The sequence below is a fragment of the Myxocyprinus asiaticus genome, chromosome 30 (assembly GCF_019703515.2).
Source record: "Myxocyprinus asiaticus isolate MX2 ecotype Aquarium Trade chromosome 30, UBuf_Myxa_2, whole genome shotgun sequence".
Taxonomy (NCBI): domain Eukaryota; kingdom Metazoa; phylum Chordata; class Actinopteri; order Cypriniformes; family Catostomidae; genus Myxocyprinus; species Myxocyprinus asiaticus.
In genome coordinates, this window is record NC_059373.1 from 25,352,337 (window position 1) to 25,640,694 (window position 288,358).

Sequence of the window (288,358 nt, forward strand, 5' to 3'; positions counted from 1 at the left end):
GGTGCAGGGCGAGGGTGCCTCCGTCCTCCGGGCCGAAGTTGCCACCCTTCTGGCGAAGGGAGCAATAGAGCCCGTCCCTGTAGCCAAGTTGCACAAGGGCTTCTACAGCCCTTATTTTATCCTACCCAAGAGAGGGGGAGGGTCGCGCCCACTCTTGGACCTGCGTGCCCTGAACAAGGCCTTACACAGGCTTCCGTTCAGGATGTTAACGCAGAAGCACATCCTGGCATCAGTACGACATCAGGATTGGTTTGCAGCCATCGACCTGAAGGACGCGTACTTTCACGTATCGATCCTTCCTCGACACAGACCCTTTCTTCAGTTTGCCTTCGAGGGATGAGCATACCAGTACAAGGTCCTCCCCTTCAGTCTGTCCCTGTCTCCTTGCGTCTGAGGGAGGACGAGCAGCAAGTCCTGTTCGTTGCACCATACTGGCCCAACCGGACTTGGTTCTCGGATCTGATGCTCCTGACAGTAGCACCACCCTGGCACATTCCCTGAGGCAGGACCTTCTCACTCAGGGGCAGGGCACGCTCCAGCACCCGTTGCCGGACCTCTGGAATCTCCATGTCTGGCTCTTATACCCGTATGTAGGGTTGGAATCTCCACCTGCCTAGCAGGTCTTCCACCAGCGATGGTAGACATGATCACTCAGGCCAGGGCCCCCTCTACGAGGTGGCTGTATGCCTTGAAGTGGCATCTTTTCACTAACTGGTGTTCTTCCCTTGGGGAAGACCCACAGAGATGCGTCGTCGGGTCTGTGCTGTCTTTCCTTCAGGAAGGGCTGGAGAGACGACTATCTCCCTCTACCCTGAAAGTGTATGTAGCTGCTATAGCAGCTTATCGCGACACACTGGATGGGAGACCCTCACGACAGTGCGACCTGATCAACAGGTTCCTCAAAGGTGTGAGGTGGTTGAATCCTCCTAGACCACGCCTGATCCCCTCTTGGGATCTCTCTGTGGTCCTACATGCCCTACAGAGAGCCCCCTTTGAGCCCCTAGAGCAGGCTGAACTCAGCACTCTGTCCCTGAAGACAGCCCTCCTGGTGGCGCTCACTTCCATCAAGAGGGTGGGGGATCTGCAGGTGCTCTCTGTTACCAGCGAATGCCTGGATTTCGGGCCAACACACTCTCACGTGATCTTGAGACCCCGGCCCGGTTACATGCCCAAAGTTCCCACCACTCCTTTTCAGGACCAGGTGGTGAACCTGCAAGCACTCCCTTCAGAGGAGGAAGACCCTGCCTTGTCGTTGCTGTGTCCAGTTCGTGTTCTGCGCATCTATCTGGACCGAACGCAGAGCTTTAGATGCTCGGAGCAGCTCTTTGTCTGTTTTGGAGGACAGCAGAAGGGGAAAGCTGTCTCCAAGCAGAGATAAGCCCATTGGATTGTGGATGCCATTTTCCTCACATACCAGTCTCAGGACTTGCCATGCCCCTTGGGAGTCCAGGCGCACACCACTAGAGGTGTTGCGTCCTCCTGGGCACTGGCAAGGGGGGCCTCTCTTGCAGACATATGCAGAGCTGTGGGTTGGGCTACACCCAATACCTTTGCGAGGTTTTATAACCTACGCATAGACCCGGTTTCGACCCGAGTGTTACATGGTAACAGCAGGTAGACCGGGCGGCTGGTTGGGCGTACCGCTTGCATTGCGCCTTTCCCCTTTTTCAAAGGTGATAATGTGAACTTTTTGTCCACAACAGTTCCCCGTTCCAGCGAACTCCGGACGCCTTTTTAATTCTTTAGCACTGTTCAGGTGAAAAACTCGGCGGAGGAGTGACGCCACCAGGCCCAGTACTCATGGTATTCCCCTTTTCAGGTGAGCCCATGTGCTCGGGCTCAGTGCTCCACGTGTGGTGATTCTCCCTTGGTAATCCCGTATGATGAGTTTCCACTGTTCGGTTCCCCTTAGGTCAAAAATCAAAAAATCAAATCACTTTTATTGTTACACAACCATATACACAAGTGCAATAGTGTGTGAAATTCTTAGGTGCAGTTCCGAGCAACATAGTAGTCGTGACAGTGATGGGACATATACCAATTTACAATAAACATCAGATTTACACAACACAATTTAAAATCTAATATGCACATATTTACACAACACAATATACAAATAATAACATACAATGTACAGTATACAATACACACAATATAGAATACACATTATACAATAAAAAAGTATATATAGTATATATAAAATATACAGTAGGTTGTATTGTACTGTATTGACATTCAGGCTGTTGGTTGATAGTAAGTTGCCAGTGTGTTGTTAAGAGAGAATATAATATAATAATAATATAATTTATGACAGTCCGGTGTGAGATATAAGAGTAAGAGTAATAAAGTTCAAAAGTCTGATTGCTTGGGGGAAGAAGCTATCATGAAGTCGGCTGGTGCGGGTCCTGATGCTGCGATACTGCCTGCCTGATGGTAGCAGTGAGAACAGCCCATGGCCCGGGTGGCTGGAGTCTCTGACGATCCTCCGAGCTTTTTTCACACACCGCCTGGTATATATGTCCTGGAGGGAGGGAAGCTCACCTCTGATGATGTGTATGGCAGTTCGCACCACCCTTTGCAGTGCTTTGCGGTTGTGGGCGGTGCTATTGCCGTACCAGGCAGAGATGCAGCCAGTCAGGATGCTCTCTACAGTGCAGGAGTAGAACTGTGTGAGGATGTGGCAGTTCATTCCAAACTTCCTCAGCCATCTCAGGAAGAAGAGGCGCTGATGAGCCTTCTTCACAACGGTTTCAGTGTGGATGGACCGTGTGAGTTCCTCAGTGATGTGGACACCCAGGAACTTGAAGCTGCTGACTCTCTCCACTGGTGCTCCATTGATGGTGATGGGACTGTGTTCTCTGTCCACCACAAGCTCCTTTGTCTTACTGACGTTGAGGGAGAGGTTGTGCTCCTGACACCAGTGTGTCAGAGTGTGTACCTCCTCTCTGTAGGCTGTTTCATCATTGTCAGTGATCAGACCTACCACCGTCATATCATCAGCAAACTTAATGATGGCATTGAGCTGTGTGTTGCCACACAGTCACGTGTGTACAGGGAATACAGGAGTGGGCTGAGAACACAGCCCTGCGGGGCTCCAGTGTTGAGGGTCAGTGATGAGGAGATGTTGCTGCCCATTCTAACCACCTGGCATCTGCTTGACAGGAAGTCCAGGATCCAGCTGCACAGTGAGCTGTTTAAGCCCAGAGCCCGGAGTTTCTCATCAAGCTTGGAGGGCACTATGGTGTTGAATGCTGAGCTGTAGTCTACAAACAACATTCTCACATAAGTGTTCTTTTTTTCCAGGTGGGAGAGAGCAGTGTGTATTGTAGATGCAATGGCATCATCAGTGGAGCGGTTGTTGCGGTAAGCAAACTGCAATGGGTCTAGTGATGAAGGCAGCACAGAGCAGATGTAATCTCTGATTTGTCTCTTAAAGCATTTGCTGATGATGGGGGTCAGAGCAACAGGACGCCAGTCATTTAAGCAAGTGATTTTGGATTGCTTTGGAACAGGCACAATGGTGGACGTTTTAAAGCATGTGGGGACTACAGACAAAGAGAGGGAAAGGTTGAAAATGTCCGTAAAAACACCAGCCAGTTGGTTCGGGTTACATCCGCTACAGAGACGGAGAGTGAACTAACCTCTGTAGCTTCGGCCGCGAGAGCTCTCTCCGCGAGGGCGGTGTTATTTCCCTCGAAACGAGCATAAAAAGTATTTAGCTCATCTGGGAGAGAGGTAGTGGTGTTCACGGCAGAGTTTTTATTCCCTTTAAAGTCCATGATGATATTAATTCCCTGCCACATGCTTCTAGAGTTGGTGGTGTTGAACTGTCCTTCAATCTTGTTCCTGTACTGGCGTTTTGCTGTTCTGATTTTTTCGGAGGGCATAACTGGCTTGTTTATGCTCCTCCGCATTCCCGGAATTAAAAGCGGAGGTCTGTGCATCAAGTGCCGCGTGAACATCGCTATTAATCCAAGGTTTCTGGTTCAGGCAGATCTGAATTGTTCTGGTCGGAACGACGTCCTCCATACACTTTCTGATGAAACACATTACGCTATCAGCGTAAAATTGGTTTCCTGCTTGCTTATAATCCCATACAGTTCCTTGAGTGCCCGGTCTGTGTCGGCTTGTGGCGGGATGTACTCAGCAGTGATAATGACCGCTGTGAATTCCCTCGGTAGCCAGAATGGTCGACACAGAAGCATGATAAATTCCAGATCAGGAGAGCAGAAAGACTTGATAGAATGTACGTTCCTCTGATCACACCAGGATTTGTTGATCATAAAACATACACCACCACCTCTGATTTTACCTGAGAGATCTTTCGCTCTGTCCGCTCGGTGCACGGAGAACCCCGCGGGTTCAATGGCTGAATCTGGAATCTCCGCAGACATCCAAGTTTCCGTAAGGCAGATAATGCAGCAGTCCCTCGTCTCTCGTTGGAAAGAGATCTGTGCTCTCAGCTCGCAGAGCTTGTTGTTCAGAGATTGAACATTTGCCAGTAGAATACTTGGTAGCGGGGGTAGATTTTCACGACGCCTTACTCTGATGAGAACGCCGGCTCTATTTCCCCTTTTCCTTTTGCGTTTCCGCGGCCGGGCTGCCCAGACAAAGGGCTCCGCTGGTGTGTTTGTAAATAGCAGGTCGGCACTGAGGAATTTGAAGTCTGGTTTATAGTGTGTAATTGCAGAACCAATGTCCAAAAGTGTTTGTCTGTCGTAGACAATAAGGCAGACAACATCCAAGACAAAAAACATAAGAATTGTAAACAAAACAAACAAAACACTACAATGTTGCGTTGGAGCTCGCAACGCAGCAGCCATACTCAGCACCATCTTGAGTCAGGTTTTTCCAAACACAGGTGAACCCTGTGTTTCCCCTCGTCAGAGCTTTATCTGCCTCGGCCACTGTGCTGCGTACCCTCTCTGTAGATAGGATCCTCCTGTGGTATCATTCCATATCTGAACTTCCCCATTGGTAAGTCCATGTGAGGTATTCTCCACATGCTAACTCCCTTCAGCAGGATGTGGTCTCCGTAGTGCTCTCCTTCCTGGAGAGGGAAGAGCACTTCCCAGCACTGTTCTAGAAAAGTGCTCGGTGGGACAATGCTTAACAGCAATCAGTTAAGACACCGCCTGTAACTTCCTTGGGTAAGTGCCTCCGCCCCCCTTAACAGGACAAGGGAGACACCTTACCTAACTCGCTGGAAGGTCACAATGTGGTTGAGCGCTTGCTGCAAGGCACACAGCAGCTTGCCCGTGTCCACTCTTCCGTACCTTGTGACACGGTTCAATGCCTGCGGCGTTTCCTATAGGAACCCCTAGTGTCACTACATTGACACAACGTCGAGTGAGTGACAGACAGGGAATGTCTTGGTTACTGATGTAACCTCTGTTCCCTGATGGAGGGAATGAGACGTTGTGTCCCTCCTGCTGCGATGCTGAACCAGCCGCTGACATGGCTGGGACTCTCTATCAGCTCCTCAGAATAAATCTGAATGAGTGATGCACGCCATCTCCTTTTATACCCGTATGTCCGGGGCGGAGAGTAGCATGCAAATTCCACTTGCCAATTTTCATTGGTCTTTTCTATTTTAAGCAAAGGAGTTTGCGGCTCTCAAGATCGAACCCCTAGTGTCACTACATCGACACAACGTCTCGTTCCCTCCATCAGGGAACAGAGGTTACATCAGTAAGAAGTTATTACTCCACCCCCTGCGTAACATCATTAACAACAGCTCTATATTGTTGAACCAATTTGGTTTCGAACGATGGTTCTGTGACATAGTTACTACGGTTTCAGGAAACAGTCATGACTAGCTACTTAACGAAGCATCATGCTATGGTGGTTACGCAGAGAGTTATATCGTTGTTCAGGAAACACACCCCAGAGTGACAAACATTCTAAACATACTGTAATGTGTATATGTATTTTTGTTCATGTATTTTGTCATGTCTTTTATTTTGAAATGTCATGTCATAGTTCTGTTTCCTGTTTGTCGTGTGACACTCATGTTCCACCATGTTTATTAGTCAGCTCTGGTCTTTTATTGGTTTACTTGTTAAGTTGTTAACCCAGGTTTGTGTTTTTAAGCCCTCATATTTGCATTGTCAAGTTGTCTTTGTAGTTAGTGCCTGTTCATGGTTTTTGCTTATTGTCAAGTTATAGTCATGTCACGTTATCGTTTAGTCATGGTCTAGTCAAGTCTTGTTTAGTTCTTCTATTTGTTTCAGTTTTCACATTGAAATAAAACTGCAGTTGGGTTCTCTTTACATCATCATCGTCTTCTGCCTATACAGCTTTAACGTTACACACACGATACATGGTAACTTCTGCAGCTACGGATTTCAGGGCACACTTAAAAGTGAAACAGATTGGTCAGTGACAAACTTCCGAAGAGAGCGTAAAGGGTCAGTTGTGACAAATTGACTTCAAATGAGCTTTCAGTTTGTTCTATAATCTGTATAGACAGCTTATAATGAAAATTAACAACAATTTGCAACTTTTCCTGGCTGATAATTTTTGCTTACAAGCTCACCGTTAACTGTGAGAGCCATAAACCATGATCACAGTTAAAATATGATTAATTTTGCAGCCCTAGGTCAAACTACTAAAGACATGAGCAAGAAAATAAAGCAATTATGAAAGTAAAGGTGCTTTTTTAACCAATCAGACACACTCTATGTACAGGTACAGCAGGATAAATTACTTTTCAGTGCATTTTGGATAGACGTGTTGTTCTCAAAGACTTTAGACTTGATCCATGCCGAAGCGCATGGAAGAAGGAGTGCTTAGATGAGATCTCTCGAGTCATGAGAAAAGTTGAAGAAATAAATAATTCCAAATGTCTGCTGGTGTGCTCGTGTGCACAACTGGGATAGGCGGCAGTGTTCATTGATTTATGGCAGACATGCGTTAGCAAATGTATTTACTTGTACATATTTACATGGCTCACTAATAGCTGAAAATAAATGTATGAATCAGCTAATTTTACAAGCATGTCACCTCAACTCGGCTTAACAACATTAAATAATTCTTGAATAAATTTGTTATCTATTTTATTCTTCCCTCAGTGAGAAGAGAACTTTGATTTGACACCAGTACTGCTCTTTTTTCCAATAAAATGACCTGTCTGGCCTTTGACATGAGCACTGCCTTGTTGGTAATAAGTGCAGCTATGTTCTCAAAGATGTTAAATTCCTTTAAAATTTCTGACAAATAACATGCTTCTCATGGCATGGTCCATAGTAGAGATGTGTTTTCTGCATTTTTAACCAAATTGCATAATTTAAATCCAAAAGTTAAGTATTTTAAGTAAATTTAACTTAAAGTAAAACAGTATATTGTTCATATCTACATATCTTGAGACATTATCTTATTATTGATATCAAAGTTGGATGAAAATAGCAATACTCTGAAAGTTAAAAATACAAGCATGTTCTCATTGTCTTCTAGCTTGGATAGCAAAGTGTTAGTTTTAAAATAAAGCAATTATGAAAGTAAAGGTGCTTTTTTAAACAATCAGACACACTCTCTGTGGCTTTGTGCTTTTAAGTTTGTTGATTAAAATAGATAACGAAAAGAGTTTTGTTGTGTAATATCTTACACAATCAGAATCAGACCTGATGTGACCTGGTTATTTCATCCTCAACACAGAATTCTCAGATACGACTCTCTTCATGTGGACTATGTGGTTTGTTCTCTGACGAATTGGCCATCATTTCTTCCATGGTGTAAAAGACAAGTACAGGGCCATACCACATTAAAGGTTTGAGACTGAAACCCAAACTCTGTAGTCTGAATTAAGGTGCCAAATATCATTCAGTGTGCCTTTGATCAGCCACTTTGATTGTTTTCCACTCCTTTACCTCACAAATTTCTGTTGTTTGAGTGCCATCAGTGTCTCCTTTAAAATTACAGAGAACACTGCTGCCTATCCCAGTTATGCACACGAGCACACCAGCAGACATTTGGAATTATTTATTTCTTCAGCTTTTCTCATGACTCAAGAGATCTCTTCTAAGCACTCCTTCTTCCATGCGCTTCGGCATGGATCAAGTCTAAAGAATTTGAGAACAACACGTCTATCCAAAATGCACTGAAAAGTAATTTATCCTCCTGTACCTTTGTCACACTCTTGACTTGTTGCCTGACTTGAGCACAAATTTATATTAAAATGTATTTAAATGTATTTATATTTGGAAGCTCTTTTGGTCACAGTCATGATGTTTTACACACTGTCCTAAAAATGTGATAGGCTTTTTAGAAATCATGTTCTGTCAGTCACCCCTGTAATGCTCAAAAGGATAGTTCACCTAAAAAAAATGTATTATGTCATCATTTGCTAGGGATTTCCCGATGCAATAATTCCATTTCGGTACTCACTGGTACTATTCTGTTTTTTATTCCAAATCAACAGTTTATTTCAATTTTATCATCAAAATGGTGTCTAAATAAATGAATTTATTACAACTTTAATCAAATGAAAATAGCATGATTTTTTTTGTGTAATATTGTATTATTTTTTATCAAATTAAGTGCAATACAGAACCTCACAGAACAATCCAAAATTGTTTTTCAAATAAAATGCTGCATAACAGAGTATCACAGATGTGAGATGTTGCTTAAATATCATATAAGTACCATTTTTAAATTTTTTATTAGTAGTAGTAGTAGTAGCAGTAGGGTTACATTGAATATTACATAACTTGGCTCAACACCAGCTCCACACATTCACAAGTGCTCACATTTGAAGCATGCAGCTCATGCAAACTAAATACTTATCTATTTTGGGTGGGGCTATCTGTTTGTGTGACCAATGGAAGACAGAGGGAGTGTTCAGGAAACCTGTTTGCATACAGTTATTATTTTTTGTAATTCTGTTTGGTGGCACAGAAATTACACACTTCACCTATAAATTTAGGGAAGCATTTCAAATAGTTTTTGAATATTGCCTTCAAAAGAATTCCCCACCAGCATGCCACTCCCACCATGCTATCCTGTGCACAAATGAGCATCTTTGGCAAAGCACGCCTCTGTCTGTTTGTGTGTGTGTGTTATGTCTGGGTCTGTGCATGTGCTTTTGTGTGTGTGTGGTCCAGCCAGACCAAAACATGTGGACACAGTTAGAGTTAAATTACTTTCAAGTGTTGAATGATCAAAAAATATCTCAGAACTCCCTTTACCACCCTCTTCAGACACAAAATGGATTCTAATTGCGTTCTCCAGATTCTTGGGGAGTGGGGCAAGTGTTTCCGTATTTCACGGATCTGAATGGTGTGACAAATGCAATCTTCGCTGGAATTCCTGGCAGCGAGATCAGAGAATGTGATTTATTGGGATGTACATTCTGCATCATCAGAAGATAAGAGCAGTAGCGGACACAGCCCTCCTTTGATGGAGCATGTGGGGAGTGGGGTTCTGGTGCACTCCTTAGCCTTGATTCAGCAAAGTTGATCCCTGTTGGGCCTAGACAGGCTGCAGCACGTGCCCCGTGTCACAGAGGCTAATATATTACCCTTAAGCACTAAGTCCTCTGTTTAGCATTAGCATTGTGTTACTGTTTCCCTCTCCTGTGTTCTGCTGTGGTAAACCAGTGAAAATGTTGTATCCATTGTTGCTTGAAGTGTGTCCTGTCCCATTGCTACTTAGTAACTAATTGCTCTTGTTCAAAGGCTTTATTTCTTTCTTGATTTAACATTCAATCCTCCCTGCCTCCTTGCCATTCTTTGCTTCCATTGTATTCTTAGAGCCTACTCAATTTCAGCAACAAACCTTGGACAGTATCAAAGAACACACAAGTCTTCCTTTTCTACTTATTATTTTTTCTTCATTGGATATATCCGATGTGTTATGTATATTGTTAGACAAATCTGGGTTTATAAACCGGCTGAAAAAACAATGCTTTAACCAGCTTAAGCTGCTTTATGGGTCTTCTGTAGTCTCCCAGTCTGGTCAGTTTCTGGATTTGGGGGATTGGGGTACTTGTTAGGTGGTCAGGCTGGGAGAAATAAAATTATTTATTTCTGTAAATAAATACTTGCTTTTGTCAATATACATTTCTAAACGAGAAAATTCAAATAGTTTCACAATATCTCTTCGCCAGGTTTTTGATTTGAGATGGAACACTGGAGATTACCTCAAATCTTCAGTGTGTATGTTCCTAGTTTTATGAAACAGCAACATCAGAAGGAAACCATAGTTTTGTAAGGGCCTCTCATGCACCTGCTTTGGAACCAGGACCGTAACCACAATATACTTTGTAATCAGATATGGCCAGATTGTCTCCCCCAATAACTGATATCCTTGTTGCTGTTCTGCTGCAGTCCATTATGCACTGCTGTCTAATAGTCATTAATTTGTTACAGGAATAACATAATGGTTTAAAAATGTTTCATTTTTACCATGCTCAGTAGTCTAACACTGCTCTTCAGTGTCATATGAGATAGCCAATCAGTTCGATGAAGGCAGGATTCAAGTTTAAGATGCTTAGCCGGAACCTCGTGGATTATCCCAGCGCCGCGCTTCAGCAAGCAGTTCAGGTTAAGAGTGTTTGTGTCATGTGAGATGTAAGTATCTAGCTAAACATGCAATATTTGACCACTGTTTTATGATTTAAATATTGTACCGACTGATATTAATTTCCAAGGGTGCAAACTATTCACCATTTGGCGAAATTCGCCATTTTGAATTTAAAATATGTCACGTACAGTACATGATTTGTATGTCATTCATAACTGTGAATGTGAAAACATTAACGGAGTAGTTTTCAGCATGTCAGGCTTAAGACAAAGCAAAAATGTGTGTATATTGTAAAGGAATTGAATGAATGTGGTAATCTGGCAGGCTTTTGAAGTAGCTTTTTAGAAAATTCTGATGACATTGTCTAAGAACAATATCTATAAAAAAACAAACAAAAAAAAAAAAACACACAAAGTAGAGCATTATCACCCAGTTCAGAACTAGAACATGGTAAGATCTGACTTGTGACTTCTATTGTGTTTTTAGGTTTTGGCAAGGACAGTGTCATATATTCTTAATGCAAATATTATTAGGTAATAATTAAAAATAAATTTAAGATTTTCTAAATAATTTCTTTATATCTTTAAATAATTCTGAATTTTTTACAGTATCTCCTAAGAGTCTACTTTTAAAAGAGACCATTTTATTTTGAGTATGTCTTGTCAGGTTTGTGCTCAAAAAATGAGCCACCATTTAAATAGTAGTTCACCTAAAAATTTAAAATGTACCTTTTCTCACTCATTTACTCACCCTTATGCTGGTTTTTTTCTTGGAACATAAAAATAGATATTTTAAGAAGCTCTATTCCATACAATAACAGTTTATATTGAGCAGCTGTCAAGCTTCAAAAAGGACAAATACTACAAAGCACTATTAAAGGTTCAGTATAAAGACATTTTTTTTAACAGTAGTCCATATGACAAGTGATTATTCCAAGCTTTCTGGGGCCACACAACAGCTATGTGTTGTATGGACTACTTTTACGGTATTTTTAGAAAAAAATAAAAAAATCTCTTTTTTTTTCAATATGAACTGTTTTTGTATGGAAAAGAGCAGCATTAGGATTCTTGAAGACAATATTGTGTTAAGATTCTACTGGGAGGAAAAAACAATGAGGGACAACTTGTGGGCAATAAATAATTTTGTTTATTTTCTTTTTGCTAGCCAGCTGACACAGTCATGTCATTTTACAGATACATCAATGATGAAAAGAAATTCAAATTATATTAATCTTTTCTATAAGACAGCACAAAAAAGAAAGAAAATACTGAAACTGGAAAATTGCTAGCAATGCAGACACAGTGTTTGTCTTGTACTGTGTGAACTTTAAAAATACATGTACCTTTTAAATTCAAAAATTATAAAATTTTGGGCCTTTATCACATTTCATGCCTTTATTCATTATTAAGACTTTAGGAAATTATCGCATTCAGCACCTTTACTATATTAAAGCATCTAAGAGGACCATTACATTTGTGAACCCCCCCCCCCTCATTGGGGGGGCAATGTCCAAGACATGGTTACGGCATTGTTTGGAACATGACTGCGACCCGGGTGCTCCTGTTTAGAGCACACTAATGAAAGAACCTTTAAGGCCAGCCATTGTGGCTCTGAATCTGAGTTTGAACCCTTGCCATTCTCACCACAAATGCCTGGGCCAAGTAATTCTGATTCATTTTTGGCAGTCGTGATCACGAAATTTTCCCTTCTTCTCCCTTTGCCTCTTTCTCTTGATTTCAGTGTTCTTCTCCTTGTTTTGCTAATGTGACCCCAGAGACTTCCTGTGTTTGCTGTGGTCTGAGAGATAGTGTAGAATCAAGATTGAGATAGTTGGATCTTATTCTGGAACAGTTTTTTGGAGGATTTCAGCAATATCCAGTTGGTTCTCTGTAGGATCAGCAGTGCTGGGTAGTAACTGATTACATGTAATCTAGATTACATAATCAGATTACACAAATCTAGTACTTGTAATTGGACTTCATTACATTTCATAATATGTGTAATCACATTAAAGTAACTTTATTATGGATTACATGATTACATTCTTGATTACATTACCAATTAACCAAAGGCAATAACTAGTGCGTAATTCAGGCTACTGATTATGCTCATAAATGTTAAAAGAGCGGTCTGAGCCAGAGCTTGAAATACACTATATTGCCAAAAGTATTCGCTCACCCATCCAAATAATTGAATTCAGGTGTTCCAATCACTTCCATGGCCACAGGTGTATAAAATGAAGCACCTAGGCATGCAGACTGCTTCTACAAACATTTGTGAAAGAATGGGCCGCTCTCAGGAGCTCAGTGAATTCCAGCATGGTACTGTGATAGGATGCCACCTGTGCAACAAGTCCAGTCGTGAAATTTCCTCACTACTAAATATTCCACAGTCAACTGTCAATGGTATTATAACAAAGTGGAAGCGATTGTGAATGACAGCAACTCAGCCACGAAGTGGTAGGCCAAGTAAAATGACAGAGCGGGGTCAGCGGATGCTGAGGCGCATAGTGCGCAGAGGTCGCCAACTTTCTGCAGAGTCATTCACTACAGACCTCCAAAGTTCATGTGGCCTTCAGATTAGCTCAAGAAGAGTGCGTAGAGAGCTTCATGGAATGGGTTTCCATGGCCGAGCAGCTGCATCCAAGCCATACATCACCAAGTGCAATGCAAAGCGTCGGATGTAGTGGTGCAAAGCACGCTGCCACTGGACTCTAGAGCAGTGGAGACGCGTTCTCTGGAGTGACGAATCACGCTTCTCCATCTGGCAATCTGATGGACGAGTCTGGGTTTGGCGGTTGCCAGGAGAACGGTACTTGTCTGACTGCATTGTGCCAACTGTGAAGTTTGTTGGAGGGGGGATTATGGTGTGGGGTTGTTTTTCAGGAGCTGGGTTTGGCCCCTTAGTTCCAGTGAAAGGAACTCTGAATGCTTCAGCATACCAAGAGATTTTGGACAATTCCATGCTCCCAACTTTATGGGAACAGTTTGGGGATGGCCCCTTCCTGTTCCAACATGACTGCACACCAGTGCACAAAGCAAGGTCCATAAAGACATGGATGAGCGAGTTTGGTGTGGAAGAACTTGACTGGCCTGCACAGCGTCCTGACCTCAACCCGATAGAGCACCTTTGGGATGAATTAGAGCAAAGACTGTGAGCCAGGCCTTCTCGTCCAACATCAGTGTCTGACCTCACAAATGCGCTTCTGGAAGAATGGTCAAAAATTCCCATAAACACACTCCTAAACCTTGTGGAAAGCCTTCCCAGAAGAGTTGAAGCTGTTATAGCTGCAAAGGGTGGGCCAACGTCATATTAAACCCTATGGATTAAGAATGGGATGTCACTTAAGTTCATATGCGTCTAAAGGCAGATGAGCGAATACTTTTGGCAATATAGTGTATGTACATAGTGTAGGTCTAGCTAGGTAGCACTACATTGAAGTGTGTATCGATCCTCACATAACCACGTACAGGAATAACTTGACTTTCAAAGATAGACCAGGGAAAATAACAAAGCAATGCAGTCTTTGCTTTACAAAATGTATATCCATTGAAGAAGACTCCACATCCAATCTTAAGTGCTTGGAGGTTCCGTATTTTTCTTTATTTGTATCCATATATGTCCTCTATGTGGCTACACACACACACATACATCATTAATCCAAATTACCAAGAACAAAGCTATATCAATGAGTCCACAACTACAGCTCCTTGGCAGAATTCATATAAAGTCATATAAGTGGCAGGAAATCGTTGATTTATGGCAGACATGTATTAGCAAATGTATTTACTTGTACATACACTATATTGCCAAAAGTATTCGCTCATCTGCCTTTAGACGCATATGAACTTAAGTGACATCCCATTCTTAATCCATAGGGTTTAATATGACGTTGGCCCACCCTTTGCAGCTATAACAGCTTCAACTCTTCTGGGAAGGCTTTCCACAAGGTTTAGGAGTGTGTTTATGGGAATTTTTGACCATTCTTCCAGAAGCGCATTTGTGAGGTCAGACACTGATGTTGGACGAGAAGGCCTGGCTCACAGTCTTTGCTCTAATTCATCCCAAAGGTGCTCTATCGGGTTGAGGTCAGGACGCTGTGCAGGCCAGTCAAGTTCTTCCACACCAAACTCGCTCATCCATGTCTTTATGGACCTTGCTTTGTGCACTGGTGTGCAGTCATGTTGGAACAGGAAGGGGCCATCCCCAAACTGTTCCCATAAAGTTGGGAGCATGGAATTGTCCAAAATCTCTTGGTATGCTGAAGCATTCAGAGTTCCTTTCACTGGAACTAAGGGGCCAAACCCAGCTCCTGAAAAACAACCCCACACCATAATCCCCCCTCCAACAAACTTCACAGTTGGCACAATGCAGTCAGACAAGTACCGTTCTCCTGGCAACCGCCAAACCCAGACTCGTCCATCAGATTGCCAGATGGAGAAGCGTGATTCGTCACTCCAGAGAACGCGTCTCCACTGCTCTAGAGTCCAGTGGCGGCGTACTTTACACCACTACATCCGACGCTTTGCATTGCATTTGGTGATGTATGGCTTGGATGCAGCTGCTCGGCCATGGAAACCCATTCCATGAAGCTCTCTACGCACTCTTCTTGAGCTAATCTGAAGGCCACATGAACTTTGGAGGTCTGTAGCGATTGACTCTGCAGAAAGTTGGCGACCTCTGCACACTATGCGTCTCTGCATCCACTGACCCCGCTCTGTCATTTTACATGGCCTACCACTTCGTGGCTGAGTTGCTGTCATTCCCAATCGCTTCCACTTTGTTATAATACCACTGACAGTTGACTGTGGAATATTTAGTAGCGAGGAAATTTCACGACTGGACTTGTTGCACAGGTGGCATCCTATCACAGTACCACGCTGGAATTCACTGAGCTCCTGAGAGCGGCCCATTCTTTCACAAATGTTTGTAGAAGCAGTCTGCATGCCTAGGTGCTTCATTTTATACACCTGTGGCCATGGAAGTGATTGGAACACCTGAATTCAATTATTTGGATGGGTGAGCGAATACTTTTGGCAATATAGTGTACGTACAGAACATGGCTCACTAATAGCTGAAAATAAATGTATGAATCAGCTAATTTAGCAAGCATATCACCTCAACTCGTCTTAACAACATTAAATAATTCTTACATAAGTGTGTTATCTAATTTGATTCTTCCCTTTTTTTCAGTGCTATTGACTCCTTTGAGAACTTAGCTGAACTTATTACCAATGAGGCAGGACTGGTGTCAAATCAAAGTTCTCATCTCACTGAGATGTTTAAAATTACTGACAAATTGCATGCTTCTCATGGCATGGTCCACAGTAGAGATGTGTTTTCTGCGTTTTAAACCAAATTGCATCATTCAAATCCAAAAGTCAAGTCTTTTTAGTAAATTTAACTTAAACTGTATATCGTTCATATCTACATATCTTGAGACATTCTGTTATTATTGATATCAAAGATGGATGAAAATAACAGTACTCGGAAAATTAAAAATACAAGCATGTTCTCATTGTCTTCTAGCTTGGGTAACAAAGTGTTAGTTTTTTATGACCTTTTAAGCATGTTTGTTTTACTCAGCAACTGACAAATAGCTGTCTAAATTTAAGTTTGATTTTATCTTTTCTAATGTTAAATGAAATGTGTTGATTTTTTTAAAAATGATGATTAGATTTTCATCAAAACATGCAATGAGTAACCAAAATAATCCAGAAGTAGTCCAATTAGATTACCTAAAAAGTGTAATCTAAAAGACTATCACTGACTACAATTTAAACTGTGTAATTTGTAATCAGTACTGGATTCCATTTCAAAAGTAATCTACACAGCTCTAAGGATCAGCTACTGGCATTTGCACGTGTAGTACAATGTAATTCTTAACAGTATTTTTGTCTTGTTTTCCAGTAAAAATATCTAAAAGTCTAAAAGATTATATGAGAAGCAACTCATAACACTGTGTCCAAACCAGTCATGACCATGACAAGCGACGAGTGACAGGAAATTTTGTCAATTGCTTGACTTCTATTTCTACAGCATTGTGCCGGTTCGCCCCACCCTCTTATTGTAACTCTCATTGGTCCAAAATTCAGCTTCTCATAACAGTACATTAAACATCAAATATGGTCTGATTGGCTGTGATCATGCCATGTTGCGTAGCATTATCATGTTCAATGTGGACAGAAAAATTGACTGTCCCTAGAGGCTTATTAAATTGCGTCTGGTGAGGACACGGCGTAAGATATTTAGATCTATTTTCAGAGAATATATGTTTAATAGAAGTGCATTTTGTCTTACTACACTGGGAGAATTAAGGAGGTATTTACACTTGTTCACTTTATGCATTTTTAGTGATGGGATAGCTATCATGAAAAGATCAAGTGTAAATGCCCTTCAAGATGCATTCAAGATGGATAGCAATCCGATAACTCAAACTCCAACTGGAGATGGTTTAGGACACATACAAGACGCAAATCGGCCAAGTGTGAATGTGTTTGGTTGTTCAAGCCACATACTGTATATAAACTTTACTCCTCCCAAATGGCACTACATCAGAAAATTACAATGCGCACAGACAAAGACACACAGGTGACAAAGTCACATGTAATCAAATAATAAGTCACATCTAAAAAATAAAAAAAACTGCTTCCCGGCATTAGCATATTCACAAAAATGAATTCCGTAATTAAGCACATTTTATTTGCATATAGTGTGTGAATTGAAGTTTGGATTTATACCTGTTTTGAGGAGACACATTTATGTGACCAAGTGTAAATGGAATGTGCATATGCAATAAGATAGCAATCCGATACGTTTTTCAAAGATTTTTAGATATTTTTTTACTGGAAACAAGTTAAAAGAGACTTATTAAAAATCATTAAGAGCTTATTTATTTGCAGTGAACTGTTAGTCTGAGTCGAACTTAGACCAGTGTGAATTCCTAGGCTGCTTTATAGTTTGTACTGCTGGTTTGTTTACCAGCAGTGCTTAGTGCCTGGTGAAGCTGGTTGACCTGCATGGGTTTTCTGGTGAAGCTGATTGACCGAAGAAATCTTGATGGTTAAGTTGATTAAGAAGCCTGGTGGGGACACAAGCACACCAGTTTCCCGTACTGGGGATAAGCACAAAACACAACATTTGCTGCTTCTAGCAATGCTGGTCTTTTCAGCAGGAATGAGAGGTAGTGCTTCTTTCAATGGGCGTATTTACTGTATATTTTCATTAGGATGAAATAACCACAGAACAGGACATAGAAAGGGATCCATCTGTGTAAACAGCATCTTGTTGATGGGAGTTATTAATTAACCAAGTCATTTGTCAAGGATTTATGTACACCCTTCCCCTATCTGACTCCAGCTGACTGGAGGTATTCAGTGTGGTAAAAACCACATGGATGTATGCCCTGTCTGTAGAGGGCCTTCGACCAAGCTGACCATAAATCTCTCTGACGCCCACTTACAGCGCAGACTCCTCGCCACAACCACCAGTCGCCCCCACCCCTGTCTGAGAAGAGAACGAGAGGGCCACTGTGGTTACAATTTATTAATTCATCAATATACTGTCAAACAAGAACTTGCGCCTTTGTATCCATTCCCTCTAAAGTTTGGGAAAGAAGGGTCCATCTTTTTTTTCTGCTTTCAAGAATGTCAGCAATGCTTCCCAAGAATCCCATTTTGTTGACTTTGGTGCAGGATGAAAGGCCCAGCTTCTCTGTTCTCCCTGTAGATCTTAAATGCGATTAGATGGCCTCAACATGATCAGATGCACAAGGGCAAGGACAGATTATGTGCTTCTATGCATCTGTTATTTTGAGGACATGGTTAGAAAAGAAGAAGTGAGAAAATGTGGAATAAGGTATGAGCTTTGCGCCCAAGAGTAGCAAGAGTTCTCCCCTGGAAAAGATATAATTTTGTCATCAAATCTTTTTGTTCACGTTTATGAGGTCCATACTATCCCAGACAGAGACAAAGCAAACTTGCAATAGGATATGACAGGTGATGTGTGTGTACCACAATTCTTCACTTACAATGTAAACTATTCGTGACAAATAGGCCTTTTGCTCACCTCGAAATGTTTTAATTAATTTGACTTCATTTTCAAGGGAAGTTTAATTTTCTAGGGATGTTTCAAACAAATTTTCCACGAGAAGTATTCATCCAATGCAAACAGAAAAACTAACTGACTGTCTTTTGCCAACATCAACATTTTAAATCTAGAAATCATTATATGCAAAACGAGTAGGAGAAATACAAAGGCACTATTGTTTTGTTGTTCCATTTCTGTTTTTTCCTTTCCAGTAATGAACAAAGAAAAACGAAATAGCAGAGTCAAACACTTGTGGAGATGCTACCTTTTCTCCAGCCAAGCGGGGCCCACCCAGAACACTTTTACATGGAGTCTTCTGCCATCATTAATAGAGATGGATAAATACAATTTTTAAGTATTTAGTTCAACCCACCTGCTCTTACTAAGAAACTAAAGCTTGGGAGAATTTCCTTCTCTGGATAAATGGTCCACTGAAGACTTGATGTATTATTTGTGTTTAAAAAAGAAAAAGCATACATTTTTACCATTTGATTGTACTGTAAAAAATAGTGGCGGGCTGTTGGAATAGCATCCTACTTATGTTGTTCAAACCATTTATAACACTGTGTAACAAATTTTTTATTTATTTTTTTATTTATTTTTTTGGTTCCTGGGTAGTAAGTGTAATTTCCTACTTGCTTATGCCTCAAAAGTATAGAAAATGGCTATTATTCCACACAAAATTTGCTTTTGTGACCAGGACAGTGATATTTTGAAATTTACCTATTTTCCAGAACATTCCAGATAGATTCAGTGTTGAGTAAATTGGAGTAACTTCTAGAACTTTCTAGAACTTTCCAGTAATATAAATAGTAGTATAAATACAGGGGCCTTAAGCCCACCAGTTCAGTTTAGTTCCAGCTGCCTAAGTGGATACATATCAAGACCTTGCTGGATGCCTTGAAGTATGAGTACGGCTGGGAGGTCATAGGAGACTTCAAAATGGTGGCATTCCTGATGGGTCTCCAAGGTGGTTTTACCAATTTTCCTTGCTATCTTTGCCTTACTGGGACAGTAGGGACACCAAGGCGCACTACCACAGGCGGGACTGGCCACAGTGGACCGAGTTCTCTGTGTGGAGGAACAACGTCAAGTGGGAGCCACTGTTGGACCCCCGGAAGGTGCTGATGCCACCACTGCACATCAAATTGGGCCTTATGAAACAATTTGTCAGAGCTCTAGATAAGGAGTCAGCAGCCTTCAAGTACCTTCAAGACTTCTTCCCTAAGCTGTCTGAGGCAAAGGTCAAAGCCGGTGTCTTCGTCGGACCACAGATAAAGAAGATCCTGGAGTGCAAAGAATTCCCCAAGAAGCTCACTAGTAAGGAGAAAGCAGCTTGGAACAGCTTTGTCACAGTGGTTCGGGACTTCCTGGGCAATCACAAGGCCGAAAACTATGTGGAGCTGGTTGAGACTTTGGTGAAGAACTACGGCGCAGTGGGCTGTAGGATGTCCCTCAGAGTCCATATCCTTGATGCTCATCTTGATAAATTCAAGGAGAACAAGGGAGCATACTTGGAGTAGCAAGGCGAGCGCTTCCACCAGGATATACTGGACTTTGAACGCTGCTACCAATGACAGTATAATGAGAACATGATGGGAGACTACATTTGGGGATGATTCGTGAAAGTGAGTTACAGTATAATCGTAAATCTCGAAAAACTACTCACTTCTAAATCTTTTGTAGTCATTTTTGTATTACTTTAGTATAAATACATGTTCATTTGGATTCATATGTTGTTTATTTCTGACTTTATGTGAACAAAAAGACACAAATTCACCCGTTTTCTCATTGGAAATGGGTAAATTTCAAAATATCACTGTCCTGGTCACAAAAGCAAAGTTTGTGGGGAATAATATCCATTTTCTATACTTTTGAGGCATAAGCAATTAGGAAATAACACTTACTACCCAAGAACAAAAATTGTGTTACATAGTGTAATCTGAGGTCTGATCTGGTTGGCTTTCAGCTGTTGTTTTAACAGTGTATCACTGCTAGTATCAGTGTTTAACTATTAAGCATGAATATTTTGGTAATTTAGTAATACTATTACATTATAAGTGATTCTAAAAGAGAATTTTAAATTATCTTTGGTGGACCTTGTGGTGCTGGCTAGATTCACTAGTTATGTAAAGATTTTCGGATTAAACCAACTTTTACTCTCCCTGTTTGTATAATGCCATCTAAAATTTGGCTCACTCACGTTTTAATTCTCTAATCAAATTCTACAGATTCTTGTCCCATCTGTGTTTAAGCTACTTATTCTCTCTGATCAGGATTGTGAATGAGGTTAATTAAATTTCTTGCTGTGAATGCCAGGCTTTCCTCTATATTTTAATTGGTGAGAAAGAACAAAGTAGTCTCCACTAGGTGGGGGTCAGGTTTATCCATTGGAAGATCGGATGAAGGGATTCATTAGAGGCCTCCAGAGATGGGTCAAACTAAGGTAGGTACAAACTGAAGGGGCGTATCAATATGGCCATTGTTGCAGAGGGCGTAACAGCTCTGAGTGGATTCGGTGACCCTAGTGCAGGATTTAACACCCCCTCCAGAGTGTTCACACAGTCTTAGCAACTCTAACGGGAGATGTAGGCCATGAAAATTACTCTTATCAGCTGAGCATCAGAGACAAATAATACGATTTCCCTCTGCAGTGGTTTCATTACAGTTTGGTTGTCTGTGCACGAACCTGCCTTTTCCTCAAATGTTCTTATTTATTTATGCATATGGTTGATTCTGTGGGCTAACATTGAAAAGCCCATTTACGTAATCATAAATTTTGTGTGTGGTTTAGATTTTGAAATATAATATTCATAATGTAATTGACAAAAGATAATCCTGAAGTAAATGTCTACTTGTATTGGCTCTGGGAGGAACAATATTTAGTAGTGTAAGTAGTGTAAATCTAAAATGTAGCATTAATCACCATAGATAAACAATATCCTTCTTTGAAGATAATTTAAACAAGTTTCAAACGTACTGTACCTCTCGTCTTCCATTGGTCAGTCTTGCAGATGGTTCCGTGCCAAACTCAAGAATTTGGTTTAGTAAATGTTTCTATGTCAGGTTACTTGATTTAGCATTTTATAAATAGTTAAACAGTAAAGCAAGTGACACAGAAAGGTCTTCTAATGCTAAACTGTATCATTTATGGGAAAATGTGTTAAAAGAAAGTTTAAACAAAAGTGGTCCAAAATGATCAAAATGTGCAGCTGACAGGTACTTCTAGTACAGCAAGATTTGTTGGACCAACAATGCACTTTGATTTCCAGTGTACAAATGATGTTGGCCATTGGATAATATGTTAAACAATAATATATTGTTGAGACAGCTGCGAAGTGCTAAAATACTAGCAACATTTTACAACTGTTCACTTCAAATTGTTACTGTCTTTTAGAAAACAATAATGCTAATTCAGTAACAAGCAACCCCTTAACTCTAAGCATTTGTGTTGATATTTGTTTGATAATTCTAATACAAATACAAAGAATACAAAGGATAAACTTGATAAATTAGAGTAATTCAAAACTAGGTTTATTGTTTCACAATAACAGTCACAAATTTGACAAATTTGCATTTACAGTACACCTATAATTACATCTGAATTTGTTTAATGGTTCTAAAATAGTGATCTACATAAATGTGTGTGGGTTCACTATTTAGTGAAGGAGATTTTATTTGATATTAGAGGTCGACCAATAGATCGGTTTTGCCAATATATCGGCACTGATCGTTGCTTTTAGGAACTATCAGCTATTGACAAAAATCAGCTGTGATAGTTGCCAATATTTATTTTTAATTTTTATTGTATATCATTATTGTTCCACCATTTTCAGTGCTGGAGGGTTCTACAGTTAAAACACCTTGGTACTACAGTATAACAGTGTCCTCTAGAGGTGAAAAAAAATCTCTGACTCCACTTAGAGTTTGTTACCACGTGACTATGCTATGCACAAAGCCTGATACATAAAGGTGCAATATGTAACAATTTTCATGTAATATTCACCTTTTTTTGCCAATGTGTGAACAGCTTGTAACGCAACTTAAATGAGCCCTTCCTGGACTTCCTAGGTTGCCTATTAAAGCCTGTAGACTGATTTTCATGCAAAGGGAGCGGGTCGCTTTTGCCGGGAAAATCCAAAGTATGTGACGTTTATTGGTGCTCCCAAGAGCCTTGCCTCAGACTAGCTTCTCTTCCGCTATTCAACAGCGACAACAAACTGCACCACTAAGTAACGTTATCTTAGAGATGTAATCCAGCAAACGTCCGGCTCCCAGCACAACACCGATTCCTACACAAACTCAGAGGAAGCCAAAAAAAAAAAAAAACATTTATCTACTGGATCCCATCTGGCTAAGTGGGAACGTGATCGTGAACATCGGCAGGGCATTTGATTCCTGGAGGGAACTTCGTTCGGTTTTGGGGATCAAAAATGGTGAAGACCAATGGTGCCTTGGGCGAAACCCGCTTCAACACGCCCCCAAAGTTGTTGACTGGGGGTGGGGTCTGTGTGGGTGCCTCGTGCTGCCCCTGCAAGATGCCGCCCTGGGAAACTTCACATGTCGCCCATGCCTAAATCCGCTACTGATAATATACAGTCTCAAAGTTTGTAGTAAAACAATCATAACTGTGTAATTTTAATTATGCTACCTCATCTGTCAGCATGATGCCGGTGAATCACGTTGGCTCTTTGTATGTTACATCATTGTTTTGGATGCTCACTCAATCACATCCCTATGGATTGTGTGCATGAGCGCGAGCACGAGCAACAGGTAGCTGGCTGCAGTTCACTTATTGGCCACAGGTGTCATTAATAACAAGGGTTTCTGAATCTTACATACTGCACCTTTAAGAAGCAGATAAAAAAATACAGAAAAGCAAAGGTATGTATATACTGTAGTACATGTTCTCACTGCATATAATCAGAATAAATCAATCATTTAAGACAACCAAAATTTTATAGTTGGTGGCTTTACAATGAATTTGTTTATAAATCCTGCCGCCATAAAAATGTCTTCCAAGGATACACCACTTGCCAATGCCCATGAGGATGCCATGCTCCTCATAGACTGGGCTTGAGTACCCAGAGGCGAAAGCAAACCACGCGCCTAGTAAGCACTTGAAATTGCATCTACAGTCCAATTTTAACGATTCAAAGGAAGTCACAAGAGCAGGATCTAGGTGCTGCTAAAGAAGTTTAATAAAGAAATAAAGTAAAAGTACAAAAATAACATGGAAAACTCGGGAACAAGGCTGAACTAAGAATTAGGAAATAAAACAAACGAAACATCCAGATGGGAACCGGAACATATGAACAGGAGAGAAAATCACAACAACTCACAAAAATTGAGTAGATATAGGGGTATTATATACACAGGGGTAAATCAGAAAATGAAACACAGGTGAGAACAATAGGGAACAGCTGGCAGTGATGAGGGCAGGGAATTATGGGAAGTGTAGTCCGGGGGAAACAGATGACGGGGCAAAACACAAGGCAAAGCAACAGTGAATCATGACACCAATAAGACAGTCTTTGCTTGGAACCCGAAACACCCTGTTGCGGCCATCAAAGCACACAAACAACTGCTCTGACTTACGCCATTGGCTAGTACAGTCAACATAAGTAGCCTCTTGGAGGAGAAAAGGACTGCAAATTAATAATCTGCGAGCGAAAGGACGTAGAGATGACTTTAGGCAAATAGCCCAAACGAGGTCTCCTTAGATAACCCTGGCGCAAAATCCATGCACAAAGGATTGATCGACAGGGCATGCAAATCACCAACCCTCTTAATTATGCCAAAACTAATAACAGGGCAGTTTAAGTGTCAGAAATGTATCAGATACCGATGTTAAAGCCTTGAACAGAGCAGCCATGAGCGACTCTAACACCATAGATAAATGCCATAAAGGGACAAGGACGGGACGAAAGGGTCTAAGTCTGCATGCTCCGCGCATAAAACGAGAGACAAGAGAATGTCTTCCAATAGAAACTCCATTCACCAGTGCATGTTCAGCCTTTATAGCGGCCACATAAATTTTAAGTGTTGCTAGTGGTAACCCCGGCCCCAAAACGCTCTTGCAAAAAAATCCAGCGCTGAACCAACTGGGCAGTGGACTGGATCCTCACTCAGCGCTGCACACCAAGAAGTGAAAATACACCATTTAAATGTATATAACCTTCTCGATGACGGAGCTCTAGCATTTAAGATGGCATCAACCACAGCGGGGATAAACCATCATTCAAAATAGGGCCCCATTGAGGGGCCAAACCCACCTTGTGGTGACACACCTGTCCCAATGGAACGCCCATCCCCAGAAAGTGGTTCCGTTTCCATGGAAACAGAGCTTGGTAGCACCCATGTGTCACTCTAATGGGACAAAATGCATGCCTAAGTGTTTGAAGTCCCTTTATGGAGTTCATCCAACACTGAAAAGGTTTCGTATGCAACATGCCCAGGGTAATGACAGCGGATGCCATGATCATAAGCCCCAACAGCCTGTGAAATGTTTTCGCAAGGAGAACGTGTCCCACTTTGAACATTACTAGACACTGACAGAATGACAGAATGCGAGCTGGAGACAGGCGTGCCTGCATTGCTCATGAGTCTAGCTCCACCCCTAGAAACAGCATCTGTTGCCTCGGCAACAAAATGCTCTTGTATAGGCTCGCAGCCCTAGACTGCTCAAGTGATTGAGAACAACATGTCAGTGTTGGGCAGCAAGAATCTCTGAGTGATAGCACCAAACAATCATTGAGATAATTCAAAATGCTGATGCCCTAAGGCCCCAAGGGTGCCAGCGCTGCATCCATGCATTTCGTGAACGTACAAGGTGCTAACACAAGTCCGAAAGGCAGGACACAAAATTGGTATGCTTTGCCCCCAAAAGCGAACCTGAGAAAACAGCTGTGCTTCGGCATAATTTGAATGTTGAAATAAGTATCCTTCAAATCAATTGTCATAAATCAGTCCCCCAGCTGCACTGGTGACATTATTTGCTTGAGCATCAGCATTCTGAACCTGCATTACATTAGAGTGAAATTCAAATGCCTCAGATCCAGAATGGGATGTAAGTTTCTGTCTTTTTTTGGGAAAAGGAAATAACGGCTGTAAAAACCACATTATTGCTGTGCAGGGGGAATCTCTTCTATTGCCCCTTTTTGCAAGAGGGAGTGAATTTCCCAAATTAAAAATGGAGCTTCCTGAACAGAAACCTCTGTTGAAAGAACTCTGCTGAACTGCTTCCCAGGGGCTCAAATGGCTGCTGAGATAAAGCCTCCAGCACCATAGAGAGGTCCCACTCAGGAACAGTTCTCCTAGTAACTGGGAGAGAACGGCGGGCGCCCTTCATAAATCTACGAATGAGGGGGTGCTGCCCTGCCGTTGAGCCGTCAAACCCAACATGACAAGCAGAAATAGCTGCCAGGTAGATCTTAATAGTGGAAAAAGTCCTGCCCTTATTCATAAGGTCTTGTAAAAAACACAAAATATCAGAGACTGAATACTGATATGATGTGGAACCGCGCCCATCACACCACCCTTCAAACACTTGCCACTTACAGTCATATAAGGACCTTGTGGAGGAGGCCCTAGCATTCTGTATATTGGCAACCACACGTGGAAGGAGCCCCATCGAGCTTAAGTTTGTCCTCTCACAGGCCAAGCCCAAAGAGCCACCCTGTCTGGGTGGGGGGTGATATATCTCCCCGTTCGCTTGAGACAACAGGTCTGTGCATAGAGGGAGGTGCCATGGCTGGGCATGCAGAAGAGGAATTATCTCTGCCAGCCACGGTGCTTTGGGCCATCTGGGTGCTATCAAAATGAGGGACAGGCCCTGCTCTCTCACCCTGGCCAGGGTGGGTATTAGCAGGCACAGGGGAGGGAATGCGTAGAGCAGCACTTTGGGCCACGGGTGGGCTAGTTCGTCCACATGAGGGGCGCGTCCTCGTCCTTTAGTGAGAAGAACATAGGACAATGGGAGTTTTTGCAAGAGGCGAAGAGATCTACGGTCGCCTGTCCGAATCTCTCAAACAACATGCCCACTATCTGAGGGTGGAGGCGCCAGTCTCCGAAGAGCGGAGTTCCCCCTCAACAGAAGGTCCGCGCCCCTGTTCAAAATGCCTGGAACATTGGTTGCGCGTAATGACAGGAAGTGCCGCCTGTTCCACACTAAAAGCCTGTGAGCTAGAGCATGAAGCTTGGGCGAGCGCATTCTACCCTGGCGATTGATATGTGCCACTGCTGTGGTATTGTCGCAGCGAACGAGCACATGATGCCCCTGCAAGCGGGGCAGAAAATGATTCAGAGCTTTCCATACAGTCATGAGCTCCAAATAATTTATGTGTGCTGAACGAAGTTCACTCAGCCACAAACCATTCACCGTCCTGCCCTCCTGAGTGGCTCCCCACTCTGTTAAAGACGCATCTGTCATTACCACTTTTCGCAACATAACAGCCCCAATAGGGGTCCCATGTGCATAAAAATCTGCACTCCTCCAGTATGGCATTGCTGCTGTGCACAAGCGCGTCACTGTAACAGAGCGACAGAGATTGTGTAATGGGCTGAAGTGGAGGGATAAAACCCACTTTATGAATGCCCTCATTCACAGAAGGACAAAGGCAAAACCTGAATAGATGATGCCATAAAACCCTGTAATCTGAGACATGTGTGAAATTGCACTTTCGCCCCCTCCTTTAATTGTGATAGACAATTCATTAGAGAGAACGCACTCTTGTGAGAGGCGCGCATACATGGAGATTGAATTCAGCTCCAGACCCAGGAATATAACTTTCTGAGCGGGTGTAAAATTGCTCTTGTTCACATTCACTCTGAAACCGAGCGATGTGATGTGTGCGAGCACATGGCGAGTGTCTTGCGGCACTTTCTCCTTGGAATTGGCTATGATTAACCAATCGTCTATGTATGTTAGGATCTTCAGACCCGTTATTCTCAGCGCCGCAAAGCCCGCCTCCGCACATAGACAGAACACCCGCGGACTCAACGAGAGGCCAAAAGGAAGGACTCTGAATTCGTAACATATGCCCTGATAGGCGAAACGAAGAAAATTCCAGTGCGGGTGGTAAATGTTGATGTGGAAAAAAACATCTTTCAGATCAACTGATGTGAACCAGTCGTTCTGATGAATTAGGCGAGCGAGTGTGCCGTGTGTTAACATTCTGAAATTGTGTTTCCTCAAATGTTTGTTTAACACTCTGAGATCCAGAATAGGATGGAGAGAGCCGTCTTTCTTTGGAACTAGGAAATAACGGAATTAAAACCCCTGATTTCACTGATCTAGGGGTACTACGTGAATCGCCCCCTTCCCGAGGAGGGAGGAGATTTCCTCTTTCAAAATGTGAGCAGTGCTCTCCTCTGTGTGAGAGGAGATAACGCCACCAAAAGGCAGGGGTTTCCTGGCAAACTGGAGTCTGTACCCTTTCATTATGGGTCGAATCACCCACTCGGGAGCCGACACAGCCTACCAAGCTGTTATGTTACTCACAAGTGACCCCACATGAACCGGGGAAGTGCTCATAGCTGCATTTATGCCCGATTTGCTCATTTGTGATGCAATGGCACCATCTAGTGGACAACTTAGGGGTGACATGGGGTTGCAGAGAGATATTCTCTCTCTGTAACGAATTCATTTGATTCGTTTGATTTTTTCAAAGCCTTTATTGAATGGGTGAGAGAAATGTAATAGGGGTGGTGTAGTGACACTGCTTGTGTACTTTTTCTTACTGTAAACACCTCCAGCACGGGGAGCCTCCCCGACATGAGCTGGATGGGGGAACACACATTGTTCTGCACTGAACACACAGGGTGGGGGGGGCTGACCCTACCGAGAGAAAACCTCCTTTTTTTGAAAGGGTGAACTAGAAGGACAGGATAGGAATCTGGGGGGCTGGCGACCCAAGAACGTGGACTCAAAGCCCCCTGAGGCCGTATATCAGGCCGGCCGTTTACGTTTAGAGTCGGAGGGGGTAGAGTTGGGAGGTTTCTTGGCCGCAGCCACGGTGAAAGACGTTCTCCCCCAGGGCTTAGTGGAGGGTGGGTTACTCTGCTGAGGAGGTGGTTTATTGTGTGGCTTTGCCTTAACAGGGTGCTGGAAAGGAGGCCCCATGGCAGGAGGGTTGGGTGGCCGCGCGGGGGATGCCTGGCATGGTGCCGCTTTCCTAGGAAGGCATAATTTAAGCACTTCATCCTCCTTTTTCTTGTTGTAGCAATGCTGTCGCATCAAGGCAACAGCAGGGCCAAAGAGAGCCTGGCCAGGCTCTACTGGGGCACCCGTGATGCGCCACTTCTCAATGTCAGGGAGGCCGGGCAGATTAAGCCAGAGCGCACGTTCTCCAGCCACTGAGAGAACCATGGAATGCCTGCAAGCTTGGACGGCCTGACGGGCATTACGGAGGACAAGGACATTAACTGTGACAATCTCCTTCCACAGAGAGGGCGTGGGAGTCCCTTTCTCTAGTTGCTGCCCCATGTCGACCAGGAGTTCAGTCTGGTATGCAGAGAGGAGGGAGGAGACGTTGAGGGCCCTGATAGCTGAGGCTTTGTAAGAGGCCTGGTGGATGGAGGCAGAAAAGTGGTCCATTTTGTTGGGGAGAACAGGCTTGGGGTGTAAGTAGACCACCTTGAGAGGGATTAAGGTGTCTGGCGATAGAGGGCTCGATGGCGGGGGGGTCACCCATGCCAAGGGCCATCTTATCCTTCACTTCAAGGTCTCCCCAACAATGCCTCATATGCTTAGCACATGCAGGGAGGACAGGGAGAAGTTGTTTTCTCTGACCGGGAGGGGGTTCCAGGAGTTTCCCGTCATACACGTCCCTCTCTTGGTCAGTGGCACTTTGTAGGGCTGGCCATTCGATATTGAGGCAAGCGGCCGCTCACTCACAAACCTCGAAGAGGACGGACTGGGGTAAGGCCGCGGGGCGTTAGCCTGGGGAGTCATGGTAGACGGGATGGCCTCCTCGTCCTCCGAACCCTCGAGAAGGCCTGCATCGTCCTCATCACCAGAACCAGTCAGCTCATTGGCAAATGAGGGATCCCCTGAGAAAATGTCCTCAGGGAACGGCGGGTTGCTTTGATCTCGGGAGGCACCCAGGAGTGTGTCATCATCACCGTTTCCCCCGTCAGAGTCGGAAAGTTTGGGGTCGGCGCACTGGGTAGCGGCAACCTTGAGCCTCTGGCTCCAGAGTTTTTTGGGCAGCACTATGCAGTGGCTTCAGTTTTCCGGGAATTCTAGAGCCTCCTCCGTGTGTTTGAGAGCCATGCAAACAACACAGAAAGGGTGAGTGTCTCTGGCAGCGATGAGGGCGCCGCACGCTACCGGGCAGGCACACGATAGGTTGTCCCCGGTGGTAGCCGTAGGTTTGGAAAGCGCCACATTAAAGAAAAACTCAGTAAAATCCGTGGTGAGCAGCCGTGGAGCAGGGGAAGTGGTGAGAGAGAAAGGCGGGCAGCCTGACTGGTAGTTTAAGCGAGCGTGGGAGGCTTGTAGCAAAAAAAAAACAGCTAACCTGGCTGAAGCAAGACAGTCACGTCTGACAGAGGCTGATCTGAATGATGTGTCCTCCTGTAGACAAAATTGTGAAAGTCCAATTCCAACCGAGCTGAGAGAAACAGAGTTTGCGAGAAGTGAATGTCAACTGAGGAACAGCAGCACGTGCAGGTCCTTATATGCTCTTAGGTAAGGGGGCAGGTCCTTACCGGGCATAGGTAATGCGCTTCTGTCTGTCTAGCCAGACTTGGTGCAATTGGATGCTTCTGCAGAGTTCAGGTACGGATGCCCTTCCCATAGGTGGATCTCGAACACGAGATGATGAAAGAGAACAGTCTACAGGTCTGAAAATGCCCTTGTGATGAGGAGAAGGGCGTGGCCGGGCCGTGACAATGCACGCCTGGCGCTGAATTGTTGTAATCAGCTGTGATGGGGATAAAGATGAGCCAGGAGCACCAGTTCGAGAGAAAGAGAGACACACACGGCCGCTGTGTGTGTGTGTGTGTGCATATGCGTGCGTGTCTGTGTGTTTTATGTTGTTTTCAGTTCATTTATGTCATTAAAGTTCTGTTGACTGTTCTGCCGGTTCCCGCCTCCTCCTTGACCATCCTGAACCCATTACAGCCCTAAGTTCGAAAAACTTTTGAAGCTATAACTGACCACTTTGGCTGGAAGAAGATTTTTTATCACTGTGCAAGACAGTGATAAGAGAATACTTGGTCCTGTACTACAATATAAGACCTAACAAGAGTTGCATTAGAGGCAGAGCTTAGACTGGTAGACCAATGCTCTGTAGTGGTGTCTCTGAGATTTATGTCCTAATGTAGTGTGTGAATTCACTGATACCATCCAGTTCAAAGTACTGTACTTCTATCAAGCCTCATCTGTTCCAAAACACAGTATATTGTATCTGACCCTCTCCTTTGACTTTAAAAATGCATGATAAATTACACTAATAAGTGTAACCTTTCAAGCTCCCTTGAATTTTATCTTGGATAATTGGATTTATCTTCTTATTGAACAGTAAATTCTCCACAGTAATATATACATATTGTGGAAAAAGTCTTAACTTTAAAGTTTTTATTTGGCAACAAATATTAACAGCATGGATGTCTGCTAATGTTTGCCATCTTTCTGAATAATAAGCCCTCCTTATTTTCCATGTGCTTACATTCCTTACATTTCAGTAGGGCTGAAAAGATTAGTCAACATTATCGACAACGTTGACAATAAAAAATTATCGACATAAATTTTCATTGTTGAATAGTCGTTTGATCTCATTTAACGTAACATGCGATCACATTAAACTCTAATGATGACACATGAGAGCAGCACTGCAGCTCACGCCTGACATAGGAGAGGAAGAATTACACAGCTCACAGTCCAGGTGCACTCTAAGCTTTCCAAACAGCTTCAGGTGATGTAGATCGCAAAGTATGAGGAAATTATTTAAAAATACCAAATAAGTAAATACAGAAGCACTCTCGTTGTGGAATAAGCAGAGCCGGAGCTCTTTAAAGGAAACACCCTGGCGTTACATCTTTAATGCGGTTATATTTAATGCATTATAGCTTTATTAAAGTTCAAATAATGTGGAAGCAGATCATGTAAATAACTACAAACTCTGAAACTGGCATTTCTCTGTGCAGTCAGTGCCTCTTCTATGAGTTGTGTGAATGTCCCGATCAAAGGAGGAGAGATTGAAACTGCACACGGCTGATGCACATTCTGTCATGGGGACGCTCATCCCTCGAGAGGGTAGTCTTCGCCCCATTATACACTGCAACAAAATATGTTTTTGATTTGTTTTTGTTTTGGCTTGTTTTCCAATATAAATATCAAAAACTCCTTTATAACAATGTACATTTACTTTAGGAACTATACTGCAGAAGAAAAAAATGTTATCTGAGAATGTTGAGTATAATATTAAAAATACAAATATTTAAAAAATATCTAAAAATCCTTTAATAAAAAAAGATGCATTCACCTGAGAAGCAGCATATAGGATATTTAGACTTGCTTTTAGAGAACAGATCTTGAATATACGTATATTTTGTCTTTACTGCACTCGCAGAAGTATAACCAAGTGAAAAAATACACTTTTAAACAAAATACACTTATATTTAAGATACATTCTCTTAAAGCAAATCTAAATATCTTATATGTTGCTTCTCAAGTGAATGTGTCTTTTTTATTAAGGATTTTTAGACAATTTTAAATAGAAAACAAGACAAAAACACTTGCTAACAGGATTTTTTGCAGTGAATTTCTTTACTGAATTAAACTTAATAAAAAGTATTTTTTTCCCTTTAATTCAGTGAATGTCAATTAGAGGTATTTTTAAAAGATGATATTGTCCTCTTTATTTTTAGTAAGCACGTTTAATACAACCTTTTATGTTGGGGCACAAGCTGAATAATCAGTTAAGAGCTAATGATTAATCTTTGTTTTAATCGCAGAATAGAGGAATAATCATTCTAATAATCATTAGATGAATCGATTATCAAAATAAGAATTAGTTGCAGCCCTATGTGTGAGGAATTAAACATTCTTCCTGTCTCACTCACTTTATGTTTCACTCCATGCAAATAAACACAGGTTGAGTTATTTGCCCAATTTATTTAGTCAGAGGTAAAACCAGCTTTCAGCTATAACAAAATGGGCAACAACTTTAAGTTTTGTTTTGTACATGTAAAGAATTCTAAAATTCAAGTATAATGGTACATTTACATTTATGCATTTGGCAGACGCTTTTATCCAAAGCGACTTACAGTGCAATTATTACAGGGACAATCCCTCTGGAGCAACCTGGAGTTAAGTGCCTTGCTCAAGGACACAATGGTGGTGGCTGTGGGGATTGAACCAGTGATCTGATTACCAGTTATGTGCTTTAGCCCACTACACCACCACCACTCCATTGGTAATAGGCAACCAAAACGTAAACAGACATGCGCACAAGATGTGCACATGAATATGCTGCCAGCACACCAATAAAGACATTGACATGCATAAACTAATCGGGTAGAGGGGAAAAATCTAGGTTAGCTGATCAGTTTTCACTTAATGTTTAAGACATTTCCTGGATAAAACAACACCACTGAAGGTTGGTGACCTTACAAGTTTTTGGCTTATTAAGCATAATCGGTGTAAGACTGTGCATGTAAACACACTCACTTATTAAATAAAGATGGTTGATTAGTTAACAGCATGCTGAGTGGTTTGAAACTGTCACAGAAAAGCTCCTGGAATGGACAGCTGCACTTTCTCTGCCCTTATTTAAGAGGATAAAAAATTGCCTTCAAAGAAGATAAGGGTTGGCTGACCTTCTGCTTACATGCATGCCTACCTCAGTAATTACACCTAATCGACCTGTCAACCAAGACAAGGACTGTTAATATAAAGTTTAGTTTTTTTTTTTTTTTTTTTTTTTTACAAACTAGTTCTTGGCAACTCAGTGTGCATATGTTCAATTCAGTTCAGTTAAATTTATTCGTATAGCACTTTCACAATACATATTGCTCCAAAGCCACCTTACAGAGAAATGAGTTGAGCCAAAGACAACAATGGCAAGGAAATCTCCCTAAGATGGTTAGGTAGGATGATGAAGAAACCTTGGGAGAAACCAAATCTCAAAAGGGAGAGCTCACCCCCGTCCAGCTTGTAAATATTTAAACAAATGTGCATTGGCCAGATCTTCAGTAGTTGTAGAATATTTATAATAATAGTCACTAATAAAAGTTAGTTTAGAGTCCATACTGAGATGACTGGGTGGATGCTGGCAGTGGAGGGGGGAAGTATTCTTTACTGTTTTTACATTAGATGTGCTTCAAACCATTTCAAATCAAAGGCAATGGGTCTCATTTACTAATAATTACGTTCAAGTTGCTTATTTATGTGCATGCAGAATTTCAGCCGGATTCAGGTGTGTATGCAAGTGTGTATGCACATAAATTTGTTCTTACCTTTGTTCTAATGTTGATGAATCTGGAGTATTCTAAATTAAGGAGCACGTCGGGGGCCTGGGTAGCTCAGTGAGTATTGACACTGACTACCACCCCTGGAGTCACGAGTTCGAATCCAGGGAGTGCTGAGTGACTCCAGCCAGGTCTGCTAAGCAACCAAATTGGCCCGGTTGCTAGGGAGGGTTGAGTCACATGGGGTAACCTCCTCGTGGTCGCTATAATGTGTGGTTTTTGCTTGTGGTGGGGCGCATGGTGAGTTGTGCTTGGATGCCACAGTGAATAGCGTGGGCCTCCACACGCGCTATGTCTCCGCGGTAAAGCACTCAACAAGCCATGTGATGCCAAGCAATGTTTTAATAAGATGTGCGGATTGATGGTCTCAGATGCGGAGGCAACTGAGATTCGTCCTCCATTACCCACCACCATGAGGACTTAGAGCGCATTGGGAATTGGGCATTCCAAATTGGGGAGAAAATAAGAAAAAAATAATAATAATTAAGGAGCATGTCCCTGCAGTTTGTTATTTGCATAAAACATGCCTAAACAATCTCCATATAAGGGCTCTCAGCACAACCTTTCCAGTACAGTGATTCATCACTCTGCATACATATCTTTAAAGATGCATGCATTGGCACGATCTTTGAGTAAAGCCAAGTGTCGTTCTCAAAACCAGTTGAAATACATTCCATGTTTTTAATCTTTCGGTAGTCTGTGATTTTTGCATATGTGTTGTTTCATATTGGTTCTAAATTTAATCATGAATTAAAAAAATGTTTTTTAAGTGTGAACTTGTTGATGAATTGGCATAATTAAAACTTAGACTGTAGGAAGTTAAAGGAATAGTGCACCCAAAAATGAAAATTCTCTCATAATTTACTCACCCTCATGCCATCCCAGATATGTATGACTGTCTTTCTTCAGCAGAACACAAATGAAGATTTTTAGAAGAATATTTCAGCTCTGTAGGTCCATACAATGCAAGAGAATGGATGCCAGCTTTTTGAAGCTCCAAAAAGTACATATAGCCATCATAAAAATAAATCAAACAATTCCAGCGGTCAAATTAATGTCTTCTAAAGTGAAATGCTAGGTGTGTATAAGAAATAAATCCATATTTAAAGCTTTTTTTTACAAAAATGTTTTGCTTCCGGCCAGCTTGAGGTTTGTACATCAACAAGAGTGGAGTTCAAACTGCATCCTCTGCATAGATATTTATCCGTAGATACCTTTCTGAGGCATCTCCTTCATTCACTTGCATTCAGACCTATTCAAACAGTTCTCCTTGTTGACCATTCCAAGATGGCGCCGCATTTGATGTTTCCAAACCTGAATGATGCATCTATGTATGATTATCATATAAAGTCGGTGTGTGAATGTGTAGTGTTGTCCTAGCGACTGTGGTTTGAATCTGTGTTTTGTCCCACTCTTTTTCCCATCCTATTTCCTGTTTCCACTCTTAATATTTCCTTTAATACTACTTAAAATAATACATAAAAATTTATATAAATGTTGATTTTATCAAAGTGATTTGCTCACAGTGAATGTCAATAAGTGCAGAGAAGGGTTTTATCTGGAGGCAGTGACTGTTGATCACACTCGTTCCCTTCCTCTTACTCCCGCAGCTTGGCATCGCTTGTGTGTAGATTGCATCACTGTATAGTAATATTGTAGTAACCATGTTTTTTGGCAGAAACCACAGTTTTAATGCAGTTAACCATTAAACGTGAGCACGTATTAGTACAGTAACATGGTGGTAATATAGTAACCATGGTTAATTTTGTTGTTACTGTAAATTTACAAAAAAATACCATGGTGAAACCATGGTTACTGTAGTAAAACCAAGGTTATTTTTTCTAAGGTAAGGTTAGGGTTAGGTTTAGGGATAGGGGTTAATGTAGTTTCTGTGGGACTCTAAATAAACACAATAAACACACTGCAGTGATGTCCATACTGTATGTTAGGATTTAAATATGGGTGCAAATAGTATCTGACACTATTTGCACCAGGGTGCAATTAGTATCTACCATTATTTGTACTAGGGTTGGGGTGCAAAAAATATCTCACTATTTGCACTGGGTTGTAAATAGCATATACCATTATTTGCACCAGGATGCAAATAGCATCTGCCTTATGTACTTTTTGGAGCTTCAAACATTTGGCACCCATTCACTTGCATTGTATGGACCTACAGAGCTGAAATATTCTGCTGAAGAAAGACAGTCATACACATCTGTGATAGCATGAGGGTGAGTAAATTATGAGAGAATTTTCATTTTTGGGTGAACTTATCATTTAACTGTATGTCTGACTGAACAGACAAGTTTTCAGAACTGAGAATGTCTGATTCCCAAACATTGGTAAGAAAGCTATTCCGAAGCTTAAGAGCCATATAAAAAAAGGCTCTACCACCTCCTGATTTTGTTATCGTATTGTCAGTAGAGCTGAGGTTTGTGACCTTCCTGAGCGTGAAAGACAAGGGTGATATAATATCTCTTAAAAACTTTATACAGAGCTTTATACGTGTGGATCAGTATTTTATAGCCCATTTCAAGGACTGTTCATTGGTTTAAGGAAGTGATGTCTTTGTCCCGTGAACATATCCTTGAAGTTGTCAAACTCATTCAAAACAACAGCGGGAGGCACTTTATTTACAGTATAGTGACTTTAACACGATTAAAATTACTAACATTAATACAATTGTCATAAAATCCCATTATTAAAATGTGGACCATATTGTTCAGTGGCTGGATGCTCTCTGGATGCCCAGAACTAACAGAAATTAAAGTTTAGATTTCAGCAACCACAAATGGATATATATATATATATATATATATATATATATATATATACACACATACACACACATACATACACAGGGTTGGGGAGTAACGAAATACATGTAACAGGATTACGTATTTAAAATACAAAATATAAGTAACTGTATTCCACTACAGTTACAATTTAAATCATTGGTATTCAGAATACAGTTACATTCAAGAAGTATTTTGATTACTGAAGAGATTACTTTGCATTTTATTGTCATTTGTTTCATTTAATATTTAGTCCTTTCAGATGGAAAACATTTCTACATATAAATGATGTGATCCAAAGTGCATTTGAACAGCGGTGAAACACTTTCTTATGATGTGTTACATTCATACGAGCAGACAGAGAATTTTGGAACAGAAGAAATAGAAATAAACCTTGTGTAAATTGTCAGCTTTATGCTAAGCTAAAATGCTATTTCCAGCCATTTTACATGCACACGTTACCAGGCATGATCATATCTTTTCATCAAGAAAATTCACGTTGGATCATAATTTCTTTTTTCTAGTAAGACCTTTGATATTACGGCAAAAATCTTATTCTTGATCATTTTTGTATTGTTTTCCTGTAAAATATCTAAATTTGATTTATCTTGTTTTAGAAACAACACTGCACAAGATATTTAGGTTTTTCAGAGAATGTATTTTTAACATGTATTTTGTCTTACTGTACTGGCAGAGTTTTTATAGTCAAAACAAGTGAAAAAAAAATCTACCAGTACTGAAGAAGTAATCTAAAGTATTTAGAATACTTTACTGACCTTGAGTAATCTAATGGAATGTTACAAATTACATTTTACAGCATGTATTCTGTAATAACTAACCCTCCCAACCCTGTATATATAATTAAAAAGAAAAACCCTTACCGTGTCTGCAAATCACTCGCTTAGTGTTAACAGCTTCATTGATTATAATAGGAGCGATATTCCCAACCTTTCATCCGAGTGAATAATTGTGAGCATCTAAACTACAATACGCTTTTCTTGTGTAGGCACGCTCAGTATTGACAACACATCTGGATAAGTCACTTAAGGTAAACATCTGGTGTTCTTTGAGAAAATGTGTTGACTCAGTAATATTTAAAGGATCCAGTAATGACACCTCAATGTTTATTTTCAGTTTTTGCACATATCTTGTTTGTTCTGTTTTAGCTAGACTCTAAAAGTATGTGCTAGTCATTTCATTTTGACAGTTCTTGGTTATAAAAATGCTGCTAGCAGAAATGCATTAGGGCAAGACATGTGCATGTGATATAAATTATATGAAACCTAACTGGTGGGTAACAAAGTGATGATACAATAGGCCTACCTGACATGCTCATATTTTCTAGATTTGTCAAAGCTCAGTCACATCTACTGTACATTTGCAAAACAATATTCCAGGGATGTAAAACTTTTGCCTGATGGACTTCCGGTGGCAAAGGATTTCTCTATGCAAATTTCCTGTGGGGTTCAAGTAGGGTAAACTTTGACATGCAAATTCAAAGCAATGACCAGTAGGAAGTTGCTTGGTTTAGCAGTGACATCTGTGTGGGCAGTGCATTTACTTTGAATATTTACAGTGGACAACTAGGAAGAGATTAAGAAGAGAGAAAATGACACAGGATATGATTGGAAAAGACCTCCCATTTATGATTTTGCATTAAATGTGTGCCAAATATTTTCACCATGGAAGGAATGTTGTTCTAACCAGTTCCATGTGAATGGTCTGGAGGGGAATGCAGATCAATGGTTAGGCCACAGCTTAGAGTACAAAATGACTGTTAAATAAATATGTAGAATGAGGGAAAACACTTTTCAATTTTGTGATGGTTATGTTTAAAGGTTTGAAGAATTAAAGAATATTGAATAGAAATATCAGAGGTCCAGTGAAACAAAATGGCCAGTTAAAGGCAGAGTTCACCCAAAAATGAAGATTCTTTTCATTTACTCTCCCTCATGCCATACCAGATGACTTTCTTCAGCAGAACACAAATGAAGATTTTTCAAAGAACATCTCAACTTTTTATAGGTCCATACAATGCAAGTGTAATGATGAGTCAACGGAGTTGAGATCCATGTGCAGGTGTGGGTTAGTGGTGAATGTGCTAGGTGAGGCCGGGTAAACCGCTGGATTAGATGAAGAGGCTGTAGGGTTTGGTTTTGGTAAACGGAGGCTTTGCAAAGTCGTAACAAGCTCCTCTGTTAACGATGTCAGCTGGTCAAGCTGTTGGTGGTGTACAGCCAATACATCCGCTTGCGCTGAGACCTCGGTGGTGAGTTACAGAAAAGCCACTGGATCGGTTTGTGGCGAAGTCTTCTGTAATGATGAGTCAACAGAGTTGAGATCCATGTGCAGCTTTTAATAACAATAAACGTAGTAATACAGACAGGCAGGGGTGAAACAGCAGCAACAGTAATATCCAAGGCAATCCAGAGAGTAGTCCTTAAACAGACAAGAGGTCAGTGCAGGCAGCAGACAGTCACAGGTTATATCCACATAAACAAAGCAGTAACAGTAGGCAGGCAGCAGCGGTCAAAACAAGGTAAACAGTCCAGGATCATACACAGACACGGCAGTAACACAGGTAATGCTCAGAAATGTCAGCCAGGGCAAAACAAGACTTTACAATGACAGAGAGTGAGTGTGAGACTTAAATAGCTGAATAGATTGGAAACAGGTGAACAGGTAATCATTGCCAGGTACAGGGATTATGGGAAATGGAGTCCAGAGAGTTAAAGTCAATACCCAGGTGATGGAGCCCTCTGGTGGTGAGTGGGAGGAGCAACAAAGGCGGGATTCATGACAGCAAGTGAATGGTGATCAGACCTTTGTAGCTCCAAAAATTACATAAAGGAAACATAAAAGTAATCCATATGACAGTGTTTAAATCCATATCTTCAGAAGCAATATAATAGGTGTGGGTGAGAAACAGAACAATATTTAAGTCCTTTTTTACTCTAAATCTCCAATTTAACTTTCGAAAGTGAAACTAAATAGGCACCATATGTGACTTTCAGATGTAAAAGTGAAAGTGGAGATTTGGGGTGAATTATCACTTTAACATATCCTAGTTTTGTTGCCATATCTGAGGTCAGATGTTATCCATATATTTGTATTTATTTAATAGATGTACTAATAAATTCACAGAAGTGTCATTCAAGTTAATTTGGATATTCTGTGTATAGACAAACATGTCTTTCCAACATTTCATTTATGAAAGTCATTGTTTCAAGTCAAGGATGTTGCTTCCTCTACAAGTTATTTACACAAACTCTGCCAAATGAAAAGAGTACAGATATATGCACATGCAAGTGTTTGTTTGTACTGGAATTTGGTTGTGTTAAAGCCCTGTTCCTGGTTATTATGGCACTTGACATCAAACAGACAACACAGTCCGTAGTATCTGTACTGCATGCTTTGCACATAAGGTATGATAACAGCTAAAGTCTGTCAACTGGGCAAGGAATTAATGGTGTTTTTACATTAGGGTTCAGAATTTGAGCTGCAAACCCCTAAAGAGTGAACAGAAAGGAGATGAAGAATTTGCCATTTCAGAAAGCTGCAATGCCAAAAGTGCTTTGGCTTTGCTTTGTAGCTATCCTGATTTTGATATTATTGCTCAACTGGTAGAGCCTGGTGCTAGCTATGGTCAGGGGTTCGATTCAAACATACTGATACATGAAAACATTTAATATAGTGTAAGTGCTTTAGATAAAAGTGTCTGCCAAATGAATAAAGTAGTGCTGCCAGTCGATAATTTTTTTTATTCACAGTTAATTGCATTGTTTTTCAAAGTTAATCACGATTAATCGCAGATTTTGAAAGTGCTGAAATTTGATTATATACTTATTTTCCTGTCAAAATGCATTTATTCCCTTTAAGGAAAGAAAACAAAACAATATGTCACAATAATGCTTTATTAAACATTTTCCAAACAAAGCCTTACACAGTATAAAGATAGAAATGCGTGGTTGACAAATTGAAAGAACATAGGTTGCGCATTCATTGCGCATTAAATCTCTTAAACTCTCCACCTCTAAAATATTGATTGGCCAGCAGACTGTAGCTATCCACTTTGCTACAGCAATTCACGATTCGCGTTAGTGTGTCAATGCCATCATCAAGCATCAGCGCCATCATCAAGCGCAGCTTTGAACTCCACATGAAAAGCTTTGCAACAGACAACATCTCATTCTGCATTGTGGTGATAGTTAAGACTTGACATGCTTCTGCGGTAATTAAATTGCACCTTCCAGAGGCTGAAAAGTACTTGATTTCTGTCACAAGTAGTGGTCGACCGATATATCGCCACAGCCGAAAAATCGGCTGATAATCTGAATTTTTAATTATCGCATTGCCGATACATTTTCCCTTTTGGCCGATTTATTTCTTGAGGGTGCTGAGAATCACCTGCTTGCATGTGAAGTGACTGATACATGTAAAGGACCAGTGACAGTTCATTTTGTTGTTATGTGCCATCGTGTTACTACAATAATAGACCGGTGTGCTACACAGTGTCATTTAAACGGTCCACATATCAGAGCCATGGCAGATGCGTTTGAGCTCATAATGTTAAAGTGCTCACGTGTTTCATTCTCCCTCTCTCCTCAACAGTTCCCTGTTACTTTTAACTGTCTTGTCTAATGATAAAAAGGCAAATATCAATAAAAATAATATCATATACTATCTGCAAACATGCAAATTTCTCATTTAAATAGATGTAATAAACTAACCTCACACAATTTCAGCAGCTCATAAATCTTCCTCTGAAGCATGTATTCTAACAGTCTCTCCTCAACAGTTCCCTGTTACCTTTCTAATAATAAAAGGCAAATATAAATAAAAAATTATTACATACTGTCTGCAAATATGCAGATATCTCATTTAAAAAGATGTTATTCACGAACCTCATGAAAATCCAGCGTTTTCTTCCCGTCAAGCGCTCATCTATTATCTTCCTCTGAAGTGCGTATTCCATCAGCCAGAATCAAAACTTCAGGATCAGGATCAAAAGTTCCTCTGATTTACAAATCATGACAGTCAGTCTGTGACAATCCAAGCAGGCGATCCAGGCCATTTAAACTGTCAGGAGATTGCTGCTCGCACTGGATCCGCACTTGAGTGCAACTTCAAAGTAAAAGTGCTTAATGTGTGCTATAAGTAAACGTCTTATTCACTATGCACTGTATGTACAATTGGTTTGATTCTGTATTGAGAAAATGCAATTGCTAATGTGGACATGCCATCCATGGTTGCTGGACTACTGTGTGTACTGTTATTTCCTTCTTCCTAATATATTAACAATTTTTTATGTGCAAATAAATTACTAAAATTTGATGACTAAACAGAAATCAGAAGAATCTGCTATCTACCATTTAAAATACTATTTTACAAAGTTAAAGTTTAGTGTGAGATTGAGTAAATATAGTGCTAACTGGACGCTAGTGAGGTCCCAAATGTTACAAAGCTCCTGACAGCCAAAACAAGAAACAAAATTAAATATCTGGGGAATAAGGAGAGGGTGGAGCCAACAGGGGATCTGGCGAAGAATCCGGCAGACAGCCAAGGGATCAAGGCCGGAGACCAGTGTGGAGTCAGGGGATGGCCCAGAGACCAGAGCAGAGCCGGGGGAGTGCCAGGAGACCAGGCGGAGCTGGGGGACAGCCAGTAGACCAGGGCAGAGACAGTGAACGGCTTGGAACCGTTTCAGAGGACGGAGCCGCCGGGGGACTAAGACAGGGTCAAGGTGGCCAGGGAATCAGGCAGGGTCAAGGTGGCCGGGGACTCAGGCAGGGTCAAGGTGGCCGACTCTGATGTGGCAGCCATGATTGTGTGGATAGAATCCGCTACTCCAACAGTAAAGGCAGAACCACTTAGTAACAGGGCATAGTCTATGTATTGCACCAGAGATGTTAATTTATGCCCATATGAAAAATGTCCTCAAGGGCAACCTCTCCAAAATCCACCCGATTAAAAAAAACAAAGGAAAAAAGTAAATAACAATGAACAAGGAAAAAATAAACACTATGTTGGAGTGCAGCAGAAATCATCCCTGGGTTACAGAGAGGTTAATCCAAAAGTTGTCATCCATAATATTCCGACAGATATTCTATGTCACAGGCGAGATCCAACAAAGACGGCAAAAAAATTTAATGAAAACAAAACAACAACAAACAAAACAAACAGGCACCAGTGTGAAGCGGCAGCACAAGCGTGCACAACGTTCTCACACAGAAACAGTGAAAACCTCTCAAAGCTAGGACTCTGTCTTTTGACTATATTACATCATTTACATCTAAAAACAACTTACCATGTGTTGGTGCCACTCAGTGTACATTACCCCTTGAAACTGGAGCTCACACGTGCCCATACATTCAACAACACTTCCAGCTTCAGCCATTTGGGGCAGTGGTACAAATTTCGGTAAGCGCAGACCGATTTTGAAGCATTCTGACTTAGAATTAGCCCTTATCATTAAAGTAAATGTCAAATTAATATAAATCTCAGCCTCACTTTAGAATATCAACCTCTGTCAAGAGAGCAGACTGAAAGGTATTCAATGGATCAGTACATTCAGAAGCAGACTACAGTTTGATTATTTTCCAGGATGTCAAAATCATGGGACATCAAGGACATCCAGAACAGAAATTTAGAAAAATCCCAGATTGGCAGCTAGTTACAATTACCTCCAAATTGCAGACGTTCACCCAGAATTCATGTATGGTTGTTGAAACGTCTTGGACTATACTTGTCAATCTCTGATTACTTGGTCAGAACACTTCTGGATCACTGGCAGAATGTCAGATGTACTTCTAACTGCCTTGTCAATTGTGAGAAATGCCAGCTGGAGATAAGATCTTAGGTAACAGCCATGGACATCCTGAAACCATCAGTCAGAATTGAAACCATTCCTGCCCTTTGTCACAAAGGTAGACATCATCATCAAGGAAGGTTTTTACCACTGTTGAAACTGTTTTTAGATTTTAATCTAAAACCCCCCAAGGGTCTTCTACAAATGTACCTGTTGTGGTTTGCTTTGGCTAGTTGTTGTGTTGTCTCAAAAAAGCTTCAAAACTCATCTCTCAGAAACTTCTGTGTCATAATACAATACATTAAAAAAATTTGTAAGCAGAATTTCAGATGAAATGCAAAATGGAGCATGCAGTGGTTTGGAATGAGCTATCAGTTATTAAACACTGAATGAAATAGGCCTATTACTAACAGTCATAATAGAGCCATGCTTCTGCATTGATTTATTGTTTCAGTGATATAGAGGTTAGAGGCAAATAAGAAATAAGATGGGTGGTATTAGCATAATTGCTCAATTACAAGCAAGTATCTTGCTAATTGATACAACAACAATGGCCAGACAGAGGGTCAACTTGATCACACGGGATAGCGACACGTTACTACTAAATGTTCAGAACCCTGACATCAACCCCATTCTACCGAGTAACAAACAAGCGTCTTCTCCCATCAGATTTTTTTATTTATTTATTTTTTTCATTCTTATGTGTTCTTTTCCTGTGGCATTACTGACAGAACATTGTGTGAGCAGCCTTCAAGAACACCGATTCTGGTCCCATGGAAACCAGGAAGCTATTGCATTCACATAATAAATGATGAGCCTAATTCAGAGATTGCATTTCCCTTCTAAAATTATTTTTTTTACTCCGCTGATGGTTAGGTTTAGGGTTGAGGTTTGGGTTTTGGGTAGGGTTAATCATATGTTGACTGTATCATATTATTTACAACTAAAAATACAACTTGCTTTTGGCACTACTCTGTGGACATTTCATCTATACGTTCAACAATACATGATACTGGTGGAGCCAAAAACATAGTGTAGGCCTAATATCTAATGGATTCTTTATATGGATTCTTTATTTCCTTCAAATACTCAAGTGCTCTCAAAGACTAGCAGACTGGTGATGTTTTCTTTTGCATAGCTCTTTCCAAGGAGAGAATGAATCTCTGTTTTAAATGTGTTTCTTCAACAATGTCAGCCTCATTCTCCCCACATAAATTGCAGTCTGTTGCCATAGCCTTTACACATATGTTGACAGGGCAGAATTTATTTAGCATTTTGACAGCCTGTTTCAAGTAGTAAATGCATTGAAATGTATGTTTTCTAATTGCTTCCCTTTATGTATGGAAAATAAGTTGATTTAAAGAATGTTCCAAATGAAGTTTCAGGCTGATACTTCATGACTTTTCCTAATCTTACGACAACAGATTATTATAAACAATTTTAACTTTATAATACAAACAATTTTTTTACAATACTCATGTTTGGTGTTTTATATCAGAGTCCTATGATATAAAACACATACTGTAAATACACAAGTTTTCACTTGCTAAGATTCTCTGATAGGTGTACAGGGGTCAAATGACTCCAAACAGATGTGCATGTCTACATTGTGATAAAACAGATGGTTTAAATGACATAGGAAGAGTCATGGAGTAAGCTAAAACAGACAGTTTTCTGGAAGTTCTCTATCCTAGACTAGGCTTTTTTTCCATGGATGAAAGTAAAAATGGCCAGTTTTGGTAAAAGAACGTTAGTGGAAGTAATTGTTTAGGGAGGGATTCCTGTCATTGAGGCCAAAGCACATTCACATGGTTTCTCAGGAAACCAGGTGAGACAGGGCACCCGCAGTTGGATGTGTGTTGATGGGTTGTAACAGGATGACACGGTCATACAGGGTCATGTACGATCCAAATCAGGACAGAAATTCACAGAGGTCAGTGTTCGTTCAAGTGAGTCAGTCAGTTATTGGTCAAATGGGTGAATTGTGAGTGTATGCTGAGGATGCATGGCATGCTTTTATTTTGCTGGTCAAACAAAGTGTCTCAGTGGACTCTATTGATGACGCAAAAAAATGGGCTATAAGCTCTTGCTTTTTCTTTACAATGAACATCCGTTGTTAGTTTGGTTGCAAAGACCTGCTCTGTAGATAATTTTATCATGTTTTCAAATTTTTTATAGATTTCTTTTCTAATCAAGGTTTGTCTTCGTTGGTGTGCATTTTTGTTGACTGTTTTTCAAAAATGTTGCACCCTTGTGTGCAGGGTTTAAACCACAGTGCTAGGGTTCGTCTTTTCCACAATTGGAAGCTTGATCATGAGCAGTAACATAAAAGCTTTGGCCCTTAAAACCCATCCACGTTAGGAATTTGGAGTTGTGCCTGGGATTTTTAACCGGGAAGTTTACATTATTTATTCTAACATGATTGTTTGGGTTTATGGATTTTGTTGCCCTTGCTGTGGAGTAGTAAAACTATGACTTTTTTTGTCCAGTTTTCAAACCCTTTCAATCCCAATCATCTCTCTTCTCAATGGTTCTCATCCTGTGTTGCACGTGAATAAACATTTGAGCAGTGAGAGAAGCTGAAACATTCAATGCTCAGAGATAATAATCAGTGAAAGTGGAGCTCTTATCGGCAAAGTCCAGACATTTACAATTGTGTGCATGCCTGCATGAGAGTGCATGCATATCTGGCTCTGTCTTTCAGATATTTTCTGCATTGTGGGCAATTATTATTATTAAAAAAAAAATAATAAATCGTTCTCCATTAATTCACCCATTCACTCTGTTCACTCACACATAAATCAAATAACTCTTAATTGTATCTGCTAACTGATTTGTTCTTAAGGCTAAGAACCTTACTCAGATTTTGCTTATGAACATAGACTATTTTTTTTGCCCCCCTCTGCAAAGAATAACTTGGGAATATCCTCCACATTTGGTGTCGCCATTTTACTGGATAAAAAGAAGTACACGTATTCTTTCATGTCTCAGAATTTTTATTAGGGCAGCATTTATAATTGTTCTGAATTTTAACAAAAGTGATGACTGTAGTTTACTGCAGATGCTTTTTTTTTTTTTTTTTTTTTTGAGGGGTTAGCTGATTTTAGAAACTATAATGTTCACTGAATCACAATGTGATAAGCAGCAGATACAGTGGTCAAAAAAAAAGGTATTTTTGGACACTTAAGCTACACTTAAAAATGTCTGAATGTTTTTGCATTATATAAAAGAGTATCAACCCAAGTGGCAATAATAGATATTTTAAACGAAATTTCACAAAATAGTTTTTTTAGGTTTTAAATTACTAAATTTAAACAATAGAGATATTGTTCAAAATTAAGGCCAAAAACATTTGGACACTTTTTCATTGTCAAATGTTAGTGGAACATGTCCATACAGTAGTTAATGTGATGAACTGCACCTGTGTTTACTCTGCTAGACCACCTGTGTGAACTTGAGTTAAAATTACTTGATACATCCACTGAAAATCACATTGACACCAGTTGATTATAAGTAATTGCAAAAATGGTAAAGAAAAGTGAACATGTTTTCTCTTATGCAATTACATTGAAACATTTGTAAGTGTGACTTGAGTATCCAAAAGTATCCTTGTACTTTGCGTGTGATATTTCAGTGCAAAAACTTTGTGTTATTTACTAACTGTTGATCGTTGCAGTAGAAATTCATTAAGTAATAATCAAATGATGGAGAAGAGTGTTAACCTGGCATATATCCAGATGCGCTTTGTACTCTCGCACTTTCGACTTGTTAAAGAGATGATTCAGGTGTACAAGACACAGTGGTAATACTTTACAATAAGGTTCCTTTTGTTAACATTAGATAATACATTTGGTATCATGAACAAACAATTAACAATATATTTTCTACAGATATTTTCTTTACTAATCTTAGTTAATGTTAGTTAATAAAAATACAATTGTTCAATGTTAGTTCATGTTAGTTCTTAGTGCATTAACTAATGTTAACTAATACAACTTTTAATTTAAAAAATGTATCAGTATATGTTTTAATTAAAATTAAGTAAGATTAATAAATGCTTAGTAAGTATTGTACATTGTTAGTTTATGTTAACTAATGTTGTTAACGAATGTTAACAAATGGAACCTTATTGTAAAGTGTTACCGACACAGTGATGGAGGGATGCTGTAAAGTCCCAGCTAGGGATGTCAAGTATTGGTACTTCGGTACAAAGTCGTTATGTTATGGATTCAATCCACACAATTTTAGTTTTTGGAACCATGTTCGATAGCATTTAATGTGAACACACAGGATTTACAGGAAATGCACGGTGAGATCAACACACAGATGGGATGACACAGGTAAGTAAACAGGTAAGTTACTGTAAGTAGACTTCTCAGGGTGATGAAGGATCAGAAAGGTGAGTATCAAGATAATATTGTCCACAGAACTTCAGAGGAAGAGTCAGGTTAGAGAAACTTGGTTAAAATAAACAAACAAGGTAAATCTTCAGGCTTAGATAAACTTCGATAAATAAACACTGCATGAGAGCAGCATGGTCAAACTTGACAGTGAACTGAAGTGAAAGTGACTTATTTAAGCAGTCCTTGATGAGTGAGCTGATTGTGCACAGGTGTGGCTAATTAGAAGATGGGAGAAGATGGTGTGGAACACTGAGGGAGGTGGAGAGCCCGAGGGAAGCGTAACAATTCCCCCCTCCCCCCACGGGCCACTCCCGAGGATGATGATCCGCATGGAAGGTGGATAGCAGCAAGGGGTCCAGGATGTCATCTCGAGCCACCCAATACCTTTCTTCTGGGCCGTACCCCTCCCAGTCAACCAGGTACTCAAGATGACCCCTCCGGTGCCAGGAGTCCAGGATTCCCCGCACGGAATACACCGGATAATCCTCCAGGAGTGGCAGAAGGGCCTCTTCACCTCCATCGGGCTCTGTGTGAGAGGGAGACAGTGGAGGATGATAGGGTTTTAGTAAGGATAAGTGAAATGTAGGTGCAGTTCTGTAATGCTGTGGTAGCTGGAGACGGTATGTAAAAGGATTAATATGTTCTACAATGGGGAAAGGACCAGTAAAGCGAGGAATTAGCTTTCGACATGGTAGACGGAGTCTAATGTCTCTGGTAGAATGCCAGACTTTCTGCCCGGACTGGTATGGTGGTAGATCCAAGCAACGGACATTGGCCTGACTCTTCTGCCATCTGAAGGTGGATATGAGCCACATTCCAGACCCTCTCATTCAAATTAAACCAGTGATCTACTGCCGGGCTTCAGATGGTTCTCCTGACCAGGGGAACAGTGGAGGTTGGAAGCGGAGTACGCACTGGAATGGAGTGAGGCTGGTGGTCTGCTGGTGGAGAGAGTTCTGTGCGTACTCGTCCCAGGGAAGATAGCGACTCCAGTGATCCTGATGATGATGACAGTAGGTCCGGAGGAAGCGGCCGATCTCCTGGATCTTCTGTTCCATCTGCCCGTTCATCTGTGGGTGATAACCAGAAGAGAGACTAACTGACACACCCAGGAGTGAGAAGAAAGCTCTCCATACCTTCAAGATGAACTGGGTCCTTGGTCTGATACTTGGTCTGATGTCCTCAGGGAGTCCGAAGTTCCTGAACACTTGATGGAAAAGAGTCTCCGCTGTTTTGAAGGCAGTTGGTAAGCCCTTCAGCGGTACCAATCAGCAGGCCTTGGAAAAATGGTCTACTACCACCAGGACACAGGTGAACCCCTCAGAAGAAGGCAGGTTGGTGATGAAGTCCACTCCTAGGTGGGACCAGGGCCTTGGAGGAATGGGCAGTGGAAGGAGCTTTCCACCTGGGAGATGTCAGGGAGTTTTGGAGACAGCACATTCAGGGCAGGCTTGTACAAACTGTCAAACATCTCTGGATATCTGAGGCCACCAGTAATGGTTGCGGAGGAGTGAGAGGGTCTGTGCCATGCTGGGATGGCCAGAGCCTGGAGAGGAGTGGGCGGCCTCGAGGAGGGAATGACAGAGCAAGGCTGGTACATACGTGCGGTTGGGTGGACATTCGGCCGGAGGAGGGTCTGCTATGGAAGCTTGGATGATTTAATCATCCAGGGCCCACCAGATAGGACTCACAAAGATGGTAGGAGGCAGGATGGGATCTGGAATGGTGGTATCCAGTTCTGGAGAGTGTAATTGTGATAATGCATCGGCCTTGACATTTCTGGATCCCGGATGATAGGTTACCGAGAAGATAAATTGGGTGAAGAATAGTGCCCATCTTGCCTGCTGAGGATTCAGCCTCTTTGCCTCCCAGAGATATTCGAGGTTACGGTGGTCGGTTACCACCTGGAAAGGGTACTTGGAACCCTCCAGCCAATGGCGCCACTCATCCAAAGCCAACTTGATGGCAAGAAGCTCTCGGTTGCTGATGTCATAGTTCCTTTCCGAAGACGATAGCTTGTGGGAGAAAAAGGCACAAGGATGAAGCTTGGGAGGTTGGCCTTGGCGTTGAGACAACACCGCTCTGACGCCGGTGGTGGAAGTGTTGATTTCTACAATGAAACAGAACTCAGGGTTTGGATGACGAAGTATCAGAGTGCAGGTGAAGGCCAGTTTGAGGGATTGGAAGGCATGGGCGGCTTCGTGTGACCAGGGTAGTTTCTTTGGCTTCTTGCGCAGAAGGGCCGTTAATGGAGCGGCAATGGAGCTTAAGTTCCTTATGAATCGACAGAACAAGTTTGCAAAGCCAAGAAAGCGCTGGAGTAGGTGTTGGTCAGGACTGTACTGCTTCAACTTTCCCCTGGTCCATTTGCATGCCTTCAGGTCCAATACAGTAGCCTAAGAACTGAACTGACGGGAGATGGAAGGTACACTTTTCAGATTTTGTAGTGGCAGATTCCCCACAACAGCCATCGAAGCACAGTCGAGTCAAAGATTTCTCAGAGGCACAAAGTTCTGATTCCAAAAATAAGACTTTTATTACAGAGTAACAAAGCCGAGGTGTTCCATGGAGCATCTAAAATTACACTTCAGAATCATGCATTTTTTATATAGTTTCTGTTCCCCCTTATCTCTTTGAGTGATGGCCTCTTCATCCAATGAAATCATCTTATGCCTCCCTAGTTTCATCTTTGCCGTCTCCCTTCTAGCTGGTCATCCTGACCCAAATTGCTTCAATAGTGGCAAAATCATGACTATTTCATTTCAGATGCATAAAACACACTGTAATCACTTCATACGGTCATATTTTATATTAACTAACAATCATTACTTTCTGCATTAATTTGATTAGTATATTAAATGATTTCCCTTATTACAGTCATTGGTTACACACATTCCTGTAAGATGGGAAATGTGTACACACTCACATACCTTCGTTTTATCTCGATTCTAGCACTAATTAATGCACATGTATCCTCTGCCTCTTTCAGGCAGGTACCAGACAGTGCCTGGCTCTGTTCTAATTAAAACAGTAGATCATCCCTTTAGTATCAATACACAAATTTTTTCTGGGTCGTTCACAGAAAGGCTGTAATTCTCCCTAGAGAAGTTAAGCTGCATTTTTCCATTGATTTGCACTTTGATTATTAAACGGAGTAAATGATAATTAAATCAATAAATGAATGATTAAATATCTAACATATTGAACATTCATAATGCAGTTATTCATTGTACATTGATTACACCTTGTCATTTTTAGATCATTTCATATGGCATACATATTAATTCAATTATCAAAAATGGATTAACTGAATTATTAAATAAAATATTCCATAATTTCAAGTATAGGAGATGTTTCTGAGGTGCTGGAGGACTAACTGTACATGTCGTTGGTGCTCACCTGGGGATTTGGTGTAGATGAGGATATCGTTGATGGAAATGATGAGAAATTGATGGAGGTAGTCACGGAAGATCTCGTTCATAAACCCCTGGAAGACAGATGGGGCATTAGCCAATCCATACAGCAATACCCGATATTCGTAATGTCCTGTAGGGGTCACGAACGCTGTCTTCCATTCGTCCCCTTTACAGATACGGATGAGATTGTATGCACTGTGATGGTCCAGTTTGGTGTAAATATTGGCTCCTCGCAGCATCTCCAGGGCGGCAGGGACTGGGGAAGAGGGTATTGGAACTTCACCATCACTTGGTTGAGGGCGCGGTAGTCTATACATGGTCTCAAGCCTCAATCGTTTTTAGCAACGAAGAAGAAACTGGATGCACAGGGTGAGGTTGAAGGGCAAATATATTCTTGCTTAAGGGTTTCCTCGATGTACTCCTCCATCACACGCTGTTATGGCAGTGAGAAAGGATAAACTCGAAATGGAGCCCCAGGGAGCAGATCTATCGCGCAATCCCATGGGCAATGAGGTGGGAGTTGGGCTGCTTTGTTCGAACTTAAGGCATCCTTGAATTCAGTGTACTCAGGAGGAATGAAGAAAGACTGATTAATGTTGGGACTCTCAATTGCTGCCATGTTGATCTGTACCGGGAAAGAGTTTGTAGCAGGTGGAGGTATATGTCAATGAGGCAGAGTCAGACATCCTTGGAAACACCGCAAACCCCAGGACAAGATTTCTCCGGAGGCCTAAGACAAGATGGGGGAGTGTTGAAGCAGCCACGGCCTGCCCAGAACGATGTTGGACGTGGAGCCTTCCAGTACCAGAAAGGATAAATGTTCTGAATGGCACGCGCCCACCTTCAGCATTACAGGACCTTTACGATGAGTGATGAAGCCTTTTCCTAGGGGTTGCCCCACTACTGAGTGGATGGGGAGCGCCGAGGAATAGGTGAAGGTGGTGAGGCTGATTTGTTGGCAGAGCATCGGGGAGATGAAGTTACCAGCGGAACCTGAGTCGACGAGGGCCTCTAAGGTGAAAGATAGAGAATTGGTAGAAATGGTGACCGCCGTACTCAATGGGGAAAGAATCACCAGCTTAAACTGGACTGAACTCAGCATTACTCATGGAGGACGAACGAGGCAGTTATTCAGCAGGTGGCTGGAAGCTCCACAGTAAAGGCAGAGGTGATGTTGGATACGGCGATGGCGCTCTGCGGAGCTGAGATGTGATGAATAAACTTGCATGGGTTCGTCACTGGGGTCCATGGTGTAAGGAGTAGCTAGACTTCACCCTGGTTGTGACGTTGGTGATGGAGTACTCAGACAAGACTGTAGACGATGAGCCACCCGGATGGAGAGCTGGAAACGCTCAAGCCCCATCGCATCATCGTAGGAAGCGAGTTGTCTTTGGAGTGTAGCTGTGAGCCCCTGGCGATAGGGAGTGCCGCTTCGTTCCACCCGCTGGCCTAGGCGAGGGTGAGGAAGGTTATAGCATAATCTGTGATGGAACGACGACCTTGACGTAGATGATGCAATTGTTCTCCTCAATGTGCGCTCCCAGCTGGATGTAAGAATACCTCCCTGAAGTGAGAAATGAAGGCATCAAGGGAATGAGTGACTGGGCCATTGTAATGCTCGACCAGACAGGGTAGAGTTGATGAAAGTGATCTTAGAGTGGTCAGTGGTGAAACGGTGTGGCTGCATCTCCATGGAAAGTGAACACTGGAGCATGAATCCATTACAATCCTCAGCAGACCCAGAATATGGTGCTGGATAGGCTACAGGCCCTGAATGGTGGCTGGTAGGCGAAGGTGGCACTGGTGTGTTCAATGAGGTGTCCACTGGAGGGGCTGATGGCATGGGAGGGCTGGGCTGTGGTTGACTGATTGCGGGAGTAGCGCTCTTTGAAGCAAGGGAACGCCGAAGTTGCTGTACAAGCACCTCGAGGATCTCATCGGTGCTGGGTGAGTCTGGTCTTGCTGGTTCCATAGTTGGTCAAGTCTTCTGTTACGGATTCAATCCACACAAGTTTAGTTTTTGGAACCAGGTGCGAGAGCGTTTTATGTGAACACACAGGGTTTACAGGAAATGCACGGTGAGATCAACACAGATGGGATGACACAGGTAAGTAAACAGATAAGTTACGGTAAGTAGACTTCTCAGGGTGAAGAAGGATCAGAAAGGTGAGTATCAAGGTAATATTGTCTACAGGACTTCGTAGGAAGAGTCAGGTTAGAGAAACTTGGTTAAAAATATACAAACAACAAGGTAAATCTTCAGGCTTAGATAAACTTCGATAAATAAACACTGCATGAGAGCAGCGCGGTCAAACTATTGTCCTTAGTGAGACTTGACAGTGAACTGAAGTGAAAGTGACTTATTTAAGCATTCCTTGATGAGTGAGCTGATTGTATGCAGGTGTGGCAAATTAGAAAAGTCGAAAGAAGAGGAGCGGAACACTGAGGGAGGTGGAGAGCCCAAGGGAGGCATGACACTATACTAAAATAATTAAAGATGTCACTATACCAGTGTTTATGCTGCACAAAGCCCAATTCAATACCTGACTGACGCAAGACTGCTTTCAAATTCTCACACACTAATTTGACATATTTGTGGGAAAAATAAATGCACAATTAATCTAATTAAAATCATGACAGGTCATAGTGTGACAAAAGGATGCAATTTAATGTAATAAATAATACTGTCTGCATGTGGTGAGCGCTGTGAATGTGTGAAGCCACTGATATGCTAAAATCACTGCATTAAAAGCACAATGCGCACTGTGCGTTTTGTAACAGATGACAGAACAGAGTGCTTATTCACTGTGAAGCATGTTGAGCCTGCAGTCTATGTTTACATTATTAAACTGTTTACTGTATCTAAAAGTTGATTGGCTCTTTTACCTGGAAGGCAGGACTTCCTTTCTACATCCGTTGACCATTGGGCGCTCAGAGCTCCTTAGTTGGGCATTCCAATTTCTCCTATTCATTTTAATAGAAGTGGCCCTTCTCTGCTAAATAGTCTCTGATAAAAATTCAGAACATGGAATTCAGAAAAAAAATTTATGGAAAACACAAGATTTGGGGGGGGGAAATAAGACATTTCATTATACCCTACTTAAAAAATTTAAGCAAAGTTTACATAACTGCAGTTGTTTACAAAACATGCAGTTGTTTTAATTTATTATTTACATTTATATTTTAAGTTTTTAAATAGGCTTAAAAAAAGAGTGTTAAATAACATATTATACATTTTTGCTGTGGTATCGAAATTGGTATCGAGAATCCTGAAATTTTGGTATCATGACAACCCTAGTCCGGCAGTGTGGGCTAGATCATTGACTGATTTTAGTGAATCGGGTTCTAAACCAGTACAGACTACATGTGCACATTTAAAAAAAAAAAAATGTAATTTAAAAACGCTTTTCCCAGGCGAAATTTTACCCAGGACTCCAAATGCATGTGCATTTGAACGTTTTCAGTTTACTATTTTTCTTTTAAATATAACAAACTTGCTGAAAAGTAGGCTTTCAGTACAATCAGCAGTGATGTAAACTCTCCGCTCTCACCTCTGTCCCCTCCCTTCTTAGGAATTCCCTAATGGTTCCTGTCATTTGGCCATAGTGCTTGTTTCCTCTTTCTCATCCATCCAGAACTGAAGTTTCCATACCCAGTCTTCTAATCTCTATCGTGCACTTCTAACCCAGAGAGAAAAGACAGTGTCCCCACTGTCTTCGATCTCTCAACCTCTTTAGTGCTCCTTTTATCGATGTAAAATAATTATCTCAAGGAAACATTACTGAGATACAAGATGGGTAAGGCAGAGCATCTCTCTTCTCTTCTTCTGTGCCAACCCGGGCCCTGGCAGCCTTACTAACTGTACATAGAGGAGATTCTCACTTATATCAATATATCTATATCAATATCAGTGGCTGGCCAGTGTTTATGCACCCTCCATCCACCTCTACCCGCACCACCAGGTACCAGATGCCAGGCATTCCACTTAAAGGTTACAGGAGACAAAGGTTGGGCTGGATCACATGAATAAAATGCTACACTGAAACAAGGCCAAATGCCTGGAGAGGAAGAGAGATTCAGGGTTCAATTACTGTCATATGGTGCACACAGTATCACCTCTCCTTAAAATAGCATGCATCAGTGAATCATTCTCAATAAGACCAGAAACATGCATTATGAAATTAAATAGTCTATTTTGAGTTCTTGATGACTTTAATTGAGCTTTGACTTGGTCCTTATGTGTACCATCTTCTATCTCTTAGCGATATATTACTTCATCCACACACTGTATGGGCTTAGATCATCAATGAGTCCTATCTTATCTTTGCATTTATAGGCTAACACTCATGACAACCTTATTTTTTGTAATTCTGAATTACAATGAAAATTCAGTGGTGTTTAAATTCCACTAATATTCAGTTTAAAATTAAAATTTGGAAGGACCTTTTTGGTCTACTTTTGTCAATCACAACAGAAGGATGTATAACTGCTTTCATTATTCTTCTGGCATCTTTTAATCATTCCAACTCTTCCTATTTCTAATATCACTATTATTTATTAACTAACTTTCATAAATTATGTAGTCCAGGGGGAAATGTAGAGCTTGAGTTAAGTCTCCTGCTCATACCCCACCGTTCTGGACAGCAAGCCAAATCAAAGTCCTATTCAAGGCAAGTCAGTCCACAGCCATCTTGTGAATGCATGCACATTCTAGAGTTAACTGACAGTCAAAGTCTCTATCAAAAAGGTGATTGGCTCTTTTACCTGTAAGGTGGAACTTCCTTTTCTACGTCCACCATATTTGGCATTACAGTTTCTCCCATTAATTTTAATACAAGTGGTTTGTCTCAGCTAAACTATCTCTGGCCATATCTTTTAACTTTTACAGAGTTTTACGGATTAGATTAACAGTAAACATGTCATCAAACCTATTTAGTGTCCAGTAGTTGACTAGTGCCTCTAGTGGTGTGCTGGTCCTACACTTTTCCTCTTGTACTCTGACTCTTCCACTTGACTCTAATTGCTAATAGCTCTGCAGAGAGGTAATGGGCTGTGAAAGTGCTTAGGTTCCACCCAAAACATATTAACATACAAGGACACAGTGGAGCCTTCACTAAAAAACACACAAGCCCACACATGAGCTCTGACTCAACAAACTGGAGCTTTGGGTGGGGTGTCAACCTTTGCAGGTGTCACAGTTTACTTTTAGCCTCTGGCGGGCGTGTAAAGTAAAACAGCTTTTCTGATGCAATGGCGTGGCATTCAGATTTGCAATGGATGTTTATTTTCATTCACTTTGCTGACGGAGCGTAACAGGGAGAGAGGAGTAAAGTGTTATTACCAAAAGAGTTTTCCATGGGTTTGTTTCACCTTGTAAAGGCAGGGTGGAGGTGGTGAGGTCAGCTGCCACTTTTAGAGGTGAGTTGGTTTGTGAATGAGCTCCAGTGGCAGGCTGCCCCTTCCCCTACTCCTCAAGTCACCTCAGTGAGATTTGTAAAGAAACACCATGGCACCTGGGTGTATATGGCACTGTAGAACTCACAGCAGCACAAACAAGCTACTAATGATGACATCACAACACGACACCTGGAAACCTCATCCATTCCTCCATAAAGTCTATAAAGGATCTCATGCATGCAAGTAAGAATTTCCGTCTCCACATTTGTTGACGCTGGTGATGTGTTGTGATTAATGAGCCCACGTTACATTGGTGATTCCACGATTGCGGTGCCATTTGCTCCCTCTGACTTTACATTTGCCAATGTGCTTCTAGAGTAAAATTTAAACCCCATTTTAGAATTAAGGTAAATGACCTTCATAACAACATTCAAGTTTTTTTTTTAAACTATCTATAATTTGTTTTTCATGTCCCTCCACTCTGGGAATACACTTTAATTGAAAAAAATAAACATTAAAGTACTTTATACTTGCATTTAAAATAAATACATTATTTTGTAGCTCCATCATTTATATTATGCTTATTTGCTTATTAACACATTTGGTCATGAGTTATTCATTATTATTTGGAAAACAATTACATTTTAGTTGTGTCCCATAATTTTGACTCAACCCTGTTACCTGATCAAATGCACCCCTATTAAAGATTTAGAATATTCCACAGATCACATGTGAAGTGAAATTGTCTTAATTTCCTGAATGCCATGGGAAGACAAAAGGTAAGTTATCTTGTTCTTTATTCTGTGTTTTCAGTGATATTGTGAACTTTACAGAGGAAGTACCAGTCAAATGTCAGCACTGTTACCTAAAATATAGATGAAAGTAATGTATTAATTACAAATAAATACATTTTTGTGAATCTGTAGAATGGCCTCAATGTCCATATGGGATTAGCATAGACATTAGCTAGCATTCCAAATTAAATTGACTTTCCTCTGTGGAACACAATAGGAGTTTTTTAGCCAAATGTCCATGCTGCTCTTTTCCATGACAATGGAAGTGAATGGCTTGTAATGCAACTTAAAAAATGAGCCCTTCCCAGACTTCCTAGGTTGCCTATTAATACCTGTAGACTGATTTTCATGTGAAGGGAGAGGGTCGCTTTTGCCGGGAAAATCCAAAGGATGTGACGTTTATGCGTGCTTCCAAGAGCCTTGCCTCAGTAATAGCTTCTCTTCCGCTATTCAACAGTGACAACAAACTGCAACACTAGGTAACATTATTTTAAAGATGGAATCCAGCAAATGTCCGGCTCCCAGCACAACACCGACTCCTACACAAACTCAGAGGAAGCCAAAAAGACAAAAACAAAAAACATTTATCTACTGAATCCAGTCTGGCTAAGTGGAAACGTGATCATGGTCGAGCAAAAACTAGAGTGAATATCGGCAGGGCGTTTGATTCCTGGAGAAACCTTTGTTAGGTTTTGGGGCTCAAAACCGACCCTGAATTGGCGTTCTTCTTATTGGATAGGTAAGCTTACATAACTGCAAAGCATGTGAAATATAGTGATATAATAGGATTGATCTGTGTAATTTTAGCTAACATGAACTTGCCTGCACAGTAACTGTCGTAAACAATGTTAATCTGTAATTATTCAGCAAGGTAAACTACAATAACACATGAAATGAATGCTAGACAAGGCTCAAGATAAAGCAAAAAGACCCATTCATTAGTGTAACGTAACTTGGTTATACAGAAAATATATACATTCTATTATTATAAAACAATAGTGCATTGATATATCAAAATGACAGTTGTGATGGAATCACATCAATACTGAATTGTGTCAACATATTTATAATGTACAATCTATTTTATAAACAGCTACTGTCATCATCCACCAAATTTAGCTAACAGCTGTTGATAAAGCTGGCTAGCTAGCTAACACCGGCATAGGCTATCGTATAAATGCAGTCCATGTATCATGCGAAGAAAAGTGATTACTTCAAACTACAGTCTCACATATTCAGACCTATATCCACACTTTGTTTTAGCCCTGTTCCAGCACTGGAGATTCAAATATAATATACAGTCTCAAAGTTTAAAGTAAAACAATCATAACTGTGTAATTTTAATTACGCTACCTCATCTGTCAGCATTGTGCAGGTGAATCACATTGTCTCTCTGTACGTTACGTCATTGTTTTGGCCAATGCTCGCATCCCTATGGAGTGTGTACATGAGCGCAAGCACGAGCAACAGTTAGCTGGCTGCAGTTAACTTAATGGCCACAGGTGTCATTAATAACGAGGGTTTCTGAATTTACATACTGCACCTTTAATCTACTTTGGGATTGGAATGACATAAAGGTGATTTCTAAGGGCAGAATTTAAATTTTTGGAAGAACTGTCCCATTAAACAGTAAGACAGAGTGGTGTCTTGGATCCCAAGTTCCACTCTTCTCACAGCCATCGCAAGATCAGACCATGTCTAGACATTACTATTGATATTACAGTGTTGGTAATCAAGACTAGAAGTGTTTCAGTGAAACATACTTGACTATTTACAGCAGTTAATGGCATGATCAGCAGCCAAGATTACTTCTCTCTGCCAGTCTTGAAGGAGCACAACTGTGACCCTCTGTTTTCTCTTTGCAAGGCACTTTTCATTCTCATTTCAATATCTGATCATCTTTGCGAGACTCCCATTGAGAAAATTGCTTAAGTAGATCAAACGAACCAGCAAAGCACACGAAAATCCATTGCTATTAAAGTTTGTGGCTAATGATGGTCTTCAAAGCCCCATCCCACTGAGGAGAGTGGTCATTACAAAAATAAGCTTGTACTTGATGGAAACAGTTCACCTGGTCATGAAAACTAAGAGAGCTTAGTCTCGCCCCACTCCTTTTAATCACACAGATACAGAGGTTGCCAACAACATCATTCAAGAACAAGAATGAGATCATACAAGAGCACAAACCATACTCTTGAAAGACAGATGTAGAACATAGGGTTGTCATTATAGCAAAATTTCAGTAGTTGATACCAACACCATTGAAATTACACAATTATTCCATACCAATTTCAATACCACAGCAAAAAAAAAACTTTTTCACAGCAAAAAGACTTTTTGAACACACTTGCTTATTTTAAATTGTTTTGTTTTTTTAAATAAGTATTGAAGTATACAGTCAGTAATAATGAACTGAATGATGAAGAAATAAATTAGTGAAATTAAAAGTAATAATTGGTTTTCCATATTTCTTATCAATATAGAGTGCAACAATCCTTACCCTTTTGCACCAGTGAAATAAAGACCAAGATGTTTTTTAAAGATCTGCTTATTTCATAATACAAATCCACCAGCATATACGTGTCATGTACCAGCTTAGACACAATGACGATAGAGAGATGGATCATATAATACAGGTAAGTTTATTAATGACTCAGCTGGAACACAGTATTTAAACAGGTAAGATGATCAATGAGAGGTTCTTGAAATGCAGGATGGTCTGATAGTAACTGTGGGTTTGTCTTACAGGTTTCCAGAGCACACACACAAACACAAGGGAGAAGATGAGGAGACAAAGGAAGACTGGATGATGACATGGATGGCTGGAAGACGACAGGGATGACTGGATGATGACTTGGAAAGACTGGATCGAGGTAACAGTGCTGGTAGGATACAATAGAAGCATGTAGCTGGTAGGTATCAAGGTAAGTAGTCTGTAGCATCAGATGAGGCCAGACAGTGACTGAGGTAGTGTGTGCTCTTCTTATAGTGCTGGTGACGAGGGCTGATGAGTGTCAGATGTGCATGATTTGTATTCCAAGGCTGAGTGAGTGAGGGAGAGCCTGGCATGATCGTGACAATATGACATTAAAAACACAACATTTAAAGGGAAAAACACCTTTAATGTGAAGAAAAACCAATACTGAAAGACAAGTGTTAATCTTCCACCAAGATGCTTTAAATGAATGAAATCTCTTTTGAAACATATACAGACTCAAAAGAATATCCAAACATACCTATTAAGACATACAAGACACTTTTAAATTATTTATAAGGTGCGTTTTGTCTCTTTCTATATCTCCTGTCAAATCAGAAATGCTAAAAATGCTAATGTTAGCACTTAATAAGTTAAATTCAAATAAAATTCAAATACTGCACATAACGTTGTCAAAATCAGAAACAAACTCTCCACAAACTGTAGTTCTAGGCAGAAATGTAGTGAACAATCTGCACTTGAAATGAATGAAGTTCACACATAAATTATTGAATGTTTACATGCACAAATGTCCACAGAAAAATGAACAAAACAAATCACTATTAGTAACAATGATGTTTATGATGATGATGACGATGATGATGATGATGATGATGATGATGATGATAATGATCCCATCATTTTGATTTTGAGTACTGATGAATCTCACTAAGTAAGCAAGAAAAATATTGAGAAATATATATATAACAAAAACAAGTATTGATCCAGCAACATAAAGACAACCTTTCCTATTTCTAAGGTCCGGATGATGAGTGAATTGAGTGGTAGGGTGAGTATGAAATAAAAGGGATGAAGAATAACCTAAAATGGGTTGAGATCAAATTATTGTTGATCATTATTAAGTTTTTTATGTCCATTTAAAAAATGTCGGAATTATACTGCGTCATTCAATTATGTTTGTGGCAAAACTGCAGACAGCTAAAAGTGTAAAATATTTTAATATTGACTATATTAAATATGAATGTTTAATTCAAGGTTGAAGTACTTCACATTCTTTCTTATAAAGGCTGTTTGAATTAGTTTATTTCCTAATGTTAAATAATGCATTAACTATCAAACATGTACTAACATGTAATTAAGGTGGTTGTTTTTAAAGCATGAATTGATATGACTTATGTTGTAGTTAATGTTAGCTCTTTGTTAGTTCCTGATTAGTCCATTCCTTAACTCATTATTAATTTATGTGGAAGTAACTGTTAATTCAGGTATTAATTCATGATCATTCATGTTATTATAAAGTGTTACCAAAAAATGAATGCCAAGAAAGCTGAAAAAGCAGGTGGGCACTGTTGTGCTCTACTGCTGTTTGATTAACATCACCACGAGGTGCATGCACTCTTCAGAGAGCATGTGCGCACCTGGGAACTGATTTGATTTTAAATCTATACTTTTATATTTAAAGGCTTGTATCAATACATCATATTTTATTTTAATATTGCTTTATTTTAGTATCAATATGGTACCGAATTTCCCATCAGATTCAGTTGCCTGCCAGATTTCACCAGGCTAATTTTCCTGAGAGTTTGGTCCATCTTTCAAACCCCATTATGTGCATGCAGTGCATGTAAACAGGACATTAATTAGCCACGTGCCTCTTTATTGTCTGTCCCATTACTTAGGAGATGCACAAACTCAGATTAGCATCTGAAAACGCACCTAATATCCAACCATGTCAGAGGCTGCGTGGATGGAAGGTATCCAGTGGCTAGTCTTAGCTGTAGCTCCCTCTGAGCACAATGCCCTGCTTGTTGCTCAGTCTCCACTGGCATGATCAAAAAGCCTTATCAGGCCCTTCCCGAGGCTCCAAATCCCCCAATTTCTCAATTTGAGCTCAATCTAATCTTGGGGTTTATGATTGGATATTAGGATAAAGTTGGTATTGCAAATTATATACAGTGCGGGAGGAGGTCCGTATATGTTGCGTATGGTGCACAGTGGCTAATTGGAAATTAATGAGCTCATTGTTATCAAAGCCTGTGTCAAAAGATCAAAGGTGTGTCTTATTTGATGATGGTTTATTGACATCCCCATAACAGCTTAAAGGGATAGTTCACCCAAAAATGAAAATTCTGCCATCCTTTACTGACCCTCTTGTTCTTCCGAACCTGTGTTACTTTTTTTTTTCTGTGGAACTCAAAATGAGATATTGGGTAGTATGTTTATCTCAGTCACCATTCACATTCATTGTATGGAAAAAAAATATGAAAGTGAACAATGAGATTAATTTACTGCTTGATAACTCTTTTTGTGTTCCATGGAATAAGTCATACAGGTTTGAAACAACATGAGGGTGAATTTTTATTTTTAGTTGAAATACTGTATACAGACAGAAGTAATTCTATAACATTACTTGTTCTTACACAACCTTTATATAATTACGTATGATCTTTAAATCAATGTAATTTCTGTCCAAGATGAATCTGAATTGGTTAATAGTAGCTATTAACTGTGCTATGTATCTCTCATCATACCCTCAAATTACTGCTTTACACGTTCAGAATTAAGCATGTGTACAAATTGTGGTACCGATTTAGCTGGGAAAGGTTCATTTTCCACTAGAAGACATTTGCAATCTATATCAGTCAGCCAAGACATTTTATCTCATCTCATAAACTGATTGCTTTAATTGACTGAGAGTCTGGCAAGATTACACATAAACAGAGTTACACTGTACTTAGATATGTGCTTACAATCTTGTTTTGGACAGAAAATTTGAGCTGTTTTGTGAAAGAATGCTTTAGCCGAGGTGAAATCGATGCACTGCAAGCTTTGCCAGCACTGTCTGGATTTTCCAAAGTTGTTTTCTGGGAAAGATCTGTCTGTTTGTATGAGTGCAAGCGTTTGTTTACAGATGTTTGTGTTGGAGGTGGGAAAACAAGGGCTTAAATAGTTACCGGGAAAGGAGGAGGGGTGTCCGGGGTGCAATCGAACGTTTCAAATCCATCCTTTTTACTCCACCTACCCCACCCCATCCTCTGTACTGCTTTCTTATTCTGCCTGGCCACAGACACTTGCCTTTTGTATGGAGGGAACCAGAGAAACAATCCACTCTCTCTGTTTGGAAAAAAAAAAGTACTTAGAGAGGAAGATCAAGAAAAGAGCCAGGGAGACCAGAGCTTCCAGGTGCTTTGCCCCTAGTTAAAAGCCCTGTAAGAAGTACCTCTCCCTGCCTGGAGTCAGTGAAGTCGAGTACCCTGCCTCTCACACTTACTCTCTCCCTCTCCCTCTCTCTCTCTCTCCCTCCTACTTTCCACCCTGTGAGAGTGCACAGAGATTCAGAAGGTGCGTCTGAAATCTACTTGTATCCAGCTTGGAGACTACACCACGAAGACTTTTTTTCCATTTCACTGCGAAAGCATATGGACTTAATTTTCGCAAGAGACAGAAATAAGAACAAATACCAGACTGGCACCTGCAATTGACAACAAGAACTTTCCATTTTTTTTTTGCTCTTTCATCTGTGCATATGCAAACAATATTTGACTGTGACCAAGTGCCAAGAAATTCCCAAGACTTCTCTGTTTGAATGGTTCCCGGTACATCTTTCTTACTTCTCAAGAGATGACTGTCTGAAGAAGAGGCGCAGAAAAGAAACCACCTGCAGATATTACCTGCCGAAGAAATTGAGGGTTCCCTAAGAATCTTCCTTAAGCTGAAGGGAGAGGTAAGTTCATATCTGAAACTTTCATTTTCCACCCCTCAGGGACCAGGCATGTCATCTCTGAAAAAGTTTTTCATATCCCATTGCTGTAAGCCATGGAAATGGAGCCAAACACAGTAGAGAGAGGAAAAACAGAAGGGTTTATATCTCAATCATGAGACCAACATAATTCTCACTGCTTTGCTGCATACAAGGCACTGAGTAAAACTCTGCAGAGATTAACAAAGTGTTTTTAGTGTTTTCCGTCCATGAATCCCCGTGAAACATTTTGCATGTATTTCTAAACAGAGCCATGTGTCTACCAGTGATGTTTGTATTTATGCTGATACTGGTTGTGTGTCTTTATGTGTTAGAGTTGTGGCAGAAAAGGTTGTGTGCTTCTGGTAGCGTAGTAGGGTCAAGCACAGCTGTTTTGGAGTTATGGAATGAGAGAGGGAGAGTTATATAACTGAATAGCAGCCCCACTCTCACTGACACCTGGGACTGTTTGGTCTGCACTCTGTTGCGCACCAATGCCACTCACTTAAATGTGGCCATGCCCACAGTGGTCCAAAGTCCAGCCTACTTCTCATCTTCTAAAAGTGATGTGTTTTAACCATCTGTCAGACATAGTAGACTTCAGAGATTGCAATGGCACATTAAATCAGTTGTTTTTAATTCAATATGGAAATAAAACTGACCATTTTTACCTGTTCTCTAATGCATGTTCCTGGTCCTACTGTGCACGCATTATCTGAACAAGTTATTCTAAATAAAAAGAAAGTCCTTGTAATATTATCAAAATATAGTAACTTGCTCCACTTCTAAAATGACTTTCATTTAAGGGTGAAGTCATTCTTAATTTTTCAACCCCTTCCCTTCAACCACCAGATTTCGATATGTTAACGGCCAATTTTCATGATCCAATCAATTCCTGATTAATAAAATCTGGTCCCGTTTTTTTTCTCTTTGAATATAGTTTTTCACACAGATTAAGGACATAAAATGGGTTTAAAAACAGTATTTTGTGTAGACTTTAATAAAGAAGTCTAGCATTGCTTTTTAATCCATTGATTTGACTGGGCTATATGTATCATTCACACTTTTTTACTATTACACTGCAAAAAAATAATTTCCTTACTCAGTATTGTCTTGTTTTCCAGTAGAAATACATAAACATCCTTAAAACAGCATTCATTTACTTGAGAAGCAAAATCACATAAGATTTTAGTCTTGTTTTCAGAAATTTTTATTTTTCTACCCCATTAGCAAACAGTTTTTTTTCTTATTTATATTTACATTTTACATTGTCATTTATTTTCTTATTTTAGTTATTTAGTTTAAGCATACTTTTCTTATGATACTAAGAATATATATATATATATTTCTCTGAAATAAGATTTTTTTTTTTACTGGAAAACAAGACAAAACATACTGATTAAGGCGGTGTAGCTAATTAATTGGTCAGCTCCACGTCCCTCCCCCTTAAAAAAAAATCTTTTTGGCATGCTGCTTTATCACACTATGTAAAATAATGTCTCTTTTTGCAGTGCATAAGCTTTTCTACACATAATCAACTGCCACACTTGGTATGAGCTCCAATATGCAGTCTTAATTTCAGACAGAGAGTGAGAGAGGACTGGGAGAGAGAAGGGAATGTGCTTTCATAATACATTCTTCACCAAGAGCACTGGGGAATAGTATTCAATAATACTTTTTTTTTTTTTTTTTTTTTTTTTTTTGAGTAGCAAGGGCCCAGCTTCTACAGAACTGAAACAGACCTAGTCTGGAAAAGATGGCATGCTGTCCTCTAAAAACATTTGGCGCCTCAACATGATGGCTTTCAAGAGGAGAGGCGGTTTAGGTCTGACTGTGAACCTGCGCGTGAACGCAGCTTGCGGCTATCACATTTACACAAGCCCCAGAGATGTGGTATAACTAAACTCCTGAGTGCAACAGAGAGTTTAGAGGTGGGGGAGGGGAGTTTTTTGTTGCCAGACCAAAGTGACTGAACTTCATAAGGTCTGGTACATAATAAAAATTATTCTGGCCAACAACCACCCACTTAGAAAGGAAGAGGCAATCTGACTGAAGGGTAATGCAAACAAGCACATTTTTCTTTGTTTTTTACATGCCATTTTGGGACAGGCTTATCTGAAATAGATTATACCTAAATAATAGACCAATTGATTCATTTATTTTAATAATGGTGTGTTATTCTCTGCAAACAGTTGTACAGAAAACACATGAAAAAAAATAGCAGAACACTCCACAGACAGGGGTCTTCTCATCTACACACACCCTTGATTCCTTAAATTGGATATAATCCAAAGCGTCTAGATGGAATGTATGTATGTTTCTGTATGTGGTTAGCTCTGAGGCTGGAAAAGTCAGATTTAATTTACGATGTGATATTGTGATGGATGGTGTCTCATATGGCCTTGTTATCAGGAGATGAAGCAGATAGTATCCCACCTTTAAAACTGCAATTACAGTGATAGCTGTTTCAGGCAAAGCCCATGAAGCCAGATACTTTTGCAGTGTGAAACCATAATGGCAAGGTCATACTGTAACCATGGATGCCCACCTTTGGGATGGCCCAATAACTTTGCTGACTGCTTTTTATGATGCCAGTTTGCTCTGCCAGGCTCGGCCTGATGAAATGAATTTCTTTATTACATTACATGACTCCAACCAACCTAACTGGGGCTTTTATATATGGACCATTCATAATCAGTTCTCATTTATTAGTTGTGCTTGTAAGCTTTGCCTCTTGTCCAACTATCTGCCTTGTTAATTCTGGACAATTTTCATTTACTGAATCTGGTTTATAAACTATTAAAGACCAAAAAAAAAAAAAAAAAAATGTAATCCAGGGGAGGCATTGAAAATGTGCTTGATTTAGATTTCTACAGCTGAAATTAAGTTGGATTTTTTATTTTTTTTTTATCATGCAACAGAGGAGAATGATACTAATTCCATTACACATGCTCAATTAGTGGAATAGACTAGAAAGAGGAGCTAGCCCATTGCAGACTGAAAAGCATTTGGTTGATGTTGGAAACACAAATAGGTTGAACTTTTAGTTTTATTTTATGATATCTTGATATTTGTGGCCAGAAACCCTCACTAAAGGCAAATTAGTAAATGTATCTGTTTTTAAATAAAGACAGAATTATTAAGTGTCAAAATAATGACATATTTAAATTGCCATGTACTGTCACATAGCAATATGTCTTCCCTACTAAAATAATAAAATAATAATAATAATAATAATAATAATAATAATAATAATAATGAAAGGCATAGATCCGCCCAGTCTGGTTTGCTAGTCTTAGCTAGTCTCCCACCCAGTTAAAACTTATGTTTTGACGGAATGTTGACTGGTTTTAGAGGGGTTTGGGGTGATTTTCAGCTGGCTAAGAGACCAGCTTAAACCAGCTTAGACAATCTTACACCAGCTAAGACCAGCAGCATTTTAGGCTGGTTTAAGCTGGGGGTTTTTTTATTTTATTTTTATTTTTTTTTAGAAGAGTTTACTTGGTGTAAACATATCCATTTTTACAGTCATTTTTTATTAATAGAATTACATGTTGCTTGTCCAAGGTGTGCAACTGGGTACCAACCAAGATATGCATTCCCTCTTTTTTTTTTTTTTTTTTGGACAGAGGACCAATGTCTCCACACAGGTATTTTAATGTAGTGTCACTAGAGGGCAGAGTTGCTGACCCTGTTACAAGACAATGTGACAAAAGCACACAGGTCCTCTGACTGACCCTGCCAATGCAGAGAGATAAATATTTTTGACAAGACAAAGACCTCTTTTCTTTCGATGTAAACCATTATAAGTGGCAATTAAAGGATCACAATTGCTGGCAATTCTCATTTGTTTATAGTGGAGTTCTTTCATTTCATACACTTTAATTGGCATACAACACGTGATAATCTGTTATTCTGAAACCATCTTTGTTGGTAGAAAGGTCCTTTTTATCTACTGTGTGGTGATCTTCATACCTCCTATATTTGGAGTTCACTTTAAACAGGAAATGAAGGAGAATACCACTCATTCTCCTAGAAAAGCAAATGGCTGACTGTGTTACCTTCCAGGAACTCACGCCCTGTCTCTCACCATTGCCATTTTTTTCGAGATGTTGCTCGCTTACCAAGAGAGAGGAAAAACAGTCCAGGCCCACAGTGCTACAAGGCAAGAAGTGCATTCCTTTGAGGAACTGTGCTTTTCTTCAAGTGTGATAGGTTGCTGCTTCACTTACTGGTTATTCCACCAAGTCTCCAGTTAAGGTATAACAGACGACAAAACAATTAATGAGGAATTACCTTTTGGCAAAAGCCTCCTCTGCAATCAGCAACGTACTTGGCACGCACTGCCGATTAGAATATCTCAGATGTTAGGCCATAATGCCAGGGGAAAATGCCACCAATGGACCAGTCAAACATCCTGTTGCATGATGCTTCATTCCAGTGGGTTGTGCATGAATTGGTCTGGACAGGAAGGGAGGTACAAGCACATAAAGGAAAGGGAAGGTTATCTGTTTTGACCAGTAGGTTTATTCCAAGGGTTTTTTGAATACTTGCTCTGTTGGAACTGTAGTCAGAGGACATGCTCAGTATGATCACAAAGTAAATCAACGTGTTGCTTCCAAAGGTTCATGTATCTTTAAACCAACCTGACAAGTGGCATTCTCCATCAGACAATTTTGCATAATTTCAAGGACATTTCCCTATAGTGCTACCTCCAAGGGCAACCTAGAGCAAACTCCATGACATGGGTTCTGGTCCCATGGAAACCAGGAAATATGGTATTTGTTCACATAAACAATGGTGAGTGTGATTTATTTTGGAGGTTGCATTTAAATGTTTTTAAGTTGCAGTTTTAGGTTACATTTAAAAAGCATTTTTACTCCCCTGACTGTTTGGTTTAGTGTTGGGGTTTAGGTTAGGGTCTAGAGGGGTTTGGTTTGGGTTAGGTAGAGTTAAAGGGTTAGTTCACCAAAAAAATTTAATTCTCTCATAGATGGTTTATTGTTAAAAAGTACTTAAATATTTATGTTTTTCACACCAAAAGCAATCATATCACTTTAGAAGTTATTCATTTAACTGCTGGAGTCGTATAGGTGACGTTTATGCTGACTGTCTGTGATTTTTGAAGCTTCAAAGGTCTGATCACCATCCACTTTGATTTTAAGGACCTACTGAGCTGAGATATTTTTCTATTTTTCTTCAAATATGTTGTGCTGAAGAAAGAAAGTCATACACATCTGGGATATCATGAGGGTGAGTAAATGATGAGAGAATTTTCATTTTTGGGTGAACTATCCCTTTAATTAAATATGCATTCCTATATTAAATCATTTTTAACTAAAAATACAACTCATTTTTGACTTCACTCTGTGGACATTTCACCTGTAAATTGGAGCTCCTCATGCCCATTCGTTCAAGAACACTTCCAGCTTTGGCCATTGGGGGGAAGTGATTTGAATTTCACCAAGCATAGACCGATTTCAGCTAAAGAACTTTCAACCTAATGTTGCCAAATTCACAGTATGATCAGTCTGAAATTCTTGGCTAACTATTCATTTTATTCACTTTGACTGGCAGCATCTAACCATGTGATACTCTACTAATTTGTACCCATATTTGTAGGAAAAAAGGTTCTTCTCATTAGTGGTGTTTGGCAGTCTTCATAATGCCTATATTTGGTGTTCACATTAAACATGAAATTAATGAGAATATATCTCATTCTCTAGGAAAAGCAAGTGCCTGACTGTGTTACCAATGGGTTTATTTAAAGGGCTTTTTTGAAAAATTGCTCTGTTGAAACTGTGGTAAGAGGAAATGCTATACTATCAAACCAATCTAAACAACCAAGGTGACAAAGTGACCACTAGGGTATTCTTTTGCAAAGGATCTCATCAGACTGTTTGAATGAAAAGATACTTCCCTAAACAGATGTGTCTATTGTGTTATTCTCAAATAAGCAAATGCTTGCAGAAATTAACAGCTTTACTTTAAGTCTGATGAATGCAGCACTGATCTGGGCCTTGTCTCAAGACTGATTTCCAATATCATAAATCTCTTCCTACTATGTGAACATGTGTTGTCTGTACGTTTGGTCTACTTTTTCTACACCGAGCAGCCATAAGCTTAGAGAAAACAGAAAGAAACAATAACCAGCATCTCTCTCCTCAACCTGTGTTCCTTTTTTTTTATTTTATCCCCTTTTCTCCCAATTTGGAATGCCCAATTCCCACTACTAAGTAGGTTCTCATGGTGGTGCGGTTACTCACTTCAATCAGTTGCCTCCGCTTCTGAGACCGTCAATCCGCGCATCTTATCACATGGCTCGCTGTGCATGACACTGTGGAGACTCACAGCACGTGGAGGCTCATGCTACTCTCCGCAATCCACGCATGACTTACCACGCGCCCCACTGAGAGTGAGAACCCCTAATTGTGACCATGAGGAGGTTACCCCATGTGACTCTACCCTCCCTAGCAACCGGGCCAATCTGGTTGCTTAGGAGACCTGGCTGGAGTCACTCAGCACACCCTGGATTCGAACTCGCAACTCCGGGGGTGGTAGTCAGTGTCAATACTTACTGAGCTACCCAGGCCCCCTCAACCTTTGTTCCTTAAGCCATACTTTGGCTTCCCATTAATCTTGCAGTTTTACTAACTTTCCCCACGGGGATCAATAAAGTTCCTATCTATCTTTCTATCTATCTGTCTTGTCTTCTCAGTCTTTCATTTTTTTTACATTCCCCTCTTCCAATGACGTAGATTTGGTTTGAACATTCAGGGGAACCAAATGTGTTGAGGGAGGGGGCGCTGTTGGTTTGGGAAGTGTTGTAATGTTCAAATTAAATATTAAATAAAAAAAATTAAATAAATAAAAATGTATATTCAATGTAGGGGTGCCACGGTGTGAGTTTTTGAAGGTTAGATTACCGTCTGAGAAAAAAAATCACGGTTAACCGGTTATACAATTATTTGCACATTTTCTTATTATGCAATAGTACTGACGCAAAAAATGCATATCATATAACTTTTGAAGCATTCTGTTTACACTTAAAGGTGCTATATGTAATATTTTTACTGTTCTAAATCATAAAATGACCATAATATGTCATTAGAGAATTAGGAAACATGCTAAGTTGAAATACTGGCTTCTCTGATAACAATGCTACAGCCAGTATATTCTACTTTGAAGTTTCCATTCCGGGACGGAATTTCTGTTTATGTTTTGGCCTGTGTGATCCCGCTGCCACTGCCGGCTCACCAATAGTATTTCGACACCGCCGGGTTGAACAAGTTTTCAGGCAAACAACACTTCGTGCTGCAGCCATGGAACTGGATCAGAGATAACAGATTCCACCTGACCTAAAAAGCCTTGCCATCCATCTAAAAACCACCATGACCAGAGGCATAGTAAAACAAGGATAAATATTGGAGATGCCTTTGGAAGATGGAGACAGCTTAAAGCCCAGAAATCCTTTAAAACGGATGCTGAGTTGGCTAATTTGCACATCAACATTCTGGCAACACGCATGAGCTTCGAGTCTGGGGCGGGGCAGATATTTTGAATTTGGACTGCAGTACCCATTTCAAATGCTTTTTGTCAATCTTACATATAGCCCTTTTAAGCACTTTTGTTCAAATTAATGCACAGATAAATAAAAAAGTATATTCAATATAGTTGTGCCGCGGTGTGAGTTTTTGAAGGTTAGATTACCGTCTGAGAAAAACAATCGCGGTTAACTGGTTTTACAATTATTTGCACATTTTCTTATTATGCAACAGCACTGATCCAAAAAATGTAACATATCATATAACAATTGTCTAAATGTCTAAGTGGACGTATTTCTGGGGGATATGTGGATGTTAAGGGAAGCCCTATAATAAGAAAACTGATAAATACACACAAAAAAATAGGAGGTAATAAGAGACGCTCCAATCTAAGGCACGACACCACTTATGCGCATCCCAAGCTCAGTGATGTGCTTAAGTGTAAACAGAGTACTTCAAAAGTGTGTAAATGTAAGATTATTGTGGGTGCGCGACATGTAGTTCATGGCATTAACCCTCTGGGGTCGATGGACGCGCCGGCGCGTCCTGCTGGATTTTTTCCTCATAAAAGCGGGAACAAATTAAAATACTCTGTCATTTTTGGGCATACAGATAAGTGTAAGACATCATTAGAGACTATAAAGGGTCTACTTTTATTTGTGTACACTCACAATAACAACAAAACCTTGTGCTTTTGTAAAATAAAGAAAATATACAGGGTGCGCTTTCAGCCGTCTCTGTCTCCACGAGCATCTTTCTGAAACACATCACAAAATTGAACTGAAACTCAAAGAATACTTATCAGACAAACATGAAACATATGTCTAAAGAAAGCTTAAAATGTCTACTTTTAAATAAAACAATTAAAATGTAAAACAAATATTCTACTGCAATGTAATCTGTATGAAACTAAAGCGATGAACAGTTTCTCCTGGCTCAGCTAATTATCCCTAATGTGATCACACCCACCAGCAGAGCGCGCTATTCATACGGTAATGTGCTGAGGCGATCAATGCAAATGGTAAACGCCCCCAACAGTGCCTTAAAAAGCATCAAGTTCATTCACTTTCCTGCACGTTTGGAAGATGGCACGCTACACAGGTGAGGAAGCTCTTGGATAGTGACGAAGAGTTCACATTTTCCTCAGAAGAAGAGCGGGACTCTGACGGTGAACATTTGTATTTTGAAGAGCGACTTGATCCAGCCGAGGATACAATTTCAGATGAGTAAGTAATTTAGTTTTACTTACATATTAGTTGACATACTATTTTATATAAACATGTACATATTTTACTAGTTGGACTATTTCCAGACTTGCCAGCCAGGATTCAGAGTATTGAAATTTGAAATATGTCCTAATAGGCAAGTTTTAGTTACATTTAAATGTTGTTTCGGCTAAAGCAGGTATTTAAATTGTATGCTGTATGATATATATATGATATGTAATATGATATAAAAATAATATGTTTAGATTATATTTTAACTAGTGTTTATGCTGCCTCATTATCATCAACGAAGCTTGTGCTCGCAAATGAATATATTTTAAAATGCAATTTATTCCTGTGATCAAAGCTGAATTTTCAGCATCATTACTGCAGTCTTCCTTCATTCCTTCACATGATCCTTCAGAAATCATTCTAATATGCTGATTTGCTGCTCAAGAAACATTTATTATCAATGTTGAAAACAGTTGTGTACAATTTCTTTTAGGATTCTTTGATGAATAGAAAGTTCAAATTAACAGCATTTATCTGAAATAGAAAGCTTTTGTAACATTATACAATACCGTTCAAAAGTTTGGGGTCAGTAAGAATTTTGTTTTGTTTTTTGTTTTTTGGAAAGAAATTAATACTTTTATTCAGCAAGGATGCATTATATTGATCAAAAGTGACAGTAAAGACATTTATAATGTTACAAAACTTTCTATTTCAGATAAATGCTGTTCTTGGGTAATTGGGTCACACCCAATGTGACTCTACCCACCCTAGCAACCTGGCAAATTGGTTGCTTAGGAAGCATGACTGGAGTCACTCAGCATGCCTACTGGATAGTTATTTTTAATAAAAACTGATAATTGCAAGGATTCATACCTGTGAATGAAAATCCACCTCAGCATAATCTATAAAAGCATTTTTAAAAATCCTCATCCACTAATAATAAACGACTGTGAGTTAATGCAACCTGGCCAGCGCTGAGAAAAGTAACAGGTACCACAGGACACCATGTCTAGTTGGGCAATACCAACTCGTACAACGGAGGGGGGACTTCAGTTTTTTGTCTCAATATGACAGACTCACAGCCACACAATTGCAAGGAATCTTATACAAAACTATTTTCAGCGTTGATAAAAATATATAAACAAGGACAGATGCATAACTAGGAGGGTGGGGGCAATCACCCCCTTCACAGCATTGGGGAGGACGTGTGCCCCCCCCCCCCCCCCCCCCCCCGTCTCCCCCAATTCTACACCAGTGCCCTCTTCACTGCATTCCCTCATTTGCTCTACCCTGGCTTTCGAAAATCCACTGGATGTCGACGAGATTTCCGTTCCATTGGCAGCAAAGAGAAATGGGGAAGCTTGGCAAGCGGCTGTTATTATTTTTCCTTTTGCGCAGTATCAGCTCTTTCAGCAGCCTCTCTGTCATTTCTAGACCCAAGTGAACGTCTCCACAATCAGATTCTAAAGCACTCTTATCAGCGTCATGCTTCCAAAGAGAGGCCGGGCAGACTGATGGAGGGAGTGCAAACATTTGCTTTCCAGCCTTAGGTGATATGGGATGTAGAGAGAACTTTGGTCCGTATGAGTTTGCTTGACCCCGGATATATGTAAATGAATCATGCTGTTGAAAAGACCATGATTTCTGTTCAACAGTGTACAGTACTGTATGTTGTGTTTTGGATGCTGGTGCCAAAAATGGAATGTTCAAGACAGCCTCATTAACTTTCATTGCATCTTTTTGTATCATACAATGAAAGTGACTGTAACTGTTGCTTTCAATCCCTCACATTCTGCCTTAAATCTCCTTTTGTGTTCCAAATGAGGAAAGTCTTACTGAACGGTTTTGGAACAACAGGGTGAGACTAGCCCAGACCAGCAAAGCACTAATCTCAAATGGGGTAAATAGTCTGAAGGAGTAAGAGCTAAGGCATTATTTGGCATCTGCATAGCACATTTCTCTCTGTTGTTGTCTCTTTCTTTCTCTCTCTCTGTCCTTCACCCTTCCCACATCCTCTTCTGTAAGAACCATTACTCTATACTTCAGTATATTTGATCTGGCTGATGTATGTGATGAAACAGTGATGCATGATTTGGCATAGTGAAAACAAGAATACCTTGGGTCAAAATCTGTGACTCAAAATATTATTTGTGCAACAGTGGGTTTGAAGAAAAAACACTGTAAAAGAAGGAAGGATTCTAGAAGTTTCACAGAGAACTTAGCACAATAAGTGAATTTAACACTCTTCAATATGTTGGGGAACAAAAGGTAAACTTCTATGGTTTTATTTGAGAGCCATAGTAGAGTATGTTTGCTTTATATTTCACAGAATAAAATCTTTATTTGCGTGAAAGTTGTTCTTAAATCTTACACTTCTTTTCCAAAGAAAATGTTAAAAACATATAAGCCAATGACAGAATATCAAAATAAGAGCTGAAGTCCAGATGGATGCACTTATGGCCTTTTTTGGTTTAGTTCTGTCTGCACAATGAAACCAATTTGATGCTATTTGATTTGACCGGCTTTCTCATTAGTCCCTTGTTCAGCATCTGGGAGCCAAAGTGATGATGGATTCCAAGACTGCAGCAAAAAACCTGAGTAGCACCAGTTCCTCCCTGGGTCAAATCCTTAAAATAAAACTCCAATTATAACTTTGTCTTTGTCCTCCAAGGCCAAGATGTTCAGCCCTCTTTTCTCACATTATGGGAAGGGTTGATCGATGGTGTACAACATCAGGGATGGGAATAGGGCTTTTGAGGTTATTTACTCCAGCTTAAGTCTTGGATAATATTTCTTTATATTTGTTCCCAGTTTTTCCTTCAACTTCTGAGGGGAAATGGGAGCACTACTGACATTAGCTCAGTTGTACTCTCTTGCACTCTTCAGTAAGCTTGTTCCAGAGAAACATTACACATAATCATCTCCTCTCCACTTCAATAGTTTCCTCTTGAATTTAAAAAGTTTTGTGGTCCTGTCATGGTAATTGTGCTCCTGTTGTCTATTCCGATGCAGAAACTGTCATAGAAGAAAAGAAAAGAACTTAAAAAGTTTATTTTTGCTTCTTTCAGAATCTTAGTTTCTATATTCATAATTCGTACTAATAGGCTGTGCTAACAGAGCAAGGAATTCCCCCCTTTAGGTAACATGAATACTCAAAAAACTTTGCTCACTGTGCAACAATCAAGACAAAGACAGTCAGGCCTTTGACAATTATTTGAAAAAGCGCTGTCAGTCGATTAAATTTGTGTTGAAAAAAGTACATGATATGCAGATTAATTAATTTAATAAACCACAATTAATCACATAAATTGATATTTGCTGAAAAAGGCCCCTAAATATTCAGTCATTTTCAATAAATTAAAGATTCAATAAATTAAATATATAATAATCAAGACAATATTAATAAAGATAATAAAGATAATAATTCATATAATTCAAAGATATTACATTATTGTAGCAAACAAGTAAAGCATTGATTAGACAATACTACAATACTACTACTACATACTACTATGCATAATATAGTGCTCTGTCCAGCTTTCTTTGAGCAGCTGTTAGTTTGTTGCCTGTACAGCTGTGCATCATCTGTACAGCTGCAATTGTGCTGACTGCCCCTGCTGACTGTAATTTGCAAAAACATGAAGATGGTACATCAAGCTTGAAATTCCTTATTACGAAATGTGTATACATTTTAGGGGCATGATTAATTGTGTTAATTTTTTAACACATTATTTTTTATATATTAATCACACTGAATTAACACCTCGACTGCCTTAATTTGAAATTAATTTTAACATAAATGAAAATAAAGTAGGGCTGCAATTAATCTTAAAGAAATAGTTCACACAAAAATGAAAATTTGCTGATAATTTACTCACCCTCAGGCCATCTAAAATGTATATGACCTTCTTTCTTCATCAGAACAGGATTTAAGATTTTTAGGAAAGTATCCAAGGTTTTTAGCTTCATCCAATGCAAGTGAATGGACACCAATTTTTGACGGTCCAAAAAGCACACTTAGTCAGCATCAAAGTAATCCACACGACTACCGCCGATCAAGTAATGTCTTCTGAAGTGAATCGATACGTTTGTGTGAAAAAGTAATTGCTAATTAAAACTTTATTAACTTAAAAAAAATTGCTTCCTGTTAACACTGAATGCCTCACGTCGCTGTCGTGTGACGTCACCACGTTGGCGCGTTCACATGAGAATTCAGAAGTTCCGCTTTGTATACCACAGAGGAACGTACTTCACACGTGAGTTAGGTCAATTCAAACACCTACAGAGCACTGGCGGAAGCGCCGATTTAAAGTTAAATATGTTTTAATTAGAGATTTGATTTTCACACAAATGTATGGATTAACTTTAGAAGACATTACTTAATGGACTGGAGTCATGTGGATTACTTTGATGCTGCCAAAATATGCTTTTTGGATTGTCAAAAATTGGTGTCCATTCACTTGCATTGGATGAAGCTAAAAACCTGGGATACTTTCCTAAAAATCTTAAATCCTGTTCTGATGAAGTAAGGTCATATACATCTTGGATGGCCTGAGGGTGAGTAAATTATCATCAAATTTTCATTTTTGGGTGAACTATTCCTTTAAGTAATCACAATAAATCGTGACATGAGCATTTGCCATTTCGTTTTTTAAATTTTTTTTTATCCCCTTTTCTCCCCAATTTGGAATGCCCAATTCCCACTGCTTACTAGGACCTCGTAGTGTCGCGGTTACTCACCTTAATCCGGGTGGTGAAGGACAAGTCTCAGTTGCCTCTGCTTCTGAAACAGTCAATCCACACATCTTATCATGTGGCTCACTGTGCATGACACTGCGGAGACTCACAGCATGTGGAGGCTCATGCTATTCTCCACAATCCACGCACAATTTACCACATGCTCCATTGAGAGCAAGAACCACTTAGGACTATACCCTCCCTAGCAACCGGGCCAATTTGGTGGCTTAGGAGACCTGGCTGGAGTCACTCAGCACACCCTGGATTTGAACTCACGACTCCAGGGGTTGTAGTCAGCGTCAATACTTGCTGTGCTACCCAGGCCCCCAAGCATGTGCCATTTCTAAGTTTTGCAGCTATTTGCAATCTTATTTATTTTTTACTCCGAATTTTCTGATGTTTAATTTGGCATTCTGATGGTACACATCTTTTGGACACTGACAAGATCTCACTAATCAAAATGCAGTGCACAAAAAAGTACCAGTGAGAAATCAGAACATAAATCGGGAAGATGAATAAAGAACAAAGAAAAACAAAAAGGCAAAAGCATCATCTATCAATTTCCCCTCCTGAAATGTGTTTTTGAGCACTGAAATTTATTTTTTTTAATGTAAAATTTGTGAATTAAGAATAAAATTTGTCAAAATCACAATTAAAATATCAAATCTATCAAAAAATCATGATTTGATTTTTTTTTCTCCCATATTTCACAAGCCTAAAATAAAGTATCGGATGGATACGGTGCAGAACTGAAAGAGAAATGGTGACCTTGTGGTGTTGGGGCATAGTGACTGCTGGAGAAATGCAGATTTTCCAGGAGAATCTGGAAAGGTCAGGAATTGTCTGGTTAGCGTCACCCCGTTAGACCAGAACTACACCATAGGTACCAAAAAGCATGTTTCCCCATTGACAGCCATTCAAAAATAACCATGTATTATTTGATTAAGTATCTAATGAAAAAAAGTATTTCATTATATCATTTAGAGAGCTCTTTATAACGTGAAATTGACTGTAAGGGGGTTTGGTGGAAAGGAGGAGGCGAGAACCGGCTTGACAACTTAAATAACAATTTATTAAACAAAAAACACAACCAAAAACACACAACTAAAAACACACAGTACAGCTGCCTGCAAGAGAGAGAGAAAAATAAACTCACCGGTTCTCTGATGCGCCGTCGCGTGGTCCTCGATCACTACTCCACCCTCTCAGGCAGACTGCAGCCGCTCCTCCCCGGGCAGACCGGAGTCAGACCTCTGACCCCCAGCGGACAGAACGCCCCTCCGCGTTCCCGGCGTCCCGTGGGGACACTCCTCCGCCCCTGGCAGCGGCCCTACCACTCCAGGCGGTCGGGGAGTCGCTTCCCTCCTCCCCCCGCAGACAGCGGTCTTCTCTCGACCCCTCCGCGTTCCTGGGGGACGGCAGGGCACTCCTCCACCCCCGGCAGTGGCTCCCTCGCTCCAGGCGATCGGGGAGTCCCGTCCCCACTCGCCTCGCAGACGGCGGCCGTTCCCCGCGTCCGGGTGGTCGGGCTACTCCGTCCCCCGTCGGACAGCAGCGGCGCTCCCCTGGGTGGACGGCAGTGTCGAGGACCCTGCGACGGGAATCCCTCCTCCTTCCCTGGTTTCGGCACCAGTGTAAGGGGGTTTGGTGGAAAGGAGGAGGCGAGAACCGGCTTGACAACTTAAATAACAATTTATTAAACAAAAAACACAACCAAAAACACACAACTAAAAACACACAGTACAGCTGCCTGCAATTCTCTCTCTCTCGAACTGTCGTCCCCGGCCGCCTTTATCCCTCGTGCGCCCCATCAGGCTGATTGGGGACCGGGTGTGTCTCATTCCAGCCTGGCCCCGCCCTCTTCGGCTCTACACTGACTTATATTGACTTTGCCCTATTTGCTGCCATTGATGAGTGATCATTCACTTAAGACATGGTGCCGCAACTGGGCACCATTGACGTCAACTATTGTAGAACTTTTTAGTAATCCGGGCTGGACTTATTAATTACAGACTTGTACGTTTAAGTCATCACTCAGTTGCTGTTAAGTCTCATTCCATTTTATCCTATCACATTCTGTTCTAGAAATTCCACTATCATAAGCATCCAAAATTCTGACAATTATAATTTAAATTCCCTCTTCCCTCCGCCTCACGCTTTAACATTACATAACTGATGCAGGCACCTTGACCTTTTCTATATGCTAGCACTTGAAGTGGAAAAACATGCTTGACTATAAATAAGCTAGTCACTATGGCCTTGTTCAGACTGCCACAAAACATTTTTTACATATCCAGATTGTATCCAGATGAGTTTTTGATAGTCTGGACAGCAAAAAAACCACATGAAATCTGATTTTTCCGAATCTGATTCAAACCACATCAGGAGGTGGTTTCAAATGCGATTGAAATCAGATTTTTTCAGATGCGTCTCAGTCCGGACACTCTGCCTGCTCAAATCGGATTTCAAATGGTCTTTTGCATCACTCTTAACGCGACACACAATGATGACGTAAAAAATCGGTGACTGCAGCAAGGAACATCACAATATTTACCAGTTTCCAGAGTTCTGCACCGCGTCTGGACAGGGCGCTTATTTGGAGAGCGAGATGATGCACCTCCATTTTTCCCGCATCTGTTTCGAAAGCATCGTCACGTGGGTACGCCTTTACCAAAGCAACCCATGCAGATAGGTTGGTTATGTCTGAACGCGCAAATCTGATTTGATCACTTGCAATTAATTGTCCGGACAGTCTGCCTGAAAAGATCTGATTTGAGAAAAAGTCAGATTTGCCTGCAGTCTGAACATAGCCTTAGTTTCTTCAACGTCTCCACTCAAAACTTTCCCAAGACCTCAACTCATCGAATGGCATTTCTGAGCTGTTATTTCTTCAATTAGTTGTAAGATCTTTGACATCTAAAAACACCAACTTACATTAGCATGAATTTCCGTGCTGGTCCAAGCTGGTTTATGCTGGTTAATGCTGGTTTGGAATAGTCATGTTCATGGTATAGCTGATATTCCTTCAATTATTTGTAAAATCTTTGACAGCTAAAAAGACCAGCTTACACCAGCATGAATTTCTGTGCTGGTCCAAGCTGGTTTATGCTGGTTAAATGCTGGCTTGGTATAGTCATGTTCATTAGCAAAAAATGCTGGTCAACAAGCATCATCTTTCTGATGAATCCAATTGGCCAAGGGATGTTGGCTGGTTAAGCTAGTTAAGAAGCCTAGCAAGGACATCAGCACTCCAGCAGCCCAAACATAACATATACTGGTGATCAGAAATGCTGGTCTTTTCACCAGGGTAATCAAAATACTTTCACCAATTTCTATTATTGATTTAATTATGATGTACGTTTTATGTTTATACATTAGGCGATCTAATGTGACTTACAACTGATTACACACTTGTTCTTTCTTTTTCTTTCTTCAGTATTTTCAATAAAAGCACTATTTTTTCAGCCATTTCACTAATTCTTTGTGAAAACTGATGTGCCAAAAGGTGACAGCGTCTTATCTGATTCAAGTGCGCTTTTCTGTCCTATGGTCTGTATTCTAAAGACAGACTTTTTTTTATTTTCTACAGAAAATAAATGAAAGAACTTTCCCATGTGTTATGAAATGCTGTGATATTCATCTTTAAGTGGCTTGCTGCCTCTGCCCTAATTTTGCTGGAGCCATTGAGTGCTTAGATCATGCTTTCGAATGGTATTCAAGAAAAACATACAGTCTGGCTGATTTCACCTCTAGCTGGAGATTTTCCCTGATTAAGAAGGCCATCCCACCTGCAACCTTTGTTTCCTGCAATTTGTTTGTCTCATCTCAAAATGTCCCATGCCTTGCTCCTTGCAATCAAGATTGGTGTGCTATTTGTCTAAATCTCCAAGGCTCACTCTCATTCCTTCGTGTAAAGGGTACACTGTATCTCACATTACCCTGGCCCAAACTGCTGAAAAAAGAAGAGGAAAAGGTTTGAGTTTGACTCTCTGGGACACCCCATCCTTATTCACATGCAATGTTCACATTTTTTCACAAAGCTCTTGTTTGATCAAAGTCCGATTCACACTAAAAAATAGATTTTTGCTTTATTAAGAGGGCCATCCCTCACATTTCATTTCAAGTGTTTGTGGAAAGTGGGAGGCAGTCTGTGCCAAATGATTACAACAAGAGGATTCCTTCCGAACTTCCCTGTCTGAACCATATGTCTGGAAAACCTGCTAACTAAGATGATGCCAAGGGTTTCCCCCATTTTCATGTGTTTAAATAAGCTTTTCTTCTCATCTCCTGAGTTAAAGGTTATGTATGTAATTTTTTCAACGTTAAAAGACTTTCTTGTAACCCAGCTTAATATTCAGAGACAGCTACAAGCCATTTGCTTCTTGACCGGCTCGACATAACAACATTGTCTCAATCAATGGTATGAATTTGGGGCAGGACTATCTTCATTGGCCAGTGGCATATTGGGGGAGTGTTCAGGAAATCTGTTTGAAAACAGTCACTATTTTAGCAATTCCATTTGGTGACGCTAGTGGCACAGGAACAAAGTCTTTCTAGCAAGTCAGTCTACTGTCGGCCATCTTTGGAACACTTTCGAGAGGCTATTTCCATTCATGACAGTGCAGCTCCTATCTACTTGAATGGGGAAAGACTGAAATCTCAAAAATGGTTTGTCAAGATTACGATCAAAGAACATATTTCAAATCAGCAATAAAATTTGACAATACTGGAATCATAAATTGTGTTTCTTTACCTCATATTACGCTAAAAAACAAAATTTTCCCGGCATGTATAGCTATTGCGCACGCGTGTTATTGAGTTGATTGACAGGCTATGTCTGTATCTGAAATGTGATTGGCTCTTTTAACTGTAAGGAGGGACTTCCTTTCTACACCCGTTGAGCTCCTTGGTTGGGCGTTCCAATTTCTCCCATTCATTTTAATAGAAGTTGCCTCTTAAATAGTCTCTGCACAGGAATTACACACTTCATCTTTAAAAGAAAATTTGTTGTATTCCATTAATCTTCCTTGCATCATTTCAGCTGGCAAACAAATACAACTAAATTATGCAATCAAGTGAGTCTAAGTTTAAATAAATGAGGCCATTTTGGTTCTGAATCTTCATACTCAATTTTAAAAGTACAAGACTCAGCAGTCATGCTCATATAATTTTATTTCTATCTGACTGCACAGGCCAGTCATTTTGTTTTGTGCATTGTATGCCTCTTAACATAGCAATTAGGTTCCTGACATGACAAATCCTGACATGTAGATATCATCATCATCATCATCATCATCATCATCATCATAACCTTGTTCATTTGATGAGTAATAAAACCAGGGGAGTCTTGAGTTCAAAGCAGCCTGTAATACAAGCCAATGAAAGACAAAGACTGAGTTGTTCCTGTTATCCTACACTGAAATATAGATCTTCCAAACTAGGTGCTTATAGTACTATCCTCTCAATTGAATCTGAATTCTTTTTGAAGATGACCCAATTCTAAAGACAATGCATGATTTCCTTTGGTCCAAACATAGTTATGCCTGTCAGAGATTTATTTTCCTGGCATAGCTAAAAAGAATTGAATCATTAACCTTGTTAGGAGGCAGAGTGGAATCCAGCTCTCTGTGAACATGATCCCTGCCTGCACAGACTGTATTGCAAAGAGTCCCTAAGTGGGTCTCTATGCTGATCAACCTGTCAAATAATACAAGGCATGACCTCTAAATGAGTAAGCCACCTGTATTTACCCAAAGTGTTCATCTAGACACCTTAACATCTTAACAGCATTAACCCTCAATCTTTTTGTGCCACCAATACTTCCACAACTCACTAAGGGGATATTAAAGAGCCTTGGCCGATTCTTCGGTGGGACAGCATTGCCCCTAGGTTTGCCTCGAGCACCCTCTGAAACTTGCCCTGAATGACAGCGATATATCGAATATCGAAATCTTTTCTTTTTTTATCACCTGAAATAGCCTTTTGTTTACATTACAACCTGCCCATAACCATTATTCCCTACTTGCTACTGCTAATCACTGGCAGGTGGTATTTGGGGAAGGGGGAATGAACAGGAGAAATAACACCAAACAAACTCCTTGGCAGAACAAAAACATCAGTGCATTTCGTCATAATTTTTATGCAAACTAAAAGCATGTTTGTCTAGTAAATATAAATTAGCCTTTATTCCAACATGTCTCTAAATGTTGCCCTCACTGACTGATGTCTTATTTTAGGTTTCTATCAATATGCACCAGTACATATCAGTGTGTTTACATAAATGAATGAAAATCAAGCAAGTTCTCCTGGGGACAGTTGTTGCCATACTATATGGGCTAAATTTTCTTGACCGCACTAAGCGCAGCGATATGTGCTAAGACCGTGCGCCACATCTTACCCAATGTTTTTTAAGAGTGCTATTTCTAGCACTATCTGTGAGTGTGTTCACGCAAACTGTGGGTGTATTGTGTGCTAATGAAGTGCCGCAAAGTGCAATTTGCTATTTTCTGGAGAAATAGGTCATTGCACTAAGACATTTTAGAAGAACGTCTGTTTTCAGCAAAAAGTCTAAACTCAGTTCCTGCATTTGCAGTTTGGTAATAAAATAAAGTGCATGTCCAAACTCTAAAAATATAGTGTAACATCAAATTATGCCCCTGACAATCACTGTTGTAGCTGTTTCATGAAACAAAAATGAGAGATTTGTGTTAAACTTTCCAGAGGTCATGGTTTATTTTTCATTCATTATTATTATTATTATTGTTATTATTAACATTATTATTATTTACAATTGTATTTATGATGTAATTTGTAATAGTACTTTTCCACCTGCTGTTGTAAAGTGTTTTTTAAGTCACTGCAAAAGAGACCGGTGAAGTAAGTAATAAGAGAGAGTAAAATGTTTGGATTTGGGGAGGTCGTAATAGACGATTTTTTGACCATTTTTTTTTTAATTATTATTATTAAGTGTAATTTGAAATTTGAAATATTTTCTAGAAAGTAAAATTTTTAAGTATAATTGACCAGTAGAAGTGAAAAAAAAAAAAAAAAGATCCCTTGATCTAGAGGTCTGCATTCCCGCGGAACTCACGCAGAATCACTGCGGGCAGAGAGCGGGTTAACATGATGCGTTCAGTGCGGGATAGGAACTTGCAGGAGCGGGTAGGAACGGGATGGAAAAAACAGTCCCGTGCAGACCTCTACCTTGATCCACAGCCTAACCTGGAAGGCCGATACAATCACTGTTATCACTAGCCAGGATCCATGATTTGTGTGTCACTTGATTAATATGATTAATGATTCTTACATTCTCTAGAATTTAACAGAGAGTACATCCAAACCCTGTTGAGAACCACATTTCCCATGCGTATAAAAGGAGCATGTCACTGTCATTGAAATATGCCTGACATTCAACAAGGATGCAGTTAATGCTCAAAAGAACGTTAAGTCCATATTTTTATTCTTCAAATCATTGCATACAGTCTATTTACACTACCAACTGCTTATGAATGTGCTGTCTTTGTTTATTTCGCTGGTGCTTGACATGGAATGGACTTTATAATAGGATGGAGACAGTGCAATAACTGAAGAATGATATTGCACTTGATCCAGCCCATTAGCACTTTGTCCGCTCAATTTTGACAAACCCACTTGCGCCTATTAGTGCATGCTTGCACAACAATACCAAAACTTCATGGCTATGCCCACTGACTTCGTGCATATGGCTTAAAGCATAGCGCTGCGCTTAGTGCTAGCGCTCGTAAAATAGGGCCTGATGTGTTTAGCTGTGAAAGAAAGCCTGCAGAATTTGAGTTCTCCTGTTGACTTCAGTGCACTTTGGATCCTGGACACATGTCTGAGTACAAGTAGGAACTGCTAATCCGTTTACATTCAGCCGAGTCTCAGTAAGAGGATATTGAATCTGGAGGGCATTCTGTGGCAGATCTTATGCAACCAAAGACACTTCCTGCATTGCGTCATGTTATGCAGGTTTATTCGAAAGTAGCGGCTTTGAGCATGACTAAAAGTGCCACTACAAGATTGGGCAATAAACTTGGCAACCTAAGGGTGTGTGGGTTTAACTGTAATTGAATTAGGAATGTTTCTGTTTGGAAATGCCTGCATTGGTCACACCATGCCACAGTGTCATCACATAAATCTCTCTATTAGGTATTTATGGAATCCAGATGAGTCTGCAGGGCAATGTGATGTTTTCATTCAGCCTTATAATGGTATTGCAGTGATGTCCACAGTTGATATATGGTATACATTTACATTACATTTAGCAGATGCTATCCAAAGCGATTTTACAAATAGGGAAAAACTATTTATCATACAGGAGCCAACAATATATGATTGCTATATTATAAAAACACTGTGTCAACACACTACGTCAAGTTGAAGTGATAAAATCAATTTAGCCTTTCATCTGCTCATCAACATATGTTTATTGTGCAGCTGTTTTTCATTATCATCCATGGGTAAGAGTATTGCAGACATGGAAATCATCTGACAGGGCTAAATACTCTGTTAAACTCACTTCCCTGTTTCCTTTCCAAAGATTAAATCAGATTATTCACTGAAAAAGAATTTAAAAAAAGGAGTTATGTGCCTCACTGCTGAGTTCCAACTGACTACATTGTTTTGATTCCCATCAGACATAACATCACCTCTGCTGTCCTTTAGTTGAAATACTGCTCCAAGAAAGTGGTCATCAACTGGACCGTAAATGTATTTCTGCCATATTAATGTCTTGTGTTCTCTTAAGGCCCTACTGATGAATAATTTAGTAAAACGTTCTTCTGATAGGGGTTTCTCATGGTTTCAGTAACCCAAACAAAGCCATGTGTTTCTGAAAAACACTGGAATTCAAATCACACACAACACACCTACAAATTACACACATAAATACTGTCATTGAATCAAAATGAGTCACATGCAAATTCAACTCTAGTCACAAACACTGGAATTTAAGAATAAGAGGTTTGATTTGCCATGACTCAAAATAAAAACTGAGCAGATCTCTGATCGTGTAATTTGTAATGAGTACCAATCAACCCAACACTGCCTGTTAATACTATATGTGCTGCATTTTCAAGACATTTTTTAGTGACGATAAGTCCCTCAATTTATAGTCTTTTATTTTCATCTTTGTGTTAGATTTGGGTGCTTTAGTGAAATAAGCAGCTAGATTAGGCCTTTAGAGTAAATACATTGTGAATTATTCATCTTGAGGGGATATGGGGGATGAGAATGATTTAGGCATTTAGCATGGAAATAGATCTAGAGCCATGGTGCCCACAGACACTAGTACAATTTTCTCTCACTCTCTCGCTCACTTTTCTCTTTCTCACTTTCCCATCAGAGACTGACACAAATCATTAAAATAGGATTTTAAACAGTAGTTAAGTCATTCCAACAGAAACCACAGTCTTCTTATTAGGCTGCCTTCGATTCAGCAAATGGCACCCAGCACAAAAAAAGACTGATAGAAAAAGATTTTAGAAAAGCAAAGAAATAGTAAGAGTTAGACTATGTTTGTTTTCTTGTCTGTCCTTTGTGTCTATTTCCTGATGGTTTTTGTGGAGACCTTGGCTGTCGTTGTCTAGATTTAGAGATTTAGTCTGTGTAGGACTAATTGCTGGTTATTCAAAAAAGTGGTGACACCAGCACAGCAGCATTCAAAACATAACATATACTGGTGACCAGCAGTGGAAGTGTTTTCAGAAGAATCTACATGTAAAAGTACTAACATAAATAATTACTTGAGTAAGAATGTATCAAATTAAAAGAGTACTCAAGTAGTGAGTAAATCGTTATTTTCACAAATAACATAATGGACATTAACTCCCTTATATTCCATTACATAATACACATTTAACATGTATTACAGATTTGTATTATTATTATTATTATTAATGTAAATTCTGTCATCATTCACCATCATGTTGTTCCAAACCGTATGACTTTCTTTCTTCCATGCAACACAATAAGGAGATATTAGACAGAATGTTTGCCTGAGTCACTATTTACTTTCAGTGAAAGTTCTATATATATATATATATATATTGAAAGTGAATGGTGACCGAGACTGTCAGTCTGTAATGTAACATTCTGCCTAACATCTTTTGTGTTCCACAGAATACAGAAAGTCACATGGGTTTGGAACAACACGAGGGTTGGGAAATTATGACAGAATATTAAATTATGGAGCTATCACTTTAAAGGGATAGTTCACCCAAAAATTAAAATTCTCTTATCTTTTACTCGCCCTCATGTCATCCCAGATATGTATGAATTGCTTTCTTCTGGAGAACACAAATTAAGATTTTTAGAAGAATATTTCAGCTCTGCAGGTCAGTACAATTCAAATGAATGGGTGCCAAAATTGTTATGCTCCAAAAAGCACATAAAGGCAGCATTAAAGTAATCCATAAGACTCCAGTAGTTAAATCCATATCTTCAGAAGTGATATGATAGGTGTGGGTGAGAAACAGATCAATATTTGTCAATTTTTGCTGTGAATCTCCAAAAACACAAGAAGAAGAATGTGAAAGTGATCTGTTCCTCATCCACAGCTATCACATCGCTTCTGAAGATATTGATTTAACCACTGGAGTCTTACGGATTACTTTTATACTGACTTATGTGATTTTTTGAGCTTTAAAATGTTGGCACCCATTCACTTGCATTGTATGGACCAAAAGAGCTGAGAAATTTGAGAGCTGCTGAACATTTGTGTTCAGCAGATGAAAGAAATTCATACACATCTGTGATGGCATGAGGGTGAGTAAATGAATTTTTGGGTGAACTATTCCTTTAAGGGCTCTTTTCAGATCTGGATGAATTTGTCAATAAGAAGAGAGGTTTGAAAACGTTTCTAGTAATTATTATGGTGAAAAATGTATATATAAACCAAAGCAAGATCATGCTTTATTAATGCCTACTTTCGCTATTTCATGGCTTTTAAAGTCCTGTGTGGATTCTTTTTTCAGTTTAGTTACAGTTTTCAGTGTCGAAAGAATTTAGATCATTAGTTCTGTACAGCAGTACCGCCACTCTCTAAACGCAGAGTATGCAGCCTGCGCAGGGCACTAACCCCGGTCGTGGAACACTCGCTGTGTCCGAAATCGCCCCTATCAACTATATAGTGCACTATTTTGGGTGTCCGTTTTGTTGGAGTGTCTGAATTCTGAGTGAGCCACTTATTCCCTACTTTTGTTCACTCATTCTTACCCACAATGCACTCTAATTTCATCAAATGTACACTCGACGACAGTTAATTGCCCATAATCCACTGCGAGGAAGACGTACGAGCTGGGAGTTTACTGTTTCCTTCACTCCTGCAATGTTTTATTTCATGCTGAATGTATTAAATTACTTTTTGACAAATCATAACTTGATTAAAATAACATAATAAAATATAAAGAGGCAAAACATACAGATACATTTTAAAATGTACTCTTTATTTTTTATTTATACAGAATTTTGCCATTAAGCTTTTATTTACTAAATAATTCACTGAAGTGATATTATTTTAACTGAGCAGACTGCACAAAGTGGAAATGATAATTCTGTGGATGATTTAAATATTCTGTTATAACATGTAGGTTATGATAATTTGGTCAGATGAGGGCGTTCTGCACCCAGAAATGCTACTCAGCTTGTATTGGAGTTTAAAGATACTAAATTTAACAAATAAATAGAATAATGTACATTAGATCAAATGTATTTACTCTTTATATTAACATATTATTCGCCAGACGATCGCCTCGCGCCCGCACATCTCTCACGCACGCCTCGCAACCCTCGCTGTGCACGCGCAGAAATGCTGTCTGTTCGCGCTCCAGTTATCAATCACGCGAACGGCAGAGTAAAAGGCGTTTACACTTAACGTGGATGTTTACATGGATTTATACAGTTAATCAGACCCAAGTAGCTGCCATAGTTGCCAGTGCGAGGGCACGGGGTAAATACGCAAATACTGCTCATGACATGCTGGACAAAGCACACTGATATATTGCTGCACTGATTTGTACACTTAAAAATTTGTGTCATAAGATCCCAGTTACAGAATCACCCTGAAAATGACCATCACATTACACAGAAAAGCCCGCATTAGCATTAGAGCCACATTTTACCTCAGCGTGCTGCCTTAAATTGGAGCTGCAATTTTAATCTTGAAATATCCGCTTGTTTTGGTGTTAAATGAAGGCATTGCATGACGAAACTATTCTTATTTCACTGTGCGGAGCGAAGAAAGTGTTTCACTTTGTTTGAAGAGCATGATGCTGCAGCAGTGATAGACTCGGCTTGAGTGACAGTGTGTGACAGCACACACAGCTGTGAACTTCTGCTGTTGTAAAAGTCCCATTCAATAATCTCTCAATAATTTACACACAATGCTGGACCGTCACTGAACTAAATTCACACAGGACGTAAAGAACTGTGATATGACAACAGAAGGCATGAATAAAGAATGATCTTGCTGCAGTGTATAATTAAACATTATATATAACTTGGGACTGTGTGACATTGTTCACGTTTTTCACCGTAATAATTACTAGAAAAAGGTTTCCAAACTTCTCTACTAATTGACAGATTCGTCCAAATCTGAGAAGCATCCTTAAAGTGATAGTTCAGCCTTTAATTAATACTATATCATCATTACTAAACCCAGTAATGTAAGGACAGGAATGCCGCCCATTGTAATGAACAGAGGTGGGCAGAGTAGCCAAAAACTTTACTCAAGTAAAAGTACAATTACTTAAAAAAAAAAAAAAATTACTCAATTAGAAGTAAAAGTAACAATGTTAAAAATTACTAGAGTAAGAAAGTATCCAATAAAAACAATACTCAGGTAATGAGTAACTAGTTATTTTCACATAAAACATAATGGATGTTTACTCTCCTATATTCCAGTACATGATACTCATTTAACATGCATTACAGAATGATAAATAATAATAATAATAATAATAATAATACTATTAATATTATTGTTAATAATGGAAATTGTCATCATTCACCACCATGTTGTTCCAAACCCATATGACTTCTTTCTTCCATGCATCAAATTCAAATGCTCTCATTTTCTCACCCCCATGCCATCCCATATGTGTATGACTTTCTTTCTTCTGCAGAACACAAATTAAGATTTTTAGAAGAATATCTCAGCTCTGTTGGTCCATACAATGCAAGTGAATGGTGACCAGAACTTTGAAGCGCCAAATAGCACATAGAGGCAGCATTATAGTAATTCATATGACTCCAGTGATTTTCAGAAGCAATAAGATAGGTGTGGGTGAGAAACAGTTAAATATCTATAACTTTATATAAAGTCCTTTTTTTTGCTATTAATTCGCCTCCCTGCCCAGTAGGCAGAAACCAAAAACACAAGAAGAATGTGAAAGTGGAGATTTATTAGTAAAAATTGATTGATTAAATATTGATCTGTTTCTCACCCACATTTATCATATCTCTTCTGAAGACATAGATTGAACCAGTTTCATTTGAATTCCTTTAATGCTGCCTTTATGTGTTTTCTGAGCTTCAAAGTTTTGGTACCCATTTACTTGCATTCTAATATAAACTAACAGAGCTTCTAAAAATCTTTGTTTGTGTTCAGCAGCAGAAGAAATAAACACATTTGGGATGGCATGAGGGTGAGGAAATTATGTGAGAATTTTCAATTTTGGAAAGAATTATTCCTATAAGGAGATCTTGAATGCTAACCTTATTCATAATTTACTTTCACTGCATGTTTTTTTCCCCATCCATATTTTGAAAGGGAATGGTGACTGAGACTGTCAGTCCCTAACATTCTGTCTAACATCTTTTGGGTTCTACAGAATATTGAAAGTTTAACAGGGTTGGAAGAACATGAGGGCGGGGAAATGATGATATAATATTAATTAAAGGCTGAACTATAACTTTAAGGTTGCTTCTCAGATTTGGACGAATCTGTCAATTAGAAGAGAAGTTTAGAAACCTTTTTCTAGTAATTATTAAGGTGAAAAACATGAACAATGTCACAGTCCCAAGTTATATATAATGTTAAATTATGCACTGAAGCAAGATCATGCTTTATTCATGCCTTCTGTTGTCATTTCACAGCTCTTTATGTCCTGCGTGAATTTAGTTCAGTTACGGTCCAGCATTGTCAGTGTCGAAAGAATTTAGATAATTAGTTCTGTACACTAAATGTAAATTGCACTTTATCTCTGTGTTTTGAAGCTTGTTTTCCATAAAACAAAGCCACCCACATCAGTCAAACGCTGTGCACGAGCCAACCTTGCACGTGCAGAAATGCTCACAATCGCAATAGGCAGGGCAAAACATTTTCACTTAACGCGGATGTTTACAAGAGTTATACAGTAGGCACTGATATGTTGCAGCGCTGATATAAACTTAGAAACTGAGGTCATAAGAGCTCACAGTTACAGATTCACGGAGAAAATGAATGAGTATCACCATGACACAGACAAGCCCACATTGTCACAATCTCTAAAACTAATCTCACCATGTTTTCTTTAGTTGGAGCTGCAGTTTTAATCTTGAAATATGTCCTTGTCTTGGTGTAAAATGAAGGCATTGTGTGGAGTGAAGAAAATGTTTTTTTTTTTTGCACGCTTGCTGTAGTGATGAACGCGACTCGAGTGACAGCATGCAGCTGTGAAGTCAGAGTCCTGTTCAAAAATCAAAAAAAGTAAATTACGCATTAATTAACACTTATTAAATTAAAACCAGTAATGTAACGACTGGAATGCTACCCATTGTAATGAAGTAGAAGAAAAAATCAGAAATTTACTTGAGTAAGAGTGAAAAGTACCCACCATAAAACATACACATAAAAGTAAATTTTTTCATAAAATTTAACAGAGTAAATGTAGCACGTTACTACCTACCTCTGGTAACTAAGTAAAAGTACATGTTTTTCATTAGAGTAAAAAGTACCCAATTTTAAACCTACTCTAAAAGTATTTTTTTTTTTTTTTTTTTCAAAAAGTAATGGAGTAAATGTAGTGCGTTACCACTCACTTCTGCTGTGGATGCATGCCCAGTCTTCAAAGATCTACAAAGCCAGACTAGAGAACCAAAGAACCCTTGTCTTGTTCAGAAAAAGGGGCATGAGTCCAACAGGGATTAAAACAGCATCTCTCTGCCACCACACAGAAGCCACAAAATGGTGGTAGCATAGAGCGAATTGGAATGCCTTGTCCATGACTCGACTATTGGCTTAGTTTGAAAGCCCGAACATGGCAGTCACTAAAAATTGTTTATCACCATCATGCTCTCCATGATTGGAGCCATTTCAGTTCATAAGACCTTTCATGAGTTTCAGAGGAGGGAATGGTGTTATTTAACGTGATATTTTTATCTTCAGGCCACAGATTGTTAAAACAGGAAGAGGAATATTAGACGTCTGTGTATAGTCATGACATGAGCTTAGATTTATAACTCATTAGTCCACTGAAAACCTTATTTACCCTTGTGCTATTTCAAAATAAAGGACTTTATAGTTTAAAATATTATTTTCTGTCATGTAGTAAATGGGCGATTTGCTGTAAAACTGGTAATTTGTCAGTTGCTGTTTCATTTCATTTATTCTTCTCCCTTCTGCATGTAAAAACGGACTGTGCCATATTCAGTCTCAAGGAGTGGTTTTCTCATAGATTTTTCCCCTCTGTGGCTGAACTAGGGGAAGTGCTTTGTCAAAATGCTGCAGTCCATTGATTTTAGCTCCCTTTCCCTAAACCTAAGTAAACACATTCTTTTCCAAACCATACTAAAGAGCAAAGCACTTGGTCAGCAGCACATGAATGATTAGAAAGAATGATGTTTGGGTAATTTGCATGTACTTTGTGCCACGAAGAGCTCATTTACAGGCTGTGCTGTTGACTTAATCCAATTAATTATCCTTAGACCCAATGGATCAACACGTACTCCTCAACACTTCATTTCATGTATTTAAATCCTTTTATTGTTGGATTAATATATATGACTGTTTATGCTAATGTTCTTTCGTAAAGTTTTTGCCTACACTGCCCTCCACTCCACTACATACAGATAAGCATCTTAAATTTTTCAGTTCCTCTTCTTTTGTGTTTTTTGTTTCTTTATTCCCTGTAGCCAACTGTTGTAAACCTATTCCACTGTCCTATTAAAGGACTGTTCTGGGTTTAATACAAGTTAAGCTCACTCAACAGCATTTGACATAATGTTGCTTGCCACAAAAAAAAATAAAAAAAATTCAACATTCAAAAATTTTCAAAGCAAAAATTGTGGTTACAGTAAGGCACTTACAATGCAAGTGAATGGAGCTAATCCATAAACATTAAAATACAGAAGTATAGCCACAAGACGTAAACATTAAATGTGTTGATATGATTTTAGCATGATGTTACAGCATATATCAGATTACAGGGTTTACCCAGCTGTAACGTCGAGCTGGACAGGCAGGAGACGATGACAATGAAGTGTGAACCCAAGTGCAGTATTTATTGACATTGTTAAATCAAACTTGTGAAAAAATCCAATGTGGAATCAAAACAAGGCAGAATATAAGCATGAACATAAACTTGACTAAACAAAGACTTGACTATGAACTAGACTAGAAAACAAAGACCATAAACACAACATTACCACAAAACAATACCTGACAAATAACAAAGGCAAACAAGAGGGTTTAAATACACAGACTGTGGTAACAAGATAACAAGACAACCAATGAAGACAGAACCAATAAACAAGATAACAAGACAATAAACACATGAAGTCATGAACCAATAGGTGTGTTCGACTTGAACTGCATCTCGATTTGCCAATGGGCGAGATTTTCCAGTTGATGTCGGGGGAGTTGAAAAGAGAGCAGGACATTTTGCACTTCTACTGAACCTACACCAGTCACGGATCACGCAATGTTTGCTTTCTTTATTGCAGATGAAGTGGAATTCAGATAGACAGAATTTTACATAAAATAACCAGAAACACTGTTCATTTGAAAAGTTTATGTGCTGCTTAATACAGTGTCTGCTGTGTGTACAAGAAGAAAGTCCAATAAAAGCCTGTATTATTTTAATATCAATAAAGGAGTCAGTATTTAGAATCATTTAGATTTTTTTTTATAAATAAACATGATATGACTATGACAAACATAATATTGCATGAAATAAACATGATGTACTCTTATAAAGAGTTGTAAGAGTTTTCGCCAAACTGGAGGTGTCAGAAAAAACACCATGGTAATGGCATACTACCATACTACTCTTAATACTTACATAGCAGAAGTAGTAAAAGTAGTATGTGAAGTATTCAATTGCGAAAGCAGCCCATGAAACACGTGTAACCGTTGTCAGAGTCTGGCCAATCGTAAATAAGCTGTGTTGTCATTAGAGCTTGTGCAGCTCCTCTTGAGCAACTGCAGCGACTGCACCAGCCAGATGCTCTCGAATGGCTCTCGCAGTACTTTGATGGCATACGTCACGGTGACGTGGCGATGGCACCAGTTCAAGTCAGACATAATTTCTAACCGACATGCACTGCTTCAAGTCCAGCACCAATCGGTCTGCGCAGCGCTGTATGAAGTCAAACACACCTAATGTCATGGTCAGCTATAACTCTGATGCTGTGTTCCATTCAAGTTGGATGTGGAATATTCCTACTTGATACCTCCGATCTTCGACCATAAAAGGCATTCCATTACCAGATGCTCGGAAGATGATTTTAAAAGAAACAAAACTGCAGCGCTCCCGTTAGCTTAGCAGGGGTTTGACTGTCACCAGAGATGTCTCCTAGCAACCCAATTGATAAACAATGCTTCAACGCTAGCATTTGTGCTACATGTGTAAGATTATCAAAAGGGAGTATATTTTACCATGTTTTATACACCTGTCTCTGCAAACTTTAGTATCATGTAATGTAGTAACTTTGACTCACTATAAATATTATTTAATAAAAGTGAATGTTTATCACTTACTTTGTATGTCTCCCTGGGTGCCGACATGTGTGACGTCACGCAGTTGCATCTCTGCGAAAATCAGTGTTGAAAATTTCCGCACAAGTTTCCAAGTTGCAATTCCGACTTCAAGTGGTGTTCCATTGCACTTTTCCTAGTAGGAGGTTGGAAAATCCAACTTTCCGACTTGAATGGAATGCAACATGAGTAGGCCTACTCCTTTCCCACTTCCTGCTCATGGTGAATGCAACAGTAGGACACATGGTCTGGTAAGTTTTATCATTTTTTTATTTTAAACAAACAGTGTTTAAGTCTCTGTGGTCACAGCATCAGCATCATTTTTGTGGTAATCATTATGATTGTCGATTAAGCTTAACTTCTACTGAACCCAGAACATTCCTTTAAATGTCAGCCAGGCAAGAGAGCTAGCTATTTTTCCTATGTAATATATTGGATGTAACTTTAAAGGGTATTATCTTTAAGATAAGGGTCAGTGATGCAATAAAATATCTTATACTGAACTGTACATCCCTGATATGCTCTTGATCTCTTGCAGACCTCCCCCCACAAATTAACACATCCTTGTTTCATGTATACAAGTATGAATGAGAGCAGGCTGAGAATCTCACTGCTTTGCGATTGTGTGTGTAATCGTTTCACCTCCATGTTTCAATCCACATCAAGAGCTTTTATACAGCCAGTGTGCTTCATTGATAAACAGTGGATTTGTCATTTAATTTTACAATCATCCAAATGCCGTTCTTTTAAAAGTGATCATTCAGAATAGATTGTAAATGTACATTATGACTTGTATAATGACACTACTGTTTTAGCAGCAACTGTTTATTGCTCACTAGTCAAAGGCAAAAAGTAAAGCCCTTGATATGATGTTGACAACAGACTTTCCCAGCAGTATTCTGCTCTATAGGCTCCTGCTGGTAGGGTGACCATGAGGATAACCCCAATGCTGGTCCATGGACAGAAGAAATAGATTGAATAAAGAGGCGGAATGTGTGAAAGGAATTTTAATGGAGTTCCCCTTTTGTTGTATCTCTAAAACTAATGGCCACTCCTTACAAAGGAACCTTTTGAGTAATGCGTACAATCAAAAACGGCAAAAAAGAAGGTAAGCGAGTGAGAGAAGGTCTGTACCAAAACTCATACCAAGATGCAGGCACGTAGTTTGGCAGAAAACAAAGATTTCCATTAAATAGCAGGTTTCAGGAACAAGATAATTGTTCTAGCAGAACCGACCTCCTCTCACCTATTCCTCATCCCTCAATTCTTCTCAACTCTTTCACTCTCTTTCCCAGCCCATATGTGGTCTGTCTCTTAGCTTCCAAACCGGAGAGCTCCATGGGTCATTTTCACACCTTAATGAATGAACACAATGGACTTTGAGGGAAAAAATGCAGCACAAAGCAACTTTTACCATATTTAACAAGCCCTGAAATGAGTAATATTTACAGGAGTGTCCTAATTAATGTTAATAAGCATAGCCTTTGTGTTTGTTATAAGATCTCGGTACAGATATTGCCTCAAAGAAACATATTGCTAGACGTCCCATGTTCTCCTCTTAAACTGAACATGCTATCACTTAATTCCAATTGCAGAGGCATTTCTTTGGCTTAAACTGAAATGAGTCATGTCAACCAGGATGAAAACAGACCATGCCACGGAAATCATTACACTAGTGATACACATTCCTCCCAGGCCCGAGTAAAATAATGCTGATCATAATCGCATTAATAGTGACTGGCCTGCACATTCTAGGGAAGTCTGCCTCCACCCGACCCACCAAAACAGCCATCATTCATTCCTCCCCTGAGAGGCTCACTTTGGCCGAAGCTTTTATTTGGGTGGAAATGTGTCTGTGGCATTTTATCTTGTAGCTTATCAATTGTTGCTTTGTATCAATATGAGTAATTTTTGTTGGACCTTCTCAGACACAGAGAGAGAGAATAGATGAGAGTGAAGGGAAAAATATGTAAGGAAGTGAAAGGAGTTTGTTCAAGGGAATTTGAGAGGAGTTGAGCTGTGTAAGACAGAGCCATTTTGACATAAGGAGGGAAGGCTTGATTTGTTTTTAATTGACTGTGTGTTGTCGTGTTGAGTTATGGTGGTATGTTTTTATGGCCTCATAATGTTAAAGTTCCTGTTTGAGATGAAGTGAAGCTGTTCTGTGAGAGAGGAGGAACCTAGACCACTTTACTGGGTATAAAACTGTGACTGACACAGCAAGTGCTCAGGGTAGGTGTCATCAAGCAAAATCTAGGGAATTTGTAACAGATGTCTTGAATGCAATTTTAAAAAAAATATGTTTTAGTTCTGAATGTATCATATCTTTGTGAGTTTATTTTTCATGAGTAGTTTCAAAAATATTATGATGTGGTTTTATAATTATCACTAAACTTTCAAAGTTTAAAGCTGACGGATTTTTGATGTTAAAATTTGTCTTAATGTGCACAGAAAACTGTAAGCTGTAAGCTATTCGTAAGTTGATTCCCATGAAAAGTGTAAACATTGCTCTGTTTTTTGTGCATCCTGACCTGCATGACATAGCAACAATGGCTCAACCAGTGGCATTAATTTAGGGTGGGGTTTTTCATCCAATGGCAGATGGGTGAATATTTGGGAAACCTTTAAAAATTAGCTGTTTAAAAATGTATTTGTGTATGTGTGTGTGGTCTTCTTCATACTCACTCTCTGCTATCATCCTGTTTTGTAACAGTGTTCTGAATGAGAACAGAACCTCCTCAGTGCTGGCTGACCTGCTGACTTCTGCAAGTACTTTGTAATTAGTTCCATTTCCCAGGTTAGCTTATGTCAACTAGCTTGTCCAGTGGGTGGTGCGACATGGTGATGGTCTGGTGCTCATCTAGACTGATATATATATATATATATATATACACAGTGGAGGCCAGGCCCAATAAGCTCCTCTCCAGCTCTCAAAATGTTACACGTCATATCCCTATGACCACAACAAGCTTGTAAAACTCACAGGGTTCTCAGAAATGTTTCCAGAGAATATTGTATAGGCCACATACTGTATGTAATATAAAGTTTTCTGCCATTATGATATGTAAACTATAATTCAGCAATGAGAAACTCAGTAATTATAAAGATGAAAGTGATAGTTTACTCAAATTAAAATTGTGTCATTTACTCGCCCTCATGTTTTTCCCAACTCATATGAATTTCTTTCCTCCATGGAACAGAAAGATGTGAGCTGGAATGACAGCCTTAGTCACCAATTACCAGAGGTGGGTAGAGTAACCAAAAACTGTACTCAAGTAAAAGTACTATTACTTTATTAAAAACAAATTACTCAAGTAGAAGTAAAAGTACTAACATAAATAGTTACTTGAATAAGAGTAAGAAAGTATCCAATTAAAAGAGTACTCAAGTAGTGAGTAACTCATTACTTTCACAAATTACATAATGGACATTAACTCCCCTATATTCCATTACATAATACACATTTAACATGTATTACAGAATTATTATTATTATTAGTAGTAGTAGTAGTAGTAGTAGTATTAATGGAAATTCTATCATCATTCACCATCATGTTGTTCCAAACCCGTATGACTTACTATTTACTTTCAGTGAATGTGGGTTTATATATATATATATATATATATATATATATATATATATATATTGAAAGTGAATGGTGACCGAGACTGTCAGTCTGTAACATTCTGACTAACATCTTTTGTGTTCCATATAATACAGAAAGTCTCATGGGTTTGGAACAAATGAGGGTTGGGAAATGATGACAGAATATTCAATTATGGCTGAGCTATCACATTAAAGAGATAGTTCACCCAAAAATTAAGATTCTCTCATTATTTACTTACCCTCATGCCATCCCAGATATGTATGACTTCCTTTCTTCTGCAGAACACAAATTAAGATTTTTAGAAGAATATTTCAGCTCTGTAGGTCAGTACAATGCAGGTAAATGGGTGCCAAAATTGTAATGCTCCAAAATGCACATAAAGGCAGCATTAAAGTAATCCATAAGACTCCAGTAGTTAAATCCATATCTTCAGAAGTGATATGATAGGTGTGGGTGAGAAACCAATCAATATTTGTCATTTTTTGTTAGACATTATTCTCCCTGCCCAGCAGGGGGTGATATGCAGAGAAGAATGTGAATCTCCAAAAACACAAGAAGAAGAATGTGAAAGTGATCTGTTCCTCATCCACAGCTATCACATCACTTCTGAAGATATTGATTTAACCACTGGAGTCTTACGGATTACTTTTATACTGACTTATGTGATTTTTTGAGCTTTAAAATGTTGGCACCCATTCACTTGCATTGAATGGACCAAAAGAGCTGAGAAATTCTTCTAAAAATATTCATTTGTGTTCAGCAGATGAAAGAAACTCATACATATCTGTGATGGTATGAGGGTGTGTAAATGATGAGAACATTTTCATCTTTGGGTGAACTATTCCTTTAAGAGCTCTTGGGATCTGGATGAATCTATCAATAAGAAAAGAGGTTTGGAATCGTTTCTAGTAATTATTACGGTGAAAACATGAAAATGTCCCACAAGGACATTATACTGTATATAATGCTGAAATATTAACCAAAGCAAGATCATGCTTTATTAATGCCTAGTTTCGCTATTTCATAGCTTTTAAAGTCCTGTGTGGATTCTTTTTTTTCAGTTTAGTTACAGTTTTCAGTGTCGAAAGAATTTCGATCATTAGTTCTGTACAGCAGTACCGCCACTCTCTAAACGCAGAGTACGCAGCCTGCGTAGGGCACCAACCCCGGTCGCGGAACACTCATTGTATCTGAAACCGCCCCTATCAACTATATAGTGCATTATTTTGGGTATCCGCCATTTTGTAGGAGTGTCTGAATTCTGAGTGAGCCACTCATTCCCTACTTTTGTTCATTCATTCTTACCCACAATGCACTCTAATTTCATCAAATGTACACTCGACGACAGTTAATTGCCCATAATCCACTGCAGGGAAGACAGATGAGCTGGGAGTTTACTGTTTCCTTCACTCCTGCAATGTTTTATTTCATGCTGAATGTATTAAATTACTTTTTGACAAATCATTACTTGATTAAAATAACATAATAACATAGAGAGAGGCAAAACATACAGATACATTTTAAAATGTACTATTTATATTTATACAGAATTTTGCCATTAAGCTTTTATTTACTAAATAATTCACTGAGGTGATATTATTTTAACTCAGGAGACTGCACACAGTGGAAATGATAATTCTGTGGATGATTTACACTACCAGTCAAAAGTTTTGAAACACTTACTCATTCTTTATTATAATATTTTTTCACATTTTAGAATAATAGTAAAGTCATCAAAACTATGGAATAACATAAATGGAACTATGGGAATTATGTTGTGACTAAACAAAATCCAAAATAAATTAAAAATGTGTTATATTTTAGCATCTTCAAAGTAGTCACCATTTGCCTAGAATTTGCAGACATGTACTCTTGACATTTTCTCAACCAACTTCTTGAGGTATCACCATGGGATGCTTTTTAAACTGTATTGAAGGAGTTCCCACCTATATGCTGGGCACTTATTGGCTGCTTTTCTTTATTATTTGGTCCAAGTCATCAATTTCAAAAACTTTTTTTTTTTATTAAATTTTAGATTTATAATGAAATAAATTAATATGGTGGTACAATTATATTTTTGTCTACAAAACTAATTTCAAACATTTAAGCATACGCCTTCAGATCAAAAGATTTTTAAGACCATGGGAAATGTTTCGGTCAAGTGTTTCAAAACTTTTGACCGGTAGTGTAAATATTCTGTTATAACATGTAGGTTATGATAATTTGGTCGGATGAGGGTGCTATGCACCCAGAAAAGCTATCCAGCTTGTATTGGAGTTTAAAGATACAATAATGTACATTAGAAAAAATGTGTTTACTCTTTGTATTAACATATACTATATTATTCACCATACAGTCGCCTCGCGCCCGCATATCTCTCACTCATACACCTCACGCCCCTCGCTGTGCACACGCAGAAATGCTGTCTGTTAGCACTCCAGTTATCAATCACGCGAACGGCAGAGCAAAAGGCATTTACACTTAACTTGGATGTTTACATGGATTTATACAGTTAAACAGCCTGAAGTAGCTGCCATTGCGAGGGCGTAAATACTGCTCATGACATGCTGGACAAAGCGCACTGATATATTGCTGCACTGATTTAAAAATGTACACTTAAAAATGTATGTCATAAGAGCCCAGTTACAGAATCACCCTGAAAATGACCATCACATTACACAGAAAAGCCTGCGTTAGCATTAGAGCCACAACTTACCTTAGCGTGCTGCCTTAAGTTGGAGCTGCAATTTTAATCTTGAAATATCCACTTGTCTTGGTGTTAAATATAGGCATTGCATGACAAAACTATTCTTATTTCACTGTGCGGAGCGAAGAAAGTGTTTCACTTTGTTTGAAGAGCATGATGCTGCAGCAGTGATAGACTCATCTTGAGTGACAGTGTGTGACAGCACACAGCTGTGAACTTCCGCTGTCATAAAAGTCCCATTCAGTAATCTCTTAATAAATTACACATTAACTAAAATAAAACCCAGTAATGTAACAACAGGAATTCCGCCCATTGTAACGAAGTAAAAGTACATTTTTTCATTAGAAATTTACTTGAGTGAGAGTAAAAATGACCCACTTTTAAACCTACCAAGTAAATGTAGTGCATTAATGCCCACCTCTGCCAATTACTTTAACTGTACTGTATGGAAAAAAAAGTGTAGTGAAAGTGAATGGTGACTGAGACTAACACACTGCCTAACATCTTCTTTTGTTTTCCACAGAAAAAAGAAAGGGTTTATATGGTTTTAAACAACATGGGGGTTAAAAATGATCAAAGACCATTCATTTTTGGGTGAACTATCCCTTTAATGCTGAAACTCTCTGAGCCAAGATGGTCAGTCTAACTAACACTGGTGCACCTGCTCTGCCATCCCATAGAATTATTTTCAGAAGCGGAAAGGAATGTGCTATGGAAGAGGAAAAAATAAGTTTTATAAGATGATATTAATGCCTTTTATCAATTCAAAAAGAACACTTTTAGAAATGGAAATGGTCTAAGAATTTGGTCCTCTGAACTTTTTTCCCTAAGTTATTCAGCTTTGAGATCAAACAAAATGACTTTCATGTCCCTACCCAAAGTCAGTAGAACAGCCTTGTGTTTCTCACACAGAGTCTGCACAGTGTCAGCTGTGGTGGTTTCCAGCTCAGGCTGTCTTTTTTCTTACTTCTGTTTCTCTGTTTAAAAACAGACATGCTTTTAATCTGCTACTAAACTGATAGCAAATGAACAATTTAAAGTCAACATAAAATCATAATGGACCCTATTTACTTTTTTATGCACTTTCCTGGTATTTATGTGTGCAATTCATCAGTGCACGTCAATCCAATTTTAAAATAAATGCATGTTCGTAATCTTTCCCTCCTCTCCTCAAACTAGCTGGGTCTACTCAGGGATGTAACGCTCACTTTTCATGATCCAATCAATTCCCATTGGATAAAAATCAAGTTCCAATCTACATTTAATTTTCCTTGAATATGTTTCACGTTCAGACTGATCACACTCTGAATTCAGCTACAGTTCAGTCAAAAGTGCTGCTTGCTTCCCAAAGTTCCAATCACTATATTAAGTACATTAGTTATGATTTTGGAACTAAAATAGGCTGCAAACTGGATTTCACTCTGACTTTAAACACAAGCATATTAAAGCGTTGAGGAGTTTAAACAGTTTACATGCTGTCCTGTCCTCTTTAATCTAGTTTCCCTAGTTCCCACCTCTTTAGTCATAACTGGCTACTGCTGCTCTGTCAGGACACAGGAGTAACTCGTCACAGACAGGTAAACCATATAAACAGACAAATTTTTCCCATCACACCCCTTGTTTCTCTGTCATATGTGGCGTCTCTAGTCTGCATTGCCCAGTTTCCTGTATAAAGCACCCTCCTTTTCAAGTCCTTGCCTTTGCAGAAAAGACACAGGCCATCAGCAGAAGTGTAAAATGGCACATAGTGCTATTTATAGCCATTATGGCCAGCACTGTTCTTTAGTTTGTTGACATAAATGAATCATATAACGGCAAGAGTGTCAGAGTGTCATGACCTATTACTTAAAGCACAAGGGTGGCTGATTTGGTCACAGATCACTGGTTCTATGTCTTCACATCATTGCCTGCAGCATTATAGCAGTTTGCACAAACAACGTGTGGACAAACAGCAGAAGGACACTTTTCACTCCAGACAGCAGTGTTTGGGTCTCATTCACAACTGCATGTTTTCACTAATAACAGGGGTGCAGTCCTGTTAAAAGTTTGGATTCAGTACAACAGATATACATTTTGAGGGCAAGACCTGAATTTAATGTCTTTTATGAGGAAGCATGTACTATGACTTCTGTTGTCATGTTTGTTTTTCCATTCAAAATGTAAAAAAGTAGTGTTTGTGCATAATGTTTGTTGTCACATTGAAGGAGAAAATGAGTTCCAGAGAGCTGGCTACACATCCCCGGCGCATTGCTAGATTTCCAAACGTCTGTTCAAATCAACATGGATGCATTTTACAGCCTTAATTGAGCCAGCGGTACTTGTAACACAGTATGATACAGTCTGCTTCATTATGAACTTACTGCTCCAGTCTGCAAACACCTCCTTGTTTTCCCTGTAATTTTGGATATTTAGTGCATGAATAATCAGACTGCCATTGTGCCTAGCCTGGCCACACAAGACACACAAGCCTGTTTTAAGGGTTTGGCATGGTTGCAGGAAGACAATTGAACAGGTGGAAATCATGTTCTTGAAGATGTAATTTTCTTGGTTTTCTTGGCAATGTTGTTAAATCCTTTTTTTATTTTTATTATTGGTTGTGTTTTTCACTGCAGACAGCAATGGTGCTTAGGAAAGGCCCAGATCTTTAAACACGCCATTAGCCATAAATTTGCTTTTATTCCGGTGTGTTTATGACTGGAGCAAATGTGAAAATCATTCCACATCTGGCTTCTTCAAATTAATTGCATTTTTGTGTTTTTTCATCAATTAGAACCAAGCAAGTATTTCTCACCTTCTCTGGGAGACTTCGCCCTCTATTTGCTCTCATAACAATTGTCCTGTATTACATTGTAACTCACTTATGGAAGTGTTGACATTCAAGAGGTCAGTGTCAGCAGACTTGTGACTCAAATCATCATATCTGCTCAAAGCATGCCGGGGCATTCCTGCAGAATTTCATCCATGGCAAATGACACACATTCCTTACTATGAGATGCTGATTAAACAATCCACTGCCAGTCTCAAAATGTCAGTGGTAGGGATATGAAAAACTACATATTTTCAAACTCGCTTAGTGGGTTGCATGAACGACTACACGACTACACGCCCTTTTGCAGAAGCCCTGAACAATTAGGCTGGTTTCAGGTTCTGACACCGATCTGACAAATTTTTTAGGAGGTGTTAACATAAGATGCATTCAATAACAGCTAGACGGAGCACAACCAAATGGAACAGAATACAGAGGTCTTGAGACTGTTTAAAAAATTACAAATTGTAACTACAAATTACAAACTTTTTTAAATGGCATCTTAAATACGCAACGCTCATGGTGGTTACATTCAAAAATAGTGCATGAGCAGTGGTGGAAAGAGTACTGATTTTTTTTTACTTAAGTAAAATTACTGCTACTGAAGAAATAATTCACTTGAGTACAAGTAGAGGTACTGAGAAATATTATGACTCAAGTAAGAGTAAATAAGTAGCTTACCGAAGAACTACTCAAGTAATTATGTTACAAGTTACTGAAAATTATATTATATATAGTATATACGCTTCTATTTTTAGAACACAAATACATTTTTGTTCTTGAAAGAAACTTGTGCTTCCTTTCACCAAGGATGCATTAAATTGATCAAAAATATTGGAAATTATTATTATGGTTTGAAATAATTGTTTTAAGTTTATATTTATTCCATTTCTTCTTTACCCGTGATGGCAAACATATACTGTGTCACCTATTCCTTACAAAAGCATTCTAAAGTGCTAACTTGGTACTCAAGAATTTTTTTTTAATTATTAGAACAAATGAAAATGGTTGTCACAATACAGTGTTTTTTTCCCGCATTTGCTGAGGTATTGAGTTCTCACAAGTTGCTTTACACTTGCAAGTCAAATTTTGGTTTTAAAAACAGGCAAAAAGAAACAAATTTCTCCTGAAATTCTATTTTCTCCTAAAGTCTATTGTTTTAGAGAGATCAAGGATATTCCATGCATTACTGTTTTGAAAAAAGAATCTCTAACCAGGATAGAGAGGGAAGTGGACGGCCAGATGCACAACAAAAAGACAAGTAAATTACAGTCTCTAGTCTGAGAAACAGACTCTTCACAGGTCCTAAACTAGCAGCTTCTAAATGCCAAAGACCTGCATTGCTGCAAGAGGATTCTTGGACAAACAGAACATTTTACAAATACAACATTTATTTAAATAGAAATAGCCATTTGTAACATTCTGAATGTCTCTAAATCGTCTCTAAACTACATAATGTGCATTGTGACTGAAACGCATTCCTATTTCAGGTCTATTCTCATTCATGTATGTCCAAGTATTTTGGCTATTAAGTTAACATACTGTACAAAACTAATATAATGCAATATCATAGAGGAGGAAAAGTATCCTCTGTGATATTGCAGCAATTATCCAGATATTGAATGAGATTATTAAGCAAACTGTTATCAACTACATGCCAACTGAATAAAATAAGGCAAAAATAAACATTTCACACAGTGTTTAGTGAGAGATATGATCGATTCAAACACTAAAAGTGGTTGTTCTATACCTGTATGTATTATTGTATTACAGTTGTAATAATAATGTCTTAACCTTATGGATATTTCACATATTGAGATATTATTATTAAGTAAATTGTAACATTTGGTTACATTATGTTTTGTGATTTCTCATACCTTCTTTATATAACATCCATCCCTTACACACTTTTGGCCTCTACCGGGTGAGGCTTTTCAGACAGATAAACAGCAGAACAGGGCAGAGAAGTACAGTACAGCACCATGAGCGAGTGTTACCCGCTAGGACAGTTTATTTTGAACAAGAGGGGCGAATGGTTACGGAATTTAACGCAGGAGTACAATACCGAACTGATGCAGATTGATAGAAGCAAACCCGTCAGTGCACGCGATGGTGCGAGGAACCGGACAGCGGGGAAAAACAATTATGTTCAGTGAAAAGTCAAAAGAAGATCGCAATGTATGTAACAGTAACTATGTCATATATTATTAATAAAACACGGGAACTCATTGCGTGGGCATTTTCTGCCCCATATTTTAAATTTCTGGGATATTTTTGTCAATTTCTATTGGCATTGTATCTTTCTATGGTATTAAAAAGTTTGTTTTATACATATAGTAGCAAGTAAACAAGATATCCCCACATATATGTCAAACTACATTGTGTTAATGTTTGACACAGTTAAAACTTTGCCTACCTTAAAAACAAGTGAAGTTTGATCAGTGGTTAAACGTGTTCATACGGTTCCCTCGTACCTGAATGAATGGCTCCTTTCTAGAATAAAATGAAATATGCAGAAAATCACAGTATTACAGTTGTTGTATAGTGACAGGGCAGAAAGTCTTGGAGAAGCTAGAGAGGAGAGGACACTGGCAGAAGTTTATGCAAGCTGCTATGCTCATGATGCTGTGCCCTGCTGGCTTCCTTCGTGCCGTGCACAGTGTGTTTAAGTTATAAACAGATTTATCGCTTAGAACTTTCTTCTTCCCAAATATTCTGAAATATTATGTATTTTTCTGTACTTTGTAATTGTGGTGAAAAATAATTGTAGCGAAGATGAATACTTCATTTTTAATCAACTCAACTAAAAGTACTATTATTTATTTATACTTAAAAAAAGTTGAACATTTTGAAAAATGTACTCAAGTACTGTAACGAGAGTAGCTGTTATTCGTTATTTTCCACCTCTGTGCATGACATTAATGGACAAAGACATCTGTCTGAATGTGTATGGCTGAAGCATCAGTGCTTTAAAGGGCATGAATTTAAAGACCCATCTTTTCCAGGAGGAAATAATCTAGACACACTAGTTAACCTCACTAATCGACAAATCAGATATAGGGATTAGATCTGTAAGGAATGTAACAATTCTGGTTCCGATTCCTCTTAACCATTCCGGTTTCTTAACGATTCTATTAATGATTCGTTTAGTAATTGTGAGGAGGAATTATCTGAAAATGTAAGAGTAAGCGTAGTTCTAACAGGATGATCTCGGAATTCATTCTATCAGGCATCAAACCAATCACAATACAGCCTCTGCTTTATAGCCTGCTCAGCTGCCTCTCATTGTTTGCATACTTCTGTTGTTTTCACCCCCCTCCACCCCATCACCACCAGTTAAGGTCCCGTCTAGGGCAGGAGTAAGCTCCGCTCCCCTGCTGTCATCGCCAGGATCTGATGGTTAAAGCAGGCATCAGAGTGCTGAACCGTAGGACGGGGCTTACGCCAAATTATATAAGTATCTTTTCGTTCGTATTTATTCCAACAATCTTGAGTCTTTCTGACAGAAATAAAAAATGCAGTTTAGCTCATAAGAGTCATTGATTCGGGAACCGCACTACACTGGTCACACTGTATGTTTTTGATTTACTAAAAAGAAGGATTAGGGTTATAAAAATAATTTGTTTGGGAATCAGATCACTCAGGTCAGGCTGTGTTTCGCACTGTAGATCCATAATAACCGGCTCATAAGACTAATTCATTTGGGAATCAAATTACACTGGTTAAGCATGTGTTTCGCACATAGATTCAGTATCTTTGTAGAATGCATGAGGATTTTAGTATGTAGTACTAAAGAAGTGCCATAACTCTGAATGCATGGTTGAAGTATTAAGTTAACCACTCCTCAAGAGGACACGCTTCCTCTGTCCAACCCCAGGCCTGGCTTAGATTTATGCCACTGCATCCTGTTTCTTCTCCATCTTTCTCATCTTCATGGTTTGGGCACATCTGAGCTCTGTGAAGTATAGTGAATGGAAAAAACCCTCATGCATCTCCAGCTCCCTCTCCAACTGTAGTGCAGAAACTCAAGGTTTTATTTTGTATGCACTTACCGATTGACTGTCAGTAATGGGGCCCCCACTTACAGTTCAGTGGTAATGTACAACTCCTTGCTTTGCCATGTTTGTTTTTCCTACTGAAATCTGTGCAGTCTGATTATTCATACAGGGGTTGTTCAGGGTTGTTGGCTAATCTACGTCTCACTCATTACCCTGTTGCTCAGTGTGTGAGAGAAATGCACAAAGCAGTGTACTGCCAATAGTGCTGCTGTTATCTGAAGTTTGAGAGATGGTCTATAAAAGGTAAATATTACGCTTGGAGTTGAAATACTCCTTGGTTTGTTCTAAGTTTAATTAATATACAGGCTGTCTATTGCTATTCTGTATTAAACACCAGCCATGTCTGTGGTGATAGATCTGAAAGACTCTTCATTGGATTACATTGCTAGCCAATTAGTAATATCTTATCTAGCTTGTTTTCCATTTGTTGTAAACTGCTGAAACCTGAGACACTGAGTTCTGGTTATTCCATGAGAGTAAGTGTAAACATTACTTGGTGTTGACAGTGCTCCTCGTGGAATAAAAAATAGATTTACGTGACACAAAGGCTGTGTCTCGTTTGGAAGGCTGCATCCTCCGGAGGTTGCATTTGTTGGCCGCATACGTCATCGAGGCTGTCTCGTTTCAGAAAAGCAAGTAGGACACTTCCAATGCAGCCTTCGTATGTGACCTTCTTTCACGAGAATTCGGAGGATGCATGAGGTGTATCCTTCGTGGGAACTCACAACCCACAATTCTTTGCTTCAACAGAAATGTCTAAAAAAAATAACGTCAATTTGCCCGTAAATATGATGTTCACATGCAAGTAATGTTAATTCCCAAGTTGAAGTACCTGCAGCCTTCAAAGGACACATCCTACCTAGCATGCAGCCTTCGAAACGAGACACAGCTAAAGTGTGTGTGCATGCATGTGTGTTTGCATTTGACCATGTCATACAGGTACATCAGAATGGTGTTATTTAAAAGAATAATAAAATTATTATTATTATTATTATATTAAAATTATGTTATTTACTCCCCCTTATGTCATTCCAATTCTGTATGACTTTCTTATGCAGAACACAAAAAAAATAACTAATGAATATCCTGGTCTGTCTTCTCAATACAACGGTAGTTGATAGTGACCAGTGTTAGGGAGTAGTTTACGAAAAGTAACGACGCTATTAACTTCAACTTTTAGTTGCATGACAGTAAATCAGCTTTTTTAACAATAGTGTAGCTATTCCAGTATCAAGCTACATTTTCCAACAAGAAGCAGTGTAGCATCACAAACGTTACATTTGTCACATTCTATCACAAATGCAGCAATGGAGCCGAGGGAGTGATCAACTCCACTCACCTAAACCGTCCTCTCTTTTTCATGTAGCACTGGGAAAACCAAATAATTGAATTAAATCGATTCTTTCGGATCGGTTCTTTCGTATTATGTAAATGAACAACTGTAGATCACATAAATGATTAACTGAGTCACTTAAACCCTGCACAGCCTTATTTTAAGTGTAATATTTACTGTATTGCTGCTTTTTATCACTATATTTTACCACAGTTACATCAAATAGGGTGTTTTCTGGTTTATCAGTGTATGTTACTGTGGAGAGCAGGGCAGGCCGAACGGCGACTGTGCAGAGCGAGGCCGGGTTGGACACCTGCAGCGGATTATTTCGCTCAGCTGTGGGTGATTGCAGCCTTAACGAGCGGGAGGTAAAGCCGCGACGAGAGCGGCAGTCGGGGGGAGACTCCGGGAGAGAGAGAGAAATGAAGCTGTGTGTTCATGTGGGGCTGAAAAGCACCCTGTTAATGTGTGTTTGTGGAGCTGAAAAGCACCCTGTTAGTGTGTCCGTGCTGCTGAAAAGCAGTGGTATTGAATGTCTTTGTTACACTGAAAAGTGCTGACAATAAAGTGTCTTATGTTGGACGTTTGACCGGCTCCCGCCTCCTACAGTGAGTCGACGTCCTTACAATTACTATAAGAAAATATGTATGTTCAATTTAATGTTGTCACCCTATTTGTTTAACACTTATGAAGTTTACCATGGTTTTAAAATAGTAATATTGTAGTAACCATGACTGTAGAAACCAAGGTTAATTTTGTGGTTACTATGGTTTTACTAAAAATACCATGGTTAAACTATGATTACTAGTAAAACCATGGTTAATTTTCATATGTGAAGATCACTATAATTAAATAGATTCAATGTTGATAGTTTCTTTTTGTTAGTAGCTTGTAGTGTAGCTAACTACTTTTTTAAAAGAGTTGCTTGACTGTAATTTAATTACATTAAGTTATGAATAGCTTGTATCTTGTGAAGCTACAGTTTCAAAGCAGTTTCCTCACTGATATAATGACTTACAAGCACACAAAATTATCATAAAATTAGTCCAGGTGGCTTGTACATCATATTCAAAGTCTTCTGAAGGCATGTGATGAGAAACAACCTGAAATGTTACAGTTAAAATCTTGACATCTATTGCGCATTCACGAGCACTGAGAGAAGTTCGTTCAGAGTGGTTCGCGTGTTCAAGTTCTCACGTGAACCTGAATAAATTTTTTCTGTCAGGGTTCAGGACTGACCTGTCATTTTTTCCTCTCTGTAGTGTTTTTCCCACTAGGTGTATGTCTGTGTTTTTGACAGTCGCCACATGTTTACGTGTTGTTGACAGTTATCACATGTCGACATGCGTTTTGCCTCTCAGAGGGAATCAGCGTGTTGGCTCGTTCTGTGTGATTGTGCTCACATCTGCCTCGTTTGTTTCAGTGTATATAGTCTCTCCGTTTATTTCAGTTCTTCATTGTTTTATCTCCGGATGTCATCGTCATCCTTCCAGTCTCCGAGCGTTATTGCTTTTCTATATCTGGTGTTAGTTTTCTATGAGCATGTTCCACTCATTTGTTAATTCTATGCTATGAGCTATTGTTCATTCCCTTTGTTATCTGCATTTCAGTCTCGCCTGCAAGCAATCAGCCACTCTTCTGCTCTCTCTCTTCCATCGGTCTGTCTGTGTCAGTGGGCACCGATCTCAGTCTCCTCTGTGGATCTCGCTGGATTGGAATTTTCCATTTAAAGTTCTAACTGTTTTTTCCTTTTTGTTGCCAGCCCAGTGTATGCCTCCTCTGTCTGTCCTCAGACCCTGTGGGATTGTCGGCTCCGAGACTCATTATCACCCTTTGTGATAAGTAATCTCCAAACCTCCATTCTTTTCTCCCTGGTGGGTCCCAACTCAACTCCGCAAGACCACCAGTGGTTCTATCTCTTTATCTCCTAAATGTTGATTTTTATCTGCATATGGGTTCCAATGTCTCCAACGTTCCTGATGGAATAAACCAGCCAGATAGACCCAGCAGCGGAAAATCCCCTCGAGACTGCTCTCGCCCAACAGGCGCATTTACTGGAGCATCATTTGGAACTACTGGCTGAATCTCATCAAGCTTGGAAGGTCGTGGTGGCTCAACTCACCAATCTCTCCACCTAGGTGAAGAAGCTCTGCCTTTCTTCTTGCGCTGTGTCGCCCTCTTCAGTTCCTCTATCGCCCAGCTTAGATCCCGCTTCACTGGCCGTGAAAGAGCCCCAAGGCAGCCAGTGTGGCCTATGGTATTACCCAACAGGCTGGGCGAGCACAAGACTAGGGAACGGCAGCTTGGGAGGAACTCAAGAAAGTTATTGATCATGTGGCACATGGCAGGGAGGTAGCTCTGCTTCTAACTGAGCTTCGGCAGTGTAGCCGTTCAGTGTTCGACCATTCCATAGAGTTTCTGACACTTGTTGCTTCCAGTGGATGGAATGAAAGGGCCCAGTGGGTCTTCCTTAGTAAATGGTTGGATGCTGTCAAGGATGAGACATACTCTTTGGACATGTTGGGGCCCTTGACGATCTCATCAGTTTGGCCATCCCTGTCAACCATTGCTGGCGGCACCTTCCCAGATCCCTTCGTTTCCACTTCCTGCTGCCGCTGAGCCAGAGCCCATATAACTGGGCAGCACATCGTTGCATTAGAAGGAAAGGAACCAGCAACGTCGACTGGGTTTGTGTGCATACTGCGAAGGGGAGAGACACATTGCAACTTACTGTCCAGTAAAAGCCAGCCGCTCACCAGGAACCAGGGGTCTTCTGGTGAGCGGTACTCACGCTAACCTGTCCTAAATCCTTCACAATGTCCTACCAGCTGTCATCATCTGTGACAGTAAACATCATCAGGTTTTGGCCTTCGTCGACTCCAGGGCTGAGTGTAATCTCCTCAACACGGATGTGCCTGGTACCGGTAGATCCGCCCATCAACATCTAATCATGTAATCATGAGGACGAGACTGTTTTTTATCTGCTACGGACTCCCTCCAACCCTGTTATGTTGCGTCATCCATGGTTTGTAAGACACAATCCGAGCATAGACAGGGCTGGCAATTCTGTATCTGAGTGGAGTCCCTATTGTTCTTCCCAGTGTTTGGAATCAGCACTGTCCCCTGTCTCTCCCTCTGTCTGTGTGTTTCAGGATAAGAAGGTAGGTTTGTCTGGGGTCCCAGCAGTGTATCATGACCTGAGGGTGGTGTTCAGCAAGTGTTAGGCTGCATCTCTACCCCCGCAATGCCTGTATGACTGCGCCATTGGTCTTCTGCCTGGCACTTCTCTGCCATGCAGGTGAATCTTCTCTCTCTATCTGCGCCAGAGCTGGAGGCAATGGAGAAGTACATCAATGAGTTTCCTGCACCCCTGTATCGATTATCGGGGGATGAATAATATCACCGTTAAGAACAGGTATCCATAACCTTTGATGTCTTCAGCCTTTGAGGTGCTTCAGCAGGCGACCTTCTTCATGAAGTCGATCCTCCACAATGTGTACCATCTTGTGAGGATTAGGAAGGAGGATGACTGGAAGCCAGTGTTCAATAATCTGACAGGGCATTTTGAATATTTAGTTATGCCCTTTGGACGTACAAACCCCCGTCTGTCTTCCAGGCACTCTTTAATGACATGCTTTGGGACATGATTAATGAATTTGTCTCCATGTAACTGGATGACATTTTGATTTTCTCCCAATCACTGAGATCACATTTTTTCCCTATTCTGATGGTTGATGTGAACACTGACCTGTATCTGCATGATTTTATGCACTGCTGCCACACGATTGGCTGATTAGATAATTGCATGGATAATTGTTGGTGCCAGATGGGCTGGTTTGAGTATTTCTGTAACTGCTGATCTCCTGGGATTTTCACGCACAACAGTCTCTAGAATTTACTCCGAATGGTGCCAAAAACAAAAAACATCCAGTGAGCGGCAGTTTTGCAGATGGAAACACCTTGCTGATGAGAGAGGTCAACAGAGAATGGCCAGACTAGTTTGAACTGACAAAGTCTACAGTAACTCAGATAACCACTCTGTACAATTGTGGTGAGATTATTCTGAGATGCGGGTTGGCGCAGTTTTGGCGGCACGAGGGGGACCTACACAATATTAGGCAGGTGGTTTTAATGTTGTGGCTGATCGGTGTAGATAAACAATTAAAAATAGCATCCTGTGTTGAACGGCCCCTAAAGTAGAATCTGAACCTCATAAGTTTGTGATTTGGAAAGGTTTACATATGCAGCAATTCCGCATGCCACACAAATAGTGCTCATGTGACGTCCACGAGAGATTCAACATACAATTGATTTTAACAGAGTATGATGTTAGCATGTTGCTAAGCTAACTCTCTGATACTCTAATAAGCAGAAATATACATAACACACAAATATTGGGTAAAATAATCCATTTTTAATTAAACAGAATTTTTTTTATACCTTTCAGCATTAAAATATAAGTTTATTTATAATCAACATTTCTCAAGCTCATCTGTCATCTACAGCTCATTTATTTTTTAATTGAGCTTGATGCATTGGATTCTGCAATTGAATTTAATTGGACACTATGCTGCCTTATATTTGACCAAAATTAGGTATCTGAGAAGACAGCATAATTAAGTTTCCAACTTTTTGGGACAGCATTCATGTCAGGAGCGCACCTATGATGGCTTGCAGTCATCTCTTTATTTCTTCCCCTCTCTTTCTTTTCTCATTGTGAAAATGATGTTGGTAAGATTTCAATACTTTCACTGTTTACTCCGAGCTTCTACAGGCCTTTATGAGTTGGGGTGAGGCTGGGGCTAGGCGTGTTGCCTTACACAACGTGCGCCTTGGACAATGCTGAGCAGTGTGTACAAGGCGGGTGGGAAACACTTAGGGCTTAAGAGGGGAAGATCTTCACCAGCAACCCTAATCTTCCAAGGACCGCTGAACTGGGATCGGGGATCTCTTAACGGACTGGTTGAGGGGGAATCCCTAGACCTTACCAAAGTGATGTATCTGTGTTGCATTAGGTCAAAATAGCATAGGCCTATGGGACTGGTCAATTGAGGAAATTGCACAATTGCAGATTTGGGCCGTGAAAAAGCCTGGCATAGATACACCGAGTTCTTGTAAGCTAAATGGAAGTCAGAGCAACAATTAAAGAGCTGGAACAGTAATGTCTGGTGTGGGATACCAGCCCCTTGGGATTTGTATTTGTTCCCCTTTCAAGGTCCAACTGGCAGTCCGACATTTGTGCTGTTAACAAACCCATGGTTTTTCAATTGCATCTATTTAATCTCAACTGGAGGTCCTGTGAAAGGGTGAGGTTTAAGAGCAGAATGGGGAATGAAAACCTCACCTTCAGAAAATGGATGAGAGAGGGCAGATTCCAGAAACTGGGGAAATGAGATGTTGATCCTACACTGTGGCTCAGAGTTTCCTCTTACTGCCTGACAAAAGTGCCAATGATCAGCTTCCCAAAGTGGAATCTTGTCCACTCACACACATATGTGTGAAACCATGCTTAAATCAGGTCTCAGGAGATATGGATAGCTAACTTTTCTCCAGTATACACTACAAGGTACAACATGGACCTCCTAAGTTCTTTTGATCACTCTTTTGGACAATAGTGTATGTGTGCATGGCGGTGAGAGCAAACTATAATGTATACCAAATGCTCATGCACAGAGTCTCACTCCTAAACCACAACACCCATTCACACACATGCTTTGAGGAATGGAACTCACAGTCTGGTGCAATAATCCCTCATACATTAGTTTCTGTCAAATGGGTGGGGTGGATGGTGTCCGTCAAGTTTGCATACTTATAAAACCTCTGTGTAGGCTTAATATGAGCCTGTAGAGAGCCCTGCTTCTCTGCATATGAGATATTTGGGGTCAAAATAAAGTCTGTGATTGTTTTCTGTAAACTCTGGACAGTTCGACTGAATTGTAATATTTTAGATATTATTATCATCTATCTGTCTATTATCTGTGTGACTGTTTGTCTGTCTATCTGTCTGTCTGGTCTTGGGTAGTAACATTTTACCATATCAGTTGAAATTTAATGAAATATTTACACAAAACAAACATTTACTCTAAATTCATAAAAACATTATTTGAAAAGAGAAAATGTGCATTATCTATTCAGTAAGACGATGGAATATTTTGGAACTGACTTACAAGAGAGCCAATACTTCTGTTAACTGGCCGATGCAGATCATCGCAAAATAATCCAAATATCACTATTGCATATGCATGGCAGTGATTTAAACATGAAAATGCTTCTACTTTTTTCATACATCATATTTTTTAATGTTCTCTATGGATTTTATTTTATTTTTATTTTTTTCTAATATAATTTTGTACATAAACATTTGAGTAGACCAGAAGACCAAAAAACAAAAAAAACTTGGACTCCTCTTGGACTCCAGAAACCATCAGTTATGTTTCCCATATTTTGCTGTCTGGAAATGATGGCAGAGGATTCAGAACAGTGTATACCCACCTGAAACAGTGGCTCTGGCTAGCGACCTATGATGCTAATATAGCTGCCCTTTCATCCCTGTGTTTCATAGGAATAGACTTGCCTCACCGTCTGATATCCTGCTGTCTGCCACAGAACACCAAGGCTTTTCATCCCTTTGAGGGGGTTTGACAAAGATTTCCTGGCCCTTATTAAGTTATAATCCCCAAACCCTCTCACCCTTACTCTCATCATAGAGTCTCGATCTTCTGCCATCCAGACTGTCAGAATATGGTACAGGCAGATTTCCATGTGTCTTGAATACCCATCAGAAACAAAGTTACACAGTGATTATAAGTAGTAATTTTGCAAATAGTTTACATTCTATCAGAGAATGCTGTGAATCCATTTATTTAAATAGGGATGGTGCATCACAAGGACGTAGAGAGAAACACAAAGGTTTACAAAAGTGATGCTCAGTCATGATTTCAAACTGACATGGCTCTTTCAACACCCTCTCAAACAGTATGCATTCCTAAGTGTCAAACGCTCTATCAGAGATTTCTATAGTGTGAAGGTGCCCTTATGACACTCCCTGCTGAAAAAAAAAACCTGCATTGCTAGTCACCAGCATGTGTTGTGTTTAAATGCTGGTCCACAAACTGGGATACTGGTCTGTTGGTATTTCAACAAAGCTTTATGACTAACTTAACTAGCAAGACTACTTCTGTTAACCAGCATTACCAAAAAAAAAAATCATCAGTTTTGCTGGTGAACAACATGGCTATGCTGGTCCACCAGCTAGACCAGCACCAAACCAGCATGAGATTTGCACATTGGTGATTGATTATGGTGCACAACTTATGGGGCTTGAATCAGCAACCCACTGATTGCAAGCCCTGAGCTTTAGCTTCTGAGTCACACTACCATTGGCTGGCATGGTAGACATCTGAAATGAGTCAGGGTAGAGGTACAGAGACTAACAATCCCTTGCTATTAGTGGTGCACCGATCAGGAAATTTGAGGCCGACATGATCTCCGATTTTTTAACATTAAGATCAGCCGATACAGATACTGATTTTTTTCTTAAAGTGCCCTTTGCCACACTTTTGCAAGTTATATGCTGCAGTTATATGTTTTTGACCCACACAGTAAAATTACAGTAACACTTTACAAAAAGGTTCCATTTGTTAACATTAGTTCATGTTAACTACAGTTATCTTGTTAAATAATGAACTTAATGTTAGTTACAACATACACTAATACATTTTTAAAATCAAAAGTTGTGTTAGTTAATGCACATTAATGCATTATGAACTAACATGAATTAACTATGAACAATTATATTTTTATTAACTGACATTGATTCATAAATGCTGTAAAAATGTATTGTTCATTGTTCACGATACATAAAGCATTAACTAATGTTAAAGAAATGAAACCTTTTTTATTAAGTGTTACCAAAATTACATTAATTGTGAATTGCTGACATTTATTTGTATTCAGGGTTGGGGAGTAACGGAATACATGTAACGGGATTACGTATTTAAAATACAAAATATAAGTAACTGTATTCCACTTCAGTTACAGTTTAAATCATTGGTATTTAGAATACAGTTACATTAAAAAAAAGTATTTTGATTACTGGAGATTACTTTGCATTTTATTGTCATTTGTTTCATTTAATATTTAATCCTTTTAGATGGAAAACATTTATACATATAAATGATGCGATCCAAAGTGCATTTGAACAGCGGTGAAACACTTTCTTATGATGTGTTACATTCATACGAGCAGACAGAGACATTTGAAGTAAGTTTGGAGCAGAAGAAATAGAAATAAACCTTGTGTAAATTGTCAGCTTTACGTTAAGCTAAAATGCTATTTCTAGCCATTTTACATGTACACGTTACCAGGCACGATCATATTTTTTGATCAAGAAAATTCACGTTGGATCATAATTTCTTTTTTTCTAGTAAGACATTTGATATGAGGGCAAAAATCTTATTCTTGATAATAATTTGTATTGTTTTCCTGTAAAAAAAATATCTAAAAATCTTTAAAACAAGATCAATTAGATTTATCTTGTTTTAGAAACAACACTGCATGAGATATTTAGGTTTTTCAGAGAATGTATTTTTAACAAGTGTATTTTGTCTTACTGTACTTGCTCATAAGTTTGTGATTTGGAAAGGTTTACATATGCAGCAATTCCGCAAGCCACACAAATAGCACTCGTGACATCCACGTGAGATTCGACATACAATTGATTTTAACAGAGTATGATGTTAGCATGTTGTTCAGCTAACTCTGATACTCTAATAAGCAGAAATATAGTCAAAACAATATTTTTTGAGAGTTGTTATAGTCAAAACAATTAGCCTTACTTGTTTAGCCTTATTGAAGTTTAAACAGTTATATCAGTGGTATTGTGACCAACATTAATCTGATATAAATTGGGATCCTCACAGAATAGCCCTGAGATGAGTGACTGATGAGACGTTGAGAGCACCTGCAGAGCGCTCATGTTAAAGAGAGTAAAGCTGAAAGTGCTCGTGATGGCTCAAACAGTCTCTATCGCTCCATACAATGTCTGATTCTCACAACTCATGTTACATCACGTGAACTCAGATTTGTATTTGCATGTTTATTTGTTGTTTAATTCGTTTTTATACCTGTTAGCAGCCTCTTTATCCTTTTTCTGCTCACTGTGCAATGAGCCAGAATAACTACCGTAATGACTCTAGAAAATGTGCAACTTAATATTCACACATTTTTAAAAACAAAACAGCATATTCATGTGAGTTACATGTCTGAAAGTTTAAATTCATGAATGCTTAGAATGGCCAACAACTCACTCTCCAAAGGCCACTCTGTCATACTTCAAGCGCTGAGTAAGTGCTCATTCATTAGAGAAGCAGTGTGTATATGTGATTCCCTGTGTGCTGCAAAAAAAGATCAGCCCTGATTCTAGGCACGATCAGCTGTTCACAGATTTAAGACGAATGGTGGGTGATCGATCGGTGCACCCCTACTTGCTATGCACTTTTTTATGCTGCCATGGACAGCAAAAGGCTGTGTTGGCCAGCACAAACAATTCAGAGCAATATGAGCCCTGCTAGTTTAGCAAGCATTTTAATGGCGTGTCAGCAATGGATCAGCATTTCACAATAGAAATGGACTTGCAGATTTCTCTCTCTCCTTCTGGAAGCCATTCTCACTTGTGACTGAAACTTTGGATAAAGTGTGATTTCCTAGGAGTAAGCCAATTATTTGGTACTCTTAAATTCTGACCCTGCACAGCTTAAGTCTTAAATCCATGTAGGCTTTGGACTGAGTTTCTCCAATTGTCATTTCAAATTTTTTGCTGATGGCACTGAGGAAAGCATTTCCTTTGTGATTGGATTGGAGCTGGATGAAAAATATTTGGATGATCTGAGGGAAGGGCAAGTTTTAAATATAGTGCTCATTTATCATCCTGAATGTGCATTGGAGAGGCAGTAGACTGTGCTTCATTCTGTAAGAAATTCTGTGTAATTTTAGCTTAACAGAATCCTGGGGCCCCACATCCACATCAGAAATATGTACATGTTTTGTTCCTTGTGGAAACACCCAAGGAGTTCACCTACACATGTAGGTCTCGCTCCACTGACGAGTGCCACCCACATGGAAGAGTAGAGTGAGCCATTTGTCATTATGGCCAAATACATAGAATGGGCTGTGGAGCCAAACACAGCCAGCTGATGACTGTTCTTTAAATGGTCCATCCTGTCAGCTCCTACACACTCTACTTTCTCCATATATCCTTCCAACCATCCTTTTGTTCCCCTCCACTGCATCTGTTCTTTCTTTACCACCCAGAGAAATGAGTGGGAGCAGCTAGCACATGTCAGTGTTTAATGGGAAAGACGTGAAGAGAAAAAAAAAAAAGAGAAACTCCAGCATCATCAGGCCTTGGCAACCCACAATGAAAGCATTCACATAAAAAATGTGCTGTGCCATGAAAGAGAACGTAAGAGGAGAAAGAGAGAAAAAGGAAACTGTAGGATGAATGAAAAGATACTTGAGGCACAATTTGGGGTTCCTCACATGGCCACACTGGTGGAACACTTTGGAGAACATCTAGCTACCCTTTGAAGTTGCCTCAAGTATCCCATTATGTACTCAAGGAACTCCATGTGCCTCAAAACCTTTCCTTTATGTTGGGGTCATTGGATGAATTGTTGACAGTCTTTACCCTGCAAAAAGAATAGTTTAAACCAGTCTGGTGGAACATAGGGTCAGGCCAAGAGACCTGCTGGCAGACCAGCTAAACATCAGCTTGGTCCAACTGGGAGACCAGCTGAAGACCAGCTTGGCGAGGCTAGTAAACAAGCAGAACCAACTTTAAACCAGCGAAGAGTTCTTACAGGAACTAATAGGTTCCATTTTGCAAGTTGCTCAGAGAGCTACTCTGTTGAAAGGGTACCTGGAAGTTCTCCAAAGGGTTCCGCCAATGTGGCAATCTGAGGAACCCCAGATGGTATGGTGTCTTATGTATCTTTTCATTTTTACATTGTAACAGAAAAGACAAGAATGTTGAGAGAGAAAGGAGAGAGAAAAGTGGTAAGGGGAAAATCAGAGATTGTTGATTGAGAAGGTAAGGAAGGACTGGGATCAGGTTGTGTTTGAGTCTGAGGCAAGGAGAACTACAGTGAACAGCCTGGTGGACGGAGTCAGACAGCTCAGCAGGAGTACAGCCGGAGCAGAGGTCATGCCAGTGAACCCAGCAATCATCCAAACAATTCATTAAACACAACCACAGTGCTTCCACTGTTATTAATACTTCCACACAAACCAGCTTTTTTGGAAGTTGTATGTAATGTTGGATTGAAAATAAATCTGTAATTTACAGAAACCATGTTAGAAAAGGGTGAATTGGTCCAACAGGTCCAATTTAACTGAATACACCCTACTGTAGATTATATTATACAAGTAGTATAGTATACAATGTTTTACTACATCCAGCTATACTGAAATAAACTCTTATGTAAATTAGAATTAAGTTGCATTTTTGTTGTGTGTTCATCTTCTAAAGAAGAGAATATTCTGAGAAATAGATTTGGACAGAAGGACAAATGTTTTGACTCCCTCCATCCCCCATTTCCATCCATTTCAGGCAAACCTAATTTACTGTACACTACCCAAAGCTAAAATGTAGTAACTATGCAAATACTGAAACAGAAAACTGGTTTAAATCATTTAATGTCCACCTAAATATGGAATATAAAAAGATCTCTTAATCTGCACATAGTCTGTCAAACCCATCTGTCACAAGACAACTCATGCTCCATGAGACCAGATTCTGTTCCAACTCAAAAAACTGCATTTTGCCTTTGTAGGACAGTATACACTAAAGTATGTAATACATAAACATTTTGCTAGTCTGTTTGTGGAGCTTTATGTCACAAAGGCAAGACAAAGACACCCAAGAGCAGATGAACAGTTCAAGAGATTTAACAATAAATTATAACTTCAGCAGATCAAGGTGAAGTGGAGATCCCGGCACCGACTGCAGAAGGTGGTGATGAATGTTTGTCGATGAATGCGTGCCGACCACGCACCGAGCACGGCAGTTTGCACCAGCTAAACCCTAAACTAAATATTACACGAAATATTTCAGCATTGCACCATTAAACGTAATTTATACGTAGGGTTACGTCCTTCCAAAGTATTTACAGAAGGCTCCGACCAGGAGTAACAGTTGGAATAAAAGACATATTTTATTACATCAATGAGCTAATGTTTTGCTCGACAGGCATAAATACTTTCAACACACATTATGTAGATATTTACACTCGTTTACATTTGAGGGAAACCCCCCCAAGCAGCTCTTCAGCATGAAACCATTCAAACGGTGCATCGCCCGGTGTCAAGTTTCACATTCAAAATATATATATAGGATATTAAAATTAATAAATGTCTATTTTTCCCCAGCCTGTTGTGTTAGTATTTATTTAATCACCCATTATTTATTTTAGATCCAGTTCCTATATTGCCATTTACACAGGGCAAATATACTATTTATCAAATCTACTTTACACATATTTTAATGGGGATATAATTACAGCTGACAGTTACATGAGCAAACAAGGTTTGAACGTCAACCATAAGATCAAACTAAAATTCACAACTTAACACTTGTACAAATTTGAAGGCTGCTTATTGAATCAATACAGGTAAATGTCATTGTGACTACACATCACTTGGAATGCTTACAACCTACTAACCATGTCTTGCCTTAAGAACAGGAGGGCAAATTAAGCACTAACTTAATTACAAACTAACTAGTAAGCCCTTAGGAACTTTACATCCTAACTTACATGAGACCTTATGCATAGCTGGTGCAACCCTACCCTGATCCGTAAGGAATACTTAGTGAAGAGTGGGTTCATTGGCAAGTATATACGTTGTGGTAGTCAAGAGCAGATTCATGAGGACTCCTCCATTGAAGAAATGTGGACAAAGAGAACAGGCATACAACAAACTGGAAGGCAACCACACTCCCAACACACAGGCAGATACACAAGACAAGCCCAACTCATCAGAGAGAGTGACGTGAATTACTTAAACACCAAACAAAAATCTAGCAAAGAACATGACACAATGAAGGGCTTGAATTGGCAGTGACTTAGTGGAGACACAGGTGCTGCTAGCACGCTACTTAATGGCATGATCAGCATTCCCATGGGAACAATCAGTGTTCCCATGGAAACACTGATTACACATGCCGACAGTGCCAGAGACCCATGAGGGAGAGAAATAACAAAACAAACAGAACAGACCAACAAATTCACCAGAACCGTGATACTCTGTGTCTCTATGCTCTTATAAAAACTGTCCTAATCCCAGGCATCAGCTCCTGGTTTCCTTTAAACCTCTTTTTTCTTAAATTAATGTCAAATAGGAAAACAATTAAGAATTTGAATAAGCTAAGCTGTTTTTTTAAAAGCTAACTCCTGGATTGTATTTGGACCTTTCTTAATCAGATTTTTCTCCACTATTAACAAAACATAGTGCCTCTCAGTTGGAGACTGGGCTGCATTCTTATTACTGTTTCTCTAACCACAGTCATTTTTCTGTCTTTGTCCAATGTCCAATGAGCTAAACTCAAATAGTTTAATTTGTTTTCCATTGTGAGGGCCTAAACTATTGAATAGTTTGTTGATTAGGTCATGAAAATTAAGTGTGTAAAAGATCAATATGCATCTTGTACTTAACAGGTCACTGTACATCAGAGAGATAGGAGGTATTATGTTCCATAATCACCTAAACCAAAGCAACACACCGACCCTCTACTGCAAGGCCTCAACCTAACTGGATGCCCAGAGCCAGTAAGGCCTGGGGCTGTTTTTACAAGCCAGCATATTTGGTAGAGACCTGGGATAGAAATTCAGACCAAATCAAATTGACAACACAAAATGAAAAATAATTAACACATCAGGCTGAAATTTTAACAAAACAGAAAAAAGTATAATGCAAACTCGCAATTAGATCATAGGCAGAATATTGTCATCTTTTACCAGTCCTGAACTATGGTCTTTTTGGCCATGTACACCTCTAGTGAACATATCCTTAACATAAAGCCAGGCACACACAGACAGACCTGCCAAGAAAATGAAAACAGCCCTTCCTGTTACTGTACACAAAACAAAGTAGAAACAGAATGACAGATCGAAGTCTCATGACTTAAGCACACACAAATTATGGACACATTTTGTAACCGATCACCCAGAATTTTCCATACTTTGCAGTGTTGTGAAGTAGAAAACTATGCTACTCCCCAATTAGCCAATACTACTAACTTTGTTGGCTCGGCTGTTTAAAAAAAAAAAAAAAAATGCCTTTTTCTCTAATAAGCTTGTTTCCCAACAAGTAGCAGGGTAGCATGACAACACTACACACTTTTTTGTCGTTTTTATATCACATTATTTGGTGTTTAGTTAAAGGAGCACACCAAATTTTTTTCTTTATTTTAAAGTTTTACTTCTACAGAACTTAATTGTATTTTTTAAATATTTGTATAAAATCAAAACCACTTACATGAGATGAAGACTCTAGTCATATTAGTAACCTCATAAAAGCTGTTTTATTCTTCATGAAATGGGTCCCTTAATGGGGGCTGCCATGTTAGAATCACATGACCAGCTAAATACTGCTTCATTTAATCCCACCAGTTACAATTGTGACCGAAATTTAGTTTGAAATATCAAGGGTCTAAAAAGAGTTGTTGATGTATTTTACAAAGAGTTGTCAATTGTAAATGACAGTGCAGACTGTACTGATTTCATGTGAAAATTTTTACAGGAGTGGTGCAAACAGTCTCATGACCAGAGCCATTTAATTCCACTGTGCTCTGTGCAGTTATTCTTGGTTTGTCATTCCCTTTCCTCCCACAATTGCTTGATAGTAAAAAATGCATTTTGTTACTTAATTGCTTGCCATTTTCTATTGGGTCCTATTGAGCAACTGAGCAAAATGACTGTATTAGACCAGAGATTATTTAGTAGAGATGGGCCACTTATATTAAAATGAATGGGAGAAATTGAAACGCTCAACTAAGAAGCTCTGAGCGCCCAATGGTCAACAGCTATAGAAAGGATGTCCTGCCTTACATTTAAAAGAGCCTGTTAGATACAGACGTCACCTGTCAATCAACTCTAGAATGCACATGCACGTTAGCTATTCAAGACGGGAAAATTGCATCTTTTAGTGAAATATGAGGTAAAGTATCACAATTTATGATACCAGGATTGTCAGATGTTATTGCTGATTTGAAATATGTTCTTTGATCGTAATCTTGACCAACCATTTTTGAGATTTTGGTCTTTCTCTATTAAAGTAGATAGAAGCTGCATTGGCATGACTGGAAATAGCCTCCCAAGAGCATTCCAAAGATGGCCAACAGTGAACTGACTTGCTAGAAAGTTTTTGATTAGAATGACTCTGTATATTCCCACTGGTTACAATTGACAAAGAATAAATCTCATACTTTCACTAACTTAAAAAAAAAAAAAAAAAAAAAAAATGTGGAAAAGGCATATAGTTTCTTTCATTGGGCTATCTAAGGAGTAAAATACATGTGCCCACTCAGTGGCATCTGAATCTGAAAACTATTGATTTTGAATAATGCTGCATCCAAGCCATGAGGTGTCAATGCATGTCTTGATTAAACAAACAAAAAAAGTGTTTGCCGCTTTTCCACCATTGGGCCAAACAGTTCTCATCGCAAAACCATACCATTCCCTGCAGATCTGGGCCAGTTGGCATGGTTACACTTTCTTTTTTCACTGTGGTGCTGTGAGATCAGGAGAATGCATGTAACAGATCCGCCTGTTGGGGATGGCGTGAAAGGTAAACATTGGAGCGAGTGCAGCGTGCTATGGAAGATGATTGCATATTCCAGTTTTTAGGACTGCTTTATTCCCTGGTTTTACTCTGCTAACAAAAAGCAAAGACACGGACCATGTTGCAAAAAGGAAAGTAAAGAGAGTATAGAAAAATAAATGTAGGCTACAATAATAGTTAAACTATCATAATAAAATCATGAAGATACACTAAACGAGTCACCACGTACTAAACCCATTCTATCAGCACGGTGGAGAACGGTTGAGTATGGTTAGCTAACCGTGCCGAGAATTCCTGGCCGAGAATGTTTTATAATCGTGCTGTGCCGAACCATGCTCAAGTGGAAATGCTACTGTAACCTAGGGTTGCACGGTAGACCGGTGCAACGGTAGTATCATGATAATAAAGCTTCAAAATACTGGCCGTACCACAGTCATTTTTAAACGGTATTACCGTCAATATGGTAGTACCATAAGTTATGTTGTATGTGCGGTAGTAAATATTATTTTCGCTTAAACATTCATTTGAATCAGACCTATGTCTGTGTAACACTGTTCAGTGGAAAGGAGAACAGGGAAGCAAGGTTTCCAGGTTCAGGTAAGCATTTAATTTGGCCACCTTGATGCTTACAGTTTCACAAACTCAACAGTCTCACAGGCACAGAGTTATTTAAACACATCAGCTTCACAGGCAAATAGTTACTTAAACACTTTAACTTCACAAACACAATAAACACAACAGCTTCTGTAGCACCGTGGCCTTCCTTGTGCCAGTCTCTCTCTCGGTTGCTGGTGGCGTGGCTGTTTATATGCCGCTCTCCCCCTGCTCACTGGAATTAGAGACAGGTGTTAAACATAATCTAGCTCAGGTGCATGCGCCCTTACCGCTTTCTCTCTCTCCGGACGTACGCTTGAACGCCCCCGCTGCCACAGTCTGCAATAACATTAAAAATATACGAGTGGGGGAGGTCACGTGACGCCATGCAAGAAGCAGACGTGTGAGTGACGAGCTCTGCGCACTTTGCAAAATTTTTTATTATTTTCATGTTATAATCTGGTGAAATTTGATACACCCAGTTACACATTTGCTCTTTGAGGCAAAACATGGCAAAGAAGTCAAAATCCTCTTGCTCTTGAGACATTAAAAGACACTTACGTGTTCAGGATGAAAGCCCCGACAGGTCTACAGACCGAGGACTCTATTTGGATGGCGTGGCGGGAGAGGTGATCCAGCGTCAGTTGTCCAACATGTCGGTGAAATTGACGAAGATTCTTGCTGACTTCGAGGATCTCACTGTAATACGTCGATTGATTATGGCGATGGAAATAAAATACTCTGAGTTAGTTACAAGAGTGACTGATGTTGAGACATGAATTGATTGTCTGGAATCTTTGGAGAGGGAATTAACCGCTAATCCGCCCACGACCAAAGATGATTTGGAACATCTCCTTGAAAAGCTTGAAGATCTTGAGAATAGAAGCCGCAGGAATAACGTTCGAATTGTTGGAATTCCTGAGCATGAGGATGGCAGAGATATGGTGAAATTCCTAGACGAGCTTTTCCCGAGTCTACTCGACATAACAGGCCACAAGCTGTAAATCAAGCGAGCTCACAGAGTCCCAGCTCACAGATTTGCTGAGGGAGATAGGTCCCGATCGATTCTGGCCAGATTTCTGAGATCATCCAATAAAGATCTTGTGTTGCGCCAGGCGAGGAGCAAAGGGAAGCTTTCTTGGAAGAACCATAATATTTTCTTGTTCCCGGACTTTGCGAGTTTGACAAGAGAGAAACGCGATCGGTTCAAGGAATGTAAGAAACTCTTACATCATCGAAAGATCAATTTTGCTCTGATGTTTCCGGCCAAACTGAGAATAGAAACGAAGGACGGTCGCAAAGTAGTCACATGACCCAATCAGGAAATGTCTTTTATTGAATCAATGGGTCTCATGTGAGTGGGTCGACTCGCTGTACTTACTCTGGCTTTTGAGGAAGCTGGGCGTCATTTTGGTTTCTTTTTTCTTTTTGCATTGGCTCCGCCGAGCGGCTGGAGTTTGTTTTGTGAATAACACTTTTCCTTAAAGAAACTTTTGCATTGAAGAAAGATTATTTTGCATTGAAGTTCCCGGCCAGTTTGAGAGTGGACACTATGGATGACCGCAAAATATCTACATGCTTACACAAAGGATGTCTTTTATAAAGTTGACGGATTGTGTAAGTCATGGTATATACTTTTATGCGGCCTCCAAGTGAATTGACTCGACCATCCGGGGAACCGGGATGCCGGTTTTGTTTCTTTTTGTATTGGTTCTGCCTAGCGGATGGAGCTTGTTCTATTGAATAACACTCCTTTTAACAGCTGTGGATTAATCTGTTCATTCTTCGTGCTTATTCCTCCTGCTGGCTGGAGTTTGTTTTGTTGAGTATTTTTATGGGACATTGGAATGATTACGTCATCCGCTGAACTCATAACAGCCAGCTCACTGAACATTCGTTTGTCTGTCCGAGGAATCTGAACGGTTTTATATCAGCTGGAATTTGTTTTGTGAAAGATCACACCTTTGAGACAGTTCTGTGAATGAATCTATACGTTCTTTGTGTTCATTCTTCCTATTGGCTGGGGTTTATTTTACAAAGTGTTTTCTGTTATGTAATTTTGTGAGGCAAAATTGAGCAATCCGATGGCAAAGTTGTCGTGGGGGCTCATGGGCATTCATGGACCTTTTGAGGTTAGAGGGATTGTTGCCGGTTGGCGCTTTCGTGCGTGAGGTTTTCTTTTTTCTGTTTGTTTTGTTCGGGGGGAAGTTCGGGGTTTGATTGTTTCACTAATGGGGAATGTGGTCTGTATAATTTTGTTTTTGACACACAATTAATTTTTTCTACTATATCAAAATGTCAAATGTTAATATGAGTGTACTATCTCTCTCCACATAGAATGTAAATGGGTTGGGGCACCCCATAAAAAGAAGGAAGGTTATTACTTTTCTTAAACATAAGAAATATGATATAGTGTTTCTTCAAGAAACACATCTTTCCCTGCAGGAAGCTGAAAAATTTGGGAAGATATGGGATGGATATGTTTTTTTAAGTGCTGGCTCAAGTAAGAGCAAGGGAGTAATTATATTGATTAATAAACATCTATACTGAACAAAAATATAAACACAACATGCAACAATTTCAAAGATTTTACTGAGTTACAGTTCATTTAAGGAAATCAGTCAATTGAAATAAATTCATTAGGACCTAATCTAATCTAATCAATGCATATGGAAAATTTCTGGGATCTTTTATTTCAGCTCATGAAACATGGGACCAACACTTTACATGTTGCGTTTATATTTTTGTTCAGTGTACAATTCAAATGTTTCAAACAGACTAAAGATAAATTAGGGAGAGTCATTATTGTTTTAGCTGAAATTCAAGAGCAAAGGTTGATTTTGGCTAATATTTACGCACCTAACGCTGATGATCAGGGCTTTTTTATAGATCTTGAAGGGATGTTGCAAGCCGCTGGCACCCCTCATGATATAATATTGGGAGGAGACTTTAATCTTTTGATGGACACAGTCCTTGATCACAGTGAAGCAAAAGTGTGTAAACCCCCTAAAGCAACATTGACGCTTCACAGGATGTGTAAAAATCTTGGTCTTACGGATATTTGGAGACTTTTGAACCCATCTGGTAGGGACTATAAATTTTTTTCATCAGTCCATAAGATTTATTCTAGAATAGATTTTTTTAAATATATCTAAATCCCTCATTTCATCTGTTGTTGATTGCTCAATTGGAAATATCTTAGTCTCAGATCATGCCCTGGTGAGTTTAGAGGTGTTGCCATATACAGAGAAAAAGAAATCATATAGTTGGTGCCTTAATGTGTCCCTTTTGCAAAATCCTGATTACCAACAAATGTTAAAGACTGAAATCAATGTTTATATGAAGACCAACTGGTCCTCAGTATCCTCTGTGGGCATGGCTTGGGAGGTACTTAAGGCGGTTCTTAGGGGTCGGCTCACACATTCACCAAAATATGAGGCAGAGCTGAAGCGCCGTTTGTCATCTGATGGCCTCAGAGAATTGACCCGATTGAAATACAAATATAATGCTATTTTGTCACAGAAAGTGGAGTTTTGGCTATTCAGGGCAAGACAGTCATACTTTGAGTCGGGGGACAAAGCAGGAAAACTTTGGGCTAGATATATAAAGCAGAGAGAGTCTTTTTCTACCATTCCCTCAGTGAAATCTGCTGGTGGTGAAATATTTACCTCGGCCATTGATATTAATAATGCTTTTAAAGAATTCTACTCTGATCTCTATAGTTCCACGTCTTCGTCTACTGATGAAGATATTAGAAACTTCGTGGAACTATTAGATCTCCCTAAGCTGACGACTGAGCAAAAAAATTCTCTTGATTCTGAGATAAACTTGGAGGAGCTTGGCGAGGTTATTAAGGCTTTACCTACAGGCAAGGCTCCGGGGCCTGACGGCTTTGCCGCTGAGTTTTTCAAATCTTATGCTACAGAACTGGCTCCACTTTTGCTAGAAGTTTATACTGAATCATTAAAGAATGGAAAGCTCCCGCCAACCATGACACAAGCCCGGATCAGTCTGATTCTTAAAAAGAACAAAGATCCAAGCGAGTGTAAAGGTTACCGTCCAATTTCCCTGATCCAGTTAAATGTAAAAATGTTGTCAAAAATTCTGGCTAATCGATTAAGTAAAGTTATGACATCTCTTATACATATAGATCAGGTGGGGTTTATTCGAGGCTGTAGCTCTTCTGATAACATTAGGCATCTCATCAATATCATGTGGTCAGTAGCGAATGAACAATCTCCGGTCGCTGCCATCTCACTTGACGCCGAAAAGGCGTTTGATATGGTAGAATAGGATTATCTTTTTAAGATTTTGGAAATGTATGGGTTCAGGAGTACTTTTATTGGTTGGATTAAGCTACTTTATAGACACCCTATAGCGGCGGTACAAACAAATGGACTAATTTCAGATTATTTTACTCTGGATAGGGGCACCCGGCAGGGTTGCCCTCTTTCCCCATTATTGTTCTGTCTTGCCCTGGAACCATTAGCAGCCGTGATAAGAAAGGAGGAGGATTTTCCAGGGGTGATTGCGGGAGGTATGGCGCATAAGCTTTTGCTTTATGCAGATGATATTTTATTATTCGTCTCTGACCCTACTAGATCTATGCTTTGCCTCCACAGAATTATTAATTCCTTTTCCAAGTTCTCAGGATACAAAGTCAGTTGGTCTAAATCCGAAGCTTTGGCTTTGACAGCGTACTGCCCAATAACGGCTTTTCAGCCGGGCGACTTCCAGTGGCCCAAACAGAGAATTAAGTATTTGGGAATTTTATTCCCAGCAAATTTGTCAGATTTAGTTAGAGCTAATTTTGACCACTTAATAAAAAGTTTTTCGAATGATGTGGACAGGTGGACTTCATTACATTTATCGATGATTGGGAAGGTTAATGTTATTAAAATGAATTGTATTCCAAAATTCAACTACCTACTACAATTTCTCCCTGTAGATGTCCCCCTCTCTTATTTTAAGCAATTTGATAGTATAGCGAAGTCCTTCATTTGGAATGGAAAGCGTCCCAGGTTACATTGCAACAAGTTACATAGGCCGATTGACAAAGGTGGGCTAGGCCTACCCAAGATTTTGTTTTATTATTATACGTTCAGTCTCAGACATTTAGCTCATTGGTCACTTCCACCTGAGAGAGCTCCTCCCTGGTTTGGAATTGAACAGAAAGTTATTGCCCCTATTTTACTATTACAAAGCCTTTCTGTTAAACTAATTGGAGAAGTTAAGTCGCACCCCATTATCTCACGTCTGCACGCGCTATGGACAAAACATTTATTTAAATGTTGTCTCAAGCATATGGCTAAACCCAAAGTTGCATATTGGTGAGTCCCCTTTCTATTGGTCGGAGTGGATTGAGAGTGGTGTTGGTACACTCGGTGACCTATATGAGAGTAGTGTGTTGAGATCCTTTGAAAATTTGGTCCAACATTTCAGGATTCCCAGATCTCAGTTCTACAGGTACTTACAGCTGTGCCACCTGTTTGTACTATTTTTATGAGTAGCATACACCCCACTAAAAGGGTAGATACTCTAGAAGTGGTGATTACTGCTTTTGGAAAAAGTCATGAGCCATCAGTGTATTACTCCCTGTTAATTCAGAGTCTGGGGGATGGAGCTTCAACTTCTCTCAAGAGATTATGGGAGAGAGATTTAAATTTGGTATTGGAGGAGGGAGTGTGGGCTAAGATTCTAAAAAAGGTCAAGTCTACATCTAGAGATTCGAGGGTGCGTCTGATGCAATTTAAGATTTTGAATAGATTATATTGGACCCCCTCTAGATTGTATAGACTTGGTCTTAAAGACACACCCATGTTTTTTGGGGATGTCTTAAAATACAGGAATTTTGGTTAAAGATTCAGGGATTTATGTGTGATGTGTTGGACACAAGGTTTTCATTTTGCCCCAGACTCTGCAATTTGGGTGATGGGGAAGTCATACATTTTGGGGATAGCCACTTGAGAGGTTGGATCATGGCCGGAGTTATGGTGGCCAAGCGAATAATACTCAGGGGGTGGAAGACGGCTGGGGCACCCTTGTTTCGGGAGTGGTGCGGGGAGATGAGCGAGGTTGCAGCATTTGAGGAGGCAATATTCAGAAGGTTAGGAAAGTGGGATTTGTTTAATAGGAAGTGGGGTGGATATTTGGATTTTTTAGAGGGTTCTCGGGGAGGGGCAGTGGAGAGGGATTTTTGATTTTTGATTTTTAATTTTTAGTTTGATGTGTATATGCACTCTTTCTTTTTGAAAGTATTTTTTTTTTTAGTTTGTTTCTAATTTTTTGCTATAATTGTAAGAGACCACTGTAATGCGTGTTTGTGTCAGGTGCGGGGGATGTTCGGGGGGAAGGGTTTAATTTATATATCTGATTCCGTATTTTATGTTGTGTCTATTGGTTTTTTATGAATGGAATCAATACAAATTTTAATAACAAAAAAATATACGAGTGGTGTCCCCTTCACACAGTGCCCTTTAAGAGTGCAAAATGCTGTTTAGAATTTGCCCCTTATATGGTATTGTTTATTTTTCAATGAGGGGTTTTCCCATCCTTCAAACCCAATGTGTTAATTTGGCGGTCGTGTCTCCTGATGGATAGTATGGATTTAAGTAAAACTTTGGAGAGTGAGATGCTTTTTACACAACACAATTCACATAGCAAGATTTTGAATTATTTTGGGTTTTGCCTGATGAGACCATGAAAACCCATCTGCCGTGAATGCCAACAGAGATTTCAAGCCAAAGGAGGAAACACCAGCAACCTTATTAAACACTTTGTGCAGAATGCACACGGGTTAGTGGCACTTAATTTAACCTAAATAATTTACAGATTTGCGATTCCTCTGAAAAATCGAACGTTGCACTCGTAAAAAAAAAATTGGATTATGATTATGATTTGATCACATCCCTGAGGTTTGTGATCAGACTGGTGTGTAATCTGCATTTGCGCTGCTGTTTACCTGGAGACCGAAGCTGAAGCGGTTGTAATAATGAAACACCTGCTCAAAACAGTCTTTTCAACATTACAATATATTTATTTTTATGTTACCAACAATCAAATAATCACAGAAATAATGGAATAAAAGTTTTGATGTGGCAAAGATATATTTTTTTTTTTTTTTACGTCAAACTAAGAATGTATTAGGTAACAAGTTAGTCCATTTAAGCCTTCTCCCTGTGCATCCATCAGTTATTTTTACCACTTCCGGAGCAACAAGTGGAATGGCTAGTTTGTAAGAACCACCTTTGCTATGACAAACTGTATTAAGAATTAACACACTATTGTGTGGTATTGTGATACTACTTGTATCGTTAGATATGATTATGGTGTTGTGACAACCCTACTGTAACCGTTCCGTACCATGCTCAGAACTATTCTCCAGGGATGATTCTAAAATACACAAAAGTATGTAGTAATAATATGACATTAAAATAAATAATCTGTGTTTATGTGGATATAATGTTAACTACTGGTTTGGAAATGTAATTCATTGTTTAAAGTTTTAAATCTTATTCAAAAAGATATTTAGATATTCAAAAAGAAATAAAGGGCAAAATTGAGAGTGTATACTAAAGCATATATTTGCTCCTTCACTATTACAGTTTACTGAACTGTAACTAGTACGGTCTCAGACAAGGCACCCCAGACACCCTAGTGGCCAGTTTCTGATTAAACCTAAAGTCTTTTCTTCATAATAACCCAAGCTGTAACAGCACCTGTGCTAATGGCCCTGCTCATGAAACCTAAATGGTCCCTTCATATGCATGCTACATGTGTGTGTCTGTTAAGACATGTGCGTGTGCAAGAAAACACATTGCTGTACTCCCAGGACTACTGAAGGCACATGCATCATTCGCATAGCCAAGAAAGTGAGACGGCTAAGATGAATGGTGTCTGTTATATACTGTGTCTAAAAGAACATTTCCTCAGGGGGCAGATAGAGAGAGCTTCATCTAAACTATCTGAGAAAAAAATGTTCCCACAGCAATGTTTTCTTCCGTATTCCGGGATAGTGCTGCACCATTACTAAATCAACAATGAACACCTCGAGTTATTATTTTGTAATGTGACTTGATAAAAAAAGACTTGGTACTACCAAAATAATACAAAGACAAAGTGTGACTGAGGCTAATATTCTGCCTTACATCTTCTTTTGTATTCCATTGGAAGAAAGGAAGTCATAGGAGTTTGGAACAACATGCAGGTAAGTAAATGATGACAGTTTTTCCATAACTCACTTACTGACTGGATGTTTAAATGACAACATGTGGGAAAAATATACAATTAGCAGAAAACTGACTTTTGTTGGAAACATATGTCCCACAGTATCCACACACATTCCCAACTCAGCTGCCCCTGAACTGCCTCAGAGGAAGCCCCATTTGAAGAAAGTGGAACAGTAGAAGAGAGGCACTTGAATTTGCCATTTATCTGTCACTTAACTTGACATGAGCTTTAGTTTTAGGACCACTGCATAACTTCTATGTGGCCCTGGTGTAGGCTGGAGGCCCCAATGATAAAGGGGAACGAAGAAAAAAGTGAAGGCGAGAAACAAAATGGCAATGTCAGTGTAAACAGCTTAAGTCACGCCTCAGCAGGACTCTGACAGCATTAAATGGGTGATTTATTGTACAATTTTGTTAAATGTTGTCACAGTGGGGGTGCAGCTGCAGATTACTGGTCTGCTTTTGAGACCGCTTTATAGGTTAACATGTCTGAGAAAACTCAGAGAGAACCAGTTTAGCCAAAACTCCTTTTTAATATCCATGCTGGCCATGGAAGGTCATGAAGGCCATTAATACTCATTGTGATCAAAGAAAGTAAATGTTGAATGATTAATGTTGTGCTGATTAAACAGTGGCGATAACCACAAATTAATGTCAATTGTTTCTAGAGGTAAAATAAAAACTACTTAAAACTGGTTAGTTGTTACATGTCACTGCATCACTTAAATCACGAATCACTGCATGATTTAAAGGTGTAGTTCACACAAAAATGCAGCTTGATTTTTTTCAAATTGTCAAATCAATGCTTTATTTGTTTATTAAATACATTTTTCATTTGCATATATTATAAATATAATTTTAATTGTATAGTTAAATTATCTTCATATGGGGGTGAGTGGGGTTCGGTGGGGCTTGATTATTGGATAGTCACATGATTTTCATTTAGATTTCGTAGAAGTGTATGGCCGCAAGTGAAGAAGTGTATGGTAACAATTTTGTTTTGATACAACATACCTCTCATGTCCAGTGTAAACACATTGCAGTTGTAGGTTGATTACGATTGGCAAGTAGCATTGCAACTTGATGCATTAATATACAATTCAACTTGGTGTGCGTTAATCAGTTATTTTACAATGTCTACGAAACTTGACTCATCCAATTAAAATGTATAATGGATTACCGTTTTCAGTCAAGGTTTTTACCTTGTTTTTATCTCTGTTTAACTCCATTTGTTATGAATAATCAAATTTTTTGGTTTGTATCCATCAACTCCCAAATAAAATAAAATAAAAAATCTAATGAGTTTAGTGTGTTCCAAATGAGAACCACATTTATAAATGTTCACTCAGTGCTAAACAGTTACAACAACGTAGCCTACTAGTCAGTAAAACATAGTACAAAGGAAAAAGGGAGTGATATGGGATTGGCAGACGGAAAGGCCGTTACAGGTTAAGCACCATTCAGACCCTCCTGAGATTTAACTCATGCTGAAAAGTTGATTTATGAAATAAAACTCTCAGACCCAATTTCCTCCTTTCTCACTGACTCAGTCAGCATGGTGTCTATCAAACAGATATGCGCCTGTACTGTGCAAACACATGCACACTTGCATACCACACACAGACACACTTTCATTTAACTTCTCATGCCTCTGAGTTCATAAAACTATTTAGTTGTGTTTGTCGATGTGTCGAATGATTGCGAATGTATGTTTATGGCGATTACATTGATTTAAAGCTCTTCTTGTGTCGTCTATGGTGAACTTTCACTGTCTCCACCTGAGAAGACTTGCACTGGGCCCTGTGGCTGTTAACATAAGCCATCTGTTTAAAGGTGATGAAAAGTGGGAATAGTTTTCTTTTGAACTATTTACTTGCTTCTCTCTCAGTTTTGGTGTCCTGGTTACCACCTGAGCTGCCATGTTGTTTTTAGAGATTAACTGTGAGTCGCTCTTGGCCCCTGCGGTGGCCAATCTTTTTAACCCAAATTCCTGCTAACATGCAGTATGAGTAAGTGTTCTAGCAAAAGGTAATGTGTTTTGGTTTTTTCATATTTTCCTGTTTTCATAAAAGGGCTTGTGTAAGAACATTCCACTCTCTGATTGAGTTTCACTGGTCTGGTTAGAGGTGAATTGTATAGATTTACTTTTACAGTTTGTTTTTGGTCTTGGTGAATTAATATTTTGTTACTTTCTGATTTAAGGTCCGTCTTACTATCGGAAAGCCATAAAGTGTGTAATGTCTCATGGACTGGGGCGAATACTTCCCTTTCTGTCGTAAAAACAATTTTCTCTTCTGCTTTGAATTTTAGTAGCTGTTACCATAAATTCTTCTGTGCAAGTGAATTCAGATCCCCTTTTATAAATCTGTTTTAGATTAACCATCATCGCTAAACTGGTCTTTTTGTATTGATCTTTTTGGTCAACAATTGTTGTGAATGGCTTTAGTTACTTAGAAGCTCTTTAGTTTTTGTTTTTTTTTAGTCACACATCATTGAGTGCATATCTGTGTTTTAGACCCCAGCTGTATGCTGTAAACACAGAGTTTGTGAGTGTGTGCACATGTACGGCTGAGCGCTTGGCCAGACAGATTGTGTGAGACTATTTTTTTTACTGTGTCTGCAGAGCTTTTCAAGAAAAACATTAGGTAAACAGACTGTGCTGGCCTATGTAATAGGGGTAATGTCTGATTTTGATAGTTTTGAGTGTTAAGACGCCTGCTCAGAGCAGGGCACATGGTTAAGGACATCTAAATAACCCTGCCCACAATAACACAACCCCCAAGAATGGCTCACCCCACCTCCTCATCCAACAACAGCCAACTATTCAGCGACCAACCAAGCTGGTCATTCCACCAGTGCTCTCACTCTCTGTCTGTTTTTGCCTATGTCGTTCTGTCTGTTTCTCCTTCTCTCTCTTGGTCTCTCTGCTTTCACTCTGACTTTGACTTGTGTTCGTGTTTTTCCTGGAGGGGGAAATGGCTACATGTGAGAACTAGGAGGAAGCAAGTATTTCTTAGCGAGTGCAAACACAGATGCTCACACAGACATGACTAATTACACAGGCTTGCTCATGGTTTTTGGGACTGCACATCCTTACACGGCAGTAAAATAAGATGGCAACCACAAAGATATGTACTCACTACACTAGGATAGGAGAGCTCCAAAACCAGAGCAAAGCCCAAAATTGTCCACACAGCCCTGAGCCTAAATTCCAGTAATAATAACAATAAAAACAAAAATGATGAAAGAGGAAAAAGGAGGAGCCCGGCCACCTGAAAGCAGAGGAACGACCACCTACCACGAAGGGAGGAGGGGCTCCTTACCGACCGCCTGCAGTGGTCGGGCCGCTGCCAGGGCCAGAGACCCCTACTGGCCTCTAAAACTCGGCGGGGTCAAGGAGAAGACCGCCATCCACGAGCCGGGAGAGGCTCACTGCCGACCGCCTGGAGTAGGAGAACCGCTGCCAGGGGTGGAGGAGACCCCTACCATCCACCAAAATGCAGAGGGGTGTACGTCATTCCGGGGCTCCCCGGCCTGAAGGAAATAGTTAAATTTCATTGCTAAGAACAGGGCTGCAGTTGGAAAAGCTTGGGCCTGGTACAAAATGTATTCAGTGGGCCCCACTCCAGTCAGTTATTCCATCAACGTGCGCTACTCTGGCAGCTTTTGCTTTTGCGCACTGTCTCCGTGTTTATATCAGCATCTCCCACTGAAGATGCGCTCTACAATAAGGAACAGCCTTTCTGTGGGCCCCCCCCCCCCACTCCAGTCCGGTCGGGCCCCCCTCAAGCCCGGGCCAAGGACAAAAGGTCCAGTTATCGGCGGCCCTGGCTAAGAACATAGGAAACAAAACCTCCTTTCTCTTATGTGTTCTGCAGAGGAAAGAAAGCTATAACTGTTTGGAATGATGTGAGGGTGAGTAAAGGATGATAGAATTTTAATTTTTTGGGTGAACTATCCCTTTAATTGTCCTGACCTTTCCTGTGGTCCTTATAGGAGCCTCTAGCTGTTTAAACTGGGAAATTGGTTTATACTATTAACCTTTGGTTAGGGTTTAAATAGGCCCTTGCTGAGCTGCAGCACTGTGGAGAAAGTTGAGCAGACCTGTGGGTCTCATGCTTGTAGATACAGTCAGGCTGACTAGTGGGTTTTTGTGTTTAAACCTGTGGTTGCGAGAGGGAGAGTTCAGCTGTCACAGCACATTGAAATAGGAAGTGAGGTAGGTTATGAATGTGTCTTGGCTTGGCCAGGTCCACTGAGAACGGCAAACCAAAACCTGTGAACTGTGAAGGCCACGGATAGGATGTCCATGTGCTTTTAGACAGAATTTTTGAAAGGCTTCCCTCAGCAGAGTTTATTCTCCGTCTCTCAAGCTACACAGACTGAACGCTCTTATGAGAACACTGTGTGCTTAGATGAAGGACAGGGAGACATTTCAATCAATAAACCACTTGTCATGTTCAGTCAGAGCAAATCATAGCTCATCCACAAGGAAAATTGTCTAGAATAGTGATTGTGACCTAAAAATGGGTTGCAGATTTGTTCTGATACCTCAGATCTTGCAGCTTGTTGAGGAGAGACTCCTATTACTAATTCTAAGCAATCGGACTTGACAGGCCGATGATAAAATGGGCAAAAAAAAGACTTGCAATTAAAAGGGGACTTGAGCCATATTTAGGAGGCCAAAACATCATAGAAAGGTGGGGTGGGCTCTTTTGAATAAGGCCAGGAAGCAATCACCCAGCAACCACTAAGAATGTCCTTCTTAGAATGACTAAGAAAGCACCCAGAACATCCTAGCATAGTGGCAGTGTGTTTTGCATGGGCAAGCACTGCTTTAATTGTCTTAAAATATTACAAAGAGCAGGAAAAAACACTGCTAAATGCAAGTAATGCGATTCTAACTGTAACTAACCATAACTTACTTAGCATGTAATTGTGCATACCTAAAATAGCTAAATAAATATGCTATCAACTTTTAAAAGGGAGAAGAAAACCTTTCCTCTCACTAGGCAAAAGTTAGCTAAATTGGTAGAACTAGGTAAGACAAAAGAAAATATTACCCAGACAACATTAAAAAAGGGTTTACTTGAAACAAGGTAAGCATGTTTTAGGTACCATTTTGGGTCACCTCTTGTTGACAAATGTAAAATCTGGGTCCTGAAGCAAAAACATATGAGAACCACTGATAAAGATGTTATCGAACAGGTGAAAAAAGAGACATCCATGACAACTGGCAATGCCTGACTGAGTGCATAAACCAGAAATGGAAATGTGGATAAGAACAGCCTGTTAGAACCCAACGTGATGCCATCACCACCCCTCTCCCCTGAGTCAGTGGTCTCTCCCATGCACCTGATCATATCTATGTAAATATTTGGTGCGAGTAACATGAGGATGAAATTATCATTCCTTCCTGCAGTAAATTAAAACAAACAGCTGCAGATGTCTTGGGGAATGACTGGTTAAACAAACGGCCAGACATAAGAGCACAGAGCCCTGCCTAGGCTTTGGCATTCATACCTCTCCGCCCGGGCCTGAACCTGGATGGGTTCAATAACTCTACCCAGTGACCTGTCCGACAGCCAACCGTGTAGGAAGACCCTCCTGGCTCTTATTGCAAGCATCTCTGCATGCCCCGGAATGAATCCATGTACCTCTGACAAGGCAGCTTTTCTACACCAAAAAACTATGCGTGAACCCAAGGATTCTGTGATTTTCCATGAAGTACTGAAACAAGGCCTAAAATAACATTTCGCCTCTGAAGTTTAACTTAAGTTTTTGCTTTTGCTTTCTCCTTTTTGGACTGGTCTTGAGTGTTATTTTCTCAGTGTTTTGTATCTTTAATGTGTTCGGTCCTGTGCCAGTCATCACTGATTAGGCTAGCACAAGGAGAGCTGTTGATGTATGCCACTCTCACTCAATGTTACACCCACTGGCAGTAATGCTGACTGGCATTGGATTTTGAAGACCAATCAAGCACATTGGCAAAGCCAACATAAACAAGTAAAGGGAATTTTAGAAACTTCAAATGCTTCATCACGGTTGACAAAAAATAGATGGGAGTTAAGAACAGTGAAGAACTCGATTTATAAGTAGAGGTGGGTGAGAATGGTATGTTGTGAGTTGCTTATTCCTGATTGCTTTGGCATAGCTCCTTTAAACCTTTCTTTCAACCTTTGGTACACTTTCACTCGGGTGACCTTTATGCTTTAAAAGGGTCATGACATGCCTTTTTTTGTTATTTTAATATGTTCATATGTTAATAGGTTCACTTATAATATTAGTAAAAAAAAAAACAGTCATATATTTGTTAAACATAATAATTTTCTACCCTCATTCTGACCCTCTGTCAGTAATGCTCTGTTTTGGTGCTGCTGCTCCTTTAAGACTTGACAGTAAATGCCCACTGTTGTGAGTGGCTCTCTGCTCTTGACTGACCAGCTCTGTGTTTTCCATCTCACTGCTACTGGGCGGGGCTACAGAAGTGATAAGGTAAAGTAGGCATCGATGTGTTGTTGTGGAGGCAGTCAGATGCAAATGTCTACCACAGTGTGACATTGAAATGACAGAGTTATTTGGCAGCTTGGTTTCAACAAAAAAAATTTTTCAGTGAGGAGGAAGTTTTGAGTTCTGAATCCTATACTATATTTTTATAGTACAATGTCCTCTTTCTCCATGTGTTAAAAACTCAAGGAAAATTTGATTCCTTCTGTCATGACCCCTTTAAAGGAGTCCCATAATTAGGAATCAAATTAAAATCATTGATCTTTTTTCTTTTTCTTTTTTAAACCCTAACCCTAACTGCAAAAAAGACTCAAGTTTCCGCAACTTTCTTATGCAGAATGATCATTAATACATGATTGCTCACATTTACATGTCAAACTATTGGGTGATACATAATAACAAGAAGGCCAAATAGATACTTTTATGCCGAAACACCAGAAGAACTAACGATAATATGTCAGAAAGTCTGTCAAAACATGCTGTTCCTGGTTGTGTGTAGCACCTGCTGCTCTGCAGATCCTTCCCTAGGATCCCAAGGATGGAGCAGTTAAAATGTATTACTTATATTATTGGTGGACCTTGGGGGGTTCAAATTATAAATATAAAGATGTTATGATGACCCCTTCAAGTATTATCTTCAGATGTTATGCAAAATTAGGTAGATATGAGGTAAAATACTGAAGTAAAAGGACATTTTGAACCAAAAAGGAAAAACAGTGAATCAATGATCTTTATCTCTCTCTCTCTTTGCAGTTTTGAAGCTCGTAACCCCAACGATCAATGACAATGCTGGCTCTGCCCTTTGTCCTGCTAACACTGGTGAACCATGTCCTGGGTGGAGGTTACGCCCCAATGCCTCAGATGAAATACGCGCAGCCCGTGATGAAGGGGCCTGTTGGGCCACCCTTCAGAGAAGGCAAAGGCCAGTATCTTGGTAAGTGTTGGTAAGGATTAACAAAATCCTGAGCACTAGACTTTGTAAAACTACATGACTTAGTTGATGGTGTAATGACAACTCTTCATTTTGGGTGTCAAAAATTCTGTCAGTAATTTTACACACCATAAATTTTAAGTTAATGTAATTTTTTCTGATTAAACCTTTTTCTATCCTAGCTTAATATCCAGATACAGCTATGAGTAAGCCATTTGTAGGCTGTTTACTCCAAAAGTTTAAATACTGTGGCTCCATCAAAACATAGCTCTGTTTGTTTGAGCATTCCAATTAGCCCTATAGCAACATTGGTTCAACCAATGGCATGAGTTTGGGGTGGGAGTGTATTTTTGTTTGACCAATAACAGACAGGGGAAGTGCTCTCCAAGTGGCACAGAAATTACACAGTTCATCTTTAAAATGCAGTACCTTTCTATTCTGTCATAGTTAAGGTGACATTTAAAGTTCTTGTTTCACAGTCCATAGAATGCCACATAGACACTTCCCCTTGGAAGATGCCCGACTATGCACAGATTTCAATTCCTGTCTCCAGCTCAAGCAATTGAGATTCTCCAGGCACAGAAACACTCAGGGAGTCCAGCCAGAAGTTTTCAGACTGAGATCATTTAGAATGAACAATGAGAGAGAACAAGAATGGTTTGCCGTTCAGTGTCTCCTCTCCCCTCTATGATATATGAGAGGGCATTGTGACCAGTATTGGGTAACGTTACTTTTAAAAGTAACTCGTTAGAATATTGCGTTACTCCTTAAAAAAGTAACTGAATTAATTAAAAATGTACTTTTATATAAAGTAAAGCATTACGTTACTTTTGCATTATTTTTGCGTTACTTTTTTCTCACAGCCACTCTTCTTTTGCTGTGCTATGCATTCCATACAAATAAGCCATGCATTGCATACAAGAGACATTACAGGTCATACTAGCTACGGTACAACACTAAACAAACAGATATTTAGAAAGTCTACAATCAGTAGGTCTTCATGTCATATTTATAGTAAAGTCTCAATAACAGGAATATGCATGATTTGTTTTTCCATCAACATGGCAGCCAACATGAATAATGAAGAATAACCACTGTCTTACCAAATGCAACAAAGTTCAACATCTGAATCTGCATCATATGTCATCATATGTGGAGCCCATCAACAATGTCAAAGTCAACTCGAGATGTTTTTCAGAAGTCAGGATAGAATTCAGTGGGGGATGCCAACTGTAGAGGTGGGGGCGTGGTTGAGCGTTTGTCCGGAGAGAGGGAGAGCAGTAAGGGTTAACACCTGAGCGCGCTCTTGATGACTCTTGCAGCCATATCAACCTGTAGCTCAAGAACGGTTGCCCACTGAAGCTAAGCTGGGTTGAGCCTGGTCAGTACCTGGATGGGAGACCTCCTGGGGAAAACTAAGGCCGCTGCTGGAAGTGGTATTAGGGAGGCCAGCAGTGGGTGCTTACCCTGCAGTCTGTGTGGGTCCTAATGCCTCAGTATAGTGACAGGGACACTATACTGTAAAAAGGCACCATCCTTTGGATGAGACGTTAAACCGTGGTCCTGACTCTCTGTGGTCATTAAAAATCCTAGAGCGCTTCTTGTAAAGATTAGGGGTGTACCCTGGTGTCCTGGCTAAATTGCCCCCCATTGGCCCATCTCAATCATGGACTTGTAATAATCCCCATCCACTAATTGGCTCTATAACTCTACTCTCTCCTCTCCACCAATAGCTGGTGTGAGGTGAGTGTACTGGTGCACTATGGCTGCTGATGCATCATCCAGGTGGATGCTGCACACTGGTGGTGGTTGAGGAGAACCCTCTGTTCACTGTGTAAAGTGCTTTAAGTGTAGTGTCAGAAAAGCACTATATAAATGTAACATTCATTCATTCATTCATTCATGATTAACAGCTGTGTCTCATTGCAGAAATGCTGGGGAGAGTTATGTATAAAGAGGGAGAGAACACCAGAGGAGAGGAGTCTGACCTGAGTGTGTGTATCATGCTGAAAAGCCAAACTTGTGTGTTTAGACTGGAAAGTCACATTAATAAAAGATTTACGTTGATTGTTCACCCGGTCCCTGTTTTCTCCTTTCCACCCAACAACGAACCTTGTTACACCAACCTAACATGTTCAAGGAATAAGTCTGATGAATAAATGAATATTTTTCACTTAAGTCATCTCAGTGAAAGCTTGTTTTGAGTTGATCCATGATGCGTACTTTACATTTACATTATGTTTAATAAATCACATTACTTGTTTATTATAAAACAAAAATGTAGAATATTTTAAGAATTTAAGACATTTTCTCTGCATACACAATCGATGTAGAACGTTGCTCGGAGCCACTGATCCAGCATCAGCTTTTCTCATCCCATTCTCCCAGTTACGGAGAGCTGTTACATGGAGCAGTTTGGTTACATAAGTCCGTGAATTGAGTGAGTATTTCACCCTCATGCCATGGCCAGTGGAAGGCTAGTCTTGTATTCTCTCTGCCTAAACGCGTTTACTGATTTTTTTAATGCAGCGTGTATTTACACATGAATAAGTCGCATTTCACTCAACCGAATGTTGAATGTCAAAGGTTTTAACAGAGCAATTTGGATGCAAACTGATCCTAGAGAAGTAGTTAAGGGCAGCTTTAAAACAAAGCAATTCGGATGCACAAACAGTCAGCGATCATTCCACGTTGTATGTAACTGTATAATAATGCCGTGGCCACAGGAAGACTTCTCCTGGTTTATGCCTGTGCTATATTATACTATGAAAATGTGTGTTTACACAATTTTAAATGCAGCCTGCATGAATCAGTTACGAGAATCAAAGTTTCACTTACCCGAATGTAACATTTTTAACAAAGTATTGCCTTATGAGGACACATTTTGCTGTGATTGTCATGACAACGGCAAAGTTTATGACGGCTGCTCATGTAAGCTCCAGTGCACAAAAAAATCAACCCCTGCAAATAATGAGTACAACAGGATTCCACTGAAGCGTTCATATTTACATTCCTTTACTAGCATTATTTTGCAGGATTTAAACATTAATCTTGGGGTGGGCTAAAAGAAGACTTGTTGTGCTCTGCCCATTGCTGATAAGCATGGCAATGCCCATCATGCATCATGCATCTCCTCCCGAAGTTTGCACACTTTCCTGATTTATCGCAGTACGGGGAAAGGAAAGGTGTACAAAAGCAACACGTTACTTATTTAAAAAGTAACAGACATTATGGTCTAAAATAAAAAATATTGCATTACTTTACTCGTTACTCAAAAAAAGAAATCTGATTACGTAAAGCGTATTACTTATAACGCATTACCCCCAATGCTGATTGTGATTGTGTCATTGAGGGAGAAAGAGGAGAGAGAGAAGGACAGGGTGAGGTGAAGTCTCATCCCATTGGAGCAGTATATCACAGATTCATATACGCCAAAGCTGAGGCTGCCAGGGAGGGAATCAAAGGGGAAAGGTGGGTGTGAAATGGTGTCAGAAACAAAAAGGAGGGGTCACGAGAGCCTGGGGCTAATAACAAAGCCATTGTATGTGTCAGGTGGAAAGCACTCTTTCAGTCTTAGTCATCTACTGATGTTAGGAGGTCTCTATTCCACTTGTACAGAGAGAGAAGGACTGGAAAGAATAAAGTGAAAGATAATTGAATAAAGTTCTGAACTCTTAAGTGCTATTGTAGATTTTTCTGGGATGTAATTGGTTTGCCTACTGACTGAAGGTCTTTACTCTTTAGAGATAGTTCTGGCCCACTTAATTCACTCACCCATCAGATTTATCATGTGACTAATTCAAAGGACTTTATTAATATAGACAGATGACTTTATTTATCAAACAAACTTTGGAATGGTGCAATATATCAAATCTTTAGGTCATATCTGTGACTATATCTGATGTTGATAAAATTAGATTTGAAATCAACAAAAACAAAGTAACAAACAAACAAGAAATATATGTAGGGTTTAAAAGTCCACATAAATAAATCTGGGATTCATGGAAATAAAAAGAAAGCTTTAGAAATGTTTTAACCCAGAAACATGATGTAAAATTAATAATAAATATTTAACCATCAAAGTTATTTCTTGGTCACTAATCAAAATTTGTGACATTGACCATGTACCCCTTTGTACAAAAGGTCAGATTTTCTTGCTTCCACTGAAGCACACAAGATGAGACACTGTCATACTAAAAATTTTCACTCAAACTGTTATGCTGAAAATGTAATTTGTAAAGAGAAAAGTGCAAAATAGAAGCACTTTTACATGTAGACTTTTGAACCCCATTGTATAAACTATCTCTCTGTTGATGGCCATCCAAATCTTGGCATGTCTGTGGTCTGCTGATAAAGATTGCCCTTGATTGGCCTGTTTGGACGGATTGCTTCTCTCAGCATCTGGTAGCTGTTTACATCAGTTATCTGGTTTGCATGTGTGTGTAAATGTTCCTCAGTGCAAAGAACTTTTTTTTTCTTCTGCTGCTGTGTCATGCATCCAGTTACCTATTTTTATTTATTTATTTATTTATTTATTTATTTTTTGACTCATTTAATGATGAGTCATGATAACATACTCCATGCTATTCATATAACATAAAAATGATTTTTTATTTTTTATTTAAATGTGAAATATAAAAATGTAAATACATAGAAAAGATTGTTTTCTTGTTTTGAGAGCAATTTGAGATTGTCACTGGCAAAGTAATTATGGTATTACTTTCTATTTGATTATTATAGTATATGATTTATAATACTCTCCTATACTTTTTTAATCTCCTAGGTGATGCTGCATACAATTCTGTTAAATCACTTTAATACTTTTGAACTCGATGGTTAAAATTGTTATTGAAAGCTGGTTTATAACAAGCCTACAGACAGAAAATCTCTGCGGAAATGCTGTGTACTCACTACCATCTAGTGGACACTGCAAAAGATGGAATCATGGTCTGGTTGATATTGTGACTTCCAGGTGGCTGTCATGTTACAAATAGTTTACCCAATTGAAACTATTTACAACATATTTCACACTTATAAACTTAGGTCAATTGGCGTAGTAGCAAATAAAAACTGCAGGGAGAACGTTTTATTAAAAAAAAAAAAAAAAAAAAGAAAGAAAGAAAAAAGAACAAGAAGATTGACTCTTTTCATCTTAAAAACAGGCAGATTGGTATTGTATTTACATGGTACTTCAAAAAATATGGCATAACACATAAAAAAAAAAAAAAGAAAAAATTAATGAGAGGAAAAATATCATTAACATACCAACCCCTGTGTTTTTATTGTTCAGGTTTATTGTTCTAGTTTTTCACCCATTCAATATGAATTAAAAAAGAGGTAGTTATAAAAGACTTTGCAAAACTATTACATGTATTTTTTTACATTTACGTTTGAAATATTGATCACAACCATTTTACAAAACTTTTTGAGATTGTAGGCCTATGCTATAGATTATTGTACCACTTGAGGGCACGTAGAGTACATTTTCCTAATGCTCTTATGGTTGTGAATGCGAAATATAGTGGCCCCAAGAAGTATTTGAACACTTAAAGGTATACTCAGTATTTTTCCTCATTTAAAAAGTTTTACTTCTAAAGAAATAAATAGTCATTTTGAAACATATGTATAAAATCATGACTACTCATGTGAGATGAATAGTTCAGTCATATCAGTAACCTTATAAAAGCTGTTTTATTCTACATGGGTGCAGGGGCGCCTCATGGGGGCAGCCATGTTAGCATCACATGACCATCTGAATACTGCTTGCTTAATCTCAGTAACTACCCTGTTATTGGACAATTTCATTCATGGATTAAATTAATCCTGGTTTACTGTGCATAGGCAATTTCTTCAATGACATTGGTAACAGAAAACAACTGTTTGAATGATGCAGCATCCAGCCCACTGGGTGTCAGTGTAAGCCAATGGAAGTCACTTTGACATATAAAAAACATTTTTTACTGAGTGCACCTTTAAGTCACTCTTGAAAATGTATTAATGTCTTTTTTATATCAGATCAATTGCCATCTGTAAACAAATTATCCTAGAGCTGTTGGCATAACTAACTTTATGACACATTTTCCCCATGACTTTTCAAGCTGATTTTTTGTGGATGTATGAAGTGGGCGCCAGTTATGTCAAGTACACACACTAGAAGAGTATGGGAATAATTTTGTGACAATTGTTTCGAATGTAACTTTTCTAGAAATGAATAAAAATACAAACTGAGAATGAAAAATCTGAAATGGAATTTTGTTTTAATTCAAAGGCAATATTTTCACTTAGTCTTCAAATAAACGGCATACTTTGTTAACGAAATTCTCTGTTTGTGTTCGCTGATCAGGACTTATGAATGTGCTTCTCCTGTTTTCAGTCACAATTCCAAAGTTTTCATTTACGCTCCCTGAACTTTCATTCGCAGTTCTGACACAATACTTTCGTGTGGATGGGGATAACAAAAAGGCGTTTTATTGGCTTGTGAGATTTTGAGTGACAATTCTTTGACCTGGGAATAGAGTTCCCTATCTGTCACTCACTCGACGTTGTGTCGATGTAGTGACACTAGGGGTCACTCTTGGGAGCCCGAGACACCTCTGGTCTTTGATAAAAGGCCAATGAAAATTGGCGAGTGGTATTTGCATGCCACTCACCCGGACATACGGGTATAAAAGGAGCTGGTATGCAACCACTCATTCAGATTTTCTCTTCGGAGCCGAACGGTCATGCTCATTGAGCTGAATACTACTGTTCATTCACCTCTGCTGGATCTGACGGCGCATTTCAGCAGCTTCTCCCCCCTCTGCACTGGTGCACTGCAGAGAATGCCCCTGGGTGCTTCGGCAGAAATAAAAGAGTATATTTCTCTAAAAGAGTATATTTCTCTAAAAGAGCGACACACACGGAACGTCTTTTTAAAGACGCATATTTTTAAAGATGCTTTTCCGATTGTGTGTTATTTCTGGTTGCGCTCATTATCTCTCGCCTTCTGACGGTCACGATCACTGTCTTTTGTGTCTGGGCACTGCTCACGCGGAGACAGCGTTCGTGCATGGTCATGTTCTCATTGCGAGAATATGTCAATGGCAACATTGCGGTCGTGGCTCGCCTTCGTAAGAAAGCAAGCCACCTCAGAGGCTCCCGCCTCGGTCCTTTTACCCACGGGTATGAGGCCAGCGCGTCTAGCACTGGGGGCGATTTGGGGACCCCATTGGGACCACCTCCGCCGGGTATACCCCGTGGACCTCCCATTCCCCAGCACGCTCGTCTACCCCGATCGGGCTTCCGGAGGAGTCCGCCGGCTCGTCTCACGGCGAGTTCGACCTCTTATTCAGAGTTCGCGAAAGTGATGAGCTCTCGAGCGCAGCATTGGAGAGCGGGCTCGTCCAGTCGGAAGCCTCAGCTGGGCTCCTCCCTTCGGGGTCGATTGCCCAGTAACAGGCTGATGCGGAGATGACGACATGCTTTCCCGGGTCGGCTAGAGTGGAACTCACTGCTCTTCCCTGAACCCTCGCAGCTCGGTGATTGGTTCCTGGGCTCGCGCCACCGCTCAAAGCCACACCCCACCCCATTCCTTTCTTCCCGGAAGTGCATGAAGAGCTGACAAGGTCGCAGGAGGCACTTTTTACTGCTCGGTCCCGATCTTTTCAGCTTCCCCGCCCTAACTACCCTTGATGGTGGGGCGGCCAAGGGCTATTCGGCAATCCACCGGTGGATAAAAGCGCTCGCGGTGCACCTATGCCCGCAGAGCACCGCCACCTGGCGCAGGTGCCCAAAGACCCCGTCCAAGGCCTGTAGGTTTACGTCGTCTCTGACGGCCAAGGCCTACAGTGCTGCTGGACAAGCCGCCTCCACCCTGCACGCCATGGCTCTCCTGCAAGTCTGCCAAGGCTCTAAAGGAACTGCACGAGGGTAGTTCCGCCCCGGGATTGATGCAGGAACTGTGCTCGGCGACCAACCTTGCTCTCCGAGTGACGAAGGTCATGGCACGGTCTCTCGGGCAGACGATGGCCACACTAGTGGTCCAGGAGCGCCAACTTTGGCTCAACCTGGTCGAGATGGGTGAGGCCAACAAGACACGATTCCTTGCTGCCCCCATTTCCTAGGCGGGCCTATTCGGCGACACCGTCGAGGACTTTGCCCAGCACTTTTCGATGGTAGAGCAGTAGATGGATGCTAGCCGGCATATCCTGCCCCGGCGCGGCTCAAGATCCCACACCCCGTCTACTCATCGCCAAGGGCGTCCCCCTGCAGTGACTGCACCGGCTCCACCGCAGCCCGCCCCTTCGGCCCGGCCCTGGCATGGAGCCCACCGCAGGAAGCAGACGCCACCCGTCTCGCAGCTGCACAGAACCCGTGAAAGGCTTCAAAGCGCCCTTGAGACGGGCAACCCAGGGACAACGAAACCCGCTGCTCTGGAGCTGGTAAGCAGATCTCCATCTTTTTGTTACCTTTTGCATTTAATTGCGCTGCATGCCCAAGTGGCTGCAGAACTCAAGAGCTCAGCAAGAGCGGTTTCCTTGTTCCCTGGGTCACGTATCCAGTGTGCACGGCCGTCATCACGACCACCGTCCACCACTCTATTTGGCAGGTTTGGCGCTCCAGCGGCGGTCTCCCGCCCCTGAGCACCCAGCTGTGGCACAAATCTGCCCCCGATGTGACAGTCTCCACGGGTCACAAGGACAGGCCTCTTCCTCCCCCGTCCCAGGCTGTTCCGGGGGTGGTCACAAGGAGCCAGGTAAGTGCTTCGATGTCCTTAGACTCAGCACGGCCAAGACGTGGTGTGGCACCTCGGACCGTCCGACTCGGCTGCACGATTCACTTCGCCGGGCGTCCGCCCAGGTTCAGCGGTGTCCACCTCACCTTGGTGAAAGACGAAAACGCTGCTACCTTGCGCGGAGATCGCTACCCTCCTACGGAAGGACACGATAGAACCTGTCCCTCCAGCTGAGATGAAGAAGGGGTTTTTCAGCCCCTACTTCATCGTACCGAAAAAAGGCGGTGGGTTGCGGCCAATCTTGGACCTGTGAGTTCTGAACTAGGCTTTACACAGACTCTCGTTCAAGATGCTGACGTGAAAACGCATTCTGGCGAGCGTCCGGCATCAAGATTGGTTCATGGTGGTAGACCTGAAGGATGCGTACTTCCACATCTCGATCCTTCCTCGACACAGACCCTTCCTGCAGTTTGCGTCTGAGAGTCAGGCGTATCAGTACAAAGTCCTCCCTTTCGGCCTGTCCCTGTCTCCTCGCGTCTTTACGAAGGTCACAGAGGCTTCCCTTGCCCCGTTAAGGGAGGTGGGCATTCGCGTTCTCAACTATCTCAACGACTGGCTAATCCTAGCTCATTCTCGAGACATGTTGTGCGCACACAGGGACCTGGTGCTCTCACACCTCAGCCGACTAGGGCTTCGGGTCAACTAGGAAAAGAGCAAGCTCCTCCTGGTTCAGAGCATCTCTTTTCTCGGTTTGGAGTTGGATGCACCTTACGAACGAGCGTGCCCAATCGGTGCTGGCCTGTTTGAAGGCGTTCAAACAGAAAACAGCAGTTCCACTGAAAATTTTTCAGAGGCTCCTGGGGCATATGGCATCCTCGGCGGTGGCCACCCCGCTCGGGTTGATGCATATGAGGCCGCTTCAGCACTGGCTCCAGACTCGAGTCCCGAGATGGGCATGGCACCACGGGACACGTCGCGTGGTCATCACACCGGTCTGTCACCATATTTTCAGCCCTTGGACCGACCTCTCGTTTCTACGGGCAGGTGTTCCTCTAGAACTGGTCTCCAGGCGCGTCGTGGTCATGACAGACGCCTCCAAAATGGGCTGGGGCGCTGTTTGCAACGGGCACGCAGCTGCCGGCCTCTGGATGGGTCCATGACTGCATTGGCACATCAACTGCCTCGAGTTGTTGGCAATTCTGCTCGCCCTGAGGCTCGGACCTCACGCTCCTCGTGACAGCTCCCCCCTGGCGAATTCCCCTGAGGAAGGACACTTGAAGGTATAGAAAAATCATATTAGTGTATTTATTGGTTTAAAAAAAAAAAAAGAGTAAATATCTGTTAATCTATCAGCTGTTTTAAGGGAAAGAATATGGAACTTAATCCTAGACCAGACACAGGTGAGTTTTCTAGATGATAAATTATGATTGTCAACTGATGTCTGAAAATGTACATGAATGATAATTCTCTTGCTTGATTTTGCATTTTTTTAGCTATATGATTTCAGTTATAAAACAGTGGTCTATTACTGATGATTGAGGTTAAGACATTTCAAATGATATATAGTTAGTAATAACTATAATATAGTAATTAAATTGTACTAGGCAGTGAAATGTACAGTACAGGAGCACTGAATAAATTAAAAGAAACAAGCCTCTAATGCGTTGGTGTCCTCATGAACATTATATTTTAAATGGTGTAATGCTTTAAAAAGCAATATGTGTATTATTTTCTGTACATTGTGTTTTGTTGTCTGTATATTGGGTACAATGTGTGTATTATGTAATATGGATATTGTGTATTATGTGTACATGTTGTTCAGTGAGTGTTGTGTATTCTGTAAATTTTTTATATTACCTTGTAAATATGAGATCCACCTGGATGATGCAACAGTAGCCATAGTGTGCCAGAACACACACCACACACCAGCTATTGATGGAGAGGAGAGTAGAGTGATGTAGCCAATTCAGGGATGGAGATTATTAGGAGGCCATGATAGAAAAGGGCCACTGGGGGGAATTTGGCCAGGACACCTGGGTTATACCCTTACTCTTTACGAGAAGTGCCCTGGGATTTTTAATTACCACAGAGAGTCAGGACCTCGGTTTAACATCTCATCCAAAAGACGGTGCTTTTTTACATTATAGTGTCCCCGTCAATATACTGGGGCGTTAGGACCCACACAGACTGCAGGGTAAGCACTCCTGCTGGCCTCCCTAATACCTCTTCCAGCAGCAAACTTAGTTTTCCCCAGGAGGTCTCCCATCCAGGTACTGGCCATGCTCAAACTTGTTTAGCTTTAGTGGGCAACCAGGTGAGAGCTGCAGGGTAATATGGCTGCTGACAGAATTTAATCAAGTTAAAATCATTCAAACTTTACAATCAATCATTCAGCTGGTTTTGTAGAAGCCACATCTGAAGCAGTGTTTTTTTTTAGATTTTATCCCCTTTTTCTTCCAATTTGGAATGCCCAATTCCCACTACTTACTTAGGTCCTCGTGGTGGCATGGTTAATCACCTCAACCGGGTGGCGAAGGGCAAGTCTCAGTTGCCTCCGCTTCTGAGACCATCAATCTGTGCATCAATCTGTCACGTGGCTCACTGTGCACGACACCACAGAGACTCTTAACATGTGGAGACTCATGCTACTCTCCGCGATCCACACAAAACTTACCACGCGCTCCATTGAGAGCGAGAACCAGTAATCGCGACCACAAAGAGGTTACCCCATGTGACTCTACCCTCCCTAGCAACTGGGCCAATTTGGTTGCTTAGTAGACCTGGCTGGAGTCACTCAGCACACACTGGATTTGAACTCGTGATTCCAGGGGTGGTAGTTAGCATCATTACTCGCTGAGCTACCCAGGCCCTTGAAGCAGTGTTAAAAAAAAAAACTATCAACAAAAACATACTTTGGATTGAATACCCATGCAATGCAATACCATTGAAGGTCTACAACCTGTGAAAACAAGATCCATGCTTGATTAAGATTTTCATAATATGTTTAAATCTTTCAGAATTTAAGTGCAGCGCATGCGCTAACAAAGGGGTAGTCATGCTGCTCCTGAAAGCTTATAGCGACAAAATTGTTGTGGAAAAGAATACAGATAACACAAAAAACAAGCGCCTAAATATATCACTAAACATTAATTATGAAGCCGCTAACAGGTTCTTGCACTTTTACACGCAAAACCTGAACCAAAGCCCCTTCCAGGTTAACTCTACTTCCAGGTCAAAAAATGATCACTCAAAATCTCACAATCCAATGAAAACTCCTCTTTGTTAGCCCTGTCCACACGAAAGTATTGTGTCAGAACTGCAAATGAAAACGTCTTGGTTACTGTCGTAACCTCCGTTCCCTGATGGAGGGAACGAGATGTTGTGTCGATGTAATGACACTAGGGGTCACTGTTGGGAGCCCCAAACACCTCTGATCTTTGAGAAAAGGCCAATGGGAATTGGCGAGTGGAATTTGCATGCCACTCCCCTGGACATACAGGTATAAAAGGAGCTGGCTCGCAACCACTCATTCAGGTTTTGCGCTGAGGAGCTGAGACAGGGTCCCGACCATTTCAGTGGGTAGTTCAGCGTTGTGGCAAGAGGGACACAACATCTCGTTCCCTCCATCAGGGAACGGAGGTTACGACAGTAACCAAGACATTCCCTATCTGTCACTCACTCGACGTTGTGTCGATGGATGCACCCCAGTGGGGGGGAACAAGACATATCTACAATAGGAACAGGCTGCGCCAGTCACGACCTTTTCTCTTTCTTTTTTTCTTTTTCTCCCACAAAGTGAAAAAATTTCGGCTGGGGCCATACGTACTCCCACAGGGGAAGACACCGCGGAGACCACATCCTGCCAAGGGGGAGGTTAACATGTGGCGAATACATCACATGGGCTTACCAGCCGCATGTGGAAGAAGCCCCATGGTAGGTCCTACCCGGACGGGAGGAACTCTACAGCACGGTGACCGGTGGCAGGGGGGAACCCTGCTGAAGGGAGACACAGATTTTCACTCAGGAAAACCGTACCGTGGAAAATACATCACAAGGGGTTACCAGAGGTAACCAGCACATGTGGAGCACCTACCCCAGTACAGGGTATACTAGCACACATACTGGGCCCGGCTTTGAATTCCTCCACCGAATTTGCCTGCCGTATGGCTAAGGAGAATGGACATCCAGGGTTCACCGTCTCATGGACTTGCATGGGGGAAAAAAACACACGTCTTCCCCTCAGGGAGGGGAAAGGTTCTATGCGCAAGCGGTACACACGGCCAGCTGCCTGCATACTTAGTGATTAACATTTTTATTCATTTTCAAAACAAAGAAAAACAAAACATATATATAATGATTTAACATTAACTCCCACTACTTCCCCTCCTCAATCAAGAACCCCACCCGACCCCAAACGAACATCCCAGTGGTCTTACATAAGTACACACATTTACAGAGAATAAAATAATAAATAAATATATATATATATATATATATATATATATATATATATAACACATATATATACACATACATATACATATACACATATATACATACATATACATACATACACATATACATACATACACACATACATACACACACACACACACACACACACACACATACATATATATATATATATATACATACACACATACACATACACCTATAATAAACATACAACTCTAAACTATACCTCTCTCTCCACAGACCCACTGCGAGAACCCCCCAAAAATCTCAAATATCTACCCCATTTCCCAATAAAAGAATCCCATATCCCCAGCCTTCTACATGTTACCTCCTCGAAGGCTGCCATCCTTCCCATCTCCTCGCACCACTCCCAAATTGAGGGTAATCCCACCGACTTCCAACCCCTTAAAACAATCTGCCTGCCTATCATCGCATTGGTGAGGACCCAATTTTTTATGTATTTATCACCTACGTCGATGACCGCCCCATCACCCTAAGGCACACCCTTGCATCTCTCGATGCAGTCTTTATGTTTTTTTAAATCCTAGCCCATTCTCTCTCCTCCAATTCCAGGTTTAAATCTTTCTCCCATAATCTCATGAGAGTGGTTGAGACTTCGTCCCCCAGACTCTGAATTAATAAGGAGTAATACACTCATGGCCCTTTCCAAAAGCAGAAATCACCTCTCCTAGAGTATCTGCTGCTTTAGGGGGTGTATGCTACTCCCAAAAATAGTACAGAGCAAATGGCGTAACTGAAGATACCTAAAAAGCTGAGATCTGGGGATCCCAAAATATTGAACCAGACTTTCAAAGGATCTCAACACACCGCTCTCGTAAAGATCACTGAGTGTATTAACCCCCCTCACAATCCACTCAGGCCAACAAAAAGGGGACTTATTAATGCATAGTTTGGGGTTTAGCCATAGGCTTGAGGCAACATTTAGATAAATATCTGAATTAAACACTCTGGACACTTTTCTCCATACTGAGTGTAAATGTGAAATAATGGGGTGTGATTTAACTTCTCTATTCAGTTTGATGGAAAGGCTGTGCAATGGCAAAATAGGGGCAAGAAGTTCTTGTTCAATGCAGAACCAGGGAGGGGCTCTTTCAGGTGGAAGCGACCAATGAGCCAAATGTCTGAGACCGAATGCATAATAATAAAACAAAATCTTGGGTAGGCCTAGCCCACCTTTGTCAATCGGCCTATGGAATTTATTGAAATGTAGTCTGGGGCGGTTACCACTCCAAATGAAAGACTTCGCTATGCTATCAAATTGCTTGAAATAAGAGAGGGGGACATCTACCGGGAGAGACTGTAGCAAGTAGTTACATTTTGGAATACAGTTCATTTTAATAACATTAACCTTCCCAATCATCGATAAATGTAATGAAGCCCATCTGACTACATCGCTCAAAAACCATTTTATTAAAGGGTCAAAATTAACTCTGACTAAATCAGACCAATTTGTCGGGAATAAAATGCCCAAACACTTAATGCCCTGTTTGGGCCATTGGAAGGCGCCTGGCTGGAAGGCCGTTACTGGACAGTACGCTGTCAAAGCCAAAGCTTCGGATTTAGACCAGTTGACTTTGTATCCTGAGAACTTGGAAAAGGAATTAATAATTCTGTGGAGGCAAATCATAGATCTAGTGGGGTCAGAGACGAATAATAAAATATCATCTGCATAAAGCAGAAGCTTATGCACCACACCTCCCACAATCACCCCTGGAAAATCATCATCTTTTCTTATCGCGGCTGCTAACGGTTCCAGGGTAAGACAGAACAATAATGGGGAAAGAGGGTAACCCTGACGGTGCCCCTATCCAGAGTAAAATAATCTGAAAATAATCCATTTGTTTGTACCGCAGCTACAGGGTGTCTATAAAGTAACTTGATCCAATCAGTAAACGTACTCCCAAATCCATACATTTCCAAAATCTTAAAATGTTAATCCCATTCTACCATATCAAACGCCTTTTCGACGTCAAGTGAGATGGCAGCGACCGGAGACTGATCATTTGCTACTGACCACATGATATTGATGAAACGCTTGATGTTAACAGAAGAGCTGCGGCCCCGAATAAACCCCACCTGATCTATATGTATAAGAGATGTCATAATCTTACTTAATTGGTTAGCCAAAATTTTTGCCAGAATTTTAACATCTAGTTGGATCGGGGAGATTGGACGGTAACCTTTACACTCGCTTGGATCTTTGTCCTTTTTAAGAATCAGACTGATCCGGGCTTGTGTCATGGTTGGAGGAAGCTTTCCATTCTTTAATGATTCTAAATAAACTTCTAACAAAAGTGGAGCCAGTTCTGTAGCATAAGATCTAAAAAATTCAGCGGCAATACCATCTGGCCCTGGAGCCTTGCCTGTAGGTAAGGACTTAATTTCCTCATCAAGTTCCTCCAAGGTTATCTCAGAATCAAGAGAGTTATTTTGCTCATTTGTCAGTTTAGGGAGTTCTAATGGTTCCACAAAGTTTCTAATATCTTCATCAGTAGACGAAGACGTGGAACTATAAAGATCAAGATAGAACTCTTTAAAAGCATTATTAATATCAATGGCTGTGGTAAATATTTCACCACCAGCAGATTTCACTGAGGGAATGGTAGAAAAAGACTCTCTCTGCTTTATATATCTAGCCAAAAGCTTCCCTGCTTTGTCCCCTGACTCAAAGTATGACTGTCTTGCCCTGAACAACCAAAACTCCACTTTCTGCGACAAAATAGTATTATACCTGTATTTCAATCGAGTCAATTCTCTGAGACCATCAGATGACATACGGCGCTTCAGCTCTGCCTCGGCACTTTTAATATTTCCTTCCAACTCCACAAGTTCTCGTGCTTTGGATTTTTTGATAAATGAGGCATACTGTATGATCCGACCCCTAAGAACCACCTTAAGTGCCTCCCAAGCCATGCCCACAGAGGATACTGAGGACCAGTTGGTCTCCATATAAACATTGATTTCAGTCTTTAACATTTGTTGGATATCAGGATTTTGCAAAAGGGATACATTAAAGCGCCAACTATATGATTTCCTTTTCTCTGTATGTGGCAATATCTCTAAGTTCACCAGGGCATGATCTGAGACTAAGATGTTTCCAATTAAGCAATCAACGACAGATGAAATGAGGGACTTAGATATAAAAAAATAACTATTCTAGAGTAAATCTTATGAACTGATGAAAAAAAATTATAATCCCTACCAGATGGGTTCAAAAGTCGCCAGATATCTACAAGACCAAGATTTTTACAGATCTTGTGAAGCGTCAATGTTGCTCTAGGGGGTTTACACACATTTGCTTCACTATGATCAAGGACTGAGTCCATCAAAAGATTAAAGTTTCCTCCCAATATTATATCATGAGGGGTGCCAGCAGCTTGCAACATCCCTTCAAGATCTATAAAAAAGCCCTGATCATCAACGTTAGGTGCGTAAATATTAGCCAAAATCAACCTTTGCCCCTGAATTTCTCCTAAAACAACGACTCTTCCTAATTTATCTTTAATCTGTTTGAGACATTTGAATTGTAGATGTTTATTAATCAATATAATAACTCCCTTGCTCTTACTTGAGCCAGCACTAAAGAAAACATGTCCACCCCATATCTTCCCAAATTTTTCAGCTTCCTGCGGGGAAAGATGTGTTTCTTGAAGAAACACTATTTCATATTTCTTGCGCTTAAGAACAGAAATAACCTTCCTTCTTTTTATGGGGTGCTCCAACCCATTCACATTCCATGTGGAGAGAGATAACCCATTCACATTAACATTTGACATATTGATATAATAAAAAATTAAAAAATGAGTGTGTCAAAAACAAGATTACACAGACCACATTCCCCATTAGTGAAACAATCAAACCCCGAACATCCCCTTGAACAAAACAAACAGAAAAAAATAAAACGTGCGCATTAATCCCACGCACGACAGCGCCAACCGGCGTCAATCCCTCTAAACTCAAAGAGTCCATGTACGCATGCGAGAACCCCCACGACAACTTTGCCATCGGATTATTCAAGTCCGGTGTTTCTGCTCAAATTTTGTGAGGCACAATTACATAACAGAAAATACTTTGTAAAACAGACCCCAGCCAACAGGCAGAATAACAGAAAAACTCTCGAAGGTGTGTTCCTCCACAAAATAAACTCCAGCTGGTATAAAGCCGTTCAGTTTCCTCGGACAGACAAACAAATGATCAGTGAGCCGGCTGTTATGAGTGCTGCAGATGAGGTAATCATTCTACTAGGAGGCATAAGCACAAAGAACAAACATATTTAACCACAACTGTCCCGAAGTTGTGTAATTCCACAAAACAAGCTCCAGCCGATAGGCAGAGCCAGCGCGAAAAACAAAACCGGCAAAACCAGCATCCCGGATGATCAAGAGCCAAACTAACTCAGAGGCCGCGCAAAAAAAGAAAAAAAAACACCATAACTTACTCAGCCCGTCAACTTTATAAAAGACGTCCTTTATGTGAGCATGTAGATATTTTGTGGTCATCCAAAGCGTCCATTCTCAATCTGGCCGGGAAAAAAAATCTTCAGTCAGTGCAAAAGTTTCTTGGAGTTATGCCATAAAACAAACTACAGCCGCTAGGCTGAGTCAACGCAAAAAGAAACAAAAATGGCACCCAGCTTCCTCAGATAATAGAGTACATGAACCGTGAGTCAGTCCACTAATATAAGAAACATCAAATGGCTTACTCACTCCAATGTATTTATAAAGGAGAGTGCCTGTTTTGGACAAGTAAATACTTTGCGACCATTCTTCGTTTCTATTCTCAGTTTGGCCGGAAACATCAATGCAAAGGCGATCTTCTGTTGGTGTAAGAGTTTCTTACATTCCTTGAATTACTCTGTTGTGGAATTCGCAAAGTCCGGGAACAAGAAAATATTATGGTTCTTCCAAGAAAGCTTCCCTTTACTCCTCGCCTGGCGTAACACGAGATCTTTATCGGATGATTTCAGAAATCTGGCCAGAATCGATCGGGCCTGTCTCCCTCATTAGATCTGTGAGCTGGGACTCCGTGAGCTCGCTCGATTTCCAGCTTGTGGCCTGTTATTTCAAGCAGACTCGGGAAAAGCTCGTCCAGGAATTTCACCATATCCCTGCCCTCTTCATGCTCAGGAATTACAACAATTCCTATGTTATTTCTTCAGCTCATATTTTTCGAAATATTCCAGTTTTTCCGAAATTCCAAATCTGTTTTGGACGCGGATTAGCGGATAATTCCCTTTCCAATGACTCAAGATAATCGATTAGTTTTTCAACTTCTGTCACTCTTGTAAACAACTCCTATATATATTGGAGATCCTAAGTCAACAAGAACCTTTGTCAACATCACCGACATGTTGAACAACTGACACTGAATATCTTCTCCCGACATGCCATCCAAATTGAGTCCCCGGCTCGCAGTCCCGTCAGAGGCCTCAGCTTGAACACGTAAGTGTCTTTTAATGTCTCCAGAGTCTGAGAATTTTGACTTCTTTGCCATATTTACCTCAAAGACCAAGTATGTAACTGGGTGTATCGAATCTCACCGGATCACAACATGAAAATAATAAAAAAACTAGCAAAGTTCGCAGAGCTCGTGACTCACACGTCTGTCTCTCACATGGTGTCACGTGAACCCCCCCAGCTGCCTGCATACTTTCCTGTTCGTACATGTCAACACACAGGACGAAACCGGCTCAACCTGGAGATTATAAAACCTCGCAAAAGTATTGGGTGTTGCCCAGACCGCTGCTCTACAGATGTCTACTAGAGAGGTGCCGTTGGCTAGTGCCCAGGAGAATGCCACACTCCTAGTGGAGTGTGCTCGTAGTCCCAAAGGGGAGGGCACACCCTGGGCCTGGTATGCCAAAGCGATGGCATCCACAATCCTGCGGGGGGCTCTACAAGGGGGCTGAGTGGTTGGCTCGAGTTGGCTCGAGTTGCTGCCACAGGGAGACACCCTGCGGGACCTCAAACTGTGCCGAGGCAAGATATGTTGAATGGTCTCTCTCTGCTTCTTGACCGCTGAGAACTGCTGGGCAAAGTCCTCGGTGGTGTCGCCGAACAGGCCAGACTGGGAGATGAGGGCGTCGAGAAAGCGGACCTCATCGGCGTCCTTTATCTCAACCAGGTTAAGCCATAGGTGGCACTCCTGGACCACCATGGTGGACATCGCCTGCCCGAGAGCCCGCGCCGTGACCTTTGTCACCTGTAGGGTGAGGTCGGTCACCAAGTGCAGCTCCTGCATCACTCCCGGGTCAGGACGGCAGTGGAACTCACTGATTCAACACCGCTCGGCTCCGAAGAAAAATCTGAATGAGTGGTTGCGAGCCAGCTCCTTTTATACCCGTTTGTCCGTGGGAGTGGCATGCAGATTCCACTCGCCAATTCCCATTGGACTTTTCTCAAAGATAAGAGGTGTTTGGGGCTCCCAAGAGCAACCCCTAGTGTCACTACATCAACACAACGTCGAGTGAGTGACAGATAGGGAACTCTGGGAGCATAAATGAAAACTTTGGAATTGTGACTGAAAACTGGAGAAGCACATTCATAAGTCCTGATCAGCGAACACAAACAGAGAATTTCGTTATCAAAATATGCAATTGATTTGAAGACTACGTGTAAATTTTGCCTTTGAATTAATTTTTTTCAGTTTCAGTTTGCTTTTATTCAATCTCCTTTTATATTTTTATTTGTTTTTTGAAAAGTTATGTTCGAAACAATTGGCACAAATTTAATCCCATGGAAGAGCGACCACAGGTATAGTTCATCACAATAAGGCAACCAGAAAGTTTTTCCTTCCTTTTGAACAACTAATTTGAAACTTAACAAACTTTTTTTGTGAAATATTTGGCTTGAAAAGTGTGTTTATGCTATATTTCTTTAAAATAATTACTATTTGGTTTTACATTTTATTATATAGTTCACATAGATTCATACATTTTGGCTGAAGTGTCCTAATACTTTTTGAGTCTACTATATAATATATTCATCTCACTGAAAGTCTAGCCCCTATATGGCAAAATTAGACTACTTTAGTGTTTCCAAGAATTAGAAGACCATCAACAAACCTCTCCATTTAAATAGCTTTTAGCAATGTCTTACACGGTCACAGAGCAAGATTGAAAAACGTGTTATAGCACTAAGGGCTGCAAGTTAAACTCACAAATCACATTTTAGGAACCAATACAATTAAAAATACAAAACCTATATACAGTATTTGGAGAATAGGATGCATGTGACCATGTGAGGAGAACGTTTAAGTGCAGCTCTTAATGCTAAGTCAAGTTTAAAAAAAAAAAAAAAAAAAAAAAGGTCCTGCATTCTCACAGCTATGTGTGCCCTTATGCGCTCCCAAATGTTCCAGTGTTTAAGTTTAAACAAAGCCAGTGAATGATAAACAAGGCCAGTGAATGATAAACGCAGTCTTCAAATGATCAATCAAGTTTCTATTTAGGAAATTCTGTAGTTTACGACTCAGTGCCACTCTGAAAATAAATAAAATGAGAATTTTTGAGCATCATCCAACTAAATAAGTTAAATGATGTGTGAAGCTTTAAATAAAGTCCTCACATAAATCAAATTACTTACAGATTTTATTTTTTTATATTATTATTATTATTATTATTTTAGTCAAAAGACATATTGATGTTTGCCAAGTAAAGATTATGTAAGGATTTCTTGAAAGACCATATAACCCTATATTTGAAATTTCTTGAATGTGACTGCATGCTCTTTCTCCAAGTTGACCTCAAGTGGACAAGTGGTTTGGTGGTACATGATCAAATGTCATTATTGCAGTTTCCTTGCTAGAATTCCTCAGATTTCAAATGCAGTTAAGAATTTTGTCCTTGTCCTTTGCTTAAGTTTGGTCATAAACGCATTTTGTAAAATACTTTGTAAAACAGGCTTTCATTGCCTAACAGGTTAGCTGCATTTGGAAGAGCTACTCCCGAAACACAACAGAGATGGCTTAACATCACATTATGAGTGGAGATGAAAACAAAAGAGTTTTGGTTCACTTTGTTGTATATCAATAATGGGACAGAAATATGAAGAGTGAGGATGATTGAACAGTTTGCAAATCTGCAAAAAGATTTGGAGTTTTTGTTCAAACTTTTTGAGAATGAAGTGAACACAGCACTCAGACCTGACATTACCATCAAAACCAACACTGCTTTGAGACTTTACATTTATTCATGGTTATTTATTCTTATAAGTGTTTCAGGTTTAATACAGGTTAAACTCTGTTGGAAGCATTTGTGACAATGTTGCTTACCACAGAAAATAATTTAGACTCATCCCTCTTTTTCTAAAGAGAAAAATCATGTGCAGTGAGGTACATACAATGAAGTAAACTGGTTAAATATATAAAACATTAAATACATACTGTTTTTCAGAAGTATAGACACAATACTTAAAGGAATAGTTCATGCAAAAATGAACATTCCCTCATCATTTTCTCATCCTTATGCCATCCCAGATGTGTATGACTTTCTTTCATCTGCTGAACTCAAATTAAGATTTTTAGAAGAATTTCTCGGCTCTTTTGGTCCATACAATGCATGTGAATGGGTGCCAAACTTTTAAAGTTACAAAAATCACAGAAGTCAGCATTAAAGTAATCCATAAGACTCCAGTGGTTAAATCAATTACTTTAGAAGTGATATGATAGGTGTGGGTGAGAAACAGATCAGTATTTAAGTCATTTTTATTATAAATTCTCCCTGCTCATTCAATCTCAACTTGAACTTTCATGTTCACATTCTTCTTGTGTTTTTGATGATTCACATTCTTCATGCATATCACCACCTACTGGGCAGGGAGAAGAATTTCTAGCAAAAAAGAACACATATTGATCTGTTTCTCATCAACACCTATCATATCACTTCTGAAGATATGGATTAAAACACTGGAGTCATATGATTTTATGATGCCTTTTTGTGCTTTTTGGAGAATCAAAATTTTGGCACACATTCACTTGCATTGTATGGACCTACAGAGCTGAAATATTCTTCTTAAATCATAATTTGTGTTCTGCAGAAGAAAATCATACACATCTGGGATGACATGAGGGTGAGTAAATGATGAGAGAATTTTCATTTTTGAGTGAACTATCCCTTTAAGAAAAATGTGCATTATCATGACTCTAGTGTGATAGTATTGCTTACTAACCTTATCTGTGTAAAGATATCCAGTATTAACTGGATATAATATAACTCCATTGTCATGAAAACTTACTGTCAGTTTTGTCCTATCAATCATAACTCAGAGTTTACTCAAATACCTCTTCTTTTCTTTTACATTGTTTCAACTTTTTGTTTTTAAACCAGAAGAAAGATGGCTCAATAAAACAAAAAATAACCACTTTCTCCTTAACAATAAACATAATGAGTGTCATCAGTGTTTTTAATGATGTGCAACCTGTACATATCTGTTAGCAGGGGGCTTTGTTTAAAATAGGCTGCTGTCTGAACTGGTGAATTTGGATTTTAGCTATGAAGATAATTAAACAAGTTCCCTAATTTATGTTTTCTGTCGCAGAGTTTCCACCAATGATGGACGTAAAAGGGGAGCCAGGTCCTCAAGGGAAGCCAGGGCCAAGTGGACCTCCTGGGCCTCCTGGATTACCAGGGAAACCAGGGTTAGGAAAGCCCGGTCTCAACGGTCCACCAGGTCCTCAGGGGCCAGCAGGATTTCCTGGAATTGGAAAGCCAGGACTACCTGGTTTACCAGGAAAAATAGGGCCTAAAGGACCTCCAGGACTCAATGGCGAGGTTGGACCTCGTGGAGAGCCAGGTCCACGTGGACTGCAAGGTCAGCCAGGCCCGCCTGGGCCAGCAGGTCTTTCATTGAATGGTAAACCAGGGTTACCTGGGATTAGAGGCCCTCCAGGGTCAATAGGTGAACCAGGGCTAAAAGGGGGACGTGGCATTCCTGGAGAACGGGGACTCAAAGGGGAAAATGGCAATGGGAAGCCAGGTCTACCAGGCCCCAGGGGGCTAAATGGCCTTCAAGGACCTCCGGGAGCTCCAGGTGCCCCTGGGTTGGGTAAGCCAGGACTTGATGGGCTACCTGGGCCAACAGGGCCAAAGGGAGATAAAGGAGCTCCAGGGGAACAAGGTGTCCCAGGGGAAGCAGGACCTCCTGGGCTACAAGGACAGCCAGGGCCACCTGGGTTGGGAAAGAATGGGCTTGATGGTATTCCTGGTAATCCAGGATTGATAGGCCCTAAGGGTGAGGCTGGCCCCAGAGGAACACCTGGCTTTCCTGGACCTCCAGGTTATGGTAAACCAGGGCTTGTAGGACAGAAAGGAGACAGAGGTCCTGCTGGATTACAAGGAGCCCCTGGTAACAAAGGAGAACATGGGATGGAAGGTATACCAGGAGATATGGGGCCAACTGGACAGCCAGGGCTTCCAGGTCCACAAGGTCCTATGGGTCTTCCAGGGAAACATGGTATGTCTGGTTTGAAGGGAGAGGTTGGTCCACAAGGGCCACCAGGCTTGCCAGGACTAAGAGGAGATCAGGGTCCCAGTGGGCTAGCAGGAAAACCCGGCCTCCCAGGGGATAAGGGCCCTCCGGGTCTTAATGGGCCTATAGGCAAACCTGGGCCTAAAGGTGAAGCAGGTCACATTGGTTTGCCAGGTAATCCTGGTTTTATTGGAGCATCAGGTCCAAAAGGTGAGAATGGGATTACAGGACCCCCTGGGCCACGGGGAACTTCAGGAATTCCTGGACTTCCAGGCCCCACTGGTCATATGGGACCACAGGGTGTGCCAGGGTTGAAAGGTGAACAAGGTCCACCAGGGCCACAAGGAATTGGAAAGCCTGGAGACAAGGGGATGCCTGGTCCACAAGGACCTCCAGGAAAACCTGGCTCTCCTGGACTTAGTGGTATGCAAGGCCCTCCAGGTCCACCTGGACCTCCTGGGCCCCCTGGCCTATCTAACGGTGATATAAAGCAGTTAGCAGTTCAAGGGCCAAATATTGGTGGAGAATCAATTCCGAAGCCAAATGGTGAGAAACCACAATTTGGTCAGGCTGAGCTCTCAGCCTCGGTTGCCCCTGCTTTTACTGCTATTTTGACAACGCCATTTCCACCATCTGGAATGCCTATCAAATTCGACAGGACTCTGTACAATGGGCAAAATGCTTACAACCCTGCCACTGGCATCTTCACAAGCCCACTGCCTGGTGTCTACTATTTTGCTTATCATGTACATGTAAAGGGAACCAGCCTGTGGGTGGCACTGTATAAAAACAATGTGCCAGCCACATACACCTATGATGAATACAAAAAGGGCTATATGGACCAGGCATCAGGTAGTGCAGTACTGGAGCTGAAGGAGAATGACCAGGTTTGGATGCAGATGCCCTCTGACCAAGCAAATGGGCTCTACTCCACTGAGTACATCCATTCATCCTTCTCAGGGTTCTTACTGTGCCCCACATAACGGTCCATCTTACCTGCAAGATCCTTGCTCAAGTGCCCTGCAGTAACATATGTAATAACAGCAGCTAGATGACAGGAAAGACTTACTGAACAACAGAGAGGCCAAGTTCAAGGCAGAGGATGGAGAATTGATGCTCTCTCTTTCAAATGTCTGATTTGATCATTGTTTTACTTTTAAGTGTTGTTATTTTCTGCCTATATTATAATTTTATTATAACTGTTATATTTTTTGTTGTTGTTATGATGGTGTTATTTTATTGATGTTGTTGTAGTTATAGTTGTTTATTGGAATCAGACTATTAAGTACTTTGCAACCATTTTAAGACGTTCCCATGCGACTGCACACTTTGCCAAATTTTCTGACTCCCTTTGAGCTTCATCGTGTTGACTCTGGGGAGGTGTGTTCCCCTGGCTGCAGTCAAATTTGGTTCAAACACCATTCTATGTCCCTCATATAACACAGCTGGACTACTTTATCAGTGCCACATTTCACAATTTTGAATGCACACATTTTACACAAAGATTATTTGTATTCAGTAAATACATATAGTGCTGTGCAAAAGTTTTAGGCACTTGTGAAAAATGTTGTATAGTGAAGATGTCTTCAAAAATAATGCCATAAATAGTTTTCATTTATCAGTTAACGTCATACAAAGTCCAGTAAACATAAAAAAGTGAAATCAATATTCGGTGTGACCACCTTTGCCTTTAAAACAGCACCAATTCTCCTAGGTACACTTGGACACAGTTTTTCTTGGTTGTTGGCAGATAGGATGTTCCAAGCTTCTTGGAGAATTCACCACAGTTCTTTTATCTATTTAGGCTGTCTCAATTGCTTCTGTCTCTTCATGTAATCCCAGACTGACTCGATGTTCAGTGGGGGGCTTTGTGGGGGCCATGACATCTGTTGCAGGGCACCCTGTTCTTCTATTCTAATCTTTTCTATTTGCAAAAGTAATGTTTGGGAGTCTAACATTTATATTTCCTGTTGACACACTAAAGCTGAAGATATAAATAACCATCTTAAGACAAATGCTTTTGTGAAACATCTTATGTGCCTAAGACTTTTGCACAGTACTGTATGTAATTTAAAGAATAATCCTCAGTTCCATTTAGTTTTTCCTATTATTGCCAGATAGGTGAATCTGCTTAGTCATTAGGGAAATATTTTATTTTATTTTTTACACTTGTGTACTAATCTGTCTGTTTCTGCGACAACTACGTGGAGAGCATTGTGTCTGAGAGTCTTTAAAGAGAAAATTACTTGATGATTTAATAAGTTAATTTGTGCCAGGTTTAAATCCATAGTGATACTGAAGGCCTCAAGAGGACTGCTGTACAACAGTGCCTGTATTAACAAAACAAACATGCAATTTATGTGACTCTAATTCCATGCTCTTAAAATCAAAACGTGTCAAAGCTAATGCACATTAGTTAGCTTTTCATCAAAATCCTAGGATACCCTACAGTACATGGTGAGTAAGGGACTACTAATGGGTTGAGAGTAGGAAGACAGCATCTGATTTCTTGCAACAAATCAAATCTCCACCATAAAATGCAAACTACTGCATTGTGTACTCAAAACGTTTTACATTCTCTCATCATATTTTCCTCTCATTGCTGCTTTCACAATGGCACTCATATAAAATATGATCTTGACTTTTTCTTGAGTGAAGTAAAATGTTCTGCGCCTTACTAACAAGCAAAATTTGGTTTTAAACTAAGAGACATTTTATACTATTTGCTGGAGTCTCAGCTCTGTTGCATTTAGAAACTATTTTTTCCTGCATAGATTGACTTCTTCTTTACATTTAACTGATTTTCTTTTTCATGCATCTGAGAATAGACTTACACTGTCTGGATTGTCACCGATATGACTGACACCAGCATGAGTCAATGTCACCGCCTAATCTCTAAAAGTGACAAAATATAATACATTTATGAGGCTATGAAATTTGGATACATCATGCTGTGATAGCACCCCTCCGATGGCTTTTATGAAAGGTTAGAATGTAAACATACTCAAAGAAATTATTCCACACATTTACTGATGTGGAAAATGACAAATGACACTTGAAGTCCTTATTTATCATATTTATCACACCGGTTGAATGTTGCCTTTGAGTGTCACAGTAACATAGTGGTTGTCAAAGTAAAGGAATTAATTTTACAAAAAAGGTTGTCACTGTTCTAAATACTGAGTATAACATCAACTTAAATCGCCTGTCATCTTATATTACCTGGATTTATAGAAAGAAAGAAAGAAAGAAAGAAAGAAAAATAATTATTTTTACTTTCATTTTTTTATTGAGGCCAAAATGTGGGATTATAAAATCTGAATCAGACTGAAAGTGTCACTATTTAAATGCACTTACCTGCACTCACTGACTGAGCTTGCAACATTTAAATGACAAAATGTTGTTTGCAGTCACTTTTGTATGCAGCTTTGTAATTAGCTCTTTCTAATTTCAATTTTCACTAATGGGGGTGTGGGGGTGTATCTGATGACTTCCTTATTGTATATTAACACTGTGACCAACATTTTCTATGATAAGTGTATACTGTTTGTGTGCAATGGATTTAGTATTATTTTAATTCATTGTGCTGCAATATCTCAAAACTGCTTTGACATTGTTGCTTCCATTTGTTGCTCAAAACAAACTAGAAAGAAAGCCTTGATTCTGTTCCAAGGGATATTTGTTCACGATCTATCAAATTTAAATGAAACAACCAATCCCATTTGCACATGAACTTAATGAAGGCATATTTATGCATTTGTGATCATTCAATAAGAATGTCCAGCCATCAAAATTATGAACACAAATAACCTTATATTTAATAACATTGGGGAGTTAGGAGCATTGTTGTCAACACACTACCATTGTTTTTTCTTTTTCTTTTCTTTTTTTATAATGTATGTATCAGTCTATAGGATTTTTGTCTTGTACATGGCTATTGCATTCACTTTATGCAATCCATTTTGGGTACTGAATGCACTCTTTTAATTGAACATTTTTGTCAACTGAAACTAAATCTGCAAGTAATTGACAGTACTGATGCAACATCAATAAAAACTTTCTTGATCAAGGATGTCTTTTTTGTTGTTCTCCCTAACTAAAAAGAACAAGGGAGCTGTTAATTATAGATATGATGTAGACGGGTCAGATTATCATCTCATTTGATCTGTTACATTTAGTTCATGTACTTGAGGCAGGGCCCAATCACTAAAATTCACAGGACAGGGGAGAACATTTTCATGGGTGGGCCGCGCCCCTCTCCCACCAGCCCAAAGAGTAGGTCCTTTACCGGGCTCCCCTCATCCCAAGGCCCGTGACAACATTCCTGGTGACCCCTGGTCCTGAAAACAGCCCTGACTCTCATCAATCTCGTCTCAAAATCATGTTGCAGACTATTTGAAATCGATACATGAGACCACATATTTAAAAAGCTGATTTTATTTTATTTTTTTATGTGAAGCATGTATGAACAGAGCAATATCACAAGATTTTCAGCATATTCAGTGGATTCAAAAGGATCAGCAAACCATTTTGTTTCTCATACAAAGAGGTGTGTTTCTTTCGAACACTAGGGGGAGTGTGTATCCACCTTAATCTGGCAAGCTGTCAGGATCACGATTTGCAAAGTTGCATGTTTATATAGAGATTTTAGGCATTTTAAATTGTAAATATAAAAAACACTGAACAAAATGTATCTGTTATTATTTGCTAAATGGATTTATATTTGTTCTTATTTTTTATTATGATATAAATGATTTGCTCATTATTGCTAAATACTATTTTCTGTAAAAATAAAAATAATAATTATATATATATATATATATAATTATTATTTTTATTTTTACAGAAAAAAAAAATATATATATATATATATATATATATATATATATATATATATATATATATATATATATATATATATATATAGAATAAAGCCCTCGTAAAACGTCAACTGGTTCTGCGCAAAGGTGACGCAGACGTTGACTGACTCCTCCCCCTCCAGTTAATCTCAATTCAGTTTTCAATGTGAGGTCGAAATAAACGACTTCACCCTCAAAGCGGTGACGGCTGTCTACGTCCACTTTCTCCGGGGATTGCCAAGGGATTTCAATGTTTGGCCCGTTCTTTGTAAGTATAGCGCACTTCCTCGCGCCTTCGGAGTCTGTTACAACAAAAAAAGACGATGACATGAGACGTTTGTTTGACCATTTCTTGTGTAGCTGTGAGAGCTCGCGCTTCAGCCGGTGAAGAAGCTCGCGAGGGTGGCAGCCATTTGCCCGCGTTCGTTTAAACGGAAATCCCTCACACCCCATTTATACCCGTTTGAATGGCTTGACGGTATTCGGAACGGGCTCAGGGAATGTTAATTCTCATTCGTGACCCGTGGCGTACATGTGTCTTCGACAATCGAAGGGTCTAGAGTTCTCCGCAGGCTGTTTAAATGTCCAGGACAGCCCTGGCTAGCAGTTCGCTAGCAGTCTCGCCACCTGCCAGAGACTGTTAAGAAGTTACTCGGACAGTTTATATGCCGTCTTAATTTTACTGATTCAGTTATCTTATTAGATTTAGTTTATTAGACATAGTGGTCATTTGATATTTTTTCCACCGTTCGCTGCGTTCGGCCGGGTGTCAGGTCAGAGAGGGTGAGATTGAATTGTTAGCCATCGAGCTAACGTTATCAACGGAATTCAGTCTGATAGATACCTCTTCATCTTCACACACTAGAATGTTCCTGATTTCAGTGGCTCGATGGTTAGAGGCTTCAGTATTATTTATTTCCTTTCTAGCACACATTTGCCACACAAGCCCTGACAGACAGACGTGAACTGAAAAGCTTGCCAAATCACGTGTTCGGAAATGAATTTCTTAATATTAATATTTGTTTTATTTTAACTGTGACTCTGACATTTGGTAACCTTTTGAAGTATGTTCGGCCTGTGTCTTTGATCACTTCCCGCATCAAGCACATGGTTAAACTGTAAACTGATAACCCAGCATGAGCCTTGAAGTGCGTAGTAAACTAGGTTGCACGCAGATTGTATTTAAATGTACTGCTTGAAGGGAGGGGTGGAGGAGGTAATCTGAATTAAACCGGTTATGAAAATAAGTAGCATTTAACGGAAATGTGTTCATTAATTACATGTGCCATGTGTAGTATTTGATGAGTCACCTGGCTTCACGCTCTACCTATTCCCATCCTGCTACTGTGTGATCAATACAAGGAAACTGATGTAATGGTATTGATCAGTGACCTAGTTGTCTTTGAGAGGGCACATGTTGGCACCCCTGCCAAAACCTGATGCTAGTTGTAAAATGGCCAGGTGAGAGCATGTCAGGACATGTTTCAGAGCTGATGTATCTGGATCTTATAAGGATGTGAAATGCATTTTGTCTCTGGAATATGTCCATTTATTATCTTTTATGACATGGCAGATATACGTTTTGTTTTGTGGCAAGGTGAAGCTTAGATGTTTGGAGTACTGAAAGACATTGACAAGGTTGCTTTTTATTGCTTTGAAGCATTGACCTTCTCTTATCTACACACAATTATTGAATGAAGCACTTTGTGTGGGCATATTTATTGGTGAGTTCATTTACAGGCCTTTGAAGATGAAAACACTGTGACACATTTCTTTCACAATGTCATGTGGCTAACATGAGGTGACACAGTGGCTCAATGGGTAGCGCTGTTGCTTCACAGCAATAAGGTCCCAGGTTCGAGGCCTTTCTGTGTGGAGTTTACATGTTCTCCCTGTGGGTGCTCTGGTTTCCCCCATAGTCCAAAAGATTAAGTTGGGTTTAGTTAATTTGAGACCCTGAATTGTGTGAGTGAGAATGTGTGTTGCCCTTAGCTTCATTAGGACAATTTTAAAGCAACTTTAGTAAACATACTGAACAAACATACTGCATATGATAGATTTCACATGGCAGTGAACTGTTGCCTTTAGATTCTTTCTGTGCATTTTCATTTCTATGGGGCCAGCAAAGTTATTCTGAAGTGACCTTAGGTCTGCACAATTAATAGAAAAATTGAAAAATAATTGTGATTACAATTATGGCTACTGCAATTAACTATTCATGAAAAGTGTCAATTACATCATTCTATTTAGATCTACTGCTGTTGCATTACATTTTTCTCTTCACAATGTTTGAGCATTGTAACCAATAACAGACATGATGACCATTCAGTACATAAGCCTATCAGAAATGGCGTGACAACTAGAACACTCCCATTGTAATATAACTATATAATAGCAATGTAGTAATTAAGGAAAACAGTTCTCCGATTGTTTTTGGAAGTGTAGCCTAAGAATATAGTTTGCATTTGCTCCACACATAATAAGTAATATATTGGAATTTCGATAAATCAAAGTAATAATTGTGATTACAGTATCAAAGGAAATAATCGACAATTATGATTTTTGTCATAATCATGCAGCCCTAAGTGACCTGATTTTGTTTTTTTTTTGTTTTTTTCATAAATCAAAGCTAGTTGACACATGATGTAATTCCATTTCATGAAAATAGTTATTCAAAATGTTTATACAATGTCAAAATCTTTGATGCATTACCTACCAGGGCTCAACGCAAGACCGTGCTTGAAATCCACATAAGCAGACATATCCAATTACCTTTATTTTTTAAAAATTTTTGTTCCCTCACTGAAATTGAAGTGTGCTATTCTATCTAAGAAGATAATTTCGGATGTTGTATCAATTCAAGCTTTGTTCCTTTTTCAACTTCTGGTCTTGCATGAACTTTTTTGTACCTCTGCAGTCAGGTGAATTATCCTCCCTGTGCCCATTTCTGATCATAAAGTGTCCTTAAAGAGTTTTCCAGGTTCAATACAAGGTGAGCTCAATTGAGAGCATTTGTGGCATAATGTTGATTACCACAAAAAATAATTGGCAAAAATCAAGGTTAAAGTGAAGCACTTACAATGGAAGTGAATGTGGCCAATTTTGGAGTGTTTAAAGTGAGAAATGTGAAGCTTGTAATTTTATAAACTCACTTTTATTCCTCTGTTGAAACTCGTGTATTAATTGAGCAGTAAAGTTGTTTGTTGCAGTTTTTACGGTTATTTTAAGGTTTACGGTGTTATGTATGTAATATGTAAAATTGGATATAACTTTACACAGACAAGGTTAGTAAGTGATTTTATCACAGTAAACTCATGTTAACACACATTGTTTACGTTTTGTGGTTATACTTTTAAAAATTAGTATTTTAACGTTTATGGTTTGGTCCCATTCACATTCATTGTAATGGGACTTTTCCACTGTACGGTACCGACTCTGCTCGCTTTTTGGGGGTTTTCCACTGTGGATAGTACCTGATACTTTTATTAGTACCACCTCGGTCGAGGTTCCAATCGAGCCGAGCCGATACTAAATGTGACGTCAAAACCCTGCAGATCACTGATTGGTCAGAGAGAAATGTCACTGCCAGTGTCACTGGATTTGTGACACAGGACATTAACCCACTAGTTTTAAAGTTAGCAACAGCGACAGCAATATCATTTGTTCACGTGACTTTCGAATTGTAAAAAGAAATGGCTGTACGCAAAACCACGCCGTGGTCAATAGACGAGGTGCAGACGTTCCTCTCGTTAGCGACGAACAAAACAAGGCGAAACGAAAAAGTCTTTCAGGAAGTGTAGGAAAAAGTTTTAAAAAAAGTTAAAAGTGACTACAGAACCATCAAGGACCACAACAGCTGGAGTGGTTCAAACAGAAGAAAGTTGAAGTGGTTCAAACAAATGGATGCTATCTATGGCAATAGACCGGCGAGCAATGGGAGGGAGAGTGCCCTGGACTCGCCGTTGTTGGAATCCACGATGGAGAATGGTACGTTTTGTTACATTAACTCTATATTCTGCTTGAAAGCTTCACTTTATTTAGTTGACCAGCTACTGGAAAGCTTGCTTCTAAAACAACCAGGCCAATTTAACTGTTACACTTGTGTAATATCACCATGCAACAACTGCTTTATGCAGCACAATGAGCTAGTAGCTAACAGCTAGCGGTCGTGTTATTGCTTATGGTCAGTAATGTTTGTGTTGCGTTTAAGATGATGTCACGGCAGTAGAGGCGGCGCAACTGTGACGATCAGCATATAATCCCACCCACGTTGAGGCGGCACTAAACTGCAGTGGAAAAGCAAGCTCAGAAAACTATAGTAAGCAGAGTCGAACCGAACTTCAGAAGTTCGCCTCTGACCAATCACTGTTTCACTTTTGAGCACGTGCTGAAATACAAAACCGCACCGCAGACATTTACTAGTCTCATATGGCGCACGAGGATAATGATACGGCGTTCTGTGCTTTATGCACGTTAAATTGATTCTATCTCGTGCTTTGATAATGCATGTTTTATACAGAACAGCTGTGCTCTGAGTTTGGTTTGTGTGCGTTGCTAACGTGCGCTGACTGGGTTATTTTAAAGCGCTAAGCATTTACTTCAGTTGCATATTTGCCTAATTCCAAATATGTTTGGCCATAACAAGTGTGTAAACAAATCTAAAGTAACCCCATGGCACCGGGGTTGTTTGGAGCGAGGAGGAGACTAGAGCATTTCTCCATGTATGGAAGGAGCACAAAACGCCACACTGTCACCTGTGCTGGTAACGCACAGAAACAACGCTGTCTTCATTCAAAATAAAAAGCTTGATAAAATAATTAGGCTTCCTTCAAAATAGATGCTTGAGACTGTATAGCAATTCTGCATGCTCAATTTTTACAGAAATATATTACTATTTGCCTATATAGTAATGTAGGGTATGGGGATATAATAATAATGTTAATAATAACAATTAATAATAATTTAAAGAATGGATCTTAAAAGAGGATGCAAGTGTAAACACCCTACAGAGCATCTGTTTCTATTAGCAGTAAAGAATGGGCAAAACATGCCTTAATGTTGGTCAGAAGGAATCATTTACTAATTTGCTGTTCTAACAACTTGTTTAATGTGAGAGCTGCTGTTTCATGTTATTTTTATTTTTTTATTTTTTTTAGAAGCAAGATCGAAGCAGTGGCAACAGTATTAATAATTTTTTTTGTTCAAATTGTGCTGCCCTCTAATTAAAAAAAAAAGTTTTCAAATAACAGAATAATCGTGATTAATAATTGTGATTAAAATTGAGCAAAATAATCGTGATTATCATTTTCACCATTTCACCCTATATGAAAGGCTGAAAAACCTTTCAAAACTCCAATTAATAATGAAGTTATGCAACCTTCCAAATAGTGTTGTCAAAGGTACTGGTACTTCGGTACCAAGTCGATACTAAAAAAAGATGTAACGATACCTGTGTTTCTGCAATACCGGTAGTACTGAGCACCGACTCTATCCGGTACCAGTGCGCGATATGACTGACACACGACTGCTTTAAAATGCTAACAGACTTATTTTGAACACATACTCTGCTACTCCTTTTACACTGAAATGGACAGTTAATCAAATTAAAATGTCCTAGTATGATTTATTAAACCACTAAATGCTGCAGTCTTACTGTGGAAGAGCTGCGTACTTTAAATAAATCCGACCGCCCATCCACTAGAAACTCCTCAGACATTGAGAATCATTCACATTGTATCAGATGACTAATCCATGTGACTATTATATTTATATAATTAAAATCACAGCATTTGTGCTTTAATCTCAGCTTTATTTATATCGCATTTAAAACAAAAGAGTTGACCAAAGTGCTTCACAGTAATAAAATGTGAAACATTACATTTCAAAATGACCACATACAAAAACACCAGTAATCTAAAATGCAAACACTCCAAAACTGTGTCCTACATTTCATTAGTCAGACTCAAAGGCCAGTGTAAAGAGATGAGATTTCAGACATGATTTAAAAGTGTCACAAACTGTTTATCCGGAAAGTGAAGATTCATGCAAAAATACACATCATAATAAAAGCACGATTCAAAATATGATCTAGATACCTGAAATTGAATACAAATATATTACAACTGTATAATAAAATGTAATATTCACTGTAATAGTAGTAATAATAATAATAATAATAATAATAATTCATCAAAATATCACAAGCAAGACAGCTGTTAAATAAAAGTTTGGGAAAAAATTGCAGAGATGACGTGTTAAAGTTCCATTTTCACTTGTTAAAAGTTAAGAACCATTTTGATTTTGGAATTAAACTTTAAAAAATGTTCTGGAAAATAATAATTATTAAAATAATTATTCAATAATTTTTAAAATAACTAAACTCGTGCATTCAATAGCACATTATAATATTAGCATATTTTTGCTGTGGTATCGAAATTGGTATCGAAACCTTGAAATTTCACTGGTATCGGTACCGACTAATGAAATTTTGTACCGTGACAACACTAGTTACAAATAAAACTGATGTACAAAAATTGCATTTTTAGCCACACTGGCATTTTGGATGAGCAGGGTTTTCAGTAGCCACTCTGACTGTTAACTTGTTAAATGTCTCTGGTAGCAGTGGTTAACAGCTTAACAAACATGGACTGAGCTGTGCCTCACAGCAGGCTCTCTAAAAACATCTACACAACTGGCAACAGCATGACTCCCAGTCCTCCCACTGTCATTGCAGCTTGTGTGATGAAATATTGAAGGGGCTGTTTTTAAAAAGCCCAGCAGGAGTGTGGCTATCCCCTGATGACAATAAGCATGGTGCTCATCACAGTCTCATCCTGACCTGACAGACATCTGCTCCCTCTGCATGGCTTTGATACAAGCTGCATGATGTGGCAATCTTGAAGATGTCTGTGTTAAATGACATTAACTGTGTGTCTTCCTTGTTTGAGTCACATAATAAGGTTTACAGTCATGGTAGTGTAAGCTTCAACTTCAACACAGGAAGTGGGCAAGATTGTGGCAGCATTTACAAGAGTCTCCTCCCTCTTAGCAGAGTTTCCACTGAGCTACTTCTTGTCTTCATTATTGCTGCTTCAATGCAGATATGGTGGTTTGTGCAGGGAATTTTTTTAAGTTTTGTACTAGACAGTTATTGTTTTTGTTAGACCAACACTGATAATAGGGGTGGGTAAAAATAGCCATTTTTGTGTAATTTTATAGTCGAGTACGCTAACCCACAAAAAACCGAGTACCAGAATAGTTGTAACTTAAAATATACTGTATATTAAAAATAAAAAAAATATCCGGGTGAGAGCAAATCTTACATGGAAACCAATACTGATGGCATGAGGTAATGCACATATATAAATTCATTACCTCAAGTCTACATAAAGACTATCACATTTTTATCATTTCACATGTTATTCAGAAAAACAAGTGGTGAAAGTTGGCTTGTCATAAAATGCGCTCTGCCGGTGTTCAGATATTTAACATTCAAACACGCACACTGGTCTGATCAGCTTCCGAGATCGCGCCGCATTTTCTTTCCACCAATAAAAGCAGATCCTTGTCTGTTGGTTTGCATGTCTCCAACAAGAAGCTAATAGAAATAGAGTAGAATTCATTACAAATCAAAATATTACAAGTATTGCTTTGTAATATAACTTGACTGCTTTAGGAGCACTGACCAGAAGGGCTCTGCACAGATGCCATTACACGTCGTCGTCTTTCATCCAACACCACACGTATCCACAGCGCCCATCTTTTAACTATGTTAACTATATAAATTAATTATATGCAAATTTATGGATATTTTGTTTAAAGAAAATGATTTCTTTCAAAGATTTAATTCACTAAACTCACAAAACGTGCTAATCCAGCAATTTCTTTCTATGAAGCACATATTCCTGTGGAGCGCTCTTATTTCTTCCGTTAAGCATCTATTATATCAACCGGGATCAAAACTGTATCCCTCTGGCTCACCAGTGTTGTGCACGTCAGTCCGTCACACTCCAAGAAGGCTATCGCAGCTGTGTCAGCATCTGCATATAGAAACTAGTGATTGACCGATATGTCAGTGCCGATAATTAAAGTCAGAATATCGGCCGATTTATCGGCCTTGGCAACATATTGGTCAACCACTAGTTTCTATATGCTTGCACCTTTTATCTTCCCAACATTTTTCCGTTTGGCCGATTTATTTCTTGAGGGTGCCGAAAATCACCTGCTTGCATGTGATGTGACTGAGACATGTAAAGGACCAGTCACAGTTCATTTTGTTGTTATGTGCCATCATGTTACTACAATAAAACATCGGTGTGCAACAGACTCATTTAAACAGTCCGCATATCAGAACCGCAGCAGACGCGTTTGAGCTCAATGTTTATTTGCTCACGTGTTTCATTCTCCCTCTCTCTCCTTAACAGTTCCTTGTAACTTTTAACTGTCTTGTCTAATGGTAAAATGGCAAATATCAATAAAACTAATATCATATATTGTCTGCAAATATCTGCATATCTCATTTAAATACATGTAAAAAAAAAAAACTCACAAAACTTGAGCAGATCCAGCATCCATCATTTATTAACCTCTACGAATTCTATCAGCCTCTCCTCAACAGTTCCCTGTCACTTTAAACTTTCTTTTCTAATGATAAAAGGCAAATATCAATAAAACTAATAACACATACAGTTTGCAAATATGCAGATATCTCGTTTAAACCGATGTAATTCACAAACCTCACGAAAATCCAACGTTTTCTTCCTGTCGAGCTCTCATTTAATATCTTCCTCTGAAGCGCGTATTCCATCAGCCAGAATCAAAACTTCATGATCAAAAGTTCCTCTGATTCACAGATCATTATGATCAATCCGTGACAATCCAAGCAGGCGATCCAGACCATTTAAACTGTCAGGAGATTGCTACTCTCACTGGATCTGCACTTGAATGCAACTTCAAAGTAAATGCGCTTAATGTGTGCTATAAGTAAATGTATTATTCACTATGCACTGTATGTACAGTTGGTTTGATTCTGTATTGAGAAAATGCGATTGCTAATGTGGACATGTCATCCATGGTTGCTGGGCTACTGTGTGTACTGTTATTTCCTTCTTCCTAATATATTCACAATTTCTTTATGTGCAAATAATTTGCTAAATTGATGACTAAACAGAAATCAGAAGAAACTGCTATCTACCATTTAAAATACAAAATATTTTTTTTTAGATTATTTTTTACAAAGTTAAAGTTTTGTGTGAAATTGAGTAAATATAATGCTAAATAAGAATGTATTAATTTTATGTTTGTTATTTACTATATTAAATTGTGTGATATATCGGCATTGTTTCGGCCTATCGGCCACCCTGCTCTCTGGATATCGGCATCGGCCATTAAAAAACTCATATCGGTCGACCACTAATAGAAACACACAACCTTCCTTATTGAATTTTGTACCATCTAAAATGGCTTCCTGTTCTGTGAGAACATTGTGACCATGGCAAAGCACAACACGAGAGTAATGATGGCTTCTGGCTGTACCTTATTGCCTTGTCTGTAGAGTGAGATTAGCACTGCACTGAGCCCCTGGCTTGGAGAGCAAATTTCCCTCTTTCCAGCTTACTGATGTCTTGGATGATGTACATTTTCCTTGCACCTGCTTTCAGCATAAGAAAAAGATAGACCTCCTGCCTTAGCTTGTGTCTGGAGGTGGGAGCTGACCTCAAAAACTGATTAGATTTTTGACAGGAAATAATGGTTCATCAAACAGCTTTTGTACAGTTTGAAACAATACAATGTTTTGTAACAATATAAGCAATTTTCAGTATTTGAAAAGAGAAATACTGCTGACGTTTTCCAGTTGTGTTGTGTCTGTGTTGCCGTGCAGAAAATCCCTATTTCAAAACATTCACAACGAGTTCCTATCTGTAATTGGGCATTTGATGCTTACATATGTCATACTATAATCAGTTTTTTTCCTGCATTAATTCAAATTGGTCTCTGCCTCAACGTCAATGATTTCAAGAGGCTCTGTCACACACTGCATTCTACTTTAATTTGTGGATTTCTTTTAAATTCCTTAAATATGGTAAAGACGAAGCAATTGTTTTTTATTTTTGTCTAAATCAAAAATACAGCGTAAATAAACACTGTCTTTATTTTAAAGAGTGTTCAGGAGTGTTGTGATGATACTAGTGCTGTGCAATTAATCATAATTTAATCACGATCAAGATTTTTAATTCTCACAATTATTTAAGCATAACCATCTGCGATTATTAATGAGCTAGCAAACAGAAATTATCAGCCAGGTAAAGTTGCAAATTGTTGTTCATTTTTATTATAGGCTGTCTCTACGGATGATAGACTAAATCACAAGCTCTTTCGTAGTCTGTTTTCACCTCATCTGACCAATCACGCTCTCTTCAGAAGTTCGCTACTGACCAATCACTGTTTCACTTTCAAGTATGTATTGAATTACAGAACTGCAGATGTTTGTTTACAAGTATCGTGTGTCCGCCGCACTGAACTGTAATATTGCACATAATCGGAACACTCGAGGGTACGGTATTATAGCATTCTCAAAGCGGATTTGTGCTCGATGCACATGAAATTAATTCCATCTCATGCTTTGATAATGTATGAAATACAGAACAGCTGTTCTCTGAGTTCGGTTTGTGCACGTCGCCAACATGCGCTGACAGCGTTTTATATAAAGCGCTCCAGATTTACTTCACCTACACCAGTGTTTTCCATTAATTACCTAGACTGTAATGGCCTGCCACGCTTGTCCGGACAAGTAGATTTTTGAAGGGGCAAGTGAAGAATTTTAATGCCCGACCGGACAAGAAGACTGATTAAAACATCAATAACAAAATAACCAGCTATATTTGTGATAGTCTAGGTCTATGTCACTTATTAGAAAGTTTATATTCTTATTCTGCTGTTGAAAGTAATCAAGAGCACGTCATTTTAGAATTCGCTAGTGAACTAGAAACAGCTGCGCCCTGTTTGATTGACAGGCGGCATATGTTTGTGTGCTGAACATGTGCATGTGCTCCGAAAATGCTCATGCTAATGTGCACCTGAACAGTCAAATACATTAAAAAAATTATGCCAAAATGCCCATCTTGTTGAGGCATTCGTGTAAACACAGAGAGTGATGTCTAAAGTGAATGTAAACAGTGGAGAAAAAAGCAGATTTGTATTAAAATGTCGGGCTTGTAAGTATAAATGTAAGCTAATAGAACTGCTGCTGTCTAGAGTGTCATTATAATAATCAATCAACCATAAGAAAATGAGAAAACACTCACTGATCTTGACTGAATAACTTTAGTAGCTTTAATAAGTATAAATGTATTACATTCAAACAGTGAAGACAGTAGCAGTTTTATGTTGCATTTCATTCTGAATGTTTCCTTGAATACTTGATAGCATACTGCTGTTAAAAACTTCTTAAAGCTGTTAAAAGCACTGAATGTTCTTAATTTGTATTTTTGTTCTATTATTTTTAATCTATTTCTGTTCATTGCTGTTTTTTATTGTTATTTTATTACTGACTGATTACTAGTGTTGAATAATTACTTAAGAACTTGAAACCATTCTTCCATATTTAACATATTAGTTAGTGTTATTATTCATTGTGGGTTTGAAGCTGGTATTGAGAATAGTCAAATTTCACTACCGACTACTGACATTTTGGTATTGTGATAATGTATAGCCTTTATTGTACATTGTATATCTTGCCGCAATAACATGATGAAACAATAGATCTCATTCCATAGAAGTGTGAGCATGAAATGATGAAGCTGTAAATGATGGTGATGGAGGCTTTTCTTTATTTGACTACCATACGTAACATAAAATAATTACCATATGACAACAGCCTCCTCCCCTACCCAGTGCAGTTACTCGGACAAGTGAATGACCAATTTGTACTTGTCCGAAGGAAAAGCACATGACAATGCTTAATGTCGAGCCCTGGCTCAAATGTATGCTCTAGTCGATTTTGTGTTTTGACCATTTGTGAACTGCGTTAAACTCCGTCTCTGTGTGCCGTGTCATCACCGTTCATATCTATACAACCAATGTGTTTGATTAAATTACTACTAGAGCACAAAATTGTTTACAAGAGCACAAAGTTCTTCATAGATCTAGCCTCTTAAATTTTGTTATGGGGGAGCATGCCCCCAGACCCGCCCCCCCCCCCCCCCCCAGAGGGTCCGAGGTCCACCCACCACAGTCTCACAAAATCCTGTGGGAAACATTATACACATTTGCATAATTCCAAATATGTTTGGCCATTACAAGTGTCTAAACAAATCTAAAGTAACCCCATGGCACCAGGATTTTGTGGAGCGAGGAAGAGATAAGGGCATTTCTCCTTGTATGGAAGAGCACAAAGCTGTTGTGACCTGTCACCTCTTCTGGTAATGCACAGAAACAACACACTGTCTTCCTTCAAAATAAAGGTTTGAGACTGTATAGCAATTTGCATACTCAATTATTACAGAAATACATTGCTATTCTATATTATTATATACAACAGTAATTGTTTTGTTCAAATTGTGCAGCCCTGTAATAAAAAAACAGTTTTCAAATGACAGAATAATCGTGATTAAAATTGAGAAAAATAATCATGATTATCATTTTCACCATTATCATGCAGCCCTAGTGTGAACATTTGGAAGCAGTTGTGTGCTAGTCAGACAGCGTGCAGGTATCGAATTGAGTCTGTGCTCAGTACCACTGGTACTGTTGAAACACTGGCATTGTGACATCTTATTTTATTTAGGTACCGACTCAGTACCAAAGTACCGGTACCGGATATCACTAGTTCATAGTTCCCTCTGTAGGCTAATTGGCAGATATGCAAATGCAGGTGAACTTTGATAGACCCTTAACCTATCTTGAATTCTTCTTGAACTAAACCCTTTCCCTACCTTTACCATGTTTTTGGTAAAAGCAGCTATCCACAGCCTTTGAACATGGTTTATTAGGCTTTGATCAGAATTCAGCCTATGATAAAGGACATTTTCACGTAAAAGGATGTGCCTTTTTGTAACTGTGAGCTGGCTGGACATCACCACTGGCACATTATCATTTGGAACACGAGTACAAAGCTTTCATCTGTAGCAAATTAATGAATGAATCTATGAAGCAGCAAGCTCTTCCCCAGTGCACTGCTAAGAGACTGTTGAAGAATGCAGACAGACAGGCCTCAAGAATGTGTGTGGCATTCAGCATATACCTCAGGTGTATTTATAGGCCACTGAGAGATTTTTATTTCTAGCCTTTATGAGATAAAGTGTGCCACATACTAAATTGGTGGTGCTATTAAAACTGCTAAATAGCTGCTTAGACTTGAAGACCCTTTGGTCCATTGATTATTTTATGTTCTTTGTCTTTTGTTACATTCGCCTTGGTGGTGCAGACATGTTAATTATGCATAAAGAGCTGGCATGCTTTTTCCTCCTAGCAGCCAAATGAAGCAACTGGTGAGGTGGGGCGTACATTCTTTCACTGTGTCATTCCGTCTCAAAGCAGTACCCATACTGTATTTCCTCTGCCTTTCTAAGAATGGCACCGGTGGCCTCTTTAATGTTTAATATTTCCCAGAATTATACTCTTGGATGCCTCTGCTCTGGCATGCATAAGGAGCAAAGTTCATCATCTGTGTCCAGTTTTCCTCTGTTAATTTTGGTTGACATGTACAACATGACTTTTTAGTGATGTTAGGTGTAAAATCAATCGAGTTTGTCAGTGCTCAGTTAGAAATTTACCTGAGGAGCTGTTTATTGTTTAAAGAAAAAGAATAATCTTTCAACCTATTTCTTCAGCTGTATGTCATCATAGCTGAACGCCATTTCCGCTTCTGCCTGTAAAACATACATCTCTTGTGACCTACCACTTAATGGATGTGATACAGCTACACCTGGGCAGCCAAACTTCTTTCTCGGATCTCATGAGTGTCAGCAGACCCACTTTTTCATCTGTAATGCACTGGATCAATGCAGTAAACAAAGCTCTGTCATTTTCAATACAAAAGCAGTATTACGATAATTAATGGCCTCGGATCATTCTCATCCTGCTTTGATCAACTGGACTTTACATTCTGGAACATACCCTCTCTTATCTGGATACACCATTCCTGGCATTTGCTTTTTGCTGCTGTACTTTCTTACCACATGGCCTTCAACCAAGGCAGTGCAATGTAACCTGCAGCTGTTGTACATGGTCATAGCAACAGGTCAGGCAGACCTGAGCAGGTGTATTCCTACATTTTGCTCCCTTGTGCACTAAGTGTCTTCTGCATATCTTCATACAGCAGTGTATGTTTGAGGATGTGGAAGTTCTAGTGAGAGTGAGCTGAAATTGAAGCCTATGCACATTTGTGGTAAAGAGTGGCAATACTTGCACATGCACATTCTCAGACATACAGCTACAGATGATCTGCATGCACAGTAGTAAGTTGGCCAAGGCAATTGATTGCAAAGCTATCTCCAGAAAAACGTTGTCACTTTGACCTGAAGAATGTCTTTCCTTTACTCGCATACCTACTTTGGAAACGGTATGCGTCAGAGCTGTCAGGGGAGTATTTCTGTAAATTGTCAATGCATGAGTGGATGTTTGCTCACAGCAGGGTGGAGTACATAAGCGTGTGCCAATTATGTAAAGAGAGAGTTCACCACAAAATGAAAATTGTGTTCATTTACTCAACCTCATGCTGTTTAAAACCTGTATGACTTTTTTTCTTCCAGGGAAGTCAACATTCACTTTCATTGCATCTTTTTTCCTTTCTGTGAATGTGAATGGTTACTGAGGCTGTCAGTCCTTCACATTCGGTAGGGCCCTATGAAATCCGTTTGATTTTTTCCTAAATCCTTATCAAATGAAGTGCTTGCAGGTGCTTACAGCACATTCCAAAACACAACATTGGAGTTTGTTTTTTTTTGGTCAAATACAGTGCTGAACGATGAAATCACAGTATTAATAAAAGCATTGATGAACATATTTATTTATTTTTTATTTTTATTTTATTATTATTATTTATTTCCCCTTTTTCTCCCAATTTGGAATGCCCAATTCCCAATGCGCTCTAAGTCCTCGTGGTCGCATAGCGATTCGCCTCAGTCCGGGTGGCGGAGGACGAATCCCAGTTGCCTCCGCGTCTGAGACAGTCAACCCGCGCATCTTATCACGTGGCTTGTTGAGCGCGTTGCCACAGAGACATAGCGCGTGTGGAGGCTTCACGCCATCCACCGCGGCAACCACGCTCAATTCACCATGCGCCCCACCGAGAACAAACCACATTATAGCGACCACGAGGAGGTTACCCCATGTGAATCTACCCTCCCTAGCAACCGGGCCAGTTTGGTTGCTTACGAGACCTGGCTGGAGTCACTCAGCACGCCCTGGGATTCGAACTATCGAACTAGCGAACTCCAGGGGTGGTAGCCAGTGTATTTTACCACTGAGCTACCCAGGCCCCTGATGAACATGTTTATTCAGTACAACAGCACACTTGCTTGTGGGATATTGCTTATATATAATGTAATTACTATATATTATTACGATTATTATTACTAATACGGTCCCACTGTATATTAGATGTCTTTAACTACTATGTACTTAAGCATTTGACGTAATGTAAATATAAAGTCTGCATCTGCTGAGCGCTGTACAGTAAATGAGTGCTTTGTTGTTTGTCATGTATTACATCTTTTGCCATCTACTGCGCTTGATGATTATGATGAGGTATGTAAATGAACAGCCGGCTTCACACATTCATCTTGCAGCACGCATCACATGAAGACTGCGTTTTTATTTACTTATTTACATCTCAGCCTTTTGTGGTTTAATCATAATACTTGAGCATATTACAGTTTTACTTTGATTAATTGTGCATTCACACATTAATTTTATCCAAATATGTGAAATTCCATGACGTTCCGCATTTTATAGTTTATTCAGTTTTTATGACTGGATTCTGTGATTCTGTCCATGTTGTCCACATCATGGAAATCTAGGGCCCTAAGTAAGTCATACGGGTTTGGAACAACATGAGGGTGAGTAAATCATGACAGATTTTAAATTTTTAGGTGAACTACCCTTTTAACACCATGTTGTGTTGGGATGCTTACAGTTGAAAATGATATTGTGTTAGAGAAGGAAACGTGAAGATGTCTTTCAAGTCATTTTGATTTGTATGGTCCTTTTTACAATACACAAAATTTTAAAGCAGCTTTACAGTAAATCATTCTATAATGTCTTTACCTTTAAAACTGCAGCCTGCTCAAATTTACATGACTGTTTCAATGTTATATGTCCACTGTGTGGTACTAAAAGAGAGTTAGATGTTCTCCCAAACAGATGAAGTTTTTAAGGTTAATTCTCTTAAGTTTTAAATCAACAAAACTGTCCTCTCTACCCTAAATCTGAAACTAACTTAACCAGTAGTGCCATAAAAAGCAATTATGAGGTAAAAAATAATATAAAAAAAAACAATTGCTGAAGCAACCACATCATTTTGTGGCGCTTATGACAATTTCGGCTAACGTGTCGACTCGCGTGCTCTGCAGGACTTGTACCCTAGTCCTTCAAGTTGTCAGACAAGCTGTAAATTAAGTTGGTTATGTAATGCAAACATTAAAATGTATTGCCTTACAGTTTATATACTATAGTTAAAGTGTTTCAATGTCATAAGATAGCACTGTGTAAGGAACAGAGTTAAAAGTGTTTCTGAACTGATAATCTACCATTTTGTTTTTTGATATGAGTGAAAGTGAATAAGTTATTGTTGTTGAAGCACCTTTAGTATTTATTTCACCAGGAAACTGCCGTGATTTGTACAAGCCACATAAAAAGAATTTAGCAAAAATGCGGTTATAGTAATGTGACTATCAGACCAGATTGTAAAATTGGGTGTATGTAGTAAGGCTTCAGATCGGAGCAAAGCATAAGCTGGCAGAGCTCTTATCTCTCGTTCTCTCTGCATCACTCTCCGTCCCTCAGTCCAAGGCCTGTGATCTCAGAGAGTCATTCCAAACTTTGGAATTTTTATCAAACTTATGGATTTTGATTTACAACGGATCTAACTATAACATTTGCAATATTTTTTGCAAAATCTCAAAAAACGCAAATTCGAATTAATCGGGAAAAATGCCCAGCCCTGTGTGACTATATTGTAAACATTTTTTTCTGTCAAAAAGCATTCATTTCCCAGTCAGTGTGATGCTTTAATGTTGACCTAGTTCTCTGTGTTCTTGCATGCTATGCAGTGTGAATCCATACTCAGACCCTTTGGCCCATATCTACTGCAGGATTCTGACTGGATTTATCCTGGTGCATAAAGACACAGCCCCAGTGTCTCAACAGGATTTGTTCCTCAAATTGGAGAGATCAGAGAGGGATCAGTGCTTTGCTGTTGGCATATTAGCCATTCAAAAGCCCTGTAATCTGTTTCACTAGCTGAGGAGCATTCAGAAGATCTTGGCTGGGTCAGTATGTTCTCAGATGCTAGCAGCTGCTCTTAGAGGCTTTGTGATCTGTCTCTAACACCCTTTTTTTCAAAAGCCACAAATTATTGGGTATAGCCTGTATTTACACACATACACTCCTTAAACTTTTACCCTATAACTCTATTGTTTACATCACAGCATTAGTCACACTTTTCCTGTAACTGGAAAATGCATGTGTAATAGGAAATTTAAAACATAAACATAAAAAGGAATTTAATGATTCCGGTTCCATTAACGATTATTTTAGTACTTTAGGGGAGAAAATATATGGAAATTAGAAATACAATTCTTATTGGAGTTTACTACCCTCAGTAGTCTGTTATCAAATGAGGAGATCATGTCAGATTTTCACAGAACAGATGCTTTCAAATGTGTGTTTATAAAGACATTTTAAGATATTTTTTCATTCATTCTTTTTTTTTTTTTTTAAATACCACAAAGCTCCAACTAAATGACTAGGCTAAATCATTTAGTAACTAAATACACATCGAGTACGCTTACATGGGAAGTTATAAATTAGAGCTACTGCAGGTTTTGTTTAACTGAGCTACAGTCTAAAAATCTCTGTATGTTTTGCAGTGTAGATTCAAAAGAACCAACTCAAGAATCATTTGTTCGGTAATCAAGCTGCATTGGTCGCACTGTATGTTTTGCGCTGTAGATTTCTAAAGAACCGCTCAAACGTGACATTTGTTCAGAAATCAGGCTACACTGGTCGCACTGTATGTTCGCACTGCTGATTCAGTTTTCAGTTCCCATCCTGGGTGTTAAAAAGCCCTAGAATTTATTCAACAATGGATTCAGATAAATGTCAAGATTCATGGCTCTGCTCATACAGTGTGGGATTTACTCAGTCATGCTATGTAAAAGCCATGAGTCCGTACCGGCTCTATCACCTGTTTGGGCTGCTGTGTTCTCAGATACGATGCTTACTATCACTATGTACGCTGCTTTCATAGATTATGAGGAGAGCAGCCCTGTGGCCTTTAAAACTTTCCCAGCTGCATAGGAGCTAAGGCAGAAGTGTTTCAGATAGAGGAAGCTGTTGAAGGCATGGAAGAGAGCAAGTGGAGAGATAGAAAGAGCTCTGTACCCAGTGACCTCTCCTCTAGATAAGAAGGACCAGTATTTCACAAAACAGTGATGGCAACATGAAACTGTCAGTTCTAAGAAGTCTTCTTTTTTCCAGCCCTCTTTTTGTTGTCTGTTCACTCATGCACAGGACAACTGATGTGTGTGTGTTTGTATAACCAGCAGGGGAACTGAGCAGGGTGTATGTGTGACACAGCGGAGGCTTTACACTGGCTCGCCTCCGGTATTAAAGAGAAACTGAATTTCTTACCGGACAGTTTCAGCTCTGCCTAGTTCAAAGCTTGCCATGTGACCTCTAAACTATAAAGACTGTGCTATTGTCCACTGTGTGATTATTACCCAGCGGCTTTAAATGAGAAGGGCTTAGCATTGATTCTTTGGAGTCTTCCCATAAAGACAAAGTTTTTTGGTTACCAGAAGTTACCTTTTTATCAATCTCTTCCTTTTTCACTTTGTTACTTGCCACACAATTCTTCCTCATCTGTTCTGGTAGGAGCAATTACAGGAGTGGCTTGCAAATGTGGTTCTATGATTTGCATGAGTTCCTGGTAAAAGTAGAGCAACAGGAATAAAAATGGGGCCGGCAGACGAGCTACATTTCAAACAGCTGCTTCCGTGACTGCTGACTGGATGAAAATCTAAGCGAATGCACCTTAAAGGAGTTTCTCTTTGGCCCTGTTTACACCTGGTATTTACATTTGTCTTGGGTTATCCGATCAGAAGTGTACAGTATAGATAGTGTTAGATACAGGTGTAAACCTAGTCCCAAACTTTTCTTATGTGATCTTGTCGCTGAAGCCATGCTTATCCAAAGTTGAGTTAATAAAGCTACTCAACTAAAATAAGAATGAGCTTTCTGAACGAAACTTCACGTTTATGGTGAGATTAAAATTCAAGTATATTTTTGAGCTTATGTGCGCAGACTTTGTATGATTTGGGTTACTTTATTTTAATGTGACTTGTTACAGTGTAAATAAACAATTACTAATTAACAACATGTACTTACTGTAGGTTTAGGGTAAGGGTTTGGGGTTAGTTGCTTGTAATTGCACATAATTGACTGTTATTACTATAGTAAGTACATGTAATATGTGTAACAAGGATGCATTAAAATAAAGCGTTACCATGATTTGTGTGCTATTATTAACATGCAGTAACTCGCTGACGTAGTAAGTGATGCATGTAGTAAAGTGTTTCTCGCACCACTATATAGCAGCTGCTGAATCTGCAGCATCACTGCAAAATAAATAATATTTGATCCAAGTTTTAAGCTTACAGTCCAAATTAATTGTGATGAGATACTGGCTACATTGAAATAATACAAATAAAATGCATAGATGGCACATTTTTATATTGTGTTGTCTTCTCTGGGTGCACGCAAAAATGAACATACAGCTGAACAATTCACTGTCTAGTTCACTGGTACTCCGCTTCCGAACTGTTTCTTAAAAGCTGAGATGTGAAATTTTGTGCTACTAGTGTCACCAAACAGAATTGCAAATATAAACATTGTTTTCAAACAGCTTTTTCTAACACTCTCCCATCTGACAGTGATCAAACAAACAGATAGTCCTGTCCCAAACTCATGCTACTGGCCGAGCCATTGTTGCTGTGTCGGCCTGGACTGGCCTCTCAAAACAAACAGCAATTTTTATAGCGCCAAAGAGATAGTGTTTGCATTTTGAGGAATTCGACCAATGAATGGCTTACTTATAGCCTAGTTATCTCTACCAAATAAGCCAGGATAGGAGAAAGTATTTCAACATTGAAAAAGTTACATTACTTCAGCTTTAAATGGATTGGGGATGCACCGATTTTTTTTTTTTTTTTTTTTTTTTTGGGCGATACCGATTTTAACAAAAACCGATATACCGATATTTTGCCCCTTACCATATTTTGCTATCAGATCACTGTTTTGCTCAGGAATTATGCTTTTAAAATGTACAAAGAGGTACAAAAGCTTTTTATTGTTCTAACAATAAATAATTCTCATTGAACATAGATTGGATTTGTTGAACATATGACTGGCCAAAATTCTAAAGAGAGCCAGCCAAAATAGAAGATAAATATACTAAACAATAAATCAATATCATAGCATGTGGTTGATGTGGAAAAAGGGTATTTTATTCTTCTAAAACATTTTTGCACTTCAAAACAACAGAACACACATTTTACATGTATGTACTGTACATGATAGAACATTGCAAATTCATATTATGCATATGTTAGCCAATTCCATGCAAATGTAACCACATAATGGAAAAATAAAAATTATAACCAAAGGAAAAATCCTATTGTGGTGTAATGGATAATGCTGTTGGATTGCCGTTTTGAACATTCGGTAAACTGTTAGTTTGTTGTGTGTGTGTTCGGGACACAGGAATAAAGAACATTTATTGCAATGGCATTTCTTCGAACATTACATTCATTTAACCACTGGAGTTGTATGGATGATGTTTATGCTGACTGTCTGTTCTATTTGGAGCTTCAAAAGTCTGATCAACTTGCATTTTAAGGTCCTACTGAGATTAGATATGTTTTAATTTTTCTTCAAATGTGTTGTGCTTAAGAAAGAAAGACATACACACCTGGGATGTCATGAGTGTGAGTAAATTATGAGAGAATTTTCATTTTTGGGTGAACTAACCCTTTAATGTAAGAACAAAGAATAAAAATTAAAGATTACATCTCAGGAGTGCCAACCCTATTTAAATTTTTTGGCTATCATTATTTCTGGATTGTGCATTTAAATTCACATAGTTTTAACACTCTTTAAGAAAGATAATTATAAATAAACCTTTTTTTCATATCAGCGTTTTCCGATGCCGATGGTTTAACTTGGTCAGTAATTGGCCGATAAATATCAGCGGCCGACACATTGGTGCTTAACTCTGCAGGGGTTGTCGGAAACACTCTTGTGTTACATGCACAGTTATAATCAAGCTACAGCAAGTTTTTGCGTAGTCAAGCCACAGTCTTCATCTGTGTTAAATACATGTGGGTCACCTTTGTCTTTCGGAGCATGCATGCACGCAAATCCAAGGCCAGTAGACCTTTTTCACAGACTCTGATGAGGCTATTTCTGGCTTATGTAGCAGTAAACCTTTGTTTGTTTGTTTTTGTTTTTGTTTTTTTTTTTACCTTTTTTAGCTCTTTTTTTTTTTTTATTTAGTGTAAATTTATAATGTTATGCTTTGTCATATTACCCTGTAATTAGGCTAGTTTAAAAAATTGTTACCACAGCTTTGATGGGGTTACTAATACAGCTGCTGAGGGAGTGACAGTAAATTTGGTATCTTCTCTCTTATGACTGTGGTAGTCCACAACTCTTATTTTTTATGGAAAGTCTTGGAAACGTAATAGTGCATTTTTTTTTATTATTATTATTTTGCTGTTAGAGCAAATGGGTAAGCAAAAATAATATTTGCCGTGGTCACCCATTCACCGCTATAGAGGTTCCTTTCATATTCCAAAATGCAGAAATGTTAAAAAGATAGATTGTGGTCTGATTAACAGGTGTTCATGCTGGAAAAAACTGAGCTACAGTCTTTTTTTTTTTTTTTTTGGACTGTTAGTCTGACTTCACAAATATCTGGGACTGGTACGATTTCAGTCGGACTAATGCATTTACATGACATTTTTAAAATATGAATTATTGTTTTAGTCCAACTGATATCAAACTTCTAAAGTACATGTAAACGTACTGACGTAATCACAAAATCAGAAATACAATCAGAAGTGGTCACAGCAGACACGTGTTTAAACAAGGTATAAACAGCTGTCGAGGTTTGTTTTTCAAATTGATCTTTGAATTTTTTTTATTTATTTTTTTTACTATGACGGGCACAGACAAAGAGTCCTAAATGAGTGAAATCCTAGATGTAGTTTAGTGTTCAACCAAATTCCCCAAAATAACCAGAAAAATATTTATTTGGTGCATAACACGGGATTTTTAATCTAAACAAGCCCAAAACACGACGAAATTCTGAAAAAACTATTGGCAACTATCGCCATAGATTTTTGCTGATAACGATAGTTCCGAAAAGCAACTATCGACACAATTAATCGTTAAAACAGATATATCGGTCTACCTCTGTTGCTCGTTTATGATCGGATCACCAAAGATGGATCTTAATACCCGGTGTAAACGGGGCCACTGTCCTTTTTGTTACAAGGCAGTGCAGCTCCTCAGCATCACAATTACTGTCTCTCTCCACTCATCCCATGTCTTCGTTTGTTTGTGCTTACTTGTGCAGCGTCATTTTTCCACCTGGTCCCTGGAGAAAGTTAAAAAAAAAAAAAAACAAATCTACTTGTGTTGTTCTAGTCCTTAGAAAGCTTTTAGCTCTGGCCCTCTTTTGATAAGATAATCACATTCCTAGTCTTGTTGCTTTTTCTCTTTTGAAGAGGCCACTTTCTTTCCTTTATGTTGCCAACTTTTCAACTCCATCTGCTGGATCTAGTGTTCGAGACTGCCTCTTTCCTTTGGAGAATTGCAACTTGTTGACAGTCCAAGTCTTCTGATGTTTCTTTTCTTTTTTTTAAACCCTGTCTGTTTAAACATATCCAAGTATTGCATCATGAAGACTTGCATTGTGTGTCCTGTTTTTTTTTTTGTTTTTTTCTTAATGTGATTATAGAGCAGCAATCCAAGATGACTTGGTTACTTTGGGTGTCCTTTTAGTAATCTTTGCATGGGGAATGGTGGTGTTGAGAAGCGTGGGACTGTGAAACAGTTAAGGCAGTTTGAATCTTTGCCTGACTCTAATCCTTGTGACTGCCTTTCAGAAACTCAGGGAACAAGACCTCCCTGTATTGTCCTTTTGTTCCTTTTTTCTTTCCCCTTCTGTCTGTCTCCGTTGTGCACTACTCTTGATAGAGAAAGACTGCATTTAAGAGGCAAACCAGACATTTGCATGACACAGGACATGTGCTTTGTGCCACATCAGGGCTTAGGTGTCTTGATGTCCTAGACTAGCTGTAATCACCTGTCTGTTTCAAATTGCCTGTCTCAATAGGACACGTCACAGCAGTCTGGATGAATCATCAGTCAGAGCTGAGAAGTAGTATTTGGAATGTGATATCCATAGGGATTCAGAGACCCTGATTTTAATTGTTCAATTGAAAACATGTTCTGCTCTCACTGTATCTCTTTTTTTCTCTACAGTGTTTCTGTGCTGATTCGGATCGCACATATATGGCGTTTGCAACTGTCTGTGGAGAGTTCTGCCAGGCTCAGCACCTCACCTTTGTGGACAAGTGAATTTTTTGCCACCTGCGGGACTACGCTACTCAGAAGCCTCCGTGAGAGCCACCACGCTGGGTCCAGTCTGTTTCTCTTATACCCTCGTGGGACCACGTGCAGTCTAGCATATTCAAGCACACCCGCCTCATTTCCTCCCTACAGCTTTTTTTTCTCCCTGTAGCCAATAAGAAACTCTTCTCCTGAATGGGGTAATCTCAATTGTCTCAATTGGATGACTGAAGGATAGTCTCTCTTTTTACTTTAGTTTTCCTTTCAAGTTTAATCATACTTATTTTTTTTATATACATCCCCTGAACATCGTGGACTAGATCACCTTCCTTTTGGCTTTTGTTAGCACTTTTAGTAGTCTAGTGGACACCCACCATTGCACCATTTTTTTTTTTTTTTTTTTTGGTCTCTATTTATTTTTTATACTGCTGACTTCTGAGCCAAAGAATTTTTTTAACCAAGAAAAAAAAAGAACAGGAATTATAAGTACTTCATTGTAATTGTTTTAAAGACGTCTTGCCAACATGAACCGCCCTGCCGCTGTTGAGATTTCCTATGACTGCATGAAATTCCTCATCACACACAACCCCACCAACTCCACTCTCAACAAATTCACTGAGGTAAGAAAGCCATTAACATCCTCCTTTGTGAATGAGCTTGTCCGGAAAGGGGACATCCAAATATCTCTTACACATTTGACTCTCTTTTCCTCCTTAGGAGCTAAAGAAGTTTGAGGTGAACACACTGGTTAGAGTATGTGAAGCCACCTATGACAAGGCGCCAGTGGAGAAGGAGGGCATTCAGGTCCTGGTGAGTGCTCTTGTACTCTGAGACCTGTTCTCACAGCTTACTCTGTGGCTAAAAGAACTGGTATATTAGGGACTTAAAGTAGTAACTGCGGACAGGATTTCTACGGCAACCGGAAATATACTGATGAACTGCCATATCCAAGAAATGCAAAATGACTAAGCAAAAAATAGAGGAATGTGGAACTAGGGTTGGGTACCGAGAACCAGTTCTTGTTCAGAACAGGTTCCATTCTTTTAAAAAATAAATAATACCAAGGGGTGAAGTAGCCTATACATCTATGTATTTTTATTTTATATACATCCATGAAGTTTGGTAAACTTAAGTGTTAGGTGAAAAAACATTTTGTTCGGCCGATTGCATCCATGATAAGAGCAGCACAAGATGGACCGCCTCTGTGTTTGACAGACGCGGTTCTCTGAAGGGCAACAGGCAGCAAGCTCTAATCGCGCTTCCAAACCAGGGGTAAAGTATCCTAACTGTTGCAGTGTATGGTGTTGGTACAGAACTGATTTTCTCACTGTATTTATTACTTTATATACTCCACAGAATTTAATACCTTTGTTAAATATGTTGTAAAATGGCTACAATGTTTGGCTATTAGTAACACAAACTTGCTTTATGATGTTTAATTGAATATCTCTTATGTCCTTTTTTGTCAGTTGTTGATCAAAAACAAAGAAAGACGCATTCATATTACTCACTTTTAGCACAGAAACAGTGCAGTGGCTCTCTCGTATATGGCTTCTCATTTTTAAAACTGTCCCTTTCCTTCACGTCCTGTCAGCTCCCTCTTAGGATATGAGGAAAAGATGAAAGGAAGGGCAACGACAAAGCGGGAATCCAAGTGAAAACGTCACCTTTGTGCAGCTGCATTATCTAGGAGCGCTTGCCGATATGTTGTTCAAATGTAATTGATATATTAAGAATAAATCGTAATAAATCAAGATGCAGTGTCGAAGTATGTGACAGTTACATGTAGTTTAAACAGCAGTGAAACATGTATTAAAACTATTGTGTCAGATGTGAAGGGGGAGGAGATTATGCGTGCATGAGGTGCTTAAACCCAAAAGATTTCCACATTAATCTACCTGTGCATCCAAGCTCAAGCCTCCTCAAAGCTTCCTCTGTCATCGTTTCAGTTGTTTTTCATATAATCATGCACTAGTTGAATGTCTTTGTGCCATGTTTTTCTGTGTTTTAGACGCCGTAAAAGAACTTCAACTGTTAAAAACACGTCTTGAGCACCTGTGTTCTGCCTTATTCATTGTGCTGCATCTTGATTTCTTTTTTTAGTGCAAGAACATGTTTGGTCTGAACCAGGGTCAGAAATGAACAAGGGCTCAGAGCAAAAATGCCACTGAAGGTGACAAAAATGACCCCGAAATTCAAAATGTGGGGGGAAAAATTGCCACTTATGTTTTCTGTTTCTTATTTGTAACATCGGATATTTATTTTTCTAGTCTAGACCTAGTATATATGTATCACATGAAATGTATTTGATGTTCATTTATCTTGATGGGTAACTGCTGTATTATATACTGCTATTTATAGGTAATAGGAATTTATTAATTTGCAGTATTTGATGTAACACAATGGTGTCATATTGTCATATTTTGTATGGGTAGAAAAAAATATGTCCTAATAATTCCCTCATAATGGTAAAATAAATGCTACTAAAAACAACTCCAGGGGCAAATTTTGCCCCTTACACCGTGTCCAAACCAGCCGCGACGCGCGACAGGGCTTTCTGTTTTTGAAATGGTTTCTATTCCTGCGATGTCGCACCAGGCAGCACAGTCAACAAATGGATCTAAAATTATTCTTATTGCAGTATATTAAAGTCGGCATGTCACTAGCATGTTCGCAACAACTTGCTTTTGGCCGGGGGTGTCGCATACCTACCGATTGTTGTGCTTGAGGTCTTGCTCTTTTCAGCCAGAGCTCTGTCAGACACACACTCACACACATACCTGTTCAGAATGGCAGAGGGAAGACGTACCGGCTCATTCTGATTTTCTCTCTGCTTCCCTGTCACGTTGAGATCGGCGAAATAACAACAAGAGTACCACGTAAACATAAACAATCGTAACAGACTTAATAAAGATGCGATTCATAACGTAACTTTGCCCTGTGCATGTGTGTGATTGTGTATTTATCTTCTTGGTGTCTGCCGTAGAAAGCGAATTCCCATACGGAGCTTCTGTGACCAAATGAGTTGCATTCAATAAACAGACTGTTTTGTCTGAAATTGCTCTGTTTTCTACATTTTATAGTCAGTTATCATCATTTTAGTGTATTAATCGCTGTTATGTGTTGCGGCTGGTGTGGTCAGACAGATTGAGGGTGTACTCACACTAGGCAATCTGTACCGTGCCCGAGCAAGTTTGACGCCCTAAAGTCCATTTCGTTTGACTAGTGTGATCGCTCTGTACCTTGCCCGGGCACGGTACGCTGAATCATGCCTTGGCCCACTTGAAGAGGTGGGCTCGGGCACGGTTCATTTGGCTCAGGCACGGTACGCATCTAGTGTGATCGCTAACCGTGACCGAGCACGGAACTGGAAACATGACGTCAGTGATGCGACTGGGCAAAGGGATCACTTTGGTCTATGGCATAGGTGCAGTGTTTACTAGAAATTTGGGCAGACGAGAGTATACAGGAACAACTGGATACAACACACAAGAACTACGAGGTATTTGGTCAAATTTGCGACTATCTTCATGCTTGTGGATATCAAAGAACCATTGAGCAATGACGTGACAAGCTGAAAAAACTGTGGGTTCAGTATCTGAAGGTACAGAATGCACTCTGTAAATCTGGCAGCTCGTCGGACAAAAGGATAAATTCCAGTGGTATGATGCTGTCGACAATTAGGCATGTGAGAGAGCTATGTGTCACCACACCCCAAACGACTCAAAATAAGCCACAAAGTGACGTTACAATGATGGACTCCACTGTGCTCTGCGAGAGCACTTTTCTTCTTGTTTTCTTCAAAACAAAAAGTCACATCGTAATGACTTAAGCGTGCTCAGGCCCGGAATGTTAAGTGCAATGTGAGTACAGGCCAGCAGGGGAGTGGGGAGGGGGACAATCGTGCTTGGGCACGGTACAAGGCAACCGGGCCTAGTATGAGTACGCCCTGAATGTTGATGGAATCTTATTGTGTCTGGTTATGACAAGGTGTTAATAGAATAGTTAATTTCTGACACTAGTCTAAATAGCTTCTTTTAGAAATGCTTTAGCCAATAGTTACATTAATGCTATACATACTTAAGAAAATAATATTAATAAAAAAAAGTGCTTCTCTCAAAGTCACCAGAATTTAATGCTTTGGTGCATTAAAAAAAAGTCTCTACAATAATGGTACACTTAAAATGTTTTTAAATGTAATATAATAACATACGTTGATAGATGCATGTCACAAACATAACATTTGCCTTTAAAAAAAAGTCTTACTCGGTGTGTAGAGTCTTTATTTATACTTGATATTATCTAGTCCAGACCATGCTGGAAAAGCCTAGAAAGTCCTCACCATTTATTTACCATCTCTGACCACTTGTATGCTGTACTCAGTGTGCAGAGTTGGTAAACAGAAATTATTTAGACAGCTACAAATGTTGTAAAAGCCAGAATATCTGACTCCATCTGCACTGTTTTTATGTATGACAGGTCTGGGGATTAAGTTAAAACAGCAACTCTTTCTCTTGCGTAGAAGAGGAAATTCCCTGAATTTGTTACCTTTATGTACTGCGTTTAAAAAATTTCCATGACCTTCAGAGGATTTTTTGGAAATTATAAGGGAAGGAAAGGTGTTAGAAGAGAGAACAATATCCCTTCCTTAAAGAAAAAGTATAGAGCAGTTCAAACTCTACAGTTCCAGCGGGGTGGTAAGAGTCAACATACAATGTTTGATATATGGCCGATGATATCTATATCACTGTAGCAGTAACGGTAACAAAGATTTACATCCTTGCTGTTCAGCGCAGTGCTCCTCATCCTCAAAAAGGACAAAAACAATCAAAATTTTACTTTTGAAGTGGCACAGGTAGGATTGAAAGAGGTTGCTTAAAACAGGCAAAGCCAGAATGAAGAAAGAACAAGGAATGAGGAGGGACTGCATGTGTGAAAGGCACAGAAAGAGAGCGAGAGAGAGAATCTGTTCAAGCCGGCTGTGAGCTGAAGCAGTCTACAGGTCAGCAGGAGTGCGGCAGCCTAGACAGCTGCACAGACAGAGCTGCCAACCAGTCCGTTTTCATTATCAGGCTTTCTCACACACCCTTTCTCTTTAGTATTCCCTTACACAAATCTTCTCACACTCTCAGCTCTTTGGCTTTTCAAAGAGGAAATGGAAAGCAGACCTAGATAACTACAGAAAACTGCTGATGATTAATTCTGCACTAAACTGCGTTTATAGTGATGCAAATGGATTTGCCGGAAAACCTCCATACTCCCTTAGGATGACATTAGACTTAGTGCGTCATTTTGGTTAACTCGATACCTCACTATCGCTTCTCTATCTTCTGCTTCTCTTCTGCCTCTTCTTATTGATCTCCTCTTTGCAGCCACACATTATTTCTTAATCTCCCAGGGCTGTCCTCTCCTCCTTTGTCTTAGCATATCGCCCATCTTCTGGCCGTCCTCTCTCGCTAGTTGTTGTGTGGTTTGGCTGGGAGGAGGCTAGATCTTTGTGGCCTGCTGCCCAAAAACAGTTCATGAGAACTTTCTGCTCTCCCACAAATTGCTTCTCAAAACTTGCTCGTTTGTTACTCTAACATCAGACTGATCTGCGAGATGTTTCATTTTAGGTCTCACTTTCAAAGAAGTTCTTTTGCTGTTTCACCTCCAAACATTCCCACTACTGGGCTCTACTGCTTTGAAATGTACACAAGACATTAAAGCATTTCAACAAAATCTAAATTGCTGTGTGTGTGTGTGTTTGTTTCTTCATGTCTGCAGGACTGGCCCTTTGATGATGGAGCTCCACCCCCAACCCAGATTGTAGATGATTGGTTCAACTTACTGAAAACTAAGTTCCGAGAGGAGCCAGGATGCTGCATCGCTGTTCACTGTGTTGCGGGCTTAGGCCGGTCAGTCTTTATATATTAATATACACTACTGGTCAAAAGTTCAGGGTCACTTACTCATTCTTTATAATTATTATTTGTCACTATGGAAGAACAGAAAGGGAACTATAGGAATTGTGTCGTGACTAAAAACATTCCAAAATAAATCAAAACTATGTTATATTTTAGCATCTTCAAAGTAGTCACCCGTTGCCTGGAATTTGCAGACATGTACTCTTGACATTTTCTCAACCAAATTCTTGAGGTATCACCCTGGGATGCTTTTTAAACAGTATTGAAGGAGTTCCCATCTATGTTGGGCACTTATTGGCTGCTTTTCTTTATTATTATCCAAGTCATCAATTTCAAAAACTTTATTTTTTAATAACATTTTAGTATGGTGGCACAATTATATTTTTGTCTACAAGACTAATTTCAAACATTTAAGCATACGCCTTCAGATCAAAAGATTAAGATCATGAGAAACATTTCAGTCAAGTGACCCCACACTTTTAAACGGCAGTGTATACTAAACTTGAGCTGTAATGACAATCAGTATGTCGTCTTCTTGTCATGACTGTAGACCAAGAGTGTGTAATTTAGCATTTTTATTCATCAAGTTTGGAGACTGAGTAATGTTGTTTCAAACCTGTATGACTTTTTTTTCTTCAGTGGAACACAAAAGGAGTTAGGCAGAATGTTTGCCTTAGTCAGCATTCACTTTCATGATATGGAAAAAAACATGCAATGAAAGTGAATGGAGACATTCAGCCTAACATCTACTTTTTTTGTTCCACAGAAAAAATAAATTCATATGGGTTTGAAATTTTTTTTTTGGTCAACTCTCCCTTCGAATAAGAAAAGAGATGCGTCAGGTGACAGAGCACAACAGTGGGGTTCCAGAAGTAAATATCCCATTATTTTTTTCAATAGGGCATCATTATTAACAATAACTTGCAAACCTTTAAAGACAGACCAACCGTGAGCTCTGAGGTTGTTCATCGATGGAATATGCTTCTGCTGAAGCCATCAGTTCGTAATATTTTAACTTCACTTTTTAATAAATTGTGGTGAATTAATTCCTGGTGAAGAACTACACTACCTGTGATCCTGAAGAAGAGCAGCCAACTAACAAATGAGTCGAGTCTTCTTCCTACATGCTTAAACTAATTATATATTTGTATTAGGGTTGCACGATATACTGGTGCTACGGTAGTATCGTGATACTAAAGCTTTAAAATGCTGGTGATGCCACAGTATTTTTTAAACGGTAGTACCATAAGTTATACATGCGGTAGTAAATATTATTTTTGCTAAAACCTTCATTTGAATCCGACCTATGTCTGCAATAACATTAAAAATGTTGCCTTTTCAAGTGGCATCCCCCTCATGCAGTGCCCTTTAAGAGCACAAAATGCTTTTTAGAATTTGCCCCTTACATGGTATTGTTTATTTTTCAATGAGTGGTTTTCCCATGCTTCAAACACATGCATCTGAATTTAATTTGTCGGTCGTGTCTCCTAATGGATAATATGGATTAAACAAAAAAATTTTTTTTTTTTTTTGAGATTTACAGATTTACCGTTTCTCTGAAAATCGAACGTTGCACTCGTTTAATTTTTTCCAGTTTATGCAGCGAAGGTATTTTATTTATTTACAGTATTTTACATCAAACTAAGATTGTGTTAGGTTACAAGTTAGTCCATTTAAGTTTCTAAGAACCACCTTTGCTATGACATACTGCATCGGGGCAGTGGTGGCTCAGCGGTTAAGGCTCTGGGTTACTGATAAGAAGTTTGGGGGTTCAAGCCCCAGCACTGCCAAGATGCCACTGTTGGGCCCTTGGCAAGGCTCTTGACCCTATTTGCTCCAGGGGTGCCGTATCATGGCTGACCCTGTGCTCTGACCCCAGCTCAGCTGGGATATGTGGAAAAAAAAAAAAGAATTTCACTGTATATGTGCAAAATGTAGAATGTGTGATAAATAAAATTATTATAAATGAATTATAAATTAATAATTAACACACTATTGTGTGGTATCGTGATTCTTTAGCTCGGATAGTATCGTAAGATATGATTATGGTATTGTGACAACCCTAATATGTATAAATCTGAATATTTTGCAATATCCTTTAAATATATTGATTCTATACTTACAATCAACAAATTTACATCAATAGTTTTATATATTTCCATCATTTTTAATTTGATTATATCTAGATAATCTATATAGATCAAATGTGGTGATTCATCTCGGAATTGGTTGGTTTGTTGCATGGCTTAGAACACTTTTATGAAGTACTTATGAAATCCCTGTGGAAAAAAAATTAATGGAAAAAATACCTCCAGAACCAAGACAGCTGAAATTGTGGGTGGGCATTGTTGCCACTATTAGCAATGTAGCATTATCAAACCAGATTAAATAATGCATTACCATTTTACTTCTAGAAAGCTGACAGAAATACAAACAGTAACAATCTTTGGCATATTCACACAGCATGCTTGTTCCTTTCTATTCATACAAACCTTGATATAAGTGCATGTGAAACCTGTCTGTTCTCAAACTCCCTCAAGAGTTTGCTAACTCTTACAGATTTAGCACACAGCCTTTGTCACCTCTATATAAACCCACTGACACATACACACAGCACTAACCAGTCTCACCTTAAGAATGCAAATGTCTGTGACCTGCTGGTGTTAGTTTGGTGTAACCAATGTGGGGCAGTACTCTGCAGTTACATTCATTTGCCTAAGCTGGGTTTACAGCAATTCATTTGGGGACAAACAGCAGCACCCTTTAAAATGAGCCTGTGGTCATGCTGCTTTCCACATTTTTTGTTTGTTTTTTGGGGGATTTTGTGTGTGTGTTTGTGAGAACTCAACTCCAGCCTTCTCAGCTCTTTTAACCTCTTTACCTACAGCCAGCTCAGAATGTCATTTTCTCAGAGAACACAGCAACTGTTGTTGTTTTATGAGGGCTTGCAGATGTTAAACTCTAATTTTTCTTTAGATATTAATTAATGCGAACCTCAAGACCAGAAAAATGCACATCTATGGATGTCGGTCTTTGGAAAATAAATCAGAGAGAGGTTTATCTTTCATAAAGCTATTTGTTGAGTCAATCATCTTTTTTCTCACATCTCCGTAGGGCACCTGTGCTGGTGGCCTTAGCCTTAATTGAGTGTGGCATGAAGTATGAAGATGCGGTGCAGTTTATAAGACAGTAAGTAACTTGTCCTTTGATTAAAGGTGCTGTAAGTGATTTTTTTTCATGGGAAAGTATGCAAAAACTTTTTCCTACTCCCTTAAAGATATTCATGAATTAAGTGTCCTGAGATATCTCACTGGTTTCTGTGACAGCTGTAGACTTTGTTAACAGCAAACAAAATGTGTCTGCAGACATTGACGCTTTTCATCTGTCAATCATTTTGCTCGTTCTCATAGTGTTGTCTTTGAAGCAGATCATTGAGGCTATGATTCATAATGTTTGTCAGTTGAGGGCGCTGTTGTGCCACTGTTGATTTTGACAGCCACAGGAACAAACAAATGCTGCTTTTTGCTCTGTTTTTGGTCTCAAGATTATCTTTGGAGGGCAGGGTTTTGAAATGAGGGGGTGTGGCAAATTCAACGGCTCAGTCAGGTTAAAGCTTCAAAACGCTAAGATCGCTTACAGCACCTTTAATTTAACTTTGTTTTATTTTAGTAGATTTTTACTGCACACTCATGTTGGCACTTTGTTTTCAGGAAGAGACGTGGAGCCTTCAACTCCAAACAGCTTCTTTACCTCGAAAAATACAGACCTAAGATGCGTCTGCGGTTCAAGGATGCCAACGGTCATAACTGCTGTGTCCAGTAGTGCGCCATTCTGTCAGTCATAGAAAACTATAGTGGGAAGTTCAACCAGGGTAAAGGGGAGAAAAAAAGCAGTGGGTTGTAATTGTGGTGATTTTATGAAATGAATCATGGTTAATCAATCACAGAGATGCAATGAATAAAAAGCTGATCTTTGAATTCACCAGCAGTATCCATGAGAAGGGTCAAAGCACACAGACAAGCCCGCAATGTGTAGTTGTCACGGGCAAGAATATACACAAGTTGCCCCCCAGTTCCCAAATATCCAATCATGGGATGACTTTTTATTTGACATTATTTTAGAATGAATACTTTGAACTATGATGAAAAGATTTACAGTTGTAAAAGGCTGTCATTGTTGATTTGTATTATGAATTTAGCTATTGGGCATGTTTATTTACAGTATGTTTCTTTATTTCTTTTTTTGTTTTGTTTTTTACTGTCCACAGATAAAAGCCCCTTTTTTTCTTTCTTTTTTTTTTTTTACAGAATAAATTCTAAAGTAGGCATATAATATATTTGCACAAAACAAACTTTTTAAAGAAGTTCCTTTCCAATGCAGCAAATGCCCCCTTGAAATCACTTTTAATTTAGGGTTAGCTTATGTTTTAAATATATCAGCTGTATTTATTCACTATAATTAGTGTCTTGTCAGGAGTGTGGGTGGAGTCATGAAACTTCTTTTTTTTTTCTCCTTTTTCCTTTCATGGAGCCATGTTATTTTGTCTCGTTTTCTTCATCTCTGGGGAGTGCAATATTCAGTCCAGCTTAGAAAAGCCCTCACCCTTAGGACCGTCTTAAATCCAAATTCAAATACAGTAGACACAGTGTTTGAAATACAGGGGGATACTTGGCTTGTCTTAGGTACTCACTTCCTATAGCTGCTCTTTGCTGGCTGCTCAGTGAAAAGCTTTAATGTTGGCCTGGCTATTGGCACCCACACATAACGTGTACACTTTATCTGTCACCCTACTGTTCAGCCCACAGACACACTGAAGGAAGTGAGAGGAGGGAGATTGGTCAACTCTGGCTTTATTTTCTATCATTGTGCCCATTTTGAAAACACGCCCATTTCATCTTGGTTTTAAGATAAATAAATGATATGAAATTGATTCTGGATGATTTTCACTGTGTGTTCTTTCCTGTAATGTGTCAGCTATTTACTGTTCTCAGTGGATGAGTCATTGTGTGATTTGATTTTTATGGCCACCTTAACATCCAAGAGAACATCCCATTCCCAACATACAGTGGATAATGTGAAGATAGTAATTCAGCCGAAATACCAAGTGCTGTCCTTGAAAGAAAAATGAATCGATCCCTGTGATTACTCTAAAAAAATGTGAAGTAGTGTCAGATGTGACTCATCAAACAGTGGAGTGACCTGCATGTAGAGATGACATTGTTTTTGTTTTTAAGGAAATAAATTTGACTATGACTTTTCCACACTAAGGTTTCTGTCCAGAGAGTTCTTGACTGATAAATGACTCATGTACAAAAAGGAAACCACTTATCAAGTGTGATATTTGTAGTGTGAAGAGTGATAGTGCAGATGAAACACGGCTAAACTGTTGATTAAATTTAAGTTAGTCATATGGTCCAGATCCACAGGAAGTTGGACAATGGCCTATTTATTCTACACCTTCTGACATGTGATCCATTGGAGTGCGTAAGAATTTGAGAACTCAAAAGTATGACAATGATTAGAATGTGTTCGTATAGATTTCTCATTAATAACCATTTTCAGTATGTAGGAAACCACAGCAGCCTGACACAACTCTCCTTTCATAGTACATTTCATAGTGTTCCTAGCACAAAGATGGAATTCCGATTTCCAAGATTTCACAAGTCTGGGCTGGTTTGTCTTTATCTTTAGTGCCATCTGCTGATCAGCCTATGTGTAGGGACTTGCCCAACTGTTAAGTCATTGAGGTTACCAAGAGATTTAACAGCTTTATAACTATATTGAAATAATTTTTCTAGCTTGAATTTGGCATCTGTTATCAACCAATATATGTTGTATACTTTAAAAATTCACATTTTGCTTCAAAGATACTACAACCCCTGGCAAACATTATGGAATCACCATAATTAAAGGATGTTCACCCAGCTTTTTTAAATTCGTAGCAAATAAACAAATTACAGATATGACACTAAACTATTTTTGTTTAATAGCTTAACACATTCTGGCTTCGTGAAACATCCCCTAAACAAATTAAATTACATTATTTTAATTAATGGCATAGTTTTTTCCAGATCAAGTAGAGGAAAAAATTATGGAATCACTCAATGTTGAGGGAAAACATTATTGAATCACCTTGGAATTTGCAATTCTAAAACAAATACCTGCACAAGTCTAAAAATGCAAATGAGTCTGCCGTTAAAAGAGAGTGCTTACAGACTTTAATGAGCTGTTGGACTTGGCTATTTGAAAAGAAACATGGCCCCAACAAGAGAGTTGTCAATTGAAACAATGGAAAGGATTATAAAACTCCTTAAAGAAGGAAATCCAACACGGAGTGTGGCGGTTGTTCCCAGTCAGCTGTGTCTAAAATTTGGTGCAAGTATAAACAAAATGGGAAGGTTATAAAAGGAAAACATACAGGTAGACCAAAGAAAGAGGTCAAAGTGTCAGGATAGAAAAATCAAGGCAATATGCCTTGAAAATAGAAAATGCACAACAAAACAAATGAAAAACAAATGGGCGGAAACAGGAGTCAGTGTTTGTGACAGAACTGTAAGAAATCGGCTGAATGAAATGGGATTTACATATAGAAAAGCCAAACAAATACCAGCACTAACACCTAAACAGAAGAAAACAAGGCTACAGTGAGCTAAAGAGAAGCAATCATGGAGTGTGGATGATTGGATGAAAGTGATATTCAGTGATGAATCACGAATCTGCATTGGCCAAGGCAATGATGCGGGAACTTTTGTCTGGTGGCGTTCTAATGAAACATTTAAAGATGACTGCCTGAAGAAAACAATCAAATTTCCCCACTCATTTATAATATGGGGTTGCATGTCAGGTAAAGGACCAGGGGAGATGACAAATCATTACCTCAACAGTCAATGTACAGGTGTACATTGAAATTTTGGATACTTTTCTCGTTCCATCGATAGAAAATAGGTTTGGTAATGAAGTCTTTTTTTCAGGATGATAATGCATCTTGCCTTTTCTTCAGGAAAGGCATATCAATCAATGACATGGCCAGAACCAGTCCAGGTCTCAATCCTATTGAAAATGTATGGTGGAAATTGAAAAAATTGGTCCATGACAAGGCTGCCATCCTGCAAAGCTGATCTGTCAACCGCTGTTCAAGAAAGTTGGAACCAGCTTGATGGAGAATATTTTTTTCATTAGTGAAGTCCATGCCTCAAAGAATTCAGGCCATCATAAAAGACAGAGGAGCAAAAAAGTACTAATTGTTTTTGGGTTTTTTTTATTTATTATTATTATTATTCTATAATTTTTTCTTCAACATTGAGTGATTCCATAATTTTTTCCTCTACTTGATCTGTAAAAAACATAATGTAATTTAATTTGTTTGAGGGATGTTTCACGAAGCCAGAATGTTCAGCTATTAAACTAAAATTGTTTTGTATCATATCTGTGATTTGTTTATTTGCTACGAAGTAAAAAAAAAAAAAAAAAAAAAAAAGAAAAGAAAAGAAAAAAGCTGGGTGAACATCCTCCAAGTGTGGTGATTCCATACTTTTTTGCCAGAGTTTGTAGTTTTCAGAGAACTTTTAATGGCGGCGTGGAATAGAGTTCATTTAGCCCGAGACGGACCACTGGAATAAATGGGAGAAATTTGAATGCCCAATGGATGTAAAAAGTGAAGTCCCGCCCTACAAGTAAAAGAGCCAATCAACTTTTAGATCCAGACATCAAACGTCAGTCAAAGCGAGAACGCGCATGGGCATTAGCTGAACCGGTCGTATTTTATTTTTTTGCGGGATCTGAGCTAAACAACACAATTTATGATTCCATTGTCGTCAGATTTTACTGATGATTTTAAATATATGCTTTAATCGTAATATTGGCCAACTGTTTAGGAGATTTCGAGATTTCCCCATTCAAGTAGATGGGAGCTGTACTTTATGCTGCTTGTTTACATTAAAAAATAGCTGCCCAGCCTGCCCGGGAGTGTTTCAAAGATGGCCGCCGAGTGGACTGACTTGCCTTAAAAGCCACTTTGACTGAATTGAGATCACTGAGTAGACACTCAGAATGAGAAGATAACTTTTTAAACAACATTTTAATGGAAATACAACACATTATAGTATTATTATAACATATACAACATATTATCAAACATCATAATCATTAAGACACATAGAAAGCATAAATAAAATACTGTAGATAAATAAATAGGCCTACATAAATAGTTAAAATACAAAATAAATCGTCATCACACAGCTATTATGTCAGATTCATTAAGTGGACACAGTTCTATTGGCTTTCTTGTTTTAGAAAATGTCATAGGCTCAAAATAATTAAAAAGGGTTGTCTGGAAATGTATGAAATTGTGTCTACTTTTGTCTGCGTGAGATTAAACCTTATTGACAATGAAAGTTAATTTGGTCATCAATATGTCAACTGTAGCCTATTCATTGCTATGAAAATGATATTTAAAATAGGAAATTTCTCATTATTTATTTGTTTCTGTTACTATGAGAAGCCAACTATCTGGTAACCAAAACTAATTGCAGCTAAAATGTAACGATTACGTTACATTTAAATAAAAGTGGTCTAAATGTTGTTCAAGACAACGAATGTTGAATATATATATATATATATTGATTCTCGAATCTCCCAAACCACATATATATATATTAAAAATGTAAAGGAAAACTATTATATTTGGTGAGCAGGCAAATTATAATAAATAATAACAGTAATGCATTTGTCAGCCTCGTTGATAGCAGTGTTTTGTTTTCGTTGCGTCGTTGCAAAGTGTCTCCAGCAAGTCAGTCCACTGTTGGCCATCTTTGGAACTCTCCCGGGAGGCGATTTCCGGTCATGCCAGTGCAGCTTCTATCTACTTGAATGGATAAAGACCATCTCAAAAACGGTTGGTCAAGATTACGATCAAAGGACATATTTCAAAGCAGCAGTAAAATCTGACAACACAGTTATCATAAATTGTGCTTCTTCAGATCAGACAAAACAAAATAAACGCAAATTTCTTGGCGTATAGATAATGCGCATGCGCGTTGTTGAGTTGATTGACAGGCGATATCTGTATCTAAAAGATGATTGGCTCTTTCACCTGTAAGGCGGGACTTCCTTTCTACATCCGTTGACCGTTGGTTGCCGTTGGGCGTTCCAATTTCTCCCATTCATTTTAATAGAAGTGGCCCGTCTCTTCTAAATTTCTCTGGTCGTTGTCAGTAGAGAGTGTGTGGGCGTGGCAGCTCGTGTTCTGTGTGACGTGTCCGCGACCGTTGGCGAGAGAGAAGTGAGCAAGCGCTAAATTCAAAATTTTCAAACAGCTGTGGAGCGCGTGTCGTGAACGAGAGAGCGGAGAGCGTTTTGCTCCCTCACCAGACGAATACAGATAGAGGATTGTGATTTAATTTAAGCTGCACGGAGTATATATCGGGATGGATCCATTCACTGAGGTGAGTATGCTTTGTGACAGCTCATTAGGGCCGGAAAATGATTCAAGAATCGACATAAACTTACACGAGCCCGTTTGCCCCACCTGTCTCTAACGCTCTTTAACTATGAAGTTCTGTCTTCTGTAGTTATTCTTTATATAATAATCTGGCGTTTTGCACGTTTGGAGTGCATTGTTCACATGTTAATATTTAAATAAGGCTAACTTTTGCTTACTGGATTGTCTATGATTGTGTAATAATAAGCTCATAAGAAATAGATTATTTAACAAAGTCATTATCACATTTACTTGCAATATTATTTATAACAGCTGTTAATCAGAGACTAATTTATTGCTGTGCTCTGAGTTTTTTCTATTAAATTAGTGCCAATCTAATGTCTCTTCTGCTTTATGTCTGACTTTAACGTGATCATCAGCTGCATCTTGTTTTGCTTTTATATATCATTATTATTATTGTTGTTGTTAGGTCAGACTGTTTTTACTATTAGTCCCCAAGGCTGATGATTATTCACTGTAAATGTCAGTCATTATACTGTCTATTGTTTTGTTTTTCGCCTGAATAACAATCACTTAGTGGCAAAAGTTAGGTAAGGTTAAAAAGTATCTAAAATACAGTCTTCATGATATTTGCAGTTTCTGCATTTAAACATCAGTCATTTGGATATACTATTTGTTAGAAGAAAAATAACTTGTGGCAACTAGAATACAGAAAGCCTGGTTTGACTGTAGCCAATAGGTTTCAACTACGGGGTCACATGACAAAGTTCCATGGATATGAAATCCTCACTAACTGAAATTTCCACTCATTCCCTGGGAGACGGCCAAGCATCAGCAATGAGGAATGTGTTTGGTCTTGTACAGTAACTGCTGTTCGTCACGTCTGTGAGATGTTCTGCTTGGAGGAGTTGCTGGGTTGTTCACACTCAGAAAACAAGCAGTGCAGATAAATGGGGCCCATAGAAAAGCAACTGAAACTTAGACATTTTGTTGATTCAATTCTGTTCAGACCTTGCACAGTATTGAGTCCTAATGATTTGACTTGACATTTTTAACTGGTCATATAGTTTTCAGTAAACTTGTATTTTGGTGTGACCTGAACTATGGTTCTGTGGTTATGAGCAATTGACAGTTTTCATTATATCACTGTGTGACAAACAAACCGTAACCCATAATTGGTGCATGTTTTGACCAATCTTTTTAGATTAATATAAATTTTTGCACACAGAAACTGTTAGAGCGCACAAGGGCTCGTAGAGAGAATCTCCAGAGGAAGATGGCCGAGAGACCCACATCAGCCAACCGACCAATGGCCAAGAGAACAAGAGAACCACTCACAGATACGAACAGTGCGATTAGTGAGCCCCCCATCGAAAAAGGTTCATTTGATGTTTCATTACTGTTTTAAGCTTTAGATCTTTGGCTTTTCATTTGTAGCATGTCCGTATTGACAGATTGTTTAAAGAGACTGTTCACCAAATAATGAAAATTCTCTCACCATGCCATCCTAGATATGTATGGCTTTCTTTCATCTGCTGAACACAAACGAAGATTTTAGAAGAATATCTCCACTCTGTAGGTCCATACAATTCAAGTCAACAGGATCCAAAACTTTGAAGCTCCAAATGCACATAAAGACAGCATAAAAGCAATCCATACGACTCCAGTGGTTAAATCCATGTCTTCAGAAACGATATGATAGGTGTAGGTGAGAAACAGATCAATATTTTGTATTTTTTTGTTTAGTTTTTTGGGGGGGCTAAATCTCCACTTTCAAACAGCCTTCCTAAGATTCATAAGCGCGCTTCTCTCCTAATAGTTCTTTTGTTTTTGGCAATTCACATTCTTTCTGCATATTGCCGCCTCCTGGGCAGGCAGGAGAATTTATAGTAAAAATTACTTAAATATTATTCTGTTTCTTGCCCACACTTATTATATCACTTCTGAAGACATGGATTAAACCACTGGAGTTGTATGGATTACTTTTATGCTGCCTTTATGTGCTTTTTTTGAGCTTCAAAATTTTGGACCCTGTTGACTTCCCTGTCGAGCCGAGATATTCTTCTTAAAATCTTTGTTAGTGTTCTGCAGAAGAAAGACAGTCATACACATCTGGGATGGGGTGAGGGTGAGTAAATGATGGGAGAATTTTCATTTTTGTGTGAACTATTCCTTTAAGTTGAATGACCAGTCTTTTTTACTTTTTTTTGGACAGCACTTCCCTCCTCAAAGCCATCTCCCTCAAAGCGTCGCTGTTCAGATGAGAATACCCTCATCACTGGAGAAGAAAACAAGCAACCAGTGGGTACACATTTTACAGCCTCTGAGCCCATGACAGACAAGAAGCCACCCCTGGCACCAAGCAGTGCTCGCCCTCGGCCAGTGGAGCAAAATGTTACTCTTTGTACACCAGAACCCCCAGAGATGCTGCCCATTCATCCTCCTCCAGAAACTGAAAAGATGGTGGTGTGCCCTCCACAATCTCCTGCAAAGCGCATAGAGAATGTTATGAAACATTCTGCTCTAGATGGAGCTAAAGAGACTCCTAAAGATACACCAAACCCAGCCCCCTCTGGCATGAGATCGCGCTTACAGAGACTGGCTGAACAGAGGCAGTACTGGGATTCTGAGGGTAGGCCGTTATCTTTGACTACCTGGAGACATAGTGCTTATTTACACATTTCTGAAGTAGTGATGCTTGTGTTGAGTTCTCGCTGGATTGATTTAATTTAAATTAGTAACAGGCTAATATATTTGATTAGGCAAATTAATCAGCTAATATTTGGACAATTTCAGAATCGCTAGTGCACGTTTTCAAATATTTTGAGGAGATTTTTTTAAAGGTGCTTTAAGTGATTTATTTGTATTTTTTTTCATGGAAAAGCCTGCAAAAAATGTTCCTACTCCCTTAAAGATATTAATGAAATAAACGTCCTAAGATATCTCACTGGTCTCTTTGACAGCTGTAGACTTTATAAACAGCAAATAAATATGTGACACTTTTCACCTGTCAATCATTTTGCTCGTTCTCATAGTGTTGTCTTTGAAGCAGATCACTGAGGCTATGATTCATAATGTTTGTCAGCTGAGGGCGCTGTTGTGCCACTGTTGAATTTGACAGCCACAGGAACAAACAAATGCTGCTCTTTTGCTCAGTTTTAGTCTCAAAATTATCTTTGGAGGGTGGATTTTGGAATGAGGGGGCGTGGCTAATTCAATGGCTCAGTCATGTGAACGCTCAGAACGCTAAAAGCGCTTACAGCACATTTAAGTAAATATTTGCTAAAAATAAATTACATTTCAACATCTTTGTGTAATAAAATTGCTACTGAAAATCCTGTTTTGGGCAACCACTAATTCAAATGATATGAATATGATTGTTAAAGATGAAATGTTTTTTTCAATGTTTAAATATTTCTATCTGTGTATTAAATGTAAAATTCTGTTATTTCTGTTTTCAGGTACCTCAGAGACCGTTCCAGAGAGCATAGTGGTATCTCCTTTAAAGTCCCAGAAAGAGGAGCTCCCCACTACTCCTGCTTCGATGAACTCTGGGCTACCCGCTGGAAGAAAGGGTAGATTCGCAAACCTAGCTGCCACAATCGGTTCCTGGGAAGATGACCTCGGACACCCGCCCACTCGCCGGGACAATTCACAAGTGCAGCCTGGCACGGCCTGTGTGCATCCACCAGCCCGTGCAGTGGCAAACATCAGTGCCAAGCCAACTCCTGCTGTGGAGCGACCTCAGCCAGCTCCACAAAAGTCTATTGACATTGGTCAGCAGGTGGGTCATGACAAACGACAGACTGTACTCAATGTATTTTATTATATAATATTGTATTGTGGGTTGATAAATGTCTGTATGTCTTTTGATGTGAGAATAAAAGAATCTTGTTGAGGCTTCAGGGCTCTAGACTAAAGAAATGTCTAGGGAGCCAACATCTAATATTGAGAAACCATATGCTATTTTTGCATTAGTTAATGGATAAAGTGGTTTATGGCAATAGACAAGACCAGTCTGTTGTTACTTTGTACATCTTTAAAAAAAAAAAAAAAAAAGTTATTGAATCACTTTCCATATAAATGTGTATATTGTTAATGACTGTTTGTTAAAGATTTCTTGAACATTGTGATTATACATTTTTGCTTTTATCACCCACCTGTAATGTAAATGCAAAAACGGTTCTTGATTTATTTGGATTCTGCCATGACTTAAAATGACTTGCAGTTCAGTGAGTCAGTAGTGAGGCTGATTCTAACTGATAACTCAGGAGTTTGAGAATCACTCATTTAAAAATAACTGGTTCAAAAGAGTCCTGAATTTGTTCAGGAAACACTGTCCTGCTTACTAAAGATGTAATTGACTAACGTCTCACCAAAGGGATTGCAGTATTTTGTTGTATGCTGGGATTTTTTTTTATGGCTTTACATTGGAAAAAGGGTACAAAACTTATGGGAGATGTTTGTTCTTTTAGCCATCGGTTTACTCTGCAGTCAAGTCAACCAGAGAGGTTCCTCCTAGTCCTCAGAAGACTGAGTTGCCTCAAACCAGACTCGCTCAAGTGGTTCCCTCTCCTGCTTCCAGCCCATTGAAGATTTACTCCTCGACCCAGCCCTGCAGTCCACTCAAATCTTCGACAGCTTCTCCCTCTAATCCCCATAAAGGTCATATCCCTCCGAGCCCCTTGAAGAATCAGGGCCCACTGAACAAATTTAATTCTGGAGCACTTAATTCAAGTCCCACAAAACCAGTTTTGGTACCTAAACCCTCTTCTGCCGATGCTGCTGTTGTTCCACAAAGTCGTGAGAGGTTTACCAAGGACACAACCCCCATACAGCAAAGAGGCCCAGCTGGAACTTCTGGTTAGTGGAGTACTTCTGCTTGTTGTTGTTTATACTCAGAAGTGTGCATCTTTACAAATCTTTATGTTCACCTTTAGGGGGTGTGAAGTCATTTTTGGAGCGTTTCGGGGAAAGGTGCCATGAGCGTAACCAGAGCTCTCCCTCCACATTAGGAGGCCTTACTCCTGCAACAACTTCTGTCACTCCTAAGTCCAGGCTGCTTCAGGAGAGGCTTGGAGGTGTCCGGGCTACCTCCAGCACTGCCATGCTCACTCAGAAGCAGAAAATGGCATGTTGTCTTAAATATTTTAAGTGTATGTTTGTTAAATGGTAAATGAAACATTAGTTCTAATTATTATTATATACATACCCCCCCCCCCCCCCCCCATAGGAAAGAGAGGCAGAACTGGCACAAGTTCGTAATCGATTTCAGAAAGGCAACATGTGGAGAAGCAAAGAGGATCTCTCAGAGGTCAAGAATGACCCTGAAATCAAGGTTTGCTATTTTGTTTGCTGCTGCTGCTTGAAAACTGAACCACCTGACAAGGGAAACACCAAGACAAGGGAAAATATTTTGTGGTCGATATGGTCCAGTTCGTTACTGAACATAAGTAAAACTGAATGTTTTAAGAATATTTACCTGAAAAACATTAGTGGAGTTTATCTGAAAGTGTTTATTTACCAATATGATGTTGGTTTTTAAAACGCACTATTCAATTAATCATTCAGAATAGATTTTGGCAGAAATATATTTGATCAGTTGTGTTTTGAAACATTCATTTTCGTGATGCAATTGTGCTTAATTCTTAGAAAGGGAGGGGAAGCTGAAGAACATAATTAGGGATGCACTGATTGATTGGCCACCAATCTAAAGCCCGGTGCACACTGTACGATTTTGGCCACGATTCTGCTGTCTGAGACAAATTTCTGGAATCTTAAAGGATTTCTGTTGTCGTACAGCAAAATCGGCAGTCTTACAACGTTTAATGTGACATGATCACTGATGGCCGATTAATAGCCTTTGCGATGATCTTTAGCCTCCGACGAAGTTCTATAGTGTGACTGCTATTACGACGGCCAGATGAGATATTCCGCTCCTCTCTCGCACCCTAATTCACTTGGAAAGAAAGCTGCTCTGCGTTTGCACCACCATAGCAACATTTGTGCCCAGTTATCATTCTGCTTGAGCTCTTTCAATGTTTTTTCTTCTTTTCATTTTATATAAAAAAAAATCATAAATACATTAGCAGAAAATACTTGGAGAAAAGTGTAACACTTTTTTATCATGCATTTTCATTACAACTTTATTTTAATTACTATTTTACTTTTAATAAACTTACTTTAAACATCTGTAAACTTCTTTAAGATTCACATCACTCCAATTTTATATATATATATATATATAAAACATTTGAACAATTTATATTGGTACGTATTTATGGGATGTTTTAATCCAAATCAGCAGATACAGTTGGATACAATTGTAGAAATCTATGTCGTGTTTGTGCATTATCCATAGGGAATTTGCAAGTGTGATATATTATCAGCCTATATGAATTTTCCAAACTTTGCATGGCCTAGGTTACTAAGAGGAGAAAGATGTACTATAACCCACCTTTTTTTGTTTTCCCCAATGCGTACTGAGAAATTTGTCATTTCACAAGTCTTTTTATTTCCACAATGAATATTTGCCTGTGGTAGCTAATTATTACAGTAAGCTACCTCCCGCACTCTCATTCATTTTCAGCATCTGTAATTTTTTGTATTTGTGATCAGGCTGTCTTATTATAGGCCTATTTGACAAAATCCATCTTTCTTTTTATATGTTAGCTTATGCTCGTGATTGAGTGGTATTGGAGCAATGGAAATGCTGATGTTCTGGAAAAAATGCTCCTCCGGGGTGGGCAAATCTCTTCACAGTCGGCTACGATGTGTATCGTACAGTCTGACAAAATGTCGCACATTGTGTCATGGCGATATCAATGCATTCATATCATGCAGTCTGACACGCAACAATCTTAAAGGACTGTAAAAATTCTACAGTGTATAGCGGGCTTAAATCGGCCGATCTTTTTCTTAAGGCGGGCGTGCACGGTGCGATTTTCGGCAGTTGTGCGAGCTCCGGACCAATTTTGTTTTTTTCCAGTCGGGAGAGATCGCATGGAAATCGTTGGTGCACGTGTGGTCACAGCTCGCATCGTGTGAGAGGAATTACGAGCCGCTAACGACCTCCCGATAATTTTTAAAACTGTCTAAAAAATGTGGGTGCTGTCGGCTTGAATTCGTGAGGTGTGTGCGGTTGAATGAGCCGATTTGGCGATCTACCTGAAGTTGACCGATCAGTAGAAGGTGTTAACTCTTCATGGAAAAGCATGCAAAAAATGTTCCTACTGCCTTAAAGATATTAATGAAATAAGTATCCTAAGATATCTCACCGGCCTCTGTGACAGCTGTAGACTTTGTAAACAGCAAATAAAAACGGAGTGTTCATGAAGCTGGCACCGCGTCTTCATGCATTTGCATAAAAAATTGTGATTTGTGTTACTGCAAAACGTCAAAGACCGTAAACAAATCATAGAAATGAATGATTTCTCACTGGAGCAGTTTTAAAGCTTGTAATGGATCTATTTTTCTTATTTTTGAATGTATCTCTGCTGTGTGTGATGCTCTCATGGTTTTTACTGGTTGCCAGTATGTCACAATGACTTTTTGAAATTGACAACAGAACTATTAATAACTGTTTTCAATACAAATAAATGTTAGCAATTCACAATTAATGTAATTTTAATGTAATGTGGTAACTTTATAAAAAGGTTCAGTTCATTAACATTAGTTAATGCATTAGGTATCATGAACAAACAATGAAAAATATATATTATTACTTTAAATATACTTTATATTATACTATATACTTTCATTATGTTAGTTAATAAAATTACAGTTGTTCATTGTTAGTTCATAGTGCATTAATTTGTAACATTTTTGTAAAGTGTTATCGTAATTTTACTGTGTGGGGCATAAACATATAACTGCACAATATAACTTGGAAAAGTGTGGCAAAGGGCACTTTTTAAAAAATCTGTATCAGCTGATCTTAGTGTTAAAAAAAATCAGAGATCTGCCTCAAATTTCCTGATCGGCACCACTAAACATAATGTTACCATTTCTTATCCTCAGGAAATTGAATCACCTGTACAGAGTCAGACTTCTGCACCACTACTTGATAATGAGCTTTCTGCTCCAGTCCCTGAAATACTCACCAGTCCTTCCAAATCTAGTGGAAAAGGTAATTCATTATTTTAGTCCTATACTATTAATTAATGTAGTCTCCTTCAAAAGCTTGAAGCCTTGTTTACTTTGTCTCACTATTCTTTGTCTTTTGTTTGTGTGTGTGTGTTAGCTATCTTTATAAAGTTTATGGTGTAGTTTATTGAATGATGAGTTCTTAAACAGATTCTGTCTTATCTCAGACATGAAGTGTGCTCTCCCAATCCCAGTAACGGAAGTTGAATGCAAAGTAGAGATGCCTGAAGTGGAATTGAAAGGTATGGACATAACAGAAATTCACAGTAAAATATATTGAACCTCTTCTGTGGTCCTTGCTAAAGCAAGCATTAATGACTAAGTTTACATGGACACCAGAAAGTGGCGTATTGCAAGAAAGTTGCATTGCCATTTACATGCACTGTGTTTGAGGCTTGCTCTTTACTCCATTATACGTGCGGCTTGGTCAGTAAGCGGCTTTCTCCACAGCAATGTAATTTTTCTGCAAAGCTTGTGTAAAAAAAACATGGCATCAGAGGAAGACTTCGCTTATTTATTCGCCGTTGCTTCACTTTATTTACAGATATTCCAGAGCTGTTGCTGTGTTTATTTCCTTCACTTTATATCACGACCTGAAGGGAATTGTGCTGCAATAGTGGCGTTTCCCTCTTATGTAAAACCCTGGGATAACCCCCAATGTACCAGGGCATACATGCGAACATCATTTTACATTGGTGTATATAAATGGGTATAGTTTATAGTATATGTGATTTTTCCACTGTACTCCCAGAAATGTTGAATTCTTTCCACTGTGTTGACTTGTTGGGCTCCATCCTATGACGTTTGTTATCCCGGTCTGTTCACGCACATGCACGCTCCTCAAAAACCTGTAAGAATGCTGCTTATGCGTTTACATGACCACGTAAGCCGCGGTCTCCGGGAGAAAGAAGGACCCAAGCCATATCTAGGGACCAAATTATCATAGAGATTTGGGGTAGGCTAATTTCGACTTGGCTTATAAGTAACCATTTAGCAAACAAAGCACTTTAGCAACCATATATCAACAAGCTAAGACACTCAAAACACCTCATTAACCGCAGAGCATCAGCCTGGCAACCACCCCCAACATGCTAGCATTGTGTTGGTAGGTTTTTCCCAGGCAAGTACCGCTCACATTTTCCTCAAATGTAAACATCTAGTTTACTTCAATACAAACATTCAGCATACATGATTTGTATCTTCACAATATACATATATTTATATATCTAGCTGTTTGTAGCATATTATTGAATATGGACTTTGTTGTTGTGATCTTTACAGAGGCAGAAGAAGTGCATGAGATTGATATTAATGTGGATGGTTCTGTAAACTCTGAGATGATAAACGAGCTCTTTGATGGAGTTTTGGAGGAGAACGAGGAGAGTGCAGAGGAAGATGCCTTGAATATCTCCTCCATGTCTCTCCTTGCTCCACTGGCAGAGACAGTGGCTGCTGTGATCAAGAGTCCTGAGAGGAAGCTTATGGTGAGCGCTGAGGATGTTCATTTAAGCTGATGTGTGCATTTTCTTTCTTCAAAGATGGGTGTAATTGGTTTCTTCGATCCCAGCTTAATATACAGTCATCTATAAGTAAGCCTATAAGTAATTTGTAGCTTGATTTCGGCTAAAAGTTTGAAACTGTGTCTCTGTGGTGCTATTGGCACAGATTTACACACTTTAGCATTAAATTATTATTAAGAGTGATGGCACAAATTAAAATGTCGACTTGAGTTAAATTTCTCAATTCAACTTTTATTTTGGTCCAGACATCTACTCCTGCCAGCTCATTCAGTGAGAAGAGTTCCACCCCACAAGGGGTATCTAGGCCCAGTAAATTTCAAAGGACACGCATGTTACGGGCTGAATCATCTGACAGCATCGACAACATAGATGAGGAGCAAAACCAAAACCTTCTCTACAGGTGTGCATCTGTTCAATGTAAACTCTTCAACCAACATTCAACTGATTTACTTTTAGGAACTAGGAATAGTTCACCCAAAAATGAAAATTCACTCATCATTTTCTCACCCATATGCCATTCCAGTAGTGTGTGACTTTCTTTCTTCAGCAGAACACAAATGAAGATTTTTAGAAGAATTTCTCAACTGTTAAGAGAATGCGGTCCATACAATGCAAGTGAATGGGTGCCAAAATTGACACACCAAAAATCACACAAGTCAGCAGAAAAGTAATCCATAAGACTCCAGTTGTTAAACCAATGTCTCCAGAAGCGATTTGATAGGTGTGGGTGAGAAATAGATCAATATTTAAGTCCATTTTGACTATAAATTCTCCTCCCTTCTCAGTCAGTCTCCACTTTCACATTCTTCTTGTGTTTTTGGTGATTCACATTCTTCACACATACTGGGCAGGGAGAAGAATTTCCAGCACAAATTGACTTGGAATATGGAATAACAATGGAATATTGATCTGTTTCACACCCTCACCTATCATATCACTTCTGAAGATATGGATTTAACCACTGGAGTCATATGGATTACTTTTATGTTTCTTTTGTGATTTTTGGAGCATCAAAATTTTGGCACCAATTCACTTGTATTGTATGGACCTACAGAGCTGAAATATTCTTCTAAAAATCATATGTTCTGCAGAAGAAAGCCATACACATCTGGGATGGCATGAGAGTGACTAAATAATAAGAGAATTTTCATTTTTCATCTTTGTGGTTGTGTTCGATTACAGCATTGATGCCTACAGATCCACCAGGGTTAAGAAAGAGTCAGAGAGACCTCATGGTAAACAGGTGATTGTGAGAAAAGAGGATGTTTCTCAGAGAATGGAGACGATTGGGAGCCCCTGTTACATCAACATTAAACAGAAAATTAAGGTCAGTTAAAGGAAGAAGCACTGTATAGCTCATCGATTTCATATTAATCATTTAGAAGCTGATTTTGGTTACTGTTAGCTTAATATTGGTTTTGATCGCAGATGATGACCAACGAGATGAACCTGCAGCAGACCGTGATCCATCAAGCTAGTCAGGCTCTCAACTACTGCACAGATGAGGAACATGGGAAAGGATCTCAAGTAGAGGCAGAGGCAGAGAGACTGCTGCTTATTGCAAGTGAGTGACACTTTCCGGTTTGTACTGTACATATGAATGTCTAAATGATTTCTTTGACTTGGAAAATAATCGCTTTTTTGTTTGGCCTCAGCTGAGAGGAGGACTGCCCTCAAGACTGAGCTTGACCGGCTGAAGGCAGAGGGTCCAATAGCACAGAAGAAGAGCCCCTTCAGTTCCCAAGTGGATATGGGTATATCTGCCTCTAAAGGCTCCATCTCACTGCTGGAGCTGCGACTCCCCCTGAAGGCAGACTTCATATGCTCCTCTGCCAACAAGCCTGGTAGATACGCTTCTGTTTTTATAAATGGTTTTTAATTTTTTTTTATTTTACTAAGTTTGAAGTGGTGTGGCATAAATTATTTAGTTTGATGCCCTGTTAGTTAACTCATTTATGTCTTGTGTTGCAAGAATGTGGAAACCATTACTTCTTTGTGATGATCCGCGCTGGAGCTGAGAACACAGTGGCCACTCCTCTTGCAAGCACTCGCAATGCTCTAAGTGGCGATGCTCTGACCTTCACCACCAAATTCACTATGTGAGTGTAATTACTAATTTTGTCAATCCAGTCTTGATAGTACCACACCTTCATTGTTATAACAATAATATTTTCCTCATTGTGCAGGTCTGATGTCTCTAATGACTTTGAGGTTGATATTGAGGTCTACTGTTTGGTAAGTACAGCATTTTCATGTACTTTTAAGAGTAATGCATGAGTTTTGTATGCAGGTTAAATGTTTATTGGTGAGATTTAGTAAATGTTTGATTCCCTAATCTCTCAGGTTCAGAAACGGGAGCTGAACCCTGACAAGAGGAAAAAACCCAACAAATCAAAGGTAGATCTCTCAGTTTCAAACATACTCTTTTACATTTACTCATTGTACACATGGAAGTGTAGTGTGTAACACCTTAACAGCTTAGTTTTATTAAATGGCTACTCTAAAGAGCAGCACTAAATGTGTCCAGATTGTACTGAGGCATTTCCATGACATGGAAGCATGCTTGTTGGTATGCTATGTTTTAAAATCATCACTTGCTGGTGTGCAAGCAATTAATCATTTAAATAAGTATTTTATTTATTATTATTCTTTTTTTAATGTTTAGTCTGTTCAAACATAAAGCACATGGTGAAGGGTATTTTTATTCATATAAACTAAAAATGCCATTAGTCTCAGCTAATTATATACAAACACTGCTATAAAGTACTAATGAAACCATTTACTGTGCTGTCACAATGCTGTTCACTGTCTTGTATTTTACATGGAATTAAAAAAATTTCTCCTCAGGCTATCACACCAAAAAGGTTCCTCGCTATTTCTGTAAGTAGCCAATGTTCACTTACCTCTTAAGTAAATGGAATGAATATAAGCTTTACAGTCTCAGAATAATTATGCCATAACAGTTTACAGTTACAATGCATGATTATACAAAGAAACTTTGTTCTTATGTACAGAGGAGAATGCATTGCTCTAAGGGTGAAAAAACAGGGCAATGTCTAAACAAAAATTGATTGTTAATTTCGAGACAACCCTCCCAAGCAGTTGACTCTAAAACAACAACGAAACATCTGTTTTCTCAAAGACTAATTCATTCTACCGCTGGCACATCCACACCTGAGGAAGCAATATTTTATCCTGATTTAAGGTTTTCTTAAGGGATTCTATCTTTAAAACCTTAGCTGCACCAAAAGATGTCTTTTATAAAGCCATTGTTCCTTTAATTTAGTCACAATAACTTTAAAGTGAAAATGTATAGAAGGCATGCTCATCCATCCAATGAAATCAACCTCTTGCATGATTTTTCCCATGTTCAATGTATCTAATGTTGCTGTGCCATAACATTTAGTTGTTATAAACGATATAAAATTTGACTTTGACGTTAGACTTTTTTTCTCTCTTCATTTAACTACTATAGAAGAGCAACCTCCAAACACCCGGTGAGTACTTGTTTATTAAAAGCATCTTAAATCAGCTTTAACTCTTGTCAGAATTTTAAATGAAACTTTCTGGATTTTCAGTTATGGCGAGCCCCGGTGGTCCAAATGCGGTGCGCACCAGCAGCTTTGTCCTCGTCGGATCACACAAGTTAAATCTATCCTCTATTGGGAAAAACAGGTTCCCCTTGGAGAAGGTAAATTACATTTGCATTGTTTCCTCCCTCTATCACTTTCACTCATAGACTATCATTATAGACCTCTAGCTCTTCCACAATTCAAACTTTTTTTTTTGTACTGTTTTGTTACTAACACCACAACCTGGTGATATGCTGGCTGACGTCATAGAGGGAGAGGTTTGACCACAGCATAAGTGTCTACACCAGCTTAATACAGTTTTAACACTGCTCTTGTTTTTCTTTCGCAATGCTGCTTTTTGCATACGCAAGACTCTTGTCACATGCAGTTATTTCTCTCTTTTAGATCAAATATGAAGGGAGTGAAAGAGAGCTGCTCAGTGACATGTTTCACAACAAGGTTGCTATATTTGCTCTGTGTTTAGTAACACGGGTTGTGTGTCTTGACTATCTGGCTAACAAAGATTGGTGTTTTGTTTTTTGGTAACACTAACTGTCACTATGTGCTGATTATTTACTGTCCTATGCCTTCATATTTGGGTTATTTTAAAGCTTTTGCTAATTCGGGTTTCTTCCTCCTTTCAGCCAAATGTTTCACTCCCATACCTTTTGCTTTTTCCGTGCCATCAGATATTTCTCATAGGAAATGCTTATATCCCAATTCCCCTGTCTTGTTACAGGTTCCTTTCCTTTGTCCTTTGGAGGGGCACATTTACCTGAAAATGCAATGCGAGGTTGGCTCTCGAGTAGAGGAGAGGGGTTTCCTGGTGGGTCTAATGCAATTCTTATACAACAGTTAGTTTCAGTCCTCTAATCTAATTGTCAAACTGTGTTCCATGAGTGCTGAAATGTAGGATAACAGCACTGGGGTGCTTTACTATTTGTATCACTCTTCTTGTCTGTGTTCACAACATTGCAGACAGGCTGCCAGACTATGTGTTGCTCGCTGACATGCAACCGTTGATCCTGGGTTCCATATTATCAATACAGAATATACATTTTTGATAACAAACTTCTTTGTTTATAAAACCAGGGTTCCCACGTAAAACCTGCAAATATCAGGGAATTTTAATATGGTTTTCCAGGCCTGGAAAAGTAATGGAAATGTAAAAAGTAGAACAAAACTGGGTAGCAAGCCATGGTGATGTCTGATTTTTAAAGAGAGTCGGTTCTTTTCAGTGAATCTGTCAAACCTGTTCACAACTCCATATGAAATGTTCAATAGTGAATCTGTCTGAATTAAAAAAAAATTTATATATAATTATTTAATAATCGCGAACGACTGGAAATGTCATGGATAAGTCAAATTATATTTATTTCAACAGCACTCTTGCTTGTGTGATATTGTATAGTTGAAAGACTGCAGAATAGTAAAATGTTATAGCTTTAATTATCCTCCCATTAATTATACAATTGTGCTGCATAAACTAGAAACATGTTGGCTCCAGGTTATTTAAAAGAATGATTTTCTGGTCTTTTATTTGCAGACTATGTTCGAGGATGTCAGTGGTTATGGGGCCTGGCACAGGAGATGGTGTGTCCTTTCGGGGTACTGCATCTCATATTGGACCTACCCTGATGATGAGAAACGGAAGGTACACCTAATGTAGCCGTAGTTTCAAAATCATTTTAAAGGTGCACTCAGTATTTGTTTGAATATGTGATCTTGGACTTATACTGACACCTAGGGGCCTGGATACAGCATCATTCAAACACTAGTTTTCAATTACAGATGTCATTGTAGAAATTCACTATTTACAGTCAGCTATGATTAATTTTTCCCATGAGTTAATGTATCCAAAAACAAGACGATTAAGGAGATTAAGCAAGTAGTATTCGACTGGTTATGTGATCTTAACATGGCAGCCCCCATGAGGGAACCCTCTTCATACAGATAAAACAGCTTTAATAAGGTTACTAATATTACTTGAGTCTCCATCTCTTGTGAGTGGTCTTGATTTTATACATATGTTTTACAATTACAATTAATTTCTTCAGGAGTATGAATGTACATTTTCATAATCGATCCTCGTGGAAATTAACGATTAATTAATCGATTAATCGTTAACGTTAATATTGCAAAACACACATTGAGGACTCCAGATAATATGTGCATGTAGGATGGGTAATCACTGGCACGCGATCAATGGTGAGAGAGGAGTAGACTATTTTATTTATATAAATTCCGCACCTGCATTCTAATCTACACCTTTATGTACACCTTCCTCAAGTTTACGCAGCGTGTTTTCATGAGCTGAATGGGAGGCTAAACAAAAAGTTAAAATGTGACGAGACTGCAATATACCCAACAGACTCGTGCAGCGTGTGCAAGCCATTCGCGCATCACGAGCCGGCAGCGCTTACTTTCGGTTAATCGCGTGAGTAAACGCACCCGCTTTTCTTCGGTCAGGCTGCGCAGATGACAGCCTACATTCCGTGTTTCATTTGTTTCTTTTTGCTTTCAGAACAACAAGTGATGTAATAAGAAAAACACCACTATTAATCCTTGAGATTTCCAACCCAGCATACAGGTACACCCTCCTTGAACCATGGTCACACTCAAAATTACATTAAAGATTAAAAGAGAAAACATAAACCCACATCGTGTGGTTCAAAATGAGTCTATTCAAAATATAAATTAAAATGGAAATAAAGTTTTAGGATTTTGCAGATGCGATTCACCAAAAAGGGCTAAATAGTTGATCGGCTTGTGATGTGCTTGTGAATGGCTTGCACACGCAGTGTGAGTCTCGTCACTTTAATAGTGTTTAGCCTCACATTCAGCTGATGAAAACATGCTGTGTGATAATGAGGAACAATTACATCTAGATGTGGAATGGCACAGCCATTGACCAGGAAAATAAACAATGGCACTCCATGTCAAAAAGATTGCCGACCCCTGAGCTTATTGTTCAAATATAATTTACGTTAATACACTTAAGGAATGCAAGTATTGTTATTTTCCTCTTAAAATATTCTTAGTTCGCTGACATAATTGTAGGTTGGGATGAAACAAGGAGATCAACAGTACTTGTCATTGTCATGTACTTTAACACACTATCACGGTGTGTGCAGAAAACATTAATGTTCATTTGAAGAGAAATGCTCCAACACTGTTTACATTGAGCCCGCTTCATCTCGCATCTGTGCGTCGTCTTCTGTGAACTGGATAATGACATGCAGCCTGCAAGCGCCCTCTAGCGGAGGGTGACTCTATAGACAGCCTTATCAACCTCTGCTGGCTTGATTTTAGAACCCATTTATCCTGAAATTAATTAATCGATGATCGATAAGCTTAATCGATCAAATGATTAATGACAATTAATCAATTTCTGATCAATCATTAACGTACCTATTTAGGAGTAAATCTTTTTTTAATGAGCAAAAAAAATTACTGAGTGTACCTTTTAAGATGCTGTTTTATACAGTGTTAAAAATCACTATCCTTCTTTACACAGAATCCTATTGGTCGCATTAACCTTGCCAACTGTACCAGTCGTAAAGTAGAGCCAGCTAACAGAGAGTTCTGTGCCCGGCCCAATACTTTTGAGCTCATCACCGTGAGGCCACAGAGGGAGGATGACAGAGAGACTCTGGTCAGCCAGTGCAAGGACACCCTGTGTGTTACAAAGTAAGACATCCCATTACATATTCCACTTTATACAGATGGATCTAAATCTGAAAATCATGTGTCTGTGGCTTTTGCAAAAAATCAACTATGTCAGTGTATACGTATTCCTGACCAAAGCTCAGTTTTCACTGCAGAGGTCAGTGCTCTACTGTTGGCACTGAAGTTCATTGAGACTGCACAACAATGGGATTTTTATTATTTCTGATTCAAAATCATGTCTTGATGCACTAGTATCTATTAAAACCGATCACCCAAATTGTCATGCCTTGAAGCTCAAAATTTTAACATCATCTTCTGCTGGGTACCTGGCCACTGTGGAATCTCTGGAAATGAGCAAGCAGATAATGCAGCCAAAGATGCATTATCTACAGAATTCTAAAAGTGCTCTACCTTCCACAGATCTGAAACCAATCATAAATTTGTATGTCAAAAACAAGTGGCAATCAGAATGGGAGCAGTGCTTAAACAAATTACATAAAATAAATCCTGCTGTTGGGACAAGAAGTTTCTTCTCTTTTAATAACCGGTGGGACCAAGTCGCTTATACACTTTGTCGGATGGTCTACTCAAGACTCACACACACATTTTTACTATCAGGGAAAAATCCCCCCATATGTGCATCATGTCAGAGTCCACTGTCTATCAAACATATTTAATTTTATTGGATTGTAATATTTCTACTCCTGTGAGAAAAAATCTTATTCCGTTGACACCCTTGAAAAGGTTTTAACAAAATTTGTCCAAATTTAGTTTGAGTTTTTAGACAAAATGAATCTTAAACTAAATAAGATTATTTAGTTTACTTTTATTATTTTAACCTGGTTTTCCCATGAAAATAGCCATCAAAGCTGGCATGGCATTAAGAAACAAACAAATAAAGTAAGAACAAATCAACAATAATATGAATCATTTGCTTTGCTGGAGACTTTAAATGGATAATTCACCCAAAACTGAACATTCGATGAACATTCACAAACTCTCTTGTTGTTCCAAACTCTACTCTCATTTTCTTGCCTTTTTTGTTCTGTGTAGACAAAGTCATATGAGTTTGGAACAACATGAGGGTTAGTGAATATTGACAGAATTATCATTTTTGGATCCTTAAAATATCCCTTGATATGAAATGTGCAGGAACTGGCTGAGTGCTGACACTAAGGATGAGAGGAACCTGTGGATGCAGAAGCTCAACCAGATCTTGGTAGACCTGCGCATGTGGCAGCCAGATTCATGCTACAAGCCCATGTGAGCCTGTCTCTATCTGGGATCAAGGGCCAAACATATCCTGGTCTGACTTTCCCATTGACTGTTTACATGTCTGATTTGGAAGTGCAATATGGTATCAAAGTTACAGAGTGTTTACAGATCCATTTTACAAGCTTCTCATTTTAGATTTGACGAAGTCAAATATATATGGGGTAAGAAAAATAAAGCCATAAAGTGAGACATTTCAATTAAAGACTAAATGCTTTGCCTTACAGGGGCTTTCAGGTATGTTATTAATGTTGATTAGCAAGGCTTACTTAAAGTCTAATGAAAGTTTGCTTGCTTTAAGGCTGTCAATTTTTATATGTATGAATATATTATGTGTCTTTTGCACGACTAATGTCTGCTGAGATACCTGCTGTAAGAAAATTTTCTGAATATTCCTCATTGCTTATTTAGGCAAGCAGAAGACAAGAATTCACAAAATAGAGTAAGACTAAATCTTTAAATGAACCACACACATTAAATGTCACATCTTGGTGACACAACAGCTTAAATTTTCCTAAAATTTTGAAGCTCATCAACTTAAACAAACCCATAATATGTTTATAGTTTTTGAGCAGGTATACTTACTGATGTAATTACATTTACTTTACCTTTACAACTCCATAACCGGAATCAAGGTTTTGTTTAAATAGCTAAATGGTTTGGTTGGATTTATAGATTTCTGACAAATTTGCTTGAATTGAGAAATGTATATTTATATACACTGGCAGCCAAAAGTTTGGAATAATGTACAGATTTTGCTGTTTCGGAAGGAAATTGGTAATTTAATTCACCAAAGTGGCATTCAACTGATCACAAAGTATAGTCAGGACATTACTGATGTAAAAAACAGCACCATCACTATTTGAAAAAAGTCATTTTTGATCAAATCTAGACAGGTCCCATTTCCAGCAGCCATCACTCCAACACCTCATCCTTGAGTAATCATGATAAATTGCTAATTTGGTTCTAGAAAATCACTTGCCATTATATCAGACACATTTAAAAACTATTTGGTTCACCCAAAAATGAAATTTTGCTGATCATTTACTCACCCTCAGGCCATGCAAGATGTGTCTTACGTCATCCCTCTCATGAGCGCACCTCACAAATGTATGGAAGCGAACATTTGTAGTTAAAAAGTATATAAGTATTGTTTTGTTTCTAAAAAATAATCAACTGTTTGCATTCAGAAGAACTTTATTTGTCGACTGGAGTTGTGTGGATTATTTTGATGCACCCTAAATATGCATTTTGGACCATCAAAAAATGGAGTACATTCATTTGCAATCTTTGAAGGAGGAGGCCTGAAATGAAATCCTAAAAATCTTAAATTCTGTTTTGATGAAGAAAGAAACTCAGATACATCTTGGATGGCCTGAGGTTGAGATTATCAGCAAATTTTCATTTTTGGGTGAACTATTCCTTTAAGGTCAATATTAAGTCAAAAATGGCAAGAAAGAAACTGCTTTTTCTAGAAGCTCGTCAGTCAATCATTGTTTTGAGGAATGAAGGCTATACAATGCTTGAAATGTGCCATAAAACTGAAGATTTCATACAAAGAGTCTCTAGTTTGAGAAATAGATGCCTCACATGTTCTCAGCTGACAGCTTCATTGAATTCTATCTGCTCAACACCAGTTTCATGTACAACAGTAAAGAGAAGACTCGGGGGTGCAGGCCTTATGGGAAGAATTGCAAAGAAAAAGCCACTTCTGAAACAGAAATACAAAAAGAAAAGGTTAGAGTGGGCAAAGAAACACAGACATTGGACAACAGATAATTGGAAAAGAGTGTTATGGATCTTAACCCCTTTGAGCTTTTGTGGGATCAGCTAGACTGTAAGGTGCGTGAGAAGTGCCCGATAAAACAGCCACATCTATGGCAAGTGCTACAGGAAGTGTGGGGTGAAATGTCACCTGAGTTCCTGGACAAACTGACAGCTAGAATGCCAAGGATCTGCAAAGTGGCCATTGCTGCATGTGGAGGATTTTTTGATGAGAACTCTTTGAAGTAGTTCAATTTGTAATGGTAATTTTTCACGTTATTAATGTCCTGACTATACATTGTGATCAGCTGAATGCCGCTTTAGTGAATAAAAATAATTTCTTTCTATAAGAGCAAAATCTGTACATTATTCTAAACGTTTGTCCACCAGTGTATATTTTGGTTTAAGTACACAATGGAGAGCACACTTGGATTCACTTTTTTTTTTATTTTAGACATTTAAGGGTTGTTTTTTTAAGGGTAGTTTTTAAGGGTAGTTAAGGGTACCATGCCAGCTAATGCATTTTGTGCTGAACATTCAAATAAAAAAATTTGGTCCAAATATAATTAAAAAGATTTTCTCTGTTTCTGTAATAAAACTCACCAGATCAAGGAAGATGGGCTTTCAAAATAATAAAAATACAAATTCACGTGATGTTGAAACATGTTGGATGTCACTTTCCGAGACAAAATTAAGTGCTAATGGCAAAGGAAAGTGGCCAACGACATCAAAATGATTTTATTACTTGCCTTGATCCAGGTGGCTTTACATTAATTGTGATAGAATATTTATCATGCACAACTCCTATTTTCTAAGCTCTCTGTACACCATATGTATATTTTTGTGTGTTTGCTTTATGTAAGTTTTATAACTTGCCCTAGATTTATATTTACATTTATCAAAATGTGTTTTTTGAATCTTAAAAGGGCTTTGTCTGTGACGTTATTTTTTTCCCTCCCACACTAAACATATCACTTTTAACTGAGACAGATTTCATTTCCTTGTTATACAACAATAAAATTCAGTGCTATCTCTGTAGAGATCATAAATGATTAGTGTTATGGTATAGGTTGGCTGTTTTCTGTTATGTCCTCTCTTAAACACTCCAAATGTGGCTTCCATGTATTCAGCAAAGCTACAGTTTAAATAAACCAAACTTTTGACAACTTGCTTTCCATCAGTTATAAGTGTGTTACTTTGGGGGGTGTTCATGTACATCAAAAGAAAAAGGTTTCATACTTCAAGTTAATCTTGATGGTAATGATTGATTACATTCGTTCTGTTTGATGTTGGCTTGCAAATTTGGATTTAACTGGCTCTCTTGTTCAATGTTCATTACTATATTTTGCTTGACAGAAAACAAAGTATTAAAGTGTTTATGGACCCCGGGGAGCGTGCAAAGATATCGCAGCTGGTCTGTTGACAGATATAAAAAACAATATTCTTTACAAAACGTTTTGAATGAACAGTAATGGAACATATTGTATACCATCATAATGTTGTGTTTATGTTATAAATGAAAGTTACTATGTGTTAAGAGAAAATGTAGATGTTATAGGCCAGTTTTATATTTGGGGTCCCTGAGTTTGGCTGGGAGTCTATATAGGGGGGCCTGTTAACTTGGTTAGTCTGAATTATAAGTTTATTTTAATTTTATTTATTTATTTTTTATTATCCAGTAATATACTACTGTAAAGGTGATAAAAATCCACTGGTCAAAATGTGTGGGAGCTCTGATAATAATTAGTTAAATTTGACTAAGTTTGTAAATGCATGTTATTGATCCCAAACAACATAATTTTCCCACTGGGTTTATTACTTAAGAATAAGTGATGTTCTACTGCCAGTTATGGACAGTATAAAACAATTCATGTGGTTAATACTCATTTAGGCATCAAGTCGGATGACCAAAAGCGACAGGATAGCCTTTGTACAGTCTGATAAGATATTAGATTAACAAATTAGTCAAACTACATCTGTTGTATATCTTACCTAAACTTTCAAATCTCCTTCATGTGTGACGTGTCATCCGGATATGAGATGAGTCTCAAGCCTTCGACTCCATCCAATGATTTTGCGTTGTGAATAAACGGCGTGCCATTGGCCAATCAAATGGCTCGCCTGGTGCGAGGAGGCGGGGCTTTGAGTCCACACTACATGGAGGCGTTAACACTTCCTTTCTTGGCGAAGTGTGTCGAAAGAAGTGTCTTCAGTCCTTTTACAGCTTGTAACCATGGCCCCCGGCACGCAAACGGACGACAGGGTCTCCAGTGTACGGGAAGGCATTCGTGCCATTCTGCTCGGCCCGCCCGGTGCGGGGAAAGGGACGCAGGTGAGAGTCTATGCGAAGGGCCGCGTGGCTCATCCTTTTCTGTCCAGCAGTCGTGAGAGATAGTTTAACTCAACTGAACTCATACCCCTTTGGGCCGGCAAACATGTTTTACTGTCTCTTTAACGTGTGCCATCATGTTTCCCTGAGCTTTATCAGTGGTTTCTGACCAGATTGTTCGTTCTGTGCAAACGCGGAATGAACAGGGTTTCACATCCACGTGAACCAGAAGGAGATTTGGAAAATTGATTTGATGAGCTGTGTGACCACATTCACTGAGCGAACACCCTGTGATCACCTGTCTCGTGGTGACCACTGGGGAAGTTGTAGAGTTTTCTGTTAAGTTGAGCAGTCATGTAAATCAACTGTCTATAAATAATTGTAAGTGTACCAGCTTTCAGGTCACACAGCAAAAGATTTTGAGATATCACTTGTAGTAGGCAGTATTTGTTGCTGTGAGCTTTAACACTTGGCTTTAGAATGTGTTTACATCAAAAAAGTGTGACATCTAATATGGTGTGGCCTCTAACATGTCCCATGCAATCTATCTCTGGTATGTCTACTTTGGAGATTAATGCATATAACATATACAGAAATGTACATACACCTTAGCCAAATACATTTAAACTCAGTTTTTCGCAATTCCTGACATTTAATACTAGAAAAATTTCCCCGTCTTAGGAAAGAAAGAAAGAGAGAATTATTTCAGCTTTTATTTCTTTCATCTTCATTCCCAGTGAGTCAGAAGTTTACATACACTTGCTTTTTAAATTGTTTGACTTGAGTCAAATGTTTTGGGTAGTCTTCCACAAGCTTCTCACAATAAGTTGCTGGAATTTTGGCCCATTCCTCCAGACAGAACTGGTGTAAATGAGTCAGGTTTGTAGGCCTCCTTGCTCGTACATGCATTTTCAGTTCTGCCCAATATCGGATTGAGGTCAGGGCTTTGTGATGGCCACTCCAGTACCTTGACTTTGTTGTCCTTAAGCCATTTTGCCACAACTTTGGAGGTATGCTTGGTGTCATTGTCCATTTGGAAGACCCATTTTCGACCGAGCTTTAACTACCTGGCTGATGTCTTGAGATGTTGCTTCAATAAATCCATATAATTTTCCTTCCTCATGATGCCATCTATTTTGTGGCGTGCACCAGTCCCTCCTGCAGCAAAGCACCCCCACAACATGATGCTGCAATTTTTGTTTCATTAGACCAGAGGACATTTGTCCCTATGTGCACTTACAAACTGTCGTCTGGCTTTTTTATAGCAGTTTTGGAGCAGTGGCGTCTTCCTTGCTGAGCAGCCTTTCAGGTTATATCGATATAGGAATCATTTTACTGTGGATATAGATACTTGTCTACCTGTTTCCTCCAGCATCTTCACAAGGTCATTTGCTGTTGTTCTGGGATTGATTTGCAGTTTTCGCACCAAACTACATTCATCTCTAGAAGACAGAATGCGTCTCCTTCCTGAGTGGTATGATGGCTGTGTGGTCCCATGATGTTTATACTTGAGTACTATTGTTTGTACAGATGAATGTGGTACCTTCAGGCATTTGGAAATTGCTCCCAAGGATGAACCAGACTTGTGGACGTCCACATTGCTTTTTCTGAGGTCTTGGCTGATTTCTTTTGATTTTTCCATGATGTCAAGCAAAGAGGCACTGAGTTTGAAGGTAGACCTTAAAATACATCCACAGGTACACCTCCAATTCAGTACACCTCCTATCAGAAGCTAATTGTCTAAAGGCTTGACATAATTTTCTGGAATGTTCCAAGCTGCTTAAAGGCACAGTTATCTTAGTGTATGTAAACTTCTAACCTACTGGAATTGTGATATGGTCAATTAAAAGTGAAACAATCTGTCTGTAAACAGTTGTTGGAAAAAATTACTTGTGTCATGCACAAAGTAGATGTCCTAAACGACTTGCCAAAACTATAGTTTGATAATATGAAATCTGTGGAGTGGTTAAAAAATTAGTTTTTATGACTTCAACGTAAGTGTATGTACATTTCTGAATTCAACTGTATATATATATATATATATATATATGTGTGTGTGTGTGTATATATATATATATATATATATATGTGTGTGTAATTATAATGGTATCAGTCAGAACAAGAACAAAGTTAGTTGAAGTATACAAATCAAATTCATTTATTCTGCCTCAGAATTGTTAGCTAAAAACAAATTTTGGTCCTTCTAATTCTAATTTTTATGGGATGTAATGTTGAAAGTATTTATATTGTTTTTAGATTCCTTAATTTGTTTTCTTTTATCCACCACAGGCACCCAGGCTTGCAGAGAAGTATTGTGTGTGTCATTTAGCCACTGGAGACATGCTGAGAGCCATGGTGGCATCTGGCTCAGACCTTGGCCAGCGTCTCAAGGAAACCATGGATGCCGGCAAACTGGTAATATGAATGCATATCTGGTGTACACTGATCCTTAAATCAATTGGGATACTGTTAATATAGTGCTAGAGTCACTAGATTGGACTCGACCGTGTTTGGAGGTATAAAGACTTGTAACCCTGATCGTCGCCTGACCTTTAGGTGAGTGATGAGATGGTGGTGGAGCTCATAGACAACAACCTGGATACACCTGACTGCAAGAATGGATTCCTTTTGGATGGTTTCCCACGTACTGTCAAGCAGGCAGAAATGGTGAGGACTTTGAATTAGCCCACAACAATTTAGAATCACTCAGTATGTTTACATTGACTTTAAAGTTCAATTTCAATTGGACTAAAGCAATAATTTGTCTTTTTAAAATGTCTTATAAATACTTTAGTTCAACTGAAATCATATCAGATTAACAGACCTACCTAGATAATTAGATTGTTGCTCGGCTTCGTCCAACATGTATACATGTTAAAGGAAAAGTTCACCTAATAATAAAAATTCTCTCGTTTACTCACCCTCATGCAATCCCAGATATGCATGACTTTTTTTCTTATGCTGAAAACAAATGGATATTTTTAGAAGAATATTTCAGCTCTGTAGGTCCATACAATGCAAGTGAATGGTGACCAAAACTTTGAAGCTCCAGAAAGCACAAAGGCAGCATAAGTTATCCATATAACTCCAGTGTAGGCATGTGACAGTATTCAGTTATATGGTATATAACGGTAATGAACATGCACGATATTGTTATCGTGGGCACTTAATAATACCATTGATAATTCTAGATAACCTTTATCCAAATTGTTTAGATTTTTCTGATTGTTATTCCATTAACGAATCGAGACTTACAACACTGCATGTATGCGGCACAAAAGACACATGGGCTCTCTGATGTAAACAAACCAGCATGGACTAGAAGCATGGCTAAAGGAGGAATGCAGCAAACCCTTTATCCGACTTCTAGTAGAGTTAAGTCAATATAGTTGAAGTATTTTGGGTTCCATAAAAATTCAGAGAGTGTGATGGTTTCCCTTTTGTGCAAAACATGTGGCAGAAAAATGGCAGCGAAACAAGGGAACACCTCCAACATGTTTGTGCATTTGCAGGACAATCATTCTGTTTAATTCAGCAAGATAAAGGTAACATCTGCTCGTTTTTCTAAACTGTTTTTGAAAACTGAGAGACATCACTCTAAGAGACAGTTAGCTAAGTGACGACAAAGAAATTGAACCGTTGTTGCCATTTGCAGATAATTTGTAGCTTGCTTTCAAGTGGCCGAAGAATAGTTCACTAAAACTCCGTTAGCTACACGGTAAAATACAATTGGAATTCAATAATACTAAATCCTGTAATCAATAATGGCAATGTGGCACAGTGATGATTTCAATATTAAGTTAGAACGCCACGCAAACGTACATTTCCATACAGTGTGAGTGAACTTATTAAATTAAATTATTACATTTAGTGCCTAGCTTTATATTAGCAACTGGCTTGCTATCCAGAAAGAAAAAAAAACATGCATACTATTGTTGTAGTCTAGGAGCAGACTTGATAAAATTAGTCTAGCCTTACTTTAACAATAGCCACAACAAGACAAGGTCTGTTCTGATCTGTAATGATCAGTGGCCCTGTGGCAGAATGACCATTTAAATATAAGACGTCAACTAAATGTTATATTTGGTTATGTATCTATGGTGTTGATGGTAGTTGTTTAAACGTTCAGGGTTCTTTTCCATGTTCTTCATTATCAGTTAATTTAAAGGCCAGTTTGGTATTTAAAAAGTAATTAAACTTGTTATTAAGAGAACAATAATGTTTATCTTTCAACCCGTTTTTTTGTAATGTAATTCAATACCGTGATAATACCATATACCGTGATAAAAGCTTTAGCAATTATCGTGACTTGAAAATTTGATACCGTCACATGCCTACTCTAGTGGTTAAATCAATGTTTTCTGAAGCAATATTATTGGTGTGGGTGAGAAACATATTTAAGGAATTTGTTTAATATAAATTCTCCTACCTGCTCAAAAACAAAAGAACTCCTCTTAGGAGAGAATAGTGCTTAGGAGAGCTGTTTGAAAGTGGAGATTTATAGTAAAAAGAAGGACTTAAATATGGATCTATTTCTCACCCACACCTATCATATTGCTTCAGAAGAGAAGGATTTAAACACTGGAGCCTTTATGTGCTTTTGGAGCTTCAAAGGTTTGGACCTTGTTGACTTGCATTGTATGGACCTACAGGGCTGAGATATTCTTATAAAAATCTTTGTGTTCTGCTGATGAAAAAGGCATACACATCTGGGATGGCATGAGGGTGAATAAATGATGAGAGACTTTTCATTTTTGGGTGAACTATTACTTCAATTAGACCATATATTTACATAAATGTGCATGTAAACATGCTGACTAAAAAAATCGACCATGTACTATAAATGTCTATATATGGAGGTCTATCGGGATGTCAAACCTGTGGCTGCTCTCTGTTTCTCTCTCTTCTAGTTGGATGGCCTCCTGGTGAAGCGTAGTGAAAAACTGGACTCTGTGGTTGAATTCTCTGTTGATGACTCTCTGCTAGTACGCAGGATCTGTGGGAGGTATGAGGTTGAAGAGACCATTTCTAGTCCACAGAGAAATTTTAGAGAAGTTTTATTCTGCTGATACCCTTGACACTGTTTTTATATATATATATAAAAAGTCCAGAATCAGTTTATTATAAATGGATCTTAACATATAGGTTTTTAGTTGTTTTTCATGTTTTTATATTTTAACCTGGATTTTGCTATGAAAATAGCCATTGAAGCTGGCATGCCATTAAAAACAAACAGGTTGTGCACTTGTAGGACTTTAGCTACTGGTTTACCACTGTTAGCCAAATATTCTAATGTCTCAATTAATCTTAATGAAAATGGGATGTCCTGAATACAATTTTACACTCCATTCAAGAACAACACAAATCACATGTACTCATATATATATATATATATGTGTGTGGGCGAATGGCAGGAAAATATCTTTAGACAATTTTGATTGCAATGTTTTACTGATATAGAAAGTGTTAAAAAAGGTGTTATGATTCTTACACTCCAAACTCTGTTTAAAGAGGGATTTTACCCACCATCTCCTTCCTTGTGAGAATTGAAAAACATGAAATCGACACTCTTTTTCAGAGTGACACTCTTTCATTTTTTAGGCTCATCCACCAGCCTAGTGGCCGATCTTACCATGAAGAGTTCAACCCTCCCAAGGAGCCTATGAAGGATGATGTAAGATATCAAAACCAACCATAAAGCAACGATATCTAGTGTTGCACCTCATTTATGTCTGGGGAGTTTATCTGAGACCATTCATTCCTTATTTATGTTAGTTATTTCATGACATGCAAGTGCTTTGTTCTAAAGTTTTTGTCTGATCCATTCCTTTATTCATGTATTTTTAGGTGACCGGGGAGCCTCTTATGCGGCGTAGTGATGACAATGAGACCACGTTGCGCACTCGGCTAGAGTCCTACCACAAGCAGACGGCCCCTCTAGTGCAGTACTACAGTTCCCGTGGATTGCATACTGCAGTTGATGCTTCTCAGTCCCCCGACCTTGTCTTTGCCTCCATCCTCGCTGCCTTCTCTGCTGCTACCTGTAAAGATCTTGTGTATTTTATCTAAATCATCTCTGCATTCCTTTATTCACTCTCACTTTAAAGGGCTCCATAATGATCACATTTGTATTGTGACACGATATTTGAATCTTTTCCGGAATATTCTTAATTCTTTTCATTACAATTGGTTTTTGATTCCTCTGGCACTTCTTGTGCCATGGGTAACTGATCTCCTTAAATAGCATCTTAAATATAGTGCGTAGAACATCAGGAAACTGTGATTGTACTACCCACACACAATTTATTGTCTGTATAGACCACATACAAATTGAAACTAATGTCGTTTGGTTAATTGCCTCCATATAATGGATACAGGTGCTGTAGCACTTTTTTTCTTTTGCCAGACACTTATAAAAGGGTATGATAATGTAATTTGCACTACTGCAGGTTAGATGTAAGCCTATTTACACAAGGTAATGTTATAAAGAATAACACGGCCTGACTGATGGATTTGGCTCATGTAGTAATGCTTGTTTTCCAGTGGAGGTGTGAATATTTAATAAGGACTGCACTTCATTTTGCCATTCAATGGGATGATTACTGAACAAAATAAAGCATTTTATGTTTCTATTTCATGTACTATGTTTTATTATTATATTAATTTATATTTTTACAAACATATGTCCTGAGTTGAATCATTAATTTACTCGTGGCCTTTTTCCTTTTTTTTTTCTTTTTTTTTTTTTCAGCAGCTGTATGAAATCCAGTTTCTCCCATCCAGTTTGATCCAGATGAGAAAATAAGGGATGGGGAAGTTGGAAGTGAATCAAGAGGTTAATTTAAACATTCCATGTAGCGAGTGTTTTGTTATGAGCTGATTTGACTGAAACCCACATCACAAAAGACTTGGTTGTGCTTTACCTCAAATAAACACGAGACTATTTTCTACTACCTGTCCTTGAATCAAGGTGTCGCTTCTTTGTATTACTCTCAATAGTGTACAGGTGTGGTATGTGAGGAAGAGATGTTTTTTAATTAATGTATGATGCTTTATAGTATACTGAATTAACAAATGTATTAAGTTTGACAATAGCTTTCTGCTGCTTCGGTGCATTTGACTGTTGATTTTTAAAACATCCTTATTCAAATTACTTTGTGTTTGTCACTGAACTGTATTATTGATAAGCAGTATGATTTGAATACATTGTGTATTTTTTTTATTTGTTTTAATTTTTTTTAGGTTCCTGGGTAGTAAGTGTTATTTCCTAATTGCTTATGCCTCAAAAGTATAGAAAATGGATATTATTCCCCACAAACTTTGCTTTTGTGACCAGAAAACAAAGTCAGAAAAAAACAACATATGAATCCAAATGAACATGTATTATACTAAAGTAATACAAAAATGACTTCAAAAGATTTAGAAGTGAGTAGTTTTTTGAGATTTACGATTATACTGTAAATCACGTTCACGAATCAGCCCCCAAATGTAGTCTCCCATCATGTTCTCATTATACTGTCATTGGTAGCGGCGTTCAAAGTCCAGTATATCCTGATGGAAGCGCTTGGCTTGCTCCTTCGAGTACGCTCCCATGTTCTCCTTGAATTTATCAAGATGAGCATCAAGGATATGGACTTTGAGGGATTTCAGAGGTGGAGCTGAGGAGAGAAACCCATACTACCCCAACCAAAAAGACCTCAACAACTTGATTAGAGATCTTGCTCTCACCAAGTCCAATGCCGAGCTTGACGTCTAGGCTCAAGCAGTGGAACTTGTTGCATGAAAGTGTTCAAGTCGCAGATCAGAGGAAGCGTCACCAACCTTTTTCTAGCTTCTTCACCCAACAAGATGGGCTCTGCTTCTGCCACAATATGACCAGTCTGTTCGAGGCAATCGGAATTGCCTGTAACCAGAATAAGTGGCGCCTCTTCATTGACAGCTCATCCAGGAGCCTCAAAGCCGTGCTGCTCCATAATGGTACCAAGTACCCGTCTCTTCCCCTGGCTCACTCAGTGCACCTCAAAGAGGATTACAACAGCATCAAGACCTTGCTGGATGCCTTGAAGTATGGCTGGGAGGTCATAGGAGACTTCAAAATGGTGGCATTCCTGATGGGTCTCTAAGGCGGTTTTACCAAGTTTCCCTGCTATCTTTGCCTTTGGGACAGTAGGGACACCAAGGCTTACTACCACAGGCGGGACTGGCCACAGCGGACTGAGTTCTCTGTGGGGAGGAACAACGTCAAGTGGGAGCCACTGTTGGACCCCCAGAAGGTGCTGATGCCACCACTGCACATCAAATTGGGCCTTATGAAACAATTTGTCAGAGCTCTAGATAAGGAGTCAGCAGCCTTCAAGTACCTTCAAGACTTCTTCCCTAAGCTGTCTGAGGCAAAGATCAAAGCCGGTGTCTTCGTCGGACCACAGATAAAGAAGATCCTGGAGTGCAACAAATTCCCCAAGAAGCTCACTAGTAAGGAGAAAGCGGCTTGGAACAGCTTTGTCACAGTGGTTCGGGGCTTCCTGGGCAATCACAAGGCCGAAAACTTTGTGGAGCTGGTTGAGACTTTGGTGAAGAACTACGGCGCAATGGGCTGTAGGATGTCCCTCGGAGTCCATATCCTTGATGCTCATCTTGATAAATTCAAGGAGAACAAGGGAGCATACTTGGAGTAGCAAGGCGAGCGCTTCCACCAGGATATACTGGACTTTGAACGCTGCTACCAATGACAGTATAATGAGAACATGATGGGGGACTACATTTGGGGATGATTCGTGAAAGTGAGTTACAGTATAATCGTAAATCTCGAAAAAACTACTCGCTTCTAAATATTTTATAGTCATTTTGTATTACTGTAGTATAAATACATGTTAATTTGGATTCATATGTTGTTTTTTTCTGACTTTATGAGAACAAAAAGACACAAATTTGCCCGTTTTCTCATTGGAAATGGGTAAATTTCAAAATATCACTGTCCTGGTCACAAAAGCAAAGTTTGTGGGGAATAATAGCCATTTTCTATACTTTTGAGGCATAAGCAATTAGGAAATAACACTTACTACCCAGGATCAAAAATTGTGTTACATAGTGATGATATTCGTTTGAGAGGTCTTGGCAGTGTGACGCGCTCGTTTCGGTTCAAAGCTGACGTCACTGGGCGGGGTTTCCCTTCGAATGCGAGTGACGTCACGCGCAGGGGCTTTCCTCAGTGATGTGAATGGAAAAGAAGCGAGCTGCGGACATAATCTGAACAGTATCGTGTACAGGGTAGGGGAAAAGGGGCTTGCATCTTCTCTTCGGGCCGGAGAATGTTGTAGCGTACACTTCTAGGGTGAAATTTATGAGATTTACGTATCGGTTGGTCGAATGTACGTGTTGATCAGCAGCACCGAAGGTCGCCGCGTTCCGCCCTATTCTGCTTGAATTCCTTACAGCACTATCAGATCCATCAGTACGGTAAGTGCCAAACAGATTTGTCGTCTTGGTTACGCCTTGGAATAATCACGAGCACTTTGTTATATTATTTTTAAACCACTATTGTTGACAAAGACAGCAGTCACCTTTAAATTGTGTTTTAACAGACCACATGTACATAATTGAAGATGGATCAGTATTTTTTTTTTTCCTGCTGCTTATTGTTCTTTAAAATCCATAATGCTGCAAAACCCATAACAAATGAACAAGATACTTTATACATTGGTTATTTAGTTATAATCATGCTTAAACTAGGTAGGGCACATGCATACATTTTAATGAAACGTGATATTTTTTTATTCCCTTTTTTTCCAATTTGGAATGCCCAATTCCCACTACTTAGTAGGTCCTCGTGGTGGCATGGTTACTCACCTCAATCCGGGTGGCGGAGGACAAGCCTCAGTTGCCTCCGCTTCTGAGACAGTCAATCCACGCATCTTATCACGTGGCTCGTTGTGCGTGACACCGTGGAGACTCACAGCATGTGGAGGCTCATGCTACTCTCCACGATCCACGCACAACTTACCATGTGCCCCATTGAGAGCGAGAACCCCTAATCGCAACCACGAGGAGGTTACCCCATGTGACTCTACCCTCCCTAGCAACTGGGCCAATTTGGTTGCTTAGGAGACCTGACTGGAGTCACTCAGGACACCCTGGATTCAAACTCGCGACTCCAGGGGTGGTAGTCAGCGTCAGTACTCGCTGAGCTACCAAGGCGCCCAGTGAAACCTGATTTTAAGATAATGTATTATATTCTACATTAGGGGGGAGGTAGTAGATAAATAGTTATCTTTATTTTTTTAATCCCCTTTTCTCCCAATTTGGAATGCCCAATTCCCACTACTTAGTAGGTCCTTGTGCGGTTACTCACCTCAATCTGGGTGGTGGAGGACGAGTCTCAGTTGCCTCCGTTTCTGAGACAGTCAATCCACACATCTTATCACATGGCTCGTTGTACATGACACTGCGGAGACTCACAGCATGTGGAGGCTCATACTACCCTCTGCGATCCACGCACAACTTACCACGTGCCCCATTGAGAGCGAGAACCAATAATCGTGACCATGAGGAGGTTACCCCATGTGACTATACCCTCCCTAGCAACCGGGCCAGTTTGGTTGCTTAGGAGACCTGGCTGGAGTCACTCAGCACACCCTGGATTCAAACTCGCGACTCCAGGGGTGGTAGTCAGCGTCAATACTCGCTGAGCTATCCAGGCCCCCTAAATAGTTATCTTTGTGTCTATCCATCTGCCCATGCAACACTCCTGTCAGTTCTGTGTCATTTTACAAAAGCAGCTTGCTCAATTTTTCATAGCCTCAGCAGATTTTAGTCTTGACATTTAGTCACTTCTTGTATGTAAACTGTGGGCTGAGTCAGTTTCTGTAAATTAAGGTAAGGTGGCCTTAGTCCTTCCTGGAATGTTTTATTGCCTTTGGCTGAGGCTTGCGTTTGTGTTATTGCTTCCTCAATACCTTATTAAATATAAAACCTACTGGTTTATCATGAACTTTCCAGTATTGGATGATTTCCTCATAACGAGTTTTGGTAACACTTCTCCTTACAGAACAAGGAATGCACAGAACAACGACATTTGCTATCAGTTTCATTTCCTCTTTTGCCTCACCAGATGGTTTCTTAACTTTTTTTTTTCCTGAATTACGGTTATACTTTTTTTTTTTTTTTTTTACTGTAAATCATTGTTAAGAACTGATAAAATCAAGATCTTAGGTTTCACAGGAACCAGTGGTTCTTTTTCCATCATTTGTACCTCCATCTCAACAGAATCAGTCAGTGTGAATATGGCATACTGGTATTGATCGTGTTACACAGTGAGTTATTGTTAGTGAACATTTGATTCACTGGTACAGAGCATTTGTGATAGTATATTATATGAGATGAGGGTGATTTTCCTTTGGGATACAAAGGATAAGTTGAACAGTGGAGATGTGTTACAGACAGCTCGGCTCTTTGCAAGAATGGGTTGGGATCAACACAACCACCTGCTCCGCACAGAACTCTAACAGACTGGCAGCTTAAAGAGTTTTCATTAAGTATCACAACCCACCTAATGAGTTCATTAGCCCTCCCTGCTGGAAGATCCTGTCACAATGGAGAGGTTAAACCGTGTTTGTGTAATCAAAAATGAATGAATCCAAACAGATCTCTAAGTTCAAACAACCATTTTCTGAAGCTTCAAGGTATAGTTTACCCAAAAACAGAACTTCTGTCTGTCATTTACTCAACATCATCACACAGATTCTTTCTTCCGAGGAATACAAAGGGAAATGTTAGACAGAATGTTAGCCTCATTGTCATTGCATCTTTTTTTCATACAATGAAAGTGAATGGTGACTGAAGCTAACATTGTGTGTAACATCTTCTATTTTTTCTACGGAAGACAGTCATTCTGGTTTTGATTCTGAACAATGTGAAAGGGAGTGAATGATGACAGTTTTAATTTTTGGGTGAACTATCCTTTAATACATAACAGTTACCAGTTGTTTTTGTATGCTGTAAAAGGAATAATTCCCCCAAAATGGAAAATTCTGTCATAATTTACTGACCCTCATGCCATTTAAAAAAAACTGTATGCCTTTTTCCTACCTCTAGTTTTACCGTTTACCAAATTTTGCCATTGTTATAATCACACGCTGTTGCATAGGCAGAATGAATGAGAGATCAGGCGCTGAAACGCTCAACTCTGTCTGTAACAGCTACCACAAACTTTACACAACCAGGAGAGAGCAGAAAGCCGCTGGGAAAATGCTGCTTCAACTTTCTTTGCAAAAAACTGCACCTTGTTCATCTTAGCAAAATAATAAAGGCATTATTCTCTCCATTCTTGTCAGAGAGCATTCTCTTGTGGATAGTAAATAGACACAAAGGTATTGGATTCAGCATGAATTATAAAATATCGACTTTGGAAATAAAGGCAACATCGGAGGTTTCGCAGATGAATATGAATGGAGGTTTACACGGAGACGAAACATGTCATCATCACGATCTCAGTAAAGTAAGAAGCAGATTTAATTTTTGTCTCTTCAATACAACACACAGCAACAAGTGAATGATCTACTTGCTCTTTTACTATAAGTGCTGATGTTATAAAACTATCTGACATTAGGATAGTATTCTTCTGTACATCCTGTGGTTGTGTGATAGTTTTATAATCCCATATCACTAAATTCTGGTCTTATCCTTTTAGTTATTTACATTGCGGTCAATGAAAATGGAACTTTGTCACTTGCCGAAAATGCTGCAGTTGCTTACTTTGGCATTGCAAAATAAGGTGGATAGGTAAAAGTCCCATGTTATTCACCAAATCTTCATTTATTATTATTATTTGGATTTCGGTTGAACAGTAAACTCCATCTGGGATTTTATTAATTTTGCACTCTTGTGTCTGAATTATGTTGAACTTTCTTTAAATCGTTTTTAAAAACTTTTAGCTGATTAATCAGTTATCTGCCTTTTCCACCACCTTATTTACTGGTATCTTCAAAATCCCCTATCAGTCAACCTTTTTGCCATACAATGAAAGCATGCAGTGAACAGTGTCTGTCAAGCTCCAACAAGGACAGATAACATAATTGAACTAGTCCAAGATATGACTTGTTTACTATATTGGAAATTCTTCTGAAGCCAAGGATGTCATAAAATATCACATTTTGTGGGGACCAAAAAAAACAACAACATATTGATCAATCACTAATGTGAATATTCCCCTTTGGGGCTATGGTGGTTAAAACTTTTTCTAGCTTTGTGTCAGGAACAGACTGAACTTCAGACTGAAGTAGCTCTCATATCTTATTCGCTCTTTTGCATAGTCAAACATGGCACGTTGTGTTTGATTACAAGACACACAAGAACCAATGTTGATTGACGAACCTGGCATGATGCATTTAGAGCTTGATCGTGCCTGGTCACTTTTATCGAATGGAAAAGACCATGAACATTCTTACAAATATCCCTTTTTGTGTTCTACAGATTTGTAACAACACACGGGTAAGTAAATGATGACCGAATTTTTCAAATGAAATAATCCCTTAAGTAGTGAAATAATACTTAGAACTTCCTTTGTATTACATAATACAGATAGACTAAAAAAAACAGACAGCATTACCCATGCTACCGAGCTTTACTAAGAAAAACAAGCCCCCACTGAGCTTCAAGTGTGACTCAAACGGTTATGTAATGGCCAAAGATCCAGTAGCCCACCTGTAAACCAACTGGATCATGTGACTGGTGTGTGTGTACAGTACAAGTGTATCTGAGATAGAGACACACTAAGTCTTTGCTAGCCAGCTGCTAAAATGGGGTCTGGAGCTGTAGCTTGTGTCAAGGGATGATACAAAAGTGCTGAGACCTCAAGAAAAAAATGGTTTAGAACTGTCTTATCTCTCACGGAGGAGCAATGAGTGTGTCGGAATGGGTTGTAAACTAACACACTCATAGGGGGCCAGACTATGCAAAAGTATATGCAAAAAAAAAAGATATTTTATATATTTAGCTTGTTTTTCTGTGTGTGACTGTCTGTGTGTGTGTGTGTGTGTGTGTGTGTTGCTGTCCTCATTCTCTGCTTTGCCCTCATAATAATAACCCAAGATTTTGCAAGCCTGTGCTGGTTTGTAGCCTACATAGTTTGTTTGCGGTTCCTGTTAATAATGTATTTTTACTGTTTCCGAATGCCTCTGTGACGTTTAGATGAATGGTCTGGAAAAAACACTATTCATGCTGAAACTAAACTTTACAGTGAGAGATGAAGAAATTAATATCCCTGTTCCTGAAAGGGGATCTCACTTACAGTAAGCATCTGTACTGTAGTAAGGCTCTGCCTACTTTCATTATGACTTCATCTGTCATTGTTTCCTTTATTTAAAAAAAAAAAAACATTACCTATACTGTATATAAGATGGAAACAATATTCTGAATACAAAAACGAATATAGAAAAATAAAGAGGAGCACATTGGTTAAAGGCAGATCTACCCAGAGTCTACATCCACAGAACTCCACAGAAAGCTCCACAGATTTCTAACGAATTGGAACGCCTGTCAAAAAGCTCTTCATCTCCGCCCTTAATTTTTCAGTTACATATTTCGGCTCATTTGATAATGCTTTCAGCTACCAATACAAGTGTAGTGCCGGTTCAATTTAACACATTTTGCTACCTTTAAATCTACTCTGCAGAATTCGAAGCACTGAAAAAGCGAGTTCACAGATGTGGGCCAGGTGTCAGGTCACAATTTATATTAGTGTTCATGTTACACTGTTACATATGTAAGCACTGAATAGTATACAGTTAATGAACAACATAATAGCATAACATAAACATGTAAATATGTCAACATCCTGACTAAAATGTAATGGTAACTACAGTTGCAGTTACTACTATAAAATTATAAATGAATAGGAAATCCCCTTCAAACAGTGTTAGAAATCTTGTAAATCTTTCTTTTATCTCGTTTCATTTCTTTTTTTTCCTTGATGACAGTGGTTGCAAAAACCAAGTAACTTCAGTAAATAACGATACAATTTAGACTCGTTCCTCATAAATCACGGTTACAGTGAGGCACTTAAAATGGAAGTGTAGGGGGCCAGTCCATAAACATTAAAATACACATTGTTTCAGAAGTATAGCCACAAGACGTAAACTTTATATGTGTTAACATGTTTTTAGTGTGATACAAACGCTTACTAACCTTATTTGTGTAAAGTTGTATTCAACATTACAACTTCTATGTCATGGCAATGTAACACCAGTAAACCCTGTAGTCAGGTAAACACTATAACACTGGTAAATCCCTGATTTGATCATACTTACATTTTAACATAATGTATCATGTTAATGTCGTGTGGCTATACCTTTGAAAGAGTATGTATTTTAACATTTATTGACTGGCCATAATGTGCCAGTGTCGTACTGAAACTGTGATTTCTTTTTATTTATTTTTTTATCTTTAAGCTTACCCTGTCTCTCACATTTTTGTGTTACATTTCTAAATAATCAAAAATAATCAAAAAAATCCCAGACCCAGTATAGAATTTCCCTTTTCACCATGAGCATCATTGGCTAGTTTTAAATCTGTTTGATGTTTTCACTCACATGTCTACTTTACAAACCAGTTACAAACACTGAATGTATAGTTAAAAACCCACAAGAGCTTAACCAAACTTAGTTATTCCTGTAGTTACAAAAATCCATCAGCAAACAAGCACTTGGGGCTTATGTGGATTGTTCCAACCACTTTCAAAGTTTTTAAATAAATGCTTTTCTCAACGGAAAAAACAGCCCGCTAATTTCCAGCTGAACTTCCAAAAGATCTTCTTGTGAATCTAGACCTTATTCACAGCTTATAAATAATAAAGCAACTTCTGTTGTTCAATAAACAAAACCACACCCATTTACACTCACACAGCAGCTTGGGCTTTGAAAACATGCATTCTAGTGCCAACATGTGACACAGATTTGTAATTATGTGTCATTGGTTGTATTTGCTGAGGCTGCTGCTCCTCTTCAACAGAGCCTAAAGTGGAATGGAGGGCTATTACCATCTCAGCCCCAAGATTTATATATAAATAGTTGCTAGACTTTTTGCATTTAATCTGCTATGATTCAACACCACACTGCCAAAAATCATTTTCTTACTCCGCTTGTTGGCCAGTAAAAATATCTAAACATCCATTAAATAAGATACAATAACTTGAGAAACAAATTAAATAAGATATTTAAGGGATAGTTCATAATTTACTCACATTCATGTGATTCCAAACCCGTATGACTTTCTTTCTTACATAGAATACAAATGAAGATGTTAGATGGATGCTGAATGTTAGTCAGTCAGCATTCACTTTCATAGCATATATTTTTCTATACAATGACAGTGAATGGTGACTGAGTCTAACATTCTATCTAACATCTCCTTTTGTGTTCCTTCGTAAGAAAGATTGTCAAATGGGTTTGTAACAACAAGAATAAATGATGTTTTTTTTATGAATTTTTATTTTTATTTTTATATAATTATTTATTTATTTATTTTTGTGAACTGTCCCAAGCCTTGTTTTCAGAGAAAGCTAACAAAATTTAGTGCAGTTAATGCGGTAAATTCAGATCTTTCTGTCATTACAATATTTAAAGGTTTAAAGTGGATTATAGATTTGTAAACATGCATCAAAATCCTATCACAAAGGCCTAACACTTACAAAAAATACCATGGTATTATCTTTTTTTTTTTTTTTTTTTTTTTTTTTTTTGGACATGTACCTTAGTGAAAGATGTAACCACATTTTCAAGATTTTGGGGTTGATCAAATGCAATAATTTAAGAATCAAACACTGACCCATAAAATAATATTGATAAATACCATAGTATATTAATATGACAATCTTTCAGTACCTTGTTTAACCAAGTTAAAATGAGACTGGAACCCACTACATCTTCATAACTCTTGAAAATGTAGGTGCACTTTAACTCTACTGTGGTGGTCTCTCTCCCCTCCCCCTGCACAAGTAAACAGATTTGTTATACACAGGCATTAGTCCAGGGGTCATCAGCACAGGAAACCAGGGCACATCAGTCTTAGATGACATGTGTATATCTCTATCTACAATGTGTGTTTTTATATATATATATATATATATATTATTATTATTATTATTTATTTTTTTTAGATTCTTAATTTGTTCCAGAGAGATTGGCAAAGATTATGTTGGCTTATAAAATCATTTTGAAATTTCTGTCTCTGCAGTGCCATGACATTTATGAATTATATTGGTGTCCCTCTCACATATAAATATATTGATAAAGTCCAGTGGAGGCATGTGCATTGTGTAATGAATGGTGTTAATATCTGCCATATACATGTGTGAAAGTGTGTCCATAAGGGCCAGAGTCACTGTGAGGGTCCTTGTTTGCTGTGTTCATAGTGAAAATCACCATGGCAACTGCACTAGCAGCACAGTGTGAAGCAGAGAGGGAGAGATTGAGAGTGTGTGCTTGTGTGTTCGAGAGAGGATGAGAGGGTGTCATCAATAGAGAGACAAAGAAAATGAGAGAGAAGTAGAAGCCAACGCAAACTTGGAAGATTGAAAATCTCATAACAGAATTCAGATTTTGACTTGTAAAGGTTTTACATCACTGTACCAATTACTTCCTCTTGTCATCATTGTGTCCAACTTGTCAGAAAGGAGATCAGTGTGAGAAGAGTTAACAATGAAATGAAAAAAGATTGAGAATAAAAAGGGAGGAGTGTGTGTGAGTGTGCACTGAGCATGCTCCTCCTGCAGGCTGTCTGCGCGCTGTGCTAACTTGTGCTATTCCTCTTCCTCAACAGACCAGCCGATTCAGAAGGAGAAAATCACACTGGAGCATATTCGTCTTGGCTCTACGATCAAGAGAATTTAACAGAGGCAAACAAGGACAAATGACAGACAGCAAGCCGGCTGAAAGGATTATGATATCTTGAGCCAGATTTTACAGATCTTAGTTGTTTTTCTTTTTTTTTTTTTTTACTAAAAGCTGTGACTTTATGTTTCCAAATTTTCTTTAAATGCCCCATTTTTAATTGACAGTATCTGTCATTTTTGTTGTCTGCAACAAATTTGGGGTGAAGCAATTTGTTTTTGTTCTTTTCCTGATCTCCTTTTCACTGTAACTAGAACACGATTGTGGGAGTGAAAGGACTTTTTTTCCAGCATTTTTTCATTTGGTTTCCCTTTTGGCAAACTCAATTTGTCAAGCTATCTTTCAGTTTATTGCTTATACTCCTCTTTAATTTAGAGGAAGAAATTACTTAATCAATTTAATTTTCCCAACAGGGAAACAAACCAGAATTTGTTGTGTTCTTGACACACATTCTTTTGCGTGTTAGGAGTGCGTCCGTGTTCTTGAGAATTGGGGCTTCATTGACAAAATTCAGTGGAAAGAACTAAGACGCTTAACACAAGAGCTCCTTTAGCCTAAAACTCAGTGACCTCTCTAAAGACCCAAGTGGGAGAACATTACAAGGTCCTTCTTAGGAAATGGGATCTGAAAAAGATTCTGAATCGCCCCACTCATCTGTTAGTGGCATTGCCAATCCCAAATGTCATGGGCCTGGCAAGAAGCAAGGCAGGATCTCCTTTCACAATCTCTTTCATGGTAAACGTGGATCCAGAGGGACCAAGGCTAATGTGGGCACTCCTCTCAAACAACAGCTGCACCAACAGCAGCAACAACAGCTTCTCCAGCCCCCAACACCCACGAATGTTTCATCTGACCCATCTAAGGCAGACCCGGCCGAGCCACTGTCCGCCAGCCAGGCCTCTCTTGGTGGGCAAGAACTCTTAGAGTGTCCCCTGTGCCTGGTGCGACAACCTGCGGATCAACTTCCTGAGCTCCAGGGTTGCAGTCATCGGTCCTGCCTGGGTTGTCTACGGCAATATTTGCGGATCGAGATTACAGAGAGTCGAGTCCAGCTCAGCTGCCCAGAATGTGCAGAGCGACTGGCCCCACGGCAGGTGGCCCTTATCCTGGATGATCCCATCCTGATGGAGAAGTATGAGGAGTTCTTGCTACGCCGCTGCTTGGCATCAGACCCTGACTGCCGATGGTGTCCCGCCCCGGATTGTGGGTAAGACTGTTTGGAAATGAGTTTGATATCAGTTTGACATCACAGTGTTTCCCAATACTGGTCCTGGAGTACTCCAAACACTGCACATATTGAATGTCTTCCTTATTTGGCACACCCAATTCAGGTCATGGAGCCTCTGCTAACGAACTGATGAGAATCACGTGTGTTACTGGGGGACAAACCTGATGGGAAGTTGTGTCTAGAAGGGACATCTCAGTCTGGGTAAAGACTTGTGGGAGATGGACTGGGCATTCATTCACTGTGATTATTAACCTACACCGACCCCTATCCTTTAACCTACCCCTTACCTTAACACTACCCCTAACCCCAACCTCAACCCTATCCCTAACCCTTACCCTTACTCTAACCTTAGTAACAACAAATGTGACTCGTGCAAGACTTTCCCAGATCTAGGGTTCCCTTCTAAACACGACCATCCAAAATTTGTAGTGCAGGAGGTTCTCCAGAGCCAGAATTGGGAAACACTGCCCTTTAAGTTACATACATGACAACCTGTTTGTTGTGCATAGGAGATAATGCATCATATATTAAATGCACTTGATGTCCATGCACATATACAGATCTCCGTCCGATTCATTGGAAGTATGGGAGAGTATTTCACAGTTTGTGCTGTACTGCGTGCTTCAGCAAGTGTAGGAGGCACTTGGACAGTTATAGGGAACACTTGCGCTTGTGTGGAAAGCCTAGTTTAGCTGATGTGTCATTCTGAGAGAGCATGATTACTTTAGAGGCCTTTTCAACCTCTCAGAGATTCGTCAGTCATGATGGTGAGCCGGTGACCTACATTTAAGGGACATGTTTCGGTCTGAGTCTCTGCATGTTTAAGTCACTGCCACTTCCTTTAAAGCCCACGGCTGATGCTAAGGGATTTTCAGATGGTGTGGGGATTTTTCAAAAGGGCATTTTGTCCATTTTAGATAACTTTGTTGGTTGATGAACAGTATGCTGCATGTAGGGTTATTATGAATGCTAGTGTGGCTTATGGGAAAGTTGCCCCCAAAAGATGGAAATTCTGTCATCATTTGCTCTCTCTCATATTGTTCCAACCCCTTTGAATTTCTTTTTTCCAAGGAACACAAAAGGATAATATTGAGGAAATTATGAAAAACAACTAAGTTAAATTCCACCCTATATAAATATACAACTATACACACAGACACATAGCTTTTGTCTGTTCATTCAGTCTTGAAATGGGCTCTTGTATCCTATTATCTATAAAGAAAATTTAAAAAAAGTTTCCCCTGAAAACTTGTACCGTAAATTCAGTCCATGGTGCAGCTTATTACCTATCAGCCCCCCAACCAGATCTGGTTCAGTTTGATTGAAAGGCCACTGCAGCTTGTTTCTCTCTCCCTGAGTGATGAGTTGCTGTGACAACTGGGATGCGGCACAGAGGTAGAGTTAGGGGTATAGCTAGGGTAACTGGGGCTGGTATTTGAATAAGACAATCCGGTTGAACTGCGATGCACCTCATTGATCTCTGCCTGCATCATCTTTGGCTATTGATGGACTACACTCTTAAAATGGAATACATAGACTATCAATAAATTGCCAACAAAAGCCTTCATCAGCCAACTAACAAAGGACAATGCATCTATGTGAACTTCTGCAGTTAATCCAGTATGGACTTAAAAGACATTAGTCATTAATCTTACAGTTAATAAAAATCTTTTTTTTTTTTTTAAACACTGGACCTTAAGGCTTACTTAGTTTAATAATTTAAAACCATGACTTGCACTGCACACAAATAACTAATATTGGCTATATATTTATGTTGTTTAGCCAGAGGGGAACTGGCCCCCACAGTGAGCCTGGTTTCTCCCAAGGTTATTTTTCTCCATTAACCAACATCTTATGGAGTTTTGTGTTCCTTGCCACAGTCACCTTCAGCTTGCTCACAGGCATTTTAAATACAATTATTATTTAATTTTTATACACAATTTACAATCATATTTAATCAAACTTCACAGTGATGACTCTAAGACATTATAGATATTACAGTTTCTTTTTTGTTACTGCATGATTTCCTGTAAAGCTGCTTTGAAACGATGTGTGTTGTGAAAAGCGCAATACAAGTAAAAATGACTTGACTTGACAATCATTGGTTACTCACTTGACCTTGTGTGTATACCACAGTGTCTTTGTGAGTCACAAATTAGTGTCTCGATTTCATACACTTCTTCTTTGAGGTAGTGAGTTTAGAGTGTAATGAGGTTGGTTTTGGCCTGACTGTACATGTAGGGTGTGTGTGTGTGTGTATCAGATTAAATGGAGGTAATTTGAAGCTGTGTGTGAAGGACATCACAGTTCTTCACTTCAGCTGAGCTGGTTAATAAGGTGTAGGTCTGAGGTGGAATGTTTTTTGGAAGAACCTGCCTTAACTCCAACCTTTATGCCAACAAGTCAAAAAATGCACTTAAAATGAACAGGATTGTTTTTCATGCACAATCTGTTATTAAATATGATTTTAAACAAGTATTGGGTTATACTTTAATTTGAAGTAATTATTTTAATTTTAAAGGAAGAAATCAGCTTTTCTTTCACTGTAAAAATTTGGTTCAGCAGAAATGTATCTTAAAACCCTAGTGTTGAATCCAAATTGAGCTATAACCACTGTTTATTCAGTCGCAACATCTCTCAGAAACAACTAAAAATAATTGCTGTAGAATTAAGATTCTTTACATATACTGTAGAATTAGTGATGTATTATTTTTTCCAGATATGACTAAGTAATGATTTACTTGGAAACGCTCACAGCAAGATCATATTGACTGGCAAAAAATCCTCCCTCTCATTTTCCATAATGGAGTAATGTCTAACTTCAAACGTTTTCCCTGACTTCAACAGGAGTTACAAAGAAAAGAAAGCACATTGAAATTGTGTTGGGAACACGCTTTTGTCCTAGTTTGTGTGTTTACTTGGGGGGAGTATTTTGTCACGAGAAAACCTATTACCAGTTTTATAATTGCAATCCTAAAGAGTACTTTTGGTCAGATTTATGATTTTCTTCTAGCTCAGTGATGATGTGATTTATAAAGAAATCCCTTTAAAGAACTGAAATGCTGTGCTATTAAATTTGTCATTTTAATCTTAATCTTACCTAGTCAAATAAATTCAAAAAGCTATGTGTAATGGTATTCCCATGTAAATGAAATTATAGATTCTCTAGAAGGGCCTGTTGACCTATCTGCATTGTTCTTTTGCCAGTTTTGCGGTAATTGCATCTGGATGTGCCAGCTGCCCCAGGCTGGTGTGTCGAAGGGAAGTGTGTGGTGCAGAGTTCTGTTACCACTGCAAGCAGGTGTGGCATCCTAACCAGACCTGTGACTCTGCCCGACAGCAGAGGGTGCTGTCCTTAAGAACGCACAGTAACCATTCACCCAGCTACACAGCTGAGCAGGGACACAGTGAGTATTCAGCCATCTGTCTACCATTTTCTGTCTCTTATTGGTATCTATTATTACTAAAAAACCTCTAACCCTATGTTTTAAAGTTCAGCATGTAAGAAATGACAGAAAGGTCCCTTAGACTAACATTGAAGGAAGATCCCTAGTGATCACTAGAGACCAGAATATCATAAAAAACTTGGGGTGCCCTCTTTTGACTTTGGCCAGTAAGCAGCCACCCATATCACCCTAGCACACCTTAGCAACTACATAGCAACGTCCTGGCATCCACCCACAACACCCAAACATTGTGGCAGTGAGTTTTCCATAGGCAAGCACCACTCAAATTGTCTTCAGAAAATGCAAAAATCTAGTAAGTATATATTGTCCAGCAGCACTGTAGTGTATTGGTCCTTTAATCTGTTTACTGCGTTGTACAGTGTGTTTTGCGTTTATCTCTTCTTTAAAATTGCTACCACAAATTACTGGATAAAAATAACTTTGCGATACCTGTCTGGTTTATTTTGTTTAAGAGTGCCACCAGCCAGTCATGTAATTTGATTTGCTGTGTTGTTCCCCCATAAGCACTTACATTTTGTACTCTTCAGTGTAAACTTAACAAATTACACACTGTGGATTCATTGACGTATCTCTTTCCCTGAAGGACTGTATACTCTCCACCCTGTCAGGTTCTTTTCTCTTTTCTAATCTCTTGAATAAAAGCACAGTGAATCTACTAACTTCTTTCCTTATCTCCCTTGCTGCTTTTATTCCCGTCTGACATTCAGAAAGAGCTTCCTCAACACTCGTTGTTTACAGTAGGTTCTGTTTTCCTATACAAAATCTAAATCCAAACCCTTTAATCCTCACTCAGCTGATGACATCAAGGCTTGCCCTCGATGCGGTGCCTACATCATCAAGATGAACGATGGCAGCTGTAATCACATGACCTGTGCTGTGTGCGGCTGTGAGTTCTGCTGGCTCTGTATGAAGGAGATATCAGACCTGCACTACCTCAGGTATTATATCCAACTGTAAAGTCAACATGAAACCGAAATGACCCTATTTACATTCTTAATGCACATTTCCGGTCTTATGGTGAAAAGTTCATTGGTGCACATAACTTTCTCATCCTTTGAAATGACTTTCCCTTTCCAATGATGTCACTTAAGCCCTGTGGACTATTGGATATTGTTAACCAACAGCTAAAAAGCTGTTTATGTATTGTTTGAACAAACACACATTAGGATCTGGTTCCATTCTGGTATGGAATGCCCACTTTTCGCAATCCAATCAATTCCTTATGGATAAAATGTTATATTTACTCAAAAACATGTCAGGGTTTCTTACTGACTTTAACGATGACCATAATCCTTAAATATCTGCTAGCTATGGTTGTGATCATTGTTGTTAAATCATTGTACTACTTACTTTCGACTGAAAATAATTGTACTTTGTGTTCTCTCAGTCCATCTGGTTGTACATTCTGGGGAAAGAAGCCATGGAGTCGCAAGAAGAAGATTCTTTGGCAGCTGGGCACTTTGATCGGTGCACCGGTGGGCATCACTCTGATTGCTGGCATTGCACTTCCTGCCATGGTTATCGGCATCCCAGTTTACATTGGACGCAAGGTGCGGATTCCTGACAATAGTAAACACCTTGCCACCCTGTAACCTTTATCAGGAACTACGAGGAACAGAATTTCCTTTAAAAAGGCTGGGAATTTCCCTCTCTTCAACGCGAGTGTAGCTGTACCAGCCTAATTGGTTTTAATCCTGCCATAATTTTGGTACAATGACTTCCTTGTGCAAAAGTGCTGGAGCAGGATACTGAGTAGGCATACAGCTTTGTTCTGTTGCCTCAAAAAGGAGCCTTGTGCTACAAAATATTTTAGCCAGTAATGTGGATGCTGGTGAATGCTTTTATTTGGTTTCCAAGCTGTATATGTCATAGGCCATTTGTCAAGCATTTTTATTATAGCTTTGAAGCTTTAGAATGTCAATACCATTCAAATATATTTACTGCCTATAAAATTAAATGGCTGCCTCTAAATATACCTGATAGCATCCAGTGCATTTAAATTCCATCCAGATCTTTCATAGTTACTGATAAAAGAACATTTGTGACTGTGCAATAAACTTGCTGCTGTTTATCACAGATCCACTCGCACTATGAGGGAAAGAAAACATCACATCACAGGAGAAATCTGGCAATCACTGGGGGTGTGGCTCTGTCAATCATCACAGCTCCTGTTATTGCTGCTGTCAGTGTGGGTGAGTAATTTACATCTACATTTTTTCATTTCGCTGATGTTTTTATTCAAAGACAAATTAAAATAAGTAAAATATTCTAATAATTTAGTGTCATTAGAAGTGCTGCAATACAAATTTCCAGTTAGACAGAAAGGGACAAGTACAGTGAACTACTATAGAAAGATGGTATAGACTGCTTGAACATAAACTCTTTTGGTGCAGATCTGTAATTGGTTGGCTACAGCTCCATATGAAAAGATCATTTCTCTTCCCTACAGGTATTGGTGTTCCCATCATGTTGGCGTATGTGTATGGTGTTGTGCCTATCTCTCTGTGCCGTGGTGGAGGCTGTGGGGTTAGCCGAGGAAAAGGACGAGGTGTAAGGATAGATTTTAATGAGGATGATGGACCTATTACAGGTAATAAAATGCATGAGTGATCAATTCAGATTTAGAGAAAAAGTGCAATCTCACAAAAACTGTCAAGAAATGTTAATCTTATATTTCAACTAACAATAATTAATTAACTACATTTTACATTGAGAAAATTAAGTCTATTTTAGGACGTTTTTTTTTTTTGACAATTCTCCATGACAACTGTTTTGCCCCACTTATTTCTATCGATGTTTACTATTTTCTGCCAATTCCTTTTTATATAATGCAAAAAATAATCTTATTATAGTCACCGCAATGTGAAAAAATCTCATTCTCATTATTGCAATGCAAAACAGTAATTATATTTTATATTAAAGGAATAGTTCACCCAAAAATGAAAAGTCTCTCATCATTTACTCACCCTTATGCCATCCCAGATGTGTATGACTTTCTTTCACCTGCTGAACTCAAATGAAGATTTTTAGAAGAATTTCTCAGCTCTTTTGGTCCATACAATGCATGTGAATGGGTGCAAAAAATCTGAGGCTCCAAAAATCACATAAATCAGCATAAAAGTAATCCATATGACTCCAGTGGTTAAATCAATGTCTTCAGAAGTGATATGGTAGGTGTGGGTGAGAAACCCACATAATAAATATTTAAGTCCTTTTTTACTATAAATTATCCTCCCTGCTCAGTCAATCTCCACTTGAACTTTCACATTCTTCTTCTTGTGTTTTTGGTGATTCACATTCTTCATGCATATCGTCCCCTACTGGGTAGGGAGGAGAATTTCTTTCACTTTTTCTCATGCATTGTATGGACGTACATAGCTGATATATTCTTCTAAAAATCATATTTTGTGTTCTGCAGAAGAAAGTAAGTCATACATATCTGGGATGGATGAGGGTTAGTAAATGATGAGAGAATTTCCATTTTTGGATGAACTATTCCTTTAAGTACAATTGCAGATTGTATGTATTTTACATTTGTACTATTCTAAAAGTACCTAATAATTATTTCATTTAGACTGATTTAAAAATAATAATAATAATAATAATAATTGTGTCTGAACAGAAAACACTGTTTAACAATAATGAAAAGAAAATGTTCTCATTTTACAGTAATGAGAATATGTGGGGAAATAAAACCAGGACATTCTTTGTGACATTTCTCAGATCCTTTGTGCAAATCTGGCACGTGTTGTCATCAGATAAAGCTAAGCAGTGCTGATCAGTTGATTGAAGTGTCCTCTCTCTGTAGTTGCTGATGCATGGAGAGCACTGAAGTCTCCCAGCCTGGGTGAGAGCAGTTTGGAGGGAGGAGCCAGTGGCCTTAGTACCACCTCTCCAAGCGAAGGCCTGTCAGTAGCCCCAGGCGGCCTCGGAGATGCACCCCACTTCAACACACTAGCAGGAGGAGCGCTTGGTGCTACGACAGGAAAATACAGCAGGTATGGTGACTTGTGGGATGTCAGCAGTAGGGTATATAAAAAAAATAAAAAAATGTCCGGATCACCCTGAAATCAAAGGAAAAATTAGATATATTTTGCATAAAAATGCTTTTTTTTTTAGGACCAGTAAGATTTTATTAATTGTGATATTATTTTCATGACAGTTAAGCATGTTTGCATAACTATAATGTGTCCAGGCATTTTACTACTGACTTTTTATTCTCATTAGATTCTATACAAAAAAGTAATTTTGTTACTGTTTTATGGTAGAAATTATTGCAATAATATATATTTTTTAAATTCACATACTTGAAAGGCAGTAGAAGTACTATAATGATGTACTAGTACTTGAATACTTAGAATTGAAATTATTTTTCACATTACATGAGAAGATTTGCAATTTAAAGGTTGCAATTTAATTGTCATGAAATTGTATTTATATAGCAATATATATATATATATATATATATATATATATATTATTATTATTATTATTATTATACTTTTTTTTGTTTTGTTTTTTTGGGATGACATATGATCCGAACATGCTTTGCGAGATTGACCCAGTAGAGGATGTTGAGATATCTGGTAAACTGTATGTTTAAAAAAAGAAGTATACTGTAAATATGGGAAGTTTTTTTATTTCCATGTGAATGCATGACCTTTTTGTTTATGTTTTAGGCTGGAGGTGCAGGGAACAGAGCTGGGTAAAGAAGGTGCGGTTAGGGAGACGGGCAGCTTGGGAGCAGCCAGTGACTGTGTCAGCACAAGGGGCATGGCAGGATCCATCACTTCCACTTACACCTTACCTGACAGGTAAAACAATGTTTGTGAAATAAGAGGAATGGACCGTTGTACTCGAGGATGCCTCAAACAAACTTGTTTTGATATAATTTTGGAATATTTGATGCCAAGAACCTTGTAAACTTTGTCAGATTTAAATATTTATACCTTTTGTACGTCCTGATGTGTTTCAGAGAGGGCACTAACCTTGAGATCCAGGTGGACATTGAAACTAATCCCAGCCATCTGTGTCTAACCACTGAGGAGGATCTGGCTCCGCCCACTGCTGTGAAGGCACCCGGTTCAGGGGAGGAGCCTCAGGACTGCAGTTCCCGCAGGAGTGGGGTGTTGTTGGATTCCCCACTAGGACTGTCGCCCGGGATGTCACTAAGGGAGCGTCTTCAAGATGTCACCCTCGCTCAGCCAGAAAGCATCCGCAGTGACCTGGAGATGTCCGACACGCAGTCTGACGATATCGCAGAGCTCACGTCTGATGACTGTGACTCGCCCCACCCCAAGAGCTGCCACTCCGCCCCACCGCCACAGACAACTTGCAGAGCCTTGAACCCCACCGACAGCCTGCACTGTCCCGGCAATGTCATTCTTTTCGTGTGATAGACTCTCACAGTTGCACAAATCCAACTGTTTCTGAGCTTTTGACTTGTTAACGCTTTACCAATTATTTTGCTTCTTTTTATAATTATTAAAACACCTAACTTGCACTCAAAGAACTCGTGGAACTGACTGATCATCACTCTGCTCTCCTGTCTGTCTCATTATGAGCCTGGACAGGTCCTCTACCTCTTCAGAAATTACCTGTTATTCATTGGTTGGTGTTTACTTCTTGGTGCAACAATGCTTTAAGCAAAATAAAGGTTAAAGGAATACTTCACCCAAAAATGAAAATTATGTCATCATTTACTTAAGGTCATGTCATTCCATACCCATTTGATTTTTTTACTTCTTCTTTTTTGCTCTTTTTGAATGAAAGTGAATTATGACCAGTGGCTGTCAAGCTCCAAAAATGACATAAAATTACATAAAAGCATAGTAAAAGTGGTCCATGTGACTTCCGTGCTATATTCCAAGTATTTTGAAGCCATACGATAGCTTTGTGTAAGGGACAGGCCTTTCTTTCCTTTTTCTTTAGCTTTCAGTTTTCATTTGTGCTGTTTGAGGATGCACATACACATACTTGACTCGTAATCGGTTTTGAGACACTTGATAACAGTTGAATATAAGCAAGCATGAGATTTGAGGGCTGCAGTGAATGATGACTTTTTGTCTTTTCGTCACACAAAGATATCAAGTGGTTTCAGAAGACTTGAAATGTAACATATGATTCGTATAAACTTCTTGTATGGTGCATTAATGATGTTTTTGGTGCATGGCAGTCCCTGGTTCCCTATTCATTTTCATTGTATGTAAAAGTACAGCTTGGACACTTTTCAAAATACCTTCATTTTTGTTCCACAGTGTAAAGAAAGACCTACAGGATTTTGAGCAACTTGAGGGTGAGTAAATGATGCCAGAATTTTCATTTTTGGGTGAACTGTTCCTTTAAATTGGTACAATTATTGCCACAAGAATTTCTTTAGAAAGCAAACAAACAAACATATAATGTTACAAAGTCAAATGTCACCAAGCACATTTATATGTGAGAGGATTTTGAATGGTTTAGAGTGACTTCCTTTCACGGATGCTTATATGGATGATACATTTCAGTATTGTTTTTACGTTTTTTTGTTTTTTGTTTTTAGAATCTATACGACCTGGAAATTGTATGATTTGCTGAATGCATGGGAGTGCATGCCCAGCGCTAGTACAAGCGAATACAAGCAGAGTATTGTTTTGGTCGCACTGGCCCAGTTTGCACAGAAGAAAACATTTCATCTATACATAGTGAATGAGAGATCAGTACAGAGTAAGGTCAGTGCAATGGGAGAATGATCTAAATTCACTAGAAGACGGTTTCACTCGAATCACTGCCTGCCTTACAGACAGAGCACATGCACTCAGTTCCCTTACACTGTCTGAGACTTGAGCTGAGAGAAAGGACGTGCGTTTGCTATATATGTGTGTATGTTTACATTGATGGGTATTAAATCTTATAGTATCAATGGTGGAATGGCCATCAACATGCATGTATGTTATTATTAATATTATATTTTGCCTCTTTCTTTAGCACACAGCTTGTTTTATGCAATTGCAATTTTATGTTTGTTTTACCCGCTAGCTGGATGGATGGCGGGTTGGATGGATGAGCACTCCTGCACTTTATCCCAGTATTTATCATTGTTCTACATTTTTGGCTTATATTTATGCACTTCCTCTTTCTTTTGTTTTCAGCCTCTCTGGAATAACATAACATAATATTTGGACACAGTAGTCATTCGTTTGATTTTGTTATTTAATTTTGTATGTAATGGAGTACTGAAAGTTTCATAATCTCAACATGCTACTATGCTTTCTGAATCTCTGGCGCAGCTCTCATGATTATTATATTTGGCTACAGAGATGATCCTCTGTTTTTACATTAATGATGGATTAGCTTTATCTTGTAATCACAAAAGGGCATTTGTGGTTTACACATCTCTTGCTTTTTTGTTGTTGTGTGAAGATGCTTTTGTACTTTTTAGGTTTATGAGCAAATTGTAAAAACTACTTGACAATTTGACTATTAACGTATTATGGTGAAATGAGTGTCAGCAACTAAATTGAGTTAAATTAGCAATATGCAGACAAGACTAAAGGTGTGTTAAATCTGGCATTTTTTGTTTTGTTTTTTGGAACATCCCCACAAAGATAACTGCACTGACTGTGAGTTTTTGAAACAACATAACAATAAACATTTCCTCCTTTTGTGGCAAATTTCATCTCTTTTCACCTCTTTTCTCCTAACATCCTATTCTACTATAAATGTCAGAGGGTGAGGACCCAAATGCTGAGGGAAACAGTTCACTGAATTTATTAAGTCCGTATCTCAAATAAGGACAGGCGCACCCGGCACCGGCTGCAGAGAGCAGAGTCAAATGAGCCGCTTAAAGGGCTAAGGGATGAGTGTGTTAGTATGATGAGTGTGAACATTGTGGAAGTCTGTAGAAGCTGTTGTGGTGCAAAGCCCAGAAATTGGGCAACAGTACAGGTGAAGGTAGTGGCAAACGGGAAGGTAACCACACCTCTACAGACAGGCAACCAACAGACACATGAGCAAGCTCCAACTAAACAAGAGCGCACAGTTAACACTTAACAGCAAACAATAAACTAGCAAAGAAAAAGGGATAAGTAGGGAGTGCAATCAGAGTGAAGCAGGTGGAACGGGCGAGTAAATCATTGCCGTGTTCGGCGCCTCCTTCCACACAAGAACTTGGGGGCTCACCACCACCAGAGTGCTCGGGGCTGGCTGAGAGTCTTTCCACATCGTCCACCCAGCCTGAAGAAGAAATTGAGGAAGAAGAAAATGACAGGAGCTATGAAAGCAGGACTGGGAGGAGGCAATGTGCATAAAACCAGATTACAGTAGGGGTGGTTTTTCAGGGCCATTTCCTTTGCTTTAAAAGCAATATTTTATTAAGGGGAGCATTTAAAGCAATGGGTGCATTTAAAAAATATAATTTAAAAAGTGTGCCTTAAAAAATGGTGCAAAGTAAAAAAATAATTAAAAAAAAGAGAGTATATATTGTTCTTTTATTTATTCATCAGGGATGATACATATCAATACACATCACACTGTGATATACTATTTCCCCTGAAAGCAGTACAAAGAAAGCCATAACAGTTGTCTCTTGACAAATCATAGAAACCACCAGAAAAGCAAACTGTTACACACTCAAAAGTTAACTTATTAGAACATTAAACGAAATCCATCCAATTGCCACAATACATGGTATCTAGATAGTAAATAATACAGTGTACTATAAAATATGAAGTATGGGGCATGCTAACCTATCTGCAAAGATCTGCTCTCTAAAAGGTATGTGTTTTACTTATTTATATTTGTTTATTTTTATATATTTTCTGAGGCATTGTATTAATAGGCCATTTTTATAATATTTGATTTTATTTATACATTACCCCCCCCCCCCCCCCCCCCCCCCACATTGCTGTTGCTACCTGATTGTCACTGATGTTTTAACTTCTAATAACTTTTGCACATACAGTATTCTGGCCAATTAATTTTTTTTTTTCACTGATTTTGTTTCACGAAATCAACATTTACACATAGTTATGTGGGGTTGTTGACATAAAATTTCAAGAATTGTGAGCAGTGTCCTGCGGTGTGACATACTGTACTTTCTTTACTAAAACTATTTTAAACAGCATTTTCTTGTTTTGCATACTGTAATCATTATACTTGCAGTAGTTTAAAAGTAAATAAAAGTGTTTTGATTTGAGTTTATTTGTACTTTTAGAAAAAAAAAAAAAAAAAAAGATAAAAGGTGATTAAAAGGGTCAAAACTTGAAATGGTGAAGAAGTCCTGACTTGTCATAGCACCTAAAATACACACTTTGTCGTATACATTAATGTACATATTAACCAAACATCTTCATGTTGGCGGGAAAAAAGGTTCTTTGACAAGTTATTTGCCATCAACTGAGCTATAGATTGCTTATTTTGAAGTGGTTTCTCTTAAAAGTTATTACAATTTCAACCCCGGTGGAGTCCATTTTCAGGCCTCACAAACCCACAATTATAAGCGAACATTTTTTTTATGAAAATACATTCAATATTTAATTAATCAACACTGCCCCCTGCTGTCAGTGTGCAAGACGCAAAAGTGTCGCAAAAGAGATGAAGCGTTGCATAGTTTACGGCCGAATGTCTTACTCAAGTTTATACAGATGCATCTAAAGATCCAGGAAAAGGACAGATGGGAATTGCTTATACCATCCCAAAGTTGAAAATAGCAGAAGAAAAGGGATATTAGATCATGTTTCAGTATTTCCAGGAGAATTACTAGCAATTATGATTGCAATACAAAAGATAAATGACATAGGATCAACTAATACTCTCATTTGTTCAGACTCTAGTTCGGCATTATTAAGTTTGGACGCTCAATATTCTGATAATACATAGTGGTGGAGATTATCTAGGTTTTACATAATATGCAACAATCAAACAGGAAAGTACCATTTTTATGGATACCTGTTCATGTAGGAGTGAAAGGAAATGAAGAGGCAGACAAATTGGCAAAAAAAAAAAACAAAAAAAAAAAAACAATGAAAGAAGACATTGACATGCAAATATCATATAGTTGATCAGAAATTAAAGCAATAATTAAAAAGAAAATAATGCAAAAGTGCCAATACTACTGGGATAATGAGGAAAAGGGAAGACATTTATATTCAGTACAACCATTAGTCAGTAGAGGAAGGATATCAGAGAGAAGAAGGAAAGAAGAATGTGTTATATCAAGACTGAGACTGGGGCATATAGGGTTAAATGCAACAACGCATTTAATAGGAAAACATCCAACAGGTGTTATGCAGCTGGTGTGGGGGTTGAGTCAGTAGAACATGTAATAATACAGTGCAAAGTAACTAACTAACATTAAAGAACATTTTGAATCTAACAATAGGAAGTAATATACTATTACAGTTTCTTAAAAGTTCAAATCTGACTGAAAGAATATAGGCCCATCTCTCTCTCTCTCTCTCTCTCTCTCTCTCTCTCTCTCTCTCTCTCTCTCTCTCTCTCTCTCTCTCTCTCTCTCTCTCTCTCTCTCTCTCGGATATGAGGGGCTCGGAGCTAAAAATGGAGAACATGAACACGCAGCGCCATTGGTCGCTTTTAGTCGATAAGCTGGGGAAGTATATAGTAGGAAAGTCTCTGATCCATAACCCACAGTAGATGGCGGTAATGCACTATATAAGAATGCGAACCACCAATAAAACAACAAGAAGAAGAAGCTAGTTTACGGCAGCTGAGAGGTTGAGTGAACTGTGGGCCTGAGGAAGGTTGAATTGAACGGTCAGTGTTTATATATATATATATATAAGTTTAAGATATGTAATTCCTTAGATGCACCATTCCCAGAAATAACTATACTAGTGCAACGGATATTGTGGCATCGGTAAGCTTGTGGCTCGCGATAAGCTGTTAGCTAGCAGCAGGGCTGCAATTTAAAACGAACAACATTTTATTATGCACTGATCAAATTGTTATTATACACTGTTAACTACTTACATAACATATCGAATCGCTCGCTATATGGTGCCAGCCTGTTCAATATGTCCAATAACTAGTCGAAACAGTACAGTAACTAGTGTATGCAATAACTGTCATCGTTTCTATGTCTTTTAGAAGTCTAAAGCGTTTATATTGTAGTAAATCGAGTATTTCTATTTAGCAGTTTGTAGGGTAATTATTTGTGTGCTTATAGCTGTAACATACGGGATTATGATTTCTGTATGTCCCCTGTCAACATGGCAATATTAAACAAGGCAGATGTGCTTTAAAAAAAAAAAAAAAAAAAAACCTTAGATAAATGAGGGATAGTTTAGAGATATTCAGTTCATTCAGTAGTAGCACATAATCACTTTGCCTTATATAAAGTGCTTGAATAATGCCAACAATATCTAAATCTTCAGATGTAAACAACAAATGAAAGTCTTATTTATAGCTTGACTGCATTATTATGTTTTAACTTGAAATATTTAATTTAATTATTAACAGGCATAATGTAGAAGTCATTTAATATTTAAATAATACACAAACTGATCAAATTATATTCTTTGAATGCACTGTTAGCTGTTTAGGGTAAAAGTGTCTGCCAAATGCATAAATGTAAAATGTGAATATTTATCTACAATGTCTAGAACATGCCATTCGTTGACCTCCAGTCAAAGCTGGGTATTAATCTGGACCAGTGGCTCTTGGCCCAGAGCGGGGAGCAGCCACAGAAGCGGGTCGCTCGCTGCCATGCCTTTGAGAAGGAGTGGATAGAGTGTGCCCATGGCATCGGCCAGACTCGGGCCAAAAAAGAATGCAAAATCGAGTTTGAAGACTTCTATGAGTGCATGCACCGCCAAAAGACAGTGAGTAGATTCTGAGATGAAGCCTGCTAGCAACCTATTCAACCAACTTAAACTGTATTTGACACGGATTTTGATATTTGTTATTCCTGTTATTACTTAACTACCATTGTTATTGCTCCGTACAGCAAAAGCATTTATATGAGGTTCGTAAGCAGCGGGACAAGCTGATTAAGGAGGGATCCTACACACCCCCTCCACATCACACAGGCAACGAGGAGGCCCGGCCGTAAATCTAGAACCCCGGACAGAACATACTCGCTCTCAACCCAGTCATACTGTTGTACAGTTACTTCCTCACTTATGTATTATAAAATGATTGCTGTATCAACATAGTTTAATGTTTGAGAAATAAATATAATGATTCCATGTTATAACTGTTATTGCCATTGTTGTAATTTCAACTGGGTTATTTGTAGTTTCATTTTGTACAAGTCATTTGGTGGTATTTCTGCTTCATAACTGATTTCAGGATGAGATATTCAGATTTTTACAGAACAACTACTGTTTCTTCTCTTGGCACAACTGGTGCCAACAGAAAGCTTCATATTAATACTATTTTTAGGAAAAGCTATTATTAAAACCCAGTACCCTATGCATCTGCAAGACATTCATGAAATATTTCTGTGCAAATAATTCAGAAATCCAATTGTTTACAAATTGTTACATTGAATTTAATGCAGCATAAATGCAATTTAATGCATCAATTTATATAGTAATGGTTTTACATAAAATTTACTAAGAAATTTGTTCTGCTTGTGTTTCATGAAACAGTCCAGTAAACACATTTACATTTGAGCTTGAATTTGTCCTTCAAGTATTGTGAGACCATATGATTATCCTTAATTTGAATCTAGGACACAATATTCTGTGATGTATATTCATGTATGGCTTTGACCCGGAATTGAAATTCACTTTTTAAGAGGTTTAGTCAAGCTCCCATGGGATAACTTCCAGCTGAAAGCTTAATATGAATGCCTCATTTCATTTGCCATCCTAATTACATTACTAAGCCAGCCACCCTGACAAGATTAGTGATTTGGTATCGTGGTAAGAGGGTGGCAGTAATAAACCACCAATGTGTACCAAAATGCATCCAAACTCTGTGCTTCAATAAACAGAACTCCCTGACTTGAAGCAAGTATTCAGTGAAGCGTCTGATGCATTTGTGCAAAACCTAAATTTGGATGAGTACGGTTCATAAAATGCCAGATACTTCTGTTGCGACAACACTGTTCAAATTTAAAGTCAAGTTCAATTAAGCCTGTTTTAAGTGTAAAAGCTGGCTCATAGCACAGATAATTAGATGTCACTATAAGATCTAGTGCAGATTAGAACTGGTGTATCACTTGTCTTTACATAATAATCATCTTGTTAGAGTACAAATTGGAGAAAGAATGGCCACAGGATGTTCCACTGGTATTTTTGGCAAGGCCAGCACTTCTGTGATGGGTTTTGTTTGATCCGTCCAACAGTAGCAGCTAATCCTTCACTGTCACACCAAATTCCACTGCAGCTCAATAAGAACACATGCATTTTTCATTAAATGTAAAATATTCATTATAAATTATACTTTTATGACTCATGTGGGGCTATAACTGAAAACTAGCTGACATATTGAGAAGTTTACATGTTCTGCTTTATCCATCTAAAACTGCTGGAATTTTTGTTTTATCTCAACAACAATAATGTATAAAAATAAATAGCTTCTATTTAGAAATGTACATTTCTAGCTTTACTTAATTTTTATTATTGTGTACAACAGATAATCCATTTTAAAGTGAACTTAGAGAGTTACATAAAGTAAATGAATAATCTTGAGTTCCTTGAACTTCTTTAGCCTACAAATCCATTAAATTAAGATTTTAAGTACTGCTGACTCAAAATACAGAACTGATGTTGTGGGGAACACCCATAAGTCCTTGTGCTTGAATAATTTAAGCATGTTTGTTTGGTCAAAAGGAACTTTTGTGGGCTTTGAATTAGCTGTTATCAAGAGTTCATAGAGGTCTTTAGTCTTTTTAGTATTACTGATGTTGTAAATAGCTGTTAAGTGTAAAGTCATCATTAGGGTGATTAGTGTTGCATTTGTGTACATCTAACACAGGTTTTCTAGTCGTGCTGACATAAAATGCCCATAAGTTGAATTTACTTAAAAAGCATGATGCCAAAATTCTAAGTATATATTTTAAGTAAACTGAACACTATTTTTTTCAGTGTATTTTTTAACTTGAATTTACTGTTTCATAATTATTATGCAGCTTTTTTTTTTTTTTTTACCTCTTATTCATTGAGAAACTACACTGAATATTTGTACTTTAAAAATTAATTTGTCACACTGCAGAACCATTTAAAATGAACAAGTGAAGACTAAAAGTTTATTTAAATTATGAAACTTAAAAGAAATGGTGACCATTAATTACAGGACCTAGGAAGGCCTATTTCTCCCTAATACATTACTATGAATTTTGACCTATAATCTAAATTGACACATTGTGCATCAACTACCCGATTTTATATCAAAGTGAGAAGCCATTCTGGGTTTCTTAAAAAGCTACATTTAAATACTGTTGTTGAACAATACTGTACATAAAAAAAATAGCCCATTATTAAGATTCCATAACAAAATTCCGTCAAATTAAATAAATAAAACTTTTTTAAAAATGTAATTTTATTTTGTTAAAGATTACTTAATTAAAAGTAATTGAATTTTGTGATGAAATTAAAATGTGTATATCTTAAAATGATTTTTTTTTTTAATGTATGTGAATAGAGGTTTTTGTTCAAAGTACATAATAATACAGATATAGACTGATTTTTTTCCATTGAGATGAGATGATTAGATTGAATTTATTAGACTGAGTCTTCTGGTTTTCACATACAGCTCATGATGAATCATAATCATTATTAAAAATCATCATTAAAGAGGGTTGGGCTTAAGGGGGGATGAGAAAGGAGAGAGTGAGAGTGAAGAAGAGGAGGAGGGGGCTGGAGAAAGAGAGCGGGAGAGAAGGAGGGATATGAAAGGAGGGGAATAGACAGCCATTACCGAATCACAGTCTCCATATACACTGCTCCTCTGTCTACCGGCTCGGTGCAAAACGAACCGGAAAGCTGCATTATTGTGTCCGGCTGTGAGGCGTGTTGTCAGGATTAAGAGCGCATCTCCGCCTCTGTCACCCTGCGTGCGGTAACGGGCAGTGCCGTTATACGGTAAGAAGGTCCAAATGTCCGTCATTATTGTGTCCTACAGCTTCGGCGTGCGTATGTCTGATCATTCTCGCCTTTATTACTCATGTGTGTCATCATATCCCTTGCGGTTCGGGGCTTGTAAGTATTATGCCTTGAAGAAGAAGAAAGAAAAAAAAAAAAAAAACTATATTTCCTACAAGCATCCCGGTTTCCAATTAACATACGGGAATCGGAAGTGCTTTCTCTCTTTATATATACCCAGTATATTCACGTTAATTAATAACAGATAACATGATGTATTCATTTCACGCCTGCCTGAATGGATCGTTTAGAGAACCCCTTTATTCAGGGAGTGTTTGGACAAAGAGGTGCTGTACATCTCTATAAGGTCACTCACTCACTCACTCACTCTCATCGGTTTCCGCCACATTACGGTCAGGCTTTCCCGTTAAACGGAACTCATATTTATGCGCTACTCTACTAATGTAATTCTGCAGCCTGCTTGCGATCCGTTACAGTTGCTGTAGCACTGGCAGCTACGTGTTGAAAGAAGGGGCGTTCCTAGACAAATATTTATCGATCTACGCATAGGTCTTCTTTCTCTTCAGGAATGGTGAATATTCATTCATGTCTCCCAGAGGAAAACGAACAAAATTAACCTCATTACTGTTGTAAAATGTGTCTAAAAATCTTTAATGGGTAAAGACTATTTCTGAGCTCATCCACAGATGGTTGCCTGCCCTGTGTTCCTGTAGAGATGGCCATGATACACCACGTTTTGCCTACTGTCTATTTGGGGTCATGCTTATCATTGCAGTTTCACATGATCCATTCATAAGTTATAAAGTTAATAGTTATAATAGGACAAATAGTAACTGCAGCCTGCACGTGATTTTTTGTTTATTTATTTCTTTTTATTTATTTATTTTTTTGGGAGGGGGGATTTTTAATAGAATCTAGTACTAACTAGAGCTGATCAGAAAATATTCCCACTAATCAAAGATTTCTGTCCTTGACCAGGGATGTCCCATTATAGGTGATTCTCTCAAAACCAGTCAAGAAATGTCCTGGTCCTATTTTACACCAAAATCAAAATAAATAAATAAGAAAGTTTATTTTGCATATAGAAAATCAAGTCTACTATATCTTTTAGGGCCATTAAGATTTTTTACATTGTGACATTTTCATCACAGTAGCTCACATTCCATATATATATATATATATATATATATATATATAATTGTACGAAAGCATTTCTTTACTGTAATACAGTAAAATTATGACTGTGTTACGGTAATGAGAATTATCATTGAAAACAATGGGAATAGTAAAAGTAAAAATTGGGATGCGTTACGGTAATGATAATTGGGGGGGTAACATTTAAATATTGCCACAATGCAAGTAATCCTTAAATGCAGGTTTGAATTTCTGTATAATTGTATATTTTTGGTATTGATTTGGGGTTAAATATGTACAGGACATGTTCTAGACATTCACAGGTTTTGTGAGAATCCAATATTACCACTTTACATTACTTTCATTTGGCATTTATTACCATTTCCGATATGTAGGAAATGTTTCCAGGTCAGACTTGTTCGCATCATTTAGATTAAGTTCTGATACTCTAAAAACATACAGAATGCTTGGCCAGATGATTCTACATCCAGATTAAATCTCTATAGTAAGAACTAGTGTCTACAATGCTCCAATTAATGCAAAACCATTAGTCATTGCTATCATAATATCCCCTCCTCCATTACTGTTCCCTTAAGCTTCCCAGCATTGCTGGTGTTGCGTGAGTGTGTCTATGTGTCAGTGTAACTCATAGCAGAGGCCTCTAACCTCATGGTTGAATGCACATGAGTAAGTCTGAACACACTGTATAAACATCAGCATGAGAACGAATGCCACCAGCCTGTGTTTTGCTAAGTGCAAACCCCTAATTTCTTTCTAAGGGGAATGGAGCAGTGTTGTAATATTAAGGCCGTTCTGAGACGTTTTTGGCAAACAGACGCTGAGCCAGTTGCAGAGAGACTTTAAATCAACACAACGGCTCTCTGTTGGTGCATTGTGTGCATTCAGCTGCCATGAACTGACTGGGAAAGAAATGAGAGATGAAATAATGTTTGTGGGGGTCATTATGTTTCCTTCACAAACATAATGACATAGCAAGGTTTTGAACCCAGCATCGCCTCTATTTATATCTATTGGCTGCCACAGAACTACCATGCTGTCAGGCAACAGTGGGATGGCAAGGAGATGTAGCTTCAGCAACACAGTTTTTGGTGAACTTAGTTCTGCTTTCGAGAAGCAATAAAGACAATAAATATTCAATTCATGATATTGGAAACATACAGTATCTGCAGGAAATATGCTTATCTAATAGACATAAAAATGCATGTTAGACATACAAACACTTACATAAATTTCTTCTTTGATGAACATGTGTTGAATTCCTGGCTTAAGAAAAGTAAAATAAATAAATAAATAAATAAATAAAAAAGACATTTCAGGGTGGTAGAGCCATCCTAAAATTGCTACAAAGAAAATAAAATCTAATTTTAAAGTTAAAGTCTAACTCTGTACCGAGAGTGGGTGGGAGTGGTTCTGACAGTACATGCTTATGTTCTAATCCTCACTTGGAGTCTATTAAGAATCTAGCAGTGGCTAGATATCACACCTGGATTTAGTGGTATCTTGATTAGAATGTGAGGATGTCCTTGTGACAATCGGAGACATCTGCAGAAGGATGGCGTAAATAATAGTCTGCAGACTTTGAATGGGAAAACCTTGTCTCTCTTGGTGTCTCCACTCAGACAGGGGCGCCCCGAGTTTAGGAAAAGATAGATAGCAGATTCTTTTAGTTTAGATAAGATATTCATATTTCTTTTATTTTCTTGTTATATACACAGTGTAGGCATTGGTTGATCATGGGTACACTGAGATCTGCCTTCGAGACTAAAATTAAAGAAATTCAATAATGATTTGGATCATTTCATGTTTTCTGCTTTTTCAATTTGCTGAAGTCGTGTTCTTAATACCTACTCTCCTGATTTTTATGCTATTTTATTCTTTTTATTTTATTTTTATATACTTTTTCCTCAGTGTTGTATTACTTTTTATTCTTATTTCATGTTCTTAATTGGTTTTTATTTATTTTTTATGTATCTTGTATTTTTTTTCAAATTTATACGTAAAGCACTTTGAATTGCCATTGTGTATGAAATGTGCTATATAAATAAACTTGCCTTGCCTTGCCTAATTTTGGCACAGTCAATTATTAATATTAATATTGAAAAATAGTGAAGCATTTTTAAAGATATTACTCCACCGTTTATATAAATTTAATGGTGAAAAAATATGTTTTATCTTGAAAGCTAGCTTGAAAATAATGATTCTGATTTGTCAACATGTGAGAAAAATACTTTATTTAATTGGTAACACTCTACAATAAAGTTCAATTTGTTCACATTAGTTAACAACATTACTTAACATGAACTTACCATTCACAATGCTTTTACAGCATTTATTAATCTTGGTTCAAGTACATTTTAACATATACATTTTTGAAAACAAAAGTTGTTTATGTTAACATTAGTTAATGCACAATAATCTATGAACAATTGTATTTTTATTAACTAACTTCAACAAAGATGAATAAATGAATAAATATCTTGAAATAAAATGTAAGAAATACATTGTTAATTGTTTGTTAATGATATCCAATGCATTAACTAACGTTAACAAATGGAACCTTATTGTAAAGTGTTACCATTTTAAATCTTAATTTTTGTTGGAAAAAGTTATACAAGTTTTTCAAAAACATATTACACCATTATGAATGTAAAGATTACTTGTCAAATAATCTATCCATCCCTCATCCCTCCATCCCTCTCTCTCTCTCTCTGTGTGTGTGTATATATACGTATATATATATATATATATATATATTGTTCTCTTTTGAGCATTATCTCAGAGTCGCCATAGCTACTCTGGTAAGCATTTCATGAATGACATGAGTAGCAAGTTTGCACAAGGGAGAGCTTCTCCAGACAGCTTGCACTGTGCTAACTTATATTGATGAGTTCAGCTTGTGTGAAGTAATGTGATGGACAGGAACCTTTGCTGGCCCCCATGGGCCTCATCCATTCCAGCTGATCACAGAAGAATGCACATCAGAGAGGTCTGGACCAGCCAGATGGAATGTCCAATACTGATCAAGACCTGTATTAATAGTAATGTGTCCTGCAAAGGCAGTTCAATCCCCCTGCCACTTTTCCTTCTCATCATTATTGTTGAAGTGATTCAGCGATGTTCACCTGATCTCCCAAATGCATCATTAATCATCTCTTATTTTCATTATGGGTTTGCTGAGCATTCAGTTGAAATGTTCTTTAATTACCTCACTATTCCTGCTTTAGCTGTAATCATAGTCCACTGTTAAAGAAATAGTTTACGTAAAAATGTATTAAATTCTATCCTCATTTACTCACCTTCATGCCTTTAGAAATCTGTATGACTTTTTTTCTTCTGTGGAAAACAAAAGGAGTTATTTAAAATAGAATGTCCAAGCTGCTCTTTTCTTTACAATGAATGCAAATGGTGACCAAAGTTGCCTAGCAAGATTTTCAGTGAATAATTAATAAAATTTCAGCATGTTCCTCACACACAGCTATCATATGACTTCGGAGGATTCAGAATATTGTGCACAAATTATATGGACTACTTTTATGTTGCTTTAATGGTGTCTTGCTGTAATGTCATTTTTGGAGCTTGACAGTAACTGATCCCCACCCGCTTTCATTGTATGGAAAAGAGCAGCTCAGACATTCTATACTTCTCCTTTGGTGTTTCGTGGAGGAAAAAAGTCATACGGTTTGGAACAACAATATGAGGGTTAGTAAATGATATCAGGAATAGTAGTAAGTTGTGCTGAATTTGTTTATGTGTGATGGATTATGCATCACATTATAGAGTCTCTTAAATGCTTCCGTTTTTGTCCTGACCTTAATTCTGTTTCCTTTTTTACCCTGCCACCCATCACATCCCTCCTCCCAGCCCCCTGGCGAAATGTCTTCCTCGGACGAGGAGAGCCTGAGCGAACGCTCATGTGTGAGCGAGCGTTCGTTCTTCAGCGAGAGGTCGGGGGGCTCTCAGTCGCCCTTAGCGCACAGCACAGCTGGGCCTAAAGGGGACACTCTACCGTGGAACCTATCCAAACATGAGAGACGCAAACGCGAGAGCCAGGATTCGGTGCTGGACCCTGCAGAGAGGGCAGTTGTGAGAGTGGCAGGTAAGAGTTTCAAAGGAAAAACTTGAGTGCAGGCAGTGAGAACTGTGCATTCATTATTCAGTATTTAGGACAAATAATCACTTATACAATAATGTAGTGATATTAAATCAGATTCAAACTTAAATCGATTGCTCACCCAAAAATAAAAACCCAAAATAACTTTCTTTCTTCCATGGAACACATAAGGAGACATTTTGAAGAATGTTCACACTGCTCTCTTTCATGTAGTAAAAAGAATGGTGACCAGAGCGTTTCAAGCTCCAAAAGGGACAAAAAAGCACCATAAAATCATCAAGTCTGTTTGCCATATGATAGCTTAGAAGCCATATTAAGCAATATGATAGATTTTGAGTGAGCAACAAACTGAAATTGAAATAGTTATTCACTGAAACTCTTGCTTGATAGCCATTATAGTCACCATTCACTTTCATTGCATGGAAAAGAGCAGCTGGGATATTCTGCTATAAAAATCTCCTTTTGTGTTCTACAGAAGAAATACATGCAGGTTTTAGAAGAAATGAGGGTGATTAAATAGCTGGGATTCCATCCACATATTTTTATGCACATTTTGGGATATTGCATAAAAAATGCTAAACGGAAACATCAAGATGCAAAAAAAGTTTCCAAAATGCACATAACAAAACATATATGTTGGCTTGAGGTGGAGATATTTTTTATTCAGTAAGAAGACATGCACATAAATTACGATGGAAACACATTTACCAAATATATTCCTGTAGAATTTACAGTATATGAGAGTATAAATGTGCTTCAAAACAGTCATGTAACTTTGTGAATGTTAATAGCCATGTTAATACATAATTTGTTCAGAGAATAAAATCTTTGACTTCCAATTTTATTTCTAATTTACCCAGAAGTGACTATTTTGTTCTCCTAACCCCATGGGATGGAAATGCTACTTTATTTGCTAATTATTTTTGCAATATTGCAATATAAATTACTTTGCAGCTTGGGTGGAAACATAAATAATGATGACAGAATTTTCATTTTTGGGTGAACTATCCCTTTAAGAGCAACTTATCCTGATCTCTTCAGTATGACACATGATTCAATTAAAAGCAATCTGGCAATTGAATAAAATTGGCAAGAAAGGAATGTGGTGGATTGTAGATATACTGTACATTAGAAAAATTTCTGTGACTCAGAATTTTTATATGCAGCTGTGCAAGAGGATCAAGTTCTGTGAAAAACTGAGACTGGGCTGGAGTGGGAGTGGAAAGGCCAAGTGCTGGGAGCCAAACTGTTTCAAAGCTCCTTTTTTAAGACACGGTGGCTGTGTTTCTGTGGGTTTTCCTGTTGATTTCATTACTTTAGACAGACAGTGTCTGTGCTTCTAACTAGTGCTTAGCAAAACCATGAACTGACAAAGATCAATAGAGTTGAAGGGAAAAAGATTAAGTTATATATCGGGTGCCTGAGTATATATTTGGACAAAAGTGTGAGAAAACAGCTAGTCGCTGTTTACGAGGTTTATAAAAGCAGATGCAAGGATATTCAAGGCACATTTGGAATGCTGTGCTGACTGTCACGCTATGGCCTCAACACAGTTTTCTCTGCCAGATCTAGCCCCCCACTTTTATGGCTGTGTGTCTAGCTTGTATCCCTCCAGATTTCCCTCGGCTGGCCTCATCTGTGTTCATTCCATCAATGTTTTGGCCATTTTTTGAGTCAGGGATGCTTGTTTGTTTTCATGGGAGAACATCGGCTTAAGTCTTCTAGACTACATACATCTGTTTTTAGCTATAAACATAATATACATTAGACTTGTCACCAATGAACCCAGTGGTTTTCAAATGATGGGTCACAACCCAATAAATGTGTTGCAGGTTTATTCTGATAAGGTTGTGGACAGCGGGTAAATAAGAATGGCTTCATAATTATGCATAGTTAGGATAAGAAAATAAATAAACTTATCAACTTTTAAAAGGGAGGTTTAAACAGTTCCCTTATCTTTTGTTGTTGACGTCAAAGGCTTTGTGTCCATATTTTGCTGCAAATTCATCTCTCACTTGGTAAAAGCTAGCCAAATTAGACAGATGCCAACATGGACAGGTGTGACATCCCCTCAGCCTTGAAAATCATGAAAAAAAACTTTGCAAGGTACAAGAAAATATGTGCCATACTACATTAACTATGGGTTCACTTGCAGCAGGGATAAACATGGTTTTGTGCTATAATGTGTTTGAAATATTAGCTGCCGTGAGCATGAAACCATAGAAATTCAAGAAACATTTAAAAATAAAAGCGAAACAGAAAAAAGCTGCAGACTAACCCACGGCCAACAAAACTGATATGGATCAGGTGTGGGAAAAATTAGAGGATATGGACAATCGAAGCAGACATAATAATGTTTGTTTCGTTGCAAGTAAGGTCAATATATAGTCAAGGTCCTGGACAGGCTTATTCCGAATTTGTTCGACACAGCAGGCCTCCATCTAGAAATAGAATGCACGCACAGAGCTCTCGGTCGGCTTTCCAGAGCGGGTGACAGACCCCGATCCATTCTGTCAAGGCAGACAGAGACTTTGTTTTACATGCGGTTCATAAGATTTACTCCAGAATAGAGTCAATTATTCCATTTGCCACCGATTGCTCACTTGGGAACATTTGAGTTTCAGATCATGCTTTGGTGTGTTTAGAGATGTTGCTGCATATAGAGAATAGAAAATCATATAGATTTAATACATCCTTTCTGCAAGACCCAGAATTTCAACAAATGTTAAGGACAGAAGTTAATGTTTATGTGGAACCCAATTGGTCCTCAGTGTCCTCTGTGGGTGTGGCATGGGAGGCGCTTAAGGCAGTTTTTAGGGGACAAATCATACAATATGCCTCATTCATTAAAAAGATCAAAGCACAGGAATTCATGGAATTGGAAAAGAGTATTAAAAGTGCTGAAACAGTGCCAAATGTCATCCAATGGTCTTTGAGAGTTAACGTAGCTGAAATATAGGTACAACACTATTCTGTCACAGAAGGTAGAGTTTTGCTTTTTCTGGGCAAGACAAACATACTTTGTGTCGGGAGACAAGGCAGGGAAACTCTTGCCAGATAATAAAACAGAGAGTTTTATTTTTTTTTTCACCATTCCTTCAGTGAGGTCTTCTGGAGGCAATATATTTACCTCTGCCACAGATATTAATAAAGCCTTTAAAGAATTCTATTTCGATCTTTATAGTTCCACATCTTCATCTACCGATAAGGATATTAGCAAGTTCGTAGAGCCATTAAAACTTCCTAAATTGATGAATGATCAAAAAGACTTTCTTGACTCAGATATTACTTTGGAGGAGCTTGTTGAGGTAATTAAAGCCTTGCCAACAAGTAAGGCACCGGGGCCAGATGGTTTTGCTGCAGAATATTTGAGATCTTATGTCACAGAACTGGCTCCACTTATCTTAGAAGTTTACACAGAGTTATTATAGATAGGTGAACTACTGCCAACCATGATGCAAGCCCTGATCAGTCTCATTCTTAAAAAGATAAAGACCCAAATTAATGTAAAAGGTATCGTCCAATTTCCCTGATCCAGTTAGATAAAAATATTGTCTAAAATTCTGGCTAATCAATTAAGCAGTATAATTACATCTATTATACATATAGATCAAGTGGGGTTTATTCATGGTCGTAGTTCTTCTGATAATATTAGACATTTTATAAATATTATGTGGTCAGTAGCGAATGATCAGACCAAGATTGCTGCCGTCTCACTTGACGCAGACAAGGCGTTTGATTTGGGAATTTATGGGTTTGGGAACACTTTTATTGGGTGGATTAAGTTACTCTATAAATATCCATCAGCGGCTATGCACACTAATGGATTAATTTCAGATTATTTTTGTCTTGGTTGGGGAACCCCGCAACCTGTTCTTTGCTGTTCTGTCTTGCCCTGGAAACATTAGCAGCCGCAATAAGAGGATGATTTTCCTGGTATTGTAGCAGGAAGTGTGGTGCATAAATGTTTACTCTACACAGATGACATATTATTATTTGTCTCTGACCCTAGAAGATCTATGCCTAGCCTCCACAGAATGATTAATTCTTTTTCCAAATTTTCAGGATACAGGGTTAATTGGTCTAAATCGGAAGCTCTTGCTCTGACAGCATATTGCACTACCACAGCTTTCCAACCTGGCACCTTTCAATGGCCCAAGCAAGGCATTAGGTATTTAAGCATTTTATTTCAAGCAAATTTGAGAGAATTAGTTAGAGTTAATTTTGACCCATTAATGAAAAAGTTATCATGTGATGTTGAAAGGTGGGCTTCATTACATTTGTCTATGGCTGGGAATGTCAATGTTATAAAAATGAATCGTATCCCCAAATTCAATTATTTACCACAGTGTCTCCCTCTAGAATTCCTCTTTCTTATTTAAAAAAAAAAATGATAGTATATCTAAGTTTTGTATTTGGAATGGTAAACAACTTTGGTTACATTTCAGTAAGTTACATAGACCAATTGACAAAGGAGGTTTAGGCCTCCCCCAAATTTTGTTTTATTACTATGCTTTTAATCTTAGACACTTGGCCCATTGGTCTCTTCCACCTGAGAGAGCCCCTTCCTGGTACTACACTGAACAAGGGGTCCTTGCTCCAATTTCACCATTACAAAGTGAAATTGATGTTAAATGACATCTTTCTATTAAATTGCCAAGAGAAGTAAAACTGCATCCCATTATTTCACACTTACATTCAGTGTGGATAAAGGTTTCCCATATGTTCAGTTTTGATACTTACCTAAATGTTTCTTCAAGCATAAGGCTTAACCCCAAATTATGTATTAACAAGTCATGCTTATTCTGGAAAGAATGGATGGAGAGGGGTGTTGCTACACTTGGTGACCTTTAAGAAGACTGAGCTTTGAGATCATTTGAAAATATAAAACTGCAATTTGGGTCTCACATTTTCAGGTATTTACAGTTGCGCCATGTACTTTGTACTATTTTTGGTGGTAGTAACCCCCTAAAGCTGCAGACACTCTTTGTATGATGCTCACAGACTTTGGAAAGGGGCATGAAACTTCAGTGTATTATTATTACTCGTTGATTCACAGTCTTGGTGATGGGGCCTTAACTGCTCTTAAGAGGTTATGGGAAAGAGATTTGAACATGTTATTGGAGGATGGGGAGTGGGAAAGAATAAAAAAAATTAAACTATGTCTAGGGATGCAAGGATATGCCTTATTCAGATTTTGCATTGTTTCTATTGGACTCCCTCTTGATAGTTTAGGCTTGGTATAAAAAACACACCTATCTGCTGGCAATGTCAGTTGGAGGATGGAGACATAGCCCATGGTCTGTGGTTCTGCGCTAAGATTCAAGAATTCTCTAAAAATTTAATTCTGCCCCAGACTATGTTTATTCAGTTATGGGGTGGTTATTAAAGTAGGTGACAAATATACAAAAAACTGGGTCCAATCTAGTGTAATGATTGGCAGACTTCCATCCTCTAAAAAATAATTCTTAGAGGATGGAAGTCAATTGGTGCTCCCTCATTTCATGAATGGTTCACTGAATTGGGCAGGGTGGTGGCATTTGAAAATATGTCATACAAACAGCTTGGCAGATTAGATGCTTATGGTAAGAAATGGGACAAATACATGACCTTTCTGGAAGGCTCTTGGTGAGAGCCATGTGGAGAGAACCCCCCCACCCCCTCATGTTTATATGTGTATACTCAGGCTTGGACCATGGGAATGTTTGTTGGGGGTTGGGGATTGGGAGGGGGATATGGAATTAATTGGGGTTAAAGGGGATAATGGTTGACTCTGTGCATGTATATTTTGCTTTGTTCTGTGTAGTGTTGTCAAAAGTTCCAGTACATTGGTACGAAGTCGATACTAAAATAAAAAAGATTTAACGATACCTGTGTTTCTGCAATACCGGTAGTACTGAGCACCAACTCTATCCGGTACCAGTGTGCAATATGACTGACATATGACTGTTTTAATATGCTAACAGACTTATTTTGAACACGTACTCTGTTACTTCTTTTACACTAAAATGGAAAATGTATCAAAATAAAATTGAGACATGTCCTAGTGTGATTTATTAAACCGCTAAAGGCTGCAATCTTATCTTATACTTTGAATGTATAAATACGACCGGTCAAACACTGGAAATGCATCAGACATTGAGAATCATTCACACTGTATCAGATGACAGAGCAGAGAACTAATCCACTATGAACCACGCAGCACATGTAAACTACACATTTATATAATTAAATCACAGCATTTAAAACAACAGAGTTGACCAAAGTGCTTCAAAGTAATAAAATTTAAAACATAAAATTTCAAAATGACCACATACACAAACACCAGTAATCTAAAACACAAACACTCCAAAACTGTGTCCTACATTTCATTAGTCAGACTCAAAGGCCAGTGTAAAGAGATGAGATTTCAGACATGATTTAAAAGTGTCACAAACTGTTTATCCAGAAAGTGAAGATTCATGCAAAAATACACATCATAATAAAAGCATGTTTCAAAATAAAATCTAGACGCCTGAAACTGAAGAAATTGTGACAGAAATATATAACAACTGTATAGTAAAATTTAATATTCACTGTAATAATAATAATAAGAAGAAGAATTAAGCAATATATCATAAGCAAGACTGTTGAATAAAAGTTTGAAAAACAAATGCAATGACATGTTGAAAAGTTCCATTTTCACTTGTAAAAAGTTTTAAGAATTAATTGATTAGACACCATTATGATGATGAAATGAAATTAAACTTTAAAACATGGAGTTCTGGAAAATAATAACAATTATTAAAATAAATATCAAATTATTAAAAATAACTAAACTGGTGTGTTCAGTAGCACATTGTCATATTAGCATATTTTTGCTGTGATTTCGAAATTGGTATCGAGAACCGTGAAATTTCACTGGTATCGGTACTGACCACTGAAATTTTGGTACCATGACAACACTAGTTCTGTGTTATGTTTGAGAATCAACCAATAAAAATGTTAATCTGAAAAAAAAGAGAAACATTTTAAAAACAAAGTTATCAATTTTCCTGTTCAGCTAATGTAATATTATTAATTTTGCATTATATTGAACCCATGCTGTTCATGGAAATGTTTATACATTGATTTTAAGGACATTTTTTGTTAACTTCTTTATGATTTTGTTACTGTATGGGTTGACACTTGATGTCCAATGTAAAATCTGGGTTGTAAAGACAACAAGCTGAAAACCACTGTTCTAGTCTACATTTCCTAAATATGGGATATAAGAAAGTTTTGAAACCTTAACCAAATTAGTGTAAGTAAACGATTGTGAGCATAACTGATTTAGTATCCCATACACCTAGTATTGTTTTGATACAGAGGTGTCTGGGGAGCTGCCTGCATCTGATATAATTACTACCTTTTTTTATTTTTTTTTTTCAGGTAGCTCCAAGGGTGACTCAGTCTGGCCCCCTCAATTCCCTTGTTGCCATGGGTTACCTAATTTGCTTTTCCAGACCCACTAGTTTCCATGGCTATGAAGCAACATGGAAGGGGAATCAAAACAGGCAAAAGCCCGAAAAACAAATAGTGAAGTACAATTTGTGAGATCTGTTGAATTTCAATTTGAGCTTGAAAGAATTCACGTGGATCTTGGTTGCAAGAAAAGATCGAAAGACATGGTGAAGATAGAAAAGAAGAAATCTCAAAAAAAGATGAGGACTACAATGAATGGAAGAATGGAAGGGGCTGGGAAAGGACAAAGTTCAAAGAGGAGGAGGTTAAAGGGAAGAATAATGATGGCATATCAAAGAGAGAAGGTTAGATAGACAATGAGCATGCAGGGTCAAGGGGGGGGGGGGGGGGGGCAGTGGAATGCAATGCTGCAAATCAGATATGACAGTTTCCTGCAACTCACAGAGAGCGTCTGAACACAAACAACTCCATGAACATAGTTCACTTAAAGGTGCTGTAAGCAATTTTTTCATGGAAAGGTATGCAAAAATATTTCATACTTCCTGAAAGATATTAATACAAAAAATGTTGTTAGATATATTACTGGTCTCTGTGACAGCTCTAGACTCTTTAAACAGCAAACAAATATGTGTCCGCGGGCCGCGGTCACTGGCGCTTTCTGCCTGTCAATCATTTTGTGTGTTCTTATAGTATCATAGTTAAAGCAAATTGTTGAGGCTTTATGCCATTTTTATGCCATGTTGTTCATAACAGTTGTCAGTTGATGGCACTATTTTACTGCTGTTGTTTTTAACAACCGTTTCTGCTCTCAACAAAGCTCATTTGGTATTTTTGGAGTGCGGGGTTTTGGAAAGAGGGGGCATGGCTAATTCAACAGCTCAGTCTCGTGGAAGTAGAACAGCTAAAATCGCTTACAGCACCTTTAACAATAAATATTCTGTCATTATTTACTCAGTCTTAAGTCATTCCAAACCCATATAAATTCTTTTTTTTTTTTTTTTTTTTGTGGAACACAAAAGGAGTTTAGCAAAATGTCCAAGCTGTGCTTTTCAGTACAATAAAAGTGAATGGAGACTGATGCTGTTGAGCTCCAAAAAGGACTTAAAAGCACCACAAAAGTACCATAAACATATTCTGTACAATGTGTGCTACATTCTAAGTCTTCTGAAGCAGGGGCGGATCTGGCATGTGATCAGGCGGTGTGGCATGGGGTGGCAAATGCCACCCTAAGAAAAAGCATTGCCACTCCATCTGCCACCCCAGCATAAGTATCCAAATGTATTAAATATAAATGTAAGTATATTATCATTGATTTTTACATTGTGTAGGGGTTTATTCATGACAAACTGCCTAAACTCTCAGTGAATGCACAAATGACTATAGACCCATTGATTGTTTACAGCAGCAGCCAATCACAGCATCGACCAATCGCCTACCTACTATTGCAGCGCGTGTACAGTGTTTTCGGCTCTCACGGGTTGATGAGCTTATTTCCTCAACAACAATGACCACATGGACAAATACATGGAAAAAGATGAATTTCTCAGTTGTTTCCAAGTCTTCACTGAATGATTATTAGATACATCAGTTATGGGTTGAGACAGGTGAGACGTGTTCTCACCACTTTTTGAAAAAGCTGTCATCAGGTGTGTGTATAATCCAGATGGAACATCTCCAGTTCTTGAGCTGGAGTTTCTATTTCATCTCTGTGTGTTTTGACTGGCAATCTGGCGCTGGAATGTGTTATTTTGAATGTTATGATAAGTGTTCGTTTCGGTTGTTATCAGTGTCGTTTAGTATCAGCAGTTTTGCCGCAGCTCGCGCTCTTTTCCGTGTCCCCCACTGTGATGACCTTCTCGGCTGTATTGTGTGTGTGTGTGTGTGTGTGTGTTTGTGTGTGTTGTCTTTCTCTCCCTCTCCCTCTCTCTTAATCGCTCTTAGGTGTGTGGTAACCAGGTGAGCTGATTGTTGATGGGGCGCACTGGTGCGAGGTGTTTCCTCCTTATATAAACTGAGTGTTTCATGGCTGGGTTGTGTGATGAGAGACAGTTGTTCGTGAACTGTGTCATCTTGGTTATGGAGGCTCAGGCGCATTCCAGGCTCCCACTGCTGGTGCAGAGAGTTTGTGGTTGTCGCTGTCTGAATTTTGGAGTTTGCTGTTTTTTCATATACAGAACTATCAGTATAATGTGTCTGTGTTTTCGCTACTCTCGTCTCTCTGCATCTTTATTGCATTCTATTTTTAAAGTGTAACACCCATCCACTGACATACAGATGCAATCTTGTTTTATTTAAATAAAAAGTTGTATTTGGGCAAATTAGAATCCAAAACCTCTAAAAACTAAAGGCAAAAAGTTACCACTAGATCAGTCAGTCATGTTCCTAATCAAAGGGCTGATCTATGTATTTATCTACTGACTAACAAAATCCCAAGACTGATAGCGGCAGCTGTAGAGATGAAATTACCATATTGCGTGAAATATTTATTTGGGTGCTTGAATCTGTCATTAAGTACGACTGTGGATCAAAACAGGCAATTTAAAATAATTTTTACTGTGCATAACATAATTAATATTAATGAGTTTTGCAGCACTGCCCCCACAGTACAATTTTCTGTACAGTTTATTTTTATTTTATTCTAACTTTGTGTTAATCTTTGCTTTCAAATGGATTATTCCAGCTGTTACAAAGGTGATAGGCCTACAGGACTTTATTAGCAGAATAACATAGGATATGCATGCATTTTCCATCCATGGGTACACTTAACAAAGGTGGTGACATTTAGTCCAGATTGCCGGTTCTATATGTGAAGCATAGGAACATTTAACATTTGTTGATGTGTTTAATAGACAATGTCTTGGTGCTCTAGAGTTAGAAATTTTGTTACTTATTTTTTATTATGCAATTTTTTTTATGTTGGCAAATCAGTATCAAAATGGTTACTATGTGGTTTCTGTGGAAATGCAGTTGTATCACAAATTCATGGACATTTATAATTTGATAGTGACTTTAATTAATGAACTAGTACTTGTAGCAATGAATCTTGGTACCTTAATCCATAAGAACTACGCATAGGTGCTTGCTTTAGTGTTGCCACCCCTCATAGTCTGCATGCCACCCCCTTGCCATCACATACAAAAATTCTAGAGCCGCCTCTGTTCTGAAGCCATAAGTTAGATCAGAGTTAGGAAGCCGTAGCTCTCAAATTTAATTTGCGTTCACCATATATTCAAATATGCCACATCGAGACGCAACTAGCCAAGTTTGACGTCAATGACATGAAATTTCCGTGGTTCTCGCATCTTGTTTTTGAAATCAACCCTGTTGCAATGGCTCTCCACATGCCATGTTTGAATGTAGGCAAACCAAACCATTGTAATTTTTGGGGCATGACAGCCTTGGTCCCCATTCACTTTCATTGTATGCAGAGGAGCAGCTCGGATATTCTGCTAAACTTCTCCATTTTTCCTTTTTCAAATTTGCATTTTTTTTTTTTGTGAACTATTCCTTTAACTTTTGTGTCTTAACCTTCAGTTTTGTGTATGTACCAAAAAAAAAAACAAAAAAAAAAAAAACAATTTGATCCCAAGATGATATGCTTTCTGACATTTGAAATTTGACAATAAATGGACTATATCACTGGCTATGTCATAAAGTTTACAGACTGGGTGACCGTTCACTGTTTTGAGTTGTTGAATTGATGCACACACTAAATAAAGAGTCTAAGAGGCTGATGAAGTAATAATTTCACACACATTAAATCTGCCATGACAAGCAGAGTCATAATGGAAAGACATTTCCTTAGAACTTCCATTGGACTGCAGTTGCTCCTTTCTGTCATTGTTTATTGTTGTTGCCCACATACAGAGTAAGAATGAAGCCATTTGCGGTTTCTTCAGAGACCTTGGTCCAGCCATATTATAAAAAGTTCTGAAAGAGCTTTTAATGTAGAATATTATCCTGCTATTCAGAGCTGAAGTAGAAAAGGAGTAGATCTTGTTTATATACAAATCAGTGACCTGATCCACTGTGACTGAAATTCATTGTCTGAGACACAAGCCATTATAACAGTGAGCCTAAAAATATTATGCTTTAACAAGGCATCTTTCTGTCATCCATCCGTAATTCCTTCTGAAAGATATCATTTTAAGCTATTAGGATGATCTCTAAAATAGAGAGCTATTTTAAACTGTTAAATATATTTAAATATATTTCATTATGATCAAACAGCTCATTCGCCAAGGTGCATGTGTAATGTACTGCGGTAGTGTGTTTAGGGACACATGGGGCCAACAGAAATATCTGCTGTCAGGCTATCGGTTGTTGGACTCTTTGTGGGGTCATGTATGCCGGCCAGGTCTCAGAGGCCACTTTGTTTGTGTATATCTTTGCTGTATTAGCCTGTGGAAGGGATGGGAGATTTTTTTTATTTTTATTTTCTCCCCTTTTTTCCCCAATTTGGAATGCCCAATTCCCAACGCGCTCTAAGTCCTCGTGGTGGCGTAGTGACTCGCCTCAATCCGGGTGGTGGAGGACGAATCTCAATTGCCTCCGCGTCTGAAACCATCAATCCGCACATCTTATCACGTGGCTTGTTGAGCGCGTTACTCCATCCACGCATAACTCACCACGTGCCCCACCGAGAGCGAGAACCACATTATAGCAACCACGAGGAGGTTATCCCATGTGACTCTACCCTCCCTAGCAACCGGGCCAATTTGGTTGCTTAGGAGGCCTGGCTGGAATCACTCAGCACACCCTGGATTCAAACTCGCGACTCCAGGGGTGGTAGTCAGCATCAACTCGCTGAGCTACACGGGCCCTCTGGGATGGGAGATTTTTAAAGAGAATTTGGTTGTGGCCGTGGAGGAACAGGGCCAAAATAATATTTTTTTAACCACTGAATGCAGTGTTTTGTTTTTTATGGAATACCTTTTTTATATTAAATACTTATTTGCTTTATTTACTGCAAATCAAAAAGGTATTTTTATCCCCTTTTCCTTCCTGATTTGAGTCGTGATTACTTTTTCTGAATAGACAGTTTGTGCATTCGCTTTTAATTGACTATCGTTCTTCTAATTCATCTTAAAGTTCCTTACAAAGCTACTGGCCAACTTGAGAGCAATGTTTTATTTACTTGCCAAAGCCAATTTTTAGAGTGTTAATTTTAGACCCTGATGACCTCTTTCTCCCTAAAATGCATTAAGACCAAAACTTTCACTCTCCAAAATAAATAAATAAATAAATAAATAAATAAATAAATAAAAAAATAAAAAAAAGGAAAATGCTTTCTGTACTTCTTCAATGATTTACTCTAATTGAGAACTATTGCTGCTGTATATAAAGTATACATGATTTACATCCTACTGTAGGAGTTAATGATTCAGTTATGATAAAAAAAAAAAAAAAGTGTTATGACTTGAAAAAGTGGCAAGAAAGAGTGTTTTTGACTTGGTGGCCAGTTTGAACATGGCCTTAGTGTTTAGATATAACAATATGTGTCCTCTTCACACATGAGAGGTGAAGATATAACACCAGCTTAGATCTGTTTACCTTCTC

The 288,358-nt window shown here is 39.0% G+C and overlaps 7 protein-coding genes across 14 annotated transcripts; all 7 read left to right on the forward strand.

The window, feature by feature from the left end:
- The first annotated feature begins 63,730 nt into the window (after window positions 1-63,730).
- LOC127420811 (collagen alpha-2(VIII) chain-like) lies at window positions 63,731-170,194 on the forward strand. The gene is made up of 3 exons (XM_051663361.1): window positions 63,731-64,361; window positions 142,279-142,459; window positions 165,203-170,194. The coding sequence occupies exons 2-3, from the start codon at window positions 142,306-142,308 to the stop codon at window positions 167,113-167,115; spliced, it is 2,067 nt and encodes a 688-aa protein (XP_051519321.1). The 5' UTR covers window positions 63,731-64,361; window positions 142,279-142,305; the 3' UTR covers window positions 167,116-170,194.
- Window positions 170,195-171,128: 934 nt separating this feature from the next.
- On the forward strand, window positions 171,129-206,020 carry LOC127420827 (protein tyrosine phosphatase type IVA 2). Of its 3 annotated transcripts, XM_051663385.1 has the most exons (7): window positions 171,199-171,259; window positions 181,328-181,446; window positions 194,761-195,467; window positions 195,565-195,657; window positions 200,614-200,744; window positions 203,868-203,942; window positions 204,464-206,020. In XM_051663385.1, the coding sequence occupies exons 3-7, from the start codon at window positions 195,372-195,374 to the stop codon at window positions 204,573-204,575; spliced, it is 507 nt and encodes a 168-aa protein (XP_051519345.1). In that variant the 5' UTR covers window positions 171,199-171,259; window positions 181,328-181,446; window positions 194,761-195,371; the 3' UTR covers window positions 204,576-206,020. The 3 variants fall into 3 exon arrangements, with proteins under 3 accessions (XP_051519346.1, XP_051519345.1, XP_051519347.1); XM_051663386.1 differs by lacking the exon at window positions 181,328-181,446 and having other exon boundaries at window positions 171,129-171,259; XM_051663387.1 differs by lacking the exons at window positions 171,199-171,259; window positions 181,328-181,446 and adding an exon at window positions 174,688-174,978.
- A 3,894-nt stretch (window positions 206,021-209,914) lies between these two features.
- Window positions 209,915-231,305, forward strand: LOC127420804 (anillin-like). Of its 3 annotated transcripts, XM_051663351.1 has the most exons (25): window positions 209,915-210,196; window positions 211,421-211,571; window positions 212,408-212,824; window positions 213,654-213,976; window positions 214,668-215,055; window positions 215,133-215,323; window positions 215,426-215,530; window positions 218,212-218,320; window positions 218,505-218,579; window positions 219,619-219,821; window positions 220,103-220,257; window positions 221,040-221,184; window positions 221,286-221,421; window positions 221,513-221,701; window positions 221,830-221,956; window positions 222,044-222,092; window positions 222,201-222,254; window positions 222,705-222,737; window positions 223,333-223,354; window positions 223,436-223,548; window positions 223,835-223,888; window positions 224,169-224,255; window positions 224,976-225,083; window positions 226,947-227,119; window positions 228,251-231,305. In XM_051663351.1, the coding sequence occupies exons 1-25, from the start codon at window positions 210,179-210,181 to the stop codon at window positions 228,363-228,365; spliced, it is 3,540 nt and encodes a 1,179-aa protein (XP_051519311.1). In that variant the 5' UTR covers window positions 209,915-210,178; the 3' UTR covers window positions 228,366-231,305. The 3 variants fall into 3 exon arrangements, with proteins under 3 accessions (XP_051519311.1, XP_051519312.1, XP_051519313.1); XM_051663352.1 differs by lacking the exon at window positions 223,835-223,888 and having other exon boundaries at window positions 209,917-210,196; XM_051663353.1 differs by lacking the exons at window positions 211,421-211,571; window positions 212,408-212,824 and having other exon boundaries at window positions 209,918-210,196.
- A 970-nt stretch (window positions 231,306-232,275) lies between these two features.
- LOC127420823 (adenylate kinase 2, mitochondrial-like) lies at window positions 232,276-239,416 on the forward strand. Of its 3 annotated transcripts, none has more exons than XM_051663379.1 (7): window positions 232,276-232,466; window positions 234,753-234,878; window positions 235,020-235,130; window positions 237,374-237,468; window positions 238,065-238,137; window positions 238,311-238,506; window positions 239,218-239,416. In XM_051663379.1, exons 1-7 carry the CDS (start codon window positions 232,368-232,370, stop codon window positions 239,223-239,225), a joined length of 708 nt encoding a protein of 235 aa, XP_051519339.1. In that variant the 5' UTR covers window positions 232,276-232,367; the 3' UTR covers window positions 239,226-239,416. The 3 variants fall into 3 exon arrangements, with proteins under 3 accessions (XP_051519339.1, XP_051519337.1, XP_051519338.1); XM_051663378.1 differs by having other exon boundaries at window positions 232,277-232,466; window positions 239,215-239,416; XM_051663377.1 differs by lacking the exon at window positions 239,218-239,416 and having other exon boundaries at window positions 238,311-239,100.
- A 2,245-nt stretch (window positions 239,417-241,661) lies between these two features.
- Window positions 241,662-262,548, forward strand: LOC127420810 (E3 ubiquitin-protein ligase RNF19B-like). Of its 2 annotated transcripts, none has more exons than XM_051663359.1 (10): window positions 241,662-241,919; window positions 250,275-251,552; window positions 254,781-254,980; window positions 255,834-255,978; window positions 256,428-256,590; window positions 257,118-257,232; window positions 257,490-257,630; window positions 258,849-259,038; window positions 259,720-259,854; window positions 260,016-262,548. In XM_051663359.1, exons 2-10 carry the CDS (start codon window positions 250,963-250,965, stop codon window positions 260,434-260,436), a joined length of 2,100 nt encoding a protein of 699 aa, XP_051519319.1. In that variant the 5' UTR covers window positions 241,662-241,919; window positions 250,275-250,962; the 3' UTR covers window positions 260,437-262,548. The 2 variants fall into 2 exon arrangements, with proteins under 2 accessions (XP_051519319.1, XP_051519320.1); XM_051663360.1 differs by lacking the exon at window positions 241,662-241,919 and adding an exon at window positions 244,817-244,956.
- A 3,116-nt stretch (window positions 262,549-265,664) lies between these two features.
- LOC127420829 (NADH dehydrogenase [ubiquinone] iron-sulfur protein 5-like) lies at window positions 265,665-267,602 on the forward strand. The gene is made up of 3 exons (XM_051663388.1): window positions 265,665-265,792; window positions 266,641-266,859; window positions 266,985-267,602. The coding sequence occupies exons 2-3, from the start codon at window positions 266,644-266,646 to the stop codon at window positions 267,087-267,089; spliced, it is 321 nt and encodes a 106-aa protein (XP_051519348.1). The 5' UTR covers window positions 265,665-265,792; window positions 266,641-266,643; the 3' UTR covers window positions 267,090-267,602.
- A 2,321-nt stretch (window positions 267,603-269,923) lies between these two features.
- LOC127420830 (microtubule-actin cross-linking factor 1-like) lies at window positions 269,924-283,153 on the forward strand. Its single transcript, XM_051663389.1, has 3 exons — window positions 269,924-270,069; window positions 275,107-275,341; window positions 282,767-283,153. The coding sequence occupies exons 2-3, from the start codon at window positions 275,119-275,121 to the stop codon at window positions 282,847-282,849; spliced, it is 306 nt and encodes a 101-aa protein (XP_051519349.1). The 5' UTR covers window positions 269,924-270,069; window positions 275,107-275,118; the 3' UTR covers window positions 282,850-283,153.
- Window positions 283,154-288,358: the final 5,205 nt, after the last annotated feature.

Excerpts from the sequence above, each read along its gene's own strand:
- LOC127420811 (XM_051663361.1), top strand. The coding sequence starts at position 142,306 with ATGACAATGCTGGCTCTGCCCTTTGTCCTGCTAACACTGGTGAACCAT. Across the intron at positions 142,460-165,202 it reads AGGCAAAGGCCAGTATCTTG|AGTTTCCACCAATGATGGAC; the intron begins GTAAGTGTTGGT and ends TTTCTGTCGCAG.
- LOC127420827 (XM_051663386.1), top strand. The coding sequence starts at position 195,372 with ATGAACCGCCCTGCCGCTGTTGAGATTTCCTATGACTGCATGAAATTC. Across the intron at positions 195,468-195,564 it reads CTCTCAACAAATTCACTGAG|GAGCTAAAGAAGTTTGAGGT; the intron begins GTAAGAAAGCCA and ends TTTCCTCCTTAG. Across the intron at positions 203,943-204,463 it reads GCGGTGCAGTTTATAAGACA|GAAGAGACGTGGAGCCTTCA; the intron begins GTAAGTAACTTG and ends CTTTGTTTTCAG.
- LOC127420804 (XM_051663351.1), top strand. Across the intron at positions 218,321-218,504 it reads TTCCAAATCTAGTGGAAAAG|ACATGAAGTGTGCTCTCCCA; the intron begins GTAATTCATTAT and ends GTCTTATCTCAG. Across the intron at positions 220,258-221,039 it reads AACCAAAACCTTCTCTACAG|CATTGATGCCTACAGATCCA; the intron begins GTGTGCATCTGT and ends GTTCGATTACAG.
- LOC127420823 (XM_051663377.1), top strand. The coding sequence starts at position 232,368 with ATGGCCCCCGGCACGCAAACGGACGACAGGGTCTCCAGTGTACGGGAA. Across the intron at positions 235,131-237,373 it reads CTGTCAAGCAGGCAGAAATG|TTGGATGGCCTCCTGGTGAA; the intron begins GTGAGGACTTTG and ends TCTCTCTTCTAG. Across the intron at positions 237,469-238,064 it reads GTACGCAGGATCTGTGGGAG|GCTCATCCACCAGCCTAGTG; the intron begins GTATGAGGTTGA and ends TTCATTTTTTAG.
- LOC127420810 (XM_051663359.1), top strand. The coding sequence starts at position 250,963 with ATGGGATCTGAAAAAGATTCTGAATCGCCCCACTCATCTGTTAGTGGC. Across the intron at positions 251,553-254,780 it reads TGTCCCGCCCCGGATTGTGG|TTTTGCGGTAATTGCATCTG; the intron begins GTAAGACTGTTT and ends TTCTTTTGCCAG. Across the intron at positions 257,631-258,848 it reads GGATGATGGACCTATTACAG|TTGCTGATGCATGGAGAGCA; the intron begins GTAATAAAATGC and ends CTCTCTCTGTAG.
- LOC127420829 (XM_051663388.1), top strand. The coding sequence starts at position 266,644 with ATGCCATTCGTTGACCTCCAGTCAAAGCTGGGTATTAATCTGGACCAG. Across the intron at positions 266,860-266,984 it reads GCATGCACCGCCAAAAGACA|CAAAAGCATTTATATGAGGT; the intron begins GTGAGTAGATTC and ends TGCTCCGTACAG.
- LOC127420830 (XM_051663389.1), top strand. The coding sequence starts at position 275,119 with ATGTCTTCCTCGGACGAGGAGAGCCTGAGCGAACGCTCATGTGTGAGC. Across the intron at positions 275,342-282,766 it reads GGCAGTTGTGAGAGTGGCAG|GTAGCTCCAAGGGTGACTCA; the intron begins GTAAGAGTTTCA and ends TTTTTTTTTCAG.